General features: G+C 57.0%; 26 protein-coding genes across 54 annotated transcripts in view; 15 read left to right on the forward strand and 11 right to left on the reverse strand.

Annotated features, from left to right (window-relative positions):
- Positions 1-21,635, reverse strand: part of R3HDM2 (R3H domain containing 2) — a 29,279-nt gene extending 7,644 nt beyond the window's left edge. For 2 of the 5 annotated variants that reach the window (XM_090128280.1, XM_090128276.1), the window contains exons 1-12: positions 21,536-21,635; positions 8,714-8,912; positions 8,489-8,530; positions 7,782-7,868; positions 6,835-6,961; positions 5,916-5,994; positions 5,271-5,330; positions 4,924-5,064; positions 4,447-4,555; positions 3,816-3,911; positions 2,251-2,282; positions 86-318 (exon numbers count right to left, since the gene is read on the reverse strand). In XM_090128280.1, the coding sequence (XP_089984406.1) occupies positions 86-318; positions 2,251-2,282; positions 3,816-3,911; positions 4,447-4,555; positions 4,924-5,064; positions 5,271-5,330; positions 5,916-5,994; positions 6,835-6,961; positions 7,782-7,868; positions 8,489-8,530; positions 8,714-8,881 (1,174 nt within the window). In that variant the 5' untranslated portion in view covers positions 8,882-8,912; positions 21,536-21,635. Of the gene's footprint in view, positions 1-85; positions 319-2,250; positions 2,283-3,815; positions 3,912-4,446; positions 4,556-4,923; positions 5,065-5,270; positions 5,331-5,915; positions 5,995-6,834; positions 6,962-7,781; positions 7,869-8,488; positions 8,531-8,713; positions 8,913-13,251; positions 13,965-13,989; positions 14,046-14,150; positions 17,560-21,535 lie in introns of those variants that run through there. The other 3 variants (XM_090128277.1, XM_090128279.1, XM_090128278.1) reach the window with 3 other exon arrangements.
- A 2,789-nt stretch (positions 21,636-24,424) lies between these two features.
- Positions 24,425-26,567, forward strand: LOC116235259 (inhibin beta C chain). Its single transcript, XM_031603283.2, has 2 exons — positions 24,425-24,783; positions 25,663-26,567. Exons 1-2 carry the CDS (start codon positions 24,477-24,479, stop codon positions 26,394-26,396), a joined length of 1,041 nt encoding a protein of 346 aa, XP_031459143.2. The 5' UTR covers positions 24,425-24,476; the 3' UTR covers positions 26,397-26,567.
- Positions 26,568-32,227: 5,660 nt separating this feature from the next.
- On the forward strand, positions 32,228-35,017 carry LOC116235260 (inhibin beta E chain-like). Its single transcript, XM_031603284.2, has 2 exons — positions 32,228-32,594; positions 33,533-35,017. The coding sequence occupies exons 1-2, from the start codon at positions 32,306-32,308 to the stop codon at positions 34,291-34,293; spliced, it is 1,050 nt and encodes a 349-aa protein (XP_031459144.1). The 5' UTR covers positions 32,228-32,305; the 3' UTR covers positions 34,294-35,017.
- A 1,135-nt stretch (positions 35,018-36,152) lies between these two features.
- On the forward strand, positions 36,153-53,149 carry GLI1 (GLI family zinc finger 1). 2 transcript variants are annotated; one of them, XM_090128459.1, is made up of 14 exons: positions 36,153-36,535; positions 42,824-42,929; positions 43,167-43,255; positions 44,820-44,987; positions 45,107-45,202; positions 45,653-45,848; positions 46,076-46,238; positions 46,327-46,428; positions 46,553-46,693; positions 47,259-47,408; positions 47,721-47,885; positions 48,383-48,631; positions 48,737-49,016; positions 49,979-53,149. In XM_090128459.1, the coding sequence occupies exons 4-14, from the start codon at positions 44,891-44,893 to the stop codon at positions 52,192-52,194; spliced, it is 3,855 nt and encodes a 1,284-aa protein (XP_089984585.1). In that variant the 5' UTR covers positions 36,153-36,535; positions 42,824-42,929; positions 43,167-43,255; positions 44,820-44,890; the 3' UTR covers positions 52,195-53,149. The 2 variants fall into 2 exon arrangements, with proteins under 2 accessions (XP_089984585.1, XP_031459069.2); XM_031603209.2 differs by lacking the exon at positions 36,153-36,535 and adding an exon at positions 37,229-37,903.
- A 931-nt stretch (positions 53,150-54,080) lies between these two features.
- On the forward strand, positions 54,081-56,675 carry DNAJC14 (DnaJ heat shock protein family (Hsp40) member C14). 2 transcript variants are annotated; one of them, XM_090128474.1, is made up of 6 exons: positions 54,081-55,331; positions 55,400-55,506; positions 55,655-55,774; positions 55,864-56,024; positions 56,098-56,200; positions 56,317-56,675. In XM_090128474.1, exons 1-6 carry the CDS (start codon positions 54,351-54,353, stop codon positions 56,543-56,545), a joined length of 1,701 nt encoding a protein of 566 aa, XP_089984600.1. In that variant the 5' UTR covers positions 54,081-54,350; the 3' UTR covers positions 56,546-56,675. The 2 variants fall into 2 exon arrangements, with proteins under 2 accessions (XP_089984600.1, XP_031459070.2); XM_031603210.2 differs by having other exon boundaries at positions 54,082-55,331; positions 56,320-56,675.
- A 180-nt stretch (positions 56,676-56,855) lies between these two features.
- Positions 56,856-59,958, reverse strand: ORMDL2 (ORMDL sphingolipid biosynthesis regulator 2). 2 transcript variants are annotated; one of them, XM_031603213.2, is made up of 4 exons: positions 59,872-59,958; positions 58,609-58,783; positions 57,673-57,824; positions 56,856-57,443 (listed from the first exon to the last, which is right to left on the reverse strand). In XM_031603213.2, the coding sequence occupies exons 1-4, from the start codon at positions 59,925-59,927 to the stop codon at positions 57,308-57,310; spliced, it is 519 nt and encodes a 172-aa protein (XP_031459073.1). In that variant the 5' UTR covers positions 59,928-59,958; the 3' UTR covers positions 56,856-57,307. The 2 variants fall into 2 exon arrangements, with proteins under 2 accessions (XP_031459073.1, XP_031459074.1); XM_031603214.2 differs by having other exon boundaries at positions 56,858-57,443; positions 59,807-59,934.
- An 82-nt stretch (positions 59,959-60,040) lies between these two features.
- On the forward strand, positions 60,041-81,415 carry SARNP (SAP domain containing ribonucleoprotein). 2 transcript variants are annotated; one of them, XM_031603211.2, is made up of 11 exons: positions 60,041-60,192; positions 60,633-60,732; positions 60,958-61,004; positions 62,582-62,649; positions 63,986-64,037; positions 66,055-66,128; positions 66,420-66,448; positions 66,844-66,869; positions 67,579-67,647; positions 79,728-79,817; positions 81,180-81,415. In XM_031603211.2, exons 1-11 carry the CDS (start codon positions 60,157-60,159, stop codon positions 81,219-81,221), a joined length of 633 nt encoding a protein of 210 aa, XP_031459071.1. In that variant the 5' UTR covers positions 60,041-60,156; the 3' UTR covers positions 81,222-81,415. The 2 variants fall into 2 exon arrangements, with proteins under 2 accessions (XP_031459071.1, XP_031459072.1); XM_031603212.2 differs by lacking the exon at positions 67,579-67,647.
- Positions 81,416-90,590: 9,175 nt separating this feature from the next.
- On the reverse strand, positions 90,591-97,770 carry GDF11 (growth differentiation factor 11). Its single transcript, XM_090128477.1, has 3 exons — positions 97,313-97,770; positions 92,926-93,299; positions 90,591-91,026 (listed from the first exon to the last, which is right to left on the reverse strand). Exons 1-3 carry the CDS (start codon positions 97,662-97,664, stop codon positions 90,646-90,648), a joined length of 1,107 nt encoding a protein of 368 aa, XP_089984603.1. The 5' UTR covers positions 97,665-97,770; the 3' UTR covers positions 90,591-90,645.
- Positions 97,771-98,287: 517 nt separating this feature from the next.
- INPP1 (inositol polyphosphate-1-phosphatase) lies at positions 98,288-101,574 on the forward strand. 3 transcript variants are annotated; one of them, XM_031603219.2, is made up of 6 exons: positions 98,288-98,598; positions 100,012-100,217; positions 100,329-100,389; positions 100,477-100,677; positions 100,758-100,932; positions 101,056-101,574. In XM_031603219.2, the coding sequence occupies exons 2-6, from the start codon at positions 100,014-100,016 to the stop codon at positions 101,549-101,551; spliced, it is 1,137 nt and encodes a 378-aa protein (XP_031459079.2). In that variant the 5' UTR covers positions 98,288-98,598; positions 100,012-100,013; the 3' UTR covers positions 101,552-101,574. The 3 variants fall into 3 exon arrangements, with proteins under 3 accessions (XP_031459079.2, XP_031459081.2, XP_031459080.2); XM_031603221.2 differs by lacking the exon at positions 98,288-98,598 and adding an exon at positions 98,624-98,766; XM_031603220.2 differs by lacking the exon at positions 98,288-98,598 and adding an exon at positions 98,630-98,789.
- Positions 101,575-102,581: 1,007 nt separating this feature from the next.
- CD63 (CD63 molecule) lies at positions 102,582-105,747 on the forward strand. Its single transcript, XM_031603222.2, has 8 exons — positions 102,582-102,672; positions 102,960-103,033; positions 104,381-104,569; positions 104,675-104,749; positions 104,849-104,944; positions 105,036-105,179; positions 105,287-105,370; positions 105,467-105,747. Exons 2-8 carry the CDS (start codon positions 102,968-102,970, stop codon positions 105,530-105,532), a joined length of 720 nt encoding a protein of 239 aa, XP_031459082.2. The 5' UTR covers positions 102,582-102,672; positions 102,960-102,967; the 3' UTR covers positions 105,533-105,747.
- A 331-nt stretch (positions 105,748-106,078) lies between these two features.
- Positions 106,079-109,191, reverse strand: RDH5 (retinol dehydrogenase 5). 3 transcript variants are annotated; one of them, XM_031603216.2, is made up of 5 exons: positions 109,047-109,191; positions 107,970-108,291; positions 107,217-107,475; positions 106,982-107,145; positions 106,079-106,398 (listed from the first exon to the last, which is right to left on the reverse strand). In XM_031603216.2, the coding sequence occupies exons 2-5, from the start codon at positions 108,280-108,282 to the stop codon at positions 106,175-106,177; spliced, it is 960 nt and encodes a 319-aa protein (XP_031459076.1). In that variant the 5' UTR covers positions 108,283-108,291; positions 109,047-109,191; the 3' UTR covers positions 106,079-106,174. The 3 variants fall into 3 exon arrangements, with proteins under 3 accessions (XP_031459076.1, XP_031459075.2, XP_031459078.2); XM_031603215.2 differs by lacking the exon at positions 109,047-109,191 and having other exon boundaries at positions 107,970-109,034; XM_031603218.2 differs by lacking the exons at positions 106,079-106,398; positions 109,047-109,191 and having other exon boundaries at positions 106,982-107,117; positions 107,970-109,036.
- Positions 109,192-109,337: 146 nt separating this feature from the next.
- Positions 109,338-110,697, reverse strand: BLOC1S1 (biogenesis of lysosomal organelles complex 1 subunit 1). Its single transcript, XM_031603224.2, has 4 exons — positions 110,555-110,697; positions 110,276-110,348; positions 109,649-109,781; positions 109,338-109,532 (listed from the first exon to the last, which is right to left on the reverse strand). The coding sequence occupies exons 1-4, from the start codon at positions 110,613-110,615 to the stop codon at positions 109,422-109,424; spliced, it is 378 nt and encodes a 125-aa protein (XP_031459084.1). The 5' UTR covers positions 110,616-110,697; the 3' UTR covers positions 109,338-109,421.
- Positions 110,698-113,109: 2,412 nt separating this feature from the next.
- ITGA7 (integrin subunit alpha 7) lies at positions 113,110-126,525 on the forward strand. 6 transcript variants are annotated; one of them, XM_090128461.1, is made up of 27 exons: positions 113,110-113,478; positions 115,009-115,136; positions 115,263-115,342; positions 115,432-115,687; positions 116,474-116,605; positions 116,736-116,855; positions 117,950-118,157; positions 118,809-119,002; positions 119,090-119,178; positions 119,267-119,394; positions 119,717-119,812; positions 119,911-119,972; positions 120,046-120,215; positions 120,406-120,555; positions 120,628-120,740; positions 120,806-121,004; positions 121,976-122,059; positions 122,132-122,211; positions 122,290-122,367; positions 122,438-122,540; positions 122,641-122,817; positions 122,892-122,984; positions 123,477-123,590; positions 123,771-123,869; positions 123,944-124,069; positions 124,394-124,552; positions 125,434-125,570. In XM_090128461.1, the coding sequence occupies exons 1-26, from the start codon at positions 113,303-113,305 to the stop codon at positions 124,508-124,510; spliced, it is 3,372 nt and encodes a 1,123-aa protein (XP_089984587.1). In that variant the 5' UTR covers positions 113,110-113,302; the 3' UTR covers positions 124,511-124,552; positions 125,434-125,570. The 6 variants fall into 6 exon arrangements, with proteins under 6 accessions (XP_089984587.1, XP_089984586.1, XP_031459087.2 ...); XM_090128460.1 differs by having other exon boundaries at positions 113,113-113,478; positions 124,394-125,570; XM_031603227.2 differs by lacking the exon at positions 124,394-124,552 and having other exon boundaries at positions 113,121-113,478; positions 125,434-126,525.
- Positions 126,526-126,688: 163 nt separating this feature from the next.
- Positions 126,689-129,613, forward strand: MCRS1 (microspherule protein 1). Its single transcript, XM_090128476.1, has 13 exons — positions 126,689-127,016; positions 127,092-127,224; positions 127,508-127,666; positions 127,785-127,894; positions 127,965-128,073; positions 128,178-128,316; positions 128,405-128,480; positions 128,558-128,586; positions 128,676-128,768; positions 128,850-128,932; positions 129,017-129,104; positions 129,187-129,314; positions 129,398-129,613. The coding sequence occupies exons 1-13, from the start codon at positions 126,709-126,711 to the stop codon at positions 129,482-129,484; spliced, it is 1,542 nt and encodes a 513-aa protein (XP_089984602.1). The 5' UTR covers positions 126,689-126,708; the 3' UTR covers positions 129,485-129,613.
- Positions 129,614-129,960: 347 nt separating this feature from the next.
- SPATS2 (spermatogenesis associated serine rich 2) lies at positions 129,961-151,103 on the reverse strand. Of its 2 annotated transcripts, none has more exons than XM_031603230.2 (13): positions 150,948-151,103; positions 147,166-147,468; positions 143,100-143,179; positions 142,737-142,845; positions 141,779-141,828; positions 140,388-140,646; positions 139,928-140,125; positions 138,960-139,095; positions 133,770-133,828; positions 133,152-133,261; positions 132,221-132,323; positions 131,633-131,841; positions 129,961-130,902 (listed from the first exon to the last, which is right to left on the reverse strand). In XM_031603230.2, exons 2-13 carry the CDS (start codon positions 147,188-147,190, stop codon positions 130,630-130,632), a joined length of 1,611 nt encoding a protein of 536 aa, XP_031459090.1. In that variant the 5' UTR covers positions 147,191-147,468; positions 150,948-151,103; the 3' UTR covers positions 129,961-130,629. The 2 variants fall into 2 exon arrangements, with proteins under 2 accessions (XP_031459090.1, XP_089984601.1); XM_090128475.1 differs by having other exon boundaries at positions 150,909-151,009.
- Positions 151,104-151,805: 702 nt separating this feature from the next.
- DNAJC22 (DnaJ heat shock protein family (Hsp40) member C22) lies at positions 151,806-155,175 on the reverse strand. 2 transcript variants are annotated; one of them, XM_090128481.1, is made up of 3 exons: positions 155,155-155,175; positions 153,121-153,889; positions 151,806-152,053 (listed from the first exon to the last, which is right to left on the reverse strand). In XM_090128481.1, the coding sequence occupies exons 2-3, from the start codon at positions 153,838-153,840 to the stop codon at positions 151,868-151,870; spliced, it is 906 nt and encodes a 301-aa protein (XP_089984607.1). In that variant the 5' UTR covers positions 153,841-153,889; positions 155,155-155,175; the 3' UTR covers positions 151,806-151,867. The 2 variants fall into 2 exon arrangements, with proteins under 2 accessions (XP_089984607.1, XP_089984606.1); XM_090128480.1 differs by lacking the exon at positions 155,155-155,175 and adding an exon at positions 154,869-154,936.
- A 7,189-nt stretch (positions 155,176-162,364) lies between these two features.
- On the forward strand, positions 162,365-165,022 carry C1QL4 (complement C1q like 4). Its single transcript, XM_031603252.2, has 2 exons — positions 162,365-162,892; positions 164,424-165,022. The coding sequence occupies exons 1-2, from the start codon at positions 162,377-162,379 to the stop codon at positions 164,601-164,603; spliced, it is 696 nt and encodes a 231-aa protein (XP_031459112.1). The 5' UTR covers positions 162,365-162,376; the 3' UTR covers positions 164,604-165,022.
- A 345-nt stretch (positions 165,023-165,367) lies between these two features.
- On the reverse strand, positions 165,368-167,436 carry LOC116235233 (uncharacterized). Its single transcript, XM_031603250.2, has 7 exons — positions 167,147-167,436; positions 166,893-166,936; positions 166,581-166,799; positions 166,442-166,491; positions 166,105-166,350; positions 165,884-165,985; positions 165,368-165,766 (listed from the first exon to the last, which is right to left on the reverse strand). Exons 1-7 carry the CDS (start codon positions 167,311-167,313, stop codon positions 165,614-165,616), a joined length of 981 nt encoding a protein of 326 aa, XP_031459110.2. The 5' UTR covers positions 167,314-167,436; the 3' UTR covers positions 165,368-165,613.
- A 413-nt stretch (positions 167,437-167,849) lies between these two features.
- On the reverse strand, positions 167,850-171,532 carry PRPH (peripherin). Its single transcript, XM_090128479.1, has 7 exons — positions 171,152-171,532; positions 170,128-170,188; positions 169,866-169,961; positions 169,627-169,794; positions 169,352-169,477; positions 169,057-169,264; positions 167,850-168,001 (listed from the first exon to the last, which is right to left on the reverse strand). Exons 1-7 carry the CDS (start codon positions 171,487-171,489, stop codon positions 167,961-167,963), a joined length of 1,038 nt encoding a protein of 345 aa, XP_089984605.1. The 5' UTR covers positions 171,490-171,532; the 3' UTR covers positions 167,850-167,960.
- Positions 171,533-173,131: 1,599 nt separating this feature from the next.
- EIF4B (eukaryotic translation initiation factor 4B) lies at positions 173,132-184,913 on the reverse strand. Of its 4 annotated transcripts, none has more exons than XM_031603235.2 (15): positions 184,831-184,913; positions 182,332-182,469; positions 180,948-181,156; positions 179,826-179,942; positions 179,305-179,359; positions 178,375-178,518; positions 178,179-178,289; positions 176,512-176,691; positions 175,615-175,849; positions 175,402-175,520; positions 175,123-175,315; positions 174,462-174,526; positions 174,275-174,341; positions 174,123-174,195; positions 173,132-173,521 (listed from the first exon to the last, which is right to left on the reverse strand). In XM_031603235.2, the coding sequence occupies exons 1-15, from the start codon at positions 184,841-184,843 to the stop codon at positions 173,456-173,458; spliced, it is 1,785 nt and encodes a 594-aa protein (XP_031459095.2). In that variant the 5' UTR covers positions 184,844-184,913; the 3' UTR covers positions 173,132-173,455. The 4 variants fall into 4 exon arrangements, with proteins under 4 accessions (XP_031459095.2, XP_031459094.2, XP_031459096.1 ...); XM_031603234.2 differs by having other exon boundaries at positions 174,462-174,523; positions 182,326-182,469; XM_031603236.2 differs by having other exon boundaries at positions 182,326-182,469.
- Positions 184,914-187,871: 2,958 nt separating this feature from the next.
- Positions 187,872-196,288, reverse strand: KRT18 (keratin 18). The gene is made up of 7 exons (XM_031603248.2): positions 195,799-196,288; positions 194,240-194,322; positions 192,529-192,685; positions 191,392-191,556; positions 190,574-190,699; positions 189,505-189,728; positions 187,872-188,042 (listed from the first exon to the last, which is right to left on the reverse strand). Exons 1-7 carry the CDS (start codon positions 196,228-196,230, stop codon positions 187,928-187,930), a joined length of 1,302 nt encoding a protein of 433 aa, XP_031459108.2. The 5' UTR covers positions 196,231-196,288; the 3' UTR covers positions 187,872-187,927.
- Positions 196,289-200,281: 3,993 nt separating this feature from the next.
- KRT8 (keratin 8) lies at positions 200,282-209,910 on the forward strand. The gene is made up of 9 exons (XM_031603246.2): positions 200,282-201,243; positions 203,332-203,540; positions 204,370-204,430; positions 205,114-205,209; positions 205,302-205,466; positions 206,876-207,001; positions 208,180-208,400; positions 209,346-209,401; positions 209,491-209,910. Exons 1-9 carry the CDS (start codon positions 200,914-200,916, stop codon positions 209,655-209,657), a joined length of 1,431 nt encoding a protein of 476 aa, XP_031459106.2. The 5' UTR covers positions 200,282-200,913; the 3' UTR covers positions 209,658-209,910.
- Positions 209,911-219,255: 9,345 nt separating this feature from the next.
- On the forward strand, positions 219,256-224,132 carry LOC116235227 (keratin, type II cytoskeletal 4-like). Its single transcript, XM_031603242.2, has 9 exons — positions 219,256-219,789; positions 220,354-220,568; positions 221,678-221,738; positions 222,156-222,251; positions 222,332-222,496; positions 222,620-222,745; positions 222,910-223,130; positions 223,300-223,334; positions 223,414-224,132. Exons 1-9 carry the CDS (start codon positions 219,289-219,291, stop codon positions 223,641-223,643), a joined length of 1,650 nt encoding a protein of 549 aa, XP_031459102.2. The 5' UTR covers positions 219,256-219,288; the 3' UTR covers positions 223,644-224,132.
- Positions 224,133-228,994: 4,862 nt separating this feature from the next.
- On the forward strand, positions 228,995-233,345 carry LOC116235222 (keratin, type II cytoskeletal cochleal-like). Of its 3 annotated transcripts, none has more exons than XM_090128465.1 (11): positions 228,995-229,322; positions 229,437-229,606; positions 230,218-230,432; positions 230,667-230,727; positions 230,952-231,047; positions 231,204-231,368; positions 231,841-231,966; positions 232,171-232,391; positions 232,837-232,871; positions 232,978-233,040; positions 233,119-233,345. In XM_090128465.1, exons 1-11 carry the CDS (start codon positions 228,995-228,997, stop codon positions 233,343-233,345), a joined length of 1,707 nt encoding a protein of 568 aa, XP_089984591.1. The 3 variants fall into 3 exon arrangements, with proteins under 3 accessions (XP_089984591.1, XP_089984590.1, XP_031459097.1); XM_090128464.1 differs by having other exon boundaries at positions 228,995-229,283; positions 229,371-229,606; XM_031603237.2 differs by having other exon boundaries at positions 228,995-229,606; positions 232,978-233,345.
- A 4,519-nt stretch (positions 233,346-237,864) lies between these two features.
- On the forward strand, positions 237,865-241,835 carry LOC116235250 (keratin, type II cytoskeletal 4-like). 5 transcript variants are annotated; one of them, XM_090128472.1, is made up of 11 exons: positions 238,003-238,363; positions 238,442-238,608; positions 239,387-239,601; positions 239,782-239,842; positions 239,980-240,075; positions 240,231-240,395; positions 240,526-240,651; positions 240,862-241,082; positions 241,361-241,395; positions 241,483-241,569; positions 241,645-241,835. In XM_090128472.1, exons 1-11 carry the CDS (start codon positions 238,003-238,005, stop codon positions 241,833-241,835), a joined length of 1,725 nt encoding a protein of 574 aa, XP_089984598.1. The 5 variants fall into 5 exon arrangements, with proteins under 5 accessions (XP_089984599.1, XP_089984598.1, XP_089984597.1 ...); XM_090128471.1 differs by having other exon boundaries at positions 238,003-238,279; positions 238,373-238,608; positions 241,483-241,545; positions 241,597-241,835; XM_090128473.1 differs by having other exon boundaries at positions 237,865-238,363; positions 241,483-241,835.
- A 4,327-nt stretch (positions 241,836-246,162) lies between these two features.
- Positions 246,163-250,038, forward strand: LOC149913919 (keratin, type II cytoskeletal 6C-like). The gene is made up of 9 exons (XM_090128478.1): positions 246,163-246,825; positions 247,664-247,878; positions 248,059-248,119; positions 248,257-248,352; positions 248,517-248,681; positions 248,812-248,937; positions 249,140-249,360; positions 249,633-249,667; positions 249,770-250,038. Exons 1-9 carry the CDS (start codon positions 246,316-246,318, stop codon positions 250,036-250,038), a joined length of 1,698 nt encoding a protein of 565 aa, XP_089984604.1. The 5' UTR covers positions 246,163-246,315.
- Positions 250,039-259,345: the final 9,307 nt, after the last annotated feature.

Raw genomic sequence — 259,345 nt, forward strand, 5'->3', positions numbered from 1 at the left:
CTGAGCACAGCATCACAGCCAACCCCCAACTCAACAACCACACGCATAGCTGCTCCCTGGCTGGAGGAGGGAAACAACTCAGTACCTGCCCGGGATGCTCTGCTGGCAGTGCTGCCTTTGCTGCTCCCGATGCTGTCGCCCCGTGTCAGGATGGAGATGCCACTGAAGCTGCTGGCTTTGGTGACGGGCGGCCGCAGGCTGCGGATGGAGCCATCTGAGTCTGTGCTGCTCCACGGCCGAGGCTCCAGTGACTTTATCTCGCTCTCTGTGCTGCTCTGGCGGCTGCCTGAGGCTCGGTTCAAAGCGTCCCTGTTGCCCCTGTGCAAAGAGGGGTGAGTCAGACAGCACCTGAGCGGGAGCAGGACCTGCATGTGCTGCACCCAACTGTCACACTGGGGTGGTGATGCTGGCCAGCAGCTGGCTCTGTGGGGCAGCACTTTGGCACTGAGCACAGTAATCAGAGATGGTGAACAAACAGCCCGGGTCACTGCTTCCCTGGGAAGACCCACACACTGCCACCTCCGTGCTGGTTCCTGGCCCTTTTCTATGGCCTGGAAAAGATGCCAGCAGGCTCAGAGCACAATCCCTCGCTAAAGTCTTCCTTGTCCCACAGCACTGAGCTTCGCAGGGGCATCAAGGTGACCGAGATCTTGCAAGATCACTTTCTGCACAGCTGTGTGCCACGATATCACTGCGCTCCCAGTCATCGCCCTCCTTAATCTCCAGGATCCTCCTTAATCTCTTCCAGGCAGGTCTGCCTACAACAAGATTTTGGAGCACTGGCAAAGCAGCCCAAGCAGTAAACCTGGTTCACCAGCCCAGCTAAGGAATATAACTGGTTTATAATGGGTTCCTGGAGCCTCATTGAGGTCCTCCTCACTGAGGAGGAGCGGTGATGAAGGCAACAATGCAACAGATGCCATGCTGGAGGCTGAGCCTGGCTGCTGCTCCAAGTGGAGAGAAGACAGGCTGAGAAGGAACTTCCAAGCTGATGTCCAGGGCTGCTGGGAGCACATGAGAGCCAAAGAGAACAGCTCTCCTGGAAGAGCAACCAGTGCAACGGCTGCATCTCCTAGCAGGTGAAGGAACTGATTTAATTGCCTTGCAAATTACAGAGGGCGTAAGAAGCGTCGCTGCTGATCTCTTGGGCTCTCTGCAACCTAAACCAGAGAGGTGGGGGCACCGTTTGGGGCACGCTGTGTTTTCTGTCCAGCTCAGCTGCAAACTGCTTCCCTCAGAACTCAGAATCTCTCAACCTGATTGCTGCTCACCCAGTGGCATAACGGCTCTGCCCCCTCTCGTGCCCCTCTCTCCACGAACCTTAACAGCCTGCTTCCACAGATCTGCCAGCAGAGAGCTCTCTGCAATCAGACTGGTGCTCATAGAAGACTTTTAAGCCATGAAGAAGACAGCTGCGTTTGCTCTGAATGCTCTGAGAAGTGAACTCAGGAGTTCACCAAGACATCATCTCCAAGCACAACCACCCAAGGAGCCCCAGTCTTCTTCAGAGCTTGGACAGAAGGACAGCCTCGCTCTCCCCATGCTGGAAAGCACAGAGGAAGGAGGTTAAGAAGCTCTTCAGGGCACAACAGTCAGAAAAGCTCTCAGCACAGCCCTGGCTGCAGGTGCTGGGTGACTTTTTCTGTATCTCCACAGCAGAACTGAGAACTACATGAGCACCACGGGCACCAGAGGCATAACTGCACTGCAGCATCCCTGTATCTGTGCTGAGGACACCTGATTTTCCACTACAGCTTCGTTTCAAGTGCAGACAGAGCCACGGCTGAGAAGCAGAGCTGTTCCTCCACGTGCTTAAACCAGGGACAACTCCAGCCTGCCTGGATGCTCACCCTGCCACTGTAAGAGCAGGGCTTCTCCCACCCTTCTGGGACACAAAGAGCAGAATGGTTTGAAAACTGCCCAAATCCTCTGGCTTTCCCTCTCCTTGCTGCCATTCCTGCTGTCCATCGTCCCATTTTAATTGATGAACTGGCCAAAAAAAGGACTCAGAAAAATACAACCTCAATAACTTCACAAGGCAGCCATGCATGGGGCAAATTTACTCAGCAGGACAACGTGCAAAATAAATCACACTGAGATGCCTAAAAATCTGCCTCCACTTCTGAGAGCTAAAAGAAAAGCCTTCTTTGGAGATTCTGCCAGTTAACATCAGAGAAAAAGTATCATTACAGAGTCATGCAGTGCTCTGCAGAGAAAGCCAGAGGTACAGAAATGCTGAATGGTACTGACCTGCTGTCGGTGAGATATCCGTTCTGGCCAGTCTGGAAACATGGGAAAGACACGGAGACGGGAAGGAAAGAAAAGGGAGACTTAATAACTTTGAAAGCAACAAACCCCAGCTACTTCAAAGCAAAGAGGAGCAAAGCACTAACAGTATGGGATTCAGCTGGTGTTGTGCATGAGTTGTATGGTCACCCGGGAGCTCCTGCTGAGCCTCTTGTGCTCCTGTCCCACTTGGCTCTCCATCCAAACCCCTAGGAGCCTTTGCCAGCACCTGTGATGTTGAGATCTCCCCTGGGTTTTCAAATCTCAGTCCTAAGCTCTCTATCTCAATAGATGCCCTAAAGCAGCATCAAGGTTGCTTTGTTAGTGGAACAACCAAGACCAAACTCAGAAGGGTCCTCGCTTGGTAAATGCAGGCAGTCATCAGGGCCATCAGAAAAGGGAGGGGGCTCAAAATCAGCCCTGTCCCTCAGCGACAGCCAGCCCTGAAGGCCAGCAGCAGAGCACTGGCTTAGGCTATGAGCAGAGAGGAAGGGTGACACACGGCCACTCAGCACTGTGCTGGGATGGCACCTGCCCTCATCCAGGACCACAGGCAGAGCTGCTGCTGGCATGGCTGGGTGGCTCTGGGCCTGTGTGCAGCACAGCTCTGTGACTACCAACACCTCGAGAGCCATCTGAAGCCTGCTGCCCTGACAGCACTCAGTACAGTGCCTGCCTGAACGTACTGGGACTGAAGAAAGCATCGTCCCCCAGCTACTCAAAAGCAGCAGGCAAGGAGCTGGACTCTGAATCTGACCCGCAGCAGACTGAACTGTCCCCACATCCATCGTCTGCCTCTTGGCACAGCACAGAGAGCTGCCTCCAGCTGGCAGATAGCACTCAACACAGCAGAGCACAGCAGCCTCGCTGGGCCAGACGTGAGCATGGAGCATAGCTCTGGCTTAGAGGAGTTCCACACAGGGAGCAGAGATTTCAAGCAAACAACAACCAAGCTGGACGCTTTGTGAGAAAGAAAATCAACCCAGATCCAGCCCATAAAGGCGCAGAGCCCTGCCTGACACCCGAGGGATCCTGGGCAGCCTGATGTGGGGGCTGGCAACCCTGCCCATGGCAGGGGGCTTGGAACGAGGTGATCTTTAAGGTCCCCTCCAACCTAAGCCATTCTGTGACTGAGGGCTAGCACTGCTTGCTCAGGAGGCCAAAGCTGCAGAAATGGAGAGAAACTGGGAGAGAAGGGCACGGTTCCTGTCAGCTTCATTAATTAACTCATTCCAGACATGCCACTGCATAAGCTTATAGTATTGCTGGACAGCAAGGAGCAAACCTGCCTCCTCTGTCAGTCCCCACACTTCTACTGCCATGTGAATTTAAGGGAGTGAACGTGTGGCTCCTCTATCTCGATGTCACAGGCATCTTTGTTAGGAGCTGGAATTCACTGGTAGATACCAGGAACACTAGGAAATTTGTAGAAAAGGCAAGAGTGAGATCTGACCTTTTAGAATATTCAAGGACACCTTCTGCCCCAAAGTTCCAGGAAGACACCTGGCATGTCAGGGATCTAAGCTTACCTCTCGTGCAAATATCCGCTCCCTGGCCCGCTGGTATTCCTCCTCTCGCTCTTCTATAGATTTGCTCCTCCTCCCATCCTGCAAGGGGAGTCTGATCTGAAGGGACAAACACAGCTCAGCGGGTCAGTGGTTGCCAACGGGAGCAGAGGTGCAGTGAGCTGCTGATACGTCTGCACAGCAGTATGTGGACTGTGGAGCGTGTGCACCATGCACTAACACTGCCTTTACACTGAACTGCCGGGCACTTGTGCTCTAGGGATGTTCGAGGGAGATCTGCAAAACTGTTCTGCCTGATTCAGAGAGGACAGGTCAGGAACACCACCAAGTATTCTGAAAGACAATCTGTTCTCGGGGGGTCAAAAGCTAAAAGCCCCTCTCTGCAGACAGATGCCCGTGGCAAACTCCTCCTGCTCGGTCACACGCTGTGTGCCTCACCCTCTGAGCACCACCCTGGAGAAAACAGAACCTGATACTGATTGCAACGACCTCACCCTGACCACCTGAGTTCGGAAACATGAATCAGAGCAAGGGATAATGGCGTGGTGATGTTAAGATGGCTGCTACAAAAGCAAAGAGCGCGAGGTCCTGGGTGAGGAGGGGGATCCTGGCGCCCCGTTCTGCCATCCCTTACCTGATTATCGTCTCGGTCCATGCTGGTATCATCTCGTTTTAGGATAAACCGCTGGGGAAACTCTGCGTTCTTCTCATCTTTGATGTGCTCAGAGAACCTCTGCTCAGGACTGCAGGAGGAATCAGCTCTTGTTAGGGGGTAACAATGGGTGCAGAACCATAAAACCACCGTCTTGCAGGGAGCGGGGCACAAACGTTTGTTGTGTTAAATGTTCCCCTCCGACAGCAGCAAAAGAAGCCAACCCTCCTCTGAGAGCTAAGGACAGCTGGAAAGGGCTCACAGGTATATAAACGTGGGGCTGGAAGTGAAGGATTCCATCTGACCCTCCAAAGAGGGAACATGCCCTTCTTACAGAGGCATTCAATGTGGTGCAAAACCCATCCCATGAAATCCATCCCCCAGGGCTTGAGGTCTGGGAGGAAGGGAAGGGGAAAAGGAACAGGAAGGGGAAGCGTGCCCTCTGTCCATCCCCCTTACATTCGTGTGTTACTGGTCTTGTTGATAATGACTGCCTTCCCAGTTTGGTCAACATTATGGTCCATGCCAAAGTAGGCAGCCACCCGGTGCAGCAGCATCCTGTGGTATGAGGTCATCTGAGGGAACTTCTTAAACTGATTGCTGAAACCAAGGAAGGAAGGATCAGAGTTCAGGAGGCTTCGAAACAGATGATAACAGACACCAAAACAGAGAGGGAAAGGGAGAGGGCACAGACAGCTCGAGCAGATCAGAGCGTGCCAAGTGACAGCACTCAGTGCAACGGCCTCGAGTTGTGCCAGGGAACGTTTAGATTGGATATTAAGAGGAATTTCTTAATGACCACTTACTTGCTATCACTAATAAATTCCAGAATCTCCTGTTCTAACTTTAGCAGCATCATTCTATCCCTGCCAAAAAAAAAAAAAAAAGGGGGAAATCACCTTTAAAGAGAGCAAAGCACAGATCCCTCTGCTTGGTACCCACCTCCCTGCAGCAGCAAAACTCACAGGCAGCCCCACTAACAGAACTCCACACATCTTCTACAGCAATGAACTAAAAAACTCCACTTTTGTTTCCCAATTTAAAGTTGTTTTGCTAATAGTGCTTGGCTTTTGGTCGCACCAAATCTCAGCTCCACTGCAGTGACTCCAGCTCTGCTGCTCCTACGCCAGCACTCGGTTTGATTACGTTTATTACTGACCCAGCAGCAGCTCCTTTGGAGGTGAATATTTGATGGCCATTTACATAATGGCTTTTTAGGTGGTCAAGATTACCTCCTGCTTGCATTCAAACAAAGCACTCTTCCTCTCTCTGTCTCTCCACAGCACACAAAGCTACAGACATAGAGCTGTCACTTCCCCCTCCTCCCGAAATACATGGACACACACACGTGCAAACAAACACCGCAGGGTCAACCAAAGCAGCATCACTCACCAGCCGTTCCCTCCCTTCACTCCACCAGAAGGATTTCTTGTTACCAACCAGTGACCTACCTCGGGTTTTTTTTCAGTGTATTTACTAAAAACTCATGCAAATCTATCCCAGTGGAGTCTGTATATTCCTGGCTGGAATCTGAAACAACAACAGCAGTAGAACAAATGAACAAAAGGCTGCAGGTTGGAGGACGCATCTCCCAGCACTGACTCAGTGCATGAGAGCGATGCTCCCGCAGTGCTGCACGAGGCCCCGTGAGGAGGATGCCCAGGAGAGGGACCTGGAAGTCCAAGAAAGGAAACCTTGTCCCTAAAACCTGCTCAGAGCACGTTCAGGATAGCCTGTGCTGTTACAAAAGGCCCTGCAAGTGCAGCATGCCATACTTTGGTATAAACAACTGTTGCACCTTTCATCCTGCAGGCTATCTGAACAGAGAGCCCAACGGCTCTGTTCTTCCCCTTTTAATTTTAGGGGTAACTGCAGGAAAAAAGAAAAACCACAAAAAAAACAGCACTTGAAATCAAAGCTGCATCAGTGCAGCTGCTCTCTTTATGAGATTCTAAGGTGCAGTTTGCTCACCAGATTGAATGTGCATCTTTTAGCCATTCCTGTGCCCCAAAATCACAGAGGCAGAGTTATACAGCAGAAATTCAGCTCACCTCCTTGCAACCCTTTACTTTGGCACCTGTGGCAGGTGTTTTGAAAATCAAAACTGCACTGAAACCCAGAGTCTATACAGTGGGTCTTGGTTTTGCACCTGCCACTGGATCTCTCCAAACACACTGGGAGCCTGCAAGGCTGCAGGGGCACGTGGCAAACCCTCCCCCCTCCTCTGCTCCACAAAGGATGCTATAAATGTGATGCATTCCTGCAGAGTCATCAGCAGGGGTAACCCCTCTGCTCCCAGTGCTACCACTGCCCCCCAGAATCCTCAAACCAGGGAAGATAAGACCTGCTCTGTTCATAAGAGCACCTGACCTCGAGACAGCATCTTCCTTGGTGCCTTGTCTTTGTTCTTTTCTTTTTCTTCTTTTTCAGCCCCATCTTTCGTGGACTTTTCCTCTTCCTTGTCAGAGGGGCAGCTAACACGCAACTGAATGATGTCCTGGAACAAAACAAACCATGGTGCTCTGACTCACTCGGACTCAGTGCTGCTGTGGGTGGAGATGTTGGCACGGAATGGCATGGGGTTCAGGCTCTGCTCTCCTTCCAATGAGAAAATCTGATAGGATTCAACAGCATTCGCCACTGCTGGACACCTGCCTTGTCCAGGATCTAAGTTACATGCTTCCCTGTTGAAGGCTGATAAAATTCTATTACACTGTGGACTGAGGCGTGTGGAGGTGAAGGAGCTCTTGCACCACTACAGCAAGACTCTAATTGGAAAGAGAGAGGGCATGAGGGGTGCAAGAAGCCTGTGAGGTGTGCTGAGTGGCTTTGGTGCTGCACACAGCTTCCTGACGCTCCTGTCTGCTCCTCTCCTGAGCTGCAGCTGCCCAGCAAGGCCTGCAGGCTTACCCTGCTCCACAGGAAGAAACTAAAGACCAGAAGGCTTGTCAAAGCTGACATCGGATAACCTGCTGCTACAGTTCAAGTTAAAACCAACTGAAAAAGCACGAGCCTTTGTGCCAGCTGATCCTTCAGTTTCTTTCTGCCGTTACACAGGAGGTCCCTGACACAGCACCACGGCTTAAGCAGGTGCAGCTGCCCAGTGAGTTTACACAAACAATTCCTGGTGAGAGAAGGAATGGCTGTGACTGTGCACATACAAGCAGTGATACCAGGGATGAGCCCTTCCTTCAAAAGCAGCCTCATGTGGGAACTCTCTGGTTCTCGGAGGTACGAGCCCAGTGTAAGATAGCAACTCTAGAAAGAAGGGGTTTTCTGGGCTCCATACTGCACAACTCGTCTGGTTCTGGGCCTACCTGGGACTCCAGCAGCCCATCTACAAAGGGGCTGGACGATTCTTCACACACAGCCAAGCTCCTGACCAGCTTAAGCTTTGAATTAGACTGGAAAAGTAAAAGAAAGAGCACAGTTAAGACCCCTCAGCCAGAAAGCACGCACTCCAGTTCATGCTGTTGCACCACCGAGCCATTCATGCAATCAGCATTAATTGAATTGCTGAAAAGGAGGACTACCACACCAGCATCTCGCAACACACAGGGACGTGCACACATCTGGAGTCCTGGAGCAAAGCAGTTCCTTCCTGCAGCCCTCAGTTCAATTTGGAACCAACCAACATTTAAGTGAGGAAGCTCACTGCCTCAACTCTTTGGCCTCTTCAGCCCCAGCAACCCCAGGCCTCCCCTCCTCACCTAAGAATCAAAACTACTCCCAAAGGACACAGCGAACAAATGGTTTTATCTAAGATACGAGGTGAGAATCGTTACTGTTCTTAATTACCAGGCTGTCATCCAGCTTACACCTACCCCGCCTGACCCGGTGGCTTTGGTTATTTTGGGTAACGTAGTAGTGCTTAGTTTAAAATAAAATCTCTGCTTTCAGGACTGCTGGCAAGTTGACTCACTTGGGTGACAAATGGGAAATAGAAACCAGTCCCATGAGAACCCAGGCAGGATCAGCCATAGGAACAGCCTGAAGAAGAAAGGGATGCTGGAATATCTCATACCTTGGCTCTTTTTCTGGCATGTCCGTGGCCCGACGTCCGTCTCTGGAGAAAAAAAGGAAAGAGAAGGCAAAAAGCTCGATGTGAGGGTGTACAATATCAGTGCTATTTGGTGTTTGAGGCAGCACAGAGATTTGGAAGCAGATCTCAACCTGACAGTGTGTTTCTCAGGCAGAATGAGAGGAGCTCCGTGTGCCCCTTTGGGCTGCCCACCTGTTCCATGCTCACCTGAGCTTCCTGACGCACGCTGACCTCCTCCCCCCCATCCTTCTCAGCCTCCTCCTTGCTGGGTGACCTGGATACGTATTTGGTTTTGCTCACGGATTCCTCAACCACCTTTTTTTCTGACTCCTTCATTATTTCCAGGGACTCCTGCGCTGTGTTGCTGTTTGACATCTTCAGAGCCCTGCGACGCAGCGACGGGCACCTGCCAGAAGAAGGGACAGAGTGGGGCAGAAAGGTCAGGGAGGAGAGAGTTTCCAACTGGAGCACTGACTCTTGCACATAAAGGTTGTCATTTCTTCCACCTCCTTTTGTGCACAGCAACCCCAACCCCTGCACCCTGCACCCACCCATTCGTCCCCTTGGATGCAGCCCCAAGCTCTTGCAGGATTCTCACCAGGACCCTGAAGTCATGGGCTGAACAAAGTCACAGCTGAACAAAGGCCCAGAGGCACACAGAGATGCCCTGAAACTCCTCCGGGTGCAGGCACCCTGCCCTGTAACTCCTCTGATGCAAAGAAGAGGCTCAGGGCAGTGCTGAGGAACACACAGAGGAATTCAGGAGGTGAGATCAACCCAACGGCTGGACGAGGTGTGCTCTGTCATGCACAGATAACAACCAAAAACCTGCATTCTTTTCCCAAATCGCAGCCCTGCCCTTCTGGCAGGCACTCAGAGGGATCTTCAATGAGGACACAGCCTCGGACCCAGAGATTGCTCTGGTTTCTCCTGGGAAACAGAGTGACATCTTCCCTGTGGCTGCTTATGGCTCCATAGTACAGAAAAAACAGGAGCCGAGCCATTGCAGATGAAAACATAATGCTTCCTAATGAAGTTGTGTCTAATTGCATGCTTCTGATTAGCAAGCATACAGCCTGCCCAGGGCCCTGAAACGACCAGGCAGGGCAGGGTGCCTTGCTCTGCTCCCAGCACCAACAGGATGGGAGATATCCATTCATAAAACGGAGCCAGCTGCAAGCCTAGAACCAAAGGCAGCCCTCTGGGCTCAGCCAAAGCAGCTCTTCTGGAGCTCCAATGAGGGCAGACCAGCTTAGGAAGGACTGCAGAGGGAATTCTGGTCCTGAGAGCCACATTTGTGCAGCCACTGCTGGGGCACAGCCCAGTGACTCCAAAGGGAAAGGGGGAATCCCACATTTCAGAGGAGCTCCAACAGAAGATCTCAGTGTTAGAAGATACAGCTGACGTTCATCAACTTGTTCTATTAATTGCTTTGGCAGAACATGGCTGAAAGTGTCTGATCTCACCAAGATTTATTAACTCTTGGCAGCTCTGCACAGCTGCTCATCTTCATTAACTAATTCAACCTCACCCCCTTTTAATCTGTGGGGATGTCGGAGATAAAACGCGTTCTGCTCTTTCTGCAGCTCCTGGAGTGATTTCTGGCTGCAGTCACCCTGCAGGAGGCAAAGCAGTGAGGTTTCACCCCAGCTCCCCCCCCAGCTGCTGTAGCACCGTGCCCTGCTTGCAGCCCGGGGAGGAAGAACCTTCCTCATCACACTGCAACGCAACCTTAGCATCACGGGGGAAAACAGCACCGCTGTTGGGAGCTGATGGGAGCTCAGTGCCACTCAGCAGACATTTCTGCACTGCCCCTCCTGATGAACTTTCTGCCCCTGGCAGCAGCCCCTGGAACATTTCCTTGCATGCAAAGCTCCAGAGAGAGCTGCCGTGCACTGCCAGTGCTCCTTCACAGCCTGCAAAGAAGAGCTTTCCTTTCTGTATGAATGAATCAGCGCCGCTCCCTCAGGACAGGCGTAGGTCGCATGAGGGGGTGGCAGACATGAGCTGCAGCGACAGACAGCAGCTTGCAGAGAGGGGAAGTTCAGAGGACTCGGGGTGGGTGGCACTGAGCTGAGCTCTGCCAGGGAGGAGATGGGGAGATGACGTAGATGCAGCATCAGGGAAGCTACTGAATCTGGGTCAGAGCAGTCGCCCAGCAGAGCTGCTGGAGGTGGGAGAGCTGAGCCGAGCGATCTGGGGTCGGAGGTGGCAGTGAACACCGAGCGCTGCTTGAGGGTTGGGTGAAGGGTAACTCCATCCTCACCTTCCTCCAAAAAGGGAACAGACCAGCCCGCAGCCTCAGGAGTAAGCCTGCATGCTCAGACTTCACAATCTGCTTCAGAGACATCTCTTGACTCACATCCCCCTCAGCCTCTTCCCTAGGTTATTTTTTTTTTTCTGCTTTTGCTTCCTGAGACTCACTCCAGGAAGCAATCGATAGGGCAGAGCAGACTGACATGCCCGAGTCACAGCGCTGTGCTGTATTAATGGAACATCGAGTCCCACAGTGCAGAAGGCAGCAGCACCCCACTGACAAGGAGGAACCCAGCAAAGCCCCAGGAACAGCTCTTCCCATCCTCAGGTTGGTTCAAAAACACAAAGGAAGCGTGCTTAAAGCCAGATTCATTCACTCGCTAAACAAAGTTACAGTGCTTGGAAGACTCAGAAATAAACATCCCAAGGCGGTGAGTCACTCGTGGGCAGGACAGTCCCCACCACATCAGGTCGATGACGTGCAGCCAGAGCCAACTCTCAGCACCGGGAGCTGGGCGAGGAAAGCCGGCCCACCTGAGCGAGGTCTGCAGGTGCAAGAGGTGATGGGAGCCAACAACCCAGCCTGGAAGAGGGAAGTGGGAAAGCCACGGCCCTCTTCTAGAGCACAAACATTTTGCTTTGCCCCTCAGAGCACGGCCTTGCTGCCGGCAGCACTGAGCAGGAACGAGGAGTGCAGGAGGAGTGATGCTCTCCCAGCTGCGCGCTGATTGGCTCGCGGCTCAGCCAATCAGAGCCAGAGCTCCATGGCAACCGGCTCTGTCACCAGGAGCAACCGGGAGAGCCGGGTACCGGCAGCCGCCCTATGGAGGGACCGGGGGAGGTGAGATGCAGAGGGTGCCGAGGGTCCCAGCTCCAGAGCGGGGCTGCAGCATCCTCCTATCATCCCGAGGGGCTGCAGGGAACCCTCTGCTTTCCCCAGGGCACGGCCGCTGGTGCAATTTCGGGGTGCTGGAGTATGTTTCCCAAGTACTCTGCTAAAAGGAGGTTTGGCTGTAGGACTGACAACATGCAGCTCCTGAGATAACTTCTGAGATAGGTCTGAGATAGGTCCCTCACAGGCTCCACACGGCCCTCCCCATCTGTTCTGTGCAGCATAAAGCCCAACTAAGGGTCCCCAGCACCAATGCTGTTCCTGAGGCCTCAGCCTGGAGACGAGCACAGAGCCCTGCCAACACCTCCCCTGGTCTCTGGGTGGAGAAATCCACTCCCTGCCGTGAGCTGGAAGGAGCACGTGCTCTGTGCAAAGCCCCACAGTCTCTGTGAGGAACGCTCACACACTGCAGTGGCCACAGCCCATGCAGGAGCTGCTCCAGAAACATTCCCCTTTACTTTTTATCATCAGCTGAAAGATTCACTCCTGATGGTTCCTATAAAGCAAACAAAGCCAAAAGCATGGAGGCTATAGGTGCACTGGCCTGCACAAACCCAGCACTGAGTCACTGCTTTAAATCTTAATCCCCACTCCTACATTACATTGAAGAGGTGAAGAGATGATGCAAAATTTTGACTTTAGGTGGAAAGAGGGAATAAATAACCTTACGTGAACTGGGATACAGGGCACGCAGCAATGGACAGCCACAGGTGTGAGAAAGGAGACTCCAAGGCCCCCCTGCAGCTGTGAGATGCCCTCAGACCTCCCAAAATCCAGATGGAGAGGAGGATGGGAGAAAGGAACCGACTGCACCGACACCTCGATGGGGGGGTGGGGGTTGCAGAGAGGGAATTTTGGATCATGCTGAAGGAAGTGGGTTCAGGCACTGTGAAGTGCACAGCAGCAGCCACCTGCAGCCCTTCTGCTCTCACTTTATTTCGGGAGCTGCAGTGAAGCCACATAAGAACCTCTCAGCCCTCGGCTGTAAAATCCAGGGGAGACAAAACCAGGCAGCAGTTCAAGTGAGAGGAGCACAGAAGGCACTGATACGAACTTTTACAGTGCTGGATGGATTTTTTTTTTTTTTTTTTACAGTGCTGTAAACCCTCTGAGGTGAGAAAGAGAAATGTGGGACAGCCTGAGCTCCCCTCTCCTGTCACAGCTATTCCTGCACTCATCCAGGAGCAGGGAACTGCTCCCATGACGTCAAAGCAGTTTCCCAGCAACAGTGAAGGAGGGCTGTCCACCACGGGGGTTTCCTGAAAAGCTAGCATGGAATCATCCACCTCCTTTCTGCAGTGTCAGATGCGATAGGACAGCACGGCAATGGGACTTGTGTTAACTTCCCTCGTGCTGGCACGCTCCTCCAGTGCTCTCCCTGTGCCAAGAAGCAGCAGCAGCACTTAAAGTTGGCTGAGAGCACGGATTCCCCAGCCCAGCTCAGCATGAAGCCAGCTGCAAACACTGGGTGTCACAGCAAGGTGTCACAGCAAGGTGTCACAGCAAGGTGTCACAGCAAGGTGTCACAGCAAGGTGTCACAGCAAGGTGTCACAGCAAGGTAAGAGTGTGAAGAGCAGGTGAGGTGTTCCTGCCTACCTGCAGCATGAGGACCTCAAGGGCTGCTGCCTGCAGGTCCTGGAGCCACGGGTGATGGTTTCTGTTCTAAAAGAGCACTGTGAGGAGGTGAAGGGAAGGGCAGCAGGTCTGATGCACCAAAATAAAGATCCTGCGGTGCTGTAAGTGGCTGATACACCCAGCCCTAGGAGTAGCTCCTAGCACTGACAGTCGGATGGAGGGAATGTTCCTTCAGCACCGGTGTGAGAAGGAGGCAGAGGGAATCCAAACTCCCCGTTCTGCTGAAACCAAACCCAGTTTGCAGCAAGCTTTTAAACACAAGATGGGGTTAAAATAAATACACGGGTACAAATACAGCACAAGCAGCCCTACAGAACATCCAACTGAGCAAAGCAAACTCAATATTTCCCATGGCACGTGGCCAGCCAACAAGTAGCCACGTTCTTTGCCAAACTAGCCAGCTTCCAAGCAGCACAGCCCTGAAAGCACAGCCCAGCACAGCAGCACGGAGCACTCTGCCTTTGCGAAAGGGAAAGGAAGAGCCCAGAAGGAGCTGCACACAGCTCAGCTCAGCTGGGAGAGCCCACGAGGGGAACTCCTCGCTGACACAGCACAGCAGCAATCAGGGATTCCCCCGCTCCTGCAGGTGCACTCTCAGCACCACAAAAAGAAAGCTCAGTTCTGGCACTGCATCCCCAATGGGATCAGAGCTGTGGATCCATCACAGCGTTAAATGAAGCAGCAGGAATAGGCACTTACCGGAGGTGAGCGATGTCAGGTTCCCATCCCTGAACCGCCTGCCTGCTGCACCTACGCTGTGTTTTGCACAGGGGTGGTGAGAAGAGATGAAAAGAGAAGCCTCGGGTCACTGCTGCTCAAGCCCCAAATGTCAGGCGGCTCAGCTCTACAAAGGAACTCACCCCTGTGGCTCCGAGCTCCCCGCAGTCACCTGGCCCCTAATCCCCACGGACCCTCCATTGCCACAGCTGGCTCGGTAGGAACGCCGCCAGGATCATTTTGCTCTCTGGAAGCCCTTAACCTGCTTTCCCCCCCTCCCCAATGATCGCAGCGCTGTGCCGTGCAGCTCCGAGGCAGAGCAGAGCCCAACTGTGGGGAGGGATGGCACGGAGCTCTGCCAATGGCCACATGCACACCCCCTCCTGCTCTCATTCAAACACTTCAGTGGAACTGCCTCCGCAGAGCCCCGAGAAGGCTTTAAAGACACAGCATCTTCCTGAGCACTGAGAAGGCTTTAAAGACACAGCATCTTCCTGAGCATCAGGCAGGCGGGACGCAATGGCACGGAGGACCCCACGTGCACGGAGGTGGGTTTTGGGCTGCCTTCCTCACGGCTCATGCAGTGCCATCAACGCTCCCATGGGGTCACAGTCTTTAATGGTTTCTTTGCCATGCAATACAGGAAGGAAGCAAGAAATGCAAACGAGCCTGGAGAAGTTCTGAACCGTGTTGCAGCTTTCCCCCACCAAGCCTGCAGAGCTGATCTCCAGCAGAAAGACTCCAGGCAGAGGGGCTGAGCAGGACAGACCTCAGAGCACGGAGCCCTGCAAGCCCACACAGCACAGATGCACCTCCTGGGTTTCCTCCAACAGCCACAGAGCCACCTCACTGCCAGGCAGCAGCACTCTGTCTCCAGGAAACAAAGTGGGAGAAGATTTCCTCAGCTGCACCTTTACTTGGATGCAGCTTTCTCTTTACAGCAGACCCTGGCTGGGAGGAGGAGTGCATCAGCCCCACTGAAGCCCAAGTGGCTGCAAGCTGGCTGAGCCCCACAGATCACTGCCTTGCACACCTGGGAGTCCTCTGCTCAGGTAACGTGTGTGTTTGCACATTTATGCACTGAGACCACGCTCTGCTTCACCCTGATGGGTTTCTGTTGAAAGAAAACTGTGGATATGCTTCATCAGAAGGGAAAAGCCCTCAGCCTCGTGGCGCTGACCCGGCAGTGGCTGTAGTGCCAATGTGTGTCAGCCCAGGACAGGGATTCCCTGTGTGAGATGCACAGCAGGCAGCAGCAGTGTGCCCTGCGCACGTGAGAGCATCGTGGGCTCTGGCTACAGCACTCAGAAACTGCCCCTGCCCTTAAAAAAGGGAAGAGAAAAGTCACACAAAGCCTGGAACAGAGTCCTCATTGCACATCAGCTAACAGCACTCTTCTGCCACCTGCCACACTGCACAGGGATGAAGGAAAGCTGTGCACACCGCAGGAAAACAGCAAAACACCCAGGAGCAGAGCAGCAGGATCCGTGCAGCTGGGATGGACCACATGCTCTGGGCCTTCTAACAGGAGCTCATAGGAAAAGGAGATTCCTCAGCAGGGCTGGCAGTGACGCAGGAGTCCTGCAGCCAGCACAGCTCTGTGAGCAGGTCTGATAAGAGAGCAAGGGGTAGAGCAAAGGAGAGGAAAAGCGACTGTGAGTGGAGAGTCCACCATCAGAAGTCACCTCAGCCCCGAGCTGATGGGGATGGCAGCTCAGAGCAGGAATTCTGAACGGGCTCTGCTATCAGACAGAAATGATGAGCTTGATGCGCCCAGGAAATGGGATCTGAGATCCAGGAGTCGCTGCCCACAGGAAAAATAAAACAGAGCACCGTCAAATTTAATCGTAAGGGATTTTCCATTCGGATCTGGCTCAGCTGAGGATGCACACCCATGGCAACCGGCCCTTCCCTATCCCCCCCAGCACCCAACTCACAGATGTGTGCTGGCTGCAGCTGTGCCCCCGTGGCCCCTGCAAGTCTGACATGCACCAGATCTGTCAATGGCTCAGGACAGACACGTGGGCAGCGATGAGGAACGTAACGAGCTCCCATTCAGCTCCAAACACTGATAAATAATTCAGGAAGAGAAAAATGCCGCAATACAGAGCGCAGCACTGCTTAAAAATAGAATATGTGCTGCTGCTGCCAGAGGAACAGAGGGAAGAAAGCAGAGAGGTGGCACCAACGGAGCACGCGTTGGGTTGTTGGCCTTTCCAATTAGGAATCCCCCACTCTGGGTGTTACAGTGGCAGCAGCCAGGGCTGCCCCTGCTGGAGGAGAGCCCTGCAGCCATGCGTGCAAGAAAGGGAAAATCCTCCAGGCTGCACAGCCTGCAGCAAGAGCGGGGTGGGAGCACGGCCAGGGTGCTGGGTGGCATCCAGCTCTGCACAGCCACAGAGCTCAGCTTCACTCGCTCCGGTGTTTCCTGCAGGGCAGAGGTGAACAATGCTGTTCTCTCCCGAGTCGTGCTGCCTTCTGTGCAGAAACTTCCACCCTGATATCAGTGCCACCACCAGCTGTCCCGTGCTGATGAGGCTTCTGCAAAGAGCAACCTGCCACCACCAGGCCAAAAGCACAAAGCCCAAACCGCCTCCTCGTCCCCGGATCCCACCGCTCTGCGCTAACGAACGTGCACCGAAAACCTTCCTGCCAACCTAAAACATTCACCAGCCCCAGCGCGTCCGCTCGGCTTTGCGTGGTGAGAACGAAGAGACTGAGAATGATTGAGATTGAGGAACGTCACCAAGGTCACGATGGTGGTCAAGGTTTCCCCTTCCAGACCCCAGCACCGTTCCCCACCGGGTGCAAAGCGGTCCCTCACCGCATCGTGCAGCAGAACCCACTTGGACAGATGGCTGCTCCCCTCCTCACCGAGGAGCTTCAAAAAATAACAGCAAAATGACACCCATCCCTCCCTGCCTCCCTGTGATATCGGCTTCCCAAGCATTTCTAAAGCAGGAAGCTGCCAGCATAAGAAAACAGCAGGTTCTCCATAAGGAAAGGCAACGCGCTCTCATGTGCAGCTCATTCGGAACCTATTAAGTCTGGAGGCAGGAGCAGATTTCTGAAGTGTTTTGGTTCCGCCCTCCAAAATACCCCAAAATAAATTGAAAGCCAAGGGGAAAGAAAAGTGCAAAGGAAGACAATTGAAAGGCACTGAGGGGAAGGTCGTGTGTGAGCAAGGCCAAAATCCCAGCCCTGGTTTGAACCTGATGGGGAGGAGGAGGAGGGCAGACCCTCAGCTTCGGGGTGGGCGGAACTTCAGCAGTTCTGAGGTCTGAGCAAACGCCCCCTGCACCCTTCCCACCCTCATCCCTCCTTACCCTTGCTCTCCCCTTCCTCTTCTAATGAGAAACCATGACAGGAGGAGCAGCTCTGAAGCAGCTGCTCGTTTTGGTTTGGCCATGGGGGAACAGACAGGGCAGAATTCCATTTCCTAACCAGGAGCCAAAAGCTTCCCACAAAGAGGTCACCCAGATGCACCCCCACCAAGTGGCTCTTTGTCTAAACTCAGCTCCGAAGACATTTGGTTCTTAAAGAAAAGGATGTCAAAGCAATAAGAGAATTTTATAACTTCATTAAATATATATATATAAGAGCTGGCATAAGGAGTAGGCTGCATCTGCCCACACTCAATAATCATCACTGAAATTTACTGGGAGGCAGCCGTGACTCAGTCTGCAGTACACAAAGACAGCTTGTGCTCCCAATACATAATGAAAGTGGGCTCTATAGAAAGCCATAAATCCGTATGAGCCCCATTGACAACAGCATGCAAGGGAATCCCAGCGCTGACATCAGCTCAGCCCTTCCTCCTGCTGCTGCTCACACCCAGACTGGGCTCCCACGGGCGCTCCTCACCTCTGCACGTTGCTAAATCCCACCAAGAGGTCACGCCGCCTTCCAGCCGGGTTCAGCAGGACACAGAAATCAAGAGAAAGCACAAAAAAAGATGGAGGATGGAGAGCAACAGAGTCGCATTCCATTGCAAAGAGGAAGAAGCCATACAAGAGCTCTCAACTTCCCATGACAGTTAGGCTAAAAGCAACCGCTCCTTCCAGCCCAGAGCAGCAGCCAGCAGCGAGGTGCCCCGTAAGGAATCAAAGGGAAATGGTTTCTCTGATCCCCCTCTGCTGAGTGCAGTGCTCTGGTCCTCAGAGCTCAGGCACCTGCAGCTCTCAGCACTGCGTGACAACCATAACGAGCCTCTGGGTGGGGAGAGATCCTGGTACACCATAGGACACAGCTTCCCACTTTTGGCCTGAGAAGCTGAGAGCAAACGAGGCCATGAAGGCTCGCCAAAGAGGAAGATGGTGCTACAAACCACGGCGTGATATTGTTAAATCACTCTGGATTTTGGCTTGTGCTATGCAGGCAGCTCCAACTGAGCCTCAGGAACCAGCCTGATAACTGAGGGTCAATTGCTTCCATGTCCTATTCCTGTGGAAGGGAGAGAGGGACTGAGAAAAAAATAACTCTGCAAGCTACTGGATCCTGTCAGGAAAAGATATTAACTGCAGGTATCCTTGGCATGATTTGATGGAGAATTTCTAGCATGAACCCGAGGAGGACACAGAATTTACGCCAGTCAGCCTTAGGGAGCCACAGTGGTAAACAGCACAGAAATAAAGAAGAGTGAGTAAGGAATCAGAACTGCACGAAGCAGCTATGGGGAAGCTGGCCCCAGATCTGGGAGAGATGGAGAGCAGGGTGAGGCAGGAGGTAAGGTACGACTCCCAGCAATACCAGTGTAGAAACCAAACAGAGCAGCCGTGTTGTTTGGCTGCTTCCTAACAAGCAGGTGAGATCCTATGAACCCCCTGCTCTCCTCTACAGCACATTCTTCGTAAGAGCAGCCATTCCTCATAGAGTCACAGGATGGTTTGGTTGGAAGGGACCTCAAGGATCACGAAGCTCCAACCCCACAAAGCCACCAACCTCCACGTTTCACAGCAGCCCAGGCTGCCCAGGGCCCCATCCAACCTGGCCTCCAACACCTCAGGGATGGACGGGGCATCCACAGCCTCTCTGGGCAGCTGTTCCAGCACCTCACCGCTCTCACAGCAAACAACTTCCCCTGACATCCAGCTGAAATCCGCCCTCCCTCAACTCCAGCCATTTCCCCTCGTCCTGCACTTCTCTCCCCTTCCCAAGAGCTGACTCCCCTCCTGTCTGCAGGCTCCCTTGAGGTGCTGAAGGCTGCAATGATTCACCCCGCAGCTTCTTTTCTGCAGGCTGAACGAGCCCAGCTCCCTCAGCCTGTCCTCATAGGGAGGTGCTGCAGCCCTGCTCATCTTCGTGGCTCCTCTGGCCCCTCTCCAGCAGCTCCCTGTCCTTCTTGTCCTGGGGGCTCCAGCCCTGGGGCCTCACGAGAGCAGAGCAGAGGGGGACGATCACCTCCCTGCCCCTGCTGCCACCCCTCTGCTGATGGAGCCCAGGATCCCATTCGCTTCCCGAGCCGCAAGGGCACACTGCTGGCTCATGTTCAGCTTTTCACCCCCCAGGACCCCCAGGTCCTTTTCTGCAGGGCTGCTCTCAAGGCCTGCTGCTCCCAGTCCGTATGGATGCCTGCCATTCCTCCGGCCCCAGTGCCAAACCTTGCACTCGGCCGTGTTGAACCTCATCAGGTTCACCCAGGCCCACCTTTCCAGCCTCTCGAGGTCCCTCTGATGGCATCCCTTCCTTCCACCGTGTCGACCACACCGCTCAGCTGGGTGTTGTCAGCAGATTGCTGAGGGTGCACTCGATTCTACCATCGATGCCCCTGAGAAGGATGTTGAAAAGCACCAGTCCCAAGCACAGCTGGTAACCACGGAACAGCAGAGCTGCCCCTGGGTCTTCAAGCAGCAGTTAATGCTTTGCTAAAGGGCTTCCCCCCTTTTCCTACCATCAGGAGGACTCAATTCCTCAGCCTGTCTTTAATTGAGATGGGCAGACACCAAGCTTGGCAACACAGCTCCCCAAGCAGCTTAGCTCTCTTTACCAGCACCTTCCTTTCCCAATCCTTTGGGTTTCTTCCACTTTTTTGAACTCTGACTTTGCTCCAGACAGGCAGCAAACTGCACCCACTCAGCAACACGTGCGGGATTAACGCCAGCATTACATTTCCAGCTCACCACTGCATCTGAATCCTCTTCAGCTGTGGATCACTTTACACAGCTGTAAGAGCAGCAGAAGCTATAATAAACTCAGGGTTTCCTTCTACTCACCACTACAGTGAGCTCTAAGGAAAACAAAGCCTGACCTGGAAGCTGGAAGCCCTGCAGCTCAGCAGCTCCAGAAGCTTGTTCAATATTCGTGACAATGCAGCTCATTCTCTTGCCATCCCCACTACTAAACACACCTTGTTATCAGCATGAACGATTAGAAATGCATCTTGTTTTTCCAGATATCTTTTCCCAATGCTTGAAGCCCCCCAAAATACCAAGGAGTACTCAAAGAACAGGCAGGGCAGAAGCAGCTGAGCTCAGTTTCCAGTGCTCAGGAGAAAAACTGATGGGTTTGAGGGGGTCTGTGTTAAATCACCCACGAGCAACAGGTCACGCAGACCATACAGGTGCAACAAACTGGGTGCCTGGCTGCTGTATGTCAGCTTCCAGGACCAGGAATCATTTCACTGCCCCGAAATAAAATCCAACAGCTGGTTTGGGGCACAGTGATGCTGTGTGGAAGCGCAGCAGGCGGATCTCACACAGCGCAGGGCAGCCAGGCTCACCCACACACTGCAACACAGCCCGAGTGCTGGGACAGAACGAAGCAGGTGGATCTCACAGCAAACCCTGAGCAGGACTGATAAACTGGAGGCAGTCAAAAGGACACAGCAGGAATACAGACCTTAGGGAATGGAGGCAAAGAAAGGTTTTATCAAGGAGTTCTGTGGTCTAACTAAGAACATCTGCTTGCTCGGGGATCGAATGCTGGTAAACTGATCATAAAAGTAACAGCAAAACCCCCCCGTAAGGCAGACAGGGGCTGGATGGAGCTCTGCTGGGAGGCGCACAGCAGCTCCCGAGCCACATTACTGCAGCCCTATAAAACCACAGAGCAGCTCCAGAACAAAAAGCAAGAAAGAACAGGGACTGGAAAGCAGAAAAGGCTGCCGCCACCACGGAACGGAGCAACACCGATCTCATTGTCAAGGAAAGAAAGAAAACGCAAAACGGGAGAGGCACCATCCCACACACAGCGCGAAAGGCGACAAAACCAACACCACCCCCCCCCAGCACACAGCCCCCCCCCAGCGCTGCACCCCAAGGCAAAGCCCCGCCTGCACCGCCCCCACGGCGCCCTCAGGGCCTCCCCCCCCCCTCCTGTTGCTCCATAGAGCCCACGGCCTTGCGGTCGGGGTTGTTTTTTTTTTTTAGGGGGGGCTCACAGCGTTCACAACGCCCCCCCCGCTTTTTTACCCCGCCGCCCCCCGACCCCTCCGCAGCCGAGAGCCTCGAGGACAGCGCTGGGAGCGGAGGGTGAAGCCCCCCAACCCCCCCCCCGAGCCCCGACCCCCCCCCGGATCCCCCGCACTCACCGGGCCGGGCCCCACGCCGCTGGGCCGCGGCCACCGCCGCCACCACCACCTCTATGGGCCGGGCCTGGGCCAGCGCGGAAAGTAAACGGGGGGGGTGAGGGGGGGGGGGAAGGAAACGGAGCGTGGAGAAAAAGGGGAAAGGAACGGGAGGGGGAGGGAAAAAAAAAAAAAAAAAAAAAAGGGGGGGGAGGAAAAAAAAAAAAAAAGGAAAGAAGCGTGGGCCCCTCCCACGGCGGAGCTGCGCTGCGTCAGCGCTCTGCGTGTTACGTCATCACGGCGCGCCGCCGTGCGCCGTTGGCATGGCGACCGCGGGGAGGTGGGCGGTAGCGCCCCCCTGCGGGGTGGAGGACGCGAGAGGAGCCGGAACGCGCAGAGGGCGGAGCCAATCAGAGGGTCCGCCTTAAAGGGGAGGGGCGGGTGGCTCCGCCCCCACGCGCGGCCACGCCCAGAGGGGGCGGGGCTTCCGCTGCTAGGGGTCACGTGGTGTGAGGGGGAGCGTGTAGCGTGGGTACGTTGTGGGGACAGCATGGGGACAATGTGGGGACAACGTGGGGACAGCGTGGGGACATCATGGGGACAATGTGGGGACATAGTAGGGACACTATGGGGACAACATGGGGACAGCGTGGGGACATCATGGGGACAACGTGGGGACACTATGGGGACAGCATGGGGACATCATGGGGACAACGTGGGGACACTATGGGGACAGCATGGGGACAATGTGGGGACATTATGGGGACATCCTGGGAACATTATGGAGAGACCATGGGGACATCATGGAGACACTATGGGGACATCATGGGGACATTATGGGGACATCCTGGGAACGTTATGGAGAGACCATGGGGACATTATGGGGACATCATGGGGACACCATGGGGACAACACAGGGACATTGTGGGGACACTATAGGGGGGCCATGGGGACACAATGGAGACATCATAGGGACAACATGGGGAGGCAATGGGAACAACATAGGGTTGTCATGGGGACTCTATAGGGACATCGTGGGGACATCACAGAGACACCTTGGGGGACATCATAGGGACAATATGGGGACACTATGGGGACAACATGGGGATACTATGGGGACACTATGAGGAGATCATGGGGACACTGTGGGGACAACATGGGGACATCATGGGGATAACATGGAGACACTATGGGGACATCATGGGGACACTATGGGGGACATCATGGGGAGAACATGGGGATATCATGAGGACATTATGGAGACACCATGGGGACATTATGGGGACACTATAGGAGACGCCATGGGGACACAATGGAGACATCATGGGGACAACATGGGAGGCCGTGGGGACATCATGGGGACATTACGAGGAAACAGTGGAGACATTATGTTGACATATGGGAACACCATGGAGAGATCATGGGGACAACATGGGGACACTATAGGGGATGCCGTGGGGACACTATGGGGACAACATGGGGAGACCACGGGGACAGCATGGGGACACTATGGGGGACCTCATAGGGACATTGTAGGAGCACTGCGGGGACACTACAGGGACACCGTTTGGGACATCGTGGGGACACCATGGGGACATCATAAGGTTGTCGTGGGGACTCTAGGGACATCGTAGGGACACCGTGGGGACATTGTAGGAACATTGTGGGGACACTGTAGGGACACCGTGGAGACACCATTGGGGACATCATGGGGACACTGTGGAGACATCATGGGAACACCATGAAAACATCATGGGGACTCTATAGGGACATTGTGGGGACGTCACAGGGACACCATGGGGACATCATGGGGTCGTTATGGGGACGTCACTGGGACACCACAGGGATACCACAGAGGCACTGTGGGGACACTATGGGGGACATCGTGGGGACATCGTGGGGACACTATGGGGACATCGTAGGGGCATTGTAGGAACACTGTGGGGACACTGTGGAGACATGTTGACATCATGGGGACATTATGGGGACACTGTGGAGACATCATGGGGACACCATAAAAACATTATGGGGACTCTATAGGGACATCGTGGGGGCATCAAAGGGACACCATGGGGACATCATGGGTTCGTTATGGGGACCCTATAGGGACATCATAGGGACATGATGGTGGGGGACTATATGGGGACACCATGGGGAGACCATGAAGTCATCATAGGGACATTATGGGGGACCTCATAGGGACATTGTAGGAGCACTGCGGGGACACTACAGGGACACCGGGGACTCTATAGGGACATCATAGGGACACCACGAGGGACATGATGGTGGGGGACTTTGTGGGGACACCATGGGGAGGCCATGGGGTCATCATGGGGACACAATGGGGGACCTCATAGGGACATTGTAGGAGCACTGCGGGGACACTACAGGGACACCGTTTGGGACATCGTGGGGACACCATGGGGACATCATAAGGTTGTCGTGGGGACTCTAATAGGGACATCGTGGGGACATCACAGGAACACCATGAGGGACATTGTGGGAACACCATGGGGACACCATGGAGACACCATTGGGGACATCATGGGGACACTGTGGAGACATCGTGGGGACACCATGAAAACATCATGGGGACTCTATAGGGACATCATGGGGACACTATGGGGACATCGTAGGGGCACTGTAGGAACACTGTGGAGACACTGCGGGGACACCACTGGGGACACCATGGGGACCCCCCGGGGACATCGAGGGTCCCCATCTCCCCAGGTCCCACCCATGTTTCTCCTCCACAGCCCAGGATCCCCACCATGGCGTCCCCACGTCCCCCCCCCGCCGGCCCCACGGCTCCACCTTAACCCACAGCCCGGCCGTGCGGTGCCACCGCCGTTATCTGACCGGGATCAGCCAATATTTGTGGTCAGGACAGCTCTACCCCCCCACCCCCCTCCCTTCCCTCCCCCCCCCTCCTGCAGCCTCACTTCATCCAGCTCCCATAGCGGCGATGGCAGCGGTTTTGGCCTTCCTCCTCCTCCTCCTCTCACAGATGGCATCACCCCACGGAGCCCCACGGTGCCCCATGGCGCTGACCCCCCCGGCGCAGCGCAGGGCGCTCCTGGCCACGGCGCAGCACAGCATCCTGACCGGGCTGCATTTACCCGAGCGGCCCCGCGCCCCCCGCCCCCCACCCAGGGCAGCGCTGCTCAGCGCTTTGCGTCGGGTTCAACCGCAGCTCAACCGGGGCGTCGCCCCCCCGCGGCCCCCCAACACTGCGGGGCAGAACTACGAGGTGCTGAGCTTCGCTGAGGCAGGTGGGTGGCGGGGGGGGCGATGTATGCGGTGGGGGGTCCCTATGTGGGGGGATCCCCACGGTGGGGGGGGGCAGGAGGTCACTGTGGTTGCGGGGTGTGCGGTGGGTTTCGCATTGCGGGGGGCGCGTGGGGGGGGGTCCTTGCGGTGGAGGGATCCCTGTGGGAGGGGGGTTGGGTTGCATTGCGCGGACGTGTCCCACGCGTGGGACCCCTGCGCCCATTCTGGGGGGGGGTCGGTGGTGCTGTGAGGCTCCGGGCCCCTCACTGCCCCGCGGGGGGGGGGGTTGGCACAGTGCATCAGAGCCGTGCTCTGGTTCCTCCCCAAAGTGCCGCGTTTCCAGGAGCAGAGAAAACCCCGTGTGGTGTTCAGTGTCCTTACGGGCGTCCCCTGAGGTCCCCGCACCCCCCAGGGCCAATGCAGAGGGGCAGAAAACCACCCCCCCCCCCCCACAGTGCCCCCCACCTGCTGCCCTGCTGCTGGCCGAGCTGAGTGCTGCGCTCCCCCCCCAGCCCCGCGCACTTCGCGCGGCTCAGCGCATCCTCAAAGGCTCCTGGAAGCGGCGCATCTCCACGCACTGCACTCCTGGAGGTGGGGATGTGGGGGGGGGTTGATGGGGGGTGGGGGGGTGGGGGGGGGCACATCTGCTGGGAGCAGCGCTGCACGTGAGGGCCCGGAGGTGATTCACGACCTCCCCCAAACCCTCTGCAGCTCTGCAACAGGGGAACGTCGGGGCTTGGAGAGATCCAACGTCGATCCCCCACCACCCCCACGTGCCGCCCCACATCCCAGCAGTGCCGCACTGGGCTTCCTCCCCCCACCCCCACCCCCAAACCCCCCCGCACCCCCCACCCCCCAATATCCTGACGGTTCCTTTGCAGGTCCGTCCACGCCGCGCAGCTCCCGCCTGCTCTTCCGTTTCTCCCAGGAGCTCCGTGAGAACTCAGAGGTCCTGCAAGCGCAACTCCACGTTTTCTGGCCCCCCCCGGGTCCCGGCAGCTCGCAGCCCGTGGCCGTAAGGCTGCTGCACGGGGACGCGGCGCGCAACGGCACGGCGCTGAGCGAGGCGATGCTGGAGGTGCGCGGCGAGGGTTGGAACGCGCTGGACGTGAGCGACGCGCTGCGGAGCGTCCTGAGCCGCGGCACCGAGCGGCTGACGGTGGAGCTGAACGCTTCGCGACCCCCCCTGCCCACCTACGGCTGGGACGACCGTCGGCCTTTTGTGGCCGTCCGAGCCCGGATCGGGACCCCCCCCAGCCGCCGTCGCCGCGGCATTGATTGCAGCGGGAGCACGCGGACGTGTTGCCGCAAAGAATTCTTCGTGGACTTCAAGGAGATCGGCTGGGAGGATTGGATCATCCAGCCGGAGGGGTATCACATGAATTATTGCGCCGGGCTGTGCCCCCCCCACGTGGCCGCCGTCCCCGGGGTGGCCGCGTCTTTCCACACCGCCGTCCTCAATCTCATCAAAGCCAACAACGCCGACGCCGCCGCGGATTCTTGCTGCGTCCCGACGCAGCGCCGTCCGCTCTCGCTGCTCTACTACGATCGCGACAGCAATATCGTCAAAACTGACATCCCCGATATGATCGTGGATGCGTGTGGGTGCACTTAATGCGCTGCTGGGAGCCCCCCCCTGCAGAGCCCCGCAGGGTCTGCGTGTCTCGGGGGTGGATCCGGGCGTCTCAGCCGTGCGCCCAGTGCCCGCCGTGCCTGGATTCGTCGTGCTGGAGATCAGAAATCCATCCGTGCGCCTCTGCGGTTTGAACGGAGGGGAGTGAATGGAGGGGGGGCCTGAGCTGGGGGTTGGGTGGGGGGGAGCAGAGCCTTTGAGGGGGGTAGAAGGTGGAAATGGTGCTGGCGGCGGGGGGGGAAGCGGCAATAAAGTCATGACACGCAGAGCTGTGGGTGCATCTGTGGGTCGTGCAGCGCCGTTCGCACGGGGCGCACAAAACCCCTGCGTGGCACAGCGCTCCCCACCGCAGTGCCGGGGGGCGTGGGACCCCAACGTGCCCCAAACAGGCTGGGAAGACGGAGGGGGGGTGAGCGAGAGCATGGCGGTGCTGAGCTGGGGGATGTGGGACCCCGAGCGGACCGAGTGGAATTTGCAACATCCCATCTGCGTTTGGCCGTTACCGCCCCGGTTTAGTATAAACCGGCAGCTCTTTCACTGCCGGCTGTTGCTGCCCCACAGCCCCACACCGCCCCCATGTCGGTGCGTTCCCACCCCACATCGCATCGCGGCTGCTCTCCCCGTGCCAACCCAGCAGGGCACAGCGCAGCCGTGAGAGCGGGGAGCAAAGGGCAGCTCCGGCCTCGTGGCACCTCTGCTCCCACCGTCGGGTTGTTGCTCTGCTCTGCTGGGGAACCAGGGCTGCCCCACGGCTGTGGGGTTGGTGGGGAGGGGGCGGTGGGGCAGGGGGGTGGCATTGCCCCTTCCTGTAGGCATGGGCAGAGTCACGAGCAGCCCTGGAGCGGGGTGTGTGCTGCAGTGGTGGCACAGCCACGGGGCAGCTGTGGAGCAGCTATGGGGCACCTATGGGACAGCAGTGGGGCCTCTATGGGGCATCTGTGGGGCAGTTATGGGACAGCTATGGAGCAGTCCTGGAGAGGGGTGTGTGCTGCAGTGGTGGCACAGCCACGGGGCAGCTGTGGGGCAGCTATGGGGCAGCAGTGGGTGCAGCAGTGGGGCAACTGTGGGGCAGCTATGGGGCATCTATGGGACAGCAATGGGGCCTCTATGGGGCATCTGTGGGGCAGTTATGGGGCAGCTATGGAGCAGTCCTAGAGCAGGATGCATGCTGCACTGGTGGCACAGCCATGGGGCATCTATGGGACAGCAGTGGGGCAGCTATGAGGCATCTGTGGGGCAGCCGTGGGGCAGCTATGGAGCAGACCTGGAGTGGGGTGTGTGCTACAGTGGTGGCACAGCTGTGGGGCATCTGTGGGGCAGTTGTGGGGCAGCTATGGGGCATCTATGGGACAGCAGTGGGGCAGCCGTGGGACAGCTATGGAGCAGACCCGGAGCGGGCTGTGTGCTGCAGTGGTGGCACAGCCATGGGACATTTGTGGGGCAGCCGTGGGGCATCTGTGGGGCAGCTATGGGGCAGCCACGGGGCGGCACCCACCCGTGCCGCTCGCCGTGAGGCTCCCACGCATCTCCACGCCGCAGCCCTGCGGGTTTCCAGCAGACCAGCTGTGACGGGTGGGGTGGGAGCGCGGCCATCGATCCCGTCTGGCTCCCAAGGCCGATTTGCGCAAACCCAGGAAGGCATCGGGCTCTTTTTTTTTTTTTTTTTTTTTTTCCTGCTTTTTTTGTCTTCTTTCTTTCTTTTTTTTTTTTTTTTTTTCCCACTGCCCCCTTTCACCCTCTGTATTTATCCAGAGCCCCGCGTTGTCCTCACGTGGGGACCGCGGGGGGGTCCTGGAGGTGCCCATAGGGGTCCCTTCCATCCCCACCCGTTGTCCAGGAGGGGCTGCAGCCCAGAGGTTCGCCCTCGTTCCTCACTCCGGGGACGGGGGGGTCGGGATGCTCTGTGCTCCCCCCCCCCGCGTCCTTCTCGAAGGAAACTTTGCCAAAATCAACAGCGGCGGCGGCGCCCCTTGGCAGCTCCGGAGGGAGGGGTGGGAATTCCTGAAAGCCGCTTCGGAAAAGCGTCAACCTTTCATTGGCGGCCTCAACGAGCAGCGCCCGGTTCGGTGCGATGGGGGGCGTGGGGGGGGGATGTGGGGGGCACGAAGCTCTCCTGGACCCGCGGAGCTCCGCCCCGAGAGATCCACGTTCCGGGACCGCCTGGAGGCGCCCGAGGACTGCGGAGAGCGGCCGGGATCGGGCGGGGGGGTGAGGGGTGTTTCGGTCCCATCCCACCGCCCCACAGCGCATCGCAGCCCCCGCTGCGCCTTTGCGCTTTGCATCGATATTCACCGCAATCCCCAAACTGGGGCTGCAGGGAGACCCCTCCCCAACCCCCCTCCCCCCCAGCCCCCCCCACTACCCGAGCCGGGCTGCTCGGCTCTCCCTCGGCCGTGGGGTCGCTGGGGGGCAGAGCCGCGTTGAGGTGACCCTACAGCAAAGCCGCAGGTGCGCATCTCCGAGTCACGCTGTCAGGTGCCCCCCCTCCATCTCCCCCCCCCCCCCTCCAACTCCTCACAGCCACGAGGTCGGAGGTCCCGCAGCCATGTGTGCAGCGAGTGCCGGAGGGGGGGGGGGGGACAAAGGGAAGGGGGGTATTTTGGTCAGGTCGGACCCGGGCTTTGCTTTCTGGGAACCGTTTAATCAACAACGCCGTTACGCAACGGGTGCACGAAGCGCCCGCAGCGCCGCGCTGACCCCTGGCCCAGATCCGTGGGATGCGGTGCTGGGGGGGGTGGGGGGTAGATATATGGGGGGGGGGCAGGATGGATGGGACCTCGTGCCTCAGTTTCCCTTCCCCACACGCGTGCCGTGGTGACGCGGTGCCTTTCATCCCCACCTGCCCCCGTGTGAGGGGGGGAGGATTGGGACCCATCTGCCTCCGTGGGGGGGAGGGAACCCCCAAAACAGCCAGAAACTTTCCCACCCAACAGCCAGGAACAGCCCGCTGCCTTCAAGCGAGGGGAGAGAAGGCCGTGAGCCCGAGGTGCTGCCCCCAAACTGAGCACACGCGTGTAAAATGCTGGTGATGGCTGTGCGTGCAGCTGTGCAGCCGTGTGCCACAGAGCCGCGAATCGTGGGGCCGTTCCGACTGCAGCAGACCTCCGGAGCGCAGCCCCGCCGTGCCTCCAACCACATCCCCCACTGCCACAGCTGCGGGCACACGCGTGTGCACGCGTGTGTGTGTGCGTGGGCACCACTGACGGCACCGCAGCAGTGACAGCACCGCACTGCAGCACCGGGAGAGGTGGGAACTTTGCTCTGCGCTCACTACTTTCCCTATTGACACTCCGGGGCTATTCTGGGCTCTGCCAGCAGCCCGGGCGCTGCGGGACTTTGCCCCCTTACACCGCGGTTGCATCACCTGCGGTGGTGCTTTTTCCCAGACTCTGTTTACACGTCACCTCCACGCTTGGCTCCGCTGGGCGCTGCGGACCCGGGGTCAGAGCCGCACGGAACGGCGCTGCGGGACGCGGCCCAGGGCTGCGGGTTCCCACCGTGCTGCGTGGGTCCCCTGCTGTGGGACAACAGCGCTGCCCTCACTGCACCTCAGCTGCTCCACCTCACCCCCTTCCACCTCACCGCCTCCATCTCATCCCCTCCATCTCACCCCCTCCATCTTATCCCTCTCCATCTCCCTCCATTCCACCTCACCCCATTCCCTCTCACCCCCTCCATCTCACCCCCCTCCGCCTCATCCCTCTCCCTCACCCCACTCCATCTCTCAGCCCACTCCATCTCACCCCATTCCCTCTCACTCCACTCCACCTCACCCCCTTCCACCTCACCGCCTCCATCTCATCCCCCTCCATCTCACTCCACTCCACCTCACCCCCCTCCATCTCACCCCCTCATCTCATCCCACTCCATCTCACCCCCTTCTACCTCACCCCTTCCATCTCATCCCCCTCCATCTCACCCCATTCCACCTCATCCCTCTCCCTCTCACCCCCTCAATTTCACCCCCATCCATCTCACCCCATTCCTTCTCACTCCGCTCCATCTCACCCCCTCCATCTCACTCCCCTCCGCCTTATCCCTCTCACCCCTTCCATCTCACCCCCCTCCACCTCATCCCTCTCCCTCACCCCACTCCATCTCTCAGCCCACTCCATCTCACCCTGATCCGTCTCACCCCATTCCACCTCACCCCCTCCATCTCACCCCACTCCCTCTCACCCCACTCCGCTCCATCTCATCCCATTCCATCTCACCCCCCTCCATCTCTCAGCCCAATCCCTCTCACCCCACTGCATCCCAACCCACTCTGACTGACCCCCTCCATTCACCCCCCTCCACCTCATCCCCCTCCCTCTCACCCCCCTCCCTCTCACCCTCCACCATCTCACCCCACTCCATCTCTCATCCCACTCCACCCCATTCCACTCCCTCTCACTCCACTCCACCTCAACCCCTTCCATTTCACCCCCCTCCATCTCTCACCCCACTGCGTCCCACCCCCTCTGACCGACCCCCTCCATCTTCCCCCCTCCACCTCCCCCTTCCCTCCCACCCTCCTCCACCTCACCCACTCCAACTCACCCCACTCCTCACCATCTCACCCTGCTCAATCTCACCCCCTCCATCTCACCCCGCTCCCCCTTAACCCCTTCCATCTCCCTCCGCTCCACTCCATCTCCCCCCCCCCCCCCAGCCCATCTCACCGTCTCTGCCCCGCGCAGTGGACGGAGCTGTGCCCCACTCGGGGCCGTTCTCTCTCAGTCTGTGCTGTGCTGTGCTGTGCTGTGCTGTGAGTCCGGAGGAGCCCTCAGCCCCAGGGGGTGAAGCAGCACCGCCACCAACTTGGGGGAAGGGGAAAAATGTGGGGAGGGCACCTTTCCTGCATGCTGGGGTAGGGGTAGGGATTGGGATAGGGATAGGGATAGGGATAGGGATAGGGATAGGGATAGGGATAGGGGTAGGGATAGGGGTAGGGATAGGGGTAGGGGTAGGGATAGGGGTAGGGATAGGGGTAGGGATAGGGGTAGGGATAGGGGTAGGGATAGGGGTAGGGATAGGGGTAGGGATAGGGGTAGGGATAGGGATAGGGATAGGGATAGGGATAGGGATAGGGATAGGGGTAGGGATAGGGATAGGGGTAGGGGTAGGGGTAGGGGTAGGGGTAGGGGTAGGGGTAGGGATTGGGGTAGGGATTGGGGTAGGGATTGGGGTAGGGACAGGGATAGGGATAGGGATAGGGGTAGGGATAGGGGTAGGGATAGGGGTAGGGGTAGGGAGAGGGATAGTGGTAGGGGTAGGGGTATGGATAGGGACAGGGATAAGGACAGGGACAGGGGTAGGGATAGGGATAGGGGTAGGGGTGGGATAGGGGTAGGGGGGGCTGTGGGTGTCCTCCTGTGTACGACAGCCGTGTGGTGTGCATGGAGGCCATGCCTGGGCTGGGGTCATTCCCATAAGCTCTACAGTGCCCCACTGGGGGCTGCGTGGACCCCCCCCTTCCCCCCCCCATCTCCATCCCCAGGCAGATGCTGAGCTGGGAGCACACGGTGTGTGCGTGCGTGCAAACCCCACGTGCACAGACCTCCACGCACACCCCATGAGCGCACACACGTGTGCACCCCCGTGCACACCGTTGCCCCCCCTCGGCAGGAACACAGCAGAGGAACCCAGGAGGGGGGTGGGGGGGGGGGTTGGGGGCCGTGTGAAACCTCCCGGAGCCCCTTCCCCGGAGCCTCCCCCCCAACCTCACCGCGGGGGTGGGGGGGGGGGGGTTAATCCCGGTAATCCCCCGCCCCGGCCGTGCCCGACGGGACGGGCGGTGCTCCGTCCAATGGCGGGGGGGCTGCGGGTCCGCCCCCGTTCGCAGGTGCCCAAAGCGGGTGGCGGCGGCGCGGCAATTCCGTTCCGTTCCGGTCCGTCCCGTCGGTTCGATGGCGACGCGCTGCGCGCTCCCGTGGCTGCTCGCCGCTGCGGTGCTGTGCGGGGCGGCAGAACGGTGCCCGTCGTGCGGGGCCGAAACGGAACGGCGGCTGTTGGAAGAAGCGGCCAAACGGCAGCTGCTGGACGGGCTGAGGCTCCGCGAAAGGCCACGGATCGCCCACGCCGTGCCGCGCGTCGCCGTGGCTCGGGCGCTGCGGAGGCTGCAGGCGGACGGGCCCCGACGTGGTGACCCCCCCGAGGATGAGAGGAGCTTCGAGATCATCAGCTTCGCGGAGGAAGGTGGGTGCGGGACCCCAGTGTGGGTGCGGGACCCCATTGTAAATGTGGGACCCCAATGTGGGTGCGGAACCCCACTGTAAGTGCAGAACCCCACTGTGGGTGCGGGACCCCAATGTGGGTGCGGGACCCCATTGTAAATGCAGGACCCCACTGTGGATGCGGGACTGCCCGGGATGCGCAGCCCCGAGCACCGCAGCGCTGTTCTCCCTCCCCTCCCCTCCTCCCCCTCCCGGGTCCTCGCGGTGGGGTGGGGGTGTCCGGGAGGGCTCAGCCCGAACTGGAATGGAACCGTCGGTCCGTGACCCCCGGCACTGCTCGGAGGGGCTCAGATGACACAGACGGACCCCCTCTACCTCCCCTTCTCCCCCCACCCCGTGCTGCTCCCCTCGGGGATCCCTGTGGCACTGCGATGTCCGTGTGTCCCCCCACGCGATGGATGAGGACAGCGCGGCGGTAGGGAGGGGACTGAAGGGACGCTCTCGTGTGCACAGAATCCTCGGCTTGGATTTATGGTGGCCGGGGAGGGGAGGGGGGTTTGGGGGGGGGGTGAGGACAGAGATGGTGGAGGGCCAGAGGGATTGGAGCTGAAGGGGATGGGGGTTGTAAGGGGATGGGGGCTGTAAGGGGATGAAGGGCTGCAGGGACGGGAACGGTGCCCCGAAGCAGGGCTGCAGGGCCGGCCGGGGGAAGGGACAGCGTTAGGATCAGGGCAGGGCGTCCCCCGGTGTCCCCCTCTGTGCCCGTTCCATTGGGCAGAGTGGGACGGTTCCCTCATAAAGCAACACGTGGACAAACGCGCAAAGTGCAGCATCCTCGGGGAGGGGCGGGACGGACCGAAGGACGGAGGTGGGGAGGGGGGCGAGGCGGGGGGGGTGGGTTGCGGGTGGGATCTCAGCCCCGTGGGCGCACCGCTCACCCCCTGCCCTCTCTCCCCGCAGAGCCCACGTCCTCCCCGGGCACAGTGCTGCGCTTCCACCTCTCCCCCCCTCCGGATCAGGACGTGCGCGTTGTTCAGGTCCAGCTGTGGCTTTACGTCCGCGTTCCTCGCGGCGCGGTGACCAACGTCACCCTCAGCATCTCCCTGCTGGAGGGGCACGGTGACGTCGGGGGGGAACGGCGCGTGTTGCTGAGCGCACGGCGGCTGAGCGCTCGGGGCAGCGGCTGGAGGACCTTCTCCATCCTCCCCGCCTTGCGCGGCTCCTTCGGGGCGGAGCGCGGAACCGTCCGGCTGCACCTGCAGAGCTCCGGGGACGGCGGAGGTTTCGTCACCGCCTCCAACGCCACGCAGCCCCGTCAGCCCTTCTTGGTGGCCTCGGCGACGTTGCGGGACCCGGAGCATCGCGTGGTCAAACGCAGCCTGAGATGCAGCCGCGACTCCGCTCTGTGCTGCCGCCGGGATCACTACGTGGACTTCAGATCCATCGGTTGGAACGATTGGATCATCAGCCCCGAGGGTTATCAGCTCAATTACTGCGTGGGGCAGTGCCCGCTGCACGTCGCGGGCAGCCCCGGTATGGCTTCGTCCTTCCACAGCGCCGTGCTCAGCCTGGTGAAAGCCAACAACGTGCGCACGGCCGCCCATTCGTGCTGCGTCCCCACGCGTCGCCGCCCCCTCTCGCTCCTCTACTTCGATCGCAACAGCAACATCGTCAAAACCGACATCCCCGATATGATCGTGGATGCGTGCGGGTGCAGCTGATGGAGGCAGCCCTGGGATCCCCCCGCATCCAGGACTGCCACGGGGAGACCCCCAACCCCTTCCCCCCCACCCCCCGGACTGCGGTGCGATGGAGGGAGCGGGGAGGGAGCGGCTCCGTTCCCACCGGAGTGGGGCTGAAAGGCTTTTGTTGCTCCTCTGCCCCACTGCTGCAAATGTGGGCTGGCTTTGGGGTCAGGGAGCGATGCACTCACGGCCCTAAAAGCTGAGGGTGAGGGGGGTGATGCTGCCAAGAGCCCTAAAAGCACAGTGGTGAGATGCTGCCCTCAGCCCCAGGAGGATGCAGAGCTGTGTGTGGGGTTTCTCTCCCCTCCTAGCCCCATTCCCCACGTGTGCAAACCCCACGTGTGTGTGTGTGTGTGTGAACCCCCCACACACACTCAGCTCCCTCCCAGCCCAGTTTCTCCCACACGGAGCTCCTGGTCACACTTTGCCTTTGAGGCCGCACTAAAGATGGAGACACGAAGACACAAAGTTTTGCACCTCCGGTTTTGCAGCCATCACCACTTCCCCACAGAGGTTTCTGCAGCCGTAGGGACCCCCCCGGGGCTCTGCTCTCTCTCCTGCCCCCCCACATCTCCACCACAGAACCCACTCTGCCTTCGCTTTCTGGTGCTCATGTGTGCAGTGCATCCACGCGCTCCGTGCTTTTAATTTATTTTCCCACTTTGGTGCAGCTTTCCCCAATAAATGGGTGGAGATGCGATGCCCGGGCTCTGTCTGACTGCTTTCTCCTGACACCACCTGCACGAGGAGGGGAGGACGATCCCAAATCCATCCCCCAAACCTTGGGACTCCACCACAAATAGCAGAGCCCCCCTCCACATCACCCCTCATTGACCTCCCCGATCCCACAGCTCCCCACACATCACCCCACGACCCCTCTCCTCCCCACAGCATCCCACCACAGCCCAGTGATGCCCAGACAGGTGGGGAGCATCGCACGCAATGTGGGGTAGGGGAGATCCTGGGGCGGGAGGCGATGCCCTCCTCTCATTCCTCCACGATGCCACCGGGCCACCCTGGGTCCTCGTTGTGCAAGCGCCGCTCAAAGCTCACCGTGGGGCCGTTTTATCTGGGAACAAACCCACTTGGCCCCGCGCTGGGGCGGACAAAGGGCAGCTTTCATCAGCCACGCATTGCGGGCAGCCCCCCAAGGGCTGTGGGGCAGCACGGCCACGGCGCACGCTCCCCAAAATGACCCTATAATGGGCAGAGCTGACCCCCCTCCCTCCCTCTCCCCCTCCTTATCCGATGCTTCGGCCTTTGGGGCACACGTGCGCGCTGCTGATGAAGCAATGCCATGCAGGTGCTGAGATGCAGGTGTGGGGTCGGGGTGAGAACGTGGAGATTTGTGCTCTCCTTTCTCCCAGCCGCACTGCAGACTGGGGCAGCACCCCCTGCGGGTGCTGAGAGAGATGCAGATACGGGTTTTGGGGTGGGCACGCGTGGATCCGCGGTCTCCTCGCTCCCACCCTGCAGCATCCCAGCTCTGCTTTTCCTTTCCCTGCAGCGCGGATGCTGCACGGCCCGGTGCTGACTCACTGACACACTGACATGCTGACCCACAGTGAGTGCAGGGCTGGGGGTACCTCTCAGCCCTTAATCCACGTGGATCATCCCACCCCGCTCTGAGCCGCTTTGACTTTCCTAAATGGGAGGGCGAGATTATCTGGGGTGGGGGCGGGGAGGGGTCTGTGCCGTGCTTCCCTTTCTACGGGCTGCCCTGGGTCTGGTGGGTGAGCGTCACCCCACGGGAAGGGGCAGTGGGGGGGTTTGGGGTAGGGAGGGGGTGCGCAGCGCTGCCCCACACCGTGCACAGGGCTGGGGGGGTTTCCTGCTGGCTTCACCGGGGTCACTCAGCTCAGGAGCAAAGCTGCTCAGCCCCTGAAGCGCATTACGAAACGGCACGGGGGGGCCACTCTCACTGCACCCACCACCTTGGCACTGGATTGGGGCTGATCTGCGGGGAGCAATCGGCCCACAGGGACCCTCTGGCGGCCCTCCCTTTGTGCAGGACGGATCTCCACCCCCCGCACCCAGCGGGCACCGTCAGCGCGGTCGGGTGGGGGGCAGCAGGTGGGTGATGGGAGGGGAGTGGGAAACTGAGGCACGGAGCTGTGTTATGGCCGCTGTGTCCTGCAGGGGTGCCATACGGTGCGGGGAGCGCGGTGCGTGCTGACACACGGGGACGCGGGGAGGACAAGGATCCCTAATGCGGAGGGTAATCCCACTCGGAGGCCACGGGGTCAGCAGCAGCACGCAGCTCCGGCACCTTCGAGAGCGCAGTGGGGACGGGGAGTGATGGGGTGGGAGTGGGCATCGCCACGGTGCCGTGCTGGGTGCCACCTGGGGGGCTGTGAGTGTCTTTTAGGGTGCCGATCCCCCACAGAAGGGCACGTGGGGCTCAGGGTGGGCTCTGGGGAGGGGGAATAGGGGCTGGGGGCTGGGGGCTGGGGGAAGTCGTGCTGTCTGTCCCATCCCCCCCCCCCGCGTCGTGCCCTGCTGGCACTGCCACACGCTGTCACGTTCTGCCTGGGAGCGGGGGGCAAAGGGCACCTTCCCCGAAATAGCTGCGCATCGGGACGGCGTTGTGACACCGCCGTGGCAGCACATGGGGACCAACCTTCAGTGCAAACAAACAGCAAAGGGACGCGGCCCCGAAGGGAAAGTGCCCCCCCAGGCGGGGAAATCACCTCCCCAACCCGGCGACCCTCACCTCTGCTCCCCCCCCCCCCCGAGCCCCCATCGTTGCGGTGCCGCCGCTGCAGCCACCCCGTCCATCACGTGCACACGGGGGGGTGTGGGGCACACGGGGCCATCGCAGCCCCCACCGGGGGGGGCACGGGGCTGTGGGACCTCCGTGCTCGGTGTAGAGGGGGGGGGGGGGGCTGCAGGACTGGAGCCCCAACTGCAGCCTGACCGTGTGGGCAGAGCGGGGGGTGAGGGGGGGTCTCATCCCTTCCAGGGTTTGAGGTCAGGGCTGGCACCTGGCATGCTGTGCACGTGTGTGTGCGTGCGTGCGTGTGTGCAAAGCCACGTGTGTGCACGTGTGCGGGGGTCCCGTGCACGGGGTGCTTTGTGCGCACTGTGTGTGCACTGTGCGTGCACCGTTGCACAGATGTGATCGCTGTGAGCGTGCCAAGCGTGTGCCCGGATCCTTTTCACACCTGGGTCGGTGCACGGGTGCACGGACCCGTTGCACACGCACACACGCGCACACTCACACACGTGGGATGGCCCCGCGCGTGTGCAGGGCCGCGCGTGCCCGATCCACCCCGGGTTTTCGGAGTGACCGCGGCGCTCCCGGTTGGGGTCCCGAACGCTGCTCCGCTCCGCCGCCGCCGCCCGAAGTTGAATCCCGCAGCTCCGCCGCTTTTCTGCCCCGGGACGCGCCGCCCCCGCGGGGTCCCGCAGCGCTCGGTGTGGGCGGACCGCGATTCCGGGCCCGGTGGGGTTCGGGGGGAGAGGGGCCGTCCGTCCCGTCTAACCCTGAGCTCCGGGATCCGCCCCGCCGGGAACCGAACCGCACCGGGACCGAACCGAACCGCATAGCGACGCACCGGGACCGAACCGCCGCCGCCGGCCGGAGGTAGGGATGCGGGGCTGCGAGCGGGGCTCGGGCCGAACGGAGCTCCCACGCCCTCGCGGTTTCGGGGGGGTGGGCAGCGCCGTGCCCCCCCACGGGGCTGGGGCAGGGATGGGGCGGTCGGGGCGGTCCGGATCCCGGCTGTTTCGCATCCCCGGTACCGGAGAGGGGCAGGCGCTGCCTCGGCCCCCCCGGTGACGCAGCGCCCGCGGGACGGTCCCGGGGCTCCTCGAGCCGTACGCGGGGCTGCTGCAGGGTCCTGACCCCCCCCCCCTCCCCACCCTTGAGCCTTTTGGACTCCTTTGGGTCAGTTTGGGTCACTTTGGGTCACTTTGGGCCACTTCAGCCGCGCACGGTGCCGCCCCTCGAGCTCCACAGCCCCGAGCATCCCCCGGGCCGGGGGGTCGGTGATGGCACGGGGGGGTTCCCCGGGGGGCTGCGCTGCTCCCCCCTCCAATGCAGAACACAGCAGGGCCATAGAAACCTCTGTGCCCGGACCCCCACCCCCACCCCCCCTCCCCAGTCTGCGGGAGGGCAGAGCTGCTTCCCCACCCACATCGTGGAGCACTCAGCCTGGGGTCGACCCGCCCTTCTGGGGGTGCATTGAGTGGGGGTACCCCCGAGCCCCCCATCACTCCGAGCTGCCACTGGCAATGGCCCCGATGCCTGCTGTGCCCCCACTGCTGCCTCCCTTTTGCCCCCCCCAAGGAGGGCTGGGTTGGGAGTTGTAGCTCCCATCAGCCCCAATTTGGGGTCCGGGCTTAAGGATGCTGGTACCCCCTGCTTAGGGATGCTCAGGAAATGTTTTTCCATAGAATTGTGCCTCCTGTGCTGAAGCGCCCAACGTTGGGCCCTGCGCGCACTGTGGGGGGGGGGGGGGAGAGGGAGCAGGGGGTCCTGAGCTGGGATGTGGGGCTGAGAGATGTGGGGCAGCAGCAGACGTGGGGCAATGGCACATGTGGAGCAGGGAGAGGTGGAAGTGACCGCACTGTGGGTTTGGTGTGGGGCAGCAGGGGGAAGGGAGGAAGAAGTGGATGGATGGCGCTTCTCCTCCAGAAACTCAGAGCCAGGAGCAGCTCTGTGTGCAGTCTGTGGGGCAGGGGGTGGCAGAGCACTGCTGTGTGTCCCCCCACCCCCCCTGTGCTGCTGTGGGGCATTACGGGGTCTCTGCATCGCTCCAGCTGTGTTGCTCCATGCCCTTCCCTGGGAGCAGCGAGGGTCTGTGGGGCTCAGCCCAATCCTGACTGTCACCAAGGACGCTGGGGCTGCTTTTTGCCTTCCTCCATAAGCCCCCTTCCTGCCCTCCATCGGTGCTGATGTGGGTGCGTGGTGGTTGGTCTGAGCAGCAGCAATCTGCACCCAGAGCATCCCTGGGTGCATGTGTGAACCCAATGCGTGCACGCACACCTGTGGGCACGTGTGTGTGCACGCACCCGTGTGCACTGCACAGTTATCTACCCTTGCGTTCCTGGGTCCGCGTGCCTCAGTTTCCCCTGCTATCTCCTCCAGCTGTGCAGAGGTCCTGGGGATGTGACACATAGCAAAGGTTGGATGGGTTCTTAGTGAGCACCGTCAGTCCTCGTGGGGCACCACAGCCCTCCAAAAGCTGCAGAATAACAGCGGGAACAGCTGATAAAATAGCTGCCACGGAGTTGGGAACCAGCAGCAAAAACACCGCGTCGGGTTTCAGCTTCCGGGGCTGAGGATGGGGCAGGGCTGTGTGAGTGCCCCAGATGTGGGGTGCAGACCCTCACACCCCCCCTGCCCCCCAAAACCTCCACTCCTGGTGCAGGGGAGCACGGCTGTGGCTGATGGGGTGGATGGGAGGGCCGCTCTATGGGCTGGGGGGGCAACTCTATGCATTGCAGGGCAGCACCTTTAATGCTTTAACAACCCCCCTGAGCATCCTCACACCCCAACCCCAAGGAGTCCTTTAGGATGGAGCTGTGCAGTGGGGACGGCTCAGGGTGACCCGAGGACACACATCACCCACTGCCCCACCTCCTGCTCCGGGGGTGTCCCGCTGTGTAGTGCCAGGTGGGGGGCGATGCCGTGGGGAGGGGCTGCCCCATGACTCAGGGCTGGACGTTTATGGCTCCCACATGTTCCATTTCGCCGTTTCCCTCCAGCGCCACGAAGGGGGAAATATAAAAATTCCTCCAACGGCCGCTGCTGTGTCTGTGCTCTCCTCACCCCAAAACCTCCCCAACCCCCCCCCCCTTCCCCAACCCCTCCCATGGACCCCATCCCGGGGCAGGGATGTGGCTCTACGGAGCAGCGTGCAGGGGTGGGACGTGTGGGGCCAAAGCAAACAGGGACCACCTATTGAGCATCGCTGCTCGAGCCTGGGGGCTGCCCCATAGGGGGCACAGAGCTGTGAGCCCCCCCCCTGCAGCCCCCCTGCCCTCAGGTCACCTGGAGTGTGCACACACGTGTGTGAGCTCGTGTGAGCGTGTCAGTGCACGGTCCCCGGTGGGTGTGGATGCATGTGGGAGTGAGGGGCTGGGATGGGGTATGTGGGGACGTGGTGTATGGGTGGGGGGGGGCCGTGGGTTGCTCGGGGATGGGGGGGGGCCTCAGCCCCCTCATGGGATGGCGATGCGTGCGGCAGAGGAGGATTTTGGTGTGGGATCGATGTGCCAAAGGCTGGAGGAGGTGAAAGGAGTGGGGATGTGTGTCCTGGTGGGAAGCTCTGCCTCTGCCCCTGCAGCCGGCACAGCTCCAGCCTGGGGACCACCGTGGGATGAGCTCTGCATCGCACACCCACCCGCCCGGGATCGTGACCCCCCCACCGTCCCCTTTCAGAGCCCCTGAACCCGAAGCGATGCGCTTTGAGGGCGCAGCATTGGGGTCGGTGTGGGGCTGTGAGCGGTGCCTTTGCCGGGGATGGAGGAGGAATCGGTGCCGGGGTGGGCAGGAGGAGCTGCTTCCAGGGGGGATGGGAGGTGGGGAGGGGGGTGGGGGCTCCGCGGGGACTGGGACACAACCCCATGGGCTGGGATCTCACGGCACAGCGGCGTGTCGCTCCCCATCGCTGCCCCCCGGCCCCGCAGCTTTGCACGTGTGCGTCTGCAGAGCTGCTCTGTGCGTGGGGGGGCAGATCAATGCGTTCAGCCCCACAGGGTTAAACCAATCGGGCACGCAGCTGACCCCGGGGTCGCAGCACCGGGGCTGTGGGATCGGTGCTGTGCTGAGTGCAGGGCCTTGGGCAGGGGGGGGGGGTCCCAGCCCCTGCACCGGGGAGGGAGGGGGGATGACGACGTGCAGTGGGGGTCCTGGGTGCTCTGCCCGCTGCTCTGACCCCCGCCTTGTTCCTTCACCCCACGGCACTTTGGGGTGGTTGGGGTGGATGGTGCAGCATCACCCCTTCAGCGCACACACGTGGATGTGCACGAGCACTCGTGCAAACGCAGACACGTGTGGGTGCTTGCACACAACCCCCCCCCCCCAAACAACAACAAAAAAGAAAGTACCCCGGCGCACACACGTGCACACACACCACACACACACACGGCCAAGTGTGGGCTCACACACGCAGGCAGCAGCGCACGCAGGGTCCCTCCCCCGGACCCCCCACGCCGGGCGCTGTGATGGATTGTGCCACACACAGCTCCGCCGGGATGGGATGGCTGCGCTAATCCAGCCCTGACATCACATTCCTCCGCTGTGGGGCTCCGGGGTTGTTAACCCTGCCAGGGCTGCGCTGGGGCTGGGGGTGCTGGGGATGGTGCTGAGCCCCCCCACCCACTCTTCTCCACCCCCCAAATCGTCCTTCCTCCAGGTTCAGCTGCAGTGGGTGCAGCTCTGCCCTTCTCCTATGGGCGCCTGCTCCTCTGCGCCCGCTCCTCTGCCTCCCAGCCCTTTCCCATCCCTCCATCCCTCAGCGCCGTGGGCCGCGGTGCCCCTTTGCCCCCTTTTTCCCTTCCCCCCCCCTGCCCCGTTCCCCCTGTCCTCCGCAAACTGGAGCCAGATGACAGCGATCAGACGTGTTTGCAGGAAAAAAAAAAAGGGAAAAAGCAGAAGGGGGGGCTGGGGGGAGAACCGGTCCCAATCCCCTTCTGCGCGGCATTGCTGCGCCCGGAGCCAGCCCTGCTCCGGCTGCTGGCTGCGATCCGTGTTTTCTTGGCAGAGGAGAGCAGGAATGTGTTTCAGTTTGAGTTTCTTGGCAAGAGGCGGCCGGGGAAGATTCCCTCCATCCCGCCTGCGCCCTGCTCTCAGATTTATGCCCATGGGCTGCGACTTGGGTGGGCCGCGGCGGCGGCGGCGTTGGGGAGGGGAGAGTGATGATGGGGAGGGGGGAGAGGGGGGGATGACGGGATGGATCCCATTGGCTCCCTGTGTCCCCCCAGCCCCGCTCCGGATTCCCCAGTTTGGAGGCTGCTGGGGTGCGCGGTGTCCCCCCAGACCCCACGGGGAGCATCATACAGCTGGGGGCCCCCATCGCCCCCCCATTGCTTGGTACTCTGAAGCCCTCCCTGCTGCCCAGACTGGGGGTGTTCTGTGACCCCCCCCACAGGGTGGGGGGAGTAGTGGGGAGCTGCTCCCAGCCCTCCATGCAGGGCATGGCACACGACGCTGGCAGTTATGGGGCAGCAGGGATGTGATCTGCCGCGTGCCCGCGTGCCCCCCGTGTGCACTTGGCTCCGTGCTCGTGCAAACCCGTGCACACGTGTATGGATCCCGTGTGCGTGCTGTGCGCCGTTGCACATGTGCTCTGCATGTCAGGGGGTGCTGGGGGGCCGTGCCCGTGCTGCGTGTTGCACGTGATGTGACACGCACACACGTGGGCTTGGTGTGAACACCGCATCCCCCCGGTTCCCCTTGGGGGGGGGGGTGGTCTGGAGGAGTCTCATGAGCGCCCATGAGCTGCAGCAGGGGAAGCAAAGCATCCCGAGTGCCTCACCCTGTGTCCCCCCACCCCAGGTGCAGGAGCTGCAGAAGGGATCCAGCACTGCTGCACCCTGACGAGACCTGAGTGCTCTTCATGCAGACAGAAGCCCAGCAACCACGGTGACACACGTGTGTACATGTACGTATGTGTGCAAACATGTTTGCACTTGCGTGTGAGATCTGCGCACCCACGTGAGCACGCGGTTTGCATCTGCACACAGGTGTGTGCGTGCTCACGTGTGCAGGTGGCTGCACGTATGTGTATGTGCAAACGTGTTCATGCACCTGCACACGTCTGCACACACGTGTACTGCAGGAAGCTGTGCTTGCCTCCACGAAACATTTCTTTGAGGATCTCCCACCCTCTCTTTGCCAGATGCTGCACCTGGGGTAGGGGCAACATGAGGGGCGTCCCTTGGAGCTGCTCCCCCCATCCGTGCTGCACGGCGCGGGCGCAGCACACAGGTAAGAGCCCCCCGTCCTCCCCCCGTCTCCTCCATTTCCTCCTCCTGCTTTTCCCTTTGCTGCCCCCAGCCCCACCACCGTGCTGCCCTGCTGGCCCCCCCTCCATTCTTCCTGCCTGACACTCTCACAAAGCCCCTAGACAAGCTTTCAAAGGGGCAACTCATGCGGAAGAATCGCTGCCCCCCTCACCCCTGTGCTCCCAACGCAACCCAGCTCTTTCCCAGCAGGGTGAGGGGCTCCCGCTCCCCCAGCCCCCTTCTTTGGGGCAATTCCTCCGCGGGGGAGGTGGAGGGGGCCTTGTAAGCAGTGCCACCCACGTGCGCCTGTTCCCCCGCTCCTTGGTTGTTTCTCTCGCAAACCCATGGGGTCCTGGGGCAGGACGGAGGGGGCAGAGCTGTGGGCTGGGAGCTGGTGCTGAGGCCGTGGGTGGAAATGGGCTCCAGGCTGCAGGCAGGGCTGAGCCCCATGGGCTGTGTAGGTGGGACGGGGCAGGGTTTGGCCCGCAGGCAGGGCGGGGAGCCACGGGCAGGGCAGGGCTCCGAGTGATCTGCAGCCCTGATGCCAGCCTGGGTCCATCAGCCAAGAGCGGCTCCATCCATCCATGCCTTCGATTCTTGTTGCAGCTGTCTTGTTGCAATTTTGACAGGCTGGGAAACTGGATCGTTTTTAAGGCCCTTTTTCATCTAAATCTGTACCAGAAAGGGAGGGATGCGGGCTCTGCGTGCTGCCCTCCCCCGGCAGCAGCCCCTGCTCCCTTCCAGGTGCACACCGTGAGCCCCAGCTGTTGGTTACACCTGTGCACCGTGCGGGAAGCTGCCCTGGTCCTGGGGAGGAGGGGAGTCACAGAATCACAGAATGGCCAGGGTTGGAAGGGACCTCAAGGATCATGAAACTCCAACCCCCCTGCCACACGCAGGGCCACCAACCTCCCCATTTGATGCTAGACCAGGCTGCTCAGGGCCCCATCCAACCTGGCCTTGAACGCTTCCAGGGACAGGGCATCCGCTGCCTCTCTGGGCAGCTGTTCCACTGCCTCACCACTCTCTCTGTAAAGAATTTCCCCCTGACGTCCAACCTCAATCTCCCCTCCCTCAACTTAAAACCATTTCCAATTTAATACCAGCCCAGGCTGCCCATCCAACCTGCCCTTCAACACCTCAGGGATGGACGGGGCATCCACAGCCTCCCTGGGCAGCTGTTCCAGCACCTCACCGCTCTCATAGCACAGAACTGCTATCTGCTCCCAGCTGGGCAGCAGCAGGACGCCCTACGAGGGGCAGGCAGACAGGAGTCCCATGGCCGTTGGGTCCGTGGAGGTGTTCCATTGAGTTCTGTGCGCCAAACTGTGGGATGCAGGGCTGCTCCCCCAACCCCAGGGCTGCTCCCCCGAATCCTGGGCCTTTTGGCCGGGCACGCAGGGCTGTGTGTGGGCAGGGTGTGGAGGCCTCGGCCTGCGGGGCGCTGCGGCCTGCTCGGCCCCGAGGCCCGGGCGTTGCGTGCGCGGCGCTGCGGCGCCCCCTGCGGGCACCGCGCCTACGCAAGGCCGGGGCTTTGCTCTCCGCAGGCCTCGACCGGCGCCGGCCCCTCGGCGAGGAGCAGATGAGGCCCTGAAGGCTGGGCGGGCCCCGCTGTGCCATGTTCAACCCCGTTACGCCTCAGGGTCCCGGCTACGCCGAGCACTGCTGCCCGCGGCCATTGCACGGCCCCTCTGCGGGCACACCGGGGCTGCAAGGTCGGTCAGAGCTCCATTACACGGGCAGTGCCTGGGGTGGGCACCTGCCTTCAGTTGGAGGCTTGGTGGTCTCCCTCTCGCACCCTTCATCCTTTCTTTCCCTCCCTCCCCCCCCCCAGGACTCGATTTCTCAGTGTGCCATCAGCCCAACCTCGCCAGCAGTCACCATGGCTATGGGCTGGTGCCCGGCACTGAGCATCCGGGTGGTGCTGATGGTAAGTCCACGCTCCTGGGGGATGCGAGGCAGGTGAGGGGTTAATGAGGGCTTTGGGCATCTCCTAGGGGTGGTGCCAGCAGTGCTGAGAGCTGCTGGGGCTTCAGGGATCTCTCCTGCGATACAGTTGTTTCTATCAATAGGGAAATCTGTGTTGGCTCACGCAGGGGCTGGTGTTGGCCAAAAGGACTGGGCACTTACTTTGGGCCGGTATAGGTTGTAGAAAGGAGTTGGTGCGTGTCAAGGGCTTCAGATACCTCTTAGGGTTTGTGACAGGGAGGAGGGATGTTTCTGAGCTTTGCCACAGTCTGGAGCCAGCAGCCAGCAAGCTCCAGGTGCTCCTCCAGGCTCCAAAGCACCAGGCTTGTGTCCTTGGGGGTTACTTCAGTTGCTTCAGCCTTCCAGGACCCATTCTAAGAGGACTGCCCCCCACTCTCTGCCACCGTCCCAGGCTCGCGGTTCTCAACGCCCCGTGGTGCTGGCAAGCTGGGCAAGAAGCGGGCACTGTCCATCTCACCCCTGTCAGACTCCAGTGTCGACCTGCAGACGGTGATCCGCACCTCGCCCAACTCCCTCGTTGCCTTCATCAACTCCCGTTGCGCTTCCGCCAGTGGCTCCTATGGTCACCTCTCCATCAGCACCATCAGGTGGGCACCGGACTTCGACTCACTGGCGTGCAGACAGCCTCTGAGTGCAGCAACCTGAGTGCTGTTGCCCAGCTTGGGGAATGCCAGGGGCCAAATTGGGAGCAGTTATCCCAGAGTGGGAGGGCAATTAGGCTGGTGTGCTAGGCAGGAGTTCTGGGAGCTCAGATCCCTGCCTAAACTCCTGTCCTATGCTGGTGTCACCTGCATATCCCTTTTGCTCTTTGCAGTCCATCGTTGGGGTACCAGAACCCTCCGGGGCAGCAGAAGGGCCAAGGGCAACTGTTCAGCCACACTCCACCCCTGCCACCGTGTAGCTCCCACGAAACCCTGTCCTCCCGCCCAGGACTCCTACATCACACCCCGGCTCGTGGGACCCTCAAACACTGCCAGGTATGGGGCCGCAGGGATGCTGTGCGTCCCATATAATGGGTGGGCATCCTGCTGCTGACTGCTTTGCAATTTCCCCCTGCCACTGCAGCAGCTAAAGTTGGAGAGGAGCCTGAGTAGCCCTCTGACAGCCAAATATCCAGAGGAGAAATCTGAGGGTGACATCTCCAGTCCAGCCTCCACAGGCACACAGGTACTCCCCAGGCCTTTGGACCCTTCTGCTCCCAGCAGCTCCACGCTCTGCCCTGTGCCACTCCCAGGAGCAGGGAGGACACAGAATCATGCCTTGGAGTTCTCACCCGCTCACGATCCTCCAGGACCCCTTGCTGGGGATGCTGAGTGTTCGGGAAGACCTGGAAAAGGAGGATGGGAAACCTGAATTTGAGACCATCTATGAAACGAACTGCTACTGGGATGGCTGTGCCAAGGAGTTTGACACGCAGGAGCAGCTGGTGCATGTGAGTTAGGTCCTACCTGGGCGCCCTAGGTTCCTGAACCTGTGCTCGGGCCACTGGCTGACATGCCACTGTGTCAACCCATCGCTCCTGCTCAGACTGCCCTGTCTTGGGCTGAACCTCCAGCTCTCCCCACCACTTCTAGAACTCACCACACGGGTGAGCGGTGTTGGAAGGGAGGGAGATGCATCCTCCTCTTCACCTGGGCAAGTTCTTTGTGATCTTCCCATACTGTGTGCCAAGGGACACCACCCAGCCTGGCCTTCCTCACCCCTGAGCCAGCTCTCCCGAAGCTCTGGTGCATCCAAACTTCCTGCTTTCTTCTCTGTGTCTCCCTTCAGACACTCCATGACCCCTATATCTTCTCTTGGCCACCCCCCAGATAGCCCCCAGCCATTTCCAGTATCCCCCGCTTCCTCCACACACCATCTGACGTCTCTCTATTCCCCCAGCATCTCCCCCCCCCATCCCTCTCCCTCCATATCCACATTTTCCCACGTCTTCTCTTAATTTACCCCAATCCCCCTGACACTCAGTGCCCTCCCCCGTGATTCCCTCTTCTCCCCAGCACATCAACAACGAGCACATCCACGGGGAGAAGAAGGAATTTGTGTGCCACTGGGCAGCGTGCTCGCGGGAGCAGCGTCCCTTCAAGGCTCAGTACATGCTGGTGGTGCACATGAGGCGTCACACGGGCGAGAAGCCTCACAAGTGCACGGTGAGATGGAATGGTTTTGGTGGTTGTTTTTTTTTTTTTTTGCAGAGCTGAGGGTGGCGTATGGCACTGTGGGGGATTTGGAGGGTGGAAAATGAGGTGGGTTGGTGGGTAGCGTGGCAGCACGTGGTGCAATTTGGTCCAGGTGCCCAGAGCCCTGTGCTCAGTGGTGTGGCACAGCTGCACGTGGAGCCAGGGGGTGCAGGTGGGGTGCAGCGTGGCGTGGTACAGGTGAAGGGGCTGTGGGCGATGTGCTGTGGTCATGCAGGGTCTGTTTGGAGGTTGTGCCATGTTTTGCTCTGCTCTCCCATGCAGTTTGAGGGCTGTAACAAAGCGTACTCCCGTCTGGAGAACCTCAAGACACATCTGCGCTCCCACACGGGTGAGAAACCCTACGTGTGTGAACACGAGGGTTGTAACAAAGCCTTCTCCAACGCTTCCGACCGGGCCAAGCACCAAAACCGCACCCACTCCAATGAGGTACAACTGGAGCTCTGCCACCCTTTGGGTTCCCCTTAGGCTGCTCTGTTTCTCCCTGGGACTTTTTCTCATTAGATATGGAGGTTGGTGGCCCTGCATGTGGCAGGGGATAGGAGCTTAATGATCCTTGAGGTGTCTTCAAACCCAAGCCGTTCTATGATTCTTTGATTCCCTCCTCGCCCGATCTATTAGATCCCCAAGCTCCTTTCTTCTGAGGTTACCCACCAGGATCCCTTTATCCCTGTGCCATGCAGTGGAGCTCTGTCCTTATATTCTTCCTCTTTATGACCTCTAACACCCCACAAAGGGACTCAGTTTCTGGCCTTCCCACCCTCTGTTTCCTCAGCTCCCAGATGGAGAGGATGAGGAGGTGGTTCTGGTCTTTCGTTGGGAGGAATTTGGAATGGAATGAAATGCAATGGTTCCACTGGAAGGGACCTGCAAGGATCACGTCCAACCAATCCTAACCCCCTCCTTGCACCTTTTCTCCCCCACAGAAGCCATACATCTGTAAGATCCCGGGCTGCACCAAGCGCTACACGGATCCCAGCTCCCTGCGCAAGCACGTGAAGACGGTGCACGGCCCTGATGCCCACGTCACCAAGAAGCACCGGGGCAGTGTGGTGCCTGGCCATGCACTGCCTGCCTCCGGTGCACCCCAGGACATGAAGCAGGAGAAAAACACTAATGGCCCTGCAGAGATCCGGAAGGATGACAGCAAGCTGCTGGTGCCTGACTTGGCTTCGGTGAGGAGCCGGAGGTGGTGGTGGTGATGGTGCTGGAGTCAGTTTGCATCCCAGTTTGCATTAGTGGATATATGACCCTTTTTTTTCCTTTGGGTCCACCCCCAGAAGCCACAGCCCAGCCCTGGTGGGCAGTCATCGTGCAGCAGTGACCGCTCCCCCCTCGGCAGCACCACCAACAACGACAGCGGTGTGGAGATGACAGGCAACACGGGTGGCAGCTATGAGGATCTGTCCACGCTGGAGGATGTGGTGCCCGGGGAGCCCATGGGCACCTCGGGGCTGATGGCCCTCCAGAAGCTCGAGAACCTTCGCATTGACAAACTGAAGCAGATGAGGAAGCCATCGGCTACCAAGGGCCTGAATCTGCCAGCCATCCCCGGAGCTGGTGAGACCTCCTGGATGTGGGGCAGCCCATGTGGTGTGCAGCCAGGGAGGTGTTGGCACACACACTGGGAGCTGTGCCCCAGTTTTTACATGAGTCCTATAGAATCATTTCATATAATCATAGAATGGCCTGGGTTGAAAAGGACCAAGTTCCAACCCCCTGCTACATGCAGGGTCGCCAACCAGCAGCCCAGGCTGCCCAGAGCCACATCCAGCCTGGCCTTGAATGCCTGCAGGGTTGGAGCATCCACAGCCTCCTTGGGCAACCTGTTCCAGTGCCTCACCACCCTCTGGGGGAAAAACTTCCTCCTCATATCCAACCTAAACCTCCCCTGTCTCAGTTTAAAACCATTCCCCCTTGTCCTGTCACCATCCACCCTCACAAACAGCCATTCCCCCTCCTGTTTATGAGCTCCCTTCAAGTCCTGGAAGGCCACAATGAGGTCTCCCTGCAGCCTTCTCTTCTCCGAGCTGAACAAGCCCAGTTCCCTCAACCTTTCCTCATAGAACAGTTGCTCAGCCTTCTGATCATCTTAGTGGTCCTCCTCTGGACCCGCTCCAAGAGCTCCACGACCTTCCTATGCTTTTGGGCTCCAGGCCTGGACACAGCACTGCAGACGGTGCTTCACAAGAGCTGAGTAGAAGGGGACAATCACCTCCCTTTCCCTGCTGGCCACCCCTCTTTTAACACAGCCCAAAACACAACTGGCCTTCTGGGCTGCTCTCAAGGAGATCTTCCCCCAGTCTGTATCCATACCTGGGATCTCCCCGACCCAAATGCAGCACCCTGCACTTGGCCTTACTGAACCTCATTAGGTTTTCGTGGGCCCACTTCTCCAGCCTGTCCGTGTCCCTCTGGATGGCTTCCCTTCCTTCCAAAGCATCGACCGCGCCGCTCGGCTTGGTGTCATGCAGGCACTGGCCGTACGCTGGTTCTGGAGACATAACTCCTTTCTCTTCCAGGTCTGCCTGGAGATGTGCCCGGGGTCTGCGTGCCGCCGGCTGCGTCCCAGCGCCGCATCGCGGAGCTGTCAGCAGCAGAGCTGGCCGTTCCACCGAGCGAGCGCCGCAGCAGTGCCACCAGCACCATCAGCTCAGCCTACACCGTCAGCCGCCGCTCCTCCGCCGCATCCCCGTACCTGGTGGGGCCAAACCTGGCCGGCGAGGCGGGGACGATGCCGGGATGCTCGGATGGCTACGACTGCATCTCTCCGGATGAGCTGCGACGCTCCGGCAATGCCAATTGCAATGCCAATCCCTGCGGGGTGCTGCCGGGCGTGGGCAGCCTCACACCGGCTCAGTGCTACCGTCTCAAAGCCAAATATGCTGCGGCTACAGGTGGGCCACCCCCAACCCCACTGCCCAGCGTGGAGCCGCTGGGCATGGGCGGCCACGGCAGCTTGCCCGGGGACTGCCTCGAGCCGGCCGTGCCCTCCTTCTTTACAAACGGCTTGCTGCGAAGGCACAGCTCCAATGAGCACTACGTGAGCAGCCTTCACCCTCATCTCCTGCCTGGGAATGGTGTGAGGAGGGCCAGCGACCCGGCCCGGACTGCAGCCAACCCTCAGGCTGTGCCCAAAGTGCAGCGTTTTAAAAGCGTGGGGAACATGAATGCGCCGGGAGGGAGCAGAGCTGCCCTGCAGCCCCTGGGTGCTTCTGATGCCAACCTCCAGCACCGTGTCTTCTCCCCACGCCCACCCAGCATCAGTGAGAATGTTTACTTGGAGAGTGTGAACGCGGAGGGCCCCGCACCTGGCACGGAGTCTGGCTTGCTGGAAATGGACCCATTCTTGAACTACCCTGAGGAAAGCTTCCCGTGCCAGGGGGCCAACGTGCAGCTGCAGTGTGGGGGGCTGTATGGCGGCGCTCAGCGGACCCCGGGTGGGGGAATGCAGCTGAACCCAGGTGGGCACGGAGAGATGGAGGAGGGACTGCTGCAGCCTGAGTTCTCCCTCCCGCAGTGCCAGTTGAACCAGCACTTCCCCAGCCTGCGTGCTGGCAGCGGGACCGTGCTGCCTCAATGGGAGGAAGCCCCCCAAAGCAATCATCTGGAGCTGAGCTCCGGGCAGCCAGGTGTCAGTGCCATGGCTGAGACGCACTGCCACCGTCACACCGCTCTGTACCCGCCGCCCAGCCACTGCGTGCAGCACCCCAAACTGATGAGCACGTGCCAGGATGGTGGCTTTTCTGACGGGCACCGCTTGAACTGCCTGCAGATCAAATCTGAGCAGCGGTACTCAGCGCCTGCCCCGGCCCTCACTCTGTGCCAGAATGCCAAAGCCACGCAGCAGCCCGCGTTCAGCCAAGCCGTGAGCGGGTACCGGGCTGAGGAGCAGACACCCAGCAGCTACGTGGGCATGCTGAGCCCACGGGGAAGGAGAGCCCACACCCCCACTTTGCAGGCCAAAGAGGTGATGGTCCGCAGCTACGTGCAGGCACAGCAGGCTCTGATGTGGGGAGAGCCCCCCAAGGGTGGTGAGGCCGGCATGGGGCTGGGCACTGAGTCTGGGCAGTACCAGGGCGCGCACGCACCGCCCTACCTTGGCCCCAAATACTCTGGTTACCAGCCCAAAACGAATCACCTGCAGGGGCTGGTGGAGAACCCCCACCTCCTGAGCCCCCCATGCTTTAACCCTGAAATGGTGCCACATCCCCCCAGCGGTGCCAAGCCACCGGGCCACCAGAACAGCGTGGGCTATGGGGGCAACCTGGCAGAGCCCAACCCCTCCTATGAGGCAACGGGTGCCAACCCACAGCGCGGGCTGCGTCTGCCCCCAGTCCACCCTGCCCCCGAAGTGCCCAGTGACACATTGCTCTGCTACCCGGGCCAGGTGGGCAAAGGCAGCCACAAGCTTCAGGGTCCACCTGCTGCAAGCTGTGGGGGTCCTGGGCACTGCACTGGGAGCCTGGGGGGCAACAAAGGCAGCTCTTGCTTCTACCCAGACTCGGGGCAGCAGGCATTCAACAGCCTGGACTCGCTGGACCTGGAGAACACTCACCTGGACTTTGCTGCCATCGTGGAGGATGCAGAGAGCTCCACGCTCCTGCCCGGCCCCCCCAGCCCCACTGGGGGTCTCCTGCTGCCGGCACCCGGCGGTGCCAACATGGCTGTGGGTGACATGAGCTCCATGCTGAGCACTTTGGCTGGGGAGAGCCACTTCCTCAACTCCCTCTCCTGAGCTGGGGGGGGGTGGGAAAGAGGAGCACCTGGCCTGCAGGTGGGGTGTCTGCACAGGCCCAGATGTGGGGGCAAAGTGCCTTTGGGGAGAGGCATGGGGGTCCCCCACCTACCACAGGTGTGTGGTCTGGGGGGGGGGGGACACACCACACAGCCCTCCTTGGTCTGGGGGTGCCATGCTCCTCCGGGGGGGTTTTGCTGGGTGTGACACAGCAGACCTGTGCAGCCACAGTGTTGAAACCAAAGAGTTCCACCCCCCCCTCCCATCCCTGCAGGCAGCCCCCCCCTGCACCCCACGTTTTTGTTGTCCCCCTCAATGCCTTTGTTCTCACCCCCACCCTCCTTGCAGACACATCCCCACCTCCCATTGTTTCCAATGGATGGGAGAAGAGGAGGGATGGCAGGTGGGAGGGTTTCAGTGCCACCTGTGCCTCTGTATATAGTGTACATACATCTGTCTCCCTGTGCTCTATGGATCTTACCCTGAAGTCTTTTTTTCTGTTTGAAAAACAGTGCCCCCTGTCCTGCCTCCCACCCCACTCATTAAACCCTCTCAGGGGAACCGTGCTCCAGCAGCCCCACGTCCCTCCACCCCCCATCCCCACATCCCCACATCCCTCCATCCAGCCCTTCATCCAACCCTTCATCCCTCCATTCATCCCTCCATCTCTCCATCCCTCCATCCCCCCATCCCTCCATCTCTCCATCTCTCCATCCCTCAATTCTCCATCTCTCCATCCCTCCATTTCTCCATCTCTCTATCCCTCCATCCCTCCATTACTCCATCTCTCCATCTCCATCCCCCCATCCCTCTATCCCTCCATCCCTTCATTTCTCCATTCTTGCATCCCTTCATCCATCCCTTCATCCCTCCATGCATCCCTCCATCCCCGCACCCCGACACTCGGGTACTGACCTCGGGATGGGTCTCCTCTCCTCTCCTCTCCTCTCCTCTCCTCTCCTCTCCTCTCCTCTCCTCTCCTCTCCTCTCCTCTCCTCTCCTCTCCTCTCCTCTCCTCTCCTCTCCTCTCCTCTCCTCTCCTCTCCTCTCCTCTCCTCTCCCTTCCCCTCTCCCCTCCCCTCCTCTCCCCTGCTCTCCCCTCCCCTCTCCTCCCCTCCCCTCCCCTCTCCCCTCCTCTCCCCTTCTCTCCCTTCCCTCCTCTCTCCTCCTTTCCCCTCGTCTCCCCTCCGCTCCGCTCCGCTCGGCTCACAGCCGCCGCCCGGTGCCCGAATGCCGCATCGCAGCCGCATCGCAGCGGGGCGGCGGACCCCACCGGGGGGGGCTGTGCGGGGCCGTAGGGCGGAACTGGGAGCTTTGGGAGAGCCCTGCAGTGAATCGGGAGGGTGCTGGGAGTCGCACGGGGCGCAGTGCGGAGCCTTTAGGTGCCCCTTAGAGCACACCGAGGAGCTCTGGGGGTATTATGGGATGTCCTGGGGTGCGCGGGGGGATGCTTGGGGACCTCTAGGGTGTCCTACGGAGCACTGAGGAGCTTGGGGACTATTCTGGGATGCCCTAGGGTGCACGGGGGGTGTGCTTGGAGTCCTCTAGGGCACTTCGCAGAGCACTGAGGGGCTCGGGGAGTATTCTGGGATGCCTTAGGGTGCACGGGGGGGGGTGCATGGAGCCCTCTAGGGCACATCGCAGAGCACGCTGAGGAACTCGAGGAGCACCCCGAGGTGTTCCAGGGCTCGGCTTGGGGTCCGCGGAGCCCTCCGAGGCGCCGCACGGAGCGCTGCGGTCTCCCGGGGTGTCCTGAGATGCACCGGAGGCTCCGTGCCCGGCAACGAATGGGTTAAAGGGGCGTGGTCACGAGTGGGCGTGGCGAGGGAGGTGACGCACGCCGTCTGGCCACGCCCCCGGAAGTGAGCTCGGCGGCTGCGGCGGGCGGGCGGAAGGCGGAAGTGAGGAGCGTGAGGGACCCGGGGGGGGCGGGAGGCGGCGGCGGCGGACCCCCCCCGCGCCGGCACCGGTGAGCGGCGGCATCGCGGGGCCTCCGCTTCGTCCCCCGAGCGCCGTACGCAGCCGCCGTTCCGCTCCCCGGTGCCCGCGGGCCTCCGCGGCTCGGAGCCCAACCCTGGCGGCGGTCCCGCGGCGCTGAGCCCGCTCCCGGTTGAGGCACGGGACGATGGCGGTGACGTAGGGCCTGGGCCGCCGCCATGGCTCAGCCCCCACCGGAGGCCGCGGGGGGCGGCGGCGGCGGCAGCCGGGAGCGTTCGGCCCGGAGCCCCCCGCGCAGCGCCGCCTGGAACGGGGACTGCGGGCCGGAGCCGCCCGAAGACGACGGCAACGAGGAAGGAGACGGGGACGGCGCTTCGGCCCCCGACGGGCCCGGCCCGTGCGGCTGCCGGGAGGAGCGAGCGGCGCCCCGGGCCCCCCCGCCCCGGGACGGATCCTGCGCTCTGGGCTGCCGCCGGCGAGCCGAGCCCGGCCCCGAGGAGGGCGACGAGGACCCGGGGAAGGCGACCCGGAGGCTGCGGAGGAGACAGCGGCCGCGTTCCGCCCCGAAGGAGAAGGAGGAGAGCGGCCGGGGGCGGCGGGGCGGCGGGGCCCGGTTGAAGGCGCTGCTGGAAGCGGCGCTGAGCCCGCTGTGCTCCTGCCTGAGCGCCGGGATTGGAGGGACGGCGCCGGGCGGCGTGCGCGGATGGACGCGGCGCGTCGGCCTGAGGGCGGCCCGGGGGCTGCGGGCGGGCGGCGAGCTGGCGCTGCGGCTGCTGTGGATGCTGTGCGCGCTGCTGCTGCTGCTCCTCGTGCTGCTGCTGGGCGTGCTGCGGCTCTGCTGGCGTCTGGTGGCCGCCGGTGTGAGCGCGCTGGGCAGGACCCGGCTGGCGGAGCTGCTCGGTTCCGCCGTCCTCCGCCGGACGCGGGGGTTCCTCGGGGTGAATGGGACTTGGCGGCGCCTCTGGGCCCGGTGGCGGAGGCGAAGCGCAGCCGAGGAGCTGAGGACGGGCTGCGGGCTGGGGGATGCCGCGCCCGGCTGCGACGTGGGAGCTCCCGGCAGCTCCGCAGAGGAGGTGTCCCGGCTGCTGGCCATGGCCGAGGTGCCCGAGGAGGAGCTGAACCCCTTCCAGGCGCTGGGAGTGGAAATGACGGCGTCGGATGCGGAGCTGAGGAAGGCGTATCGCCGGCTGGCCGTGCTGGTGCGTGGGGGCTGCGCGTTGCTCACGGCCTCACCGGGATGCAGCGCTGAGTCCTCTGTGCTTTCCAGGTTCATCCGGATAAAAGTGAGCACCCGCGAGCTGAGGAGGCCTTCAAGGTGCTGCGAGCGGCGTGGGACATCGTCAGCAGCCCCGAGAAGAGGAAGGAGTACGAGATGTGAGTGGGCTGCTGTGGGGTGGGGGTTGCTGGGAGAAGGGTGGCTGCCAGCTCGAGTTCCTGCCCCAAAGCTCATGTCTTGGAGATGCTTTGGCTGCTGGCCCCACGCAGGGCTCTGACTGTGGCTCTCTCCCTGCGGTGGCCGCAGCAAGAGGATGGCAGAGAGCGAGCTGAGCAGGTCGGTGAGTGAGTTCCTGAGCCGGCTGCAGGATGACCTGAAGGAGGCCATGAACACCATGATGTGCAGCAAGTGCCAGGGCAAGCACAGGTAGGGCCCGAGGCTCCAGCTGTAGGCACAGCGCTCCAGACTGTCCCTGAAGAGCCACGCTGGGGGCTGAGATGGTGCTGCTGTTGCAGGAGGTTTGAGATGGACCGTGACCCACTCAGTGCCCGCTATTGTGCTGAGTGCAGCCAGCTGCACCCCGCCGAGGAGGGCGACCTGTGGGCTGAGTCCAGCCTGCTGGGGCTGAAGATCACCTACTTTGCCATGATGGATGGCAAGGTGTACGACATCACAGGTGGGTGCATCGCGTCCCCGAGCTTCAGCAGGGTGAGTGTGAGCCCCCCGTGATGCCACGTGTCTCCCCACAGAGTGGGCTGGCTGTCAGCGTGTGGGGATCTGCCCGGACACCCACCGTGTCCCCTACCACATCTCCTTCGGGGTGCGGAGTGCTGGCGCAGGCGGGCGGCAGAGGTCAGAGCTGGCAGCAGGATGGGGAACCCCAGGGGTTGGGGAAATGGGGGCTCTATATGTGGGCACTGGGGCTGTGTGGGACCCCCAGATTCCCACCCAGCACTGCTTGCCACCAGCAGGAGCAGCTCCAAGGGCAGCCCCACCTCTGCTGCCGACCTGCAGGATTTCTTCACCCGCATGTTCCAAGGGACCTCAGGACAGGTGCCTGGGGGGTTCCCACCTCCCCCTGCCCCCACAGCTCCCCAGGGGGCCACAGCTGGGACCACAAGGACCGAGGGGGCCGCCCCCAAGAGTGACACCAAGCACAAGAGGAGGAAGAAGGTGCGCCGGCCCTTCCAGCGCTGAGCGTGCTGTGCAGGGCTGCAACGTGGAGGCCCCAGCTCAGTGCTCATGGACTCTCCCTGGCCAGGGATGATGGTGCTCTGTTGGGCACTATAAGGGCTCTTCTTTCAAATAAAATCTATTTTTTGTTGTTTTTTTGGGTTTTTTGGTTTTTTTTTTTTGTTTTTTTAAATTGATGTATATATTTCAAAGTAATCTGGGAGTTTCTAAGCTGATGTGCCATAAGTGGTGGCACTGCTGGAACCAGCTGAACCAAAGGACCCCGGAATGGCACACACATGCAGGACGTGCTGTAAGCACTGGGCTGCTGCTTTCCCTTCACATGAGGACACTGCTGTGCTCTGTGAGTTCTTTATTACAGACATGTACAAAATGTGAAGACAAAGGAGGCATGGAGTGGTTACTCTTTCCACCAGTCAACAGTTCTCCCCTTCTAAGTGCTTTCCCGTTGCCACACAAGGGTTTAGCTTAAGGGAAACACGCATGCAACATGCCTCACTCGCTTCATACAACCCCACTGTACACCTCTTCACCAAAGCACCAAGAGATAAAGCCTCAGTGAGGCACTCCTAAGAGACGCAGGACCCTTACCAAAAAAAGCCCTTGCAAAAAGACCTGCATGCAACTGCACAGCAGCCCCACGGTCCCTGGCGTGCCCAGCCCTGCTCCTGCATCCTCCCCTCACCCCACAGTGCCAGCCCAGCCGCCCACCTCCAGCTCTGCCATCCTGTGGGAAGCTCTGTGTGGCACAGTGGGAGCGTGGGCTCAGTATTTGTTGATGCCAAAGACCCTCACGCCGTGGAACTGGGGCAGCTTGGGCAGGAGGACGCTGAGCAGGGAGGCGGTGTTGATCATGAAGTGCGCAGGGTCGTACTTGGTGTAGAAGCTGGTGAGGAGGTACCTGGGGAGGGAGTGAGATGCAGGTTAGTTCTGTACCACTCTACGCTTCTCCAAACCAGCTATTTTGGCTGGTTTCCTGTATAAAACCCAGCACCTCTCAGGTGGGAGAACTTTCCAAACTCCAGGACCTGTCTATGCCAAGGCTGAGTGCACTGAATGCACCAGCAGCAGCCCTCCTAGGCACACCACTTCACTCCCCTATGCCTTGTTCAGCGTGAAGCAGCACTCACAGCACTACGGGGGAGATGCTGAGGAACTTGCGTGAGGAGGTGCACTGCATCCCATAGTCAATCTGCTCCCAGTGTGTCAGCAGGCGATCCTTGCCTTGGTCCGGGGTTTCAAACGGCGTTCCCTTCACTGTGTGCAACAGCAAATACATGACCTGTGGGTTTCAAGTGAAAGGAGGCAGAAGGTGAGCGCAGGATGGGGACACAGGCAGTGGGAACGCTGGGATGGAGCCAAGGAGATGGAACTGGGCAGCTCCGGGATGCAGAGAGCTTCAGATGAGGCTCACACAAAGTTTTGCTCCAGGAGAGCAACACAGAGGCATAGCAGCCTGGCCTGTGCCTCAGCAGGATGTGAGAAGACAACAGTAGCATGTGTGGGACTGGAGGAAAGGCAGGGAGAGCTGAGAGCTCTGTGCAGAGCCATGCCACGGGACAGAAATGTGCTCTGTGTGCTCTCACAGCTGTTTCCCAGGCCAAGGAGCTTCTGTCAACAATGGTTCTCCACAGAACTGGGTCTGGAAGCATTCCTTGAGCCCCAGCACTTCCCATACCTGGGGACAAGGCGCAGTGCCCAGCACAGCAGGGCTGAAAGGGTAGATAACTGCAGGACAAGGGGAAATGATCTGAAGTTGAGGGAGGGCAGATTGAGGTTGGATGTCAGGGGGAAGTTCTTTGCTGTGAGAGCGGTGAGGTGCTGGAACAGCTGCCCAGAGAAGCTGTGGATGCCCCGTCCATCCCTGAGGTGTTGAAGGGCAGCTTGGATGGGCAGCCTGGTCTAGCGTTAAATGGGGAGGGTGGTAGCCCTGCATGTGGTGGGGGGCTGGAGATCTGTGATCCTTGAGGTCTCTTCCAACCCAACCATTCAGTGATTCTGTGACACGGCTGTCAAACATCAGCTGCACTGTGGCCCTGGGAGGGAGCAGCTGAGCTGTGACTCACCAGGTTGTGGATGACGTTGGTGAGTGTCCACACCACAGGGATGCTGAAGAAGGGGATGCTGAGGAGGATGATGTGAAGCACCGCCACTGAGATGACGTAGGCCAGCCAGATCCCACGGCTGCTCATCACCCGCGTGTTGGGGTTCACCTCGCTGTGCGCCACGCCGACGTTCATCCTACAAAGAACCAAAGGCTTCTGGGCCTCAGCGGTTCCCCCACACAGAATCATAGGGAATTCACAGAATCGCAAGGTTGGAAATGACCTACAGGATCATCCAGTTCAACCGTCCCCCATCACCATTGCTACCACAAGCACTAAACCAAATCTTGTAGCTCCTCATCCAGACGCCTCTTGAACACTGCCACAGATGGCGACTCCACCGCCTCCCTGGGCAGCCATTCCAGTGCCTGACCACTGAGAGAAAAGTTCTTCCTTATGTCCAACCTAAACCTCCTCTGACACAACTTGCAGCCATTTTCCCGGGTCCTGTTCGTTGCCTGGGAGAAGAGGCCAAACCCCTCCTCACCACAACCTCCCTTCAGGAAGCTGTAGAGCGCAATGAGGTCTCCCCTGAGCCTCCTCTTCTCCAGACTGAAGAACCCCAGCTCCCTCAGCCGCTCCTCATCAGGTTTGTGCTCCAGACCCCTCACCAGTTTCGTTGCCCTTCTCTGGACACGTTCCTCAATGTCTTCCTTGCAGCGAGGGGCCCAAAACTGAACACAGCACTCGAGGTGCGGCCTCACCAGGGGATGATCAGCTCCCTGCTCCTGCTGGCCGCACCGTTTCTAACTCAGCCCAGGATGCCTTGGCCCCCTGGTGACACTGCTGGCTCACGTTCAGCCCAGCACCAACCAACGCCCCCAGGTCCCTTTCCTCTTCACACTCATCCAGCCACTCAGCCCCGAGCCCGTAGCGCTGCATGGAATTCCGAATCGGGAAGGAGAGCCCCGCGGTTCTCAGCCCCGCGGTTCTCAGCCCCGCTCCACGGCGCCGATCGCGGCTCAGCCCGCGGAACGACGGAGCGGCAGCGCCAAACGCCGGGCCCGGCCTCCCGCTTCTCTCCGTCACGGAGGCCGTAGGGTCGGAAAGCAGCCCTGAATCCCGCCGGCTCTCGGCCTTGGCCGCGTCCCTCCGGTCCCCCGGTCCCGCTCCCTTCAATCCCGGTCCCCCGGTTCCGACCCGCTCCCGGCCCGTTTACCCTCCGGTTCCGCAGACACCGTTGCCAGGACCCTGCCCGCCCCAGGCCCGTCTCCAGGAAGTCACCTCACTCCCGACCCGTTGCCACCATTGGCTGCTCCGTGACTTTCCTCCTCTTCCATTGGTGGCTGTGCCTGTCCTTCAGTACGTCCCCGCCCCCCGCCCGCTGGCAGACCAATAGTAGAGCGAGGAGATAGACCAATAGAGCGCGAGGAGTCAGTGAGAACCGACCAATCGTAAGGAGCGATGTTGAACGGCGGTTTGAAATCACCCGTTCAGAAAGCGCAGCCGTGATTGGGCGGTGAGCTGCCGGCGGGGGCGGAGCCGGCAGCGGGCTGTGGGGGCGACAAGATGGCGGCGGAGACCGTGGAGCTCCACAAGTTGAAGGTAGCGGCGGCCGCTCCGCTCCTAACGGTGGTCCTGCGGCTCGGGCGTCGCTTCCCACACGCGGAGGGCTTTGCTCTATCTGGGCTTTGGCTCCCAACGCGCTCAGGTCCCGGGGCTGCCGCCGGTAACGGGGCTGTGGGGGAGGTCGGGCCTTGGAGGCGCTCCGGTTCCGCCCTCTGGCCGCGGGGCCGCGCTCTGCTCGGCCTCGGTTCGGCCCGGTGCCCTTTGCGAGGCTTCCGTCCCCGTCTGTGGGCGCCGGGGGGTGACCCTGGGCCTGGCCTCGTGAGTGGGGAAGGAGGAGGAAGGAGCCGGAAGAGTTCCTTAAAAAGGGAATTAAAAAACGGCGGCTTTGCGGTGTGTTATCGCATCTCGTGGTTCTCGGGGTTTTTATGCCTGTGAGCGAATCACGCGTCCTAACGGGCTGCTCTCCTTCCCCGCAGTTGGCCGAGCTGAAGCAGGAGTGCCTCGCCCGTGGGCTGGAGGCGAAGGGCAACAAGCAGGATCTGATCAACAGGCTGCAGGCCTACCTGGAGGAGCACGGTGGGTACCGGAGTGCTGGGATTCCCAACTCCCCCTCCCCCCCGTAGGCAGTTTCGGTGCTGAGAGAGCCCCAGGCTTCAGCTTTTGTGTGGGAGTGCTGATTGGAGTGCTTTGCTGCGATGTGGCTTCTCAGCTCCCCGTTTTATCAACTGGGCTTTATCTGAGAAGCCGAAGGTATCGCCGAGTAATTTGGGTCAGCGATTGATGTATTATTTTCTTCTTTAGCTGAAGAAGAAGCAAACGAAGAGGATGTTCTGGGAGAAGAAATAGAGGTAAAGCTGCGGGACGGGCTGTTGCGTTGGCGGCGTTTGGCCTCTGGGTGGCTGTGTTGGGCATTGCTGGAGAGAGCAGTGCACCGAGCAGCAGCAGTGCAGGAGCTCTGCTGTGTTTAAAGCACTGCTGAGCTTCGCTGTTGGATCTGAACCGGCCGGTTTTGGTGCTGGAGGGTCAGTGTTGCTGTGTTTGCATGGAGTGTGAGGTGGTGTGGGGGTTTCATAGAATCATCATAGAATCATAGAATGGCCTGGGTTGAAAAGGACCACAGTGATCATCTGGTTCCAACCCCCTGCTATGTGCAGGGTCACCAACCAGCAGACCAGGCTGCCCAGAGCCACATCCAGCCTGGCCTTGAATGCCTGCAGGGATGGGGCATCCACAGCCTCCTTGGGCAACCTGTTCCAGTGCCTCACTACCCTCTGTGTGAAAAACTTCCTCCTCATATCCAACCTAAACCTCCCCTGTCTCAGTTTAAAACCATCCCCCCTTGTCCTATCACCATCCACCCTCGTAAACAGCCGTTCCCCCTCCTGTTTATGAGCTCCCTTCAAGTCCTGGAAGGCCACAATGAGGTCTCCCTGGAGCCTCTTCTTTTCCAAGCTGAACAAGGCCAGTTCCCTGTTTCTTCATAGGAGAGGTGCTCCAAAGTTTCTGGAAGAGTTTGTGGTCGTGGAATGAGGCTGCTGTTTCAGAAGGGGGAATTCTGCCTCTTTTCAGGAGTCATGCTGTTGTTCTGTGTTTGTTGTTAACAGAAAATGTCTGCTGAGGTGTGTTAGGGCCTCCTTGCTAAGAGCACAACATCAAACTGGTGCCCTTTAAGTTGGCAGAGCTGGGCTGCAGGAGGGAGCGAGCCTCAAAACTGAAGCTTTATGTTCTGGGAAGCGCAGAGATCCTGGCTGGAAGAGTTTTCTGTGCTCAAAACACCAGCAGAAAGCAGCTCTGCTGCTCAGCACTGCAGGAATTTGTGCAGTGTATGGGAGCTTTCTCCTGTTGTCTCTGAAATTCTTGGTGGGAGAAGTGAAATGGGCCTTACCAGATGAGCGTCAGACACTGAGTGTCAGCACTGTGTGGTTCTGATGCTCTTTGCTGGTTCTGCTTGCTGGATTGAGAATGTCTCAGCTGGGACAACTTCCTAAGCCTGTCAATCCCAGGCTTTTTTGTAAGGCTTTGGGGGTTAAAAAGAAAAGGAAAAAAAAAAAAAGAGAACAATCAATTAATGTCCATAAGGTTACTCATATACTGGTAGATGAAGGCTGGGAGCACCAAAGGTTGCTTCCCACTGCACACTTTGCCTTATTGGGCAGAGTCAAACCCCACTGGGGAGGTGGAGAGGAGATTTCAAGCACACAAGTCCTTCAAGTGGGAGACAGCAGCAAGGGGTTCCTTGGTGATGTGTGGTCTTACCAGCTTCTCTAGCATGAAATTCAGAAACCTATGGATATGTTCAGGCTGAACTGCGGGCATATTGCCTCTGAGAACCCAGAAAACCTGGTGCTGCCCTTGCTGTGATGTTTTGCTCTTGCTGAGCTGACTGGGATGCACTCTGATCACCTCCCAACTCATTGCTTTGCAGGAAGAAGAGCAGAAACCAGCAGAGCCACCCACCAAAGTAGAAGAGCCTCCTGTAAAATCGCCTGATGTGTAACTATCCTTTCTGCTTAATCCAAAGCAAAACCTATGGGGAATGCTGTAACACGAGAGGTGCATGGTGGGGAGAGCTCTGCCTGCCCCAAATGCTTGCAGGCTCTTTTCAAGGCTCGGTGAGACCATCCTGTGGCTGGAGGGGCTGCAGCAAGGGGAGCTGGACTTCTGTGGCCTGATGGCTTTGCTGGGGGAGCTGTGTGGGAAGCCCTGAGCGCGGGGAGCGTGCCTGGCCCCAGCCAAATTGCTTCCTGTGAAAGTGTCATTAAACCATTACTACCTTTCAGGGCATAAAATGAGAAACCTGTCCAGGAATCTGGAACAAAAGCAGCGCGTTTTTCTAAATGGGAGACCTTAATGAGGCTGGCTGTGACCTACTGTTTTATGGGAGTTTTTTAGAGGAGGATGATGCTATTTCGTTTAGCCTGGGAACTTCCGAACTTTGTCTCTTCCTCCTTTGTTTTCCCCCCCTCGAGCCTGAGCTCTGTTTTCTGAGCATAAACTTTAGAGCACGCCCACTCCATTATATTTTTGTTCAGTCTTTTTACTGGTCCTGCTGTTGTCAGCTGCACATTGTTCAGGAAGTGTGTGTTTGAAATGGAGCCTGAGCCCGGGATGCTGGTGCTGACCTGGGGAGAGCTGCCTGGGGCTGTCCCATGAACTAGAACAGAATGATCCTTTGTATTTCAGGGCCATAAAGGAATAAAGCTTCTCAGGGCATGCAGTTGAGACTTTGGGCTTCTAACAGGAGCTGAATGTTGCCCCTAAGAGCTTTAAGATGTGCAAGAGATTGTTCCTGGGTATGCAGATCTACAGCCTCTTGCTGTAATACCCACCCCGTATGTTCCTGCAGCACCCCACTGAAATTGCAGGATGTTTCTCGTGCCTTAAACAGAGTTCATTTCTCTCTCCAAGCCTTTGTGGAGAATAGATGTGAGTGCTGAGGGTGGTTCTTGTGGTATGTGATCTTCTGGGGCTTCCAGCTTTCTCCCATCATTACTAAAGGAACTTGGGGGTGCTGAAGGCAGTTACTGAGCTAGGAGGAGAACTGGTGGCTGCATCTTCACCAGCTCCTTTGTTTCCCTGCACATCTCAGACTTTACTTGCAAGCTTCACAGACTTCAGACTCTAGCATCACTGTCAGGGCTCTCAGCCTGCTCGTTTAACAGGGATGCTGGCTTGGGGCTGCTTTCCTCTTGAGAGCAGAGCCTCACTTGAGGCTGGGGTTCCTCAGAGATGGGGATTAGGAAGAGAACCCTGATCTGTCTCCCACTCAGGTGTGCGTGTGAAGCTGTTGGGAATTCTGACTGATATTTCTCTTTCCCAACACCTGTAGGAGCACGGAAAAGAAAGTAGTGAAAATAACATCGGAGATCTCACAGATGGAGGTAAGGTTCCTTCTGCTACTTCACCCTCATCCCCGAGGTATCGCTTGGCTTGTTGCTTCATTCAGAATCTCTTTTGTACATTGCTGGGGCTGTGTTTCTGTTGCAAACCATTATTTTGGCTTGGTTAATTAATTGGTTATTAATGACCAGTCCGTGGCTGCGGGCTGATCTAGCAGCATGCTGACCCCACAGCACAGTCCATTTTGCTGTGATCTTACGGAATGCTTCTCTCAGCTGTCTGGAGGTGCATCCTTCCTTGCTGCCATTCCTGTTTGCCCTCAGCCAACTGACTCTATGTTGATATTTCCAACTTAGAGACGAGCTGAGCTGCTCCTGGTGCATCCTTCCATTGCAAGCATAACTTAGGGACTTCACTGTCTAAATTGTGCTTCCCTTCCTGCTGCTGGGAGCATGCAGCATTCGCTGCAGAGATCCCCATCTCTGTCCCTTGGGGATTGCTGCAAGCCTGCTTGCTTCAAACACAAAACTACAAAGCTTTGCTGAGGATATCCTTCGGGGAATAATCAATTTGGGAGACACTAACGGATCAGCTCATCTTTATCTTCTGTAGCTTTGCCACTTGTATTTGCTGGGCTTACTTAAAACAAACACTCTCAGAAGCCACTGATTCCTTTGGGAAAGCTTTGTGAAACTTGGAGTTTCAGGATTCTCACTCTGGTTCTCTAATCACACTCCCCCCCCATTTTAGTTTTCCACTCATGCTCTGTAAGAAAGCAGTCAGTATGAAAACATGATTCTTGTCTTCCTGCTGTTCACTGCTGCTTTAAAGCTCTAATCTCCTGTTTGGGACAGGATCATTTCCACAGCAACCAGGGGGATGTCGCAAGCAGAGGATTATGACCTCAGCTGAAGGAGTAATGAAGAGAAATGTGGTACCTGGTGGAGGATCGATGTCCCCCTGTGATTTGGGGCTGCCCTTGGCCATAGCTGCTTAAAGAGCTCATTAACAGATCTGCTGACGTTACACTCTTATCCTTTGGGGTTTTTTTTTCCCCTCAAATTCCATAGAGCCAATTCACAGGAAAACCACTTTTTTTTTTTTTTTTGTGAGGCTGTGTATGAATTGGATGGCTTCAGATCTTTTAGAAGAGGGCATAGAGTTATTTTTCCATACCGTGCATCATTGATTATCAGAGGTAGGCTGCTCCAGTTGTAGGAAGTATTGACCATTTCATAAAGCAGGGAGACACATCACTGGCAGGGAAGCCCAACCAATCTTTGCCAATTGCCAAGCCTACTCTTTTTGAGACTATTACTATAACATACACATTTAATACTTCTAAACATCAGAACCCATAGGGTTGAGAGGAGAAGGACTACATTTAGACATTGCACCTGGTTAGATAAATATTAACTGGGTCTGGTTTACTTGTTTTCAGCAATAGCAGAATATTGAAAGACTTCATTCACTGATGGAAGGTCAGAGGGTTATTTCTTTGTGGGATGACCTGAGCTGTGTTGCCACTGCCTTCTTTTGGGCTGTTGATCCAGCATGGCTTTTGTGTGGCCGCCCACTCTATTGCATATTTCTTTTGGATATCCATCAAAGAGTGAGGATAAGGAAGTGTGCTTTGACCTGTCTTTCAAGTGACTTCTCAGCTTCAGTGCTGACACCATTAGGAGTGGCATTCCTAATCCATCTTTTCCAAACATTTATGTTTTGATGCAGATGTTTATTGCGCTCCTCGCTGAGCTTTTGGCCAAAGGAAATGTTTCCCTGAAAATCCTATCTGTTTCTCTAACCTCTAAAACACCAAACGCATTTCTGGGCCCTTGTGTAATAATAAAATGTGAGATATTTCCTTTCAGCTTTTAAGGGGATTTGAATGTTTTTTTGGTGCGCTTCTGACATTCCCAAGCCTCTCTGTGTCTCGGGCACATGCACATGGAAGCGTTCACCCATCCTGTATTAAGTCTGTGTGCCTCTTTCCATTTCCTTTCTGTAGACTTCGAGTCCTCACTCTCCTTCTCTGGATTCTTTTTCTCCCACCTCCAGAGAATGCAGAAGAGGGCTGAGCGCTTCAACGTGCCCGTGAGCCTGGAGAGCAAGAAGGCAGCGCGTGCAGCTCGGTGAGTCCCCCATTCTCACCTGGCACAGACAGCAGCTGTGTTGTTGTGGTGTGGCTCTTTTCCCATTGAAATAAGTGAGGAATTGCTGTTGGCACACGTAGGAGTTTCTGTGGTAGTTCCATTAGCCAGTAATTCCCGGATCCCAGCTCCTCTCAACCAGTTTGACTGAGGTACACCTAAGAAAAGCATTTGAAGGAAGAATTCATGTTGTGCTTACTGAAGGCTTGATGTGTTAGATACCCACCTCATGTTTGCTTGGGTCTCTCACTGAGCTCTATTTACTTTCTGCAGGTTTGGTTTGGCCACAGTTTCGACAAAAGGTGAGAAGGTGAAGCAGAACCAATTCATGGAGTGACCTTACTGCAAATATTTATTTATTCCTGGGAAAGAAAAAGTTGCTGGTGAGGCTGTCTTTGTTTTACCATCTGTCCACGCCCAGGGTTGGTTTCTGAGCAGGATTTGTAGAGTTGGGATGAAAAGCATGTGTAAAGTCTTATGGGTGGGAAAAGCTGACTTGGGGATGAAATTTGGTGACTCATCCTTGAGTGAATGATATAGAAACTGGGAGAAATGGGACAGCAGTTCTTCACCAGTTGGTGGTCAGACTGGTGTGTGCTTCCAGCGGTGCTGTGACTTTACTGCTCCTCTTTTCAGATAAATTACTGCTCCAGATGTTTGTTCTCTAACTGAGTTTTCTGTTTTCTTCTCATCTCAGGCCTCTCTGCAGACAGCAAACCTACGGTAAGAGATGCTTCTTGTTCCTAAATTTCCTCTGCTCAGGTTCTTAATACAGCTTGTAATTTGTGCAAAGAAGCTCCTGCCTGTGGGAGTAAACTGAACCATCAAAATGGTCCAAGAACAACATCTGTAGAGTGGGAGCTAATGAAGTTGCCTACCTGGATGTTGTGCTTGCATCGACTTTATAGGTTCCCATCCCTCTACAGTGTTTGGCAGGAAAATCCCAGGCAGGCTGGGTGCTCTGCTTGGTCATGGCAGCTGATGTGATGTGTTTTGGAAGAGAGAGGGTGCGGCAACAGCTTCTTAAACTACAGCAGCCAGAGAGCAGTAACAAGTCTAGGAGCACTGGCAAGACTGCCTGAGGAGCTTTGTTTGCTGTTTGTGTTGGCCATGCTGCTTCAGGGCAGGTATCAGGTCCAGCAGGGCAGATATCAGGTCCAGCAGGCTCACAGGAGCAGTCTGAATCTGCTGGCCCTTCAGGAGCGGACCACCAGCCCGGTGTTTGTCCTTTGGTTGTTCTGAGCAGTCTGGGGCTGCTCCATCTGGGTTCTGCCTTCAGGCCCAGCTTCCCAACAGCACCAGCTGAGTTTTGGGGGAGCACAGCACTGGGGTTTTATTCTGGGGGCTGCAGCACACGGTTTCTTCTGGCAGAGCCTTCTCCCTGCAACGTGAGCGACGGTGATTTAAAAATCAGTTTCCTGTGTCTTTGTAGGTAAACATGGATAAATTAAAGGAAAGGGCTCAGAGGTTTGGTTTGAATGTCTCTTCGCTCTCCAAGAAGGTAAGGTGCATTGGCCTCCAGGACACACTTTGCACCTCCAGAGGAGCCCAGGGCTCATAGCACACAGTTCAAAGCCTCCTCACTGCTGGAGCTTTTACGTCGTGTTATTAATGCAGCAGTGTGGGCTCCGGGCCCCGGGAGACTCATGTCAACATCATTTCCTTCATCTTTCCCTCTGTTTGTTTTGTGTGAGTCTTAATACGGTTTGGAGAAAGTTGTGACGGGTGAATAGAGGTGTTGAATTTTAAGGTTATCAGTCTGGTTTGGACACGGGAAGGGAGGCTGTGTAGCAGGCTGTGTAATTTGGATTGTTTTCGGGTGTTTCTGTGTAAGTGCACATTTCTGATTGGGGGTAGAAGCCAGGTCTGTAAAGAGCAAGGTAATGAGCTCTCTGAAGAGCTCCCTGGTAACTCTTTGAAGTACAAATGAGGTGAATTTTGGAGGGGGATAAATTCAGTCTCGAAGCTTTGGAGAAATACTCCCAAGCTTCTGAGCATGGTCTCCCTCCAGTCCTTGTGTGTAGCAGCTGATTTCATTGATACCTTTGTGTGTTGGGCAGGGGATGGGACGGGGGGCTGTGGGGCAGGCAGCAGGGCATGCTGGGGACACACGTGGCTGTGATCATTCCCCGATGAGCCAGGAAAAGGTGGATGCAGCATGTTTGGGTAAAACAGGAGGAAGGATAAATATATACAGTGAGATGAGAATGGCATCCTGTGTGCTTCCTGAATGGAAACGGCCCCGTTCCTCTTCTGGCCTTTAACAACCCTCGTGCTGCAGCTCTGCTCAGAAATAGCGGGGAATGAAAAGAATTGTCCAGTGATAACAGCTGGGTGATGTTGGCATGGAGACTTCTCCTCTCAGCCTGGAAAGGGTAAGAGCTCGGGGAGGTTGATCTTCCTTCATCCCTGCGAAATGAGCCCCTCTCCTCCTCGGGGGGATGGATTTGACCTTTTTTGCTGCCTGTTTCTCTATGTATGAGCGTTCCGCTTTATTCCACCGGCCCTGGGAATTCACTGATGTAGAAAATATCTGGCATTGGAGGTCGCTGTTTCCCGGCACCCCCCAACCCACCCCCTCCCTCCTTCCCTCCCCTGTCCCTTTGGGGGTGGGGGAAGGAGGGCAGTGCATTAAAGCCGGGATACATGGAGCTCAGGGTGAGAGGCTGCTCAAACATCATTAACCCTGTCACCAGGAGCTCCCGTTTTTCAGGAGGAATATATGCCTTGTCAGTGTTTTACAGCCGTGGCCTTCTCTGGGCAGGACTGTGAGTCCACAACTCAACAACAGGGCAGCGGGGAGCAAAAACCTGGCACAAAGTGGGGGCTTCCTGAGCTCTCTGCGTGCTGCTGAGCTCCTCCTGCATAGATGGAGCCTCAGCAGCAGGGCAGAGCCATGCCCAGGGCCACGAGCCTGCTCACCAGCTCTCCCTGCAGCTTCCCCACTCGGCCTTTGTGCCCACCTCGCTGTACTGTGTCCTTTTATTCCTATTTTTTTTTGGGGGGGGGTTTTGCTCCACCAAAGGAAGTCGAGTTCATGGGCTTAGAAGTGGCTTCTCCCACTGAGCGGAACACACTCGCATTCCTGGGAGGAAGATTATTGGTTACTTTAATTAGCTGGTAGCATTGTGCTTCCCACCTGGGTGTTCTTTATAGCTTTTCATTACGGGGGAGCCTGGTGGTTGCGAATGTTTACATGTGTCTTGGCAGGTTTTTTATACCGTGCGTTGCAGGAAAAAAAAAAAAAACCCAAAAAAAACAGAAAAAAAAACAACTTTACAATAAACCATTGTCTCTGCAGAGCCACACTTCATTTCCCATTCAAATTGGTTTGGGGAGGGGTAGGGATGTGAGGGGGAGAATCGTAACTAAGGGGGGATTTCAGCCCCGCTGTGAGCAGGGAGCAAATGCAGAGCTGCGTTAGTGGCTGTGAACTCATCTGTAGCTTTGAACCCCCCCCTCTTCCCCCTCTGTTAGCCCTCTGGGGTAGAAATCTTTCAAGTTGAAAATCCTCTTCCTCTCTGCCCAAAGGGGGAAGCGAGACGCAGCGCTGGAGCAGGGCAGGGAGCTGGGCTGCATGGGAGCAAGAGGCAGGTGCTCATTTGTCTCAAGGCAGCACAGGGCCATCAAATTAATTTCTAAAATAAATCAAGCAAGCGTTTATCTCCCCGTAGCACTGACTCTCCCCTTCGAGGCCTCCTGTTAAAGCGCACGCTCTTCTGACCCACAGCTCCCATCCCTTGACTCCTGTTAGCTGTACTTAACCCCCCACACTTGTAAATGTTCCCTCTCTGCGGCAGCTGCTCCCTGTGCCGCTCCGGCTCCGCTCCCCAGGGGAGGATGTGGAGCTTCGTGTTTTATATGCAGGGTTGGATGCAGCAGAGGGGGTTGCCCACGCTGTGGCCGTGGTTCAGAAGCATCTCTCTGAGGGGATGCTTTGCTCTTTATGTATAAAATAGTCTCATAAGTCTCCCGCTGAGAAAGCGCTGGCACCAAATGGATAGCGAGAGCCCCTGGGAGAGCATAAAAGCTCTGTTTGCCACCTTTGTGTGACATTATCAAATACCTTCCTGGATCTGAACAGATGACCAAAATAATTGGCTTTTCTATCTCCTCCTTGACGCGGAGGTCTCAAACTGCCTCGCAAAGCAATTAGCTGATTAACCCTCCTCTGTTCGAGGCCGGGCACGGGGAGGTGAAGCTGGGGGGGTCATCGGGAGTCCGGAGTGCATCCCTGGGCTGCAGGGAACAAAGGATCCCGGGGGGGATGTACGCACCCAGCCCCATTCTCACCATCCCTGGGTGACTTTTTGGGTAGGATAGGGGGCTCTGTGCTGAGGGGTGGCCTCGGCAGCACCCTTATTGGCTACAGATCCCCTTGGGGAACTTCGCTTGTGTTCACAGAGCTGTCAGCCTTCCATTTTGCTGCTGGAGTGCAGCAACGCCGGGCTGCAAACAGCAGCAACAGCGTCGGGGCCGACGTGGCTGGGAAGAGTTAACGTTTTAATGCGTCCATCAGTCACGGCTGTAGGTTAACACTGCTTTAATTCTCGTTAATGAGAGCTTATTTCTCATGCGGCAGCTGAGAACTGCTGTGCGCACTGCCTGCTATTAGCCAAGGAGAGCTGGCCTGCTGCTGCCTGACGTCGGCGTGGGGATGGGGGAGAGCAGGGGGCAGGAGAGCAGGGAAAGTTGTGTGTATACAAAATACTGAAATGAGAGAGGGAGAGAAAACAGTTGGCTTAATTGTTTGGCTTCCAGCGAGCTTTGCAGTAACGTGCTGAGGAGAGGAATCCTTTTCCTGGAGAGTTTTTTCTGCCTGCCATCTTTCCAAACAACCCCTGCCAACCTCTGGAGGAGAAACAACCGCCAGGGAAGCAGGGAGGAGGTGGTGGGGAGAAGTGCTGATGTTGGCAAAGAGGAAGGGGATTGGTGGGAGAGGAGGATTGCTTCTGGTTGACACCGGGGACAGGGCAGAACGTGGTGACGTGCGCCGGCAGCTCTGCGCAGTGTGATTGATTCCTGTGGTCGGTTTGTCCTCAAGAAATGAGTCTTGCCGTCTCTCCTGCTCGGCCTGAGAGGGCACATCTGCCCCTCTGTAATTTCCTCTCCCCAAATTTCTCTATTTCTGGCTGTTGTGGGCTTCGTGTTGCTCTGCTCTGCATCTTCTGTGCTGGGACACAGCACAGAGATGAGCCTGCTTCTCTGCGTTGGAACCCAGGCACTTCTCTTCCACTTTTGAATGCATTTGGGGCATCTTAAGAGCTACTTTAGGTAATTTCCAGAGGGTTTTCTCTCTCCCTCTGAGCTGGACCAGTAGTAACCAAGGCAGCTGCATTTATTGGGGGGGGAAGGGTTGAAAATTGCCTTTGTTTTACTTTTTAAAGAAGAACTAAAACACGTTGCATGTATTTGCACGTTAGAAAAACTTTTCAGCAGGAAGCAGAAACTAGGTCAGAATAAAAGAATGCAGCCAGAATGTGTGCAAGCAAAGTCAGAACTGTCCCAGTGCAAAGCAATGGCCCTTGCGAGGAGCATGCTGCAGGCTGACAGCAGCCCCTGCAAACTGCAGGAATGCTTCTGGAGGAATGAGCAGATGGCTCAGAGGTGTTCAGTGCCTTTTGGCATCACTTGTGCTGAACAAGTGGCTGGGAAGGGTGTATATAGGAAGGGAAGCTTTGGTCTTCGTGGGATGGAGCAGCGTGGGGTCACCTCAGCTGCAGTGCTTCTGCAGGTAAACGCTGGCAACTTCCATGTAAGGATTTATGGGATCCCTTGGAAGGCTCCAAGGCTGCTGGGGGGCTTTGGCTGCGTGCAGCACCGTGTGCCCTCACCGTGCTGATCTCACTGCCTCTCCTTCCCCCCCCAGCCCTGCACGGCGATGTCACCCCGAGCAGAGCAGCTGAATGAGGCCTGCTGGGCTAAGATAATGGGAAGTGACAAGGTGAAGAATAGTGCTGGCAGCCGTGGGCGTTGTGGTGTGAGGGTGCTGCACGGCCCCTGCCCCCTCCTGGGTTGCCCTGAAGGGAGGTTCTGCATCGTGGCCTGGGCTGTGTGTGCACTCCTGGTGCTGTGGGTGGGTGTGCAGCCCTGTTCCTGCCTTGAAGTCCAGCAGCTGAGCCACGGTGAGGATGTGGCTGCGGGACAGAGGGCTCAGCAGAGCCTGAAATGGACCCAAAGGACATTCCCCTAGGCTGTAATCCGGTGGGAAGTAAGATCTGAGATCACGGGGCGAATGCAGAGATGGAGCAGACTTTATTTTTGATCCTTTTGTGGGTTTTTATTTTAAAGACAAAGCAACAGTTTCCCCTGGAGAGGCTGTGACATTCTCTGCTGGCACAGTGATCTCTGGCCAAGGCAGTGCAATAACCCCCCGCTCTGGGAGCAGGGATGCATTGTGGCTTCCAGCCTCTGGGCCCTGTGGTCCAGCCTGTGGCATTGTGCAAGAAAAGGAAGCTGTCTTCTTTCCTAGAAGGCATATTCCCCTGTGGATTTCCAATAACATCAAGCTGGTACGCAGGGGAGAAAATAACACAGTGGGTTTGTTGCTAGAAGGAAGAAGCACACTGCAGTCCTATTGAGCTAGAGGTCACAGAACCATGGGATGGTTTGGGAGGAACCTCTCAGACCACCTCATCATGCACTGCTCCTGTTTTGGTGAATGAGTCGGACTAATAGGAAGTGGTGAGATGAAGGTGTGACACTCAGGTGTGCTGTGGGAAGCTACCAGCAATGCTTTCCAGGTGGGAGAAATAATGGGGCAGTTCCATGTTGGCTGTGCCCGTGGGGCTGTGCTGAGCTGCCCTGTGCCTCCCCAGAGCTCTCAGTGTTCTGCTGCCTCCGTGCACTTTTCTGTTGCACTCTGTGTCCTGTTCTGCTTTTGGTTTTGTTCCTTATCTGCCAGACATCTGAATCCTGGAGCTCCTGGCTCTGCAGAGCAGTGTACTTGCTGGCTTCCCCATGCATCAGGCAGAGGTGGTGCTGCCCTTGTGTTGGTCAGTGCTCAATTCCTGGTGCTGTAGGAGCATGCATGGCCAAGTCATAGAATCATAGAATGGCCTGCGTTGAAAAGGACCTCAAAGATGATTGATTTCCAACCCCCTGCTATCTACAGGGTCAGCAACCATCAGGCTGCTCAGAGCCACATCCAGCCTGCCCTTTAATGCCTCCAGGGATGGGGCATCCACAGCCTCCTTGGGCAACCTGTTCCAATGCTTCACCATCTCTGAGCGAAGTCCTGAAGGCGCAGTGCTGTGGGAAGGGGCAGAGCTGGGTGCTGTGTGAAGCTGCTGTGGTTCCTCGGAGCCTTTGCAACTCAACATTTCCCCAGCCTGTTGCTGTCCTGTTGCCTTTTAGTGGAAATTTGGGTTGCTTGTGCCCGGAAGAACACCCCATGCCCTTACACAGCTGATAGCTCTGTGGTTTTTGTTATCTCCTCAGTGCTCACACAATACCACATGCTATTTTCTCTGTCCTTACCCCAAGCAGGATGAAAACTCAGCCCTCAAAGACGCCCTTTGCTTGACTCCCCATAGGAGCGTGGTTTTGGCACAAGTGCCCTCCCAGCTCCCCGTGGCACTGCAGGACCATTCCCCAACCCCTGCTCTGAGGGGAGAGCTGTTGTGAAAGCCCAAACCCACCAAGCATAGCACCCAGCTGCCCTCACCTCCGTCTTCTGCCGACTCTGCAGTAATTTGGTGTTTACAATTACCCCTTTCTCAGCTCCCCCCCCATCCCCAGCCCTTTGCTCACACTGACACACACCCACGATGTCATTTTTAAAAATAAATGACGAGAGAGCTGCGAGGGGTCAGCGGGACTCCTGATCCTGTATTTATCCCTGGTGCTGTCTGAAAAGGATTTGCGTCCCTAACAAACCTTTAGGGAGTGGCGAAGGGCTCGCTCCAAGGGAAGACAATGCTGGGGGGGACTCTCTGACCTCACTCTGTCCAGTCATCTGGTTCTTCATTGGTCCCTGCTGTGAAACAGAACTTAGCTTTTGTCTGTAACACAAATACATCTTTTCCCCACCCCCCCTTTCCCCTTCTATTATGGTTCAATCAATGATGTCATTATGTGTGCCATTCAGTGGCTCTTGAACCATTTGGCTGCAGGAATTTGGAGGAGCAGCCCAGGAAGAATGGCAGCACGGCTCTGCTCTCGGCCCTCCAAATCTGCTGGGACCTCAGCAAGAGGAGCAAAGTCACATTCCCCTTAACCCCTCTGGGCTGCAGAGGACAAAAGTAAAAGCAATCCCAAAGCCCCGTGGTGTGCACAGAGAGCGTGCGTGCAGAGGGGGAGAAAAAGGGCCCTGAGGAATGTTTGTGCTGAATTCAACTTGGGGAGGTTTTGCTGAGGATCCCCTCCTTAACATTTAATCCATTTAATTAGGATCACTTGGGCAGCTCCTTCTGCTGTTGGATGGTTAATGGAGCTGCAGCGCTGACCCTCGGCAGCTTTTGGTGGGGATGTGATGCTGACACTTGCAGGAGCAGCAGAGAAATGTGGGTGTATGCAAGCAGTCGTTGCACTAAAAAGCATCCCTGGTCTTACTAATTGAGCTGACTTGCTTGCAAACCCTCTGTGGTTGCAGCAGAGCTGATGGTTCCCTGCTTTGCAGCATGGAAATGCAGGCAGAGAGGGCTGGGTGCGCTCGGAGCTTCTGAGCAATGCTTGGAGCCAAGCTGCAGGTTGCTTAGGGGCTGGTGCACCTTGTCCTGTGCTCTGGCTGCTGTTGTTTCAGGCCATAGAAGTGTTGGGGTGGTTCTATGGAGTTGTGGTGGAGGTGTGAGTAGAGCCTCTGGGCTGCTGCTGCGTTTTGGGGCACAGATGGAGCGGATTTTGGGGATCGGCTGGAGCCAAATCTTTGCAGAGCAGCTGCTCTTTCTCCCAATTCCCCCTGGAGCTCTCTGAGCACCTCCAGCTTTTAGCAGCAGTGGAGAAACCAAATTAAGTGACCATAAAAGATCAAACATAAGGTACTTCTGGAGGGCCTTCAGCCTCTGCCTTTTATCTCTTCTGCTTGAAAGAGGTCCGAAGATTTGTAGCGTGTGGAGGTGCTGAACATCCTCGCAGGTTCCTCTGGTTGAAGGCTTTGTGTTCCCATTGCTCAGCTGTGCTCAAACCTCTGCAGTTTGTTTTCCTGGCACTTTGCAGTGGGAGATGACCCTGCTGTAGGCTCGGGGTGCTCTGGGTGCTTCCATTTGTGCAGTGCCATTCCTGTAGGGTGGGTGAGCGCCCCAAATCCAACCCTGGGACACTGAACGTCTCCGCAGTGCTTCATCCTCACCTCTCCATGCAGCACAGCTTCAGCTGTGTGCTCTGCTCCTGGGGCCAGCAGTGGGCTCAGGGCAAAGAGGGGTTCAGGGCAAATGGGGGCTCAGGGTAAAGTGGGGCTCAGGGCAAAGAGGGGCTCAGAGTCAAGTGGGGCTGCTCTGCATCCCTGCCACAATGCCCTTGGTCTCTCTCCAAACCCATATTTCACTTATTCCCATAGAACTTTTCACCCCTGGGGTTAGTGAGCGTGCACCTGGCTGCTCAGGCCCTGCAGTGTGTGCATGCAAAGCCTGCAAACTGACCCAGGATCAGCTTCCTAAGGGCCAGAAGTGCAGCTCTCTGCTTACCATCCTTCTGCCCACCCTTGGGCACACGTGTACCCAACTGTATACCCTTTCAATAGGAGCATTCCTTTCCTTTTGGAGAGGCTCCCTGCAACTGTAAGGCACTGACATGGCTCCAGGAGCATCCCCTGGGCTGGGGTTGTGGCTGTCAGCATCCTGCTGCCCCGTGGTGTGCAGGGAAGGGTTAACACAGCAGCGGTGCGTTGCCGTTTTTGTGCTTGTTGCCTTTGAATAGAAGAGATTTTCTTTTTCTTCTTCCTTTTTTTTTTTTTTTTTTTTTTTTTAATCTGGGGCTAATGTGCAATTCAAATGGTGCTCAGGCATCGCCCGATTGCTCCTTTTTAATAACAGCTGGACTCTTTGGGGGGGGGGAAACCTGCACGGTGCCAGGCGGTGTCAGCGCTGCCTCTGCTCCCACTATCAGCCCCGCACGTCCCAGTGTAAAAGCCTTCCTGCCCCAAGCCAGCCAGCTTCATAACGGGAGAGCATCTGCAAGCACCTGGAGATGCCGTTGAGTGAGAGCCAAGAGATGAAACACCCCTTCCAGGGCCTTTTGCCTCATGCTGCACCTGAACCGCTTCGCCTTCGCTCCGCCGTGTGGCATTCCTGACATGTCAGTCCCACCTCTGACGTCCAAGTGGAAGAATGCTTTTCAACTCAAAGCTGCAGGTGCTCTCTTAGCACTTGCCTGCAACTTTTCGGCCTTCCTCCCCCGCTGCTCCCGTTTGGGGCTGAGCATAAAGCTGTGGCTGTGAAACCGCGGCGTTCTGACGTGGGAGAATCTCTGTTCTGCCCTCCCCACCCGTGCTGGGGTCAGAGCACGGTGCTGCAGTTGCATCTTTCCCTGTGTAAAGCTGGAAGAGACGAAGGCATTGAGCGTTGGTCCGTCGGAACAGCAGGCTTTGATCCGTGCCACTCTCTTTCATTGATACATTGTGTGCTTCTCTGGTGGGGAAACACTTTGGGGCACAACGTCTTCAACAACTGAAGCTCTTTAATTCTTCCACCTCCTATTAACAGAGCTCTTTCAGCCCTAAATGTGTCCCGGGAAGCTACAGAAAGCTGTTTGCAGGTGGAGTAAGGCAGAGGGCAAAGCTTTCCCTCAACCTCAAGTGCCTCTGTGGATCAGTTCCTTACAGGGAGGGCAGCAGAGGGTGTGCAGAGCATCCCTGTGATCGGCCAGGTGTGTCTGTGGGATGCATGGAGGTGAGATGTAGAGGGGGGGGCCGCTTTGGAGCTGTGCTGGATCTGTTTTCCATGGGGCATAGCTGTGTTTAACACCGCTGATGTGCACTGGGGTGCTTCAGTCCGTGTAATTGGAGTGGCTGTGTCCGAGCTGTGCTTTTTAGGAGCCATCCCTGTGTACCAATGGCATCAGGGCTCCTCTTGTTTAGGTGTAAGGACATCGACAGGGGCTTTTGCTGTGTGTTCCTGATCCAAGTGGAGCTCTTTGGAGAGGAGAGGGCTCTGCCCAGCGAACTGAGCTGCAGGATGTGGAGCTGGAGGTGGATGCTGCACTGAGCCCGGATGGTGCTCAGGACCCCAGGTTGTCCTGTGGGCTGCAATGGGGATCCCACACCTTCCTGCCCCACGTGGCTCCTGCAGCATGGAGCCTGCACAGAGAAACAAGCAGGAGGAATACATACATAGAAACAAATCTCAAAAAGGTGCCGGGCGACAGCTGCACATCCCAGGGTTGGAGTGTTCCTGAGAATAAAACCATCGGTTGCTGTCATTCACCCTCTGGGTATGAAATTGGAAGCCCAGTTACCCTTGAGTGTTTCATAACCTTTACCTTTTGGAGGTCAAGGCCGTGTCATCATTAATCTACCGTCGCCTGAATGCCCTGGGGCTCTGCTTTTCATCCCCCCCATCCGTCATGCTGCTGTGGGATGCAGGAGGGTGAGCAGAAGGGCCCACACTGTCCTCTCTGCAAGGATGGGAGCGCCGAGGATGCCCTCATGGAGCCTCCCTATTTATGATGAGGATTCTCTGGGTTTCACCTGAAGATTCAGAACCCTTTCCTCCCTGGGATGCTTTAATCTTTTGAGAAGAGGTGCTGTGGCCTCGAGGAGTTTCCATGCGTGGAAGTTGGACACGTGGAGCACCTCCTTGTGTTGTTCCCTTCCCCAGAGCCAGGCTTCGTTTCTCCTCACCCACAACGAGCCTCATCTTGAAGCACACACGTGGAGCTGCTGCTGCTCATCCACGTGAGCCTGGATGCTGAGACGTGGCTGTGGGCAGTGGGGACCCACTGAGAGGGTTTCCCCTCTGCTGAAGTTTGGGTGTTGGAGAAGATTGGAGCTGAGCATCCCCACGAATCCCACTCCACCTCTGCCGGGATGCTGCTGGCAGCTCCAACTCCCATTGCAGGGATCCAGCTGTGCTCCCTGCCCGGTGATCTGCTCCATCCACAGGGCAGCAGTGAGTGCCAGAGCTGCTCCCTGTGCCATGGTAACCATTAATTAATGCCTTTTGGCTTTAAGTCTTCCAGCAGCAGGGGCTGTGATTCTCCCAGGAGAGAAGCGAGCCCATTTTCAAGCATTTCCTTCCAGCTTTTTGGGAACGAGGAGCGTAAGGACAACACTGACCCTGGGTTTAGCAGTGCTAAGGTCCATCCTGGAGCTCTGCAGCCCCTGCTGCCCTATCTCTGTGCTCACTGGTTCCAGCTTGGGGGTCTGCAGTGAAACCCAGGGCTCAGGATGGACACAGCATTGAGCACAGCACAAATATTTGGGTTCTCCCTTCCTTCCTCTTCACCAGGGCTCAGCAGAGCCGTTTGCTTTGTCCTTGGCTCAAGCTCTCCTCCTCTTCCTCCCCCTCCCCTCTCCCCCCACCCTCTTTTTTAAGACAAACTACAAAATAACTGAGTGCAAAGGGACCGAGCTGAGGAATAGAGAGGTTAGAAAATAAATCTGACACCCTGCCAGAAAGGTCAGCTTTCCCCACAGATGCTGGTGCACCCATTTGCACGCCGGAGCACGGCCTGGGGGCACTGCCAGGGGTTGATAGATACGGAGATAGCAGCGTTTTGATAGAGGTAATTTTCCTCGGCTGGGTTTCAGCACCCCATGAATCAAAACCTGTCAGCGAGAAGCCAGAGATGGAGTGAAGTTTATTGTACGTGTGTTTGCATCTGACACTGTTGTGCTATGGGGTCAAGTGAGCCAGATCATTAGGGCCGTGTTGATTTAGGACGATGGTTGCACACTGCTTTCCCTGCGGGGCAGTGCTGGAAGCAGGGCTGGGGGGGGGGATGTGGTGGGCTTCCCAAAAAAAAGAAAGAAACCCCACACTGTCCAGCAGCCCCGTTAAAGCTGCAGCCCTTGGGTTGCCCTCTGTCTGTGGTGGGAATGGCTTTTGGGAGCTGATTTCGGCCCCGTGTGGCGGTGGATGAGTGGGGGGGGGGTGCTGGGATTGGGAGCAGGCTCTTCTTTGTAAAGATTCTACTTAGAAATGGTGCCCTTGTGGGTTTCGTTCTGCCACAGCATCACCTGCAGCAGTGGGATGCAGCCGGGGGGGGCTGAGAGCTGCGAAGTGCCCTTAATGATAGGGGAAATTGTAGCAGTGCTGCAAAGCAATTAGGCAGCCTGGAGAAATGGGCTGAAAGAGGCACGAAAACAGCCGGAGCCAGGAATAAATCCACAGAAAATGGATGCTCTGAGGCTTTTACAGGCAATGATGGCTTTGGCTATTAGCTGTGATCAGGACATCAGCGTGGATGATGGCAGCAGAGGTAAAAAAAGCCTCCGGTTTTTGCTGGAGAATGCTGAGAAACGGAGAGCTGAGCGCTCTGGGAAATGTCTGCAGGGGTTTGCTGGAAATTCAGTGTGTCTTAGGGGGTGGCCTTGCCCTCTCCAGCTCCTGCTGATGGGTGAGGGGAGGGGGGATGTGGTTTGCCACCAAACGAACCCCCAGGGCTTTGTCCCCGGGATTAAATCTACTCCATTCTCTGTGCCAGAGTGAAGAAGATGAGAAACTGAAGAAGAGGAAGGAGCGGTTTGGCATCGTGACGAGTTCAGCCGGGGCTGGAGCCACAGAGGACACAGAGGTAAAGGCCCAAGAGGTGGACAGCAGCCGTGGGGACCCCTCTGCTGCCATTGGGCTCCCACTGAACTGCTGCCCTATCAGCCCCACGGCCATCAGCACTGGAGCCTCTCATTCTGTGCCTGCGTGGACCCAGTCTGTGCATTCCCCTTCCTCGTGCTCTGCAGTTCCTTGTCCTGGCTGCCCCTGAACCTTCTGCTTCCCTTTGGGTGCTGCGTTCCAGGCCTGGAGGAGCAAATCCCTGCAGACCCCATAACGTAATGAAGGTTGCAATGCTGACCCTATTTCCAGCTTTCCCCCCCTCTCCACCCCTCGATACTTCGGTCCTCTGTGTATCTGACCCATCTTTTAAATCCGTCACCTCCTCGGGGCACTCCTGTCCTTTTTCCTCTATTTTTGTGCCGTGGATTTGTCCCACTCTTCATGCACGTTACGCAGCTCCTCTCCTCAATATGGGGTCGGTGCAGCTGTGGGGCCCCAAACTGCATCCACAGCACCCACCTCCCACGGACAAAGGGACCCTTTGGGCTGGGCAGGACCGCTCGTTAACTAACGAGCAAAGCAGCACAGGGTGAGCTGCTGCAACCAGATGGCTCCTGGGTCCCCAAACAGGGACTGGAGCTCCCAGAAGAGGGACTGCAATGTTCAGGTGGAGCACAGGGAGGGGGGGGGATTTATTTGCAACCCCAAGCATGGGAGAGTGAGCCCCACACCGAGGGGCGAGGGAGTCCCTGCTTTTCCGTTAGGTCACTCTGAGATTGTGCCTGGAACAAAAAGGGCTTTTGAGTGGTATTGTGTGCACTCAAATGCACCTTTCCTCTGGAGATTCTTGATTAGGGCTTCTGTTGCCCCGGGGCTATTTATCCTGCTAAAAATTAAGATTTATACGCCTCTCGTGGAGCAGCTTAAAGGCATATCCGAGAGACGCAATAGTATATTTAATGCATTTTAGTGTGTCCCTCTCACCTTTTCCATGAATAGGAGAGTGTTAACCCTTTGCCCTTTTACATTTCCCACCTCCCCACTGCCTGGAAGGGTTTCGAGGCCTCTGAAGTACTCATTGTTCCCAGCTCAGCTCTTTTGTAGCGCGTTGCCAGCACAATGCAGTGACTCCAGCAGCACTGTATCTCAGGCACTGTATATTTCTGCTCCTGGATTTGGGGCTCTCTTTGTGCCAAGGGGGAGGGGGGGGGACAGAAGAAAACCTTCAGACCCCTTTCCTTCACCCTGGCTCTGCGTTGGTGCGCTCTGGAAGGAGCTGGAGCTGCCGTGCTTGAGGATTGATGCCAAACCCTCAGCAAATTCTGCATCAGAGGTTTGCTCCTCTCGGCCTTGAATTCTCTCACGTTTGCTTCATTTCTTGCAGGCAAAGAAGAGGAAAAGAGCAGAGCGCTTCGGGATCGTCTGATGCTGGCCCCTTCCAGCTGCACCCTTTGCAGTGTGCATCCTGAGTGCGTGAATCCTTCCCTCTCCCCCACTTCCTCTCTCCTCTGTTCCTCGGGTTTTAGCGTTGAGTAGATAGGGAACCCCCCATAGTTGTACGATTGTGTTACTTAACTCTTTCAATTTACTAAGTTTAAAAAAAAAAAAAAAGAAGAACAAGTAGGGCAAAAAGAAGGAACTGTTCTCACTGTATTTTGTCAGCCCGGTGCCCTCAGGTGGGAGCTGCTGCCCTCCCTGTGCACTGCAGGGCTCGTGGAGCCCTCACTGGTTGCTTTTCTGGAGTGGAAGTTCACGTTTGCTGCTCAGCAAGGAGCTGCTGCAGCCGTTGGTGCTGTCCCATCCGTGGGTCCTCTCTCCTCCTTGTTTTTAAGGATGGGAGAACGCAGCAGGCAGAGCAGCTCTCACTGCCTGCCTCAGCGGGGTGAAGCTAATGGGAACTGTCACAGCCAGAATTGCCAATTAACCTTAAATCAAGATCGGTGTCCTAAAACGAGGAGCAAAAAGTAGCCGTGTGTTTGCAAACAGAGCCCACTCCCATGGCTCCCTTCAGGTCCTCCACACACCTTCCTTTGGGTCAGCAGTGCATTTCTCTCCTAAAACACAACCGCTCCTCCCAGCCGTGTTGCTCTGGGCTTCACATCGCCCTCTCTGTGCTTCAGAACCGGCTGCTGCCCAGCTTAGCATTGCAGAGAGGCACCTCTGCTCCAAAGGGAGCCGGGCCAACCGTGAGCTCTGCCTGCCGCCCTCCTTCCCGCAGGAGGATCCGCTCCCATTGCACTCAGTGCAGCTCCGTCCCATGCCTGAAGTCCTTCTGCTGTCTGAAGACCCACTGAAGTTGTAGGATTTGTATTTCTTTCATCACAGAGCTGTTGACATCACCCTCGCTCGGTTCCTTCGGGTCCCGCGGATGCGCACACGTGGAGCTTTCCAGAGGCCGCGCTCGGTTCTCAATAAGCAATACGTGTCTATTTTTTAATATCAAACTCCTCAAACTGCTCCCATTCCACAACGTGTGCCTTCCGCAGCTCTGAGCAATACCTGTGACGTCCATCCCCACCCCACAGGGCGGCTGTGACCCACAGCTCCGGGCTCTGTGGGGTGAGTGATGTCCAAATGAACCGGAGCTCCCCCACGCTTTCCTGGTTTAATGTAATAACCGTACTCAGATTATTATTATTGTTATTATTAATTGTTGGTTTTTTTTGTATGTCAGATTTTGTAAGACGTATTTTCTATTGGCTTCGTGCTCCTTTTTGCTGGTTCTTCGCTTGGAACGTTTTGTAGTGCGCCAGGGCGAACGCTGCATTTCATTCTTGGTTTCATAATAAAAAGTGCTCCTCCAAGGCAAAAACCCAGGCTCTGTCACTTTGATGTATGGAGCAGCTCAGGGCCGGAGCCGCAGCAGATGGAGCCCTGGCACAGTGCAGGGCCGACGGCCTCGGGGACAACTGCACACTGCAGCTTTTGCCCCGCTGTCACCCGTCCCCTCTTGGCTCCGCAGCTCCGGGGCTGGGCGCACGCAGTGGGATGGGTGGTGCTTCCCTCACCCACTGCTCCTCGTTGGCCCCAGGGGAGCTGATGGGGAAGGACAGATCCTTTCGGTACTTGAAGCTTTGTAGCTGTTTTTGCTGCCTTTCAGCTGCTGGTGGGATGGGTTGGATGTCACAGTGCTGCTGCTGCTCCGGGAGCCGCAGGCTGGAGGTGGTCGGATCCTGAGCCCTCGGGATGGGGAGGGAGGTTGCGCTGCTCCGTGCTGCACATCTCCAGTAGCACTCGGGGAAAGCTGAGCCTCAGCACCTGCAGTCTCATCTTCTGTCCCTTCTCCAGCTGAGGACCGAGCCCAGGGCTCCTGGTGCCATCCCCTTCCAGAGGCAGAGTGGGATGTGGGGCAGCTCCCAGCCCTGCGCCCTGCTCCTTCCCACACCCTGCGGCTGCGTCCCCCTCCTCCCATCACCTCCTCCCCGTCGCCCCCTCCCCATCACCCCCTCCCCTTGGGGGCCGTGCTCCCCTCGTGGCCCCAGCCCACGTACCCACCCGCAGAGCGGCTCCTCATCCTCCACCCTGCGGCCTTCCCCTCCTGGGCGCAGGGGAGAACCGTTCCGATGGCTCTGCGTTTCAAACACCACCTAATTTATTTTTCCTCTCCGAGCCGGGGGCTGCTCGTGACTAATTTGGGTTGAATAGGAGAAGAAAAAAAGCAGCGGGAGCACAATGAGCGGGGGAAAGTGTGGGAAAGAGAGCGAAAGAAAAGGAGGGCCGGGGAGTGCGGCGTGAGAGCTGCTAACGCTGCGCAGCGCCCAAATTCAGCATGAAGGCACCTTTCACAGCCAACGCTTGGGCTGTAAATGTGAGCAGGGTGAGGTCAAGATGAGGGGGTGGGGAGGAGATGGGGGGTAAAGGGGGTGATGGGGGGCACAGCGGGTTTTGGGGTGAGCGGTGCCGGCCCCCCACGGTCGCCCCTGGGTGGGATGGGAAGGACATCGGGTTGGAGTGGGGGAAAGGAGACAGAAGAGCAGAGCTGGGGTGTGCATGAGGCTGAGCATTGGGACCATCCCCACCCATGGGTGCTGTTGGATGTGGCACCAGATGAAGGGAGATCCCGATCCCATCCCATGCAAAGCCCTCTCCAAACTCACCACGTTGACATTTCTCACCCCAAGGAACCCCAGCGCTGCCCTTCCCCGATGGCTCCTCCATCCCGTGGCCAGAAGTGGGCTGGCTGATGCCCTCGGGGTCCTCCTCCCTCCAGCCAAGCAGCTCCAGAGGTGCATCAACTCCCTGCACAACGCCGGCACATGGAGATGCTGCAGTCCCATCCCCAAACACCATAGGGCCGATGGCTCCGTGGCACCCAGGCAGCAACGGGACGCAGCGAGGCTGTGGATCCCAGCCAAGCTCCCGTTGGTGTTTAATTACAACTCGGGCACTCGTTAGGCAGCGGAGGGGAAGCATGGAGCCATATTATGTCATGGTGCAACCGTGGGTGGTCGATCCCTGTCCTAATTTGTCCCCCTCCCGCTCGTCCTGCCCTGGGTTTCAGAATTAGGTCAATGGGGGACTGGGACGTCGTGGGGTGCAGCTGGGAGATGTGAGCAGGACAATGTCTGCTCTCACTGAACTGATATCATCCCTGCAGTGAGCACGCAGAGGGGATGGAGCGTGCCGGGCCGTGCTGTGCCACGTCACACCATGCCATGCTGCACCATAGCACGTCCAGCAGTGCCGTGCCATGCTGTGCTGTGCCATCAGAATCTGTGCTGTGCCATTGAAATCTGTGCTGTGCCATCAGAATCTGTGCTGTGCCATGGAAATCTGTGCTGTGCCATGGAAATCTGTGCTGTGCCATCAGAATCTGTGCTGTGCCATGGAAATCTATGCTGTGCCATCAAAATCTGTGCTGTGCCATGGAAATCTGTGCTGTGCCATTGGAATCTGTGCTGTGCCATTGGAATCTGTGCTGTGCTGTATCAGACCATGCCATGTCACATCAGAATTTGCCTTGTCGTGCCATGCCACGCTGCGCTGTGCCTTTAAAATCTGTGCTGTGCCACATCAGGCCATGCCTGGTCATGTCAAAATGTGCCATGCTGTGCCGTGCCATCAAAATCTGTGCTGTGCCATATCAGACCATGCCATGTTATATCATGCTGTGCCATGCCATGCCATGCAGTGCCACTGAAATATGTGCTGTGCCACATCAGGCCATGCCATGTTATATCATGCTGTGCCGTGCCATGCTGTGCTGTGCCACTGTAATCTGTGCTGTGCCATATCAGACCATGCCATGTCATGTCAGGATATGCCATGCCATGCCATGCTGTGCTATGCCATCAAAATCTGTGCTGTGCCACATCAGACTGTGCCATGTCATGTCAGAATGTGCCGTGCTGTGCCTTGCCATGCTGTGCTGTGCCACTGAAATCTGCACTGTGCCTTTAAAATCTGCGCTGTGCCACATCAGACCGTGCCATGTTATATCATACTGTGCCATGCCATGCCATGCAGTGCCATTGAAATCTGTGCTGTGCCACATCAGGCCATGCCATGCCATGTTTGGCTGTGGCATGCTGCGTGATGCCATGCTGTGCTGTGCTGTGCCATGTTGTGCCATGCTGTGTGATGCCACACTGTGCCACGCTGTGTGATGCCATGCTTGCCACGCTGTGCCATGTTGTGCCATATTGTGCCATGTTGTGCCATGCTATGTGATGCCATGCTGTGCCATGCTGTGCCATGCTGTGCCTTGCTGTGCCATGTTGTGCCATGTTGTACCATGCTGTGTGATGCCATGCTGTGCCATGCTGTGCCATGCTATGCCATGTTGTGCCATGTTGTGCCATGTTGTGCCATGTTGTACCATGCTGTGTGATGCCATGCTGTGCCATGCTGTGTGATACCATGCTTGCCACGCTGTGCCATGCTGTGCCATGTTGTGCCATGCTGTGCCATGCTGTGTGATGCCATGCTGTGTGATGCCATGCTGTGCCATGCTGATCCATGTTGTGCCATGCTGTGCCATGTTGTGCCATGCTGTGCCATGTTGCGCCATGCTGCAGGTTCTGCTTTGGCACAGCTGCCATCATGCAGACACTGGAGCCCTATGGGGAGGGAAAGCCGCATGCAGAGCAGCCACAGCCTCAGAGCTGCTGCTCCAAAGCCGAGTTCAGGACTGGCTGAGCAGAGCCAAAACGGAGCAGCGTGGAGGTCGGGGTGCACGGTGAGGCCCTGGGGATGGGACCTCAGCTCCGGGACGCAGCACAGGAGGGCCGGGAACCATATGACCCCACTGCTGTGCTGGATCCGATCCCTCACGCCCGGCTCCGCTCGTGCCAAAAATCCCACAGCTCCAATCCGGCCCTGCGGGCAGCGACCCCTGAGCTCCCCGTCCGCGTGGCCCCGTCCCCTGAGCCCCACTGTAATTAGCTGCGGCATTCCCAGCATTCTGCAGCCCCTAATGAGGCTCCATAAAGGCTGCCCCGCTTGGCTCCTCCAGCCATGTGTAAATCCCAGTGTTACGGTGAGGGTTGGGGTCCTTCAACGTCCCCTCAGTTTTCCCCTCCATGGGGCAGAGCCACTGAGGGGCGGGGAGGCGATGGGGGTGGCCATGGGGTGATCCTGTTGCTTGCTGGGCATCTTTTCAGGTGGTTTTGCCCCATCGCTTTGGGTTTCCCATCCCTGTGCCCACGTGCTCTGCGTCCCCTTGGGGTCCCCTCCATGGGGTGAAGGCACTGAGGAGTGGGGATGGGGATGGTCATGGGGAGGTCACCTCCGGCAACATTTGGGGTGATGTTGCCTTGCTCTGTTTCTTGGCACATCTTTGGGTACCGGATCCTAAGATCCAAAGGAGAGATTTGGGGCGGCCCAAGGAGAGCAGTGCAGGCAGCGGGGAGGATTTGGTCCCCAGCAGAGGGAAGGGAGCGTGGGAAAAATGAGAGGATGAGAGGAAGTGTTTCCAAGAGCTGCAGCCCTTTGGGATGGCCTTGGGGCCGCGGTGACGCAGGGACACAGCATGGGAGCTGGCAGGATGGCAGCTCAAAGCAAAACGTCCATCGGTGGGTTTTTTTTTTCCCCCTTTTTTTCCTCCTTTCCCCCCCCTTTTTTTTCTTTCTTTGGCGATATAATTTGTTGTATCATACAAAAAGTGAAAAAAAAAAAAAAAAGAGGGAGAAAAGAAGGATGGAAGTGGAACAGAAGTGGTTGCAAAGGATACGGCATGGATACACACAGGGGATGGATGCGTTACGGAGCCAACGTGGTTTGTGCAGCACAGAACTGAGGCTGTCTCTCCTTTTGCCATCCCAAAGAGCTTCTGTGCTCTGTTCTGCTGTGCTTCTCCCAGAGCAGGGATGGAGCATCGCCTCATCAGAACCCCATGAATGAGGCTGTAGTAATGAGCCACACAGCAAATGGGTGCTGTGCCCCAAACCCCTGTGGTGCCACCCGGGGGGGGGTCCATGCTGTCCTCATTCCCGGACACTTGGTGACATGGGGACGCATAGGAGCACAGCCATGGGATGGTTCCCCATGGAGACCTGAGCTCTGTGGCACGGGGAGTCCTGCTCTGATATTTCTTCACCCTTCCATAGTGCGAATGGGGCTGTGGCTGTGGGGAGCCCATGGGTTGGGTTTTGGGGATGCAGGTGTTACCGCAGCAGTGACCCCCAAGTGTGGGATTGGGACCCTCAGTGCAGGATGGGATGGGATGGAGATGGGGTGGGGGTGGGGGTGGGGATGAGGATGGAGATGGAGATGGAGATGAGATGGAGATGGAGATGGAGATGGAGATGGAGATGGAGATGGAGATGGAGATGGAGATGGAGATGGAGATGGAGATGAGATGGAGATGGGATGGAGATGGGGTGGGTTGGGATGGGGTGGGGTAGAGTGGGGTGGGATGGGGATGGGATGGAAACAGGATGGAATGGGGTGGGATGGGGTTGGGTAGAGTGGGGTAGAGTGGGGTGGGGATGGGGTGGGATGGGAGCAGAAAGCACAGAACACTCGGATATCGCTTTCCTCTTTTAAATATTTTAAAATTTATTTTTAATTTATTTTTCTTTTTTTTTTCCTTTTTTTTTCCTTTTTTTTTTTTTTTTTTCCGATGTTCAAGTGCTGTGTTTGGTCCATTGGATTAAAAAAACAAACAAACAACAACAACAACAAAAAATAAACAAACACCACCCCCCAACCCCCTCATCCCAAAACCAACCACAAACCGATGGCCTTCGGGTCACGCAATGCTGACCCCCACCCCCCCACGTTCCCTCCCTCCACTCCCCCAATCCCTCCCCGTGGTCCTGAGCCACCGTCCCCCCGTCCCCAATTAAAAAACAGAATGAAAACGACGAACAAACAGACATAGCCTCGGACGGAACACGGGGACGTACACAGTGTCAGTCACAACTCTCCGCTCCCGGTGCCCAACGCTGTCCCCATCCCTTCTTCTCGGGATGGGGGTGGGTTTTGGGTCCTCGTCCCCACCCATGGCACAGGGTTTGGCCACCCCTCTGCGTCACCGCATCTCGTGGTGATGGGGCCATGTGGCCGTGCAGAGCCACGCGGAGCCCATCCCAATGCGCTCCCCCATTGGATTTGGGCTTTGTGTTTCTACTGGGTGCTGCTGTTCTCTGCCCCAACGCATCCCCGGATGGATGGGTGGGTGGAGGGATGGACAAAGGGATGGATGGGTGGGTGGATGGAGGGATGGATGGATCAATGGATGGATCAATGGAGGGATGGATGGATCAATGGATCAATGGAGGGATGGATGGATCAATGGATCAATGGAGGGATGGATGGATCAATGGATCAATGGAGGGATGGATGGATGGAGAGATGGAGGAAGGGATGGATGGGTGGATGGATGGATGGATGGATGGATGGATGGATGGGGGGATGGGGGGATGGATGGATGGGTGGATGGATGGGTGGATGCATGGGTGGATGAATAGAGAGATGGATGAATGGGTGAATGGATGGATGGAGGGATGGATGGAGGGATGGATGGAGGGATGGATGAATGGGTGGATGAATGGGTGGATGGATGGACAAGGGGATGGATGGATGGAGGGATGGATGGGTGGAGGGATGGATGGAGGGATGGAGGGATAGATGAATGGGTGGAGGGATGGGCAAAAGGATGGATGGAGGGATGGGTAAGAGGGATGAGTGGGTGGGTGGACAAAGGGATGGACGGATTGATGGATGGATGGATGGACAGATGGGTGGATGGATGGCAGCATCCAGAGGTGTTCTGGATGGATGGGGAGCAACACAATGGGTACCATCACAATGGGGATCACCGCAACGGGGACATCACAACACTCCTGAGAGTGGCACCTCTGGGATGAGCCCCACGCGGCCCCCCCCACACACACACACCAAGCAGGACACTGCCCTCCCCACCGGCTCAGAGGCGGCAGCAGCCCCCAAAAGGCACTGAAGAGCAGGAGAAGGGCTGCGAGGCCGCGTCCCCCCCTCGTGCTGCTGGGCCCTAAGTGCTGGGGGGGGGGAGGCTCTGGGGTTGGGAGGGATCTTGTCCTGGTGAGCGCTTGGGGAGGGGGGGAGAAGTGCTACATATCCCATGCATCCCCCCCCTCCGTCCTCGCTGTCCCTAAGTGCTGCGGATAAGTGCTAGGGACTGGGGACGGGGTCTTCTGTGTGCAACCCCCAAGTCTGGGGGACGTGGGGGTCCAGGGACATGGGGTTGTCCGGGGGGTTCTGAGGGTGCATTGGGCGCATTGGGGTTGGGGGGGTGGGGGTGGGGGGGGAGCTGTGTGGGGCCAGCGACCGCCTGGCGCCGGGGTTGGTTGCATCACGGCGGAGCAGATGAACTCTGGAGAATGCCGGATCCCGTTCTCATGCAAAAAAATAATCCAAACATTGGGATGGGGGGGGGGGAGGTGGGAAAGGGGGGGGGAGGGGGAGGCAGATGTGCCACATAAGCAGAATTTCTCCCCCGCCGGAGCCTCCGTCCGTCCCACTCTGACCACCACCGCCTCTGGATAACCCCACCTATAATAATCTGCTCTGGGGTGGGGGGGGGACACACACAGAGCCTTGGGGAGGGGGGGACACGCAGGCTGCGGGGAGGGGGCACGCGCCAGCCGAGAGGGTCCGTAATAAATAAATAAATTAAAAGAGGGAGCCGGGTTCCTCCAGGCCAGACCTGCCCCACCTGCGCCCATGGGGTCCCGGGGTGGGGGGAGGGAGGGGGGTGTTTGGGGGGGGGGGGGGGGGATCCAGGGTGGTCCCGGGGATGGGATCCTGCAGTCTTTGCTCCGGGATGGGCACTGTTGGCATTGAGCATCACCGTCCCAAACCACCACTGCCTTCCCCGTGGTTGGAGGGGGGTTCGGTGCAGGGGGGGCTGCATGGTGTTGGTTGGGTGTTGGTTCGGTGCCGGTTCGGTGCTGGTTTGGTGCCGATTCGGTGCCGGTTTGGTGCCGGTTTGGTGCCGGTTGGCCGCCGCTCCCTCCTCCGTCCGTCTGCTTATTGCACAATGCATGTCGAAGCGCGGGGTTTCGGTGCAGGGATTTTTTTTTTTTTTTTTTTTTGTGGGTTTTTGTGTGTGTGTGTGTTTGGTTGGTTGTTGTTTTCCTTTTTTTTGTCTTTGTGTGTGTGTGTGTGTCTGTGTGTGTGTGTCTGTCTGTGTGTGTGTGTGTGAGATTCTCGCGCTCTCCTTCCCCAACATTCATCGGAATTATTTCGACGCTCGTTCTTTGTAATCTTTTTTTTTTTTCTCTCTTTCCCCCCAAAAAAAAAAAAAAAAAAATCCGTTTAAAAAAAAAAAAAAAATCCAAAAAATAAGGAAAAAAAAAAAAAAGACCAAAAAAAGAAGAAAAAAAAAAAAGCAGAAGAGGAATCCGTCCTTCAGGCGGGGTGCAGCTCTACGAGCAGCCGCAGCGATCCACCACCATGCCCGGGATCTTGCCATAGATAATCTGCTGCTTATCATTGAAGTAGAGCATATTGATGGGGGACATCTTGGTGGGTGTGCAGCACGGCCCGGCCGAGCCGCGTGGGTTTGCTTGCTGCACCAAATGGGTGTGTGGGTATTTCTGCATGAACATATACTCGCACTGCCCCGAGCAGTAGTTGGCTTTGTACCTCTTGGGGGCGATGATCCAGTCCCATCCGAATGCCTCGAAGTCGACGGTCAGCGGGTAGCGGCAGCAGCGAGACTCGGTGGAATGCTCGTCGCAGTCCAAGCCCAGGTTCCTCCGCGAGCGTTTGTTGTTCTCCAGCACCCGCAGCTCCATGAAGGGGTGCTGGAAGGGGGGAGAGCAGCGTCAGCAATGTACCCGTGGACCCACGGCCCCCCATGGCCCCCCATGGCCCTCCATGACCTCCATGGTTCCCCATGGCTTCCAATGGCTTCCAATGGCCCCCCATGGCCCCCCATGGCACCCCACAGCCCCCCATGGACCTCCATGGCCCCCCATGGCTCTCCATGGACCTCCATGGCTCCCCATGGCTTCCAATGGCCCCCCATGGCCCCTCATGGCACCCCACAGTCCCCCATGGACCTCCATGGCCCCCCACGGCCCCCTATGGCTCTCCATGCATCTCCATGGCTCTCTATGGCTTCCAATGGCCCCCCATGGCCCCCCATGGCACCCCACAGCCCTCCATGGACCTCCATGGCCCCCTGTGGCTCTCCATGGACCTACATGGCTCCCTATGGCTTCCAATGGCCCCCCATGGTCCCTCATGGCACCCCACAGTCCCCCATGGACCTCCATGGCTCCCCACAGCCCCCTATGGCTCCCCATGGACCTCCAAGGCTCTCTATGGCTTCCAATGGCCTTCCATGGCCCCCCATGGCTCCTCATGGCCCACCACAGCCCCCCATGGCCCTCCATGGATATCCATGGCCCTCAATGGCCCCCCACGGCCCCCCATGGCTCTCCATGGACCTCCATGGCTCCCCATGGCTTCCAATGGCCCCCCATGGTCCCTCATGGCACCCCACAGCCCCCCATGGCCCTCAATTGACCCCCACAGCCCACTATGGCTCTCCATAGACCTCCATGGCTCCCTATGGTTTCCCATGGCCTTGCATGGCCTTGCATGGCCCCTCATGGCCCCTCATGGCCCTCCATAGCCCCCCACAGCCCCCTATGGCCTTCCATGGATCTCCATGGCTCCCCATGATCCTCCATGGCCTTCTATGGCCCCCCACAGCCCTCTATGATCCCGCATGGCCCCCCACAGCCCTTCATGGCCTCCCATAGCTCTCCATGGCTCTCCATGGCCCCTCAGGGCCCCCCACGGCCCTTTATGGACCTCTATGGCTCTCTATGGCTCCCCATGGCCTTCCATGGCCTCCCATAGCCCCGCATGGCCCCCCATGGATCTCCATGGCCCCCCATGGCTCCCGATGTCTTTCCATGGCCCCTCATGGCACTCCATGCCCCCCCATGGACTCTCATGGCCCTCCATGGCCTTCCAAGGCCCCGCATGGCCCTCTATAATCCTCCATGGCCCTCCATGGCCCCCCACAGCCCCCTGTGGCCCTCCATTGCCCTCCATGGCCCCCCATGGCCCCATGGCTCTGGACCCCACTGCTCCTGTTGCCTGGATCCCACTGAACCCCACGGTGCTGTACTTGTCCCTGTGCTACTGTCGCTGTCCCCATGTGCCAGGACCAACCCCGTGAGATCATCACCGGTCCCATAGAGACCCCTCACATGGCTGCAGTAATGGGCTAAGCTTTTCCAAGGAGCTGTCATCCATGGATTCAGAACCATCCCCATGGAGCCAGAACCATCTCTCTATGGATCCAGAACCATTCCCATGGAGCCAGGACCAATCTTATGGATCCAGAGCCATCCCCATGAAGCCAGAACCTTCTCTCCATGGATGCAGAACCATCCCCATGGAACCAGAACCATCCCCACGGATCCAGGACCTATCCTGTGGATCCAGAGCCATCCCCATGGAGCCAGAACCAACTCCTTGTGGATCCAGAGCTACCCCCACAGATCCAGAACCATCCCCATGGATCCAGGATCAATCATCTGGATTCAGAACCAGCCCTACGGAGCTCCCATCACCTCTGTCACTCTACCACCAGTCCCACAGTGCTATCCTCATCCCCATCTCCATCCCCATAGAGCTGCCCTTCCCACCTACACTCCCCTTCCCTACCCCCCCCAGGCACCCACCAGCCCTTCAGCTCCGGGTCCCAACGAAGTGACCGCCAGGTCGTTGCCATTTGGGTCGAAGGCGTTGATCTCGATGCCCCAATTGTTCTGAGGTTGCTTGAACCAGTTCTGCAACACGTGCTTGAAGTCGATGCTCTGCCAGTGCCCGATGCGGGAGTTGAGGTCGATTTTGAGCGAGCGGATGCGGATGTGACGGCTGCCTTCCTCCGTCACCGGCTTGAGGCGGAGGATTTGCAGGTAGACGGTGGAGGTGTGCTGCACCGGGCGCAGGTACACCCACAGCTGAGCCTTCACCACTTTGGTGAACATGATCTTGGGGCTGAAGTTGAAGAAGCAGCAGTGGGGGTTGCCCTCGATCTGCACCACGGGATCGGCTGCGGAAGGAAGGATGAGTTATAGGAGCTGCACCCCACCAGGAACACCCGTGCCCCCCATCTCTTGCACAACGCTCCTCCTCGATCGTTAGGAGGTGAAGGTCGGGGCAGAGGCCACCCCGGGGGTCATCGCCCCTCCGTCCACAATAAGGTCCGGGTGCTGCCCCCTGACCCCGTGTCACCGCGGATTCATGATCCCCTGCAGGGCTGCAGGGATGGGGGAGCGGGTCCAGAGCACCTGCAGAGCCCGTGGTTGGGATGGGGCAGCCCTCACCCTCCCACCGCCTGCAGCCGGGGACCCACAGCATCCCTTGGATGGGGACCCACAGCGTTCCCAACCAGAGGCATTTCCCAGACAGAGACCCACAGCATCCTCAACTGGAGACCCACAGCATCCCCTGCATGGAGACCTGCAGCATCTTCAACCAGAAACAGGGAGCAACCCCGGGGGTGGAGACCTGCATCATCCCTGGCCAAACGCATTCCCTGCATGGAGACCCTCAGCAGCCCCCTGCCCCACTGTGTGCCCCCTCCCACGGACAGCTCACAGCAGAACACCAGGAAGGGTGCACAGTGCTGAGCTCCCCCTGAATGCAGTGCTGACACCCTGGAGCTGTGGGTGAGGCCACTTCATCCTGGGGTGATGCAGTGGGGAGGCTGCCCTGGGGACCCCCACCCATGGGTACCCCCATCCAAGGGTACCCACCGATCCTCTACACCCCAAAGATGCACCCACCCTCCCCCAGCCCTACGGCAGCACCTGGTCCTGTGCAGCCCTCCCAGCTCTCACACACATCTGTGTCAAATTGAGCTGGGAATGTCCCCCCCCCCCCTCTATAACTCCCCCTCATCCCCGCGAGCCCCCCCTCCTCCTGCCACGCACCGGTCAGGTTTAATAGCACCCAGCTGCAGCACGGGGCCATTTGCTGCACACGGGGCCCTCCCCGAACACATCGGGGTCACGACACCGGCCGCAGCCCCGGGAATGCCATCCATCCATCCATCCATCCGTCCGTCCATCCATCCATCCATCCACCATGTGGCCTGTGTGCTCCCCCCCCCACACCCTCCGCCGAGCCACACATAAACCAAAGTGACAGCGGCTGGAGGGGGCTGCCCAGACCCCTCCCAGCAATTTGCTGTGCACAAGCCCCCTATTAAACCCACGCTCCGCTGGGACCGACCCCGAGCTCTTACCCTCCCCCCCCCCCAATCAACCCCTCGCCCTTCCTTTGCCACGCCGTCCCCACGCTGTGCCACGTTGTCCCCCCCCTCCCCAAAACGCACCGCCCCAACGGTGCTCAGCGTCCCCTCGCTGTTGCCCCGATGGATTTATGGGGTTGCCGCGGAGGATGGAGTTGTTTGTGTAGGGTTTCCAGGTGAGGGGCACCGCCGGAACCCACGGAGCCCGTATGGGGCGCGGTGCCGGCTCTGCCACGCGGCGCTGCTCCTGGCACGGGGCTCGGCGGTGCCAGGATGCTCGGCCCGTCGCTGTGGCAACGGGGGATAAAGGTTACCGGGACATCGGTCACAGCTGAGTATGTGCCAGGAGGGGGGCGGCTCCGAGCCCCCCCACCTCCATCCTCAACCCCCCCCAATCTCCGCTTTGTTCCCATAGTGGAGGAACCCGGTTGGATTCGGGGCTCCCCTGTTTGTCCCATTAACCCTTTGCCTGCTGCAGGGCACCCCGTGGCCTCCATGTCCCCATCCCACATCCCACGCTCCCCACTGACCTTGAGCGCAGCAGCGGTGCCACGGAACCCCCCCCCCCTCCATCCCCCACCACGTCCTCCACCGAGCCCCCCCTGTGCTCCCCCCTGCTCCCCCTCACCCCTCATTAAACCACCTCCACCCCAAAGGTCGCGGGGGTCAGGGGTAGCCCATAAATGGTTTTAGGACCCAATTAACCTTCCCGGGTTAAAAAAAAAAAAAAAAAATGGGGGGGGGGGGGTGAGGGGTGTGGAGGCTTTGGATTAAACACGGGGGGGGCAGTGAGGGGAACCCGAGAGCTTTATGGCTCTGCCGCCTATAAAGCCCTTTTCCCTCCTTCTGTTCAGGAACCATAAAAACCCACACAATTGCCATAGGGAGAGGAAAAAAAAAAAAAATCATAATAATAACAGAGCAGCACTGAAGGCCTGGGGGGGTGGGAATGGGGGGAGGGAGGGGGGGGCAGCAGGCAGAGCAGGGCAGCCCCTGCGGCGCATCCGGCTGTGGGATGGGACCCCTCTGCATGGCAGGACGAGGGGGGCTCAGGGCTCTAGCACTTATTTTGGGGGCCCCCGAGGTGGGAATGGGGAGGAAGGAGAGGGGGGGGCTGCTGGGGGGGGGGAAGCAATGAGCGTGAAGGCGGCGCAGGGAGGAAAACCTCAGCGTGTCGTCAATTTTATGGGTAATAAAATTTCAAAGCCGCCCGAAGTCTATTAATGCCCGGGAAGGAAATTCGTCAGGGAGGGGGAGGGAAGGAGGGGGAGCGCCTCACACTTCCAGCCCTTCCGCTCGGCCTTCACACCCCAACCCCGGGATGGGTGGGGGGGTGGGGGGTGGGGGGGTCTGGGGGTCCCAGGTGGTATCAGCAGGTGGAGAGGGGACGAGAGCCCCTCTCGATGCGTCCCATTCAACCTGCAGCCTCGTGGGTGGACACACGGACACGGGGACATACGGACGGATGGAGCAATGTCACGGAGAAGCAGAGCCCCCCCCTGCACCCCGTCCTGTCCCCAGGGCACTGTGGGGACCCCTCAGTGCCATCAGCACGCCCTGCTGTCACCCTGCTGTCACATATTGAGGCAAGAAGGATGCTGCTGGCACCCAGAGCCCTGCAGGACCTGCGGGCTGGGATGTCACCGTGTCACTGCTGGCAATGGGGACAGCGGGCACAGGGGGTGTCCCCAGGGAGGGACCACATCATCCTGTCCTCAATGCCCTGAGGACAGTCCCTGCACCAGCCCTGGTCTCAGTACAACGCACTGGTGCCCAGCGCCACGGCCCAGTGCCAAGTGTTGGGTCCCAGTGCCAAGTGTTGGGTCCCAGTGCCACATCCCATGTCCCATTACTGTCCCAGTACCCAGTGCTGATGCCACTGCTGGGTCCTAGGACGTGCTGCCAGCACTCAGTGCCCAGTCCCAGAACACAGCCAGGTCCCAGAACCCAGTGCCCGTTCCCAGAGCCCTGTGACAGCTCCCAGTAGCCACTGCTGGGTCCCAGTTCTGGTTCCCAGAACCAAGTGCTGGTCTCAGTGTTGGGTCCGGGGAGCTGCTGCCGGCACGCGGTGCCCAATCTCACGACACACTGGTGTCACTGTAGGGTCCCAGCACACAGTGCCTGCTCCCAGCGCCCTACAGCTGTTCCCAGTGCCCAGTCCAGAACCCAGCACCAGCTCATAGAATCCAGCGTCCATTCCCAGCACCCAGAACTCACTCTCAGCACCAGCGCTCAGTGCAGAGTCCCAGTGCCCTATGGCTGTTCCCAGCCCCTGATCCCGGTGCCCAGTGCTGGTGCCGTGAACCAGCTGCAGGCTGCACTGTCCCGTCCCCATATACCTGTATCCCCGTGTCCCCGGATCCCGATGCTTCCGGGTCCCCACGTCCCTATGATGTCTCCGAGTCCCCACATCCCCCGTCCCCAGATCTCCCCACGGTGCAGAGCACTGCGTCCCCTCCGGGCTTAGCGCAAAGCTGCCTGGTCCCAGTCCCAGTCCCAGTGCCGGTCCCGGTGGGCCGGGGGCTGTGGGTCGATACCCGAAGCTCCGTTTAGGGCTGCCCCGCGAGGCACCGTGCGCGACCGCGGGGGACCGGGAGTGCGGGAACCGAAGGGAAACAAGGAGGAACGGGAGGTCGAGGGGGATGGGGGAAAAAGGGGGGGAGCACCGGGAGGAACCGGGGGAGGGCGAGGGGGACCGGGGGAGCTCCGAGAAGGGAAAGTTGCGACCGCGGCCACCGGACCCGGGGACCGGGAAGGGCTCGGGGGAGGGAGAGGGCGAACTTTGCGTCCGGAACAAAGGCGGCACTGACTTTCCTGGGCCATGCTGATGACGGTCTCGGTGGTGGCGTGGTACTCGTCCTCCTCCAGGTACTCGTCGTGCTGCAGCGAGTCCCCCTGGAAGTCGTGCAGGTCGAGGATCTGCTGCAGCGGCGGCGCTTTGGGCAGCAGCTGCTTCACCACCTCGCGGGTGATGTTGGGCGCTTCCTTCAGCCGCAGCTTGCTGAGGATCTGCGACTTGATGCTCTCCAGCCGCAGCTCTTTGCTGTGCCTCCGCCACACGCACACGGGGCACGCGGGCTCCGAAGCGGCGGGGAGGGGGGGTTGAGCTCCCGCCGGGCCCCCCGCCACCAAAGCCAACAGCCACAGCAGCACCGGGGCCATCCCGGGGGCCTTCCCCCGCCGGCCCCCACCCCGGCGACGCGCGGGGAACGGAGCGGGGAGCGGCGGTGGAGGCTGCGGGGCGCGGAGCGGGGCGGGCGGAGAGGGGCCGGGGATGGGGGGGGGGGGGGAAAAAGCGTCGGCGGCGGCCCCGGGGTTTTATATCCCAAGTGAAGTGTGTCGTCAGCGGCCTTGATTGGCTGCGGGCGCACAAAAGAGGTTCTGGCAGGGGCTTGGCACCAGCGAGCCGCCGCCGCCGGCCCTCCGCGCACCGGGCACGGCCCCGCACACCGCCCGCACCGCTCACGGTGCCGCCCCGCCCGGCCCCGCCGTACCCACGTGCGGGAGTTGGAAGCACCCCCCCGGGGCAGCCCCGCCCGCTCTGTGTCCTCAGCCCCCCCCCCCCCCCCCGGGGTCCCACTCCCGGTGCCGCGTCCCACCTCGAGAGGACACCGACGGTGCGGGGCGGCCGTTCCCGGTCGGTTTCTCCCCACCCGGTGGCAGCGGGACCCCTCGGCTGGGGGGGGGAGTGGGGGGGGTCCGGTGCCGGTGCCGCCCCCATCAGAACCATGGAGAGGGAACGGGGTGGGAGATCCGTTCCCCCCCCCCCCGCGCTGCCCCCGCGCTGCACCGCACCGGGGTTCGGTCCCGGCCCCGGGAGAGGTCCCAGAACGGTGCGGGCGGACCCCAGCAGAGGGCGCGGCGGAGTCGCTCCGAAGCGATCGCGTTTACATCGGCGCCGGTAATACCGGAGCGATTCTCAGATCTGAGCGCAGAGTGCCACCGCGCGGCTCCGGGGGGAAACCGCGGCTTTCCGGGGGGCGTCCCGGGGAATTCCGTTATTACCGAACCGGGTAGACGAACCCGGGGTTTTCCCCGCGGTGGTGACGTCACGCGTGACGCCACCGTCCGGTAGGAGCGGAAGAGCAGCCGGGAGGTAAAGCACCGGGGGGGGGCGAGGAAGGAGGGAAGGGGGTGGGAGGCAGCGGACCCCTCCGGCTCCGGGAGCGGCGCGGGGAGGCGGGGGTTAAAGCTCCGCCGTGACGTATCCCGGTGGCTCCGCCCCGCCCCGCGGCGCCGCCGAGCGGAGCCCCCCCCCGAGAAGGTGTGAGCGGCCCCGGGCCCGGGGTAACGGCGGTGGGACGGCGCTCGTGGGGCCTGGAGGGGGGGAGGGTGGTGACCCCCACAGGGGAGGCTCCGGGGTTGGTGGGGGAGGGGGAGGTGGCTGAGGGGTCTGAGGGGGTCGGGGGGTGTCGTCCCCCCCCCCCAGCGGGGATCCTGGGGTTCGCTGTGCCGGATGAGGGGGGGCTGAGCTCAGCCCGCGGCCGTAGGGCAGCGTGGATGTGGTGGGAGGGGAAAAGCCCCCGGCCACCTCCCCAGCCACGTCCACGGCCACGTCCCCATTCCCGTCCCTGCTCGCGTTCCTGTCCACGTCCCCAGCACTGTCCTCGTCCATCACCGCGGCCCCACTTGTGTCCCCATCCCCAGCACTGTCCCCACGCGTGTCCTCATCCCTGTCCGTGGCCACGGCCTCATTCGCATCCTTGTCCACCTCCCTGTTATCTAAAGCTACACCCCCCCTCGTGTCCCTTCCCCCTATCCACATCCTGTCCCTACCTACATTCTTGTCCCTGTCCATGACCACGTCCCCATTCATGTCCCTTTCCTTGTCCCCAGCCCCATCCCTCTTCCCATTCATAGCCATATTCTCATTCACATCCCCATTTGCATCTCCAGCCCCATCCCTGACCCCATCTCTGTCCCCACATCTGGGCCATCCCTCTCCTCACATTTTGGCCATCCCTGTCCCCACATCTGAACAGACCCCATCCCCATACCTAGGCCATCCCTGTCCCAGTGTCTGTGCTGTCTCTGTTCCCACATCTGGACCATCCCAATCCCCACATCTGGGCCATTCCTATCCCCATACCTGTGCCATCCCAATCCCCACATCTGGGTAATCCCTGTCCCCAAATCTGTGCTGTCTCTGTACCCACACTAGACCATTTCTGTCCCCACATCTGGGCTGTTCCTTTCCCCACGCCTGGACCTTTCCTATCCCCATACCTGTGCCATCCCTGTCCCCACATCTGAACTGTCCCCATCCCCACACCTGGACCATTCCTATCCCCATACCTATGCCATCCCCATCCCCACATCTGGGCCATCTCTGTTCCCATATCTGGGCCATCTCCGTTCCCACATCTGGGCAATCTGTATCCCAACATCTGGGCCGTCCCTGCTGCTTGCCACCCTCCCCCCCCCCCCCCAGCCCAGGCAGCCCTCGCCCCCACACACCCTGCAATGAGGGGCCGGGGTCTCGTGGGGCGATACTGAGCAGTGTCTCCAGCCATGGCCGCGCTGCTGAAGGCCGTTCTGAGCGCCTCGGAGAAGGCAGCTGAGATCGCACGGCTGTGCCGGGATGCGGATCCGCTCTTCCGACTGCTGGTGGCCGAGAAAACCGGAGCGGATCGGAACCAGCGCTTCTCCCACGACTTCAAGACTCTGGCAGATGTCCTCATCCAGGAGGTCATCCGGCACGACCTGGGTGCCAAGGTGAGGGTTGGCTGGGAGGGAAGGGGGCCGAAATGTGGGGGTCTGCGCGCTAAGAGCTGTCCCCGAATTTGGGGACGTTTTCCCCGAATTTGAGTGCTGCCGTCCCTGCAGTTCCCTGAGCTGCGTGGCCACATCGGCGGCGAAGAGTCCAACGAGTTCACCAACGCCAACGGTGAGTGAGGCCGGGGGGGTGGGCACGGAGCTCAACCCCCCCCCCATCCAACCTCGGGGATGGCGGTGACAGCGCGGTGCCGTTCAGGGGACACGGTGGCGGTGCGGGTGTGCGGCACGGTGGGTGAAACGGCAGCGCTGCTGGGCTCCGTGCTGCACCCCGAACGGGAAGCGGCGGAGCTGCTGGCGGCCGCGGCACACCGGGAGGTGGCAGTCGGGGACGCGGCGCTGGATGGCATCACCGTCAGCATCGCCCCCGGGGATGTGGCCGTCTGGATCGATCCCATCGGTGAGGGGGCACCGAGTTGGGCTGGGATCCCCTCTGCACACCGCGGCTGTGCGGTGATGGTGACGGCGGTGTGTGTGCAGATTCCACCAATGAGTACATCGTGGGGCGTGAGGATGTTGTCCCCCAGGATGGCATCGCGCCGTCGGGGCTCTGCTCGGCGCTGGTGCTCATCGGTGCCTATGAACGCAGCAGTGGTCGCCCCGTGCTGGGTGTCATCAACGAGCCTTTCCACCGCCGCCACCCCCAGACACGTGGGTACGTGGGGGGGGGACTCTCAAACCTCGCCGTGGCCACGGTGGGGACATCGTGAGGGGTCCCCCCTCGGTGACCCCATCCTGGCAGAGCCGCAGTGGCCATCGGTGTATCCTCACCCCACAGGTGGCAGGGCCGCTACCATTGGGGTATCGCCTACCGGGGCACCCACCTCTCCTCTCTGAGCCCCCCACCACCACCACAACCCCCTCCTCGTGTGGTGCTGAGCCGGGCAGAGGCGCAGGGGGTGCGTGATGCTCTGGCCTCACTCAGTGGGGGTCACCTCCATTTCGCTGCCGGTGCCGGTTACAAGATGCTGTGTGTCATCCTGGGACATGCGGATGCCTACGTCCTCTCCGGGGGGAGCACCTTTGCATGGGATGCCTGTGCCCCCCACGCCATCCTGTGTGCTCTAGGGGGGGGTGTGGTGGCCCTGAGGGATGCCCTAAGGGCACAGAGGGAGGGGGACACGAGGACGCCCCCCCAGCTGACCTACAACCGCCCGGCTGAGGGGGCAGTGGGGGCTGAGCGTTGGGCCAACCTGGGGGGGCTGGTGGCCTATGTGCACCCCCAGCACTTGGAGGCGGTGCTGGAGGCGCTGGCAGCCGTGCCGGGGCTTTGAGTGGGGAGGGGTTGGGGTTGGGGGGCAGGGTGTGGGGCAGGGATGTGGGTGATGAGACAGTGGATGTGGGCTATTAGGAACAAAGGGGCACAGGGAGGTGACACCTGAATGGCAGGACCCCAGGGTGCGGGATGTGGGGTGGTGGGGCCCCTTAAAGTGGGGCAGGGGGGTGTGAGGCAGCTGGGACCGCATGGCAAGGGACCCAAGGGGCATGGGACAGTGACAGCTGGGTGGCAGGACACAAGGGTGTGGGATATGGGGTGTTTGGAGACCCTGGGGTACCCAGCATAGGATGGGGGGACACAAAGGTGTCACACGGGGTGCTGACACGTGGGTGGCAGGACCCCAGGGTGCGGGACATGGAGTGGTGGGAACCCTTAAAGTGAGACAGAGGGGTGTGGGGCAGCTGGGACCCCATGGCAAGGGACCCAAGGGGCATGGGACAGTGACAGCTGGTGCCCAGGATGCCAGGGTATGAGGCATGGGGTGTTTGGAAACACTGGGGTGCTCAGCATGGGACGGGGGGACACAAAGATGCCACATGGGGAGGTGATATGTGGGTGGCAGGATCCCAGGGTGCGGGATGTGGGGTGGTGGGGTCCCTTAAAGTGGGGCAGGGGGGTGTGGGTCAGCTGGGACCCCACGGCAAGGGACCCAAGGGGCATGGAACAGTGACAGCTGGTGCCCAGAGTGCCACTCAGGGGCATGGGGCGTTTGGGGACCCTGGGGTGCCCAGCATGGGATGGGGGGGACACAAAGGTGTCACATGGGGAGGTGACACGTCCCAGGGTGTGGGACATGGGGGGCGGGGACACTTAAAGTGGCACCCAGTGGGGGGACAGAGGGACACGGAGCGGTGCCACCGCGGTGCCGGTGGGGCAGAGGGGACATGGAGGCACCGGGGCTGCGTGCCGCTCCGCATCATTAAAGGCTCCGCGTCGCCCCCGTCTCTGTCCATCCCGCGGAGCGCCGATGGGGCGAAAGGGGGGAGGATGGGGGGGGTGGGCGGAACCGGGGCGGGGCGGGGCGGGGCGGGACCGGGCGGGACCGGGGTTTCCTGTTGACTGGCCGCCGGGCCTCCGTCACATGACCGGAGAGCACAAGGAGGAACGGCGGCGCCGGTGAGTGCCCGGGGCGGGGGAGCGGCACCGGGAGCGGGATCGGAACCGGAGTGCGGGGCTGCGGTACCGGGAGAGGTCCTGGGGGCGGGGGAGGGGGAAGCGGTACCGGTTCTGGTTCTGGTAGCGGAGCGGCGGGGGTGGGAGAACGGGAGCGGAGCGCGGTGGGTGTTGGGGGGGTTCCGTGGTGGGTGGGAGGGTGGGGGGGGGGGGTCGCGGTACCGGAGCTGCGGTCTGGACGGGACGGCGGTTCGGTTCGGTGCCGTAAAAGGGATCGGCGCTTCCCGCAGGATTCGCCATGGCGGTGGAGGGCGGAATGAAGTGCGTGAAGTTTTTGGTGTTCATCTTTAACTTTATCTTCTGGGTGAGTGCGGGGCCGGGGGCTGGGGGGGGCATTGCGCTTTTACCCGACGGGACCCCCCCCTCCCCTCCCCTCCTCACCTCAACTTTCCTTTTCTCGGGACCCCTCCCGTCCCTTAACGCCCCCGATGGAGATCCCGGGTTGGGGGGGGGGGGAAGGGCGGGGCCGTCCATCGGTTCTGGGGTTAATAGGGCCGAGTTTTGGGTTTGGGGCGGGGGGGGGTGGGGGGGAGACCACGCGTGGGGTTCGGGGGGGCAGAGCGCTGTTATAGGGAAGTCGGGGTGAGGAAAGAGGCAACGGCTGTGTGAGGGCGGGGGGGGGAGACACCTCGTTGTGTCGTCGTGTCCGTCAGTCTGTCCCCCGTCCCCCCCCCCTCAGTACGGGGGTGGATGGATGGGGGGGCGGCCGGGCTGAGCTGCCCTGTCCCGGTCCCACCCGAGCTGAGTCACTTTTGGGACGGGGGGGGGGGGGGGGCGGGAGGGGGGAGGAATGAGGGGAAGTTGTTGGATGAGTGAGGTGGTCCGGCACCATTTCCTTCCCACCCCCCCCCCCCCCCCAAAGCCACTCGTGCTGTTTGTGCAGCGGGCGCTGTGCCACGCTGTTTGCCCACACCCAGCGAGCAAACACAAAGGTGGGGGGGGCTCACCACCACCCCCCCTCCACATACACACACACACTAAGACCTCTGCTGTGCCTGGAAATGGGGATCCCGTGCCTCCAGACCCCCCCACCCCCCACCAGCGCCCTCAGGCCTTATGCCCCCCCAAATGCAGACACCCTCCCCCCCCCCCCTTTGGATGGGATCCTGCTTTGAGCTGGTTCCATCACCAGCAAAGTGATAACCCTTAGTGGCACTGGACCCCCATCAATGACTTGGGGTGGGAGGGGGGGGGGGTCCTGAGTTGTGAACTGAGATCTCCCACCACGGAGCCACCCCCCCCCCCCAGGATGGGAGTTTCACCCTGTGGCACCATCCTCTGCAAAAGGATGATCCTGTGTCCAATGTACCCCATCAATGGCTCTGGGGGAGTTATACCACCCCCCCCCCCCCCAAGATGTGAACCCCTCCCACCCCAACCACATAACCACCCCCATAGGATGGCAGACCCATCTTGGTGCACAGTTCACCCCAGAATGACCCTAGGTGATACCAAACCCTATCAGTGGCTCTGGGGGATCCCCGGGATGTGTGCCTGCTCTCCAGTGCTGGGAAATCCCCCCCCACCCCCTGCCATGGATCCGCCACTCCCAGTTTAGAGCTCCCAGCTTTGGGCTCACACAGTGGTGCTGGATCTCATCAGTGGCTCTGAGGGACCTGTGCCCCCCCCTCCAGCTGTGTTCTGTCCCCAGGTGTGCGGCGTGGCCCTGGTGGCCATTGGCATCTATGCTCACCTGGCCCTCAACCAGGCTCTGGTGGCAGGCAGCAACTCAGCAGCCAGCAGCCCCGTGGCCATCATGGTGGTGGGCATCATCATCTTCTTCGTTTCCTTCTTTGGCTGCTGCGGGGCCTGGAAGGAGAGCTACTGCATGGTCACCACGGTGAGTGTTGGGGGGGAGTTGGGGATGGGAGGGGTTTGGGGGTGCTGGGAGGTGGTTCTGACCCCCCCCCCTTCCACCCCCTTCACCATGCATTCATCTCTGCAGTTTGCTGTTCTGCTCAGCATCATCTTCCTGGTGGAGATCGCCGCTGCCATCGCTGGTTACGTCTTCAAGGATAAGGTGGGGAGGGAGCACGTGGTGTGTGGGTGCTGTGCCCTCTCCGTGGCTGCGTTCTGACCCCTCCCTTTGGTGTGTCTGACCCCCCACATCCCCCCCCAGGTCCGTTCAGTGCTGGAGGAGGGGCTGTGGGACACCATGCGCAAATACGGCGAGGATGTGCCACTGACAGAGGCAGTGGACAAACTGCAGGAGGATGTAAGCAGCACTGGGCTGAGGACTGAAGCTTTCTCCCCCCCCCCTCCTCTCTCCCCCTCCCCATGGCTTAATTGACACGTTCTCGTCGCAGTTCCACTGCTGTGGTTCCAACAACTACACGGACTGGGCCACCCTCGAGAGGTTCCGGGTTAATAACACTGTGCCACGCTCCTGCTGCCGTGTCAACACCACCAACTGCAATGTGAACCCCACCACCAGCACCATCTATGTAGAGGTGAGACCCCCAACCCCATTCTGAGGACCCCCATGCTCAGCCCCCAACGCTGCGTGGTGCTGAACACCACCCCCCCCCTTCCCTTTCTCCTTTTCCCCTCCATCCAGGGCTGCCAAAAGGGCATTGAAGCGTGGATGAAGAAGAACATCCTCATCGTGGCTGCTGTTGCATTGGGTATTGCCTTCTTTGAGGTATGGAGCAGAGCTGAACCCCTCCATCTGCATAAAGGGGGACTGGGGAGGGGGTTGGGGGGGGGGGTGTGATTCCCACACACTCTTCTTCTCCAGATCCTGGGCATCATCTTCACCTGCTGCCTGATGAAGGGCATCCGCAGTGGCTACGAGGTCATGTAGCCCCCTCCCCCGGGGGCACTGTGCCAAGCCCACCCCCACCCTGCCCTCGCTGCTCCCACCCAGGGGGGCTCCAGGTGGGAAGGGGAGGTGGGGGGGGGGGGCTGCTCATCCTGGAGCAAAACCCCCAGTGTGTCGATTGTCACTGCCGCTGGAGCCCCCCCTCTGCGTGCCAAAAGGGGCTGGGGAACTGGGAAATAAAAGAAAAAGCTTCCTTAGATCTGTGTGCAGTTGGAGGGGTGGGGGGATGCTGGGTGGGAGTTTGGGGAGGGTCCTGGGTGAGCCCTTGGGTGCTGCCCTCCTGCGGAACAGTGGCACTGGGAGCTCCCTGCTGCTGGGGGGGTACTGGTGCCACTGGGATGGATGGGAATGGGCTGCTTCATGGCTCACAGGAGAGCAGGGATGGTGACAATGGCCCCGTGGGTCTGGGAGAATCCCACAGTTCTAGGATTACTTCCTTCCCCCCCATCCCAGCACTGCTGATGTCTCATGTCCCATGGCCTGCACATCACAGCAATGCCACCAACTGTCCCCAAGCCACACATTCACTGATGGATATCCCAGCACGAGGATGAGTGCTTTATTTGCAGCACTGGGGGACCCCAAGCACACGCTGGGATTCTGACAGCTGCTTTAGGGGAGCAGCTAGCGAACGTGGTGGGCTGGCTTGGGCAGGATGGTGGCCAGCACGAAGTCAACGATGCAGGCGGGGAGGTAGGAGGCAGGCAGCCACAGCAGCTTGGCATCCCAGCCTGCACTGTAGCGGGTGCGGGGGTGGCAGGCGCCCAGGGCGTGCTCCATGCAGCGGGTCACCTTGCCCAGGTCAGCGTCACAGATGATGTTCATGATGAGCCGCTGTACCTTCAGGTCTGGTTGGGGTTGTGGGAGTCAGAGTTTGGAGGGGGGGCAAGAAGAAGAAGGGTGGCCAACCCAATGGGGTCCCAAGAAGAAGGAAGGGGGTGGGTGGCCAACCCAATGGGGGGGTCTCAAGAAGCAGGAGGTGGGTGGCCAACCCAACGGGGTCCCAAGAAGAAGGGGGTGGGTGGCCAACCCAACAGGCCCACAAAGAGGGTGTCCAACCCAACAGGGGCCCAGGAAGAAGGGGGTGGCCAACCCAACGGGGTCCCAAGAAGAAGGGGGTGGGTTGCCAACCTAATGAGGCCCCAGAAGAAGGGGGTGGGGGCTAACCCAATGGGGGTCTCAAGAAGAAGGGGGTGGGTGGCCAACCCAATGGGGGTCCTAAGAAGAAGGGGGTGGGTGACCAACCCAATGGGGGTCTCAAGAAGAAGGGGGTGGGTGGCCAACCCAAGGGGGTCCCAAGAAGAAGGGGGTGGGTGGCCAAACCAACAGGGGCCCAGGAAGAAGGGGGTGGTGAACCCAACGAGGCCCCAGAAGAAGGGGTGGCCAACCCAAGAAGAGGGGGTGGCCCCGCTGTCCCCTCCCACCACTCACACTTGTGGAAGAACTCCTCGCCGTAGCTGAGCCGTGTCTCGGGTGCCAGGCGCTCCCAGAGCTGCCGCAGTGACGCTTCGATGCTCTCCAGGTTGGTCACGGCTGTCTTGAAGAAGCCGGGCTCCACGATGCTCACCTTCACCCCGAAGTGGTACATGTCGCGCCTGCGGGCGTGCGGCCGTCGGGACGGGGCTGGGGGGATGCGGGGCTGGGGGTTGGGGACACTGGGACCCACCTGAGGCTGTCGGAGAACGCCTCGATGCAGTACTTGGAGACGCAGTATCCGCCACCGTTGGCTGAGAGGCGGCCGAGCACGCTGGAGGTGTTGACCACGCGGCCCCGTGCCCTCTTGAGGAGGGGCAGCAGCTGTAGGGTCACCTCGATGGCCCCGAAAGTGTTGACAGCCATCACCTGCTGGTAGTCCTCGATCCGCATCCACTCCGTGGGGCCGATGGGGTTGGCCACCCCTGCGTTGTTCACCAGCCCAAAGAGCCCTGGGATGGGAGACCCCTCTTAATTCCTGCCCCATAGAACACCCCAGTGGGACCCCCAGGCTTCGTCCTGCAACTTTGCAGGGCGCTCCTCCCCTCACCCTGCAGCAGCTCTCTGGGTACTCCCACCTTCTGCCGTACAGCAGTCTTGCAGGGGATCCCTCCTGCCTTGCCCTATGGCAGCCTGGCGGTGATCCTCCCACCCTACAGCACCTCTCCAGGGATCCCAAAGCGCTTCGCAGCATCCCCAGCCCCTCTCTGCTGACCCTTCATCTTCCTCCATTAGGATACCCTGGTGGGAGTTCTCTGATGACCCTGCCTCCATCTCACACCACAGATGGTGCAATCCCTTCCTGCCCCATACGAGCTCTCCAAAAACCCCCTTTAATGCCCCATACCCCATCACGGCGCATCTCCCCCCCTTACCCTCCAGCCCTTTCACCCTACAGTATTCCTCCCATGACCTTCACCCTCTCCCACCCCCACATCCCTCTCACCTTTCTCGCCCACCTCCTCCCGCACCCACTCCGCAGCACGCCGGATGCTATCAGATCGGGTCACATCCAGCAGCGTGGTTCGGAGGTGCCCAGCACATCCTCGCTGCAGCCCATCGGCCCCTTGTGGGGTCAGGCAAGCAGCCAGAACACGGAAGCCACGTTGGGCCAGCCGTCGTGCCAGCAGGTTGCCAAAGCCACTGTCACAGCCGGTGATGAAGACGTGTTTGTCTTTGACTGAGGGGAGGGTTCGGCGATCCCTTACCAGCCAGCCCAGGGCCCAGGCCAGCACCACCAGCAATAGATACAACCACATGGCAGGGGCCTGGAAGGGATGGTGTTGGTTTTTTTTTGGGAGGGGGGAACTGGGCTGTGCCACCCCCCTGCACGCATCAAGCCCTGTGTTTGGTCCCAGGCTCCTGGAGCACTGCTGTGCTGAGCACCCTGCCCCGTGCCATGGGGTCAGACCCCCACCATTATTTTTTTGTGGGGGGGAGGTGTGACCCTGTCCCACAACCCAGTGCTGTGGCTGCCCTGACGGAGTGGGGGAACACTCTGCTGCCCCCCGCCCCCACCCCCCAGGCTGTGATCTGTGTCCCCTCCTTCTCTCCCCCTCCCAGTGGGGAGTGGTGTGCAGGATTACCGGAGTGCAGGACCTCAGCATTCAGCTCTGTTGCTGCTGTGGGGGTCCCAGCTGCTGCCCCCCAGCTGCTCCCCCCCCCAGCTCAGCCCCATCCGGCAGCCAGGATGATCCCATGTGCCCCCTACTTCCCAACCTGCACAGGGTCACTGCCCTGTCCGTGTCCCCAGCTAACGTGTCCCCATGTTCCCCCCCCCATACAGAAGCCCTGTAGAATAATGCCCCCCTACCCTCTGCAGCCCCATAAGTGGGCTCTGAATACCTGCTAAACCCCCTGCACAAGGCTGGGGTGTTAGGTGCAGGTTGAGCAAGGGGCAGCAGCCCCTCCCAAGCCTCCCCAAGCCCCACGGGGTCACATAGTACCCATCTCAGAGCGGGGACACAGAGGCTGAGCTGCCCCATAGGTGTGGGGTGGGACTCCCCCTATGCCTCCCACCTACCTTCAGGGGCAGCGGGCTCCAGGCACAGCGTTAGCAGAAGCAGCAGAGTGGGTCTGAGCCCGGGGGGGGGGGGGCTACAGCTGCTCCTCCCTCTGTGCTTGGGGCCTATAGGCGGGAGATTTCTGGAGGGAGGGGGGCCAGGCACGAGGCCACCCCCTGTCCCTGGGGATTAGCACCGGCCCCGAAGGAGCCTTTGTCCAGAGAAAAAGGGGCCTCAGAGCTGGGTTTAGCGTTAAAGAGGATGAGGGGGCTTAGGGGGGGCAGCTGGGGCCACGCCACTCCTCACTGTGGTTTTATTCTGCTTGGGTGGGTCCCCATGCTCCACACTGGGGGGGTGGGGAGGGGAGGGGGGGTTCCGTGGTGTGTTGGGGGGGCTCAGGAGCAGGTAGGTTGCAGCTGCCCCTTGTAGATGTACTCCAGGGCTGTGGCAATGGTCCTCATGTCCAGCTCGATGCTGCGCGCCCAGTTCTCCACGTCGCCAATCTCCTGCAAGGGGGGTTGGGGGAGGGGGGAAGGCACGGGGGGGGGGTATCAGCGTGTTGCTGACACCCTGGGATTGAGGAGAGGGGGTTTCTGGGGGGGGGAGTGGTGGGGGTGCCCACCTTGAGGGCTTGGTTGAAGTTCTCCACCATGGTGATCCACTGCCCCGTCTGCTTGGCAAACTGCGCTGCCTGCGCCTGCAGCGTCTTCACCTCCTGGTCCAGCTTGCGTTGGTTGACGTAGGCCTGAGCCACACTGCGGGGGAGGGAGGGAGGGGGGGTCCCTAAGGAAGGACCCCCTGGGAGTGGAGAGAGTGGGGGGGGAAGGGGTGGGGAAGGGGGGCCCCTCCCAGGCTTGGTGATGTGGGAGGAGAAGGGGGGGAGTGGGGTCCCTAAGAAAAGGCCTCTGGGGTGGGGGGGCGTTGCCAGGTTTGGGTGGGGGGGGGTCATAAAATTGGGAGAGGTTGAGGGTGTGTGGGGAAGAGGGAAGGGGGGAGGAAGGGGTGTGTGTGGGGGGGGGGGCAACCAGGGGACTCAGGGAGGGGGTGGGTGTCCCCCAAAGGGTCTGAATGGAGGAGGGGCAAAGGGAGTGGGGGGGGGTCCTTATCAATGGGTTTGGGGAGGGGGCAAAAGGGGATGGAACCCCCCCAGCTCCCCCCACGACGGGGGTCCCACAGTGGTTTGGGGGAGGGGGCCCAACCAGGGGGTGAGGGGGGTTGGGGGGTCCCGTATGGGGCGGCCCCGCCTCACCCCACGTTCAGATGATCCACCAGCGCCTCTGTCAGCCGCGTGGCGGCGGCGATCGCTTCCCGACGGCGCCGCTCTGCGGAGCGTGACGTCAGCACGGCGTCATCGCGCCTCCCGTGACGTCACGCACAGCGCCCTTCCCCCCCCCACCACCACCCCCCCCTCCCACCTCGTCCCCTCCGATTGGCGGCCCCGCGGACCAATGAGGGAACGAGCCGCGGCGCCCCCCTCCCCACACTCAGCCAATGAGCCCGCGGGAAAGGCGGGGCGGGGCGGGCTCACCCTGCAGCTCGCGCCGCTCGCTCTGCCGGGCCTGGTGCTCCCGCAGCAGCCGGGACAGCATGGCGGCTCTCCCGCGTGACGTCACCGCTGCGTCACTGTGCGTCACCGCCCCCCCTCCCCCGCCCCGCCGCGGGGCATTGTGGGTGCGGGGAGGCGCCATAGGGCTGGCTGTAGGGCTTATAGGGTGGCTGTAGGGGGAGCTGTGGGAAGCTATGGAGGGGATTTAGGGTGGCTGTAGGGGGCTGGGGGGCTATAGGGACTATGGGATGGGTATGGGGGGCGTATAGGGAGAGATAGATGGGTTTGGGGGGGCCTATAGGGCTTAAGGGAGCCTATAGGGGAAGGTATAGGGGCTATAGGGGAGATATGGTGGTCTGAAGGAAGGCTATAGGGGTCTTGGGGGAGTTATGGAGATCCAGAGAGCCTATGTGGGAGCTACAGGGGTATGAGAAAACTATAGGGTCCATAGGATGGGTATGGGGTGGGCTATAGGGGGAGGTAGAGGGTTTCTGGGGACCTGTGGGTCTTCAGGGAGCCTATAGGGGAAGGTATAGGGGCTATAGGGGAGATGTAGTGGTCTGAGCTATAGGATGGCTATGGGGGTCTTGGGATAGTTATGGGGATCTAGGGAGCCTATATGGGAGCTATAGGGGTGCTGAGGGGAGCTATGGGGTCCATAGAATGGGTATGGGGGGGACTATAGGTAGAGGTAGAGGGTTTGGGGGGCCTATAGGGCTTCAGGGAGCCTATAAGGGAAGGTATAGGGGCTATAGGGGAGATATGGTGATCTGAAGGAAGGCTGTAGGGGTCTTGGGGGAGTTATGGAGATCCAGAGAGCCTATGTGGGAACTATAAGGGTACGAGAAAAAACTATGGGGTGCATAGGATGGGTGTGGGGTGGGCTGTAGGGGGAGATAGAGGGTTTCTGGGGGACTTGTGGGTCTTCAGGGAGCCTATAGGGAAGGTATAGGGGAAATAGGGGAGATGTAGTGGTCTGAGCGAAGCTATAGGATGGCTATGGGGGTCTTGGGATAGTTATGGGGATCTAGGGAGCCTATATGGGAGCTATAGGGGTGCTGAGGGGAGCTATGGGGTCCATAGAATGGGTATGGGGGGGCTATAGGTAGAGGTAGAGGGTTTGGGGGGCCTATAGGGGAAGGTATAGGGGCTATAAGGGAGATATGGTGGTCTGAGGGAAGCTGTAGGGGCTATAGGATGACTGTAGGGGTCTGAGAGCTCCGTGTGGACACAAGGAGCCTATAGGAGTCTGGGGAAGCAATAGGGATTTAATAGGGTGGCTGGGGGAGCTATGGGGGCCCAAAGAGCCTATAGGGGTCTGGGTTGGGGTATGAGAAGGGGTGAGGGGGATGCAGGAGCCATAGGGGCTTGTTGGGGAGGGGGTAGGTGCTTATAGGGATCCATTGATGCGTGGGTGGGACTCTAGGGAACCATTGGGGCTTTACTGGGGCCCGTTATGGGTTGGGCTTGGCTGTTGTGGGATAGGCTTGGCTATAATGGCATAAACTTGGCCATTAAGCACCAGGTTAACGAGGGCTCAACCCAGCCCTGCCCGTCCTTCCCCAGGAATGAGCCCAGGGGGTTGGGGGGGTGCAGCTGCTGCCCCACCCTGCCTCTGGATGTGGGCTGCATCTCAGCTCCGTCCTCACAGTGGAAATAAAATTGATAAAATCGATGCCAGGAGCTGAGCCCTTTCCCTTCCCATCCTTATTTCCATTCCCATTCCCATCTGTATTTGCATTTCCCTTCGTACTCTTGTTCCCATCCCCATTCTCCTTCCATTCCACATCTTTATCCCTGTTCCCCTTCCCATCCCCATTCCCTTTCCCATCCCTGTTCCCATTAGTGTCCCCATTTCCACTCCCCTCCCTTTTACTATTCATGTCCCCGTTCCCCCTTCCCATCCTTGTTCCCACAGATGTCCCCATTCTCCTCTCCTCCAGGACACCGTGGCTGTTTCCCACGGTGGCCATGCTGTCACAGTGGGATTTGGAGGGGCCAGGAAGTGGAGGCTGAGCTGGGGGCCTGGAGCCTGCTTCTCCCACCCTCCTCCCCAATGCTGTAGTGAGGAGGAGGAGGAGGTCAGGCACATTCACACGGCCAGAGCACCCTGCCAGCTCCCAAATAGCTCCACGGGCCTTTGGAGAGCAGTTAAAAATAGCAGAGAGCTGGAAAATATGAGTGTGTGTGTGTCCCACTCCCCCCCACTCTCTTTCTGATTGAGGTGGGGGGCTTCTCAGCCCTGGGACCCCAGAGTGGGTGGCATTCCTGCACCTCTCAGGGCGGGGTGGGGTGTGGGGGGGGTCCCAGGGTGTCACTGTGGTGTGGGGGTGACACTCTTGGGTGAGGTTGGAGAGTTGTTTTGGGGGTGCTGGGTGTCACCTCGTGGCTGTGGCCGTGCAGTAGGGCACAGGGGCGTGGGGGGGGGGGGGGGAGGGGGGAATGCAGTGCCATGTGGGATGCAATGCACAGCGCAGTGCCCTGGCACAGAGCGCAATCACTGCAGCGGCTGAGGAGCTCCGGGCGCGGTCAGAGCGCAGCGCGGTGTCCCCGTGCGGTGTCACAGCTCTGTGTCACCGTCACCGATGTGTGTTTCCTTCCACCCCCACCCCCCGTGCTGTGTCACCGCCCCGTGTCCCCAGCGGGGGGGGGGGGGGGCTGTGCTTAGCCGGGACCGCGAGGGCGGTGGGCGGACCGCAGCGGAGCGGTGCGGTGCGGTGCGGTGCGGGCATGGCGGGGCTGTCCCTCCCGGGGCTGTTCGTGCTGTTGCTCTGCCTGCAGCTGATGGGCACCGCAGCTTTCAACTTGGACGCTGCCAACACTCTGCTGAAGGACGGAACCCGGGGCAGCCTCTTCGGTTTCTCGGTGGCTTTACACCGGCAGCTCAGCCCCGAGCCGGCCAGCTGGTGAGCGGGACGCCCTTCCCCACCTCCCCGAGTTATTAACGGGGGAGCGCTGTGCGGAGATGGGGAGGAGGGGTGGGATTTGGGGCTTTGTGGGGAACCGAAGGTGATCTCAGCACTTTGCCTCCCCGCCCCATCGCCTGCGCGCAGTGCCCGGCGCGGAGATGCCCAACGCCCACCCGCGTGCCACGGGAGCCGCCGGCACCGGGGGTGGGATGGGGCGGGGGGGGGCACGGAGCTACAGCCGTGGGGTCCCACACCATGATGTCCCGCACCTCGGGGTCCCGCATGCTGCCCGAACCCAGAGCGCCCCGGCTGTGGCACCGGCGCGGTGTCACCGCCGCCCCAATCCGCCCGGCTCTGCTGCCGCCTCTCCGCATTCCTGGCGCCCGCCCCGGGGTTATTTTCGCTCCCGGTAGTGGAGTTCTTGGGCAGGTGCTTGGAGAGCTGCTGGCATCGGGTTGTATGCCGGGAACTGAGCACGGCACCGGGAACTGAGCACAGCACCGGCACCAGGAACCGGGCACTGAGCATGGCACAGGGCTCGGCACCAAACATGGCACCGTGTCCAGTATGGGCATGGCAGGAGCACCGGGCTCAGCACCAGCACCAAGAACTGGGCATGGCATCGACCACTGAGCCTGGCAATGGGATGGGAAGCAGGCATAGCACCAGGCATGGCACCAGCATCAGGAACAGCATCGGACACAGCACCAACAGCATGGCACTGAGCACTGGGCAAGGCACTGAGCACAGCATTGGGCATGGTGCCTGCACTGGGCATGGCACCAGGCATTGAGCATGGCACTGGGCTTGGTGCTGAGCACTGGATATGGCACCAGCACCAGGAATGGGGTCCAGTACCGGGCACGTGGCACCAGCACCCTCATCCACCCCCCTTGGGTCTGTGCTCAGCCTCCTTACTTGGTCCCTTGGCCTGGGCACCCTGGGCACTGCCCGGTGCCGGGGGCCGCTCCCATGTCTGTTTCTGCCTCCCTCCTTTTTTGGACATGTTGCTGCTGAGTTATTTTGAGTGAATTCCAGTTTATTTTTACCAGCTCAGCTCTCCTGGGGCTCCCTTGTGTCTCGAGGCCACCGGTCTCCAGGGAGAGGCATGGGGGTGCCTGGGTGCCCCGTGGCCACGGGGTTCTGCCACTGCTGTGCTCCTGTGGGTACACGTCCCAGCATTGTCCTCACAGGACCTGGGGGGCTGCAGGGGGGTCAGGTTGGGGGATGGGATGTGCTGAGATCTGGGTACTGCCATGCTGTGATCACAGCAGCTCTGCTGGGCTGGCACCAAGCTGGGCATGTATGCATGGTGCAGCCTGGCCAGCATGCCCCTCCCTCCACCTTTAGATCAGTGTGGGGGCCCATGGACAGCTGTGAGGGGGTGGCAGGTCAATGGGGAGGGTGCAAAGAGGAGGTCTGAGCGTGCAACGCTGGCAGCATGCGTGCAATTCACACACTTGCGCATAGCAGCGATCCTGGAGGGGGGGTTCCCTTGCCTTGATATGGGGTTTCCCATCCCTGCAGGCTGCTGGTGGGAGCCCCCCAGGCGCCGGCGCTGCCCAGCCAAGCGGCCAACAGGACGGGGGGGCTCTTTGCTTGCCCGCTGACCCCCGAGCCCTCCGACTGCTGGCGGGTGCCCATTGACGAGGGAGGTGAGGGGGATACACAAGTGGGGGCTCGTACCCCTATTGCGTGGGGCAGTGGGTCTAAAGAGGGAGTGATGGGGTGGGAGGGGGGGGGCACAGGAGTGATGCTGCCCCTGTGTCCCCTTCAAAAAGTGGATCTGCAAAGAGAGAGCAAAGAGAACCAGTGGCTGGGGGTGAGCGTGAAGAGCCAGGGCGCCGGTGGCAAGATCGTGGTGAGCACGAGGGGGAGCTCTGTGGGGAGAGAAGGGGAAAGGGGGGTCTTGGAGCTGCACGGTGCTGACCCCGCAGTGCTCAAACCCAGACCTGTGCCCATCGGTACGAAGCTCGGAACCGCGTGCAGCAGCCGCTGGAGACGCGGGATGTGATCGGGCGCTGCTTCGTGCTGAGCCAGGACCTCAGGGTGCACGATGAGCTGGATGGTGGAGAGTGGAAGTTCTGCGAGGGGAGGCCGCAGGGCCACGACCGCTTCGGGTTCTGCCAGCAGGGCTTGGCTGCAGCATTCAGCCCCGATCAGCACTACGTCCTCTTTGGGGCGCCTGGCACCTATAATTGGAAAGGTGAGTGTGGGTGGGTGTGGGGTGGATGGGTGTGCAAGAGGGTGGGTGTCCCAGCCTGGGTGGGTGTGTACTCGCATGGATAGTGGGTGTGAGCATGTGAGTGCGTGGAAGAGCCCTGTGTGCCCAAGTGCGCTCTGAGTGTGTGTGCTCTGAGTGTGTGCTCTGAGTGTGTCTGTGCACGTGGCTGCTTGGGTGTGTGCATGTGAAGATGCACACGCATTCATGCTGTGCATGTGAGCATGGAGGTACGGAGCTGTGTGCATGTGGGTGTGTGCATGCAGGCAAAGATGCGCACATCCATGCTGTGTGTGAGCACAGAGGTGTGTGCACGCTTCGTGAGCGTGAGTGTATGCATGTGGGTGTGTGCATGCATGCAAAATGCACACATCCATGCTGAGCATGCTATGTGTGAGCACAGAGATGTGTGCACGCTTTGTGAGCGTGGGTGTGTGCATGCACGCAAAGGTGCACGTGCATTCATACTGTGTGCGTGAGCAAAGCTGTGTGTGTGCTTTGTGAGCATGGGTGTGTGCACATGGGTAAGCGCACGCACACAGAGATGCACGCTCATGCTGTGTGTGAGCACAGAGGTGTGTGCATGCTGTGTGAGCACACAGGGCTGTGTCTGTGTGTCCGTGCACGGCTGTGTCCGTGTATCTGTGCATCGGGGTGCCCACGCAGGGGCATCTCCCACACCCCACATGCAGCTCTCCATGCACCCTTAGCCTGTGTGCGCTCCCCAGGTGGGTCCCCCTGTACCCCTCTGACCCCTGCTCGGCTCCGCAGGGAACATGCGTGTGGAGCTGCTAAACCAGAGCTCCCTCGATCTCCTGCGCTACGACGACGGCCCCTATGAAGCCGGGGGCGAGAAGGACCAGGACCCCTCGCTCATCCCCGTGCCCGCCAACAGCTACTTCGGTACGGGCATGGCGGAGCCCGGCGCGGTGTGGGGACCCCCACGTCCCCCCCCGCCCGACTCCAGCCTGCCCCGTCTCATGCCCCCACTGATGCCCTCTCTCTTTCTCTCTCGGCCCCGACGTGGGTGCAGGTTTGTTGTTTGTGACAAACATTGATAGCTCAGACCCCGACCAGCTGGTGTACAAAAGCCCAGACCCCAACGAGAAGGTGCCCGGCGCAGCGGGCGATGTGCCCCAGAATAGCTACCTGGGTTCGTACGCGTGGCAGTGCCAAGCACGCCGCGTCCCCGTGTGCCACCCCACAGCCCTGTGTGTGTGTTGTGTGTGTGTGTGTTGTGTGTGTGTCCCCTGTCTCCTCCCTCCCCGTGTCTTTGCGGAGCAGAGTGGAGCGGGGCCGCAGCCCCAAGTGTGCGTGCACGTTTGTGCACACTCGTGTACACACACACCTCTCTTTGCACGCTTCTTGCTCTGCACGCACCTCATGCACATGCATGCACAGAGCACATCTCATGCACACCCAGCCCCTTGCACGCCCCACCATGCACACGCATTGCTGTGTACCACCTCATGCCTCAATTCATGCTTGGAAACATTTGGGTCCATTTTGTGCCTGTGCCCCGTCCACAGTCCTCCCCCCCCTCCGAATTGGTTCTCCTTGTCCCCATCTCTGTCCCTGTGGCTGTTCATGACCCTTCATGTCTCACTGCTGTGCTGGGGGCACCGCCAGGCTTGGGGTTGAGGTTGCCCTAAGGAGGGGGGGAGTCCCTGGGGTCCCACCTGTGTACTAAGCCTGGCGTGCCCCCCCCCACAGCCCAGGTCTCTGTGCTTTCCCTTCCTGTGATGTTTCTGCATGTGGGATGCATCCTGCTGGGAGGCTTAGGGAGCTGGGGGGGGGCTGGGCATGGGCTGGGCTGTGCTGCTGGGGGGATCAGGCACTGCTGCTGCTGCTGGGGAATGCGGGGATTCTGCTGGGGGCTCTGCATCTGCAACTGGGGAGGGTGGAATGGACGCTCTGGGTCTAGCAGCTCTATCCCCAAAATCTTCCCTTCCAGCCATGTGGGGAGGGGGTTATTCCTCGCTCACCCCTGCTTTCCCCTAGACCAGAACTGGAGGTGAACCCCCTCACCCCCTAAAATGCAAGGAGCACAGAGCAGGGAAACTGGGGCACAAGCGAGGCCCCCATCCCCATTTTCACCCATCCAAACACCAGGGCAGACCTCACACCCAGCAGGCTGAGCAGAGAGAGAGAGACGGACAGATGGACAGATGGGGGGCACGGGGTGTGTGTGGGGGGCTATGGGGGTCGGGTGGGCACCAACCTCTTTCCCACCCCATTAACCCATAGGATTCTCAGTGGATTCGGGCGCGGGGCTGACACGGCGCCGGGAGCTGAGCTTTGTCAGTGGGGCACCACGTGCCAACCACACAGGTGCTGTGGTCATCCTGCGCCGTGACAGCGCACACCGCCTGGTGCCCGAGGCTGTGCTGCCTGGAGAGCAGCTCACATCTGCCTTTGGCTACGCACTGGCAGTGCTGGACCTCAATAGTGATGGGTGAGTGCAGTGCTGTGGTGCCGTGGTGCCGTGGGGTCTTGATGCCACAGTGCTTTGGTACCATGGTGCTTTGGTGCCATATTGTCTTGGTGCCATAGCACTGTGGTGCCACGTTGCTTTGGTAGCAGGGTACCTCGATGCCAAAGTGTGTTGGTTCCATGGTGTCATGGTGCCTTGATGCCCTGGTGTAATGCTGCCATGGTGTGTCAGTGCCGTGGTGCCATGGTGTGTTGGTGCCATGGGTGTGTCAGTGCTGTGGTGTCATGGTATGTTAGTGCCATGGTATGTCAGTGTGTGGTGCCATGGCGTGTTGGTGCCATGATGCCATGGTGTGTCAGTGCTGTGGTGCCATGGTGTGTTGGTGCTATGGTGTGTCAGTGCCATGGCGTCATGGTGTGTTGGTGCCCTGGTGCCATGGTGTGTCAGTGCTGTGGTGCCATGGTGTGTTGGTGCCATGATATGTCAGTGCTGTGGTGTCTTGGTAACACGGTGCCTTGCTGCCTTGATGCCGTGGTGATTCGGTGCTGCTGTGCCATGCTGCTTTGATGCCATGGTGCAGTGGTGCCACAGTGCTTTGGTGCCGCAGTGCCACGGTACACCGGTGCCACCCAAGGGTGGTCCCAGAGGGTGATGCACCCACCGTGCCCGCAGCTGGATGGACTTGGTGGTGGGGGCCCCCCACTTCTTCGAGCGCAAGGCTGAGATCGGGGGGGCTGCCTATGTCTACATCAACCCTGCGGGGCACTGGGATGCTGCCACCCCCCTGCGCCTCACCGGCACCCATGGCTCCATGTTTGGCATCGCTCTGGGCTCTGCTGGCGACCTCAACCTGGATGGCTTTGAGGGTGAGAGGCTGGGGGGGGGGGAAGGGAGGGCTCTGGTGTCCCACTTTGTGCTGCTGTGCCCTCCATTCACTGCTCCTGCCCTCCCAGACCTGGCTGTGGGAGCCCCGTTTGATGGTGCTGGCAAGGTGTACATCTACCACGGCAGCAAGTTGGGCATTGTGGTGAAACCGGCTCAGGTGAGTGGTATGAAGTGGGAGGGAGGGAGGTTGGGGTGTCACCCATTGCCCCCCACTGTTCCCAGTGTCACGGCTGTCTCATCCCCAGGTGCTGGATGGGGAAGGCGTGGGGGTGACAACTTTTGGGTACGCGCTCTCTGGGGGAGTTGATGTGGATGGGAACCTCTACCCCGATCTGCTTGTTGGCTCCCTGTCTGACTCTGTGGTGCTGTACAGGTGAGTGCCCACTGTGGGCACCTGGCCCCAAACAGGGCACCTCCATCCCTGAGCATCCCCTCACTGCAACCCTGAGCATCCCCCATTCCTGAGCATCCCCTAACTCTGAGCAACTCCCATCCCTGAGCATCCCCTCACTCTAACCCTAACCCGACTCCCGTCCCCAAGCATCCCCCACCCCAAGGTCCATCATCACCCCTCCCCTGGTGCACTCCCTGACCCAGAGGTCCCCAGTTGCACCCAGGGCAACTTGCAGGGCGCAGGTGCTGAGGCTATGACAGGGGTCTGCCTCCCACCCAGCACCCCTGTGCTCCCCCCACAGAGCCCGTCCAGTGGTCTACATCTCCCGGAATGTCTCCCTGCTCCCTGCCAACATTGACCTGGAGCAGAGCAACTGCAAGCACCAGGAGGGCATCTGGTGGGTGCCACCCATCCCTCAGCCCCACACTGCAGCTGGATGGGTCAGTGCTGCCTCATCTCACCCCCCCACCTTTCCCCTGTCCCACATCACTACAGCGTGGATGTCCAAGCATGCTTCAGCTACACGGCCACCCCTGCCAGCTACAGCCCCCCCCTGGGTGAGCACACATAGGGCAGGGGTCCCTGGGTTGGGGGGGTGAATCCCAGATGACCTCGTCCCTCTCCCACCAGTGCTGGAATATGTGTTTGATGCTGACACGGAGCGCAGACGGCTGGGTCACCCCCCCCGTGTCACCTTCCTGGGCCGTCAGCCCTCGGATCCTGAGCACCAGTTCTCCCACACCGTGGAGCTGCCCCGGCAGCACGCACGCACCTGCACCACTGCCACCTTCCAGCTCCAGGTGAGTGCCTCTTATCCCCATTCCCACTTTGTCCCACTCTTATCCTTGCCCTTATCCCCACCCTATCCACATCCCCATTGTCCCATCCCTATCCCTGTTCCTATTCCTATCCCATTCCCATCCTGTCTCCATCTCCATACTCGCCCCCATCCCCATCCTGCATCCCTCCTCACTTTTGCTTGCTCTGCAGGACAGCATCCGTGACAAACTGCGCCCCATCGCCGTCACCCTTGCCTATGGCATCCAGGGGGCTGGGACACCACGGCGCAGCCGGAGTGCCACCCTGCCCCCCCTGCCCCCTGTGCTCAGCCCACAGCAACCCAGCAGCCACCGCACCGAGGTGAGGGGCCGGCTATAGGGCCGGCTATGGGGCCAGCCCCAGGTGTTCCATCCTACGCTTTTCCCTTTGCAGGTGCACTTTCTGAAGCAGGGCTGCGGGGATGACAAGATCTGCCAGAGCAACCTGCAGCTGCGCTTCCAGTTCTGCACCCGCCTGGGAGATGCTGATTTCCTGCCCCTACCCAAGTGAGCGTTGTCCCCACACTGTCCCCATCCCACACAGCACGGGGAGCTCACAGGGGCTGTCACAGGGGTGCGGATGGCACCGCTATCTTCGCCATGAGCGACCAGAAGGACGTGGCCCTGGAGATCCATGTCACCAACGTGCCCTCGGACCCCACGGAGCCGCAGCGGGATGGGGATGATGCCCACGAGGCTGTGCTCACTGCCCGCTTCCCCCAGGAGCTGCCCTACTCCGCCGTGCGACCCTATGATGGCCGCACAGCACCGGTGTGGGATGGGGAGAGGAGTGGGGTCTGGGGGGGGGAGGGGTGGGGGTGATCCTGGGGTGTGAGGGGTTGGGATGGATGCAGGGCTATGGATGGGTGGGAGGGTGGGGGGGGGTACAGGGATGGGGCTGGTTCTGGGGGTGCTGGGTTTGGGGATGGGGCAATGAGGCTGGGTCTGGGGGTACTGGGTTTTGGGATGGGGCTGGTTCTGGAGGTGCTGGGTTTGGGATGATGCTGTTTCTGGGAGTGCTGTATTTGGGGATGGGGCTGGTTCTGGGGGTGCTGTGTTTTGAGATAGGGCTGGTTCTGGAGGTCTGGGTTTTGAGATAGGGCTGGTTCTGGGAGTGCTGCTTTTTAGGATGGGGCTGGTTCTGGGGGTACTGGTTTGGGAATGGGCTGGTTTCAGGGGTCTCAGGGATGCTGGGATTTGGGACAGAGCTAATTCTGGGGTGCAGGGATTTGAGATAGGGCTGGTTCTGGGGGTCCCAGAGATGGTGGGGTTTGGACAGAGCTGGTTGCAGGAATTCTGGGAGATCTGCTAGGATTTGGGATGGGGTTGGTTCTGGAGGGCTGGTGTTTGGGGGGGTGGGTTTTGGGGTTCTTGGGCTTCTGGGGGTTCTGGGGTTGCTGAGTTTGGTATGAGGTTGGTACTGTAGGTCTTGGAGTTGCTGGGATTTGGGACAGGGCTGGTCTCTGTGGTTCTGGTTTTGGGATAGGGTTGGTCCTGGGATCTCAGGGATGCTGGATTTTGGGACAGGGCTGGTTCTGGGGTGCAGAAGTTTGGGGTGGGGATGGGGCTGGTTCTGAGTATCCCAGGGATGCTGGGGTTTGGAATGAGCTTGGTCCTTAAGGGCTCAGAGTTTGCTGGGGACAGGGCTGGTTTCAGGGATTCGGGGCCACTTAGGCTCTGGAATGGGGCTGGCTCCAGGGGTCTCTGGGGTACTGGAGTTTGAGATGGCTTTCTGCCTCCAGGACAAGCCAGTGGTGTGCCTTGCCAACCAGAACGGCTCACAGGTGGAGTGTGAGCTGGGGAACCCCATGAAACGTGGAGCCCAGGTGAATGCACCCCCCAAAACCTCCTTCCAACCCCCCCAGCTTCAACCCCAACCTTCACCCTGCGTCCTCCAGGTGCGCTTCTACCTGATCCTCAGCACTCTGGGCATCACCCTGCAGACCACCGACCTGGCAGTGGAGCTGGCCCTGTCCACGTGAGCTGCACTGGGGGGGCGGGGAGGGGTTGAAAGGCCCTGCGATGCCCCCCACCCCAACTCCTTTGTTGTCCCCAGGATCAGCGAGCAGCCAACCCTGGAGCCAGTGGTGGCCCGGGCGCGTGTGGTCATCGAGCTGCCCCTCTCAGTGACGGGGTGAGTGGAAATGGGGTGGGGGCTGCAATCCCCCCCTCCCAGGGCTGCATTGACCCTGCTGTCCCCGCAGCGTGGCGGTGCCTCCCCGGCTCTTTTTTGGGGGGACAGTGCGGGGTGAGAGCGCGGTGCGGCGCGAGAGCCAGGTGGGCAGCGCTGTGCTCTTCGAGGTGACGGTGAGTAGGGCGTGCTGGTGGGGCTCAGCCCCATACGAGCATCCTGTGGGGTTGGGGGATCGCAGCCCCGTTGATCCCCTGGTAATGCATCACCCTACAGGTGTCCAACCGGGGCCCGTCACTGAAGACGTTAGGCTCAGCCTTCCTCAACTTGCTGTGGCCACATGAGCTCAGCAATGGGAAGTGGCTGCTTTACCCGCTGCAGCTGGAGCTGCTGGCTGCACCGGGACTGCGGACAGTGTGCAGCCCTGCTGCCAATCCCCTGCGCCTGGCGTTGGTATATGGAGGAGCTGAGGGTGGTGGGGATGGGGGTGGGAGGCAGCCCAACCCGTGCGTGTCTTTATCATCCAGGAGCCACCGGGAGAAGCTGAGGTCACCGAGGAGCCTGCTGTGGAGTCCTGGTGGGTGCCAGCACCCGCTGAAAGGAGGAGGAACGTCACGTTGGTGAGTGGGACTGAGGTGCTGCCATCTCCAGGGTGCTCCCTTCCTAAGGTGCTCCCATTTCTGGGAGCACTGCTGGGATTCTCCCATTCTTGGGGTGTTCCCATCCCTGAAGTTTTCCCATTCCTGGGGTGCTCCTCTCACTGGGGTGCTCCTAGTGCTGTGGGATCTCCATTCCTAGGATTGGGTTCCCAGGATTTTCCCACTTTTGGGATATTTCTATCCCTGGTACACTCTCACTGTTGGACTTTTTCCATCCCTGGGGTGTTGCCATTCCTAGGCTGCTCCCATTGCTGGGATTCTCCCAATCTTGGGTATTTCCATCCTTGGCATGCTCTCACTTTTGGGATTTTCTCATTCCTGGGATGTTTGCTTTCTCGGGCTGCTCCCATTGTTGGGATTCGCCCATCTCTGGGTTTTATTCCATCCCTGGGGTGCTCCAACTCCTGCGGTGTGCAGCCATGCCGTGACATCCCCCCCCCCTCCATCCCACAGGACTGTGCCCAGGGCACTGCACGCTGCATGGCATTTCGCTGCCCACTCTACAGCTTCGAGCGCTCTGCTGTGCTGACTGCACGCGGGCGGCTCTGGAACAGCACCTTCCTGGAGGTAGGACAGAGACAGGGATGAATCTCTGAGACCATGCAGGGGTTCACCCCATCCCATACCCCATCCCATGCCCCATCCCATGCCCCATCCCATGCCCCATCCCATACCCCATCCCATGCCCCATCCCATGCCCCATCCCATGCCCCATCCCATGCCCCATCCCATGCCCCATTGCTGCAGGAGTACCTGGCTGTCACTTCGGTGGAGCTGATAGTGCGTGCCAGCATCTCGGTGACCTCTTCCATCAAGAACCTGGTGCTGAAGGATGCTTCCATGCAGGTCTGGCCCTGTGCCCCCCATTCCTCTCCCCTACCCCCTCCCTGCAGCCCTCTGACCGGTGCTGCCATCACCAGATCCCTGTCACCATCTACCTGGACCCTGGCGTGGCTGTGGCTGGTGGTGTGCCCTGGTGGGTCATCCTGCTGGCTGTGCTGGCTGGCATCCTGGTCCTGGCACTGCTGATCTTCATTCTCTGGAAGGTGAGCAATGGGGTGAAGTCAGGATATGTCCCCTCCCTGGCTGTCCTGTGCCGTGCTGTGCCACCTGACCTGAGCTATGCTCTGCTATTTTGGCCACGCTGTGCCATGCAGTGTCTGGCTGTGCCATGCTGTGCCGTCCCCATTTTGCCATGCCATGTCATGCCACACTTTTGGCCCACTACAGTGCCATGCCGTGCCACGTTGTGCCACACAGTGCTGTGCCACGCTGTAGGATCACTGTGGTGCCAAGCCATGTGGTGCCATGCCGTGCTGTTCCCCCCCAGCTGGCCGTGCCCTTCCTCACCTTCTCACTTCCCTCCCCAGTGCGGCTTCTTCAAGCGGAGCAGCCCAACCTCCCGCTACACTGCTAATTATTACCGGGCACGTCGGGGGCTGCAGCCCTCAGAGGTGGACAAACAGGCGCTGCAGGGCCAGCGGTAACACGGGGCTGCTCCCACCCCGGGCTGCCAGCAACCAGCACGGGTGTGCACGGGTGTGCTGCCTCCTGCACGCGTGTGTGAGGGCATGCAGTGTGCCCAGGCGGAGCAACAAGGGCTTGCAGGCTCTGCTTGCAGTTGTGCAAGGGCTTGCAGCAGTTAGGGTGGGAAGAGGAGGGGTTTCAGCGTTGGGGTAGCAAGTTTGTGTTGCTGCTGTGTTGTTGTGCAAGGGTTTGCTGTGTGGTTGTGCAGGGTTTTGCAGTGCTGGTGCAAGGGTGGGTGAGGGTTTGCAGTGCCAGTGTGTGGTTGTGCCAGGGTTTGCAGCATCAGGGTGGACAGAGGAGGGTCTGCAGTCTCAAGGCAGCAGGACGTGTGAAGGTTTGCAGTGCTGGTGCATGGCTGTGCCAAAGTTTGCAGCCTCGGGGTGGATGGAAGAGGATCTGCAGTCTCAGGGCAGCAGGATGTGTGAGGGTTTGCAGTGCTGGTGCATGGCTGTGCCAAAGTTTGCAGCCTCGGGGTGGATGGAAGAGGATCTGCAGTCTCAGGGCAGCAGGATGTGTGAGGGTTTGCAGTGCTGGTGCATGGCTGTGCCAAAGTTTGTTTGCAGCCTCAGGATGGATGGAAGAGGGTCTGCAGTCTCAGGGCAGCAGGATGTGTGAGGGTTTGCAGTGTGTGGTGCTCGGTTGCACCAGGGTTTGCAATGCCAATCCAGGATGTGCAAGGATTTGCAGCACCAGCACTTGGATGTGCAAGGCCTGGTGCAGCACTAGTGGAAAGCGCCTGCCCTGTGCCACAGAGGGACTGGTGGGCACAGAGCTGTGGGCAGATGGAGCCCATACCCAAACCCAGCTGGCCGTGTGCTGCCTGATAAGGCCGAGCCGTGGCCCCGATGCCATCCCCATGGTGCTGACCCGCTGCTCCCCGCAGTTGGGCTTCTTCCGCCGGGCACGCTACGTGCCGCCGGCCGTGCCACAGTACCATGCTGTGAAGATCCCACGGGAGGAGAGGCAGCAGTTCCGCGAGGAGAAGATGGGCACCATCCAGAGGAAGGAGTGGGCTGTGAACTTGAGCGAGCCCAGCGATGGGCACGTCACCCCCAGCTCAGCATAACCCCAGGGACACCTATCATGCTGCTGGACCGCAGGGGGCTGCTGCATGCGGGACCCCCCCCCTCTGCTGCTGGCCATGCCATGAGGAAGGACTCTCATTGGTGACATTTGGGGATGCACACATATGTGTTGCTGTGCACGCCCGCCCTGGATGGGCACACTCAGAATTGCTTGCAGTGGGACAGGGCCACAGGGACAGCTCAGCCCCAGGGCATGGCTCGTCCCCAAAGGGATGGCACAGCCCCACAGCCCAGCCCTCCAGACTTGACCCCATTGCATGGGGATGGCTCTGCCCCAAAGGGCTGGCTTGTCTCCAGAGAGCACAAGGACAACTCAGCCCTAAGGGATGACCCTATAAGTATGGCTCTGCACCAAAGTGGTAACTTGTCCCAGAAGGTCAGCTCAGCTCCATTGAACAGGGCATGTCCCCAGGGGGATGGCATTTCTCCAAAGTGATGGCTTTTCCTCAAAGGGTACAGAGACAGCTCAGCCCTATAGGTATGGCCCCATCCTACAAACATGGCTTTAACCCAAAGTGATGGCTCCTAAAGGGTCAGCTCAGCTCCACCGTACAGGGCTTGTCTCCAAGGTGCTGGCATGGCCACACAGGGCTGGCTTGTCCCTAAAGGGACAGATTGTCCCCCAAAGGACAGCTGCGCCCTACAGGGACAGCTCAACCCCCCAGGACCCTGTGGGCATGGCTCTGCCCTATTGGGCTGGCACATTCCTCCGGTGCTGCCATATCCCCCAGGGGCTCCTCAGCCCTCAACTGCTGCCTGTGCCCCCCTAGGGACAGCCCAGCCCCACGGCAGTGGCTCAGCCCCGCAGGGACACCTCACCCCCCACGCAAGTGCCGCTCTTCCCAATAAAAGGAGAAGCCCCCACGGTGCCAGCCTCGTTTCTTGCAGCTCGGACATGACGGGCGCGGCCCTGCGGCCATTTCCGTGCGCGGGCGGGATCGTGGGTGCGGGGTCAACGGTGGCAGTCCCTGCCCTGCCCCCTTCCTTGTCCCCATCCCCATCTCCGCCCTCCGGTGGGCTCCGGCCGCCCCCGAGCCCGCAATGAATGGCGCACACCTCTGCCCTCAACCAAGATGGCGCCGCGCGCACGAGATGTCGCAGACTCAGTGACGTCAGAGGCGCTTCCGGTGGCGCCCGGAAGTAGCTGTCCATGGCGGCTTCCCGGCGGACGCCGTCGAGGGGATGGTGAGGCCGCGGCGGGGCCCGGGGAAGCTGCGGTCCCCAACGGGGGCCCCGTAACGGGCGCGGGACCCCTCCGGAGCGCTCCTCTGATGGCGTCGGGCGCGGCGAGTCGCTCCGAGGACGAGGAGCCGCTGGCGGGGCCGAAACGGGGCTCGGCCCAGGCTTCTGGAGCCGTCCCGAAGCGCCGCAGCTCTTCACGGTACGGGAGGTGGGGGCTGGTGGGGGGGAGGGGGATTTGGGGGCACGGGGCCCATCGCTGCTTCCTTCGGCCCAGGTTCATCAAGCGGAAGAAGTTCGATGATGAGTTGGTAGAGAGCAGCTTGGCCAAGTCCTCCAGCCGGGCAAAGGGGGGCGTGGAGCCGGGGCGCTGCTCGGGCAGTGAGCCGTCCTCCAGCGAGAAGAAGAAGGTGAGGGGTGTGAAGGCTGTGGGGGCGGGGGGGGGGGCAGGGGGCTCTGAGGGACCCCACTGTCCCTTTGGGGAGACCCCCAGTGCTCCCCAGGGAGACCTCCCTACTGTCCCTTGAGGAGGAGATGCTGTCAGGGGGACTCCACAGTTCCTCAGGGAGGGGACCCCCTCTGTTCCTCAGGAGGACCCCCACTGCCCTCAGGGAGACTCCTCCCCACCCACCCCCGTTGGTGTTACTCCACTTCCCCTTGGGGTGACCCTACTACCCCTCACTGTCTCCCCAGGTCTCAAAGTCTGTGTCCACTCCTGTGGCGCCCAGCCCCGTTCCGGCCCCCAGCCTTGCCAAGCGGATGAAGAAGAGCAAACAGCCCCTGCAGGTGACCAAGGACCTGGGCCGCTGGAAGCCTGCTGATGACCTCCTGCTCATCAATGCTGTGCTGCAGGTCAGACCCCCCCCCACAGCCCCAGATCTGACCACCATGGCCCCAGGGCTCACTGTGCTCTGGGGGTTTCTGCTGTGATGGTATTTGCAGCTTTTCTTTCATCTGAGGGCTTTTCCAGACCAATGACCTCACGTCTGTGCACCTGGGTGTGAAGTTCAGCTGCCGTTTCAACCTGCGGGAGATCCAGGAGCGCTGGTACGCGCTGCTCTATGACCCCATCATCTCCAAGTGAGTGTGGTAGTGGTGCTGGAGGGCAGAGCTGCCCTCAGAGGGGGTTCTCATGCCACATTCCCCTCAGGTTGGCCTGCCAGGCCATGCGCCAGCTGCACCCCGAGGCCATCGCTGCCATCCAGAGCAAGGTGCTGTTCAGCAAAGCTGAGGAGCAGCTGCTGAACAAAGTGGGATCGGTAAGAGCCTGTGGGGCCAGGGCTTGTTGTAGGTAGGGCTTCATGCTGGCATCTGCTTTTCCGTGGGCATCCTCTGTGCCACGTGTCCTTTGTCCCCTCTGCAGATGAGCCAGCCCACACTCGACACCTTCCAGGAGCTCCTCCACAAGCACCCCGATGTCTTCTACCCCTCCAGGACAGCCAAGGCCCTGCAGCTGCACTGGCAGCTCATGAAGCAATACTACCTTCTGGATGACCAAACTGGTGAGCCCAGCTCCCCTCCCCATGCCTCCTGTGTCCCCCTTTCTGTGTGTCCCCACCTGTGCACTCCCTTCCCTCCTGCTCCTTCCAGTGCAGCCGCTCCCCAAGGGGGACCAGGTGCTCAATTTCTCGGATGCTGAGGACATGCTGGATGACAGCAAGCTAAAGTGAGGTTTGGGAGAGCCCTAAGGGAACACAGGGGGTGCTCCAGATGGTATTCTCTGATCCTCCTTCTTCTCTGCAGGGATGTACGGGATGATGTGCTGGAGCATGGTGAGTTCAGACTGCATCTGAGCAGTCTGAATTGGCGGGGGGGGGGAGGGGGCGTTCCCCTCTCACTCTTTTCTTTCCCCTTTTTCTAGAGCTGACTGTGGCCGACCGCCGCCAGAAACGGGAGATTCGGCAGCTGGAGCAGGAGCTGCACAAGTGGCAGGTGTTAGTTGACAGCATCACAGGTAAGAGTTGAGTGGGGGAGGCTGTCTGACTGTCCATCTATCCTTCCTTCCATCTGCCCTCCTCTCTGCTTCTCCCCTCAGGCATGAACTCTCCAGACTTTGACAGCCAGACACTGGCTGTGCTGCGGGGTCGCATGGTGCGGTATCTCATGCGCTCTCGAGAGGTGAGGGTGGGGCTGAGGCCCCCCAGCAGAGCTCTTCTCATCCCAGTGAGTTCCCCCAGCCTTCTTATGCTCCCCTTTTTTCAGATCACACTGGGCAGAGCCACAAAGGACAACCAGATTGATGTGGACCTGGCGCTGGAGGGACCAGCCTGGAAGATCTCTCGCAAGCAGGGTAGGGAGCAGGGCTGGGCTGTTTTGGGGGGCTCAAGGGCACAGCAGCTGTGCTCCCCTCCCCCATTTATTGCCCCCCTAAGGTGTCATCAAGCTGAAGAATAATGGGGACTTCTTCATCGCTAATGAGGGCCGGCGCCCCATCTACATTGATGGCCGTCCTGTGCTCGGTGGCAACAAGTGGAAGCTCAACAACAATTCTGTGGTGGAGGTGAGCGTGGGTGGGGTGGGTGAGGGGGTCTCAGGGCAATAGAGGGGGGTCCAGTCCTGCTCACCTCCCCCCTTTACCTGCAGATCGCCAGCCTCCGCTTCGTCTTCCTCATCAACCAGGACCTGATCACACTCATCAAGACGGAGGCAGCCAAGATGGCCCAGCAGTGAGGAGGTCCCAGCCTTACAGGGAGAGATGGGGGGAGGTCCTCCTGGCTCCCCTCAGCCGGAGGGGGATGGGCCTCACCCTCCCCTGGCTCTAAGCTTGTGGGCCTGCAAATAAAGTGTTTTACCCTCACAGCTGTGGCTCACATGAAGGTGGGGAGGGGGTGGGGAGGTAAATGGACACACAAGACCCCGAGCTGTGGGGGCAATATTTTGAAAGTCCTTTATTGATAAAGGCAGAGTTGCTGTACTCACATGTCCCATTGAAGCAGCAGCTGATGGTATCCAGGAATGTATTTTGCAGAGCCAAAAGAACCTCATTTGCTGCATCTCTCCCAACCCTCCTCCTGCCAGCCCCAAGGAGTCACCCCCTGCCCTCCTACCACCTCCCTTGGAGGGGCTGATCCCTTCCTCCACTGCACCCTAAAATGCTGGCTGGTGGAGGCAGTAAGGAACAGAGAGCATTAATTAATGGACAGTACTAACGAACACGAACATCGCCTTTTATTTGGACAATGCTAAGTAACGGCCATTGCCGCTTGGTAGCAGCTAGGATTAGCTCTGCTAATTGATATTGCTCTTTAATTTAGAGTGGGTCTGGACAAGAGAGGGAGGTGAATTAAACAAAGAGTTTTCCCCTCAACATAAACCAGAGTAGAGCACGCTGTGCAGGGTGCACAGGGCCCCGCTGGCACAACGCTGGGGGTTTAGCCCTCACAAACCCCTCCTGGCTCCTTCAAACTGCCCCCTACTCCCATTTTGCAGCACTTGTCCTCGTTGCCAGCACGAGGGCTGGGCTGTCCTGGGGTTGCTCCTTCAATGTGAGACCCCAGGGTCAGGGCAGAGTGGGGACAAAGAGGCTGGGGGCTGCGTCCGGGCCCCCTCTGCCTACAGTGACATCAGAGCCATGGAAATTTTCTAGAGGGGAAAGAAAAAGGCAACAGTGACAGCAGCAAAGGGGCCCTGAGCCCGGGTGGAGGTGCAGTAGATGTGAGAGAAGAACACAAAGCAGACATCAGAGAAAGAGAAGGAAAGAAAAAAAAAATAATAATAATGGCACAAGAACTGAGAAGTGTAAACTTTCCTTTGTTAATATCTCTAGCTAGGAGCTTCCTACAGTCTCGTCCCCTTAGGGTAGAAGTGGGGAAACCTCAGGAGCTGGCTCCCTCCTGGCGGCTGGCGCGGGGCTTGCGCTGCGGGAGCCCTTTGCTGTGCGTGGCAGCAGCTCCGGCCGCAGCTCCGGGCTCCGGGGGTTGCATCTGGTGGGGGCTGCCCGGGCTGCTCTGGTGCCGGCCAAGTGCCGGACCTGCTCCGCTGCGGTGCCGGGGGCCGCCGGACCGCCTGGCTGGGGGAGGAGCGGTGTGGGGTTGGGGGCGGGAGGCCGGTGGTCCCTGTGGTCCTGATCGCCTGTTCCCTGGGGCAGCCTGCAAGAGAAAGAGAGAGGAGAGGGACAGATCCCACGCTGAGGGCTGCAGCCGTCCATCGACACAGCACTGAGCTGATGCGTTTTGTGCAACGTGCTCCCCTGAGCTGGGGAAGTGAAAAAGCCTAAATGTGGTGTGAATCCAGAGGCTGTGCATCCTCAGACCTCTTCTGCTCCTCAGAGAACTTGGAAACCCAAAAGCTCACGTGAAACAGATGGCAGAGGCTGTGCACCTCACTGCTCCCCAGAGAGGTGGGAAAACAAAACCACCAAAACCTGATGTGAAGTGGAACTTGGGAAGGTGTGCCCTTGTACCACTCCCAAAGAATTTGGAAATCACAAATGCCAATATCTGATGTGAAGTAGAAGCTACAGACTATGTACCCAGTGCCTCTCACTACCCAGAGAGTTTGGAATACAGAAACCCCAACAGAAAAGTGAGGCAGAGCCTGGAGACAGAGCGCTCTCACGCTCACCCCACTCCTCAGAGAAACCAGAAAGCAAAAACTCTGAAGTCTCACATGATACAGAGCTCAGAAACTACACCAGACCCTGTGTCCCTTCTGCTTGTCAGAGAGCTGGGAAAACAAAACCCCACGGTGCCCTGTGATACAGAGCCTACAGCCCATGGTCATCACACCTCCCTGAAAGGTGGGAAAACAAACCCCCCAAAATCACCCAAGAAGCAAAGCAGGGCTGTGCCAGCCCTCCCAGCCCCAGGGCACACGTACCTCTCGGTGGGGTTGGGGGGGATGGCTGCCTGCACCCTCCCCGGCCGCCTCCACGGAGGATGGGGGCTTCTTGCTCGCTGTAGTAAGGCTGATGGCAGAGGCACAGGCAGGGCTGGAGGGAGCAGAGATGTTGCTGGGACTGCTTGGGGACACGGCTGTGACGGAGCTGCAGCGGGAGCGAGTGGAGTAGCTGTTCTTTGGGTGGGAAACTGGAAAAAGAAGATCCCAAAATGTGCATTGTGTGTGTGGGGGGGTCCTGACTGCTCACCCTTTAACCTCTGTTGGGATCCTGGGGCAGAACTGCTGGAGCAGCTCACGGCTGGAGCTGAAGGCATGAAGGGATAGCAGAGCTTTTCCTGGTGAGATTTTTGCTTTGGTTTTGTGCAAAAGCTTGGGACCAGAGAAGGAAGGAGAACAGCCCCCATTGCCAAAGAACGGGTATCCCAAAGACCAATCCTCCCCACACTGCTCAGGAGAAACAAAGCACCCAGCACAGCCCCTTCCCAGCCTGCTGCTCTCCCATCTGGGGGGCAACACAGGGAGTTTTGGTGATGGCAAGGCCTCGGCTGCCTGACCCTCCCTGCTCACCTTGCCCAAAGGCAGCAATGCTCTTCTTCAATGCATCGATGTCACACGTAAACCGTGCCACTCTGCCCAGCTCCTCATCGTACTTGCGCTCGCTTACAAAGTGCTGTGTGGAAAAGAGAACACATGCATGTTAATTCCAATCCCTGCACCCAATCAGAGCACAGGAATGGAGACAGAAGTCTCCAGTTTGAGGCTAATAACAGAGTTAGGTGGTGCTGGAAAAAAAGCCTTGGCTGAGAAGGCAGATGGCTGCAAGGACTTGAGGAATTAGGAAAAGGTTTCTGCATGACTTCCACCAGCTTCACTCGGATTGTTTCAGTCCCACGGTGGCTCCAGCACTGCTCAGGATGTGGACAGAAGCAGAATTCCTCAGCAGCACCAATCCTGCTCAGGGCTGGGAACTGCCCTGAACTGCAGCACCAGCAGCTGGATTCTCAAGCTGGAGCTTAATTGATCCTTTGCACAACTTTGTGCTGACCTCTTGCAGCAGGAGCCGGCGTGCCAGAGAGCAGAGGTGGTTTCTGGCATATAAAAGTGTTTCATGGAATATAAAAGCAGCTTCTGTGCAGCGGGATGGCTCTGTGAGCTGGGTGGAAAGGCAGAGGTCAGCCTGCACCATGGGAGGCTCTCAGCACTGTGCTGATGACAAAGCTGTGGCGTTGCCACATTCCCAGCTCAGTACCAACACAGAGTGGTCAAAGGTTGAAGTGCAGGCACCAAGGGGTTAATGTTTGGATGATCATCTGTTGGTATTTTGCAAACCAAGTATTCAAAGATTCAGGACGAATTCGTGCCCTTCTGCCCAGCTGCAGAGAGTAGCAGCGGTGAATTTGGAAAAGGCACCACACCAAAGCATGTTCTTCTGAAACCTGGATGGTTACAAAAACATGCAGAGTGTTTGGGTGAGATGAAACAGGAGTGAAAAGCTCACCTTTATGTCAGCTCGGAGCTCGACCAGTTGCTCCTCTGACATCCGCACAGCCACGTCAGTCATCTTCTTCAGGGCCTCTGCCTTCTTCTGCCGGCTCATCAGGATCTCCACTGTGAAACAGAGCACAGCTCTGAGGCTGGAGCAGCCCCAGCCTGGCCCCTCATTGGTAAGCAGCAGGTTCCCCATGTCACTACTGTGCCAGCTGCACAGCAGCCCCAGCGTCACCCTCCTGCAGCTGTGTATGTTTCCAGACTGAACCTGAGCTTGAAGGAGGCACGACATGCTGTTTTAGCTGCTGAGGTCCTCCCTGTGTCCCCTGAGCTGCAGGGTGGAGTGCTGCTGGTGCTGTGAGCACCCCTTCCACCTCCCCAGGGATGCCAAAATGTTCAGCAGTGCCTTCAGGAGAGCACAGCTCACGCAGGCACAGAACAAAGGCCTCAAACTGCAAAATCCAGTCACAGTATGCATAGTATACTGTTTTGTCTGTTCCCAAATACACAGTGCTCTACACAGAGTGAAAAGGAAATAAGGGAGAAAAATCTGCTTCCAATGGGGCTGTCTCTAGAGCACAGCACCATCTGCAGATCTACAGGCTGGGTGCTCAGGAGGGAGCCTTACTTGCTTCTGCCTTCACTTTGTCCATCTCAGCCAGCAACGCCACCTCGCGATCCATGAGGCTGGGGAAGAACACAGAGAAAGGATTTAACACCAGAGGGGACCACGGAATCCCACAGGAGAAGCACGGTGGGTTTCTTGGTACGCCAGCCATGAGCAGGGACCAACAGAGGGCAGCAGGAGCCTTGGTTCTGAGCTCTGCTGGCACCACAGCTTCAGTCAGCACCCTACTGCATTTCTAAAAACCTGCTGGGTGTGTGGTCACCGTGCTCTGATAAAGTCAGAGCTGCTTGGTGAGGGGAGAGGAGCAGCAGCTGCACTGCTCTGGGCTTTATCGCAGAGGAAAGCCATGGTGCAATGCAGTGTTGCTCAGAATGCTCAAGCCACAGGCAGGACCTGCAGCACTGGAGCAGGGTGTGGGCAGTGGGCAACAGTCTCTCAGGAGCGACATGGTGAAGGCATCTGATTGCAATGCTTCGCTCTCAGCTTATTCCAATGTACCAAACTGTCCTGCCAGTCCAGAAATCCAAATCCTAGTGTTCTGCAGCACTTCAGGGCAGGGCACATCCCAAAGGGCTGAGGGAGCATGCAGCGTTCCAGTGGGCACAGCCCCCACCACGCACCCATCTCTTAAAGCCTGAGGATTTTTCAGCCACCTGAGAGCACCCAAGGTGCATCACAGGAGACTCAGCAGGCTCTGAGCGTGGCTGTTGCCATGAGACCACAATTCCCCCAGGCATTGTGGCTGCAGCCTCTGTGCAAGCAGAGTTGTACCACTACCAACTAAGACTCAGGTTGCAATGGCAGGAGAGAAAACACAGCATAGAGGCAGGCACTGGCTTCAGCTTTGTTCCTTGCAGAAACAAACCCAGACCCTCACATTCACCCTTCCTGCAGATGCTTTTGTGCCTCCACACTGCTCCTGCAGTCTAGCCCTCAGCCTGTGCTTCCCCCAGCAGCTTGAGTGCATTCAGCATCCTCCCTATCAACAAGCTTCATTTCTGTTTTCCTAATACGAAAGCCCAGTCTTCCTTTTGCCCGTTAGCTTTACAACACTTTCCATGCAGACACAGTATAACACCAGCCCTCCAACTCAGGCCACAGGCTTTTCAGTGAGAACAATCTGCTTGAAAGCATGGAGGAATATTTCTTCTCACAAACCACAGGGCATCTGAAAGGCAAACTCCAACCACCGCTCCCACTCCTCTGTGTGTCAGAGAGGACTGAGGCAGGATCAATTTGAACAACTCCCTCTGAACAGCAGCTTTGACATTTGGCACTTTCTGTTGATTTATCGCTCTCTGTCCATCTGCCTTTTCAGGGCAGAGATTGTTTCTGCTCGTAGCACAGCAGGGGCCTGAGCCAGGTCAGGCAGTCGCAGCCCAACTGCACAAATACAACGACGTGTGTCAGAAACGACACTAATAGGGCTTCACCTTCCTTCCAGCTGTCTCCCGTGTGGCTCAGCAGTGTGGAGCAAGGGGCAGGGTGTGGGGAGATGCCCATCCCACAGAGAGATGCCCATACATTCTGTAAGGAGCTAACCAGGCAGGATCCCAATGCGGATACAGCACTGCCTTGATGAACTTGAGCCCAGCTGTGCTGCACCTATCCCCTATCGCCTCCTCCCTGAACACACATGCACACACACCCCTGGCTCTGACAGGAGCAACGCCTGCTTTATATGAGTTTTATATAGGCTGTTTGGGGCTTTCTCCTGCAAGCAAACCCGTAGGAACCTTGACAAAAGATTACAGCCTGCGTCCCTTTGTCATTTAATTTACTCAGCGGAGCTCAGCTGGAGTCCTTTACCCAATTTTACAGTTGGGCTGGCTGAGGAACATAGGTCATGTTGCTGTGCCTGATGTTGGCGTGAGGAGCAGCTCGATCAGACCCCAGCAGTCTCCCATGCTAGGGAATAGCTGAGCAGACTGCCCTCCAGCTGCCAGATCCGCTCAGGAATGTGCTCAGTCCTGGGCTGCTGTGTGCTGGGACAAGACCACATAAATCCAAGAGACTGAGCTTGGAGAAAGCACGCTCTGGGAGGAAGAAAAAGGGGAAGGAGGTGAACTGAGACCTGCTGAGGATTGAAGCAGCACTGAGCACTTGGTCGTGAGCTGCTGTCAGGAGAGACACATGCAGCCCAGTGGCCCCTGCAAGATGCTGTATGCATGAGCACGATCCCAGCTTTGAGGTCAAGCTCTGCACAGCAGTCCCGAGAGCTGCCTGCAGGGCAGCTGCCACCTTTAAGCCCCACAGTGCAGCAGTGACAAACCTCAATACAGCCCCATGCCCAAAGAAGTACTGAAGCTGAACTTCCCCTCTGCACCCACAAAGGCTCAGGGTGCTTTCTGCAGCGCAGATAGAAAAACATGCTGGGAATTCAGGGCTGTTGGGACTCCCTCGTTCAGGTTACCCGACCACCTCCAAATCCTACAGAGCAGAAATCTGACACCCGAAGATCAAGGTGCAGCATTAGAGCCCCCTCACCCTCACCTCTGTGCCTGCACCAGCACGCTGCCAAGAGAGAGAAGATAAAGGTCCAAACCTGCGGAAGCCTTGCTGGTTCAAAGGACACCTGAAGCACATTTGTGACACACAAGCGAAAACAGTCTGCACTTTGCTACTAATGCCCTGTTTCAGATGAACAAACCTGCCTTTAAATCAGGTTTTCCTTTGGTAGAAAGCCAGTTGGAGCTATGATTCAGCAAGAGGATTTAGCTATTGGGTCCTGACTTGTGTCATAGGCTTTAAAAATACACTAATTATTCTCTGGGTCGCAAAGGGAGCTGGGGGAAGAAAAGAAAATGTGACTGTACAATTTCTGTTTCAGCTCAACTGCGTCATTTTTGGGATAAGGAAATCAGGCTGCACTCTGCAGAGCCGTGGCCAACAGAGCTTGGCATTTGCCAAGGGAGGCTCCAGTGGCCCCACGCCAGGCGGATCCACACATCCTCCTGTGCCCAGGGCTACATGTGGCTCTTTCACCTTTGGGAACGTGACGTGAGCAGTGCAGAGCTGATAACACCGAAGCAAAGGGCAAAGCAGTGCTCACACAGACCCAAAGCAGTGACATTTTCCATCCCAAGGACGGGATTTTACAGATGCTGTAAATGCACTGAGAGGTTGACAGAAAACAATCAGCCCTACTGTGTATGGAGATGATACTGAAGCAGCATCAGTTGCCATTCAGTAGACAAAACCACTAACAAAGTATGGTGTAATACACAAACTAATTAAGTTAGGACTATAAATGTCTCAGCTATTGAGGGGTAAATCCCCTCCAGAACCCTCAGCTATTGGTGGGGTAAATCTCCACCGCTGCAACAACATAAGAGAGGAAAGCTGGGAGCTCTGTGCCATGGAGGTCACGAGCATAAAAAAGAATAAGAATGCAGCTGAGGGCAAACAGACACCCCCAACCATGAGGGTCTGGTCTCCACTAAGGTCAAAAGTCAGCCAGAAACACCTCCTGTCACTACTTTCAGCACGCTGAACTTAAATGCAGGGCAGCATTCCACTTCAGGAGAGCACTTCCTGGTGGCAAAGTTCAACCCAAGCAGGCACACAAAGAGAAAGCGTCACATGGATCAAGAAGATTTGCTAAAAGGCTTCGGAGCACAGCCAACTCCATATCACTGCCACTATGCACTCCTGCCTTGGAGGCCATGCAGTTTGCAGATGCAGATCACTTCTGACACGGATCTGCAAGTCTGCCAAATATCTGCTTTAATCCTTCGGTGTGATATCAGCGTTTTAGTTACCTGTCAAATATTACTCACTTCTGGCAAAAGGAACTGAGGGAGTAGGCTGACGCAGTCACCAAGCCACCCTTGGTAAGGTGAAGTTCCTGGTGACTGAAAGAAAAGCAACGTCACACCCGTTTTTAGGAAGGGTGGAAAGGATGAGGCAGGGAACTACTGAATTGTCAGCCTCACCTCTGAATTGGGGGAGATCATGGGGCAGATGCTCCTGGAAGCAATGCTAAGGCACATGGAAGAGAGGGAGGAGATATGGAATGAGCAACATAGCTTCACCAAGGGCAGGTCCTGCCTGATTGTAAAAATGACAATGTAACTGAGTCAGCAGACAAGGGAAGAGCCACTGATGTCATCTATCTGGACTCTGCCACAGTCCCCCATAAAATCCTTCTCTCCAACCTGGAAAGATATGGATTTGATGGGAGGACTGTTCAGCTGTACCCAGAGAGTGGTGGCCAATGGCTCAGTGTCCAGATGGAGACCAGTGATGTGTGGTGCCCCTTGGGGGTCAGAGCTGGGATCAGAGCTCCTTAACATCATCAGAGAGCTGGGCAGTGGGAGTGAGTGCACCCTTAGCAAGTTCAGAGATGATGAGATCAGCAGGGAACTCTCTGTGCAGTTTCTTATACTTCTTTATCAAATCCACTCATGTTTGTATAACCAAGAAGAACAATTTCTCACTAACAGATCCAATCAGCCAAGGCATCAAGTGCATCTGGTGCTAGGACTTTGGGAATGTCACTGTAAAATGCTTACCCAAAGCAATGAAAATGGTAATTAAAAAGACCTGAGTGCACCTGGAGGGAACACTGTGCACTGTATTCAAAGCGTGGTTTAAAAATGGAGAAGCAATGCTCTGCAGTGTAATCTGTACTTTGTGTGTGTGTACTTTCAGAAGGAGCCTGCTCTTCCATGCTGTATGCAACCCGAATTCACAGATTTCAAATACAAATGTTTGTTTTGAAGAGACACAGACTGCTGCACTCTCTGCTCCCAGCACAGCCAACGCCAGCACCCACCCAGCTAGCAGCACGTTACCCAGCGAGTTCCTCCCACCCTCTGTGCTTAACAGGACTTAAGAAAGGCCATGTTAACTGCCTCATGCAGACACAGAATCAAAGTTTGCCGAAGAGTTGGACAACAAAGCCCTGAGTGGGGCACGGAGCTCCTGCTGCATGCATGGGCAGTAAGCTCCAACGCAGGCTTTGCACAGCTGCCTGCAAAAAGCCTTCTACAAATTGCAGAGCACAGGCCTTCAGACATGGGCTTAATTCTTGACGACACGCTGAGCTCTCAAGCGCTGACAAACGGTGCTTGGCCAGCGGGGCAAACACAAGCTTGTCATTAGCCTGACTGGAGAGCTGAAGTTTTGTTCTGAATTCATTGATCTTAATCCTCAACACATCTGGATCCATTCCTACATTTCACTTACCTACTCTGCAGCTCAGCAAATACCTGCTTCATCTTCTTAATGGAAGCATCCATTTCCTCTTTCACCACGACCCGGTACCGAGCCAGTGAGACGGTGCAGCGCTGGAGATCCTTCACTGATTTTTCAATATTAGAACCTACCAAGAGACAGAGAGAACTTAAACAGCCATGTCAATCACACTGCTAAATCCTCCCAGCAGGGGAAATCAGAAGAACGCTTTCCCTCTTACTTTTAAACTATGTCCTGCTTGGTTTTAATACCTCCTTTCCCTCCCCCATTACAGAGACTCTTGGTTCAGCAGAAGTTCTGCAGGTTTTCCACTGAGGAAAGCTTTCCCAGAGCTTGAAGGATTTCATTCTGTGGGCAGGGACACCCCCTCTACAGTTTCAAATTCACAACAGTAACCAAATGCATCTGAGTTGCTTTGGGTTAGGGGCACAGCCACCGCCTCACCTCACTGAGCTAAGCATGATAACCACATTCACCACCGCTGTCTCAGGTCCTCCTGTCCCCTCTTGTTATTGTAAGAGAAGGCACACGAAAGAGAAAAAAACCACGGGTAACAGGAGGCTGTCACTTCTTGTAACAGGGCTGGTCCCAACTACTGTCCTCTTGACACATTCTCACAACAGATGAGAAAGAACCCAAAGGCTCTGCGAGGAAGCAGAGAAGAATGGGCTAAGCGTATGCAGCGAGGCTGCCTCCCGCCCTGCCTTCTCACACATACGGGTTTGCTGCTCCAGGCACTACATCTAAACTGCTGTCAAGATTCCTGCTGTGCACGGGGAAGAGGAGGAGCAGAGTGCAAGTTAGAGGCCAGATAATAAGAAGTGTGTTAGCTTGTATTAAAATCAACGTCCAGCCTGCCTCAGCGCTGTCCGTCAGCAATGCAGCGGATTAGGCGGTGAGAATTTGGCTGCTGGCAACCTGCTGTGACACCAGGGAGGGTGCAGACCCGGGGGCCTTACCCAGCTTCTTGTTTGCAGGTGAGAAGGGGACGTTGTCCAGGCGCACAGCAGGCGGGGAGGTGGGGGCTGTGGGTCTGGAGCCGGACCTGCTCGCGCTGTGCTGATCAGGACGCTGTCTGAGAGACGAAGGGCTCTGGGCAGGGTGCACGGTGAGAGATTTGGTGTCGAGGTCTGCTATTCCATTCTCTAGTTGAGGCACTGCCGGAGCAAAGCACAATTTGGTGTGAAGGGGAGGGGGGGAAACGACACACACAGAGGACGGCAGAATGCTCACCAGCCCTTTAGGACCACAAGCAGAAATCAAAGCTCGGGGTGAGCTGCCCTTTCCTGGAGGACCGTACAAACAAATCAGCTCTCAAAGCTGACCCCAGTCAAAGGAGGGAGACAAAAGGCAAGAGGCAGCTCCTCTGCTTTTTAAACACCCAGCGGGTGCCTCCTGCCGCTTCTTCTGGGGACTAACCTGTTCTCTCAGGCATGTCTGGCACCGAGGCCTCGCAATCCTCCAGCTCTCTGGCATCAATTGAAAGCGCATCCAGCCCTTCGCTGAGCGAGTCCACCGACTCTGTGTCATGGGCACAGCCGTTGACATGGAAACCGTTAATTCCCCCCTTCTCTGAGTTTGCTGACTGCTCCTCTTCAGTGGACACCAATTTCCTGGGGTCTGTGGGGCCAGGGTTCGCCTCGGCTTGCGGTTTCGGTTTGGTTTTCTTCTTCTTGTTCTGAGGATTAGGCATCCGAACCACAGAGAGAGAGAGAGAGAAAGAAATAAAAATAAAAACGTTAAGCTTTAATTCCTGAAGGGAAAATTAAGCTTGTGCTTACCACCTGAAAGTAGCTGAATTAAATGCCTTTTCAGCCAGCCCTGTTGTTGATCCTGTTAACAGCAGGAGGGATTCGTTCAACAATGAGGACAGATATAGAGGCATTAACGACGTGCAAACTCATTATCCCCTCCAACGGTGTGCCAGCGAGCCCAGGGCATGGGATGAGGGCTGTTGGAAGCAGTGGGGCTGTGGGGGGCTGCCCCACTCCCCTCGGGATGCTGCCCTAGACCTTGCTCTGACAGCAATTCCCTCGATTCCCAGCACACGGCTCTTCGGTCACATTTCTCTCCTCTCTATTTTATCCTGGTGCTTTTTAAGTATTCAAAGGAGTCCTTCTGAATAATTATGATTTTCTTCCTGTCCTGGTGGATTTGGACATTATAATATCAAGTTCTGAAACTTTGCAAATCTTCCTTTAACCGTTTCGCAGAGGTCTGAGCACAGAGCTGGGCAGGGAAGCCTACATGACACAGAAATATTTCCACAGAGCTCAGCATTAAATGCAACTGTTCAGCTCCAAAGGTTACCGATGAAAAATGGAACGGCACAACCATCTGAGCAGTGAATTACGGAGCTCTGCTGCAGCAAACGGACCTGAGAAAGATTTACTTCAGCGTGGGGCTGGGTGTGTGGATTAGGGGTCCTGCAGAGGGTCAGCAAAACAAAAGCTATTGCAAGGGCTGTAAGTCTAGAAGCTTTTTTCAGCCCAACACGATGTGTTTGACAATGAAACCGAGTGCAGATGTGATGTCTTCTGTTTGCAACAAAGGCCCCATGCAAATCCCTGCTCTTAGCAGCGAGGCACCTGAGAACACGGCAATCATCTCTGGCAGTCTGCTCTGCTGCCAGCAGTGTGCATGCACAGAATGGTGCAGAACATGTTTGCTCTTTGGCTTCTCATCTCATCAAAATTACCAGGAATGCAGAGAATGGCAGGCAGTCTCGATTTATGCTCTTCCTCATCCTCAAAGAAATAATAATAATAAAAAAGACAACTGCATTTGCGAGGTGTATTTAGAAGCATTACCTTTTTTTTGCCTGTGACAGTCCATTCCTTCAATACTTCACTGGCATTACCTGAAACAAAAAGCAGTGATGATCGGTGAGGGTGGCACACATGCAGTGCCAACAGCAAGAACCACCTTCTCTGAGGTCACAAAATCCATTCAGCACTTCAAAGTATTTCAAAACCCATCTGGGTTTCAAAGTACAAACAGCAGAAAAAATGAAGCTGAAGACATTCCCTGCTTTTGTACACGAGTGAGAGTTTCTGTAATTGAGTATCTAAACCCCATTACCTAAAGAGTTATCAAGTCCTTATCTCTGCCTTAACCTCTATTTGGACAAACATCAACAAAGAGGTGGAAGAGAACAGTCTATGAGTTGTGGAGGGTATGTGTGGATGAGCTGAAAAGCTCCATAAGCTCCTTGCTACATGGGGTGTGTGCTGAACTCTGACCCTTTTGCAGGAGCTCCTGAAGGCCCACAAACACAGCAGGTACGAGTGACTAGAGGAGGGCCATTAAGATGATCAGAGGGCTGAGCACCTCTCCTATGAAGAATGGTTGAGGGAACGGGGTTTGTTTAGCTTGGAGAAGAGAAGGCTCCAGGGAGACCTCATTGTGGCCTTCCAGTACTTGAAGGGAGCTTATATATATAAACAGGAGGGGGAATGGCTGTTTACATGGGTGGATAGTGATAGGACAAGAAGGAATAGTTTTAAACTGAGATAGGGGTTAGATATTAGGAGAACGCTTTTTACTCAGAGGGTGGTGATGCACTGGAACAGGTTGCCCATGTGGATGCCCCATCCCTGGAGGCATTCAAGGCCAGGCTGGATGTGGCTCTGGGCAGCCTGGTCTGGTGGTTGAACCCTGCGCATGGCAGGCAGGTTGAAACTACATGATCATTGTGGTCCTTTGCAACCCAGGCTGTTCTATGATTCTATGACCCTATGACAAAGCCCAGAAGCCCACTGCAGTTACCTTCCATAAATGCTTGCACTGTTTTGTCCACGCAGTTGTCAAAATGCTGGAGCACGAGGACAATCTCATTGTTGCTCCTGTTTGGGACTATGGCACGCACTGCATTGATCTGGAGGGAAGAAAAGAGGCCAACAGGTGATGCATTTGCTCTACCTCACATCGCAGCCCTGTGCAAGCAGTCCGAACACCTTAACCAATGCCTTCCTTATCAAACTTTCATATGCCAGGATGATTTAGCCTGAATAAAATTCTGCTTTTGAAAGAAGCGCAGTTAGCTCTCAGACAGAAGCATATTTAACCTCTGACAGCAGATAAAGATGCAGTATTAAAATGGCAAGCTGAAGTCCCACGAGATGCACTTACCTTCTCCTTCATGTTTTCAAAGGTTCCTCCTTGGGCCATCACAGTGTTGGACTGAACATCAAAAATGAACCCGGATGGATCTGTGAAGACAAAGAAGATGGGAAACTCACTTTGGAACGTTCAGGTGCTGGGAGACATCTGGAGAGCATGGTCAACTCCAGTGGTCACAGTGCTTGCTGGGTAATTCTACCAAACAGAGGGCAATTAGCTGCTGAGAGCAAAGCACACAGTGCCCCAACCTTAATTAAAGGACAGGTTCTGTTCCTCCCGCCATGTTACAGGGAGCCAATGAAACTGCTTCAGCCACAGCTCTGCTTCTAGCCAATTGCAGACCAAACCACAAAGAAGCAAACTCAGCCCTAGCAGGGCTGATGTGACATAAACCATTACCAAAACAGGCCGGTTGCACCCTCACATTTCTGCATCAATTGCTCTGTGAGCCCAGCAACAAAGAGCAAACGATCTCCTCAGCACTGGAGCCTCTGAGCAGCACATTACCAACCTCCCCCGCCTGGAGATACAAGAAGGCAACCAGACTGATGAATGGCTTTGGAGACTGAGCAGCTCATGCTCCCCACCAGCTCCCAACTCCAGGGCAATGCTAATCTTCCAGATAGACTCAGAGCCAAGCCAGCCTCCAGCAACAGATTCACTCCCTGCCATCCCTGCCCTGGGATCACCTCACGTGCCAAAGGACCAAGCATCTAAATTTGGGGTTTTGGGGAAGGAAATGCATCCAGCAGCCTGCTCTGGTGGGCCAACACCCCGAGCTGCTGATTCACGTCCCTTCCCTCACCTCCTCCAAATTACTCACACGCAGTTTTGAGACACACCATTGACTTCCGCGGTTCCCAGACATTGATGTAGCATTTAAACCGAGATGCCTCCAAACGCAGTGACAGAATTGTGAACATGATGGAAAGGTCAGGCTCTTATTTAGGCTACAGATGAACGCTTAAATTCTTCCCTCGCTCTGTCCTTCCCCATTTCAGCCCCATGAGCAAGATTGTCTCCTGTTTTTGAAGCTCACGCAAGTTTGAGCTCCCAACTTTCCGGCCCTTCATCTTGTAAATGGCTCTCAGATTCCCATCACCGAGTGAGAATCAGAGATCTTTTCTCAAAACCCTCACTGCAGAACAGCCACCGAGGACCCAGGTGCCAAGGAAGATGAAGCTCAGCTCCCCGCTGCAGCGCTCAATCTTACCCCTTCCTACAGCTGTGTCTGTGCTGGAGCTCACGCAGATGGAGCTGCCAGCACCTCACTCCCACCACAGCTCCAGCTTCCAGCAGCTAAAACGTTGATCATGCAAAAATTATGCAATGGAGACTTCACTGTATTCATGTGATATTGCCCAGGAGTGCTCCCGAGCATCATTAGAAGGGCTGCTGGCACTCAGGTCTCTGGTGGTGGCGGGGATCTGCAGGAATGGATGGAATTCAAAATGCTCCATTCTCTTGGGCAGACGTCTGGCTGCTGCCACTGCCTTCAGGATTTGGGGAACGAACACCTTCGTGGGGCTGTGGCTGTGCATGGCAGAATGGAACGCTGTGTAATTTGGATGCTGTTGCATGAAAACACACAGCGCTGCCCTGCGGATGCGATGCATTAACTCCAGAACCATGGTCTTAATTGCTTCTGTGCTCATAACTGCAGCTCCCAGAAAAAGGAGGGGGCAAGGAATCGCTCATCCCAGATCATTTACTTCTGTGCTTTAGCACTGTTTAATAAATTGGTTCTCTTCAACAGAAGCACCAAAGCTGCCAGGAAGAATCTGCCCTGCCCAGCACCACACTGCCTGCTCACTTCAGTTTCCTTCTCCTGTAACTCCACTAATCAGACACTCCTACATGAAAGACATGCAAAAACAGTCCAAGAAATATCCATTCTGCTTCCTGAGACATGAGAAACCCAGCAGCCTAGGACAGCCCTGCCCAATTTGGGAAGTCCTGACTCCTGTTTGCCACTGCAGGACTGAACACAGAAACAAATCATTTAGCTTACAAAACTAGGAGTGTATCGGTACCCACTGAGCAGAAATTAACACTGAGATACTAACCAGCACAGATCAAGGTCCCTGCAGGACTTTCCAGCATCCTCCCACTTTCCCTATGATCCATGAGCAGACACCACTACCACACATGCCTCCAAGCCCCTCTTTTCCCACAGAGCACATTAAGATGCATGAGGGGGTCCATCTGGCTCACAAACTGCACTCACTCCATCACCGCCTCCAATTCAGAGCTGGGGCTCAGTGCCTCCATCAGCTGCTGCAGAAACTATTTTAACACCCTGTGGTGTGGTCACTGTGCTGCAGAGTGAGCCCAAAGAGGTGGCAGCTGCACCTTGGGGTTTTGTCTAGACAAGAAATGCCAGGTTACTGCTGTTGTTGCAAATAGATACGAATGGCCCAAGCATTCATTACAGCCCTAAGTCCAAACCTGACCCCCAGAGAGGAGGGGGTCTCCTTCCCCGAGAGATCCAAGCCCCTCCTGGTGCTTTCTTATGCACCCTGCTTTAGCACAGGGTTGGACTGAGGGTCTGCACATGTCCTTTCCAACACTGACAGTCCTGGGATTCTCTCTCCCAGCCAAAGGCTGAGGAAGCAGCACTTACACAGAGCTGGGATTCTGCAGAGCTTCCACTTGAGTGGCACTGTTAAATGAAGGATAAGATTAAAACAGAACTTCCCCCACACTACGCCTGTGCAGGCTCCCTGTGATATTTCCCCTTCCCCAAGTACACACAGGGCAATTTTTCACCAATAACAATGCCTCCTTGATGTATACAGATAAGGAAGAGCCCAAGGGCTGCGCTGCATCCATGCCCAAATTGCATACCCACTTCCCAAATCTCACCAACATCCTCCTGAGCAGTTCAGATGCTCGCCTTGTTCCACAGCACTCCCATGCAACAGCAGCAGGTGGGCTCCTGATTTGCTTTCAGAACTGCTGCATTATTGAAAGCAGCTCTCTCACCTCTCAGCACTCCTCACCGCTCCTTTGTTACACAGCAAAGCGGTTTTGTTTGGCTTCCAGAGAAATTGAGAAGACACTCCTTACCTGCGCAGGGCCTGCATGACATCTGCTGAGCACACCAGGGCTGCAGCCTGCAGCATCAAATGCTGACAGCCCTGGTGCCCTCTTGGCCTGAGAAACCCAGCAGTGCCAGCCCTGTAGGGTTCCCTGCTACCTGCTGCAGACCTCCCTCCATTCCCCACCATCCTGTTGCTTTTCTCCCCACGTATTCACTGACAACAATTGCTGGGCTCTATTTCTAGCAGCAGAAAGAAGACCATTTCCTAATGGCTTGTGTTGAGGCTTCCAAAAGCATGGATGCAGCATTTTAAAAATAATTCCAAAATTATCCTATACAGTAATTTCCATAAGTGCTGCTAATTGCTTCGAACCATGCATGGATCTGGATGTCAAAGGACAGCAGTGCTGCTCAGGTAGGCACCATTTCTGTGCCAGAGCTGTGAGAAGCAAAAATCTACCGAGAACAAAAGCACTTCTCTTGAGGCAGAGGACACGGATTGTCAAAGCATTCGCCTTAAATTATTAATTACTAGTCAGTGCAAATAAAAAGACAACCATAACCTTCATAACCCCTAACTGTCTCCCCTCCCCACACTTTCGAATTAATGTCTCACGTGAAGCAAACAAGGGCTCTTGCTGCACTAAGCTGCTTGCTGCAAGAACAGCTTTGTCTTTAACGTGAAACAGCAGAAAAGGGAGAACCTGCATGGGTGCTGCAGGGGTGTTGTGAACTACTAAAAATATTTCTTTTCTGCTGCTTTCTGACAGTGAAAATGGGGGCAGTATTAATATATGCAGCAAGTCAAGAATCAGACCTGTCCAGCTGGACAACTGAAATGCTGCTACAAATGTCACAAAACCCAACAGGTTATACAATGTCACCAAGATGGTGACAAGAAGCTGTCAAGCGTCACCAGCAGCCTGGAGAGGAGTACAGCAGAAGCAATTAACCCCTCTCCTAATTGATAACTTTGGAATCAATTGTGCTGTTTATTGACATTTGATTATAGCATATCCACATGCATCTTACCTTTTGGGTTTTGCTTTTTAGACATCTTGGTGCGTTTGCTCTGATGTGCAGCTATACAAGAAGGAGGGGGGGGGAGAAAAATAAGTCGTAGCCCTTGAGCAGTGCAGCTGTGATTCACACACGGCCTCCAATCGAGGAGGGGAGTGGATGGTGTTTGGTCTGGGATGGCAAAATCACAGCAGAGAGGGCAAGCAGGGTCTGGAGCTGTCAGAATTCAGCTGACAGCCCCACAGAGCAGCACGGTTTCTTCCTGGGGAAAGCTGCTCCTTGTCACGCGGCTGCCGGTGTCAGTTGTCTCAGGTTCTAAATAACAATGGGGAAAAAGAAAGAAAGGAAGTCAGAAATTGCTGCCCAGCAAGCCCAAGGGGTACCCCACATCCCTCAGCTTGTCAGCGCATCTTACTGCTGTTTTTACAGAGTGAAATCTGTATTTTGCTAAAGGTGCTTTGGAATGGCTAGCAGAAAGCAAGGTAAAACATAAGGCAACGAGAGCCCCACGGCCTCACTGTGGATCCAAAAGGCTCAAGGCATTCTGTGATTTAAGCCCCACAACCAGGTGGGTTTACAGCCACCATAAAATTTTTGCTAATGAACGACGTGGATGGGGAGCAACAAGGATCCATGGTGTATCAGCAGCCAGCATCCCAGCAGCACACAGCAGGGACACTCGGTTCCTGTGCATGGATTTTCCTTACGCTTCTGGCTCCCCGGTGCAGGAGAGGGACAGTGCCAGGTTAAACAAAGAGCAACTGGACACGGCATGCAGAACAATGGGGATCCGGCCCGAGCAGCCAGGAGGAAAACGCACGACCTGCCAATGCCATCTATCAAATGCAGGCTGAAGGCAAAGCATTACGGAACCAGGAGGCTCAGTGCGTTCCTAGTGAAACCCACAGGCTTGAAAATGCACTGAGGAACACACAGTTCGTTTGCTCGAGGAATAATCAGCTCAGCTCCCACCCATCCCAACAAGGATTATCTGTAGGGGCATTCCCAGGACATGGTTTAGAAGCCCAAAGAATGCAGCAGCACTGCTGCAGTACGAGGAGCTGAAATCCCAAAAAGAGAGCAGGGAAGGATGGGGATAATTATTTGAAATGCATCCCAGGCTCCATTTCCAAGTGGATGGGGACCTGGGCACCTTAAGGTCTGCACCCAAACCTTCTTGATAATTCCACGCCTTTAAATAAATGAACTTTTGGACAAGAAGGGAGCACAGGAAGGCACCAAACCTGGAGCAGCATGCAGAGCAGAAAGGCACCAAATAGAGCAAAAAGGCACCAAACCTGGAGCACCACACAGAGCACTTCAGGTGAACTCCCTCCAGCTGTCTCCAACTCAGCTCAGTAAAAGAATGGATATTTACATACAAAGAGTGACTGCTTACAAACAAATTCAGCAAGGAACATTTATAAGCTGTCTCTGCAGCCTCAAAAGCAAGCACCTGAGGGGACACCACTGTAAAAAAAAAAACTGCCTGAAAAGTTATTGGGAGATCTCCAAATATCTGAAGCAAGTGCATGTTATCACCCAGAAAATAGCTTCTCCCCACTTCAGAGGTAGAAAAAGAGCAGTAATTAAAACACGTGAAGAGGAACAAGCAGAGCACCACAGCTTCCCAGCCACCCTTTGCCAAGCCTAGCTCTAAGCTGCCTGTGCACAAAGTGAAAAAGCAACAGAGTGGGGAATAAAATAACCACTGATGAGCATCTAATGGCAAACATTCCTCCAAAATCAGTACCAGCAACCCCTGGGGTGGGATCAAGCAGCTCAAATCCACATATCTACAGAAACAGCAAAGAGTCAACACAAAACAAGCAAGAAGGCAATCTGCAGCATTAAAATAAAATACTGAATGGGATGGAGGGGACACAAAATAACCTGCAGAACCTCAGTGCTGCAGACAGGGTGATGGAACCTTCCCTGATCTCAGCTTTCCCAAGCCACAATGGGAATGCACATTTTTGCTAAGCACAAACCGGCTCACTTTCAAATAAGGAAAAGTCATTCGCAGCTTTACAGACAGCACAGCAAGAAAGAAATGACTTCAGATCACCCCGCCCGTGGTGTTCTCTTTCCAGGCCATTCCTGCCCTGTCTAGACAGAGCATTTCAGTGAACTTTCCAAACTTGAGAGCTCCCTGTTTAAAGGGAAAGATGAACGGAGAGAAAAGCGCCCTGGGGATTTTTATTATTCTACCAAAGTTGCTTTTGCTAAGAAATGGGGAGTTCTGAGGGTGAAACCAGCCAATGCCCACTACGTTACAGCAGCCCAAGTCAAGCTCAGAGGTCTCAGCCCCCCCTCAGCCTTTCACTTTTCTGCCCCCACTCAGTGTGAGCTTTTCCTCAAACGTGGACCTTTCCCAGGCTCACTGGGTCCCCTTATCAGTGTGAGGAAGTAAAGCTCTGTCCTCCAGCTGACGAAACACTCCTGCAGCCACCCCCTGAGCCCACAGAACTCCCCACAGGAGTTCTCCTGCACTCAGTGAAGCCCCCATTGGTGGCTGCTGCAGAAAAGAAGGTCGGTTTTCTCCCCTCCCAGAGCATTTTCCACATTCAGTCTCCAAACACAGTGGTGGATTCCTGATGCTTCACACAGTGACACAACCTATGCCTCAAGGTGGGAACCCCCCTTCTGCTTCTCTCACAGCAGGACCCCTTGGCTTGAAGTGCTCCAAAAAACTCAGCAGGATGCAGGGGGACCAGAAAAAGCATTTGTCCCAGCAATAGTGTGCACCACTGCTGCTTTCGGGCTTCATTTGCTACCTTTCTGAGCAGAAGGGTCTCAGGGACTCGCCAAGAATTATGGCATAGATAAGAGTACAACCGTCCTTTAGATTGGGGTTGAGCTCTTAACCAAAGAATCTACAAAAACAAAACAAAAATACCCAACTTTTTGAGAAGAAGAAAAGAGAAAGGTGATGGGAAATAGAAAATGACACCTTCCCCTGCCCCACTGCTGTGTGGTGAGGACTTCCTGCACCTCCCCAAGCTCCATACAGGGGAAGGCTGTTCTTGCCATCCCCTCTCAGCTCTCCCTTTGACCTCAGCCACAGCCCGAGGCAGCCATTAAAAAGAAGCTCTACATTTTAATTGCCGGAATAACGCAGCACCAACAAATCCTCCTGCAGTCACCTCGGAGCTCCTTCATCCGGGATCCAACCAGAACCATAAAACACTTAAATGCTCCTTTAAAGGAACGCTACCGGGAACTGCTGCTCCTGGGACGGCTCTTAGGAGCACACTGGGGCTAGAAAGCCCAAAAGGACAGAACTTCATGTGGTACCACAACAACCGAACGCTTCGGACAGCTAGAGCTGAGCACAACTCGCCTGCTGGCGGAGTTACAACCCCCCCTCCCCCCCCCACCACACACAAATCATTAACTGCTATCAGCCCTCATTAACGAGGTACAACAACGAAAGAGACAAACGCCAAAGCCCCAAACCCGGTTTGATGGGGAGAAGCACTGACTCAGCCGTACCCGCAGCCTGGGCTCAGTTCTGCGGGCCCTTCGTGCTCGATGGAGCCTTCAGCCGCCCCCCCCCAGACCCCAAAGCCCCGGTGGGCCCATAACGCCCAGCCCCCCCCCGAGGCCTCACAGAACGGTTTCTCACAGCCCCCCCCTGCGCCGCGGCCTACGGGGGTCTCTCCTCTCCCCGTACTCCCTTCCAAATCAGCCCCCGGCGTCCCCCTCCCCACCACCGCATCCTTCAGGCCCTGCTACCTCCGGACCCCCCTCACCTCCAGGCCGCCGCCGCCTCCCCCCGCCCCTCAGCTCACCTCAGGCCGCCGCGGATGCAGCGGAGAGGAGGCGGGGGCCGCGGCCCGGCCGGAGCCCTCAGCCTTCCGCTAGCCAATCGGTTCCGCGGACGCCGCGAGAAAACCAATAGCGTCGCGTTGTTCCCGGAGATCGCAGCCAATGAGAGAGAGGAGGAGGAGGAGGCGAGGCCCGCCTCCTTGCGTTTTTAGCCAGTCTGGAGCGAGGTGGGGGGCGGGGTGAGGGGTTCTGGCCAATGAGAGGGCAGAGCTGTGTTCTGTAACGTGCGCAGGCGCAGCTCGGAGAGGGGCGGGGTTAATCTCTGCCGAGGACCAATCGGGTGCGATACTGGAGAGGCCACGCCTCACCGCCCCCTAAGGGGCGGAGCAAGGCGGGGCAGCGGGGGCCGAACGTGGACGGAAACTGCCGAGAGCCACCGCCCTGTGACGGAAACACCCGAATCCTTTCCGGAAAGAGTCGAACGTGGGAAAGGCGGCGACTGAGCGCGGATGTAGGCGGGTTCGAGGCGCGGTTCCACCTGAACGATCGCGCTCGGACCGGGCTGGGTTGCTGGAAGCCTGGAGGCTCGGAGATGGATGGGAGGTCCTCAGGTGATGCTGCCCTCGGATCCGCGTGCATTGGTTTGCATGGTGCCCAACGCAGCGGTTTGCACGAGCCCCAGCGCAGCCAATTGCACAGATCCTCGTGCAACAACATGCATGGATCCCCGTGCAACGATTTGCACGAGCCCCCATCCGTTGGTCGCAACCATCCCCGTGCAACAGCTTACACGACACCTCGTGCATTGCTTTGCACGGGGCACATCCCCGGCCCCAGCACCGCATGGCGCTGAGCAAAGAAACAAAGAAAGCAAAGCAACCTCGTGTTACAAAGCCCAGGTTACAACCCCCCCATCAGTGCTTCTGCGCCCTGCATGCCGGGCTCAGCCTCCTCCTGCTGCTGCCCTGCGGGGCCCCCCCAGCGCCTCGTAGGCTTCCTGCAGTTCAATGAAGCGTTGCTCGGCCTCTTCAACCCGCTGCCTGTTGTGGTCTGGATGCCAAACCTTCACCAGCTCCCGGTAGCTCCTCTGCACCTCCTCAATGCCAGAGCCAGGCGGGATGCCGAGAACCTGGAAGAGGCAAAAAAGGGATTCGATGGGATGAGGTAGCAGCATCCCCCTACACCTCAAAACACTCCAAAATCAGCCATGTGCACCCCGTGCTACTCTCCTATAGGCTAAGGGCAAACAAACCCCATTCCTCCCAGTGTTTGCCTCCCAAACACCCCAAAATCAGCCACATGCAACCTATATATATGTATGCCCTCAACAGGCTAGGGGCAGCCAAACCCCATTGCCCCCAGCTTTTGCTCCTGTGAGAATGGAATGTTATTCCTGCATTAGATATTAAAAAGGGGGAATTGATCTGAAGAAGTAGAGCACAGTGTAGTTGTATTTTGTAACTTGTCCTTAGAAATAGCTGATGTGAAAAAGTAGAAATACCATCTATGTTAGTAACATACTTTAGAAATATAGTTGCTGAACTGCGTGATTAATTCTTGCTTGCAAAACTGCAATAGTTTTTAAATGTTCCAAATAGTATAGGTATAGTATTATGGACTAGAAAGCACATTGTAGGGCTATTCTGTTTGGATAAGAGACCCTGGGCAAATGAAAAACAGACTTAACAAACGTCAAAGAAGCCAGGGCCTCTACGCAAGGCTGGATTGCCTTGGATAGGCAACCTTGGTAGGTTGAGATACAACAGGCAGGCATCAAGATACTTCCCCCTATCCTCCTTCCAAGCTTATCTCTGTGCAAGGACGAGCGGATGTGCAGAAACAATGACCAAGGGTTGAATGAGCAAGTGAGAACTTAACTAATTAGCGATGTGCTTAACGAGCAAAAATTGATGTTTATCCAGTATCTACGTTTAGTTGAGCGTCGGGAAGATTGTGATCCTAAAGTACTCAGCCAATGAGGAACCAGGGGAGAAAGAGATAAGCATCGAGTAATGGGGTATAAAAGATGCAGCGCTGTTTTCTGCGTGCTCTCCTCCTTGCAGGAGGCCCAACATTGCAATTGTGAATAAAACCTGCTTTATCAGAGATACCGTCCTGATCAATTATCAGGATATTTCCAACACCCCATCCAACCCCTCTACCCCATTCCTCCCCACGTCTCAATGCACCTCATACCTGATAAGCCCACAGCTGCCGCTCGGTGCATCCTCCAGGCCCAGCTTTGAGCCCCAGCATCCAAGCCAGGCTTTGGAGGGACCGCATGGGGACGGTCCCCACCCACCCCAAAGCCCCGGCGGTGCTGTGCAGCAGTCTGTACCCCACCGGGACGGCGAAGGCCATGTAGGCCATGCCCAGACGGAAGAGTCGGGCGCGGAGCCGCAACGGAGGCCCGACGGGATGCTGATAGCAACGGTGCCGCTGTGCCGCCATGCCTGCAGCCACGCTGGAGGGCAGCACGGCCAGCAGCTGGGCTTGGAAGAGGAGGGAGGTGAGGAAGGCTGCTGTAAGGATGCGGTGTGCTTTGGTGCTCTGCTCGCCCACGGAGGCTGTCAGGAGCACGCCCAGCCCCACGGCCAGCGGCTGGGCCAGCAGTTGGGGCACCCAGGGCAGTGCCAACGCGGCCACCAGTCCAAAATATGTCCCCACGACCACCTGCCCCACCAGGAGTATGGGGCTCAGCGCTGGCACAGCCCTCCTGTGCTGCCTTCTAGTGCTGTTGGCCGTGGCCACCCAATGGTGGAGGTGCCAGAGGTCGCTGAGCCAGCCGGCACCGAAGCCTCCCAGTGTCAGCATCCAGAGCAGAGCGTGGCTATCCCGGCCCAGGTAGAGGTGGTGCAGCCCCAGTGGTCCCCCCAGAGCCCACAGCCCGTAGGCCACCAGTAGCCGCTTGGCCATGCTGGTTGGCTCACGGCTGAGCTGTGGCACTGGTGTGGCATCTGGCGTCCTGTGGGAGGGAAGGCATGGCTGGGGGCAGTGGGGCACAGCTGTGCCTCCTGTGACAGACCCCTCTGTGTCCCATGTGCTAACCCGGGACTGCATGCACCAGCCCACCTAGAGTTGCTCCATGCCCAACCCTTGAACCCCCGTGTCCATATGGATCCCACCACTCAGAGTCGTGTCTGCCCACCCAGGGCTTGGCCATCCCTATCCAGGTCCCATATCCCCCACCCAGGACCCCCCATGCCCATCTGGAGGAACCACAAGACAACACAGAGCTATCTGGTGCCCACCCTGTGCAGTTTCAACGCTTGGCCATCCCTACCCAGGTCCAATATCCCCCCACCCAGGACCTCCTGTGCCCATCTGGAGGCACCACAAGACAACACAGAGCTATCTGATGCCCACCCTGTGCTGTTTCATGCCCACCCCAGAACCCCTGTGCCCATATGGATCCCACCACTCAGAGTCCTGTATGCCCACCCAGGGCTTGGCCATCCCTAACCAGGTCCCATACCCCCCACCCAGGACCCCCCATGCCCATTTGGAGGAACCACGAGCCTACTCAGAGCTATTTTGTGCCTCCCAGGGCTGTTTCATGCTCTCCCAGGACCTTCAGTGCTCATTCAGACCTGCTTCACACCTGCTCAGAACCCTGCATGCCCATCCAGGGCCCCCTGTGTCCGTATGAGATCCCACAAGCCCATCCAGAGCCATTTGGTTCCCACCCCGATCTGCCACCCAGGTCCCATAGCCCCAGTCAGGACCCCTCTATACCCATCTTGGCATCCCATTACCCCACCCAGAACCATTTTGCACCCACTCAGTACTCATCCACCCCCACCCATGTCCCATATCCCTATCCAGGATCCTCTCAGCCCACCCAAGACCACCCACATCTGTGCACCCATGGCCCCCCCAAGCCTCCCAGCACCACGTGTACCCACCCACGGCTCTGTGGACCCCCCCCAGCACCCCCAACCCACCTCTGCACAGAGTCCCACAGAGCTCACAGGCAGCTCTTCTCCTCCCCCCCCTCCCGACACGGACTTTGCCTCTGTGACAGCACCAGGCAAAGGGCAGGGCACTGAAAGCTGCTGTGGGGTGGGATCACAAAGCCCTAATATGGGAAGATCCCCCCCCCAAAAAAAAAACTGTGAGTGAAAGCCCCCAGACCCATGACAACCTCCCACCTCAGCCCCATGGCAACCCCTCCAGCCATCTGCCCCCCAAATGCAGCCATGCAGGCAATGCTGGAGCTGTGCCCCTTACCGGTGCTGTGCCCTCCCAGCAGCTTCCACCCCCCGCCCGCTCCCCCCCCGCAGCCCCCACCTTCACCACCGCTGCTGTGTTTGCTCGGCTTAGCCGCTGCCGGCCTCCAATTTGGTCTCATTCATTATTAACGGCCCTGGCCGGCTGTGCTGTTGACACAGCCACTCCAGAAGTGGGGACTAGAAGGGATGGGGGGGGCGGGGGGCAGTGATCCCCTCCTTGTGACCCCCTCCTCAGCTCAGCCCCCCATAGGCAACTCCCCCCCCCCCCCCCCCCCGCTGCAGCTCAGCAGGATGCAGGGATGCTGGGAGCCTGGATCCTATGGGATCCCACTAATATGGGGCAGGGGGAGATGCTGCAGCCCCCCTCTGCCCAGCTGCCCATCAGGGCTGACAGCGGCCCCCCCGCACTGCCCACCCCGCCTGGCTGCCTCCCTGACAGCGGCTCCCAGAAGGGCCACGCTTGGCTGAGCTGCGCCCTGGGGGGGGCTGGGGGGGAGGGGGGGTCTGCATTAGGATAAGGATGCATGGAGGGGGGCGAGGGGGGAGCTGCACCTGGAGGGTTGAATTGTGTTGGGATGGGGAGGTGTGGGGGGCTGCACCTGGGGGTGGGGGAACGGTGCCTTTTTTTTGGGGGGTTGCACCTTTTGGGGAGGGGGATGATCCCTTTCCTGGCTGCCCATAGCTGCTGTGCCCCCCCCTTCCCCCCCCATGCTGCAGTATGGGATCGATGCTGGTGGGTGGGGGGGGAAGGGGGGGGGGGCAGGTGTTGCTCCGCTGCTGGATCGATTTCTTAAAGTATCTGGATTTAAAAATGTCAAATCTGGCTCTCGAGCTCCAGGCTGGGAGGCAAGCAGGGGCCTCAGCCCCACTATGGTGGGCAGCACCCCCACCTCCACCTCCAGGCCTTGGTGTCCCCATGTCCCCAAAGCACAGGACCCCCCCCCATGGGTCTGTGGGGTCCCGGGGAGAGGGGGGTTGCTGTATATCCCCTTGTTGGGTGTAATAGAGACATTGATCAGCTCCGGGCGGCAGCGTTTAAGGCATCGATTGGCGGAGCCTTCCCGCTAATTGAAGCATTTGTCATCGCCTCGTTTGGGGGTGTCCAGCTGGGGGCTGCCCCGCGTGGGACAGCTGCTATGCACACCCCCAAGACACGCGTGTCCCCGTGCACACACATGTATTCACATGTCTGTATGATGCACACACATCCCTGTGCACATGCATTCCGTCTTCATGCACACATATCCCCATGGTGCACACAACCTCACGCACACGTGTGTCCCCATGCTGCACACACATCCATGTGCATGAATGTGTCCCCACGGTGCTCACACGTCCCTGCATACACACGTCCCCACGATGCACACACTTCTGTGCACACCTGTCCCTATGGAGCACACACATCCCTGTGCACATACATCCGCGCACACATGTCCCTATGATGCACACAACCTCATGCACACGCATGTGCCGATGGTGCACACACACACCCCTGAGCACACACCTCGTATCCTGGTGCACGCATATTCCCATGATGCACACAACCTCATGCACACTCGTCCCCATGATGCACGCACACCCCTGTGCACAAACATGCCCCCATCCTGCACAGCACCCCTCCGTACACACGTGCACTTCCGTGCAAACCTGCCCTTATGATTCACACACATCCCTGTGCACATACATCCCATCCTGATCCACACACATCCCTGTAACACACACAACCTCACGCACACGTGTGTCCCCATGCTGCGCACACATCCCTGCATACACACCTGTCCCTATGGTGCACACACACCCCATGCACACGCATCCTACCCTCACACCCATATTACCCCTGCATTACACACACACATCCTCATACAGATCCCCCCACCCCCAGCCCCCCCGTCCACCCATCCACACACGTGTGTGCACACACCACCGGCGCACACCCAAAGGGTCGGTTGAAGGCATCCGGCGCCGCTCCCGAATGTCACGTTGCCTTGTCAGTTTGCTGGTAATTAATGCAAACTCCGGGGCCGGAGTCCCTCTGGACTCGTACATCACTGCCAGCGCCGGGCTGCAGAGCAGCCCCTTTACCCAAGTGCTGTTATTAGGGGAATTTTATATGTATTAGCTGTTGATGCACATTAATACATTAAAAATGTCAGCGGTGGAGGCCAGCTAATTGTCTGATTTAAATGTCTATTTGTCAGCGGGTGCCTCAGGTAGGCATGAGGTGAATGTGCAATGAGCCCCCCGACCCTGTGGGGTGGGGGTGAGCCCTGGGGGGGCACCGGGATGGTGGCACGGGGGGACAATGGGGCGCGGGGTGGGGGGCTGCGGGTTCTGCTGTACAACAGGGGGTAGTGGGACCCTGCGCCCCCGCCACCCCCCTTGATCACTGCCTGGCTGGGATGGATTTCTCCACCCGACATCCTCTGAATCCTTAATAAATGCTGCTTGTCCAGAGAATTAATCCGGGGCAGCCCACAGCCATCCATCTCGTCACGCGTTGGCATGTGGTGACGGACGGCCCCGCTGCCGCCCCAGCAGTGACTCAGCCAGGGGGGCCATGAATCCCCCCCCCAACCTCTCATGGGGATATCCCCAAATCTCAGTGTTTTCACCCCCCACTGACACCCTGCTGCTCCATGGCTGCAGTGCCATGGAGACACCCCCAAGAAAACAGGGTGCAGGTGAACTTGGGGGTCCCCAAAGTCCTCCCCGGTGTCATCTGCTCCCCAACTCACCTCATCCTGAGCCCAACACAGCCACAACATGTGGGGCCATGCCCTGTTAATAGCCCCCAGCTGCTTCATCAGCAATTAGCAGCAGACGTTAACGAACCTGGGTGGGCAGCAGAGGGAGATGTGCCAGTGCCCAGGAGGTGCTGGGGCACAAAGAGTGCGCACTGGGGAGGCACAAATTAGGGGTGGGTGCACAATGGGTACAGGGCTTACACTGAGTACAGGGCTCAAAATGGAGACAGGATATGCACTGGAAACAAGGCACAGGGGCTCCCTCATCCTGGGGGAGGTGACAAGGTGCCAGGCCCCCCTGCAGGCAGCAGGTGACACTTTCCACCTGTCACCATGCACGCAGGCAGCATCGCCTTCCTGCCATCCTTGGGACCTGTTGAGCCGCCCGCAGCCCCCCCAGGCCATGTGTCCTCCCTCCTCCTCGCTGCTGTTGGTTTATTTGTCTCCATTCAAGGACAATTTTCATCCAATTTGGGCCCGGCACACGGCCTGGCTTTATTGCAAACACGCCCTGGATGGAGCGCGGCGCCCGGGTGCCTCCGGCCAATCTATATTCATTTGCACAAGGCTCCCCCGTGACCACGTGCCGGGCGCAGACACACCAATCTGTCTGCTGGTCCCAGTGCAGTGCAGCAACTGGGAGGGAAGTGACACGGTGATGGCATGGGGAGAGGGACAGGGACACCCACTGTGTGCTGGGATGGGTCACCGAGCGCTGGGGCCTGTGATCCATCCACTGTGGATCATAAGCTGTGCACTGGGGACCGTGCACAATGAGTGTGCACCATGTGCCATGCACTGTGTGCCGTGCACTGAGAACCATGCACAGTGCACTGTGCACCACGGACTGCACCAGGGCTGTGCACTGTGCACTGGAGACTCTGCACAGTGCATGGGCACCGTGTGCCGTGCACCAGGGGCACTGAGGGCGGTGCACAGTGCATCACAGACCAGGCACTGGGCATGAGGCGCTGGGCACGCTGGGCTTTTGGAGACCAGGATGTGACCCTGCCTGCAGAGGCAGATGGTGACTGTGCTTTGGTGCCCGCCAGACAGCCCCCCCTCCCCGTGCCGGCCCCGCTCGCGGCCCTGGGGCTGCAGATCATGCATTTATTCATGCTCTGCTCCCCAGCTCCACTGCCAGCCCTGAGCTTGTGGCGGGGCTCGGCGCCCCGCAGCATCCCCTTAGCTGCTGCAGGACACGTCCATCACCGCCGGCCCCACGTAGCCCCGAGGAGTGTCATCCCCACTTCTCCTCATGGCATGGGGACCCACGGCCACTAAATCCCCATCCACTGTGACAAAGTGGGGCACCTCCACCACCGGTGCCACTGTGTGCTGCTGAGCTGCCCCTATAGCCATGAGCGGGATTTATCTCCGAGCCTCCATCCCCCCCATCTTCCCACCACCACTGCTGCTCTCTCCAGGGTTGACCTTTCCCTCCTGCTATTTTTACTGGCAGTGTTTGCACTGCACTACCTCTCCTCACAGTCTGTGCTGGGGCTGCAGCTGCCCCTGGGTGCAGCACCACCAATGGGACCCCAATGGGACTGGGAAGGCTGGGAGCAGCCGGGACCCCTCGTGTTCCCATGAATGGCACCTTTCCGCTGAGCTCCCTTTCCCCGTATGCCCCCAGCTCTTGCTAATTAGCGTTCAGGCTTCCCCTCGCGGCCTCCCTAATTAATTCGCTGTTGCTGCTCATTAAGATCAGCCAACAGAAGGGCGGTGATGGTGGTGGGACTCCGATGTCCCCATCCCCAGGGGACAGCTTGGGCAGCATTGATCGCTCCCGGACCCCATCCCCTCTGCGGGAACTGCTCCCACTGCTGTAATTTGTTGCACAAACAGCGCCGGGCGGTTCAGGATTGCATTGATCCTCCAGCATAAAGGGCCCATAAATCCGTCGTGGAGCCCGGCTGATGGATCGGCGCCCTTTGGAGGGAGCTGGCCCAGCCTGCAAATTTAAAAACTATCTGGATAAATTACACAGAAAGGAGCATCTCCCACCACCCGTGTGCCAGCGTGTATCTGCACACGTGCATACACACACACACACACACACACACACACACCAGGCATGCACAGATGCAAATGCACACAAGCACAGGTGCATGCGGGGCGTGCACTCACATGCACATGCATAGTGCATGCACTCACATGCGTGCATGCACACCTGCAGCCCCCCAGCTTGCATCCCTGCATGCACACATGGGTGCAGAGGGACGGCTGCAAGGACATGCATGGGCCCTGCAGGTCCCAGAGCGCTTCCATTTTGGGCTGTGTCCTCCCCCACTTGCAGCAGTGAGGCCATGGGGGGCAGCCCTGCACCCTGAGGGTGGAGGGTGAGATTTGGCTGTGCACAAAGCAGTGGAGCCTGTCAGGGTTTGAAAAGAGCAGCCATAAATCTGCTCCCCCTGGGGTTGTGGGCTGTATCTCCCCACCAATATTGCATCCGTGGAGGGAACTCCAGCCCTCGGGTGCTGCTGTTCTGCTGGGTTCAATGTGGGTGAGCCCCCCCAAAATGAGTGGCCCCCAGAAATGGGCTAGTGGCCGCAGGCATGCAGGGACCCCAAGTGGGGCTGAAGATGGAAAGCTGTGGGGGGTCCCGCATGCATGCACACAGCTTGCCCCCAAACGCACTGCACCCATTTCATGCACACAGAAATGCACGCTCACAGCACAACCCTGGCAAACTCACACCCACGTCTTGCACATCTCTGTGCACGCGTGGATGCAGACATAGGTCTGTGCACAAACAGAACCCTGTGGGCACATGCATCCCGTGCACTCACCAATGCAGATGCAGCCCTGTGCACACACACACACTGAGCCCTTTACACACATGCACACACCCGTGCAAACACACATCCCTGCACCAGCATCCCCCTGAGCACACAACCCCATGCATCATCCATGCATCGCGCACAACCTTGCACACACACAGCTCTGCACACACACATGCATGCACGGACCCAAGTGCACTCTGTGTGCATGCACACAGAGCTCTGCACACCCATTCTCATGCACTAACACGAGTCCACACACCCATGCACACCCCACAAACAACCACAGAGCTCTGCAAGCCCGTGCACCCCCCCACACACCAGCACCTCCTTGCACACGCACTCACCCCCCTCCTTGCACCCCCTCTTTCCCACTCTCTCCTTCGCTCCCCCCCCGCAGCCCCGCGCCCCCCCCCCCCTCCCGCCCCCGCCCCTGCCGTGCCCGGTGCCGTCGGGCGGAGCGGAGCTGCGGGCGCGGTGCGGTGCGGTGCGGGCGGCGGACTCGGCACGTGGCTCCCGCAGCCGCGGGCGGCAGGTGGGCACCGGCGGGCACCGAGGGGTTCCGGGGGGGGTCGAGGGGGGAGCACGAGGCCCGGTGGGACGGCCCCGACAGCGTCGCGCAGCCGCCCCAGTAGCCGCCGCCGGTGCGCACCGGGAGAGCGGGGACGCCCCCGGGGGCCGCTGCCGGTACGGGGGTGCCGCTCTCGGGGAACTTGGCGAGAAGTTCCGTCCCGGCTCCATCCCGGCTCCGGTTACATCACCAGCTCCAGCACCGTCTCCGGTCCTGCCTGCTCCATTGGCTCCGCCAACGGCTCCGGTCCTGGTTGCAGCGGGAGCTCCAGCCCCGACTCCGCTCCCGGCTCGGGTCCCGGCTCCGCTCCCGGCTCCGCCAACGGCTCTGCGCTCTTCCCCTCTGCCAGCTCCAGTCCCGGCTCCGCCTGCAGCTCCGCTCCCGGCTCCGGTCCCAGCAACAATTCCAGCCCCATTGCTCCGTGCCCGGCCCCGCGCCCGGCCCCATCGCTCCCAGCCCCGGTGCTGTCCCCATCCGTTTATCCCTATTCCTTCTCTCATCCCTGTCCCATTCCCCTCCCTATCCTCAACCCCTGCTCCCGGTCCCATCGATCCCAGCCCTGTTCCTGTCCCCATCCTCGTCCTTGCTGCTAGCTCCAGTGCCAATCCTGTTCCCGTCCCCATCCCTATTCCCGTCTCCATTCCTACCCCTGCTGCTGTCCCCAGCCCCAACCCCGTCCTCATCTCTGCTGCCATCTCCAGCCCCACTGCTCTCCCCATCCCCGTCCCCACCACCACCTCCATCCCTATTCCTGTCCCTATCCCTTCTGCTGTCACCATCCCCACCACTATTTCCAACCCCATCCTCACCTCCCTCACCATCCCCATCCCTGCTGCTCTCCCCATCCCCATCCCCGACCTCATCCCCACTTCCGTCCCCATCCTCGTCCCCATTCCAACCTCCCTCCCCGCCACCAGCTCCATCCCCACCGCTGTCCTCATCCCGCCCCATCCTCGCTCCCAGCCCGCTCCCTGCCGCGCCGTGAGGCTCAGCGGGCGGCCCCCCGCCGTCCACCCCCCCGGCTCCACCATCGCTCCCAAGGGTGACGAGGACCTTCTGGCACTGGCTGCCTCTCGGCTGAGCCGCAGGAAACGCGTGGCCGGGGCGGCCGTCGGCGTGGCCATGGTGCTGGTGCTGCTGGTGGCCATCCCGCTGCTGGTGCACAGCTCCAAGGCGGCCGCCCACTACGAGATGCTGGGCAGCTGCCGCATGGTTTGCGACCCCTACCCCGAGCTGCCTCCCGCCTCCCCCCCTCCCTTCCTACCGGGGGCAAAGGGAGAACCGGGGCGCAAAGGGCGTGCCGGCGTTCGGGGCCCCCCCGGACCACCGGGACCGCGGGGACCGCCGGGTGAACCGGGTCGACCGGGACCACCGGGACCTCCAGGGCCGGGTCCTGGGGGGTACATCCCCTCCTTCTACAGCCCCAAGATTGCGTTCTATGCGGGCCTGCGGAAGCCCCACGAGGGCTACGAGGTGCTGCGCTTCGACGACGTGGTGACCAACGTGGGCAACTACTACGAACCATCGAGTGGCAAATTCACCTGCCCGCTCCCCGGCATCTACTTCTTCACCTACCACGTCCTCATGCGCGGCGGCGATGGCACCAGCATGTGGGCTGACCTCATGAAGAACGGGCAGGTATGGCACGGGACCCCCAGCAGCTCCCACCAGGCCCCCGTTTTCCTCTTCACCCCCTTTGCCCTTAGAACCCCCAGCCCCATCTCTCTGTGTCTCCACCCGGCTCCTCCAGCCTTCTTCCCGCTGCCTGCTGTCCCTATCCCTGCTCTCCCGTTCCAGTTCCCCCAATTTGGTTTTCCCAATTTGTTTCCTCCCATCTTGCTTCTCCAATTCTGCTTTTCCCTCATCCTGGCTCCCCCCAGCTTTCTGTCCCAAATTCCTGCCATTCCAGTTCATATAATTTTTCCACCATCCGAGTCCTCTATCCTGATTCCCAAACCCATTCTCTCTTCCCCATCGCCCTGCACTCATCCCCACTCATCCCATTTCCCCAATCCCCATTCCCTCATCCCCTTTCCCAAACCCATCTTCATCCTATTTCCCTAATCCCATTCCTTCCATTCCCATTCCCTCCATTCCTATTCTTCTGTCCCCATTCCCCTACACCCATCTCCATCTCCATTTCCCTAATCCCCACTCCCTCCATCCCCATTTCCATCCCCATTCCCCTACACCCATCTCCATCCCATTTCCCCAATCCCCACTCCTTCCATCCCCATTCCTCTGTCCCCATTCCTCTACACCCATCTCCATCCCCAATCCCATCCCCTCCACCCCCATTCCCCCGATCCCACATCTTCCATCACTGCTCCCCTCAGATCCTATTCCCTTCATCCCCACATACCCCTTATCCTTTTTTTCCTATCTCTTCTCTTCTCCCCTTCGCAGAGGTGTGGGGGGTGGACCAGCAGAGCCCCACAGCCCCAGACCCATCCCCACCACCCACATCTGGGGCATCAATCCCCCCTTTATGCCCAGAACTCCCACTGGAGGACCAGGGGAACACACTGCCCCGCATAGAACAGGGTCTGCCTACTGCGGGGGTCCATCTGTGCCCCCCGATAGCCACCAGGCCACCACCAGGAGGGTCTGCCTGCGCCCTCACCCGCTCCCTTTGTTCACAGAGATGCAGCTCAGCCCTTTCCCACCTCACCCCAGACATTTTCTATTTGTTATGGGATAAAAGAGCATTGATCTGCTGTGGTGGATGCCAGCTCTGCCACCCCAATGGGAGCTGCTTGTTCCCCCCAAGGAACCCAAAGGGGTGTGGGGATGCCGAGGGTGGCCGTGGGCTCCAACACTGGGGCTCTGCAGTCCTCTTTGCTCCTGGGACAGGGGAGGATGTGGGATTCAGGGACACAGTGCAAGGCCACCAAACTGGAGGGACATTGTTGTGGGGAGGATGGCGGGAGGGGGGGGGGGGGACTGGCACTGCCACCTCCTGGCACCACAGCACTGCCGCAGGTGGGCGGCACGACCTTGAGCAGCCACGGATGGCAGACTGAGGGGATCTGGGGGGGATGGGGAGGGGACGACAGAGCAGCTCAGCACCCCACCCCCAAACCACCCCTGGGGAGCACATATCGGGGCGGTGGTGGTGGTTGTGTGTGGAGGGGTGGTCCTTGATGGCTGTGCCCCCCCTCTCCCCAAGGTTCGGGCCAGCGCCATCGCTCAGGATGCGGATCAGAACTACGACTACGCCAGCAACAGCGTCATCCTGCACCTGGACGTGGGTGATGAGGTGTGTGTCAAGCTGGATGGTGGCAAAGTGCACGGCGGTAACACCAACAAGTACAGCACCTTCTCAGGCTTCATCATCTACCCTGACTGAGCACTGGGGCGGGAGGGGGGCACCTCCAAGGCACCACCGTCGTCCCCTCTGCCTCCCTTCCCTAAGGTGATGATGCCCATAGGGAAAACCATTCTGCACCTCTGCCCTGCAGGCACTGATACCTCGCAGCTCCTTTGCACACGCACAGCAGCCTCCCCGTGCACCCCCTCCCCATCACACACACGTGTGTGCATGCTCACCGCCGTCCCCATGCGCCTCCTCCACGTTACACACGCGTGTGCGCTCACCACACCTCCCCCATATACCCACTCACAAGTGTAAATGCTCCCTGCCCACCCCTGCATGTCAACACCCCATGGGCATTGGGGTCTCCCATTGCTGTGCTGTCCCCCTGGAGCCCCCCCCATCCCTGAACCCCGCAGTTTGTTGCACTCTGTGTTCACCCCAAATAAAATATAGTGGGTTTGGAGGTGCAGCTGCTGCCTCAGCCTCATCATGGGGATGGTGTGGGGAGGGACAGAGCTGAGCCCATGTCTCGTGTCACTGCAGCAGTAACAAATGGGGCACTGACACTGCCACCAGGGATGGGGACGGTCACCCTCCCCCCACACCCACGGGGACACAGCAGCAGGATGCAGCCCCACCACCTCTCCTATGGGCTTCGTGGGGGCTCTGAATGAATGTGAGCATTCCCACCTTGTGGGCACTGCTGTCACCGCGTGGCCAACGTGTGGCACTGCCACCAAACCCAGGGGACACGTCGGGGTTGGGGGCTGCCCCAGGGACACCAAGGAGACCCCATACAGCAAAACAAAGCAGACAATATTTTATTCACACTTTTCTTCAGCGATCTCCCTCTCCCCCCCAGCTCTCACACTCCTTGTGCCCAGAACACCCATACTGCCCTGCATTGGAGGGGGGTCTGCCTGCTGCAGGGGGCCGTCTGTACCCCCCAGCAGCCACTTGGCCACCACCAGGAGGGTCTGTCTGTGCCCTCACCCACTCCCTTTGTTCACAGAGATGCAGCTCAACCCCCATGTAGGTCACAGTTAGGAGGAGAGGCTGTGGGTATCCAGGGGGTCCTGGGGCATGGGGTCCACCCCCAACTCGGTCATGAGCCCCCACAGCTCCTTCAGCACCGCTACAGCATCCGGTCGGTCCTGCACCATCTGCAGCAGCTGCTGCAGGAGCAGGGCTGCACGCTGTGGGACACAGATTGAGTGTGGGGCTTGGAGTGAGACCCCCCTCCTCACCTCCAGGGTTCCCCCTCAACCTGAGGATCCAGCCTTGAGCCCAGGGACCCTCGCAGCCCCCCCTACCTGTGCCTTGCTGGGGCCTGGGGTGCTGCTGGGATGTGTCATCGTCACCTTAGCATCCTGCTGGCCTTCGTTCCCCTTGAAGAGCTGCACCACCACCTTGTCCTGGGGGGAGAGTTCCCACAGTCAGACCACACCTAGCACTCCAAGCCTCCACCCCTAGCTGAAGGGAGGGAGGAATGGGTGTGACATGGGGACCAAAGTGCCCCAGAGCACACACTCACCCAGGATGGGGACAGATTGTTGTTGCTGACAGCAGCGTATGCACGGGGGTCAGACTGGGGAGTCACAGCCGGTCGCCAGCGCAGGGGGGTCTCCGAGGGGACAACGCCATCAGCAGGGGCTGGAGGGGCAGGTTGGGAGCCCTTCCCAGTGCTCAAGCTGCCCCCCACCTGCAGGGCACGTGGCTGGGAGATGCAAGGGGTGAGGCACGGCGTGCGGAGCGAGCTCTGAGTGCGGGGGGCAGAACGCTGCGGAGTGAAAGGGGAGAGCAGAGCAGGATGAGGGTGTGAGGGAGAGGAGTTGGAGCTGGCATTCCCCCCCTGCCCCTCACATACACACCATGTTCTTGGTGACAGAGACGCAGAGAGTCAAGCCAGCACTGGAGGAGCCTGCAGGGGGTGGGGAAGGGGGCTCAGCACCAACAAACCCCCACCCCCAGAGTGCAGAGTGGGGCAGGTTGGGGGGGGATAGGATGTACCTGGGGTGCCGTTCTTCTTCTTCTTGGGGACCCTCAGCCCCATGGATGCACCCTCCTGGAGGGGACCAAGCAGTGCTGTTTGGGTCCCTGCTGTACTCAGAGGGGAGGGTCCTTTGGCAGAGGGGGGGGCACGGGCGGGCACCCTGCGGGCCAAGCAGGGCCTGCGCCCCGCAGCCCCCAGCACAGGGGTGGCAACGGGTGAGGGGGTGACGGTGGTCTCTGTGGGGAGAAAGATCATGGGGGGGGGGGGGAGGGGGCACCCAACCACGAGGTGCCAAAGCGGGGCGGGGGGGGGGAGGGGAGGGAACTCACCTACATCCAGCGCTGGGGGAGGGGGCTGCTCCACCTCTGCGTCACTGCGGGGAGCAGAGCAGCACAGTGAGGACCCCCGCCCCAAAAACTGAGGGCCCCTTTCCGTGGGGGGGAGGAAGAAGCGGAGGGGGAGGGAGGCGGCGGGGGGGGGGGGGGGGGTAGGAACCCCGTGCCCACTTCCGCGCTCTGTCGGCAGCCCCCCCAGCAAAACTCAAGGCGCTCCTTCACGGATTCGTGTCTCCCCCCCCCCTTACCGGGGCTGCCCACAGGACGGAGCGGTGCAGGCAGCGTTCGGTCGTTCTCCATGTTCCGCGCAACGGGAGCGGGTCCGCACCGGGACTCGGCCGTAAGGAAAGCGTTTCACGGTGTCGTTCGGCCCCGGAGTGCGGTTCTCCTTCTGGGAAGAGCCGCCCACCACCATCGCGCTCCGCAACCGCGTCCCGCACCGCCGCCGCTTTAAGTCCTCCTTAAGGCTCCTCCCGCCGCCCGTTACCGAACTCAACGCGGCCGCTTATTGGTCCCCGCGCGGCCAATGGGAAGCGCGCGGAGTGCGGATTGGTCCGCGCTGAGCGAATGGGGCGCACGCGGGGTTAGGGGGCGGAGACAGGGAGGGGAACCATAGAGAGGAGGGAGGGAGGGGAACCATAGAGAGGAGGGAGGGAGGGGAACCATAGAGAGGAGGGGAGGGGGAGGAACCATAGGGGGGGGGGGGGGGGGAACCATAGAGAGGGGGGGGGGGGGGGGGGGAACCATAGAGAGGGATTGTTGGGGAAACCATAGAGTGGAAGAAGATGGATGAGAACCATAGGAAGGACAGAGGACCACGGGGAGGAGGGTTTGGGCAGAGTGACTGTGTGCAGACTGGGGGAAAGCGGGGGACCCGCCCCCCGAAGGCCCCGCCCCCTGCAGTGACTCCGCCTCCTCCAAGCTCCATTCTTTATTTGCGGCTGAGGAGGTGGGGGGGCAGCAGCGGGACCCCCCCCTCCGCTCTGCTACAACATTGAGCACGGCAGCAAATAGCAATAAATAAAGGCACAGGCATGGGGGGCGGCCACGGAGGCCTCTTCATCACTTGGGCTCCACTCCTTGCATGACTCCATCACCACCTGCTGCGGGGGGAGAAAGGACATCAGATCCATTGGGGGTGGGCAGACCCCATCTGGGAAGGGCCAGTTCCATGGGGAGGGGGTCAGAACCTATTTGAGGGTGGAGCAACCCCCCGGGGAGGGGTCGTACCCAATCATTCTGGAGGTGGGGGGTTGGGAGGAGGTCAGTCCCTCCTCCTAGAGGACCTTTAAGCTGTTCCCCCTCCCCCCCATCCCCCCAGTTTGGCAAGTTTCTATTGCTTGTTATGCCATAACACCATAACTTCCTACCTCAGTGCATTATAACCCAAAACAATACATGTGAAATCCAAGCAAAAAAAGTCCTTGCACCTGGTGGATGCAAAGATAAAAGCAGTCTGTTGTGACTCCAGTGGGATTGGTCAGGAAAACAAGGCTGTGCACACACCAAGCAAAGCCAATCTGGAAAGTTGTAGAACAAGCACTCATAGATTCCTTTTGCTAAACTAATGTATTCATCCTTGAAGGGATAGACTGATGTCTATTGCTAAACCAGTCTATGGGGGGGAGCAGCTTCATTAGTCGGGTCTAACTCATTAGAAAAAGGGGATGGCCTCCATTGGGGAGGGGTCAGACCCTTTGGGGAGGGCAGGGCGCTCACCTTCCCATCCCACAGCACAGTGGTTTTGATGAGCACCATCCTCCACACAGGGCTCAGTGGTGGATCAAGCACTGGGGGAGGGAGAAGCCACCAAAACCCTTCTCCCACCCCTCCAGACAAAGCTTTGGGATGGGGGCACGAGGACACAGCTGCAGCCCTTGGGGGTCCTGGCCACCCCTCACTGCAGTTCTAGTGGGGATGGAGACAGCGGGGTGCAGGGGGAGGTGACCCTGATTTTGCACTTCAATCCAATAAGAAGGGAATGGGAAGGGGATCCTCTCCAATGGCTGAGGTCTGCACAGCTGCTGTGCACAGCCCGATGCTGCACCCCACGGTCTCCCAGCACACAAAGGGATGCATCCACTGCCCCGTGCTCAGGGTCACATCTCAGTGCTGCCCTCCCCATAGGACATCCCCCTGCCTCACCAGCCCTCCTCACTGTTCAGCAGCTTGCGGTACGTGGCGATCTCCACGTCCAGGGCCATCTTGACACGGAGCAGATCCTGATACTCGTGCAGCTGCCGTGCCATCTCCTTCTTCATGCTCTGGATCTCCTGCTCCAGCCTCCCCATTGCCTCCTGGTAGCTCCTGATCTCCGTGCCAAACTCATCCTCCATCTCCTGCATCTGTCTCTGCAGTGCTTCATTCTGCAGGATGGAGGGGGGACACAAAGAGATGGAATGGTGATGGGGGACTCCTTGTTCCCCTCTACCCCCCAACCCGCCAGTGCTCACCATGCCCTTCAGCCCATCCACTTCGGAGGTGAGGCTCTGGATCTGCCTCTGGGATTCGTTCATCTCCTGCTTGGCCACCCGCAGCGCCTCGCAGTTACGGTTGGCAGCATCCAACAGATCAGCAAACTGCAGGCACCGTGGGGGACGGGGGGAAGAAAGAGGGTCAGCATCGTGGAGGTGCCCCCATCATCCCCACATCAGCAAACTGCAAGTGCTGATGTGGAGAGGTCAGCCCTGTGGGGGTGTTCCCATCCCATGCATGCCCCCACGGGTACCTTGGCTTTGTACCACTCCTCGGCTTCCTGCAGGTTTGTGACAGTGATGCTCTCATACTGCGTGCGGATGTCGCGCAGTGCAGCTGTCAGATCCGGCTGCTGCAGCTCCATTCGTGCCCCTGCCTGTGCCTGTGGGCTCTGTGCATTCACCTCCAGCTCCCACAGCTCCTACGTGCCCACATTACACCATCACACCACAGCCCCCACATGGGACCCCCACCCCCCCATCCCCCCACAACCTCCTCGTGTAGCTTCTTCAAGAAGCCAATCTCATCCATCAGCAGCTCAATCCTGTGCTCCAGCTCCAGGCGGGACAGCGTAGCATCGTCCATGTCCTGCAATGGCTAAAGCTGCAGGGACTGCAAAGAGGATGGGACCCCCTCCCCCCCCAACACACTTCAGGCCACCCCCTGGGCATAGTGCATGGGGCATCCCCGAGCTCTTTGCCTATTGGTGTGGGAAGTACACGGGGTGCACTGGACCCCCCCCTCCCCATCTCACCTTGCGGAACAGCACCAGGCTCTGCTCTGCATCTTCACGCTTCTGCATCTCATCCTCCAGCCTGAGGTGCAACGGGAGGGAGGTCAAAGTGTGTGTGTGTGGGGAGGGGACAGAACCCCATTTTAGGGATATATAAGGGGGAATTTCTTTGTTTCTGGCACAGGCTGCCCAGAGAAGCTGTGGGTTCCCCACCCTGGAGGTGCCCAAGGCCAGGCTGCATGGGACCCTGGGCAGTTTGATGAGGTGGGGGGCAACCAACACATGGCAGTGGTTGGGTTGGAAGGGCTTTGAAATGCATCCCCTGCATCCCCTGGTCGTTTGCAACACATCTCAGTCCTCACCCAACATCCCTGTCCCATTCCCTTGTCATTGTCTCCCCCCCTCTGCGGACCATACCGGGTCCCCTCCCTGGTGTGTCCTGGTTCATTCTGGAATCCCCGTCCCCAAGCCCTATCCCTTTGCAACACACCCCATTTCATTCCTCACTGCCCATCCCTATGGCCCCAGTATATTTCCTGCTTCCCATCCCAGTGCATCTCAATCTCCATCTCTGTGACCCCCACTGCATTTCCTATTCCCCACCCCCAGTACATCCCAATGCATCCTAGATCCGTCCCCAGCATCCCCTGCTGCCCATCCCTATTATGACCTCCGCTGCACTTCCTAGACCCTATCCCATTCATCTCCAGTTCCTACCCCCAGACCACACCCAGTCCCTCCTCAGCACATCCCCGTTCATCCCACAGTCTCCATTCCAGATCCTCCTCAACCCCAACGGCTCCCGGTCCCCACCGCCGTACATTCCGGTTCACCCCACGGTCCCCAATCCTGGATCACTCCCAGCCCCTCCCCAGCACATCCCGGTTAACTCACTCTCGCTCTCCCCACTACACATTTCAGTGCGCCCACCCCTCCTTCCCCATCGCATCCCGGTCCTCACATCACATCACTCCCGCTCCCTCCCCTATACATTTCGGTCTACCCCTCCCATCACACCCCCTCCGTTTCTCCTCCCGCCGCGCACCGCCGCCGCAGCCCCTGCAGCTCCGCCGCGAGCCCATCGCGCTCTCCCTGCAGCCGTTCCCTCTCCCGGCCGAGGCGCTGCAGCCGCTCCCGCAGCCCCCGCAGCTCTCCCCGCACCAACCCCGCAGCGCGGGGAGCGGCGGCGGCGCGACCGATGGCTGTGCGAAGGGCTCCGTTCTGCCGCTCCAACGCCCGCACCCTCTCCAGAAAAGCGGCGAAACGATCGTTCAGAGCCGCCAACTCCGTCCGCTCCGCGCTGCGCTCCGCCGAACGCCCGTCAGCGGGAACCGGCGGAGAATCGAGGGTGCGGTCCCGGGGTGGGGAGAAATCGCGATTCATCGCGGCTGCGGGAAGAGGCGGCCGCCGGGGATTGCGGATTGACAGCGAGCGGCGGCTCCGCCCCGGCCGGGGGATGCGGGAGTGAGGAGCAACGGGAGGGAAATGAGGGGAGGGGATTTGGGGTGGGGGCGGGGCTCCCCCAGGTGCCCCCGGTCGCTCCCTGGGCTCAGGTGAGAGCTGCTGGGTGCTAAAAGCAGCGGGGTTTGAGCATCGCTTGCGCTCCCCATCCCTCCACCACTGTCACTGAATTCCCCTAGTAATTAGATTTCGGTAAGGAAGCATTTAAGAAAAACGTAATTTTTCTTAACGTAACATGGATTTCCTGGCTTTGGAGAATTAATTTAATTTAATTTAATTTAATTTAATTTATTTCCCTATTTTCTTTTTTTCCAGCTTTGCGCTCTTCAAAATCAAATGGAAAAACCCCACGCCGCGCTCGGAGCCGCGCGGCTCTTTTCTCGGTCTCTGCTGCCGCCGTGTGGCCAAAATGCGGAACTGCAGGAGTGGCGTTCGGGGGGCGGTTGAGCTCCGGGTGACGGCGGTGGCGGTTTTAGGGCCGAGGGAACTTTTAGAGGCGGTGCTGCTGGTGGTTTTATAGGACGGAGGGGATCAGGGTTGCTGAGGGCGGTTCGGACCTCCCCGGCGCCAGCACTGCCCTGCAGAACGCTCCTGGAGCTGCTCAGCGCGTCGCTCTGCTCCCCCGCTACGAGTCTCTATGGTAATCGGTCATCCAGTCACTAACATGCAAGCGTCGCGACACACAGAAGTCGCGACTCTCCGCTCTGACAGCTCTCCGTCGTCAATTCGCCAATATCTATGGTAATAGGGCTCGCGATTGTACTGCGCATGCGCAGGGAAATGCGGAAATGGAGTCCGTTTGCTTTAACCGCTCTGCGCTCCCAGTCCTCCAATCTCTATGCTTATTTGGTCCTCCAGGCTGTAGCACACATGCGCAAACAGCTCTAACCGCTCTGCACCACAGTTCCGCCAACCTCTATGGTCTTTGGTCCGCCAGGCGGTATTACGCATGCGCACAGGCTCAAGCAAGCACATTGGGAAGCCTATGGGGTAAACGGGGGGCGGGGGGGCGGCGCAGACATACTTTGGGGGTCCGAGCATAAGTGATACAGGGACCTCTGGGGCCCAGAAATCATCTGCCCCACAAGGAGGAGTCCCCGCTTTTGGGGTGTCCCCAGTTAGGAAGTGCCTCACTTTGTAGAATCTCCCTATTTCTGGGGTTTCCCCATTTCCAGGTGTCCCCATGTGCTTCCACTAAGGGAAGCTGTGTTTGGGATGTGCAACTGGAATAGGGATGGGATTGGGGTCGGATAGGATGAGGGTGGGGATTGGAATGGGAACAGGAATGTGACAGGGATGGGATGCGACTGGGATTGAGATGGTGATGAGGACAGGGATGATAGGGAAGGGGGGATGGATAGGGATGGGGATGGGATTAGGGTGGGGGTGGGATTTGGGATTGGAATGGGGTAGGGAATGGGAATGTGACAGGGATGGGATGGGACTGGGACAGATGAGAACTGGGATGAGGATGGCATGGTTTTGGGGTATGGATGAGAACAGGATGGGATGGGGTGAGGATGTGAAGACCCCCGGGTGCCCCCCACCACGCAGTGCTGGTGCGGCCGTTCCGATCACCTTTATTGGAGGAAATCAACAGAAAACCCAACGGCGCCCAGTGCCGCACAGCCCCACACCCCACAGCACTCCCACCCCAACAGCAACAGGGCAGGGAGGGAGATGGGGAGCAGATTTGAGGCCAGACCCCCCCAAAGACCCCCAACCCCCCCCCAAAAAAAAACCCAAACGAAGCAGGGCGGAGCGGCAGGGCCTGGCAATATTGGTTTTCCTCCTTTTTTTCCTTTCCTTATGCTGATTCTTGGCTTGATTTCGGCAGGGCGGCGCTGGGTTTTCTGTTCCATTTCGGTGTTGGGGTTGGGGACGGCCTTCACTCGCCGCACTCCTCCTCCTCGCCATCCACTGACAGCGCTGCATACTTGCTGGCGTGGCTGAACTATGGGGTGGAATGCCAGCGCTGTGGGGCTGGGCCCTGCCCCACAACCAGGCAAACCCACCCCCAATAGCCCCCAACCTGCAAAAAGCCCCAAAGCCCTACAGGTCTCCAAAGCCCCAAGTCCATAGAAAACCCCATACAGCCCCCAGACTCCAAAGTCTAGGGCTGTGCCCCACTGCTCAGCCGGAGTGTGGCACTGCCCCCAGTCCCATCCAATCCCACTGGGTCACATCCAGGTCCCATCAGGTCCTACTGAGGTCACACCCAGGTCCCACCCAATCCCACTGGGGTCACACCCAGGTCCCGTCAGGTCCCACTGGGGTCACTCCCTTAATGGGACATGATGCTAATGCATCAGACCCATGTCTCACCCAATCCCACTGGGGTCACACCCAGGTCCTGTCCGGTCCCACTGGGGGTCACACCTACGTCCTGTCAGGTCCTACTGGGGTCACACCCAGGTCCCGTCAGGTTGCTAATGAGACCTGATGCTAATGCATCAGACCCAGGTCCCATTCAATCCCTCTGGGGTCACACCCAAGTCCAGTCAGGACCCACTGGCGTCACCCCCAGGTGGGTCAGGTTCACCCATGCCACTCACGGGGGCTGGGCTGTCCTCCAGTCTCTTTGGCTCAGGCGCAGCTCTTGCCTCATGCTCCTTGCGGCCGTCTTTCCTGGGGAGGAATGGAGAGGACACTGAGTGGGGTGAGGCAGGGCAGCATCCCCCCGTTAACCCTAACGAGCGGCACTCACCTCTCGGCCGAGCTCCCACTGCGTGCCTTCGGGCCATCCCGGCCCCCATCTGGCTTGTTCTCATCCCCTGGGGAGGGGACACAATCATGTGCTGAGGACACTGTGCCCACCCAACCTAAAGCCACCATGCCCCCAGTGCCACCAAGAGGACAGTTCTGCCCCCCACCCCACCGCCTGCCCCCCTCACCTCTCCGGTGGGTGCTCCTTGGGGTGGCCCCATTCTCTGCAGGCGGGCGGGAAGCCATCTGGCTGCTGGGAGGACAAAGGGTCACAGCGGGGTCAGAATGGGGTCAGATGGAGGTCAGAGAGGGGGACAGGTGTGGGGTCAGGCATTGGGTTGGCCACTGGGGTCAGATATAGGGCTTAATCACTGGGGTTGGCTATTGGGGTCAGATATGGGGGTCCACCATTGGGTTGGCTATTGGGGTGTTGGTCACTGGGGTGAGCCATTGAGGTTGGCCATTGGGATAAGATAATGGATTTCAGATATGGGGGTCAACCATGGATCAGAATGTGGGGGGTGATCAGTCTCTGCATCAGCCATATAGGGGAATGGTTTTGGGATTTCAGTCCCACAACAATCTCACAGGGGATTAATTTTGGGGGTTCTGTCCTAGCAACAACCTGAGGGGGAACAATTTGGGATTCAGCCCCACACCAACCTCACTGAAGAACCATTTGAGGATACTGACCTCAGACAAATGTTACAGGGAACTGATTTGGGAAGATCGAGCCCCACGCCAACTTTGCAGGGGAAGATTTGGGTTTCTGCCCCCCCAGTCTCTGCAAGGGGAAGACCCAGGGCTCCCAGCCCCATGCCAAGCCCCGCATCATCCATCACCCCTCACCTGCTGGGTGAGTGCTGCTCAGAGTCAGAGCCTGGGGAGCGCCCGGCGGTGCTGCTGCTGCGCTTGGCCCACGCGTTCTCCTTGGGGGGCGGCGCGGGCATCACCTTCAGTGGCTGCTTCTCCTCACGGCCCTCCTCCTCGCGGCCGCACGCATCGCCCTCCACTGACTTCTCACTCTCCCTCCTCCTTGTGGCTGCAGGGGGGCACATAACGGTGGGCAGGGCTGGGGATGAGCCCTACCTGCACCCCCCCATCCCCAGACCCCCACCCGACACCTACTCCTGCCGGTGGGACCGGTGCCGGCGGTGGTGCCAGGGGGTCCTGCAGCTCCGCTCTGTGAGGACTCGCTGCCTGTTCGTGACCGCTCGGGGTTGTCCTCACTGCGGCTGCTGGGGTACCTGGAGGTGGGGGGTGAACAGGGGGACGGGGCTCAGCGTGGCACCCTGCAGAGCTGTACCCCCGCCCCACGTCCCCAATGCTGCGTCTCCCCACCGCTCCCTGGGCCGCCGCTCCAGCCTCTTGTCGTCCTCTAGCTGCCGCTGCAGCTTCTCCTGTTCCTTCTGCAGCCTCTCCTCCACCTCACGCTCGCGGGCGGCCGTGTCCACGGGTTTGGCCCCCCCAAAGATGGAGGCGGCGCGGCTGGACTGCGGTGCAGGGGCCGCTGTGCTCTCCTCCTCCTTCGGAGCGCTGCGCGGCTTCAGGTTCAGCTTTGGGCGCTGCGTGGGGCCTGGGGGGATGGCACGTGGGGCTGGGGGGTGTCCTGCATCCCCACATCCCGTACACAACGCATCCCACAGCTCTCCACCCATGTGCTCCATCCTGCATCGGCCATCTGCTTCTTGCACCCCACATATCCTGAATCCCACATCCTGCATTCCCCTACACCTCCCCATCCAACAGCCCATACCCCAAATCACACCATCTGAAATACCCCAACGCCCCCCATTCCATACCCCACACCCCACCCCATACCCATCATCCTGCAAGCCCCTACAGCCCCCAACCCATACCCCATACCCCACATTCTGCATCCCCTTACACTCCCCATCCCACACCCCATCCCATACCCCACATCCTAAATCCTTCTACACCCCCATCCCATACCCTACATCCCACCCCATACCCCACATTCTGCATCCCTCTACACCCCCCATCCCAACCCCATCCCCTATATCCCCCTCACCCCCATCCCATACCCCCCATCCCGCATCCCCTCCACCCCCCATCCCATCCCAACCTGAACCCCAACCCCATCCCCTAAATCCCCCAATACCCCTATCCCACACCCCACATCCCACCCCACACCCCCAACCCTGCACCCCCGTCCAACCCCCCACCCCAAATCCCACCCCTCCACCCCTCACCCTCCAATTCCCCCCTTCCCATTACCCCTCTCTTCACGCCGGAACTCATCCCTCCCGTATTCCTCTCTCCCTCCCCAACGCTCCATGCGGTCGTCGCGCCGTTCGTAGCGCTCCTCGTAGCGGTCGCTGCCGCCCCGGAAATCGTCGTCGCGACGGTAGCCACTGCCGAAGGCCCTCCGGCCGCTGCCGATGCGCGAGTTGTAGCCTGGGGGGTGCAGAGCTCAGCCCCCCTGCGCCCGCAGTGCGGGGACTTCACCCACAGCTGCTGGGAGTCACCCTCAGCTATTGGGATTTACCCGCAGGGAATGGGATTCAGCCTCAGCTTATTGGGATTTAGCCTCAGCTATTGGGATTAAGCCTCAGGTGTTGGGATTCACCCTCAGATATTGGGATTCAGCCTCAGATACAAGGACTCATTCTCAGATATTAGGATTCACTCTCAGCTATTGGGATTTACCCGCAGGTAATGGGATTCAGCCTCAGCTTATTGGGATTTGGCCTCAGCTATTGGGATTCGGCCTCAGCTATTGGGATTCATCCTCAGGTATTAGGATTCACCCTCAGATATTGGGATTCAGCCTCAGATACGAGGACTCATTCTCAGATATTAGGATTCACTCTCAGCTATTGGGATTTACTCACAGGTAATGGGATTCAGCCTCAGGTGTTGGGATTCACCCTCAGATATTAGGATTCATGCTCAGCTACTGGGATTTACTCACAGGTAATGGGATTCAGCCTCAGCTATTGGGAAGCCTCAGCTTTTGGGATTAACTCTTAGCTATTGGGATTCAGCCTCAGCTTTTGGGATTCAATCTCAGATACAAGGACTCAGTCTCAGATATTAGGATTCACCCTCAGCTATTGGGATTCACCCGAAGGTAATGGGAATCAACCTCAGATACAAGGACTCATCCTCAGATGTTGGGATTAACTCTCAGATACTGGGATTCACCCTCAAACATAGGGTTCACCCTCAGCTGTTGGGAATCACTCTCAGATGTTGGGATTAACTCTCACATATAAGGACTCACCCTCAGTTATTTGGATTCATTCTCAGGTATTTGGATTCACCCTCAAACACAGGATTCAGCCTCAGCTGCTGGGATTAACTCTCAGATACAAGGATTCACCCTCAGATGTTAGGACTCAGCCTCAAATACTGGGAATCAATCTCAGATACTGGGATTCACCCTTAGGTGTTGGGATTAATTCCCAGGTATTTGGATTCACTCTCAAATATTGGGATTAACTCTAATGTGTTGAGATTCACCCTCAGCTATTGGGATTCACCTTCAGCTCTTGGGACTCACTCTCAGATGGTGGGATTAACTCTCAGGTGTTGGCATTCATCCTCAGCTATCGGGATTCAGCCTCAAATATTATCATTAACTCTCAGATACTGTGATTCACTCTTGGGAATTTGGATTCATTCTCAGATGTTGGGATTCACCCTCAAACACTGGGATTAACATCAGGTATTTTGATGCACTCTCAAATATTGGGATTAACTCTCAGGTGTTGAGATTCACCCTCAGCTATTGGGATTCACCCTCAGATATCAGGATTTGTCCTCAGCTATTGGGATTCACTCTGCAATACTGGGATTAGCTCTCAGACACTGGGTTTTTCCCTGCTGTTGGGATTCCCCCATACTCCTACTCCCATCCCCACGTGGCAGCACTGCCTCACCCCGGTCGTAGTCTCTGCTGCGGTCATCGTAGCGATCTCTGCCGCCGAAGCCGCGGTCCATGTCGCGCCGCGGGCCATCGCGATACCGATCGTCGTAGCGATCCCGATACCCTGCAGGATGGGGCCGACAGGTGGGGTCAGGGCTCACACTACCCCATGTCCACAGGTCTTTGTACCCGTGTCGACCCTGACTCACTGTCCCCGAAGGCGTCGTCCCCGCGGCGTGGTGGGAAATCATCGAAGCTGTCGGAGGCGGCGGGACGGGCGCGCCAGTCGCTCTCAAACCTCTCTGAGTCCCGGAAACGGTCACGGTCCCGTCCAAAGCAGCGATCGTCCCGGTCTGAGGGATGGAATGGGGAAGGGGAAAAGAAAGGGAAAAGGGAAAGGGGATGAGAAAAGGGAAGGGGGAAAAGGAAAGAAAGAGAAAAGAAGAGTAAAGGAGGGGGGGATGGGAAAGGTGGAAGGGAAATGGGGAAGAGAACAGGGAAGTGGGAAAGGGGAAGGAGAGGGAAAAGAGGAAAAGAAAAGGAAAGAGGGAAAGGGGAAGAGAAAAGGGAAGGGGGAAAAGGAGAGAAAGAAAAGAGAAGGGAAGGGAAGGGGGAATGGGGAAAGAGGAAAGGAAAGGGGAAAGAGAACAGGGAAAGGGAAAGGAGAAGGAGGGGGAAAAGAGGAAAAAGAAAGGGGGAAAGGAAAAGAGGAAAAAGAGGAAGGGAAAAGGGAAAGGGGAAGAGAATAGGGAATGGGGAAGTTCGAAGGGGATGGGGAACAGGAAAGGGAAAGGAAAGGGGAAAGGTAAAAGGGAAACAGGAAAGGGAAGGGGAGGGGAAGTGGGAGAGCATGAGATTGGGACTGGGGACAGAGCGCAGTGTAGTGACCTGCATGTGGCAGGGAGCACTGACGCTCTGGAACCACACAGTGCTGTGCCACTGTGTGACAGGGACATTGATGTGGGGACAGTTTGGTAGGTTCCCCACTGCTGAGCCCCTGCTGTTCCCTAAACCAGCCTCCACTCCAGCCTTCATCCCAAAAGACTCCAAATTCGGAGTTTCTGACCCAAACAGGCAGTGGATGTTCAGTGGAGCACAGCCGGGCTGCATGCAAACCTGGCTGAGCCCTAGGAACTCACCTTTATCCTGAGCTTGGTCAGCAACATCCACTCGTATCCTTCTGTTTCCTAGAGACTAGAGAGAAAAAAAAAAGAAAAAAAGCGAGGAATCAGTCCCCAGGAATCAACCCCAAACTCTAAATATTAGCCCCAACCCCAAGATATCGGTGAGAGCGAATGTTGGGGTGATGCTTGAGCACAGAGCAGGCAGCTTGTGCACCTGGAGGCTCTCCTGGAGAACGAAAAAGCCAAAGGTCTGCTCTTCTAGGGATTCTAAAGGCAAAGTTCTGCTCTCCTGGAAACCCTAAAGGCAAAGTTCTGCTCTCCTGGTGGCCCTAAAGGCAATGTGCTGTTCTTCTGGGCACACCGAAGGCAACGTTCTGCTCTCCTGGGGGCCCTAAAGGCAATGTTCTGCCCCATTTCATCCCTCCCCCCACAGTTCCGCTGGCCCCAGAGAGGTCCACACTTGGTGGTGCCACTTTGATGCCTCTTAGGGTATGCAGAGCCCACCCTGCTGCTGATGTTTGGGGTCCTGTGCTCACCTCCTCATTGAGGCTCAGTGCCTGAAACAAGGAGTCGATGTCTTCAAACTCAGCATAGCCAAAACCTTTCAACCTCTCGGGGTTGGTGGGCTCCCGCGGCAAGCGCACAGCACTGATCTGTGGGGAAGAAGGAGGAGGAGGAGGAAAGAACGCGTTAGGGCCACTGTCCTGTGGTCAGAAGCAAAATCATGGGGTTGTCTGTGAGCACGTGGCTCACTGCTATCCCTGGGGGTCGCCATTTTATCCATTTTATCTACCATTTTATCCGTTCAGTAGAACCCAAAGCCATCAGATGGTCTGTAAGGACCCTTCCAACTCAACCATCCTATGGTTTGACAATCTTTCAGGATGCTTCCATCCCAGCCATTCTTTGATTCTATAATATTGAAGGACCCTTCCAACCCTTTAAGGACCTTTAAGGACTCTTTCCACTCAATCCATTCTATGGTTCTGTGGTTTTGTGATCTTCAAGGACCCTCCCAACCCAAGCAGGTTCAATGGCTCTACGATCTTGAAGGTCCCTTCCAACCCAACCATCCTATGGTTCCATGATCTTCAAAGACCCTTCCAACTCAACACATCCCATGGTTCTGTGATCTTCCAGGACCCTTCCAATCCAACCATTCCATGGTTTTATGATCTTCAAGGACGCTTCTAACCCTACCATCCCATGGTTTTATCATCTTGAAAGACCCTTCCAACCCAATCGTCTCACAGTTCTATGACCTCGAAGGACCCTTGCAGCCCAACTATCCCATGGTTCTATGATCTTCAAGAACTTCTCCAGCCCAATCAGTCCCGTGCTTTTATGATCTTGAAGGACCTTTTTATCATTCTAGGATCTTGAAGGATCCTTCCAACTCAACCATCCCATTGTTTCACGATTTTAAAGGACCATTCTATCATTCTAGCATCTTCAAAGACTCTTCCAACCCAATCACCCCATGACTCTATGATCTTCAAGGACCCTCACCCCATTTTGGCACCGTGAACACTTACAAGCACCGTAACACACCTTTCCATGGCACGCAACACGATCACTCCCACTCCCAAAATACCACAGAATCCCACCAAACCCACGCCGAGATCACCGCACCATCCCGTGCCCCCTGTGTGACTCACATTGAGGCCCCTGAAGAAGTCCTTGATGGAGTCCTCGGTGACGTCGTAGGGCAGGTTGCCCAGGAAGGCCGTGTAGGGCGGGCACTTGGGCAGGCGGCTGCGGTCGATGTTGGGCTCACGTGCGGCGCGGGGGGCGGTGGGCAGCAGCGAGCGGTCGATCAGCGGTGCCCGGTACACATCATCATCGTTGCTGTGCCAAGCGGTGGAGACTGTGGGAGAGAATGGGTGGGCTGCAGGAGGTGGCCACGGCGTGGAGGTGGTGGCCATGGGCTAAAGGAGGTGGCCACCATGTGGAGGTGGTGGTCGTGTGCTGCACGGGGTGGCCACTGTGTGGAGGTGGTGGCCACATCATGTAGGTGATGGTCACGTTGTGTAGATGGTGCCAAGAGCAGCAGGGAATGGCCACGGTTTGGAAGCGGTGGCTAAGAGCAGCAGGGGTTGGCCACAGCATGGAGGTGGTGGCCATGGGCTGCAGGGCATGCTGACACCATGGGGGTTGTGGCCATGAGCTAAAGGGGGTGGCCACCACGTGGATGTGGTGGTCATGTGCTGCAGGAGGTGGCCACGGGCTGCAGGGGGTGGCTACAGTGTGGAGGTGGTGGCCATAGGCTGCAGGGTGTGGCCACTGTATGGAGGTAGTGGCCACATCATGTAGGTGATGGTCACATCATGTAGGTGGTGGCCAAGAGCAGCAGGGAGTGGTCACAGCATGGAGGTGGTGGCCATAGGCTGCAGGGTGTGGCCACTGTATGGAGGTAGTGGCCACATCATGTAGGTGATGGTCACATCATGTAGGTGGTGGCCAAGAGCAGCAGGGAGTGGCCACAGCATGGGGGTGGTGCCATGGGCTAAAGGGGGATGGCCACCATGTGGAGGTGGTGGTCGTGTGCTGCAGGAGGTGGCCATGGGCTGCAGGGGGTGGCCACTTTGTGGAGGTGGTGGCACATCATGTAAGGATGGTCACGTTGTGTAGGTGATGGTCACATTGTGTAGGTGGTGGCCAAAAGCAGAAGGGAGTGGCCACGGCGTGGAGGTGGTGGCCATGGGCTAAAGGGGGTGGCCACCACGTGGAGGTGGTGGTCATGAACTGTAGGGGGGGGGCACAGTGTGAAGGTGGTGGCTATGGGCTGCACAGTTGGCCAGAGCAGGGAGGTGGTGGCCATGGACTAGAGGTGGTGGCCACATCATCTAGATGGTGGCCATGTGCTGCAGGTGGTAGACACATCGTGCAGATCGTGGCCACTTTATACACAGTGCCCGCCCCACGCCAACAGTGACCACCCCACAGAGAGGGTGGTCACCCCACACAGACTGTGGCCCCTCAACATGGACAGTAGCCCCCCAAAACAGACATTAGCTGCCCTAGGCTCGCTCTCACCCCTACCGTCGCCGTCCAGGTCATCGGTCTCATCGGCCCAGCTGACTGGCTTGGGGATGTAGGTGGGCGCACCGCTGCCGCCATCCTCCGCCAGGAAGTCAGTCAGGGTCAGGGTCTTCCCCTTCTTGTTCTTCTTCTTGGCTGCTGCGGGGTGGGGGGGGTGGCCAGATTGGCACCAGGGCTCTGTCTGTACCCCACAACCCCCCTCCCACTGGCAGTGGGATGTGGGGAGGGGGGGTAGGGGTCAAGAGAAGCATGCGGAGTTCTCTGCATTCACACACAGCTGCCCCAAGTCAGTGAGGAGCTCTGCCAAAATGGCATGGGTGTCACCAAATCAGGTGTAGAGCTCATCGGAATAGGCACGGAGGTCACCAAAACTAACATAGGGGTCACCAAAATGGGCACGGGATCATCAAAACTGGCACGGTTCCAAACTTGGCAGAGCTTCTCAAGATCAGCATAGAGGTTGCCAAAATCGCACACAGTTCCCCAAAATCAGCTCGGGGTCACCAAAACTGGCACAGGAGTCATCAAACCTGGCACAAGGATCCCCAAAATTGGCACAGGGGTTGCCAAAACTGGCACAGAGGGTCACCAAAAGCACATAAAGATGCCTAAAAACATGTTGAGAACGCCAAAATCTCACAGAGCTCCCCAGAAACATGAAGAGGTCTCTAACACCAGCACAGAGATCACCAAAACTGACACAGAGCTCCCCAAAACCAACATGGGGGACCAGCAAAAGCACATGGAGACATCCAAAAACATGCAGAGCTCCCCAAAATCACACAGAGCTCCCCAGAACCAGCATGGGAGTCAACAAAACCAGCATGCTGACTGCACACTGCACAGGGCCAGCACCACAGCACTGCCATCAAGAACAGAGCCCAGCAGCACACAAACATGATGATGGTGCACTGCACGAGTCCCAGCAGTGCATGGGGTGGTGTTGATGCACTGCATCGTGCCTACAGTGCCCAAATGTCACTGTGCATTATGTAAGGCAAGCACCACTGTGCTACACCACACACTGCACAGAGCCCAGCAGTGTACAGATGTGATGAAGGTGCACTGCATTATGCCAGGCATGTCCAGATGTCACTGCACAGTGCATAAAGCCAGCACCACAGCACTGCCACCACACAGTGCACATGTCCCAGCAATGCACAGAGAAGCAATGGTGGTGCACTGCACGAGTCCCAGCAGTGCACGCTGGTGTTGGTGCACTGCATGATGCCAGCAGTGCCCAGATGTCACTGCACACTGTAGAAGGCCAGCACCAGTACTGCCATCAGCACTGCACACAGCATAGCAGTGCACAGGGTGGTGTTGGTGCACTGTGTGGGGCCAGCAGGGCCCAGATGGCACTGTGCATTGTACGTGGACAGCACCACAGCACTGCCACCATGCACTGCACAGAACCCAGCCCTGCACAAATGTGATGATGGTGCACTCCACGATGCCAGGAGTGCCCAGATGCCACTACACATTGCATAAGACCAGCACCACAGCACTGTACCACACACTGCACAGGGCCCAGCACTGTACAAATTCTGATGATGGTGCATTGTACAGTTTGTAGCAGTGCATGGGGTGGTGCTGGAGCACTGCATGGGGCCAGCATTGCACAGATGTCACTGTGTATTGCACACAGCCAGCACCACAGCACTGCACCACGTACTGCACAGGGCCCAGCAGTGTCCAGATGTGATGAAGGTGCACTGAATGACCCCCAGCAGTGCACAAACATGATGATGGTGCACTGCACGATACCAGCAGTGCCCAGATGTCACTGCATATTACACATGGCCAGCACCACAGCACTGCACCACGCACTGCACAGGGCCCAGCACTGCACAAACACGATGATGGTGCACTGCACGGGTCCCAACACTGCACCGGGTGGTGCTGATGCACTGCACGGGCTCAGCAGGCCCCAGATGTCACTGCGCATTGCACACGGCCAGCACCGCAGCGCTGCCACCACGCATTGCACAGAGCCCAGCAACGCATAGAGAAGCGATGATGGTGCACTGCACGATCCGCAGCCGTGCACGGACGCTGGTCAGGCTGGGAGAACCGCCCGGACGCTGTCGCCGCACGGCACACACGTCACCCCGGGTTGCGCAGCGCCCGGAAGCGCTTCGGCTGTCCCCGATCCCCGCACCCAGCCCCGCACCGCCGCTCCCGGCCCCGCACCGCGCCCCACGTGGACCCCCCCCGGCTCGGCGCCTGCGCAGTTCCGCGCCCGTCCCCTTCCCCCCCCCCAATGGGCGCTGTGTGTATGTGTGTGGGGTGGGGGGGGGGTGGGGGCAAGGCCCGAAGGCCGCTCCCGGCCCTGAAGGCCCCGCAGAGCCGCGGTGCCGCCCCCGCAACGCCGCCAACCCCTGACCCGATCCCGTCTCCAAGCAGCGGTGGGGCAGCGGAGTGGGGAAGGGCCGCTCGGGGGTGGCTTTGGGGCGACCGCGGGGCGGTGTGGGGTCGGAGCCGCCGCGCGGCGCTCACCTGAGGCCGCCATCTTGGCAAGAGGCAGAGAGAGGGCGAAAGGCCCGGATGGAGCCGTCACGTGATCGCCGGAGCCACGCCCACTTCCGGCGGGGCGGGGCGCGGGAAACCCGGGGTCGGGGGGGAGGGGGGCGGAGTGTGCAGTGCCGCGTGTGCGACGGGCACGTGGGCGGTGCGCCGCAGGATCACAGAGTGGTTGGGTTGGAAGGGACCTCAAGGATCACGAATCTCCAACCCCCTGCCACACGCAGGGCCACCAACCTCCACATTTCCGCTCTGGTGAGGCCGCACCTTGAGTACTGTGTCCAGTTCTGGGCCCCTCACTGCAAGAAAGACATTGAGGCCCTGGAACGTGTTCAGAGGAGGGCAACAAAGCTGGTGAGGGGTCTGGAGCACAAATCTTATGAAGAGCAGCTGAGGGAGCTGGGATTGTTCAGTCTGGAGAAGAGGAGGCTCAGGGGAGACCTTATTGCTCTCTATAACTACCTGAAGGGAGGTTGTAGTGAGCTGGGGGTCGGCCTCTTCTCTCGTGTAACTGGTGATAGGACTACAGGGAATGGCTTCAAGCTGCGCCAGGGGAGATTCTCTCTGAAAGGGTGGTCAGGCACTGGAATGGGCTGCCCAGGGAGGTGGTGGAGTCCCCTTCCCTGGAGGTGTTCAAGGAACGTTTGGATGTTGTGTTGAGGGATATGGTTTAGCGAGAACCATTGGTGATAGGTGGATGGTTGGACTGGATGATCTTATAGGTCTTTTCCAACCTTAGTGATTCTGTGATTCTGTGATTTCACAGCAGCCCAGGCTGCCCAGGGCCCCATCCAACCTGCCCTTCAACACCTCAGGGATGGACGGGGCATCCACAGCCTCTCTGGGCAGCTGTTCCAGCATCTCACCGCTCTCACAGCAAACAACTTCCCCCTGACATCCAACCTCAGTCTGCCCTCCCTCAACTCCAAACCATTTCCCCTCGTTCTGCAGTTATCAACCCTTCCCAAGAGCTGACTCCCCTCCTGTCTGCAGGCTCCCTTGAGGTGCTGAAGGCTGCAATGATTCACCCCGCAGCTTCTTTTCTGCAGGCTGAACAAGCCCAGCTCCCTCAGCCTGTCCTCATAGGGAGGTGCTGCAGCCCTGCTCATCTTCGTGGCTCCTCTGGCCCCTCTCCAGCAGCTCCCCGTCCTTCTTGTCCTGGGGGCTCTGCAGTGCTGCAGACGGGGCCTCACGAGAGCAGAGCAGAGGGGGACAATCACCTCCCTGTCCCTGCTGGCCACCCCTCTGCTGATGGAGCCCAGGATCCCATTCGCTTCCCGAGCCGCAAGGACACCCTGCTGGCTCGTGTTCAGCTTTTCACCCCCCAGGACCCCCAGGTCCTTTTCTGCAGGGCTGCTCTCAAGGACCACTCCTTCCAGTCTGTATGGATGCCTGGGATTCCTCTGGCCCAAGTGCCAAACCAAATGCACCGATATGTGTGTGTGTGTCCATCTGTCTGTCCATCCCAGTCCCTATGCAACGCAGCCCTTTGTGCAACGCACCTCCACACCCTCCTGCACCGCTGGCCTTGTGCAACGACTGCTCACGTCTCCTCCCCCCACCCCCCATGCATTGCTGGCCCTTCTGCGTTTGCACGGTGATGAACCCATGTGCAGCTGGCTCTTGGAAAGTGTGATGGAATGTGTGTCCTCCTCCACCCCGCGTGCCAACAGTCCGTGTGCAATGTGTGGTCACTCGTCCCTGTGCAATGCAGGTCTTTGTGCAACGCACCATCACAACCCGCCACACACCACCAATCCACGTGCAATGCACAGTCATTCTCCTGTGCAATGCAGGTCCTTGTGCAATGCACCATTACCCCCCTGTGCTCCACCAGTCCATGTGCAAGGCATAGCTACTCCCCCGTGCAATGCACATCCTCGTGCAATGCATCATGACTCCCCCCTGTGCACCACCAGACCATGTACAACACACAGCCACTCCCTTGTGCAACGTGGCCCCTTGTGCAACGTATGGTGCACTACTGCTTCTCGTGTGTTGCACCAGCATTGCCGGTGTTCAATGGATCATATAATTTGTTCAATGCATCATCATGCTCCTCCTTGCACCAGCAGTCATTGTGCAGGGCACAGTGATGTGCACCTCTGTGCACTTCCACTTCTTGTGCAATATGTGGTCAATCCTTCCCATGCACTTTTGGCACTTGTACAATGCACAACCACTCCTCCCCTTGTGCAATATGCAATCACTCCCCTATGCATTGCTGGGGCTGTGCAATGAATGGTCATGCCCATTCCTCCCTCTCTCATTCTCTCTCCTTTCCTCCTCCCTCCCTCCCTCCATCCACCCATCCATCCCTCCTTCTCTCCTTCCCTCTTTCCCTCTCTCCTTCCATCTCTCCCTCCATCTATCTGCCCATCTATCCCTCCCTATCTCCTTCCTTCTATCCCTCTCTCCTTCCCCCTCCCTCTCTTCCCCTCTTCTTTCTCCTTTCCTCCTTCTCTCCATCCATCCCTCCTTCTCTCCCTCTATTCCTTCTTCCCTCCATTCTCCCACCCCTTCCTCTCTTCCTTCCTTCCTTTCTTTCCTTCCCTTTCTCCCTCCCTCCTACCCTCTCACCCTCCCTCCATACCTTCCTCCTTCCTTCCATCTCTCTATCCCTCCCACCTCTCTCCCTCCCTCCATCTCTTCCCTCCATCTCTTCCCTCCATCCTTCTCCCTCCCTCCCTTCTTCCCTCCCCCTGCCTCTCTCCCCACCTCTCCCTCCCTCCATTTCCATCCATCCATCCATCCATCCATCCATCCATCCATCCATCCATCCATCCATCCATCATCCCTCCTTCCCTCCCTTCTTCCCTCCCTCCCTCCCTCCCTCCATTCTTTCTTCTCTATCTCCCTCTCTCTCTCTCCATCCCTCCCTCCATTCATCCCCACTTCTCTGTACCTCCATCCTTCTCTTCTTCCTTCCCTCCCCTCCCCCATATCTCCACCCCTCCTTCCCTTCCCCAAACGCATGCCTCAGTTTCCCCACCGCACACACTACGCTGAGCCCCATCTTTGTCACTTTGCTCCTTTATTTGTGGGGCAGGGGGTGGCACCTCGCCATCCCCCCTCAGAAGCTGCGCACTTTGACCTCTTTGCTCTCAGACACCACTTTGCCATCCACCGTCCTCTGGGTGCTGCGCTGCGTAGTGACCGTCCCCTCTGACCCCAGAGCATCCTGCAGGCTGTGGGGCAGCAGTGTCCTTGTGTTACCCACCCCTATGTCACCCACCCCTGTGTCACCCACCCTTATGTGACCCACCCCTGTTACCCACTCCTGTCACCCACCCCTGTGTCACCCACCCCTATGTCACCCACCTGTGTCACCCACCCCCATATCACCCACCCCCATGTCACTCAGCCCCATGCCACCCTTCCCCATTGTTACCCCAAGGAACTTGGAGGGGACATCGGGGCTGGGGGGGGGGGGGGGGGGGGCTGGGGTGCCTGGCCACTGGGTGCCACCACTGTCCCTATGCTGTCCCCAAATGTCCCAGCAGATAGGACACAGACGTGTATGTACCCACAGCTCATCTCTGGTGGATGTCACCACTGTCCCTTTGCTGTCCCTACAGAATCCCCACTGGGTGTCACCGCTGTCCCTTTGCTATTCCTATAGGATCCCTAAGGGGTGCCACTGCTGTCCCCTTTTCGTCCCTATAAGGCCACGGAGGTCAGGACCTGCACATCCCAGAACTGGGGCTTGCCACCGCTGTCCCCTTGCTGCCCCCAAACATCCCAGAGGATGGGACATGGACATTCCAACACCAGGGCTCACCCCACTGACTGCCACCACTGTCCCCTCTCTGTCCTTATAACCCATGGAGTTCAGGTCCTGCATATCCCAGCACTGCCCCTTTGCTGTCCCCAAACATCCCAGAGGATAGGACGTGGACATCCCAACACTTGGTCTCACCCCACTGAATGTCACCACAGTCCCCTCTCTGTCCCTAAAGGAGTACACAGGGGCTCACCCCACTGTGTGCCATCACTGTCTCCTGTCTGTTCCTATAGGGTCATGGAGGTCAGAATGTGGACTTCCCAGCACTGGGGCTCAACACTGATGGATGCCATCATTGTCCCTTCGCTGTCCCCTCTCTATTCCCATAGGGCCACAGAGATCAGGACCTGCACATCCCAACACTTGGTCTCACCCCTGAATGCCACCTCTCTCCCCTCTATCTGTCCTATAGGGTCACGGAGGTCAGAACTTGGACTTCCCAGCACTGGGACTCAACAGTGATGGATGTCATCGTTGTCCCCTCACTGTCCCCTCTCTGTCCCTTTAGGGCCACAGAGGTCAGGACCTACACAACCGAGTGCTGGGTCTCTCCCCACTGAATGTCACCACTGTCCCCTTGCTGTCCCCAAACATTCCAGGGGATGGGACATGGACATCCCAACACCAGGGCTCACCCCACTGTGTGCCATCACTGTCCCCTATCTGTCCTTATAGGGTCATGGAGGTCAGAACATGAACTGCTCAGCACTGGGGCTCAACACTGATGGATGACATTGTTGTCCATTCACTGTCCCTTCACTACCCCTAGAGGACCACAGAGGCCAGGACCTACACATCCCAACACTGGCTCTCACCCCACCCAGATGCCCCACAGTCCCACAGTGATGCCACCCCCAATGTCCCACCTGAACCCCTCTCCTCCCTCGAGCAGCGCACGGTACGTGGCAATCTCAGCCTCCAGCTTGCTCTTGGCATCCTGCAGTGCGCAGTGCTCCCGGTTTTGACGCTGCAGTTCTGCCCGTGCCTGCGCCAGCTCCTCCTCCCCGCGCAGGATCAGGCCTTGCAGCTGCTCCAGCTGCGCCCCGTATCGTGCTTCCGTCTCTGCCAGGCTGCCCTCCAGCCCCGCGTTCTGCAGTGTGACCCCAAGAGCTCAGTGGGGGTAGGGGGCCCAACACCCCCCCGCCCCCAGTTCCCTCACTCATTGGGGTCATTCTCTATGAGGCTGGGGGCTCTTGGGATCAGGGACATCCATGTAGTCACTCCTTATGGGACTGAGTGGTTTGAGGGACTACCATAGGATCATGCACTATGGTGTTGGGGACTCCTGGGGTCAGGAAGCCCTATGGAGTCACTCTTTATGGGGCTGAATGCCTCACAGAACCTCCATGAGGACACCCCCTACAGGTTTGGGGGCTCATGAGGACAGAGACCCCCATGGAACCACACTTTATGGGGCCAGGTGGCTCACAGGACCCCCATGCTGTTCCACTCTATGGATCAGGAGGATGGTGGGAACCCTATGGAGTTGTACTCTATGGGGTTGGGGGGGCTGGTCGGATCCCCATGGAGTAATGCACTATGGGACTGGGGGCTTTTGGGACCGCTATGGAGCTGTACTTTTTGGGGTCAGGGGGCTGGTGGGACCCCCATGGAGCAGCACTCTATGGGATTGGTGGCTCATGGAGGCAGGGACTCCCATGGAGACACATTTTAAGGGGCTGGGTGTCTCACAAGACACTTCTATGGGACAGGGGGGGCTGTTGAGATCCCAATGGGGTCACACACTATGGGGTTGGGGGCTGTGGAGTCACTCTATGGAATCAAGATGCTGTGCAGTCACTCTCTATGGGGTCAGAGGACTGTAGGTTCACTCTACAGTGCCAAGATGCAGTAGGGGTCATTCTCTTTAGGATGAGAGGGGTGTGGGGTTACTCTATGGGACCGGGGGGCTGTGGGGTCACGCTTTGGGGTCACCTGGCTGTGCAGGGCATCCAGGTCGATTTCCAGACTCTGCACCGAGCGGCGCAGCTCCAGCAATCGGCTCCGTGCTGTGTCCACCTCCTTTGTGCTCTGTGTCACTTCCAGCGTAGTCTCTGTGATCTGGGGGGGAGGAGTGGGGGGCACAAATAGGTCCAGGGGAGTCAGCAAAATTGAGCCCATAAGGAGGGTTGTCAGTGTTGGGTGAAGATTGCATTGGAAGATGCTCCCACTGTGGGGTCCCCATTGTTTGGGGGATGTCCCTAACGTTGGGTAAGGACAGCACTGGGGAATGTCCCTACTATGGGCCTGGTGCTCCCTGTGAATGGGGTGTCCCCCAAGGGACGTGCCCTGTGTGCAACTGACACACTCAGAGGGCCACCGGGACACCCTACAGACCACCCCAAGGATTGTAGGAACAGCCCAAAGACCCCTTAAAACACCCCAAAGACCAGTGGAAAACCCCAAGAACTATAGGAACACCCCAAAGACCACCAGAACACCCCAAGGGCCACTGGAACATCCCAAGGACTATAGGAACATTCCAACAACTATAGGAACACCCCAAAGACCACCTTGAAAGATCCCAAAGGCCCTTGGAACACCACAAGGACTATAGGAATGCCCCAGTGACTGTAAGAACAGCCAAAGACCACCAGAACATCTGAAGAACTATAGGAACACCCTAAGGACTGTAGGAACACCCCAAAGACCACCAGAACACCCGAAGAACTATAGGAACACCCTGAGAACTATAGGAACACCCCAAAGACCCCTTGAAAGACTCCAAAGACCCCCTAGGACTGTAGGACCACCTGCTGCCCCCACTGCTTCTCCAGCTCCTCCAGGTTCTTCTTGGCCAACACGTCGTATTGAGCCCGCAGCTCTGCCAGTGCCTGGCCCAGGTCCTGTGCCTGCGGTGCGTCCACCTCCACCGTCAGCCCCGCGGAGGCTGCCTGGCCCTGCAGTGCGTTCACCTCCTGCCAAGGGACAGCAGGTCCTCGTTTGTCCCCACGTGTCCATGATGTGTCCCTAACAATTCCGTGATGTGTTCCAGGCATGTCCCCAGAGTGTCCCTGATGTGTCCCCAGTGTGTCTGTAATGTGTCCCTGGTGTGTTCTCGGTGTGTCCCCACTGTGCCCCTAATGTATCCCTAACATGTCTTCAGTGTGCCCCACTGTGTCCCTAAGGTGTCTCCAATGTGTCCTCAATGTGTGCCTAATACATTCCCAACATGTCCCCAGTGTGTCCCTAATATGTTCCCATGGTGTCCCCAGTGTGCCCCCAATGTGTTCCCAACATGTCCCCAGTAGGTCCCCAATGCATGTGTCCCCATTGTGTCCCTGATACATCCCCAGCATGTTTTCAATGTGTACCCAGTGCATTCTCAACATATCCCCAGTGTGTCCCTATGTATCCTTATTATGTCCTCAATGTATACACAATGTGTTCTCAACACTTTCCGGATGTGTACTCAATGTGTTCCTGATGTGTCCCCAAAATGTCCCCAGTATGTTCCCAGTGTGTCTCAAATATGTCCCTAATATGTCCCCAATGTGTACCCAGTGTGTCCCTAACGTATCCCCAACATGTTCCCAGTGTACCCAATCCATTCTCAGTGTGTTCCCACAGTGTCCCCAGTGTGTCCCTAACGTGTCCCTAACATGTTCCCAATGTGCACCTGACATGTTCTCAATGTGTTCCCAATGTGTCCCCAACGTGTCCTCAATGTGTACCGTGTGTCACCAATGTGTCCCCAATGTGTAACTGACGTGTCCCCAGTGTGTCACCAGTGTGTCCCCAATGTGTTTATGATGTGTCCCCAACATGTCCTTAATGTGCCCCCAACATGTTCTCAACGTGTCCCCAATGTGTCCCTGATGTGTACACAATGTGTCTCCAATGTGTCCTCTATGTGTCCTTGATGTGTCCCTGATGCCGCCCCACCCCACCTCCTCGTGGTTCTTCTTCATGAAGATGAGCTCCTCACGCAGTGCCTCGATCTCCCCCTCCAGCTGCAGCCGTGCCATGTTGGTGTCATCCAGCACCTTGCGCAGCCCCGCAATGTCGCTCTCCACGGATGTGCGGATGGCCAGCTCTGCCTCGTACCTGCATGGCACCGGCTCTGGTCTGTTATCCCACCCCATCCCTATCCCCACCCCCATCCCCATCCCCATCCCCATCCCCATCCCCATCCCCATCCCATCCCATCCCATCCCATCCCATCCCATCCCTGTTCCGTGAATCACACCCCATCCCCATCCCCATCCCCATCCCCATCCCCATCCCCATCCCCATCCCCATCCCCATCCCCATCCCCATCCCCATCCCCATCCCCATCCCCATCCCATCCCATCCCCATCCCCGTTCCGTGAATCACACTCCATCCCCATCCCCATTCCATCCCCATTCCCATTCCCATTCCCATCCCCACCCCATCCCTATCCTCATCCCACCCCATTCCCAACGCTATTCCCATCTATGTCCCTGTCCATTTTCCCATTCCTGTCTCTGTACTTCTCACTGTCCCATCCCTGTCCCCATCACTATCCTCATCTCTGGCTTCATATCCCACTCATGTTCTCATCTGTTTCTCTCCTGTCCCCTTCCCTACCACATTCCCATCCTCATTCTCATGCCTGTCCCCATTCCCATCCCTGTTTCTGCCCCCATCCCGTCCCCATTTCCAAACTCACTCCCATCCTTAACCTTGTCCCCAGTACCATTCCTATCCCCGTCTCATCACTTTCCCCACCCGTCCCATCTCTGTCTTCTCCCATCCCTGTCTGTGTACCCATCCCTATTCCAATCCATGTCCTCATCTCTGTTTTTGTTATTGTTACCATCCACGTCCTATCTCAATTCCCAGCCCTATTCCCATCCCCATTCCCATCCCCATTCCCATTCCTCTCTCTGCTCTCATCTCATTCATTCCCATCCCATCCCCATTCCATGAATCACACCCCATCCCCATCCAACCCCATCCCATCCCATCCCATCCCATCCCATCCCATCCCATCCCATCCCATCCCATCCCATCCCATCCCATCCATTTCACTTCTTCATCCCATCCCCATTCCACAAATTGCACCCCATCCCTATCCCTATCCCTATCCCTATCCCTATCCCTATCCCTATCCCTATCCCTATCCCTATCCCTATCCCTATCCCTATCCCATTCCCATCCCATCGCATCCCTATTTCATGAATCATACCCCAACCCCATCCCATCCCCTCCTATCCCATCCCTTTCCCTTCTCCATCATATCCCATCCCATCCACATTCCACAAATCACACCCTATCCCTTTTCTTTTCCATTCCATCCCCATCTCCATCCCATCCCCTTCCTTTCCCATTCCCATCCTATTCCACCCATATCCTATCCCATCACATTCCATTCCATCTCATCTCATCTCCATCCCATCACCATCCCATTTTCATCTCAATCTCAACATCAATCCCATCCCATTCCATCTCATCCCATCCTATCATTCCCAACCATATTCCCACCCACGTCTTTCTCCACATTCCCATCCCATCTCAATTCCCATATATGTCCTCATCCCATCCTAGCCCTATCCCCATCCTAGTCCCATCCCAGCCCTATCCCCATCCATGCCCCCACCCCAGCCTCCCACCCCTGCTGTCCCTGTGTCACTCACTTCACCCTGAAGTCGTCGGCTGCCAGCCGTGCGTTGTCGATCTGCAGCACGGTGCGGGCATTCTCCACCGCGCAGTCGTAGATCTGTGGGGCAGGTTTGGGGTCACAGAGTGTGAGGACCCCCCAGTGGATTCCCCTCCATCTCCCCAGTGTGCCCCGGAGAGGGGGGGGGCTGGCAGTGAACTCTCATCCATGTCCTTGTCCCCATTTCTTTCCCCTGTGACTTCAGGAAGGGGTGACCCCACTGTTCTATAGGGCAGCACTGGCTGTGGGGCTCGTCTGCTTAACAAAGGAGCATTAATTAACCCCCCTCCCTCATCCCCCATGGGCTTGGTCACAGCCCCACGTGGTGTTCCCACTGGGTGCCCCACACCGTCCCCACCCCGCAGGACTGTTTCTCCCTGGCTCAGCTCCGGGTGCGAAGTCCACCCGTTCCCAACACCATGCAGGTTAATGCTTAACCCTGGGACAACCGCTGGCAGAGCCCTGGGGATGTGATGCCAAGAACTGGGGACACACTGATGGGGCCCAGGGGATGTGGTGCCAGTGCCCCAACCTTCCCACCCCCACCCCCACCAAACTCAACCCAAAACCATCTCCATCCCCAACCCCGTTGCATCCTAACCCCACCCCATTCTCATTCCCATTCCCATCCCCATCCCAACTGCAATCCAACACCAACCCCACCCCATCCCAACACCAACCCCATCTTCATCCCACCCTCATCCCCATCCTAATCCCAACTCCACTGCCATCCCAGTCTCTCTCCCATCCCATCCCCAACCCAACTTCAACCCATTCCCAGCTCTACCCCAATCCATCCCCACCCGAACCCCATCTCCTTCCCATCCCCATCCCAATTCACCCCATTTCCATCCTAACCCAATCCCATTTCCATTCCCATAATAACCCCCTCCTAACCCAACCCCATTTCCATTCCCATCCCATTCTCATCCCATCTCCATCTCCATCCTAACCCAACCCCATTCCCATTCCCCTTCCCATTCCCTTCCCCATTCCTACCCGAACCCCACCCCATCCTAACACAACCTCAATCCCATTCCTATTCCCATTCCCATACCACTCAATCCCTTTTCCAACCCCGACCCCATTCCCATTCCTATCCCACCACATCCCCAACCTAACACAACCCCAGCCCCATTCCTATTCCCATTCCCACCCTGTCCCACCCCATCCCCATCCCAACTCCAACCCAAACTCTATTCCCATTTCTACCCCAACCCCTCCCCATCCTAATCCAAGCCCATTCCCATTCCTATCCCCACCCTAATCCAAGCCCATTCCCATTCCTATCCTCATCCTAATCCAGCCCCATTCTCATTCCCATCCCAACCCCAACCCCATTCCCATTCCTATCCCACCCCATCCCAACCCCAACCCCAACCCCAACCCCAAACCCAACTCCATTCCCATTCCTATTCCCATTTCTACCCCAACCCCTCCCCATCTTAATCCAAGCCCATTCCCATTTCTATTCCCATCTTAATCCAACCCCATTCCCATTCCTACCCCAACCCCATCCCCTGTCACACCCCTCACCTTATCACGCAGCTGCTGGATGGTGTCCCAGTAGTTCCCCCAGTCACGAGTGCTGGGTCCCCTCTTGGCCAGGCTCTCCCGGATCTGTACCTCCAGACGCCGGTTGTTGTTCTCCAAGCTACGCACCTTCTCCAGATACGTGGCCAAGCGCTCGTTCAGATCCTGCATCGTCTCCTTCTCGTTCTGCACCACCCCAGACCCAGACAGCAGCAAACCACCCCCATAACCTGCCCCATAGCCAGCCCCATAGCTTGCCCCATAGCCGCCCCCATAGCCACCCCCATAGGTGCTGGCAGTGCGGGTGATGGAGATGCGGGACCCTGACCCCCCGGCCCCGGCGTAGACGCTGGCAGCGCTGCTATGGGGCACGAGGCGACGGATGCTCCCGGTGCGGGACGAGGTGGAGAAAGTGGTGCTGCGGGACAAGCTCATGGTGACGGATGAACGGACGGATGGACGGACGAACAGATGAGTGGACGGTTGGATGGATGGTGGCGGGGATTTATAGGGAGTGCCAAGCAGGGGGCGGCCCCAAAGAACCGTTTGCCCTACGCCGATCCCCGGAAGGTGCGGCCGGATCCCGTGCCTTTGGGAATGGCAACGGGAGGGGGGAACGTGGGGGGGGGGGGGGAGGGGCAGGGAGAGCTCAGCCCCACAGCCCCACTGCCCCACAGGGACGCAGCCCCACAGGGACATGGCTCAGCAAACTGCGCTGTGGGGCACCAGGACTCAGCTCCACATATTTAGGGGGACCCAAGGGGTCTCCTTGGGGACACTTTGGGGGCACTTTGGGGTCTCTTTGGGGATACTTTCGGGACACCGAGGTCTCCATGTGGACACTTTGGGGATACTTTGGGAACACCTTAGGGACACTCCAAGAAAACCCTAGGCACACCTTGGGGGCACCTTGGGGTCTCCTTGGGGACACTTTGGAGGCACTTTGTGGACACTCCAAGGAACACCTTCGGGACACTCTGGGGACACTTTGGGGGGCACTTTGGGGGGCACTCTGGGGTTTCCTTGGGATCCCACCCTCTACCCCCATTATCCCGCTGGACCCCTTCCCCCCTCTCCCCTCCCCTCCCTTATCTCCCGGCTCAGAGATGCATCAGCACCACATTCCGCCCTTATCGTCCCATCGCTGAGCACACAAGGATGTGGGGGGGAGGGGGGAGGGAACTGTGCACTTTTGCACGACTGCATGCCTTTGCACAAGCGTTCACTTCTGCATGTGTGCAGCACACACGTCCACCTCCATGTAAGATTGCGGTGTTCACAAGCTTCTCCCTGCTGCAAAAATGGGCATTTCAGCACCAGAATGTGTTTTCATCCTTGCACGAGGGCATGCTTTGCACAAGCACACACTTCTCCATGAGCACACGCTGCTTCAAAAGCACTCCCTGCTATAAAAATGGCTGTGTGCACTTTTTGCACGAGTGCACACTTTGCACGAGCGTGCAACTTTGCAAAAACACTTTCCCTTACACAAACCGGACCTCTGCGTGTGAACTGCTGTGTTGCACGAGCATGCACCTTTGCACAAGCATGTCTTATGAGCACTGTCTTTTGCACAAGCACAGGCCTTTGCATGAGCACTAAACTGCGCAAGCACATGACTTTGCAGGAGTGCACTCCCTTGCACAAACAGAGATCTTTGCACATGCACACACAGCTTTGCACAAGCATGAACCTTTGCATGAGCTGAAGCCCCCAAAGTGTCACCTCATAACCTCATAGTGCCACATCAAGACCCATAGTGTCACCCTGAGCTCCCAGAGTGTCATCTTGCGACCCCATAGTGCCACATCATGACCCCATGGCGTCACTTTGAGCCCATGGTGTCACCTGAAGACCCCGTGGTGTCAACTTGAGCCCCCAAAGTGACACCTGATGATCCCATGATGCCACCTGAAGACCCCAAGGTGGTGTCACCCTGACCCAAAGAGCCACCTGAAAGCCCCCAGGATGTCACCTCATGACCCCATAGTGCCACCTCAAGTCCCCATGGTGTCACCCTGAGCCCCCAGAGTGCCACCTGAAGCCCCCAAGTTCTCACCTTGAGCCCCCAAAAGCCACCTGAATCCCCTAGGGTGTCACCTCATGACCCCAAAGTGCCACCTGATGCCCCCATAGTGTCACCTGAAGCTCCACAGTGTCATCTTTAGCCTCCAAAGTGCCACCTCACAACTCCGTAGTGCCACCTCAAGTCCCCATGGTGTCACCCTGAGCCCCCTAAGTGACACCTGAAGCCCCCGAGGTGCCACCTTGAGCCCTCAAAGTGCCACCTAGAGCCCCCAAACTGCCACCTGGAGACCCCAAAGTGCCACCTGAAGATGTCATAGTGTCACCCTGAGCCCCCAGAGTGCCACCTGAAGACCCCAAGGTGCCACCTTGAGCCCCCAAAGTGCCACCTGAAGCCCCGATGGACCCACCCCGGGCACACCTCAACCTCCATCTGTGTTTGGATGCTGCAGCACCCATGGGTGTTTCGGTGAAGGGGGGGTGGCAGGTGATGGTGACGGTGACGGTGACGTGGTGACGTGGGGGCCACCAGCCCATCAGCGCTGTCCCCGTCACCAAAGCCCAGCCCAGCCCAGCGCAAACAAAGGCAGGCGCAGAGCTTTGGCCCCCACCCAAAATTCCACCCCAACCCCCACCCTGGGAGGACAACAAAGGGTCACCAAGCTCGGCGGAGGGGGGGTGGGGTGGGTTGTGGGAATATTGAGGTGGGGACCTCAGGGTGACACACGGGGGAGGGGGGAAGGAAGCTGGGGAGCTGGTTGTTGTCACTTTCGGTGTTGTGGGGGGGGGGGGAATTTATGGGCGCTGGCGTGGGGAACCTCCCCCGTGCTATAGGGCTGGGGCTGCCCTATGGGGGACGTGCCCATCTCCCCGTGTTTCAGTTTCCCAATTGTAAGAGGGGCTCATAGGGTTGCACCCTCCCATCCCTCGTGCCTCAGTTTCCCCATTTGAAAGTGGGGGGGGGGTCATAGGGTTTCCCCCTTCCCCTTGTGCCTTAGTTACCCCACTTGTAGGGGGGCTCTATGGGAAATCCCCACCCCCTCCTGGGATTGCAGGGATCGGAGGGAGGTCTCACACAGCCCACAGACCCCTGCCCCCATCCACCCCCTTCCCCCTCAAGCTCCCCCCCTCTCGTCCCGCCGGCGCTGAGCACTGGGAATTCCTTTGAGATAAGGGTGGCTCTGGGAGGGGCTGTGTGGGGTGGGGGAGGACATTCCATAGGGCCGGGGGGGGGGGGGAGTGGGGGAGGGGGGCATCTCCTGGGGGTTGGGATGTGGGGATACTTCTCCTGGCCAGGCCAGTGGGGGCTGGGACAGGGATGGATTGGTGGCCAGGTGGGACAGCGGTTGGTGGCCACAGTGGGACAAGGACAAGTTGTTGGCCATAGCGGGACATGGACAGGAGGCCACAGTGGGACTGGAACAGGTTAGTGGCCATGGTGAGACAAGGACAGGTGGCCACTGTGGGACATGGAAAGGAGGCCACGATGTGACAGGGACAGGTCGGTGACCATGGTGGGACAGGGAGAAATGGTCATGATGGGATAGGGATGGATTGGTGGCCACAGGGGGACAAGAATGGGTGGCCATCATGGTACAGGAACAAGGGGCTGTAGTAGGACAGGGAGAGTTGGTGGCCGTAGAGGGACAATGGTTAGTAGCCATAGTGGGATAGACAGGTTGGTGGAGGCGGGACAGGGATGGGTTGGTGGCCATGGTGAGATAGTGGTTGGATGCCATCGTGGGACAGGGACAGATGGCCATCATGGGATGGGGTTGAACTGTTGGCCATGGTAAGACATGGATAGGAAGGTGGGACCAACACTGCTCCCCATAGTGTGAGCTCCCTGGGGCTTCTCCATGTGGATGAAGGGATGTGCTGGGGACACAGCAGTGCAGACATGGGCTGAGGACACGAGGTGGGTCCGGGATTTGGGGACATGCTTCAGGGACTCTTTGGGAATGGGATGTGGGGACAGACTTTAGGAACTCCTATAGGGGCTGGGATTTGGGGACACTCCTGCAGGTGGATGTCATGGTGGGTGGCAGTGCAGGGGGACACAGGGGCTGCATTTGTGGCTGAGCGCTGAATTCACATCAAGTGAACACGATGTAGACCCAATGTGCCACAGCAACCCCAATGGATCCCAGCAGATCCCAGTAGCTCCCAGTAAGCCACAGCGGATTGTGGCCGTTCTGAAGGGGTTAACGGAGCAGCACAGCGCTCCTCCCCTGGGCGGCAGGATGCAGCCCCACTCACCCGCCCCACAGCCGGCCCGTCCTGTCCTACAACCCCTACCACAATCCTACAACCCGTCCTGCAACCCATACCGCAATCCTGCAACCTGTCCTGCAACCCACCCCACAGCCGTCCTCCTGCCCGCCCCACAACCCGTCCTGCGGCCCTTCCTGCAGCCCCACGGCGCAGCCCGCCCCATAACCCGCCCCATAGCCCGGCCCACCTCCCGCCCCACAGCTCCCTCCCTCCTGCGCAGCACGGCGCTCCGACACTATTCCCAAAACTCTCCTGTAACCTTTCCCAAAACCCTTCTCCAAATTGTCTTCCAGCCTTCCCAAAACTTTCTCCCAACCTTCCCCCAATCCTATAATCTTCTTCCAACGCTACAACCACCTCCCAACCTTCCCCCAATCCTATAATCTTCTTCCAACGCTACAACCGCCTCCCAGCCTTCTTCCAGTCCTATAAATCTTCCAACCTTCTACAAACCCTACAACCTTCTTCCGAACTTCTTCCAACCCTACAACCATTTTCCATCCTTCCTCCAACCCTACAACCTTCTTCCAGTCCTACAAACTTCTCCCAACCCTACAACCTCCTTCCAACCTTCTACCAACCATCTTCCCACCCTACAACAACCTTCCAACCTTCCTCCAATCCTACAACCTTCCTCCAACCCTATAACTTTCTTCCAACCGTCTTCTAAATTTCCTCCAACCCTACAACCATCTTCTAACCTTCCTCCAACCCTACAACCATCTTCTAACCTTCTCCAACCCTACAACCACCTTCCAACCCTACGACCTTCCTCCAGCCTTCCTCCAACCCTACAACTTCAGCCCCCCTGACCCCACCATGTCCGTCACCATCACCAGGAAATCTGTGCGGAGCAGCTCGGCCGTCCCGGTCCGATCCTTCAGCTCCCGCTCCTTCACCGCCAGCCCCGCAGTGAGGATGAGCGCGGCCTCAGCCTTCGGCACCCTCAGTGGGAGCCGTTTTGGGGTCGGGGGGATGCAGCGGGGTCCTGTGACCGTGTCTGGGGGTGGCATCGCAGCCGTCACCATCAATCAGAGCCTCCTGACCCCTCTTAACCTGGACATCGACCCCGACATCCAGCAGGTGCGCAAGGAGGAGAAGGAGCAGATCAAGACCCTCAACAACCGCTTTGCCTCCTTCATCGACAAGGTGAGGCCACCCCATAGCTGCCCCCATTGTGTCGGGGTGGCATCCGGAGTGGGGAGAGGGAGGGAGGGGGTCACAGCTGTTTCCTGAGCTCGAGTAACCCTAAAGTCCCCTGGGGGTGAGGTGGGAGATGGCTGCGAGGCTGCGGGGGCACTCTGAGCCTGCAGGGATACTGAGAGACCCCCCCAGGGACATCCTGAGCCCCCTTAGGGACACTGAGAAACTTCTGGGGACACTGAGACTCCCTTAGGGACCTCCTGAGCCCCCCCTTAGGGACATTGAAACCCCCCTAGGGGACACTGAGACATTTTCAGGGATCTTGAGATCCCCTTAAGGACATTGAGAACCCCTTTGGGACACTGAGTCCCCCTTAAGGACATTGAGACTCTTTTGGAAGACACTGAGACCCCCTTAGGGACCTCCTGAGACCCTTGGGACACTGAGACACTTTTGGAAATATTGAGACCCCCTCGGAGACACTGAGACACATTTGGAGACATCCTGAGCCCCCTTAGGAGCGTGGAAAGCCCCTTGGGACATTGCGACGCCCTTAGGGAACACCAGAGCCCCTTAGGGACATCCCAATCCTCCTTAGGGATATTGAGACATCTGGGGATATTAAGATCCCCTTAACGACCTTCAGAACCCCTTAGGGATCTCCTGAACCCCTTGGGGATGTTGAGACACTTTTGTGAACATCCCAAGTCCCCTTAGGGCTATTGAGGGAACATTAAGACCCCCCTTAGGGACATCCTTGGCCCCTTTAGGACATTGAAACCTCCTTGGGGACACTGTGACCCCCATGGTGACTTCTGAGCCCCCTGGGAACTTGCTGAGTCCTCTGGGGGGCATTGAAAGCCCTTTGGGGGCATTGAAGCCCTTTGGGGACATACTGAGCCCCTTGGGGACATTGAGACCCCCTTAGGGACTTACTGACCCCCTTTTGATCCTCTGGGATTCCCTGAGCCCTTGGGGACCTCCAAGCTCCTTCAGATGCATACTGAAGCCCTTGGGGACATTGAGACCCCCCCCCAGGGACCCCTTTGTCCCCTTTGGGACCTTCTAAACCCCTTGGGAACATCCTGGAGACGTTTGGAAATCTTTGGGGATACTGAGATCCCCTTGGGGACATCATGTTCCCCTCTGGAACCTGCCAACCCCTTTGCACACATTTTAGACCCATTTTGGACCTCCCTGGGGACACTGTGACCCCCTAAAGGACCTGCTGTCCCCCTTGGGGACACTCTGGGGGTACATCTATGTTCTATCTCAGTACCAGACATGGTGACAAAGCCGAGGGGTGGGGAGTGGTGGGGGGTGTGACCTGGGGGGTGGTGGCATTCTCCCTCTGTCCCATTGTCCCCTTTTTGCCCCCCTCTGCTGCAATCAGTCCCCCACCAGCATCACATCACTGTGTCCCCATAATCCCACCCCCATGTCCCATATCTCATATCCCAATGCCATCAACTCCATATCCCCACTCACCCACTTGCCCACCTCCAACATCTCCATGTGTCCCCATATCCAGCATCCCCATATCCCCGTGTCCGCATGTCCCCACATCCTCATATCCAACATTTCTACAACCCCATGTCCCTATATATTCACAGCCCCATGTCTCAATGCCCCCATGTCCCCAGATACCCACATCCCCCTTTCCCCATATGCTCACCTCTCCATGTCCCCATGTCCCCATATAACCACAACCCCACATCCCTGTATCCCACTTCCCCATGTCCCCATTTCCAATGCCTCCATGACCCCACATTCCACACCCTCCTATCCCCATATACCTACAACCCCATGTCCCCATATCCCAGTGTTCCCACATCCGCACATCCCCGTGTCCCATATCCAACACCTATGACCCCACATCCGCACATCCCCATATCCCATGTCCCCATGTCCCCATATACTCACATCCCCATGTCCTCACATCCCTGAATACCCACATCCCCACATCCCTGTGTCCCTACATCCCCCCATCCCCCTACCCAGTGCCTCTGTGACCCCACACCCAACATCTCCCCATCCCCATCCTCGTACCCCACACAGCACCGTGACCCCCCCTGTATCCTTCCTCTCCCCAAGGTCCGGTTCCTGGAGCAGCAGAACAAGATGTTGGAGACCAAATGGAGTCTCCTGCAGTCTCAGCAGCCACAGCGCAGTGACCTGCGGGGGCTCTTCGAGGGCTACGTGGGATCCCTGAGGAGGGAGCTGGAGGTGCTGAGTCAGGAGCGGCTGCGGCTGGAGGCTGAGCTGGGCAGCATGCAAGGACTGGTGGAGGACTTCAAGAACAAGTGAGGAGGGGGGACCTCAGGTGGCCCTCAGGTGGTGGGATGGGATGGGGTTGTCCCCTCCGAGCAGCACTGTGGTGGCTTTGGCTTATGGGGTGATTGACCCAATGCTCTGGGAAGGGGCTCCCCATGTCCCCTTGTCCCTTTGTCCCCATGTTCCCCTGTTTCCACATTCCCTTGTCCCCATGTCCCCATATCCCTATATCCCCATGTCCCCATGTCCCTATGTCCCATTGTCCCCCTATCCCTTTGTGCCTGTGTTCCCTTGTCCCCATATCCCCATGTTCCTATGTCTTATTGTCCCCACGTCCCATTGTCCCCCTATCCCTTTGTGCCTGTGTTCCCTTGTCCCCATATCCCCATGTTCCTATGTCTTATTGTCCCCACGTCCCATTGTCCCCCCATCCCCATGTCCCCACATCCCCCTATCCTCCTGTCACCTGTCCCCACATCTCCCCTTTTCCCTCATCTCTGTGTATCCCCAGGTCCCCTTGTCCCCATTCCTTCCATACCCCATATCCCTACATCCAAGTTCCTATTTCCCCATGCCCCACATCCCCATGTCCTTGTACCCCTGGGTCCCAGTGTCCCCACACCCCGTGTGTCCCTGTGTCCTTGCATCTTTGGATCCCCATGGCCCCCGTGTCCCTGTGTCTCCTGTCCTTATACTCCCCATAGCCCCCTTGTCCCTCATCCCCATGTCCCTGTACCTCTGGGTCTCCACATCCCAAATCCCCATTTCTCCATGTCCTCCATTCCTTCCACATCCCATGTCCCCATGTCCTTGCCCCTCTGTGTCCCATGTCCCCACACCAAGCCCTTTACCCTGCAGGTACGAGGAGGAGATCAACCACCGCACTGAGAAGGAAAATGAGTTTGTGCTGCTGAAAAAGGTGTGTGGGCTCCGGGTAATGGGGCTGGGGGGCAATGAAACTGGGAGTGATGGGGCTGAGGGTGATGGGACTAGGAATAATGGGGCTGGGGGTAGTGAGGCTGGGCGTAATGGTGATGGGTGGCAGTGGGGCTGGAGGTCTTGGAGATAGGAGCAATGGGGCTGGAGGGCAATGGGGCCAGGGGCAATAGGGCTGGGGGCAGTGTGTTTGGGGTCTGATGGGATTGGGGGCAGTGGGGCTGGGGGGCAGTGGGGCTGGAGGTCTTGGGGACAGGGGCAGTGGGGCTGGAGGACAATGGGGACAGAGGCAATAGAGCTGAGGGGAGTAGGATTGGGGACTGATGGGATTTAGGGCAATGGGGCTGAGGGACAATGGGTTTGGGGGTAATGGGGCTGGGATGCAGTGGAGCTGGGGGCAGTGGGGCTGGAGGCTGATGGAACTGGGGGAAGTGGGGCTTGGGGGGCAATGGGGCTGAGGGACAGTGGGGCTGGAGGTGTTGAGGCCGGGGGTAATGGGGTTGGAGGGCAATGGAGCTGGGGGTAATGAGATTGGGGACTGATGGGACTGGGGTTAATGGGACTAGGGAGCAATAGGGCTGGGAGGCAGTGGGTCTGGGGACAATAGGTCTGGGGATAATGGGGCTGGGAGGCAGTGGGAGCTGACCCTCTGCTACCGCACCCCAGGATGTGGACGAAGCATACATGAGCAAAGTGGAGCTGGAGTCACGGCTGGAGAGTCTGACGGATGAGATCAACTTCCTGCGGCAGCTCTATGATGAGGTGGGGGCTTCACAGCAGCCCCCCCGTGGGACCACCGCATCAGGGAGGGGGCGGTACCCCCAGCTCAGCCCCATCTCCTTCCCCATTTGCAGGAGCTGCGGGAGATGCAGTCTCAGATCTCCGACACCTCTGTGGTGCTGTCCATGGACAACAGCCGCAGCCTGGACCTGGACAGCATCATTGCAGAGGTGAAGGCACAGTATGAGGACATCGCCAACCGCAGCCGGCTGGAGGCTGAGACCTGGTACCAGAGCAAGGTGAGGGGTGGGGAGTGAGGGTCAGGGATGGGGGGATGCTCCGGGCTCACCCCAGCTCTGTTCCTTGGGATTCTCCATCTGCTGGGATTCTGTGCTCTGTCTCTTGAGATGTTCCATGTCCCAAGATGTTCTCTTCCCGAGAAGATGTTCTGTCCTTTTGGGTTCCTCTGTGCCCGAGGAGGAGCTGTCCCTCAGAATGCTCCCTCCACCACTTTGGGAAACTTCATCCCTTTGGGGTCCTCTATCCCTTGGGGGTCTCCATCCCTTGGGATCCTTCACCCCTTTGGGGTTCTCCATCCCTTGGAGTTTTCCACCCCTTGGGAATCTCCACTCCTTGGGAATTCCATCTCTTTGGGAATCTCCATCCCTTTGGGATTCTCAATCTCTCGGGATCCTCCATCCCTTGGGATCCTCCATCCCTTGGGGGTCTTCCATCCCTTGGGGGTCTCCATCCTTTGGGATCCTCCATGACTTGGAATACTCTGTCCCCAAGGATCTTCCATCCCTTGGAAGGATCCATGACCTTGAATGTTGCATCCCCTGGGTCTCTCCATCCCCTGGGACATTCCATCCCCTGGGTCACACCATCCATGCCCCCAGCTGTTCCATCCCTTGTTCCCCCTGGGATCCTTCATCTCTTGGGATGCTCCATGACTTAGAATGCTCCCCCCTCCCCAGGACCCTCACCCGTCCCATAACACTCTCCACCCCCCAGGACCCACCCTGCCCTGGGGATGTCCCATGCCCCAGACTCCCCGTCCCGCTCCCCATCCCGCTCCCCACCGCCGTCTCGCCAGCCCCACGCTCCCGCCCTTGCCCCACATCCCAGCCCCAGGGCCAGGCGCTGTTCGTGGTGTCTGCGGCGTGGGCGAGTCGCAGCCCGGCCCGGTGTGACGCAGCCCTGGCCCCAAGCACTCCTCTGGGCACGGGCTCGCCTCGGCTGTTTTGCCCCAGATTTTGGGAGGAAGAAGAGCTCATGGGGCTGTCCCCATCCCCACTGCACTGTAGCTTTATGAGGTCAAGATTTTGGGATTCTGTCATGTCGGGATTCTGTGATTTTGGGATTCTGCAATTTCAGGACTCTGTGATTCCAGCATTCCATGATTTTGTTTCTCAGCCATTTCCACCATTCCATGGATTCATGATTTTGAGAGTCCATGATTTCATGAGGTTGTGATTCCACGATTCCATGATTCTCTGATTCCACAGTTTCACGATTCTATGATTTCACAGTGATGCAATATCTGGATCCCGGTATCTCGTGGTCCCACAACTCAGTGGATTCATTACTTTGGGATCCCATGACCACTTGATTTTGGCATCCTGAGATTTCATAGTCCCACTGTGAGTTTGTGATTTTGTTATTCCCCTGATCCCTGATTTCCTGACCCCGCTCTGTGCTCCTGCAGTATGAGGAGCTGAAGACAACGGCTGGCAAACACGGCGACGACCTGCGCAGCACCCGCAGCGAGATCGGCGAGCTCAACCGGATGATCCAGAGGATCCAGGCTGAGATCGAGGTGCTCAAGAACCAGGTCTGGATCCTGCCTGGCTATGCCTGACCTTCTTCCTCCTCCTCTTCCTTCTCCCCCTCCTCCACTTCTTCCTTCTCCTTTCTTTCCTCCTCCTTTTCTTTCTCCTCTTCCTCCTCCTCCTCTTCTTCCTTCCTCTTCTTTCTCCTCTTCCTCCTCCTCTTCTTCATCCTCCTCTCGCTCCTCCTGCACTTCTTTGTCCTCCTCTTCCTCCTTTTCTTCTCCTCCTCTCTCTTCTCTCTCCTTTTCCTCCTCCTCTTCCTCTTCTTTTCCTCTTTCTGATCTTCTTTCTCCTCCTCTTCTTCCTCCTTCTCCTCTTCCTCCTCCTCTTCTTCCATCTATTGTTCCTCTTCCTCTTCTCCCTCACCACTCCATGCCTTCAGCACCCCAACCTCCCACAGCCCCTTTGCACTCTGCAAAGATGATTCTGGTGTGCAATGGGGAGAAGCTGGGGTGCAAGTTGGGGGAGGGGGAAGAAATAGGGGGATGAAAAGAGAGAGGAATTCTGGAGTGCAATTTGGAGAAGTTGGGGTGCAGAGGTGAATGTTGGAATGCAAGGGGGGAAGCTGCAATGCAATGGGCTGAACTGGGGTGCAACCAGAGGGATGTTGGGATGCACTGGAGAAATGTTTGTGTGCAATTTGGAGAAGCTGGGGGTACCAGGTTGGGATTCTGATGTCCAAAGGGGAAGCTGGAGTGCAGTGGTGGAAGATGAGATGCAATGGGTGGGATGCTGGGGTGCACTGGAGGGAAGTTGCAATGCAATAGGGTGAACTGGGGTGATATGGGAGGAATGTTGGAGTACATTGGGGGAGTGCTGGGATGCAATTTGCAGAAGTTGGGGTGCAAAGGAGGGATGGTGAGGTGCATTGAGGGGAAGCTGAGGTGCAACGAGGGGATGCTGGGATCCAAAGAAGAAGCTGGGATGCAATGATAGAAGCTGGGGTACAAATGGGCAGATGTTGGGGTGCAAATTGGAGAAGCTGGGATGCAAGAGGGGGGATGCTGGGATGCATTGGGGGGGAGCTGGAGTGTAAAGGGGGCCTGCTGGGATACAATAGAGAGATACTAATGTGCAAGGGGAGGATGATGTGGTGCAGCAAGGAGGATGCTGGGGTCCAGGGACTACCCAAACCCTCATGCAATGTAACCCCCTCCTGCCCCAATGTCCTGCCCTGCAGCGAGCCACCCTGGAGACGGCCATCACAGAGGCAGAGGAGCGCGGGGAGATGGCCCTGAAGGATGCCAGAGCCAAACTGTCAGAACTGGAGGCGGCTCTGCAGAAGGCAAAGCAGGATCTGGCCCGGCAGCTGCGCGAATACCAGGAGCTGATGAATGTTAAGCTGGCACTGGACATTGAGATTGCGACCTACAGGAAGCTGCTGGAGGGCGAAGAGAGCAGGTGGGATGCTGCACCAGGGGGTGAATCCATGGGGTGTGCAGTGTGCTGTGTCCTATGGGATGCTGTGGGGATGGTGGTGTTCCTGTGCCATGGAGGCCACACCACATCCCTGCTCCCTGGGCAGCTCTCGGCTGTTGAACCCAAATTCAGCTCCCGTGTCCCTCCATGCTGCACTGAGCCCTGGACCCAAACTGAGCCCCCAGAGTGTGTCCCCAGATCCTGGGCCCATCTCACATTCTCAGCCCATGTCCAAACCACTGTGCCCCCAATGCTTTCATTCACCCGTCATCCATCCAACCCATCCCTCCCTCCCTCCCTCTCTCCATTCCTCACTTCCTCATTCCCTCTCTCCATTCTCTCTCAATTCTTTCATCCTTCCTTCCCTCCTCCCCTCCTTCCCTTTCTTCCCTTTCTCTATCCTTCTGCCCCTCCTTCTTTCCCTCCCTCCCTTCATCCATCCTTCTATTCCTTCCTTCCCTTCCACCCTCCCTCCACCCCTCCATTCCTCACTCCCTCATTCCCACTCTCCACCCCTCCCTCCATTCTTCCCTTCTTCTCTTTCTCCCTCCTTCCATCCCTCCCTCCCCCATCACCCTCCCTTTCACCGTCCCTCCATCCTTTCTTCCCCTCTCCCTCCCTCTCTCCATCCCTCCCTCCATTCCTTCCTCCCTCTCTTTCCCCCTTCTTCACTCCTTCCATTTATCCCTCTATTCTTCCCTCCCTCCCCCCTCTCCATTCTTTCTTCCCTCTCTCTATCCCCCATCCTTCCCTCCCTCCTTGTGTTCTTTTCTCCCTCTCCCTTCCTCCCTCCCTCCCCTTCTCCCTCCATCCTTCCAATCTTCTCTCCCCTCCATCTATCCATTCCCACTTCCCTCCCTCCGGCTTTCCTGCCATCCTTCCATCTCTCCCCCACCTCCCTAAATCCCACCCCCTTCTCTCCCCCAGGTTGGAGTCAGGAATGCAGAACCTCAGCATCCACACCCGGACCATGGGGTACTCAGGTAAGAGGGGGGGACACAGGGGTTGGACTCACCACCCCCAACACTCACCAAGTGCTCAGCATCACCCACTGCACCCCCTCTCCATGCAGGAGGATTTGGGGGGGGCTTTGGGAGCTCCTTCTCCTCAGGTTACACTGTGACTCCCCCGGCACTGGAGAGTGCAGCTGTCCCCAAATCCCGTGCCATCGTCATCAAGAAGATCGAGACCCGTGACGGCAAGCTGGTGTCTGAGTGTGCTGATGTCCTCACCAACTGAGCCCCCCCTACACTCCCCCGGAGACCCCAAAAGGAATGCAACTCCCTGGGACCCTCCCATTGTTCTGCCCTGGCACCCTGAGCCAGCACCCCGCTATCCGTCCATCTGTCCCCTGTCTCTCTGTGTCTATCCAAGCTACAGGATGGGGTGGGGGCTATTGGGGTGCCCCCCACCCCGTGAGATCCCCCTCACACCTCCGGTGCATGGATGGGGGGTGTTGAGGTCCTGCAATAAACCCAATAAACCCAATGAAGCCCCCAACCGTGACTGCCCACCTGGGGATGGGAGGGGGTTGGGGGGAAAATAGGGGCAGCAATGGGGGTCTGGAGGGGGGAGGCATCCCCCAGGATGAGGCTGGTGGTGTCCATGAGGGGGACAGGGGATGTTTTGGGGTGTCGGGACCCACCCTGAGGTGCCAGGATCTGTTTTAGGCTACCAGGACCTGCCTGGGGCACCAGGGTTCTCAGAGTGCTATTGTCCACTCTGGGACATCAGGACCCATTTTGGGCTGCCAGGACCCACTGGGGGGAGGGAGGAGGGAGGAGGGGGGGAGGCGTTCAGGGGAGCCATTGTCCATCTGGGGGTACCAGGACCCATTTTGGGTTGCCAGAACCAACTTTTGGGGTGCCATTGTCCATGCTGGGGCATCAGAATCTGTTTTGGGGCACCAGAACCCATTTTGGAGTGTCATTGCCCATCCTGGGGTGCCGAGATCCATTTTGAGATTTCAGGACCCATTTTGGGTTGCCAGAACCAACTTTAGATGTGCCATTGCCCCTACTGGTATGTGAGGACCCATTCTGGGGTGCTGTTACCCACCCTGGTCATCAGGCTCAGTTTTGAGGGACTAGGATCCATTCTGGGGTACCATTGTCCATCCTGGAGTGCCAGAACCCATCTTAGGGTTCCATTGTCTGTTCTGGGGTATCAGGACACATTCTGGCATGCTGTTGTCCATTCTGAGGCATCAGGATCTGTTCTGGGGGTAGCAGGACCCATTTTGGGTTGCCATTGGCTGTCCTGAGGTGCCAGGACCCATTTTGGGGTGCCATCTTCCATCCTGGGTCATTAGGCTCAGTTTTGAGGGACCAGGACCCATTCTGGGATGCTGCTGTTCATCCTGGGATATCAGGATCTGTACTGGGTCACCAGTACCCATTTTGGAGTGCTGTTCCCAATCCCAGGGTGCTGAGACCCATTTTGGGGTGTCAGGACTCATTTTGGGCTGCCAAAAACAACTTCCGGGGTGCCATTGTCCATCCTGGGATACCGGGACTCATTTTGGGATGCCATTTCCCACCCTGGTGCATAAGGCTCTGTTTTCAGCTACCAGGACCCATTTTAGTACCATTGTTCATCCTGGGGCATCAGGATCTCTTTTAGGGTACCAGGACCCATTTTGGGGTTCTGTTGTCCATCTTTGGGCATCAGGATCATTTCTGGGGTGCCAGGTCTCATTTTGGGGTGCCATTATCCATCTGGGGGTATCAGGACCCATTTTGGAGTACCATTGCCCACCCAGGTGCATCAGGCTGTGTTTTGGGATTCCAGACCCATTTTGTGGTACTGGGGGTTCCAAATTCCATCTCAGAATGTCAGGTTTTGGGGTACCAGGATCCATACAGGGGGGGCGGGGGGGCAACATCCAGAATTTGCAGACTTTGGGGGAAGAATAGAATTTTTGGGGCAGGAGTGGATTTCGGGCTGGGTGGAGTTAAGAATTTTGGACTCTCTGCTGTCTCGTATGGGGCTGTGCTGGAGATCGTGCCAACTCCCCTCCCTCCCTGGGCTTATTTCTGGGAGAGGTGCGGGAGATTTGGGGTGCCCTACCATTGCGTTGAGGTACGACTCCATTCCCAGTCCGCCGGTGACACCTGCTGTCCGCACCGCACACCTCACCCCAATTACCGCTGCCAATTAGTGCTAATTAACATCCCCCCCCCGCTCGTGCCCCCCAGGCACGATCCCTCCGTCCCTCCAGCCCAACTCCCATTAATTTGGAGGCGCGGGAGCTGCACGGGGGGGTGCAGGGCCGGGGGATGGGGGGTTCGGAGCCTCAGTGACCACCAAGGGACCCCCCAGAGCCACGCCAACACCCCATAGCTCCGGGGGGGCCCTTCGGATTCCTGGGGGGGGGGCGTGACTTTACGAGTGACCCTGACCCCATGGGAAGGGGCTCAGTTTTTTTTTGGGGGGGGGGTGGGGCGATGCTTGGGATCCCCCCGGGATGCAGCGGGACAGTGGGTTTGGCTGAGCGCACTGGGAGTCCTTGGGAAGCCCCCCTCCTCCCCATGACTCCCCCATCCATAACTCCTCCCTTTCTCCCCCCCCCGCAGCAAACCTCAGTCCCGCCCCGAATTTGGTGTGAATTTTGGGGCTGCAGACGCTGGGGGGCGGCAGAGGAGCGCGGTCCCATCGTGAGGTGGAGCTGCGGACCCCCCCACAGCAGCTCCTGTGCCCCCCTTTTTCCCCAGCACCCCAAAGACCCCCGCCTTTAGGTCTGACTCTTTCGGGGTTTTCACCCACGAAAGCAAATGGGGTCGGGGGTGCTGAGTCCCTAGGGGAATCTGGGGACATGGGGGGAGGGATTGGAAGGGGGGGGACAGAGGTCACTGCTGAATGCCACCGACCCAGGGCTGGGGGAACGTTGGGAAAGGACTCATGGGGAAACTGAGGTTTTTCTGGGGGGGGGGGGGGGGAGTGCGGGGGAGAAGCAGTTTCGAATGAGAGAGAATTTGGGGTTTGGGAATGGGGGGGGTGAGGGGGGTCAGGGCGCAATTTTTGAGGCTGGATGGAATTTTAAGGTGAAGGTGGAATTTGGGGGGAAGGAAAGATCTGGGGGCTGGGAAGGACTTGGGATTTTTTGGTGGGGCAGAGTCAGGTTTGGAGTTTGGGATTTGGAGTTTTGGATTTGGGGTTTGGGATTTGGGGTTTGGGGTTTGGGATTTGGGGTTTCAGATTAGGGATTTAGAGGATAGGATTTGGGGTTCAGAGTATGGGGTTTTGGATCTGGATTATGTGGTTTGGAGTTTGGGTTTTAGGATTTGGGATTAGGGATTTGAGGTTTGGGATTTGGGATTCAGGAACTGGGGCAATGCACAGTACCATCCAGGGTGCCCCACAGATGAGGTTTCGTTGTCACCTGACCCTGGGACACTGAGGGACAGTGGTCATGACTTCCCACCCAGACTCCCCCACCCCACCTCGTGTTCCCCACCCCATTGCCAACCCAACTCACCATTCTGTGGGGGATGAGCACCCAGGTTTTGGGGGGATCAAACCCACTCCACAGCTCCCCAAAAGCCACAGGCCCCAAAAGTGAGCCCATTGGGTGGAGGCATTGTCACCATGCCAAACTGGAGATGCTGAAGTTTGGGGACACCAGGGGTTGGGGGACATCAAAGTTTGGGAACACTGAGATTTGGGGACACCAAGGATAAGGGAAAATGAGGTTTGGGGGCATTAAGGTTTGTGTACACAAAGTCTTGGGGACATTGAGGTTTAGGGACAGCAATACTTGGAGACACTGAGGTTTGGGGAGACCAAGAGTTGGGGACACCAAAGCTTGGGGACACTGAAATTTGGGGACATTAAGGGTTGGGTACATCAATGATTGGGTACCCCAAAGCTTGGGGATACTGAGGTATGGGGACACCAGTGGTTGGGGGCACCAAAGCTTGGGGACACAAAGGTTTGGGGAAATGGAAGTTTAGGACATCAGGGCTTGGGGACACCAAAACCTGGGGACACTGATGCTTGGGAGCACCAAAGTTTGGGAACAAAGTCTGAGTACACTGAGGTTTAGGGACATGGAGATTTGGGACATCGTGCCTGGGGACAGCAAGGTCTGGGGACAGCAAGGTTTGGGGACAGCAAGGTTTGGGATCATCAAGATTTGAGGACAATATAGCCTGGGGACATGGTCTGACCCTGCGTGTGGGCTGTGACCCCATGTGTCCCCCCCCTCCCCCCCCCCAATGTCTATGTCCCAGGGCTGGTGTGGTGCCAGAGCATCACACCACAGGAGGTGCTGCTGACTCATGGGCAGATGTGCCCAGCCCCGTGAGCACCCATGGGCATATGGATCCCGAAGGGGGCAGAGCCTTTTGGGTTGTGCCAGCACTGGCACATGGAGTTTCCAGCCTTGAACCCAAATTTTTGCCTGAATGGGTTCTTTCATCCCAAAATTGTGTCCCCTTGGGGTCCCCTTGGGGTCCCACTGCTGGAAGCCCCAGGATAGCATTTTGGGGACCTCTTCTGCAACACTGCAACCTAATTGGATGGGGGAATCCCAAAGCTGCCCCCTCCTCCTCCTCCTCTGACCCAGTTTTACCCCAGTGGGAAAAATAAGGGCACTACTGGGAAGTTAGGGGCAATATTGAGGAATTAAGGGCAATATTGGGGGAATAAAGACAGTATGGGGGAAGTGGGGATGATATTGGGGGAAATAAAGGCAGTGTTGGGGAATTACAGACAAGATTGGGGAAATAGGGGTAGTACTGGGGATTTAGGGGGATTACTGGGGAAATAGGGACAAGACTGGGGAAATAAGGGCAGTACTGGGGAAAAATAGGGCAAGATTGGGGAATGAGGGATAGCACTGGGGAAATAAGGGCAACATTGGGGTATTTGAGTCAGTACTGGGGATACAGGGGCAGTACTGGGGAAACAGGGACAATATTGAGGAAATGGACACTATTGGAGAAATGGGGACAAGAATGGGGAAATAAGAGCAGTATTAGAGAATTAGGGGCAGTATTGGGTAAATAAGGGCAATATTGAGAAAATAAGGGCACTATTGAGGTATTAAAGGCAGTATTGGGGAAATAAGGGCACTATTGGGGATTTAGGGCACTATTGGGGTATTAAAGGCAGTATTGGGGAAATGAGGGCACTATTAGGAATTAGGGGCACTATTGGGGAATAAAGGCATGATTGGGGAAAAAGGAACAGGATTGGGGAAAAAGGAACAGGATTGGGGAAATAAGGGCTACATAGGGGTATTAAAGGCAATATTGGGGAAATACAGGCAAGACTGGGGAATTAAGGGCATTATTGGAGAATTAAGGGTGCTGCCGGTGGCGGGGGGCTCGGCTGGGGCGCGCCAGGGGGCACGGGGCCAGCAGCAAGCTGGGGCCTGCTGACGAGGTTTTGCCTGTAATTAGTGGTGGGGCAGGAGCCGCCCAAAGCTCACTCTCTGCATTTTCACACGCACACCCCTTGCGCCCTTCCCGGCCCTGGAGGGAGATTTCCCGGGGGGATTTGGTTCCTTTTGGAGTTTCCCCATCCCAATATGTTTCCCCCCTGGTCCCACAGTGTCCCCACAATTTCAGTTGCCCCCTCCCTATTTCTGGTCAAAGCTCCAACATAGCACATTCTGGGGAGGGCATCACTTTACTTTTTTTTTAAGGGGGAGACGTTTTCCCAGAGTGTGGGATGAGGTGACGGAGAGGGACAGATACATCTTCCCCCTCTCCTCCAGCTCTTCCCCATCCATTTATGCAGATTTCTCCCCAAAATGTGACCTTACCTCTGATTACTTCATCCAAAAACCCAATTCTCCCCATTGTGCAGCGCAGTGGGACAAAGACCCCTACTCCCTTTGCAGCCCCCACTGGAACTGCACTGCATTTCTGCAAAGCTTGAGGGCTTCACGCTTGTTTTCCTTTGTTCCTTTTTTGCATCCTGACCCCAGGGAGATGCTCTGCACCCCAAATCCTGGAGGCAAAGCCAGGCAGCGGTGCAGCCCCATATCCTCCCATTGCCCATTGGTGCAGCCCCTCTCTGCTCCTCATTGGCCCCACTTTGGGGACTCTGTTCACAGAACTGCAGGTCCTGAGTGGGGAGCTCTGCCTCCTATTTTTTGGGGTGCTCAGAGAGGGAGTGCAGGGCTCTCCCTATGGGGCAGTGGCTGGGCTCTGAGCTTTGGAAGTTGCCCACCATTCTCCCTGTGTGGCACACAGGGCTCATTCTGCACTGCAGCTGGAGCCGCTTTCCGATGGCCACAAGGCACTCCACGCCATCACCAAAAGAAAACAGTTGCCCTGATGGATGCCACCGACGGAGGGCTACGGTTCCCAGAAGAAGGTGTTGCCTGTGAGCAAGGTTAGCAGCCGGGTATTGCAGGCAGAGCCTGGGGCTCCGCCGTGTGCAACGCAGTGGGGACGGCCCAAGGAGTGCCGCCGTCTTCTGCAATAGGTGCCTTTGATCTCGCTCGGGATCCACCTTGTTATTTCTGCTCGATGATTCCCAGCTCGGGCCCCAGCCCTGCAATTTGCCCGCTTACTAATTGTGAGTCCGTGCTGCTCAACGAAGCGGTGCTTGCTCTTCCAAATGCATCTTTGGGGTGAAACCGGGCGGATTTGGGCTTGTGGCTCTTGCTTTCCACTGTGGGGTGAGGGGTGCTGTGGTATGAGGTTCCATACATGGGGCAGAGGGACACGGACCTCCTCCCTGCCCTTATCCCACCACCCACACCAGGCATCAAAGCACGGAGCAGCCCCAGGCACTTTCCTGCCCACTCCGGCTCCTTCCTCCCTTTATTCCCTCTGTTTTGCATCCCAGACCCGGCTCACCCTGGGGGAATTCGGGGACAGCAAGCAGACAAACTGGAGAGCTCAGTGCTGCTCCATCCCCTCCCTGCCAGTAGCTTTTTTAGGGCTGTGGGGAGCATCCGTGGATCTGAAGCACTCCATGTCCCAGCTGCAGCTGGGGGGCTTCCATCACTGCGGTCCCTATGGGAACTGTGAGATGCTGAACCCTGCCAGCTCCTGTTGGAATCAGTCACAGAAAGTTGGGAAAGAGCATCCAGATCCTTGAGACCAGCCATGAAGCCAGGTCCCTAAATGCTGGTATTCCTGCCTGGGAATGGAGCATCCCATCGTGGTCACCTCCTGCTTCTCCACACAGCCCCAGAGATGTATCATCTCTGAAGAGCTGCAGTGGCACACTGAGTCCGTGGGTCCCAGCCCCATGGTGTCACCCCAGGGTGCTAGGCATGGCCTCTACTGGTGACAGAGCTTGATGGGAATGAAGAGCTCATTAAAACGGGCTGGCTGCATGCTAATTGGAGCAGCTCTGGGCATTGCTGGGGTGGTGGAACCTCCGGCTCAGGATTTCCACCTCTGGGCTCCGGAAGGTCCAGAAAGCAGTTGGCTATTTGTATCTTCCCATGGGAAGAGCTTCCTGGCCCAATTCTGGCTCTTTTCTCATCTGGGCTGAGCAAAACTTTCATGCATGTGCAGAACCTGGGAGTTGTCCCCTGTCCTGGGGTGGAGGAGAAGTCCCTCTGGGTGTGGTTGTGTGAGGACATGGTGTTGTGTGGTGGGATGGCATCTGCTGTTGGGAACCCCCAGGCTTGTGATGGGAACACATGGCTCTGAACCTGGTGGTGACTTGATTTAGCCTGGTTTTGGGTATAGGAAAGGAGCCTGGGGTGCTGTTCTGAAGGAGGATCCATGTCTGCAGGCTGTGGAAAGGTCTTGGCTCCATTGTGTGCTTTGTTACATTCATGGCACTGCTCATCCCCTCATGGTCCCACAGTCAATCATGACCCCGCAGCCCCTCATGGCCCTATAGTCCTCCCCAAGCCCACAGTGAATAAAACAGAAGGGAGCACAGCAAGGCCACCTCCAGGGCAACCCAAAACCCCTCTCAGCGTCACAGTTTGCAGCCCCAGCCCTTCAGCTGGCATCTCCCACCCCAAAAGAGGGCTGGGACCTCATGGGTGTAGCAGTGCACCCGCTGAGCCCTGTGCTTCTTGGGCAAGCGTCCGGATGGGCGCAGAGCCAGCGCCGCATGCCAGGGACCGCTGGCAGAGCCACCCTGGGAGCTGCGCCGGGCTCCAACAGGTTCACTCAGTTTCTCCGTCGTTGCATAAAGGTGGAGGAGATGCAGCTGCCACCGCCTTTGGCAAAGAAACCTCAGGGTGTCCCCGTGGAATCGGGGAGCCCAAAGCTCTGCAAAGGGTGGTGGCTGTGGGGTGCAGAGCTCAGCAGCTTCTCCACATGGTGCAGATCCCCTTTGGGCTGGAAATGGAGAGGGCTGGTGAGGTTCAGAAGGAGAAGTGCTCCTTCCATTCCAATTCCTCCATAGAGATGGTTCAGTTCTGCTTCTGGACCCAGATTTGCATGTTTGCAGGGGAAAAGCTGAGAGGGAACAGGCACTGGGCTGGAACTGGTTCCCCAAACCTCTCCCATGAGTGTCTCCAACAAAAGATAATTACAGAGTGCGTGGTGTGAGGCTGGCTTTTGTCGTCACGGCTGCAGCTGCACCTTGTGGTTTGGGGGAAGTCTTATTTTTTTCCTTTTAATGGCAGGATAAGCGGGGATCCTCGGTTTGATGGCACCTTCAGACACCTCTGCCAATTAAAATATAAATTAAAAGTGGTTAAGCAATTAAGCTGGATGTGTTAGAACAATGAGAGCGTGCTGACAGGTGGTGGCAGCTGGCGGGTGGTGGCAGCATGGACAGAATGGGGCTGATGACAGACCCACAGGGAACGATCCCAGCAGCCTTTCTACAATGCTCCTGCTGGAAACACGGCTCCAGCCTTGACTCCCTTCCACCAGGAAAGGTGGAAGTAGGGTCAAAGTTCCCATGCTCATTTTCTGCCCCTTTTATCCCGTAACTGTGGAATAGTGTGTGTTGGGCACGCTTTCAGGAGATTGGAGGAGACCTTTGAAGGTCATCTGTGAAGTTGATGGCTGCTGGATTCTTTCCTGCTCATCTCCAAAGGGCTGTTTGCTTTGCGGGGAACTCAGAGACACCTCAAAACACCTCTGGTCTTGGCACGATCCCCACTGGGGAATTGGAAACCCTTGACATGGACATAGCTCGTTAGCTGGTAACTGCACCTCGACCCTAATGAAGAAAGGTGAAGATGTAGGGTGAGGGTTACATGGAAACACCAAGATGTTTTGGGCTCTGCAACCCCCATGTGTCCCTCTGGGCTCAATAAGCCACAGTCAGAGCGGACCAACCTTCTAGAAATCCTTCAAAACCTTCTAGAAACTCCCTTATTGACAGAAAGCTGATGATAACCCTAAGACTAAATCTTGCTGGGCTCCCTCCCTCGGTTGTGAAACAGCTTTGGCCAAACCGAGTTGAACCGGAGCGGAAAGTTGAACGGGAGTGCATCTGGGGCTGTGATTGGGAAACCAGGTTTTTGTCAGAATTCAGCGAACCAAGCACCTGCCATATGGCTCCCAATGAGTAATGGAGACAAGACAGGGGTCTCCCTGGAGGGTGTAACACATCAAGCAGCTTGTAGTGCTTTGTCACTGCCAGAAGAACTATAGAAGGGCCCGTGATGGGTTGACAGCACCAGCTCAGGAAATCTGATTTGACGATGTGCTTCCAACACCAACAATAGATTTGTTTTACTTTCTGAGCTATCTAGGGAGTGTTTTGAGGCAGGTCACAGGGAAGGCAGAGAGGAGGGGGGGAGGGCATGGTTCCAAGCACACCTAAAACCACTCATAGAATAAAAAATCACATCTCCACTCCCCTGACAACTGGCCAACTCCCTCTGAGCATAAAAAGGGGCGTTCAGGCACTGTGCTCACAGGACAGAGCTTCTTTCGCCTCTGGACACCACTCAGCTCTCCTCTCCTACCACAAACCTATCGCCATGTCTCGTCAATCTGCTTTCAAGAAGGGATTCAGCTCCAACTCTGCTTGCTTAGGAGGGAAGAACAAGGTCACCTTCAGCACGGTGGCCCGAGGATGCCGGGGTCCTGCTGGCAACGCCGGGGGCTTCAGCAGCCGCAGCCTCTATAGCCTGGGAGGGAGCAAGAGCACCGCTCTGGGAGGATTTGGAGCTGGAGGCATCTGCAGAGGGTTTGGGGCTGGCGGCCAAGGCTTTGGCTATGGTGTTGGCAATGGGATAGGGTTTGGCAGTGGGGCCGGATGTGGCTTCGGTGGTGGCTTTGGTGGCTTCGGTGGAGGGTTTGATGGTGGGGTTGGGGGCTTCGCCCAGTGCCCACCGGGCGGCATCAGGGAGGTGACCATCAACCAGAGCCTGCTGACTCCACTCCACCTGGAGATCGACCCTGAGATCCAGAAGGTGCGGACACAGGAGAGGGAGGAGCTGAAGACCCTCAACAACAGATTCGCCTCCTTCATCGACAAGGTAAGAGCTGGGTCTGGGGGGAGGCTGAAGCTTGCTGGCTTGTGAGATGGGCATAGAGGGAACAGTGAGCCCAGAGCTGCCCCAGTGAACCAAGTGCAGGCAGAAAGGAGGCTGCAGTGTCAGAAGAAGTAATGATCCCAACGTGTTGGAGAACAGCAGGAATGGGATCCTTGATTTGGAGGCCACGACTTTGCTAACCCAGGGGGCCATGCAGCAGCACACAGAACATCCTCAGAGAAGGCTGCTCCCCTCCACCTGTGGGCCATTGGGTGTTTTTGTAGCCCAAACTCATCATGAAGGAGAAAGCACTGAAGTGACAGAGCTCAGCACGTTTCTTCTCTTTAGACCCTGTGGGATGGGAGAGGGAAGGTCAGCCATCGCCGTGAGAATGGGTTTACCATCTCATCAGTGGGACTCTGGGGGAGGATGGGGAGTTTTGGAGAGGAGCGAGAACAGACAGAAGGGCTGAACTGATTAGATGTAGGCAATGCAGGAAAACAAACAACAGAGAGATGCTTTGAGGAACAGTCTGACCTTTCTCTGTCTACCCCCGTCATTACTCAGGTGCGATTCCTAGAACAGCAGAACAAAGTCCTGGAGACCAAATGGAAGCTCCTGCAGGAGCAAAGCCCCACCACAAGCACCAGGAGCCTGGACCCATATTTCGAAGCCTACATCAGCGGGCTGAGGAAGCAGCTGGACGGCCTTTCCAGTGAGAAGATCCAGCTGGAGTCAGAGCTGAAGAGCTTCCAGGACATGGTGGAGGACTTCAAGACCAAGTGCGTGGCTCACGGTGCCAGCGCGGGGCTTGGCAGTGCTGGGCAGCTCTAGGGATGTCCCCAAATCTAGGACCAAATGGATTTATTCTGGATTCACTCCTAGCGATGTCTGAGCTCTGGCTGATTTCACCAGCTGTGCAAAGCAGATTGTTTGGAGACTTTTTTGCCACTTCTATTTTAAGTTTTTTGGGGGTAGCAAGTGGCGAAAAAAAATAGGAGTAAAGACATAATTTGAGCGGTCAGAAAGTTCAAAGAATGATGGGAATTGGCAGCGTTTCACTTGTTGCAGCCATCTGTGCTATGAGGAAGTTGCAGTAGCTGTGAGCTCTGACAGCAGGCGATCGTTTTTCGAGGTGTGCCCCAGCACTCATTGTTGTGTGAACTGCGGTTGTCACCAGCGCAGGATCTTCTGCTGTTTGCCTTTCCCCACTCGAAAATCCGTGACATTATGATTTAATGAAGCAATTAGGGCAGTTGCTAAATCCCACTATAATTTCCTCATGGGTTTCCTCATGGATTCCTTACAATAATTTTCTTCATAGTTTGAAGCTTACTTAGATGGTGCTTTGGAACGCTGATGGGAGGGGGATTAATTATTATCCTGGTGTGATGAGGTTAATTTGCTTCATCAGAAGAGCAAAGATGGAGAAATATCTCAGCTGATAAGCTGCAGATAACCAGAATTTGGGAACAATTTGATCCCTCACCTTGCTCGATTTTTGCTGAGGCTGCAGGATGAGAAGTGATGTGGAGGTGACCTCCATTGCTCTGTGCTCTGCAATGTGCAGCTGCCACGGACATTCCCTCTTCGTTGCAGGGGGTTAGATGGGATGACCATTAAAAAAAAAACAAACTCCAGCAGTTCCATGACTGTAAGGTTCTGTGCCTGGCCACGATGGCCAACTGGAGACCAGGAGGTCTCCTCGTGGAAGCAGCAGGATGGAGATGTTTGTAATGGGAGGTTGCAGGGCTCGTGCAGCCCCACTTCTGTTTGCTCACAGCACCTCTGTTTTTTGCTGCATCCATTGCTCCAAGGCCAGCAGCCACCAGCAGTGGAGCAGGAGCCAAAATAAGCAGAGAGATTGAATCTCCCTCGTTATCCCCAACAGGTATGAAGAGGAAATCAACAAAAGGACAGCTGCAGAGAATGACTTTGTGCTCCTAAAGAAGGTAAAGCTCTGGGCAGCCCAAGTGTGTGTGAGGAGGACCAAGCACTTGCAGGCACAAGGGGAGGCTTTAATTAAGCTTGAGCCCTTGTTACAATAAGGAGAGCTGAAGGCAGGAGAACCTCCCAGGGCAGAGGGGGAGACTGATGGGAGTTGGTGCTCCTCCTCCCTGGAGCAAAACATCCAGATATCTGAATTGCCACCTTTATCTGTGTTTTCTAAGCACATTGTCATTTTTAATTATTTTATACAAATTTCCATCTGGTTCTCAGCAGAGCTTTGCATTGGTGAGGCTCAGATGTAACCCAGGGCCCCCAGAGCTGTGTGCTGCGGAGATGGAGCAGCACACTGACTTATGGGCTCGACTTAGACCCAACTGTGTGCATCAGGGGAAGGCTTTCAGCCCTAATTTCTGCTGCAGGATGTGGATGGCGTCTACATGAACAAAGTGGAGCTTCAGGCCAAGTTGGACTCTCTTGCTGATGAGCTGAACTTCCTGAGGAACCTCTACGAAGCGGTGAGTGTGCAGCAGAGTGGGATGGAACCATGGGGAAGGTGTCCTAGCAGGGCTCAAGACAATGCTGGTGTGAATTGCAGGAGCTGTGCCAGATGCAGAAGACTGTTTCCGACACCTCCGTGGTGCTGTCCATGGACAACAACCGCAGCCTGGACTTGGACAGCATCATTGCAGAGGTGAAGGCGCAGTACGAGGAGATCGCCAACCGCAGCCGGCTGGAGGCTGAGACCTGGTACCAGAGCAAGGTGAGGGCTATCTGCATGGTGGTGGTAGGGCTGAGGGGCCTGTGTGCTCCCCTTCCTGGTCTGGAGAAATCCAGGGAGACCTCATGCTGCCCCTGATGATCTCCTCTGTCCCCTGCCCATCAGTATGAGGAGCTGCAGGCCACTGCAGGAAAGCACGGAGACAGTCTGAGGGACACCAAGGCTGAGATCTCCGAGCTCAACCGTGTGATCCAGAGGCTACGGGCTGAGATTGAGAACGTGAAGAAGCAGGTATGGGTGTCATGTTCTGGGGAATGGGTGTGAGATCCTCGTAATTCCTCTGGGAGCTGTGCCCTGGTCAGAGCTGTTTGGGATCAGCTGAGCCAGGTGATGCAGGCACGGAGCACTGCAGTGGCCACTGCTCAATGCGCTGCATCCCTGTCTTTGTCCTACAGTGTGAGGCCATTCAGAGCTCCATTGCTGATGCTGAGCAGCGTGGGGAACTGGCCCTGAAGGATGCCAGGGACAAGCTGACTGAGCTGGAGACAGCCCTGAAGAAAGCCAAGGCAGACCTGGCCCAGCAGCTGCGTGAGTACCAGGAGCTGATGAACGTCAAGCTGGCACTGGACATTGAGATTGCAACCTACAGGAAGCTGCTGGAGGGCGAGGAGTGCAGGTGGGTGGGGATATGGCTGGATCACATCCTGCTAAGTCAACGGGAAGGATGCAGAGCAGCGCATCTTCTGTTAAGATATCAACAGCACTGCCCTTCACCGTGGTCCTACGGAGTGTGATGGACCCAAGCTTGTGGGGCGGTGCTGACTCTCCACCTCTTTTCCTTGCAGGATGTCTGGGGAGTGCCAGAGCAACGTGAGCATCTGTAAGTACCAGCCTGCCCCTGGTCCCTGTGCTCCCTGGCTCTGCCGGTGGTAACCTCACACCTTCCCTTGTCCCCGCAGCTGTGGTGGGCGGCAGCAGCTCCATAGGAGGTGGATACGGCGGTGGTCTCTGCCTTGGAGGAGGATTGGGATTCGGCGCTGGGAGCGGGAGGGGCAGCTGCAGCACGGGGGGTGCTGGCTTCTGCTACAGCCTGGGAGGGGGAGGATTCGGCTCCGGAGCGGGCAGCTCTGTTGTGGTGGGCTCCGGAGGCATCCTGAAGAACAGCTCTGTGTCTGCCCGGAGGCAGTAGGATAGAGAGCTGTCCCCGTCCCCGGCACCCAAAGGAGAAAGGAAGCAAACATCACCAGGACCACCACTCTGCTGCCCAGCTGAGGGCCACCCATCTGTCAGGCCAGTCACTGCCCTCTTTTGGACATCGCATGGGAAAAGAACAGCAGGCTTCATCCACCACAGTGACTGAAATGCTCTGCTGAGGGCTTGGGAACCTCTTGCTTCACCAAACTCTTCCTTGAGGCACCTTAAAGCTGTTGCACAGAGCTGAGAGCTGGCGTTGGAAGGACCCACCACCCCAAAGCCCCCAGCCACAAAGAACCCCACACAACGCACAGCTTGTGGGGTCTGGGCATCCCTCAAGGTCTCCCATGGGACCCTGACATGCTGCAGTGGCCCCAGTACTGCTCACCTCTGTTTGGGCTTTGCCTTTTTGTTGCGATCGTGAGAGCACTCGTGCTTGTTTGCTTAAGCTTTTCTCCTTTGGCATGTGCCATACCCCAATAAACACTAGAGGCAGTACACTGGTGTGGTTTTCTTTCTGAGCAGGCATTTTCATGTTGCAACAAGACTGCTCTTCTGCTGAGGCCAGAAAGCTGTCCTGACTTTCTCCTGCCCTTTCAGGTACACAAAGGGAACACTGGGACATGTATGCAAGTGGATGGGCAGGAGATGACAAAACGGTGGCCACAGGGAGCCCACTGACATCTAGGGGGATCATCATGTCCCTGGTAGCATGTGGCACAAGAAAGACATAAAATTATTTTAGGGAGGAAGTTGGACTGGAGCTGGCTGTGGTCTCTACTGCCGTCCTCTCTTTGTGGCATGGAGGAAGCTCTCAGCCCTTTGAGAGTAGAGCTGATGTTTGGGATCACAGTTGGAGATGTCAGCAGATGCTGCACACCTGTTGGGTCCCTGTGATGGTGTCCATCTGTAGAGTCATAGGATGTCTCCAGTTGAGAGAAAGGCTGTCCCCCTCTGCTCTGTGCTGAGGGGAGGCCTCATGGTGATCCTATAGCTCTTCATGACCTACAGCCCATTATGGCCTACAGATCCTCATGGCCCTACAGTTCCTCAGAGGGAGCAGAGGGGCAGCACTGAGCTCTGCTCTCTGATAACAGCAACAGGACCCAAGGAAATTGCATGGAGCTTCGTCTTTGGAGGGTCAGGTGGGGGTGAGGGAAGGGCTTTGCCCCAGAGAGCGGTGGGCATGGCACAGCTCCCCAAGGCAGTGGGCATGGCCCCAATCTGCCAGAGCTCAGGAAGCATTGGGATACCACTCCCAGACATCGAGTTTGGGTTTGTGTGGTGTGTTGTGGAGCCAGGATTTGGACTCTGATCCCTGTGGGTCCCTTCCTACTTGGGACATTGTGTGATTCTGCGATTCTATAATCCCAAATTGGAACGAATCCCCAAAGATCAGAGTCCAACACCAAGTCCACCTCTGCCTGACCACTGGGGGCAATGTGCGGCCTCCATCTCTGCCTCGCCACCTCCTGAGGTCCTCATGAGGGTGGAGGTGGGCACCTTCCTCTGTTGTGCCAGCTGAGCGCTGTTGGAGCATCCTGCAGGGAATGGGGGAAGGGTGGCTGTCCTCTATCTGGATTATTGATGTGATTGCTATTGTTCTGTGTCAGATGGGGCCAGGCTTGGGCATGAAGTTCCAGCCTCTGAGGACAGGGAGATCACACACTGCTGCAGCCCACCCCTCTCCCAGCAGTGAAATATTGCTTACGATTGCTGCCAATGTAGAGCCAAAATTGCTCGGTGTGGTTTCACCTCTTGCTCAGGAGACCTTGAGTCACATCCCTGGTCAACCACAGCTGATGAGTCACCGTGCTCCGCTCCCTGCTCCTACAGCTGGAGACACTGCAAGCAGCCAAGGCGTGTAGCTGCTTGGATGGGGACGTTGCCTGGGCAATGGTGAATGCTCCGGGAGATTGCAAAGGGACTTGGGAAGGTGTTGAATGAAAAGACATCGCTGCCCTCTGTGTAAGCTTGCCTCCATGATTGACTCTTGACAGGGCTTCGGGATGTGTACAGAGGCTTAAAACAAATAGACACCAGAAAGCATTTTTCTTTTGTTCCTTTGATTGCAGCAGCAATTAGGGGAGAATTCTCCTGGGTTGGACTGAGTCATGACAGTTTCTGCCTTTTGTTGGAACAGCAAGAACTTTGCTTGACCTGAAAGAAGCCTTGTCTAATTTCATTGTGCTTGCCCTCCATGTTAATAATCTCTTTCAGAGCATGCTTGCACGAAGGGAATGCTGAGATGTCAGTGTTTTACTGAGCATGTGGGGTTTTAGTGCTCATCTCCGCTTGTCCTCCTGCTCTCCCCAGTTCCGTGCAGCTCCTGTCCAAGCACACAAACACCGAGCATCTTCTCCTCCACCACTTCATGCTGTCCTTCGTGTGGGCACAGCGATGTTACTGGAGATCATTGGATCCTGAGCCACATATTGCGTTTGAGCTCATGACGGTGTCGATACCCAAATCCCTGCCTGATTTCCCAAACTTGGCCGGAGACGAGGCGGTGACTCAATGAGAACGTTATCTAACCATGTGCTTGGGCCGGGAGCATTGTGCTGACTTAACAAATCTCCTGCTGAGAGCTGCTGGGAAACTGAAACCTCCCAATCACGTCGTCCTGCCTGCAGGAGGAGAAAGGAACCACGCAACTGTGTGTTTGGCAATCCGGAGGGAGGAGAGGGAATAGATCAACCTGATGCTAAATGTAGGTGCATGCGCATGGAGGTGATTGCACAGCAACAGCCTTGTGTTCTCAGCACCCTTCAGAACCCTGCTGAGTTTGACTAATATATCATAGAATCATAGAGTCAAGATTGGATAAGACCTCTAAGGTCATCCAGTCTAACCATCAACCCATCCCCACCATGCCCACTCGTAGAATCATGAAAGTTGGACAAGACCTCTAAGGTCATAGAATCATAGAATCACCAAGGCTGGAAAAGACCTCCAAGATCATCCAGTCCAACCATCCATCTATCACCAATGGTTTGTCAGTAGGTCATCCAGACCAACTCCAGCCCATCCCACCATGCCCACTCGTAGAATCATTAAGGTTAGACAAGACCTCTAAGATCATAGAATCATAGAATCACCAAGGCTGGAAAAGACCGATAGGATCATCCAATCCAATCGCCCATCAATCACCAGTAATTCTCACTGGGTCATCCAGTCCCATCCCACCACGCCCACTAACATGTCCCTCAGTGCCACATCTCCACAATTCTTAAACACCTCTTTTGATGGTGTCCCCACCATTCCTCTGGGCAGTGGCCTGACCACAACTCCCTTCTCCGCTGCAGAACACATTGGGCTCCCAGCAACATCCAATCCTTGAGATGAAGGTGCTGCTTTGAACCCTCAAAACTCAGAGACAAAGCCCAAGCAGCCAACTGTCTGTGGTGTCTCCATGCCACGTGGCTCTGACCCACGCACACCGCTGGGAACAAGCACCGAGCCCCATCCTCCCCGCCCTATGGTGGAGCTGGGAGCTGGATGCCCTCCCCGTGCTGTGCCGCGTGCGCCGGGGTGGGATGAGCACACCCATAGGGTCAGTCAGGGTTTGGTGGCAGTGCCGGTCTAACCGCACATCGAGCACAGCCCGGGTGCCCCAGGTGCTTTTGGAAATAGGTGTCTGGGTGATATTTCTGGAGCTATTCAAACAACTGGAGATATCAGGAGTTGCTGGTGTGGATTTTCAAGAAGTGCTTAATTGCCTGTGTCGCATGGGAACTTCGGAGAGTCTCCTTAGACAGCACAGTTAGATGCCCAAATAAGCACAATGACTCTGGGGCTTCAAAATGGACTCAGTGACTTTGAAATCGCCACTCTGATTCCTCTGCTGCTGGGGACTGTGGAAAACGAAGGGGGAAAATGAACTTCTTGGTAAAAATTTTAAAAAAGAGAAAAGAAGTGTTTGGTAACCAGGTTTCCACAAGGAAATGATGTAGAATCATAGAATCACAGAATTGTTTGAGTTGGAAGGGACCCTTAAAGGTCATCTGGTCCAACTCCCCAATGCAGGATGCTTGCACACTTGTATTTCTGCAGGTGTGTCTTGTAAACGAATTCCTTCTCAATAACAACATCAACAATGGAGCGTTTTGATAAACTTCCACCTTTCTAAAATTCTGCTGTAAATAAGCTAAAAAAAGACACCTACCCGTGTTCATAACAGAGGGCTCAACACAGCTCACGACTCTACCTGTCTGCCAAAAATATATTTGCATATAAATGCCAAAGTAAGCCAGGTAGTTGAAAAGCGTGCATTTCCTCCAGTGAAAGTTATTGTGCGCTCTTTTCTCTCCATTTTATGTCTCTACAAACAAGGTGAGCTGTTTAGCATCCTCTGCCTCACTAATTGCATGTAAGCAGTTGCAGCACGCATTATGTGGGCAGCTCGTTTTGCATGCCTCCTTCTCTCCGCCTGTTCTCAGGGCCGTCTGCCTGTCTGTCCGCACTTCCCGTGGTAGCAGCTGACTTGCTGAGGTTTTCCTTGGCTCTTTTCATGGTCACTCACTTCCTGAAGCCTTTAGAGAGCCCTCAGGGGATTTCCCATTGGCGTTTCTCCACGGATGCAGAGGCTGTCTTGGCATGAAGACTGCAGCACTCGTGTTTAGTGAGAGCTTGGCCCAACAGTAGGCAAATTTCCAGCTCCAGCCATTGCCATGGCATCTCCTCTCCAGTAGGGTTTTATTTATCGAAAAGATGCAAAGCCTCATCAAAATGCAATTTGCTGAGCCCTGGCTCTGGATTGAGAAATTACTTCTCGAAGCCAAAGGCAATTTTCCACGTAAAAAGAAGGCTAAGGGTGTAACATAGGTGTGTTTTGGGAATTGTGTAAGCTGTGCTACAATTTGGCATGAGCCGCAGCGCTTGCCTGCCATAGGGCTTTGGAGTGAAAGATGAAAATAAAGATAAACGTAAGCAGGGAAACAACCACAATGGATGAAAGGTGAAAAAAAGCCACGTCTGTCACAGCAGGACTGTTACTGTGCCGCAGAACTGCATGGCTTCTTAGTCAGAGCGCTGCCCTTTGGTAGACATGGTTGTATCTTTTTTAATTTTCTTCTGCATTATAGGGTGTGTTTCTGGGTAGGGTCAATGTTTGGCAAAGTGAAGATGAAAATCTGTAAACCACGCCAAGCTGATGAAGACAGCAACTGTCTCCTCCTTCACGCCCATGCAAACCCAGCCCACCTCCAGAAACAGATAAAAGAGTGCATCAACTGCCCTCGAGTCAGAGGGACTTCCTTCCCTTCTCCTTGCACGCGTCTTCTCGCCACCCAGCTCCATTCATCCTCCTCCTCCTCTTGATCTTGACTCCACTTGGAAGAAGCAGCCATGTCCCGGCAGTCTGTCTGCAGAAGCTTTGGGGGAGGGAGCAGAAGGGGCTACAGCTCTTGCTCTGCCATCGGCGGTGGCTTTGGAGGAGGTGGTGGCAGAAGCAGGAGCAGCTACAGCTCGTTCTCTATGTCCAGGGGATATGGAGGTGGTGGACGTTGTGGAGGCTTTGGCAGCAGGAGCCTCCATAACATGGGGAGCAGCGGAAGGATTGCCATAGGTGGATGCTACAGCGGTGGAGGTTATGGAGGCAGAATGGGTGGCTTTGGTGGAGGCTACGGAGGACTAGGCAGCTACGGAGGAGGAATGGGAGGAGGAGGAATGGGCTTTGGTGGAGGAATGGGTGGTGGTGGCGGAATGGGTGGCTTCGGTGGAGGGATGGGTGGCTATGGTGGAGGAATGGGAGGTGGAGGAATGGGTGGCTATGGTGGCCCAAGCTTTGGCTTTGGTGGCCCTGGTAGAGGTGGCCCTGGCATTCAGCCCGTGCAGGTCGACACAACCCTGCTACAGCCAGTCCATGTTGAGATCGACCCCCAAATCCAGCAAGTGAAAAACCAGGAGAAGGAGCAGATCAAGACTCTTAACAATCAGTTTGCCTCCTTCATTGACAAGGTGAGGGAGTGGGACTGGGGTTAATTAAGGGCAAAAATTAGGAGGAGCTGCCAAGCTCTGCAGAAACTTCCTTTTTGAGCTAAATATGGGCAGGCTAAGGAGCTGGAGAAGATCCTTTTCTCAAGTACTGCTATGGAAAAGATGAGAATCTCCCTTCCAGATGAGATCAAAGCTGTATCTTCAGGGCTTTAATCTAGCCTGTTGCACCAGGTTCACCTAATAGGTTATTCCTGCAAGGCTAAACGCCTCCAAACTTCTTCAGGTTTCACTTCTGCACTCTTCCCTTTCCAAACGCCCTCCTATTTAACTATTCACAAATGTAGGGTTGCTTTTCTTATTTTTCCCCCTCTTTGTTTTCAAATATCCAATCTTTTTTATTTCGGACTAGAAATCTAATGTTTCTAAACTACCAGCTATGGGAATGTGTTGGAGTTGGTGCTGCACTCTTGACTTGGAAATTCCCTCCTTTCCCTCGTCCTGCAATTGACTCAACAGCAGCCTTTTTTTTTTTTTTTAACCTAACAAACTCACATAATGACACAAAGAGCGGACCACTCTTTGTACACGGTGGAAGGAGTGCCTTCATGCATCCTCCACGTGTTGGCTTTCAGGTGCGCTTCCTGGAGCAGCAAAACAAGGTTCTCTCCACCAAATGGGAGCTCCTGCAGCAGCAAGGGCCCTCGGGACCCAGGAAGAACCTGGATGTCATCTTTGAAAACTACATCCAGAACCTGAGGCGGCAGCTGGACTCTATTCTGGCACAGAGGGGACAGCTGGAATCTGAGCTGCAGAACATGCAGCAATACGTTGAGGATTACAAAAACAAGTAAGTGCAGAGATGATAACACTGAGAGCAATGCAATGCAAGCAGCTGGCAGCAATGGTAGTCTGTACCTCGCTGGTTATTTTGCTTCACATTTGTTTGTTTTATGGTAATTATGGATGGTAGATTTGTCAGTTTAAATATTATATTCATTCTAATTATGCATTTCTTTTTGTTTTTGTGTGGCCTTGGGCAAGAAAATTCAGGAAACTCAGCTTGTATTTTAACTTTTCATAGGTATGAGGAAGAGATCAACAGGCGCACAACAGCTGAGAACGAGTTTGTGGTGCTCAAGAAGGTGAGTCAGGGGCACAGTGAAGTGACTGTTTGAATGCTAAGCTTTGCCTGGGCTTTGACGGGATTTCTTCTTGGGTGGGAAATCCAATGGAGATTGTAAGGTCTGTAGGCAGCTCTTGGAAGTTTCTCATCCTTTCTTGTACGGCTGAGTAATGCTATCAGAGCTGTTATGCTTAGCACTGAGCAGTTGCTGTGGTCCTGAAGGAAGTGTGATCTTTCCTGTAGGATGTGGACACTGCCTACATGGCCAAGGTGGAGTTGGAAGCCAAGGTGGGAGCTCTGACTGATGAGATCAACTTCTTGAGGGCCATCTATGAGGAGGTAGGAGCCTTTCCTGGGCTGGGCAGGATCAAGGGTGAGGAGGGGAGATGTGGCTCAGGACCCTGCAGGTGGATGGGTGCCCATGGGGGATGTGTGTGGAGCATCCCTAGGGCTCCTCTGCTCCCATGCTCAGGTTTGTTCCCGTGTTGGTTGCAGGAACTGTCTCAGATGCAGACAATCAGCCGGGACTTGTCTGTGGTGGTGTCGATGGACAACAACCGGCACCTGGACATGGACAGCATCATCGAGGAGGTCAGACGCCAGTATGAGCAGATTGCCCAGAGCAGCAGAGCTGAAGCTGAGGCTTGGTACCAGAGCCAGGTGAGCTGGGAAGCCCTTGAGGATGCCTGCAAGGTGGCTGGAGATTACAGATAAATTACGTGAGGTCTGTAAGCCAACGGTACTGGAGCCTGTACAAGGAAGTCTCAGAGAAAGTGTGTTGATCTGACTCACTGTTTATAACAAGTCCAGAGTCTTACTCTCGTGAACCATGCAAGCCTTTCAATAAATATGACCATCAGCATAAGCTAGCTAGGAAATGCCAGGACAAAGTAGCTTTCTAGAATACAAAGAATGCTTGTTAGTGTAACTAAAATCTATCTCAGAGTTGGGAAATGAGGGAAACAATAGTAATTGAGTCTCAGATACATCTTTTGCATTGAGATGGGCATCAAAGTTGTACTGACCACCAAGATGGGTTCTTTTAGCAGAACATGAACCAGAAAAGCAGCCAGGTCTTGGCAAGGCATCAGGAGTGTTTCACTGAAGGTTTGCTTTGTGTCTGTGCCATCAGTATGAACAACTGCAGAGCACAGCTGGGATGCACGGGGACAGCCTGCGCAACACCAAGATCGAGATCCAGGAGCTGACCAGGAACGTCCAGCGGCTGCGGGCTGAGATTGAGAACGTGAAGAAGCAGGTAGGGATGTGTGATATCTCACTGGATGCCTGCATCAGGCTGAAATGTTGACTTTAGGTTCTGGGGCAAAATTGTGTTCTTCAACTCTACCACTATTGACTCTGCAGAGTGTTGTCTTTTATCCTTGATCCTTCCAGTTTGGGTTTGAGGGCTTTTGTTAGAGAATAAAATGTGATCTGAGGGAGTGTCCTTCTCCTTCCTCAGAACCAGCAGCTGCAGGCAGCTATTGCTGAGGCTGAGGAGAGGGGTGAGATGGCTCTGAAGGATGCCAGGGTGAAATTGGAAGAGCTGGAAACTGCTCTGAGCAAGGACAAGGAGGAGCTGGCTCGCCTGCTGAAGGAATACCAGGAGCTGCTGAACATCAAGATTGCCCTGGATGTGGAGATTGCCATGTACAGGAAGCTGCTGGAGGGAGAAGAGAACAGGTAGAGCATTTCACCTTTGACTGAAGGGGGTCTTGCTGTCTTGTAGGTATCCCTTGAATTTTGGGGTCATAGTGCAATTTCACAGTGTGTTTCCCAGTAAAAAAGGGTTGATATGCCATTTGTACTCTGGATTATGTTTGAGGTTATCAGGATGGGCAACTGGCAACCAGTTCATTTCAGCTTATCCATATATCAATTCGATTCTGACATGTGCAAGTATCATAAAGAACTTGAGGTTTGGAAAAACATTGCTGTGAACAGGGATTATCACTGCTACCCTCCTTAAATACTCTACTGATACCAGCATGCCAGAAACGGGAATAAATAGGCAAAAAAAAGAAAAGAAAATCCCTTAAGGGTGTGATGGTTTAATAAAAATAACGTTCTAAGGTTTTAAGATGTCTCTTTCATTGGGTAACAAAAATGTACTCATTTTCCTTTGCAGGCTGTGCAATGATGGAATGTCCAACGTCAATGTCTGTAAGTATGGTGGGCTGAGAAGTCTGGTGGGCCGTTGACTTGTGGGATGTGTCTCAACTGAGAAAACCTTCTGTTGTCCCATGTGTAACCTGTGTGTCTCTTCCAGCTGTGATAGGCAGGACCACCATCTCTGGAGGAAGAGGAGGAATGGGAGGAGGATTTGGAGGCAGTGGAATGGGAGGAGGATTTGGAGGCAGCGGAATAGGAGGAGGATTTGGAGGCAGTGGAATGGGAGGAGGATTCGGAGGCAGCGGAATGGGAGGAGGAATGGGATCTGGAGGTGGATTTGGAGGTGGAAGCTCTGGCGGCAGCTGTGGAATGGGAGGAGGAATGTACAGCGGAGGCTTCTCCTCTGGAAGCGGAAGGATTTGCGGCTCTGGGGGTGGCAACTTCAGCTCCAGTGGTGGGGGATCCTCCTCCATACGGAGATGCGTCACAACCACCTCCGTCAAGTCTTCAGGAGTGAGGTTCTGAGCCCTGAAGGCCGACTGAGAAAGAAACCAAGCATCTCCTCCCTTCCCCCGGCAGCAGCCCAGCCTCCTTAAATCCATCTCCGGTACCCCACCATGCAACAAACTGTGTCCCTCATGGCCAGCATGAGCCAGCTGGTCTACCTGGCTCGTCCCCAGCATGGGAGCCTGGGGGCCATGACACACTGCTCACCAGCCTCCTACTCAGTGAAGAAATAACAGTCTGAGCAAAGTCTCACACGTGGATACCCCGTACGGAGAGCTGATTTCAAGGAGGAACCGCTCTGCCTTCCTTGCTGCATTGTACATTTCTGGCTGCCCCTGTGGCAAACGTGTATAAAACCACTCTTTCTTCCTCTGTCCTGATGGCCGTAGCCCTGGGGTGCTTCTGCATGCAGTACATCCTGTTGCTTCCATTCACTTGTGTCATGGGTTGTGGTACCCGAGGGGCAAACGAGACTCCTTCTGTGGCTGCAGGTGCCCAGAGGACTTTTTCTAAAGAGACCGAGCTTGCTTTTCTGTGCCAGGCCCCTGGTGACATGGAGCAAGATGTATTGTCCTCACCTCCCTCCCTCTTCTGTTCATTGTATGTCCTTGGGATGTTGCCATTCTCAATAAATTGCAGAGAACATTTGTGATGTTTTCTTGTCGTTGTTTTAGAGGTTACTTCTCAGCAGAATGAGTATTGCCATGGGAGATGTGAGTTGGTGGGATCTTTGGTTGTTCTTCTGCTCAGTGTGGAAAGGCTCTGCCTGGTTCAGTATCACCTGGAGCACTGCGTGAGAGTTTGGGCACCATAATGTCAGAAGGACATAAAACTATCACAGTGCACCCCAAGGAGGCTCCTTGGGATGTCTGAGAAGTTGACCCAGTCAGAGTAAAGAGATGGGGAAGGGCCTGGTGAGCAAAGGATACAAGGAATGGCTGAGGTCCCTTGGTCAGCCTCTCCCATGAAGGGACCTCATGTCCTACAGCCCCTCAAGACCTACAGCCCCTCATAGCCCCACAGCCCCACACAGGGAGTGAGGGGGTAGTGCTGAGCTCTGCTCTGTGGGGACAGTGACAGAACCCAAGGGAACAACATGGAACTGTGTTGTGCGTGGTCAGGTGGGGGTTAAGGAAAGATTCTGTCCCAGAGGGCAGTGGGCATGGCACAGCTCCCCAGGGCAGTGGGCACAGTCCTGAGTTGTGTTTGGACAATGCTACCAGACACAGGTTTTAGATTTTAAGTGGTGCTGTTTGGGGCCAGGAGTCAGACTTGGTGATGAGATATTTTGTCTCTATGATTCGATTCTTCTTGACTTTTATCAGTGACAGCATTCCCTCACAGCGTGATCCTGAAGGTGGCAGGGGCTGAGGGAGCTCTGGTCTGATGATGAGCAGCCAGTAGGCTCAGACACTATCTTAACCTTCATGGCACAGTCATTGATGCAGCCAAGGTATCTGAATAACCTGCAGACCACATCCCCATCAGGTCTACCCATGGATGGGACAGGTGTGCCACATCAGGTGGGGAAAATGGCAGTGGCCCTGTGTGCAGTAGTGAGAGGGCAGCTTGGAAGATGTCTGTCAGAGTGGAAGTGGACATTGACCATGAAGCGAGCCCCAGGCACTTGACGTTGTGGTCAAGAGCACTAGCAGTGTTTGAGACCAGCAGCTCCTCCTGCTCTCCACTTACCAGCAGTGGGAAGATGAGGGATTGGAGAGGGATGTTCTGTCCTGACCCATGGGCATCTCATAACAATGGGATGTCTGAGAAGTTGGCCCAGTCTCTCGGTGTGTTTGTGTTATTGTGAGAGTGAGTGGGAGAGCTTGGGTCTAGCTGGAGGGGATGGGGAGCAAGGTGGGCAGAATGCTGATGTGTTTGATCTGAGCTGAGCTTCAGCTCCTGCATCGCAAGCAGACATCAAAGAGACAGAAACCGCTCTCAGTAGCGGTGTGGGAGTCCCAAAGCAACTTGCTGGCAGCTGCTGTGTCCCCGTGGTGGGTCAGGAGGTGCAGCCCTCTGAAAAGACCAACTCCAGGCCATGGGGAAGGGCTGTGGGGTCTTTGGAGAGGCTTCCTCATCCCTTGGAGCAGTAGGGGAGTTGGGGGACACTGCTCTGTTTGTCCCCAGAATAAGAGGATGGGAAAGCAATGCCTCAGAGCAGCTGGGCCTTTGCCAAGAGTGCTTTGGGTTTGGCTTGGTGAAGAGTCAGTGGCTTTGGTGCCTAATTTTAGCTCTGATTCTTTTCAGTCTCACCATCTGAGCGTGGAATCCTGGTGGCTTCTCTGCCCGTGCTGCCTCCAGTGCTTTGTGCCAGGACCTGCTGGCTGTGCAGGACCCAAAGCTGCCTCTTGGTGAGGTCTGCAGCTGGGCTCAGCATCAGCTTCTCAGCCAAGTCTGGGCTTTGCACTTCGTGTGGACAATTGTGCCGTGCACAGTTCCTTGTGTAAGAGATCTGAAGGGATTGCTGGAGCCCAGGCTGCCTATCGAGTTTCACCTGGAGGAGGCTGATGCGACTCCAGCTCTGCTCTAATCTTCCCATCTTGTCTGGAGACGTCAGAGTGACTCAATCTGGGCGTCTTATCTGGATGAGCTGAGCGTGGTCAGCACCCAGGCATTTGGCTGAGTGAGCACATTTCCCCCAGTTGTGGAGCTGCCATGTGGGATGTTACAAGCAGCTCGTGCTGCCTCCCGAGAAAAGCATCTCTTGGTGGCAGGTGGCAGCGTGGAGGGAGGCCGTGAGCAGATACAACCTGCCTTTTTCCAACAAAATTCTGAGCTCCCCTTCATTTCTCTGGGATTGTCCTTATCTTTCCTGGGGACACCAGCCAAGGAAGAAGACCATTCTCTTGGAAGGCAAAGTGTCCCTGTCCCAGTGTTGGCATGGTGCTTATTCTCCAGCTGCAGCCTGTGGCCTTGGGCGGGCTGCAGAGACAGCTGGAGAACCCTTGGCCAACATTGCTCGAGTCCCTTGGGTGTGACATTCCTGACTCTCCCGTGTCCCGTTGCATGAAGAGTTTGGTGCCCAGCATCCTCCCTCCCAGTGACATCCAGAATCATTTATGTTATTCTGTGGGCTGATTTTCCCAAGTCTTTGAAGGCTGAAGGCTGATACCTGTGATATTTTCAAACAGCACTTTGTTGCCCAAGTCTTAATGGAGATTCCGAGTGTAAAAGTTCATGCTCGGATCATTTGAACTGCCTATGTTCATGCTTATTGTTGTTTTAAATATTTTGAAGGTTTTCAATGTATATTTTCTTTGTCATTTCTTGATTACTTGCTCTGGCTGTATATCAGAGGCAATGTAAATGTTAGTACCTAGTTCATACATTAACTGAAATAGTTATTTACCTTCCAATATCCAGGCAGACAATGCACACAGAAGATGTTTCAAATGATATTTACAGATCTCTGCCTCCTTTTATCCACTGCCTGTATTCTAGGTTCTTCGAAATACTTGTACATTAGTTTTATTTTATATTTTCTATCCTTCATTTGGAACTTTATGAATAATTGTTGTAAATTTCATTCACATGCAAAAAATCAGCTTCTTTATTTCAAAGATGTCCTATAGAGTACACATCTTACCTTACCCCAAGAAAAACTTGAAAATAAGAGTATACACTATTCCTTAGGAGTTGAAATACTTCCATTCCTTAACATTTTTCCTCATTAGTTGTCTCATCTTTGGAAAAAAAACGAGTAAAGAAGAGATCAGCATCATTCCCCAAAGCAGGAGGAAGCCCTCACCATCTTGAATTATCAATCTGCTTTTCCACTTTTGTAGTGCTTGTCTCTCTGCCCTTGGTCACAATCAGCTCCGTGAAGTGTCCCATCCTTCTCCCAGGGTTGTCCTTCTCCATCACTGCCAGATGAGCACAGGAAAGGAGCAGGACAAGGCATGGTGTGCCTCCACTCTGATCCATCCTTGTCTAAGCTCCCGGCTCGTGTTCTCAGATTTGAGGAGACTCAATTGGAGGGCATTTAACCTGCAGAGTGAAGACACTCCCATCCAAAGTGCCAGCACTCACGCCCCAAGATGCCATACCTTCCTAGCGGGAGAATAATATGCTGAGTCTCTTCAAACTTTGGTGTCACAAATTCCCATTGAGGATTGGGAAACTTCTAATATGCCGAAGGCAATTTAACCTATAAAAAGGGGATTTAGGGTGTGTGTGTCGATTGTGAAAGCAATATTATAGCTGTTATTTCATCAAAACTTCTCCTTTCCATGAAGGTTTGATTGGGAAGATCTATATCTGCAATTATTTGGAGCTATTAAAGAAGGTTGGGAGTCCAATGAGGGGCTGAAGAAAAGTGCGTTACCGTGCAAGATGGTTTCCAGCAGGTCATAAACCTATGAGAGTCCACTTAGTCACTGAGACCTATTTCAGTGTTCTTTTATTCACTTCTATATTGCAAGGGTGTGTTTCTAGGCAGGCCCAAATAAGGCAAAGCTGCACTGGGAATCTGTCAACAGCACCATGCTGATGAAAATAATAAACGGGTTTCCACCTTCACGCCCAAGAGCTTCAGGAGCGGATAAAAGGGAATGCCCGAAGCCGTGGAGACAGAGAAGGCTGTGCACACTTCTCTCCACATCTGTCCTCAGCAGCACAGCTCCGTTGGTCTTCCTACTCTTCCTGACTTTGACTCTGCTCGGAAGAAGCAGCCATGTCTCGGCAGTCTGCCTGTAAAAGCTTTGGAGGAGGGAGTAGAAGGGGCTACAGCTCTTGCTCTGCCATTGGTGGTGGCTTTGGAGGAGGTGGCGGCAGCAGAAGCAGGATCAGCTACAGCTCGTATTCCTCATCCAGAGGAGGAGGAGGTGGTGGACAGTGTGGAGGCTTCAGCAGCAGGAGCCTCCATAACATGGGTGGCAGCAGAGGGTTTGCTGCAGGCGGGTGTTACGGCAGTGCAGGCAGAATGGGTGGCTATGGTGGAGGAATAGGTGGCAGAGGAATGGGTGGAGGAGGAATCGGTGGCTATGGTGGAGGAATAGGAGGAGGAGGAATGGGTGGCTTTGGTGGAGGAATGGGTGGTGGAGGAATGGGTGGTGGAGGAATGGGTGGCTTTGGTGGAGCAATGGGTGGAGGAATAGGAGGAGGAATGGGAGGCTTCGGTGGTCCTGGCTTCCCTGGAGGCATCCAACCAGTGCATGTTGACTCGAGCCTCCTGAGGCCGGTCCACGTTGAGATCGATCCTCAGATCCAGCAAGTGAAAAATCAGGAGAAGGAGCAGATCAAGACTCTTAACAACCAGTTTGCCTCCTTCATTGACAAGGTGAGAATTTAGGACCACTCTTATGTGGAGATGAGTGTATTGAACAAATTCCTGTAGCGTGCACAGGGATTACATTCCCTATAGTCAAGTTTAATGTTACTTGACAAAGTCTGCAAGACTGATGGCTTTGTAAGAAGTTGCCATTCAAGTCTTATTAAGTAATACTGAACAATGAAATGGGTTTTCATGCTAATGGAGGATTAAAGACAGCATCATCAGGACATGCTGAAGATTCTCTTGCCCAGTAATTTCTTCAGTTTAATTTGTAGTGATTCAGGGTAAAGTCATCATATTGTATTTAAATGTCCTAAGGAGATCTCATTATTGTAGTTCTATTTGATGTCACTTTCTTTTCAATGAACTGATCCTATACATGTAATAGTGTTAAATTCATTTCCAGTGATCTTGGATAAATTTAATTCCAAAAGAAACTAAAGAAAGACAGAATCTTTGGAGAAGAATAGATGAACAGTAAATGAGACAGTGATTGCTTTCTTGACTTAACTTCACCTGAGATGAAAGTAATGTCCAAACATGACATGGAGAGAATGGAAGTTACTATTTCAATTGGCAAGGAGTTTGTCCATAACTGAAAATTTCAGAATGGCCTCAAAAACAGTAATGCTGTGCATCATCGTGCACTTTAGAAGCTTGAAAGTTTGAGTCAGCCCGAGTGGGTAATTCTCATGACTTCCAGAAGAAGCAGGATATCTGAGGAGTCTGATGCCTCACAGGATCCCGAGGTGAAGGTCTCACACAACCCTCTGTGGGCTTTCAGGTGCGCTTCCTGGAGCAGCAGAACAAAGTTCTCTCCACCAAATGGGAGCTCCTGCAGCAGCAAGGGCCCTCGGGACCCAGGAAGAACCTGGATGTCATCTTTGAGAACTACATCCAGGGCCTAAGGAGGAGGTTGGAGTCTCTGCTGGGACAGAGGGGAGAGCTGGAATCTGAGCTGCAGAACATGCGCCAATACGTGGAGGAGTACAAAACCAAGTAAGTGTGGAGATGGAGTGAGCAGCAAGGCAGGAGAGCTGGGGCTGCACGCAGGTCTCTATTGTCTGCCCTTGGGAGCTCCCCAGGAGTGTGAGAGGGGTTCTGTGGAGGGAAGAGGAGGTGCCACCACTACTTTGATGAGCTGTGCAGGAGACTTATCTGGCTTGTCCTCTTCCACAGGTACGAAGAAGAGATCAACAGGCGCACTGCTGCTGAGAATGAGTTTGTGGTGCTGAAGAAGGTGAGTACAGGGGAGCGGATGGCAGGAGGCTGGGAGGAGGCAGATGTGGGACAGAAAGCTTCTGGTTGGAGAAAGTGCTTGTTGGCTGCTCATAGGGTGGGAAGAAGCCACAGTCTAGAGTGTGATCTTTCCCGTAGGATGTGGACACTGCCTACATGGCCAAGGTGGAGTTGGAAGCCAAGGTGGGAGCTCTGACTGATGAGATCACCTTCTTGAGGGCCATCTATGAGGAGGTAGGAGCCTTTCCTGGGCTGGGCAGGATCAAGGGTGAGGAGGGGAGATGTGGCTCAGGACCCTGCAGATGGATGGGTGCCCATGGGGATGTGTGTGGAGCATCGCTAGGGCTCCTCTGCTCCCATGCTCAGGTTTGTTCCTGTGTTGGTTGCAGGAACTGTCTCAGATGCAGACGATCAGCCGGGACTTGTCTGTGGTGGTGTCGATGGACAACAACCGGCACCTGGACATGGACAGCATCATCGAGGAGGTCAGACGCCAATATGAGCAGATTGCCCAGAACAGCCGGGCTGAAGCTGAGGCTTGGTACCAGAGCCGGGTGAGCTGGGGAGAGCCATGGCAGCTGGGATGGCCCCTTGCTGCTGGATGTCTCCGTGCCATGGAGCAAGGGGACATTTGGGTTCTGGGTAGGCTGTCTCATGGATGGTTTTCTATGCCTATGCCATCAGTATGAGGAGCTGCAGACCACTGCTGGAAGGCACGGGGACAGCCTGCGCAACACCAAGATCGAGATCCAGGAGCTGACCAGGAACGTCCAGCGGCTGCGGACTGAAATCGAGAATGTGAAGAAGCAGGTAGGGATGTGTGGTGTCTCTCTAGATATCAGCATAAGAATGTGTCAAATATAATGTCTATGGATTATAGGGCAAAAATGTGTTCTTCAACTCTACCACTATTGACTCTGCAGAGTGCTGTCTTTTATCCTTGATCCTTCCAGTTTGGGTTTGAGGGCTTTTGTTAGGGAATAAAATGTGATCTGAAGGAGTGTCCTTCTCCTTCCTCAGAACCAGCAGCTGCAGGCAGCTATTGCTGAGGCTGAGGAGAGGGGTGAGATGGCTCTGAAGGATGCCAGGGTGAAATTGGAAGAGCTGGAAACTGCTCTGAGCAAGGACAAGGAGGAGCTGGCTCGCCTGCTGAAGGAATACCAGGAGCTGCTGAACGTCAAGATTGCCCTGGATGTGGAGATTGCCATGTACAGGAAGCTGCTGGAGGGAGAGGAGAACAGGTACTTTCCTTTATTTGTGTCTTCTTAACCTTTCTTGACAGACCATGTGCAGGTGCGGTCTTTACATATCCCTCTGGAGATAAACCTGATATATTACATTTGATGTAATTCTTAGTCAGAAACACAGAAGTTTTTGACTTTTCTTGCAGTGACTCAAGAACAGTTGTGAAACTCAAAAAGAATAGGGTACATATAGCTAGAGAATATAGCTAGGAGTATTCTCAGCCAAAGAAGCTATCTTGTCCCCTAGGATTAACCCTTTCTGTTTCCTCACACAGGCTGTGCAATGATGGGATGTCCAACGTCAATGTCTGTAAGTGTCTGCAAAGACGTGGTAGGTTGCATCTTAACTGAGAAAACCTGCCCACTGGCCCATGTATAACCTCTATGTCTCTTCCAGCTGTGGTAGGCAGGACCACCATCTCTGGAGGAAGAGGAGGAATGGGAGGAGGATTTGGAGGCAGCGGAATGGGAGGAGGATTTGGAGGCAGCGGCATGGGAGGAGGATTCGGAGGCAGCAGCATGGGAGGAGGATTCGGAGGTGTATGTGGCTCAGGAGGAGGCTTTGGAGGTGGAAGCTCTGGCGGCAGCTGTGGAATGGGAGGAGGAATGTACAGCGGAGGCTTCTCCTCTGGAAGCGGAAGGATTTGCGGCTCTGGGGGTGGCAACTTCAGCTCCGGTGGTGGGGGATCCTCCTCCATACGGAGATGCGTCACAACCACCTCCGTCAAGTCTTCAGGAGTGAGGTTCTGAGCCCTGAAGGCCGACTGAGAAAGAAACCAAGCATCTCCTCCCTTCCCCCGGCAGCAGCCCAGCCTCCTTAAATCCATCTCCGGTACCCCACCATGCAACAAACTGTGTCCCTCATGGCCAGCATGAGCCAGCTGGTCTACCTGGCTCGTCCCCAGCATGGGAGCCTGGGGGCCATGACACACTGCTCACCAGCCTCCTACTCAGTGAAGAAATAACAGTCTGAGCAAAGTCTCACACGTGGATACCCCGTACGGAGAGCTGATTTCAAGGAGGAACCGCTCTGCCTTCCTTGCTGCATTGTACATTTCTGGCTGCCCCTGTGGCAAACGTGTATAAAACCACTCTTTCTTCCTCTGTCCTGATGGCCGTAGCCCTGGGGTGCTTCTGCATGCAGTACATCCTGTTGCTTCCATTCACTTGTGTCATGGGTTGTGGTACCCGAGGGGCAAACAAGACTCCTTCTGTGGCTGCAGGTGCCCAGAGGACTTTTTCTAAAGAGACCGAGCTTGCTTTTCTGTGCCAGGCCCCTGGTGACATGGAGCAAGATGTATTGTCCCCACCTCCCTTCTTCTTCTGTTTGTGGTATGTCCTTGGGATGTTGCCATTCTCAATAAATTGCAGAGAACATTCACTATGTCTTGTTGTCACTGCTTTGGAAGTCACTTCCCAGCAGAGTGACTATTGCTCTGGGGAAGCAACTTGGTTGCCCTGAGCTGCTGGAGCTCTCAGACTTTGGGTTTGGGTTTGTGTGGTGGCAGGGGTTTGGGTTCCTTCTAGATCAAGGTATTCTATGATTCAGTGATTCAGCTCCCTTTGACTTCTATGTGTCATAGCACTGCCTGAAATTGCAAGGCCACATAGGAGGGACTCTGGACTCTCAGTCCTCGAATGACCAGTAGATGGGTGCAGGCAGGGAGCCCAGAATGGAGGAGTGCTGGTGTCTGGGGAAATGTGGGTAGATCCTCATATAATCCTACCCTTGGAATCACAATTTCCAGAGCAGGTGTCATCACTTATTGTGTCTTTAGACTACTCAGAGACAATGGATTTACCCATGCCATAATCTAGGGCTCAGTCTTTATGCAGAGTAACGCACTCATTATGGTTCTACTCATGTCACAGCTCACCACAGCGTTCTGGTGATGCAGAAACTAAAGCAGACCTAACAAAGGAGTTTATTTGCCTCTTTGCCTTCATAATCATCAGGAAGAAGACATGTAATGGTATGCAGAAATCAGAAACAGAAAACTATGCTCCTGGTGCACAAATGCTGGCATAGAGGAGTGGCTAAACCAGCAGAGACCAAACACAGTGATTGTGATGGAAAAGACAGTGGTGGGGAGGGAGCAGACATCAGATCACCCTGCTGTTGTGGCTGCATCTGCAGGCGCTGCCCTGGAGTGGACTCTGCTCTGTGGTAGGGAAAGATGGGAACAGAAAGAGTCCTGTAAGCAGCAGCTGCCGGAGAGCATGGATGTGAATGCTGACTTACAGCAATCCGCAGAGCAAGGTCAGCAGCCATGAGCATCAGTAGTGACTAGCAGCTCCTCCTGCTCTCCACTTACCAGCAGTGGGAAGATGAGAGGCCGAGGAGGGATGTTCTGTCCTGACCCATGGGCATCTCATAACAATGGGATGTCTGAGAAGTTGGCCCAGTCTCTCGGTGTGTTTGTGTTATTGTGAGAGTGAGTGGGAGAGCTTGGGTCTAGCTGGAGGGGATGGGGAGCAAGGTGGGCAGAATGCTGATGTGTTTGATCTGAGCTGAGCTTCAGCTCCTGCATCGCAAGCAGACATCAAAGAGACAGAAACCGCTCTCAGTAGTGGTGTGGGAGTCCCAAAGCAACTTGCTGGCAGCTGCTGTGTCCCCGTGGTGGGTCAGGAGGTGCAGCCTTCTGAAAAGACCAACTCCAGGCCATGGGGAAGGGCTGTGGGGCCTTTGGAGAGGCTTCCTCGTCCCTTGGAGCAGTAGGGGAGTTGGGGGACACAGCTCTGTTTGTCCCCAGAATAAGAGGATGGGAAAGCAATGCCTCAGAGCAGCTGGGCCTTTGCCAAGAGTGCTTTGGGTTTGGCTTGGTGAAGAGTCAGCGGCTTTGGTGCCTAATTTTAGCTCTGTTTCTTTTCAGTCTCACCATCTGAGCAAGGAATCCTGGTGGCTTCTCTGCCCGTGCTGCCTCCAGCGCTTTGTGCCAGGACCTGCTGGCTGCGCAGGACCCAAAGCTGCCTCTTGGTGAGGTCTGCAGCTGGGCTCAGCATCAGCTTCTCAGCCAAGTCTGGGCTTTGCTTCGTGTGGACAATTGTGCCGTGCACGGTTCCTTGTGTAAGAGATCTGAAGGGATTGCTGGAGCCCAGGCTGCCTATCGAGTTTCACCTGGAGGAGGCTGATGCGACTCCAGCTCTGCTCTAATCTTCCCATCTTGTCTGGAGACGTCAGAGTGACTCAATCTGGGCGTCTTATCTGGATGAGCTGAGCGTGGTCAGCACCCAGGCATTTGGCTGAGTGAGCACATTTCCCCCAGTTGTGGAGCTGCCATGTGGGATGTTACAAGCAGCTCGTGCTGCCTCCCGAGAAAAGCATCTCTTGGTGGCAGGTGGCAGCGTGGAGGAGGCCGTGAGCAGATACAACCTGCCTTTTTCCAACAAAATTCTGAGCTCCCCTTCATTTCTCTGGGATTGTCCTTATCTTTCCTGGGGACACCAGCCAAGGAAGAAGACCATTCTCTTGGAGGCAAAGTGTCCCTGTCCCAGTGTTGGCATGGTGCTTATTCTCCAGCTGCAGCCTGTGGCCTTGGGCGGGCTGCAGACAGCTGGAGAACCCTTGGCCAACATTGCTCGAGTCCCTTGGGTGTGACATTCCTGACTCTCCCATGTCCCGTTGCATGAAGAGATTGATGCCCAGCATCCTCCCTCCCAGTGACGTTCAAAAGCATTTACATCACTGATTCCTGTAGCTGCTCTGTGGGCTGATTTTCCCAGTGCCTGTGGCTGAAGGCTGATACCTGTGATATTTTCAAACAGCACTTTGTTGCCCAAGTCTTATGAGAGATCCTTTAAGTTCAAACATAAGATGTTTAGTCCACATTGGAAGCTCATATATATACTGTATTCTTGGATGACTGAAATGCTCAAAGTGCTGCATAATGTATTTCCTTTGACACCTATTGATTTTTTTTGGAGTTAAGCATTAGGAATTTTGTTTTTCTTAAAGATTATAGTCATGACTAAAATGATACCCTGAAGGCATCTGCATGATATCTAATAGACGAATTTTCTATTTCAGAGCCAGATACTTTGAAGTAGCTGCTTGTGACTGAAAAATACATTTCTCTAAAGTAAATTCAGTCTTCCTACAAAGATTCACGTGTTCTTACATGTCTTTGCTGTAGCTCTTAAAACATGCATCATATACACCGCGATATCGTAACTCTTAACTACTTCTGAAGGCATACGAGCTTCTTCAAACTTCTTGTTGCTCCTTGTTTAGGAATGATCAGATATGACAATCTCATCCTGATCCTTTGTCTGCCAATTTAAATCAAAAATACTACTTTCTCAAGTCGTGGTTTTCCCTGCCTCTATTTTTCTGCTGTATTTCTTCCTTCGGTCATCATTACCACTTACAGCGTTGGAAGGGTCCTTCCATTTCTCTCCGGGTTCAGCAGTCCTTGTGTCCATCAGAAAAGCAAACTGGAGGAGCTTGGTCATCCCCATTCTCTTCTTTCTTCTGCTCAGGTTCTTGGTGTCTTGGTACTCAGCTACCTCAGGTGCTGGAAGAAATGTTCTCTGGGAGTTTTCCCCCGGAGAAGGCACTCCCATCCCCAGCGATGGGGATAAGCCTGCTAAGCACCTCCTTTCTGGATAATAAAGAAATGCTGACCGTTGTCAAATGTTAATGTGTGGTATTCTTGCTTTACACCACGAAACTGCTTCTTGAAAATCCATCAGCAGTTTTCCACATAAGTAGGAGATTCGGGGTGTGCTTGGGGGAATTGTGAAAGCCTCACTCTTGCTGATTTCCACCAAAATGCTTGCCTGACACTGAACCTCAATGCAAAAGATCCGAATCAAGATAAACCGCGAAATTGTTAAGAACGGATAGAAAGGTGGGAGGAGGGAAGAACATGACTACATCGCTGTAAAACATATTTTTCCAGATGACACAAAGATATGAGAGTCCACTTACTCACTAAGTCCTATTCCAATGCTCTTGCTCTTTTATTCTCTTCTGCATCGCAAAGCGTATTTCTGGGTGGAGTCAACAATTTGGCAAAAATCTGTTAACCGCACCAAGCTGATGAAGACAGTAAATTTGTTTCCTCTTCACACCCATGTAGACCCAGCCCACCTCTAGAAACAGATAAAAGGGAATGCCTGGAGCCGTGGAGCCAGAGAAGACTGTGCACACTTCTCTCCGCATCCATCCCCAGCAGCACAGCTCCGTTGGTCTTCCTACTCTGCTCAACTCCTCCTGGAAGAAGCAGCCATGTCCCGGCAGTCTGTCTGCAGAAGCTTTGGAGGTGGCAGCAGAAGGGGCTACAGCTCTTGCTCTGCCGTTGGCGGTGGCTTTGGAGGAAGTGGGGGCAGAAGCAGGATCAGCTACAGCTCCTTCTCCACATCCCGGGGAACTGGAGGCGGCGGACGCTGTGGAGGTTTCAGCAGCAGGAGCCTCCATAACATGGGTGGCAACGGAAGGATTTCTATGGGTGGCTCCTATGGCGGAGGATACGGATGTAGAATTGTTGGCCTTGGTGGAGGCTACGGAGGAGGATTTGGCAGCATTGGAGGAGGTGTAATTGGTGGAGGAGTAGGCAGCTTTGGTGGCCCTGTGAGAGGTGGTCCTGGGTTCCCTGGAGGCATCCAACCGGTGCAGGTTGACCCAACCCTCCTGCGGCCAGTCCATGTTGACATTGACCCTCAGATCCAACAAGTGAAGTGCCAAGAGAAGGAGCAGATCAAGACCCTTAACAACCAGTTTGCCTCCTTCATTGACAAGGTGAGAGGATGAAACTACATCTCTCTGGGAATGGGGATTCTGGGGAACTCTTCTGGGCTGGGAAGAGGGAAGTATGCATCTCAGCTCCAGGTTGGAAGGTCTGGAAAGCAAGCATTGTTCCTCTCATTGAGTCCTCCTAGAGAAATGTGAACATTTTGCATCTGCAGGGAGTTCAGGGGTCTTTCTCTAGTTCTGTTTGATCCAAATCCTTTCTCACTTTCCATCTTTATCTTTCTCTGAAGAGACAGGCCAAAGTGATCACAGGGTACTCAGTTATCCTGAGCAGTTCTTCAAGTCAGTCCTCTTTCTTCTCAATGAACAAGAAGTGTAGGAATGAAATTTCAATTAATAATTGGCAGTTCATTAATTTGCTTCACATACAGATCAATGTTCTTTGAGTTCACTGCAATGTGAGAATATGAACTGGAAATTCCTCATATATTTTCTAAGATAAATATTCTCCCAGTTAGAGAACACGAGAGTTCATTCACTAGAATGCAAAAGATTAAAGATCCAACACTTCAGCAAATTAATACTTGACAAAACTTGCTGTTGGAAATAGGAGTAGTCTGTTAACCTGGAATCTACATATTCTTATAGGTATTCAACAAAAGAGAAAAAATGCAGTAGAAAAGAAGTCAAATTAATGTATAACTGAAGGAAAAGAGAAAGAAGGGAGGAAATATTTTCTTAGAAAAGAGGCTTTAAAAGTCATTTTTCTGTTGGTCATTTGAGAAATGATTCCCTTGGCCTCCAAAAGAAGTAGGAGATTTGAGGACAGTGATGCTTTGTGAGATCCCGAGGTGAAGGTCTCACACAACCCTCTGTGGGCTTTCAGGTGCGCTTCCTGGAGCAGCAGAACAAAGTTCTCTCCACCAAATGGGAGCTCCTGCAGCAGCAAGGGCCCTCGGGACCCAGGAAGAACCTGGATGTCATCTTTGAGAACTACATCCAGGGCCTAAGGAGGAGGTTGGAGTCTCTGCTGGGACAGAGGGGAGAGCTGGAATCCGAGCTGCAGAACATGCGCCAATACGTGGAGGAGTACAAAACCAAGTAAGTGTGGAGATGGAGTGAGCAGCAAGGCAGGAGAGCTGGGGCTGCACGCAGGTCTCTATTGTCTGCCCCTGGGAGCTCCCCAGGAGTGTGAGAGGGGTTCTGTGGAGGGAAGAGGAGGTGCCACCACTACTTTGATGAGCTGTGCAGGAGACTCATCTGGCTTGTCCTATTCCACAGGTACGAAGAAGAGATCAACAGGCGCACTGCTGCTGAGAATGAGTTTGTGGTGCTGAAGAAGGTGAGTACAGGGGAGCGGATGGTAGGAGGCTGGGAGGAGGCAGATGTGGGACAGAAAGCTTCTGGTTGGAGAAAGTGCTTGTTGGCTGCTCACAGGACGGGAAGAAGCCACAGTCTAGAGTGTGATCTTTCTTGCAGGATGTGGACTGCGCCTACATGACCAAGGTGGAGTTGGAAGCCAAGGTGGGAGCTCTGACTGATGAGATCAGCTTCCTGAGGTGCATCTATGAGGAGGTAGGAGCCTTTCCTGGGCTGGGCAGGATCAAGGGTGAGGAGGGGAGATGTGGCTCAGGACCCTGCAGGTGGATGGGTGCCCATGGGGATGTGTGTGGAGCATCCCCATCTATAGGAGGGCTCCTCTGCTCCCATGCTCAGATTTACTCCTGTGTTGGTTGCAGGAACTAGCTCAGATGCAGACGATCAGCCGGGACTTGTCTGTGGTGGTGTCGATGGACAACAACCGGCACCTGGATCTGGACAGCATCATCGAGGAGGTCAGACGCCAATATGAGCAGATTGCCCAGAACAGCCGGGCTGAAGCTGAGGCTTGGTACCAGAGCCGGGTGAGCTGGGGAGAGGCATGGCAGCTGGGATGGCCCCTTGCTGCCGGATGTCTCCGTGCCATGGAGCAAGGGGACATTTGGGTTCTGGGTAGGCTGTCTCATGGATGGTTTTCTATGCCTATGCCATCAGTATGAGGAGCTGCAGACCACTGCTGGAAGGCACGGGGACAGCCTGCGCAACACCAAGATTGAGATCCAGGAGCTGACCAGGAACGTCCAGCGGCTGCGGGCTGAGATTGAGAACGTGAAGAAGCAGGTAGGGATGTGTGACATCTCGTTGGATGCCTGCATCATGCTGAAATGTTGACTGTAGACCGTGGGACAAAACTGTATTCTTCAGCTACCAATACTGACTTTGTAGAGCATTTCCTTTCATCCTTGAACCCTCAAGTCTGGGTTTGCGGACTGGTGGTAGGGGACAAAATGTGATCTGAGGGCGTGTCCTTCTCCTTCCTCAGAACCAGCAGCTGCAGGCAGCTATTGCTGAGGCTGAGGAGAGGGGTGAGATGGCTCTGAAGGATGCTAGGAGGAAATTGGAGGAGCTGGAATGTGCCCTGAGCAAGGACAAGGAGGAGCTGGCTCGCCTGCTGAAGGAATACCAGGAGCTGCTGAACATCAAGATTGCCCTGGATGTGGAGATTGCCATGTACAGGAAGCTGCTGGAGGGAGAGGAAAACAGGTGAGTCTTGACACTGTCCTCCCTTGGCCCAGGTTGTGTGTCTCCTTGGGATGGGCTCAGTGTTCATCATCTCCCTGTCCATAGTACTGGGGTCATATTTACTTTAATTTTTCCCCAAGTGTTTATGTTTATAAGTGAGACATTCACAGGGACTGTGTTACTGATGGACATTAAAAGAAACAGGAACTCAGTGAAGCACCTTGGCAACTGCACTGACCTGAAGAGCTCTGTCTTGTATTGCATTGACATCTTGTGTTCCTCTCCCTGCACAGGCTCTGCGGAGACAACCCGTCCAACGTCAATGTGTGTAAGTAGCCATGCATCCTCCTTGCACAATGATTTCTCCCATGTTTTGCTGGAATTCCCAGGCTGCCCCTTGGCACACAGTGATCCTTGCCTTCTCTTGCAGCTGTGGTCGGCAGAACCACCATTGCTGGAGGCAGAGCTGGAGGCTTTGGTGCCGGCAGTGGCATGGGAGGAGGAGTATGCACAGTCGGAGGAGGAAGCATCATCGGGGGCAGCTGTGGGGTGGGAGGAGGAGTGTATAATGGGGGCTTCTCCTCCGGGAGTGGGAGAATGTGTGTCTCTGGAGGTGGCACCTTCATTCCCGCGGGAGCATCCTCGGTCCGGAGATGTGTCACCACCACAACGGTGAAATCTTCGGGCTTGAAGTACTGAGCCCCAACCTCAGTACCGCCAAGGAAAGAAGCATCACCCGCCTCCAGCCTGCGGCACATCCCGAGAATCCTGCAAAGAAACGAAGCATCCCGCCTCCTCCCCGGAGGCAAACAGCAGCAGAACACCACCCTCTTGGCACCGCTGCTGCTTTCCCTGTTCCACCAGTCTCCAGGGATGAAACATTTATGGCCCCACTAGGAAATATCTCCCTTGGGGGTTACCCATCACCAGAGAGTTCATCCAAGAGCCCTCCTTCCCTCGTGCCAGGCTGGCTGAGCAGAAGCGTGAGCGGATCTGCTCTTTCCTTTCCCTTCTGAGGTCTCTTTTTCAATGGCCATGTTCTCCTTTGCGCTTCCTGCGCATCCTGCATGTTGCCTACATGCTTGTTTCAGCTGTATTCATGGAAGCAGAAGAAATGTGGCAATGCCCTATAGTCAGGCTTAGGAGTGAGAAGCAGCTCTCCAGAGGATTTGGCAGCTTTCATATTTTATAGATTTCTTTGCTCTTCTCCTTCACAACTGACATGTGCATGGCCCTATTGCAATCCTTCTGCTACCGGAATTTTACTGCCTTGCTGCTTTCTACCAACATCCCTTTCCCCGAATTCTTTCATTATCAATAAACTGCAGACAGGTGAAAAGATTTCTCTGTGTTGTGTCATTAAAAGTTCCCTGGGGGAGGGTCCCGAGAGGACACGGATGTTGTTCCTTGCTGTAGCAATGGCAACACAGTGGTACAGAGCGGTGTCCATTCTGCTGTACAAATTGCATCAAACGGGGACATGGTGGGGACGTGCAGCAGGTGGCCTGTCCCCACGAGCATCCAGTGCTCCCCAGGCTAAGAGCTGCCCAGATGAGGGAATGAGGAGATGGAGGATGGGCCCTCATCTTCCTTACAGAGCCACGTGGCACCACCCTCCTCCTCCCCAGCAGGATCCCTGTGTCTACAGGAAAGAAGAGCCAGGAACATGGCATGGGACAGGGTTTTAACATGTCTATGGAATGTGATGGCCTGATTATGATAGTTGGGATGTGGCAGTTGGATTGGGGTGAGGTGAACGTGACCATTGGGATGAGGTAGTTGGGATGTGGTAGTTCAAATGCAGAAGCTGTGATGTGGTGGTTGGGTTGGGGTCATTTGAATGTGGCCTTTGGGATATGGGAGTTGGATTGGGATGTTTTGAACATGGCCTTTGGGATATGGGAGTTGGATTGGGATGTTTTGAATGAGACCCTTGGGATATGGTAGCTGGGAAGTGGCAGCCTGAATGCAGCCATTGGGTTGTGGCAGTTAGCCAGTGGTGGTTTGAAGATGGCCATTGGGATGTGGCCATTGGGACGAGCTCAGGGCACACACAGCCACCCCACTTCCACCACACTGCATCCCTGCTGTGGTGGCTACTGGAATTCCAACAAGATGTGCTGGAGACATCAGTAGGGGATGTATTCCATATCTGGTTGTCCTCCATTTCCACAGCTGGTAGTCCTCCACTTCCAAGGCTAGTTGTCCTCCACTTCAACAGTTGGTTGTTCTCCACTTCCATGATTGGTTGTCCTCCACTTCCAAGGCTGTTTGTCCTTAACTTCCACAGCTGTTTTTCCTTCAATTCCATAGCTGTTCATCCTCTACTTCCACAGCTGGTTGTCCTCCACTTGAATGGCTGGGTGTTCTCCACTTTCATTGCTTGTTGTCCTCCACTTTTGTAGCTGGTTGTCCTCTACTTCCACAGCTTGTTGTCCTTCACTTCCATGCCTGGCTGTTCTCCACATCCACAACTGTTTGTCCCCCATTTCCACAGCTGTTTGTCCTCCATTTCCAAGGCTGGATGTCCTGCACTTCCACAACTGGATGTCCTTCATGTTCATGGGAAGATCCTTGGGACAGATGTGGTGTGAGGGTGAGCAGCACCATCTATCTGACATGCAGGGCTTTTACACAGAGACCGGCACCTCCTGTGTGAGTGATAGCAATGCCCAAGATGCTGTGTGGACACAAATTGCTCACAAAGAAAAGCAGCATGAAAGGATGAGATGTGGCCTTGAACCTGCTATTATAACTCCAGATCATCCAGCTAGGTTAGTTATTTGCCCTCCATAAATTGCATCCATCGCATCCCAATTAATTTGATTAATGCTTGGGAGGAGCAAGAGCTGGATGAGTGAATCAACATTGGCTGCACTGGTGAATGTGCACGATCCTGTTGCAGGCACAGTGTCTGGCAGATAAAAGCATGGAAACAAAGTTGGTTTTTGCTCCAGAGTCCTTGCCATCCAACTCACAGAATCACAGTATCACATAATACCCTGAGATGGAAGGCACCCACACAGCACCACACAAAATCAAACTCAGTGTCCTAGAGTGGTATCCCAGTGCTCCCTGAGGCAATTCTCTGGGAAGCTGTGCCATGCCCAGTACCCTATGGGGCAGAGCCTTTCCCTCACCCACCTACCCTCCCCTAACACAGCTCTGTGTGCTGTTCTCTGAAGTCAAACAAATGAGGAAGAAGTAATAGTTCTAATTTGAAGCCGTTTTACTATCATTTTTTTCTCCACAATATTCTTTCTGTTGATACACCTGACTGAATTATGCCAGGCCATAATACACCTTATCCTCCTGTTTGCAGAATCAGTGACATTTTTGATTCCAAAATTTGCAGCTTGGGATGGGAGAGCTGAAGCAGTTATCTCCTATTTCCCCATCCCAAAGAAAATTCCAATAATAGGTACAAACCTAGACAGTCCAAAGCCCTGGCACATTCTTGGGGACTTCTTTAAAACAAAGTGAAGTTTTTTGGTGTGTTGAAAGCAGGAAGCCAAAAGTTCTGCAGTGCCTCATGCACAGCACCCATTCCCAGCGCCATCTGACAACACCCAAGCCAACAGCTCTGTGCTGCAGGCAGCAGCTGCTGGCACCTCTGGGTTCCCTGAGTTCCTCTGGAGTGTGGCCAGGCTGTCACACAGAACCAATGGAGTTTACCTTTCCTGTCTACTGGGGCTGTGTAAAAGGGAGCTGAGCTCATTGCTCAAGTCCTTACGTGGGAGATGGGGCAGCCTGGTGGCTGGGCTCTATGGGGCACGCTGAGAGCTGCGAGCTTCATTTTAAGCACAGATCCCTACTTGCAGTAAAGGGAGTGGTTTTGTTTTAAAATCGGTGAACTCATCTGTGAAACTGCCTTGGTCTCACCAAGCAATGATTATGCTTTAATTGCTAACAGTTTCAGTAGGGGAAAATTGTTGCCATTTAAAACATAGAAGATAAAAAAAAAATATTAGGGTTTTTTGTTGTTGTTGTTTGTTTTGTTTTGTTTATTTTCATTGTTTGCAAGACCACTGGTGGTCAAATATCTGGTGGTTCTAGGTCAGACATGAGCTGGTGGGACCCAGAGCCATTTTCCTTCTGTACTGTGTGCTCAGCTCCAGGTGAGCACTGCTGAGGTGGAGCAGAATGGAGACCTCACCCTCCACAACGCCAAAAGCAAAGTGAAGGAATTCTGCAGAGGCCCCAGAGAGGAGCTGGGCCATGTGCTGGAGTGCCAGGACTTTTGGGTGGGATGTAGAGATGGCTGTGTGCAGGACATTGCCAGAAGCAGAGTGAGCAAGTGGGTGTCCAACATATGACCCAGATCCGGGTGCGAGTAGTGCAGTGTTCTTTACACTGGAACACAGAAAGAAATATGACAATTGCCATATCTTTATAAGCTACTGGTGAATGAATCCAGATGACACTATATTGGCTGTAATTAAAGCTGTAATGAATTTTTAATTGTTACTAATCAAATTTATTATGGGAGGGCCTCCGGAGACACCAAGATTGCTTCCCTTGAGTTGGTCACTGAGCAAATATGGAGAGGACTCACCCTCTTTGCAGCCGTACTGGATAGGGCAGCAAACAGCTGGCGTGCAGGAAACATTTGTTTTTATGAGGAACGCTGCTTTGTGGGAAGGATGGGAAGATCATTTCCCGGGAGGTGATCCGTGGTGCTGTGTTTACATGGCACATCTCCCGAGCAGCAAGGTCCTCTTAATGGGTGAGACATACAGGGCAATGGAACCGAAGTGCTGGGAGGTGATGTGAGGCTGAAAGCAGAAATCAGCTTCCCTTGGTCCCTCATGTCCTCTTCAAACAGCAGTGGCACCCCTTGCCTTCAGGTTTACTTATCCAAGTTCAAAAACAGATCAAATGCTCAATTAAACACTGACCTCTGCAAGTTCCTAAGCAACCATCAGATATCACAGAAACACAGAATCATAGAACTATAAAACATGGTTGGGTTTGAAGGACCCTTAAAGATCATAGAACCATTGAATGGTTGGGTTGGAAGGGTCCTTAAAGATCATAGTCATAGGATGATTGGGCTAAAAGGGACCCCAGAACCTCCCCAGCCCCACCCCCTGTCCTGGGCTGGTCCCATCAGCTTCCCAGGGCTCCATCCATGGCCCTGAGCACCTCCAAGGATGAGACACCCACACTTCTCCAGGCAGCATGCCAGGGCCTCAGGGCCATCTGAGCAAAAAATTTCCTCCTAACATTTCACCCAAATCTCTCCCTTTTTTATCTTAAAGCCATTCCCCCTTCTCCAGACTGGCCTCAGAAAAAGGCAGGAGGGAATTCTGCTGTCTGCCATGATGAGTCCCAAACTCTCCATGTCATGGAGCATCTTGAAGGGGCTGACAGGAGTCTCTGTGCTCTTATTTCGGTTCTTATTCACCTCAAATCCATTGTGAAGATTGTGCCACCAGTCAGGCATCTTCCACCCTGGCCTTTTCCCTTTTCTTTTTGATGTCAGCCCTATTCCAATTTGCCTCTCCCATCCAGCCCAACCCGTGGACATGCTGTGCTTCCTGCTCTTTCTTGGCCCCATTTCATCCCCTCTCAGCTAAAGCTGGGACGGGTAGAGCAGGATTTGCTGAATTCTGTCAACCACATCACCTGTGCGTAGTGCTGACAGCAACACTTCCAACTCCTCTTCCTCACACCCACTCTGCCTTGGAATCTGATGCTTCTCCGCCCTCCATCCTGCTCCCACGCTCACCTGCTCTGACCCAAGAGCTGGGTTATGTACCCTTACATTCACTCCTGACCCCACAGTCCACATTTTCTGACCTGCTCTACTGCTACTTGAAAATCCTGGTATGGCACTGCATGATGACCCACTCTGAGCTACAAACATAAATGGAAACCTCTGCATCTCCCATGGCCTCGGGACCTAATGCCAAATTTGCAAACCTGGTCATCAAATGCCACTAGAGGGCTTGTGCAAGGGACACTACCCTGCTGTCACACACTTGCTCGTGTCCTCCAGGTTGATGACAAATTGACTTTCCCCTAAATTATGGGATGTGGACTTTGGGTTGTCAAGAAAAACGCTACCTAAAGAGAAGTCTTGCTTCAAGCTTGTGGCTGACAGACTGATGAAATATGAAAGGACAAATGATGGATCGCATCTGCCTATAGCCCTGCTTGCAACAACTCTGTCTGAGCTGCAGGTCCTCTGCTTTAAGGAGTTAATATTGGACCAGAACATCAACTGGAACAGGAACGAGTGCTCTTTCAGACACTTTGCACTGATCTTGCAGGTCTTTGGAGCAGCATTCCATCCTCCTTCCCAAGATCACTCTCTGCAGACCCCAGAATAAATGACTTAGGTCATCTGTGTCTCCACAGGATTTGGAATCTGCTGGAGCAAAGGCTGGGCCAGCAGACAAAGGATGCTTTCTGCACTTGGCTTGGCTTGCCTTCTCATCTCTCCCATCACAGAATCACAAAATCATTCAGGTTGGAAAGGACCTCTAAGATCCCTAAGTCCAATCTCAACTCATCCCACCATCCACTGACCATATCCTCAAGTGCCACATTTCCACTGGTCCTGAACATCTCTGTGGTGACCTCCCCAAACCCCCTAGGCAGCCTGTGCCAACACATCACTGCTCTTCCAGAGGTGAAATTTCTCCTAATATCCAACCTGACCCTCACCTGGCACAACTTGAGACCATGACCTCTCGTCCTATTACTGTTACCTGGAGTAGAGGCCAACCTCCTCCTTGACCCAGCCTCATTTCAGGGCACTGTAGGGAGCCATAAGATCTCCCCTGAGTTTTGCTCCAGACTGATCCAACCCTCTTCCCTTGACCACTCTCTGTAAGCCCCTGTACTTCGCAGCTTTGTTGCCCTTCTCTGAACATGCTCCAGTGCCTTGATGCCTTTCTATAGCAAAGGACACCAAGCCATGCAGACACGTGGGAGGGAATGTAGAGATCCTTTGCAGCAGGAGTTTTTCCAGTATTGGAAGGATGGAAACATTACAGTCTGGCAGCTCACAGTTGGGAGGATGCGTTGGTGCTGAGTGCTGCTCAGGTTGCATGGCAAATCCCTTTGGTGAGCACTGGTTGTTTGATGAAAAGAGAGTCGCCGCTCCTCTACATCACATCACTGCCCTGCAAGAAGTCTGGTTCCAGACCTCCCAGCACCCCAAGGTCGTTGACTCCAAGGTTCAAAATGTGCATACTCTGGAGAAAGAGCAAACCAAGACCTTCAGCAAAAGCACTGCCCGCTTCATTGACAAAGCAGGAGTTGTGGCAGAGGTGTAATTTTTTCCCCCCACTGCATTTGTAAAGACTCATAGCACCCAGGGTTGGTAGGTCAGCACAGGGGGAGTTTGTTTGGGGGCTGGATCTGAGGGTTGGGGACACAGCAGTGTGCCAGGACATCGGTACTGAATGCAGTAGGATAACTTGGGCTCTGGAGCCCCTTTGTCCACATCGAGGACTCAATAGTTTGCATTAAGCTGCACTGCTCTTGGTGGACTTTAAAGCTCTGCACCACTAGAGGGCTCAGAGAAGACTCTGTATGCATTTGAAACGTACGTAGATACACACCCACATCTCAGTGACTCCTTATTGCACCACACCGCCTGTCCATAGAACCATAGGTCACTAATAATGGAAAAGACCTCTAAGATCACCCTAACCCTAACCCAAACCCTAACCCTAACCCTAATTCACCAACCTGTCACCACCATACCACTAAATCATGCCCCTCAGTGCAACATCTACATGTTTCCTGAACACCTCCATCTCCCTGCAAGGTGGAGCAAGAGGGAATTTATTGATGATAATTCTGGCATGGGAAAAGTAGTGTGGTGTGGGGGAAATCGTGCCCTGTGTGCCAGGGGTGCTTCAGAGCCTTCTGTTTTTTCAGATCTGTGCGAATAAATGACTGTGTTGAGCAGTAGCTCCATGTGATTTCCTCTCAAGTTGGTTTCCTCTTGTGGTTTCCACAACCATGGGCTGAAACATCCTATCCCTCTTCCACAGCATCACCTGCAGGACCTGGAAAATGTGTGCAACCAAGCTGGCCAGCATGGCCTTATGGCACTGTGACCCACCTAAAGCAAACCACAGCAAGTGTTGCCCCACGTCCCACAGCTCAAGAAAGAGCAACCTCCATGCCATTCACTGGTGTGACATGCACTGCTGCCGTGCAGCCTGGCCTCTGGATATGATGGGATGGATCTCACAGGCACAGCACCACTTTTAATTCCGGAAGCAGAGGTTGTCTTGAAACCAGAGGTCTCTGTGGAGAGGATGAATGCACAGAGATGCTGTGAAAAGCTCTGGGCTGGTTGTTGCTACAGCTGTCGCCACTTGGACAATTGCAGCCCCAGTGGAGATTGGCAGAGAACTCCCCAAATTCCACTGCTTTTTGTGCTGCTTTACCTCTTCTCCACATGTTTTGTTGTCCTGTCGATGCTGTTATTGCTCTGGTGGAGCTAATGACAGCAATTGAGCTTCCAATAACTCAAAAGAGTGATTTACTCAATTGATCAAGTGCTGACCTTGATTGGACTAATTATCAGCTCTATGCCAATTGGAAGGCCAACCCAGGCGATACGTAGGCATGATTGCGAGGGCGCGGCGATCTTCCCAGCTGTGACGACACTCAGCTCGATGGAGGCAGCACTGGGACCCACTTCTTTCATAGGCTGCTAATCACGTTGTTTACCGGATTCTGAATATCTGCCAGAATTATCCCCAGCTGCTTCAGCTTCCTATTGGGGTGGGAAGGATGTTATTAGCATTGTTCTCTGTCATGAACAGAGCCTGTGGGTGCTGCCTTAGCCCTCTTCACACATCTTCATCCTCATCCAGTGAGGAAGGGCAGATGCACTGCACATGAAAGGCATTTCTTGGGTTTTCTTGCTTTTTATAGAGGTGGCAAGAACTACAGGGATGTTTAATGACTTTGCCTTCTATAAAAGAGACCTCATGAATGGGGCCATGGCTCAGCTGGATGGATTGAGTCCCCCTCAGGGGATGTCACCCCCTTCCTCCTCTCCACCACCACCCCAACCTTTCCCCTCTCTTTGTACTGCAGATGCCTTTAGCATCACCTGTTTTTGCTCTGGGAGAGCAGCTGTGCATAGGTAGAAGTCATGATTTCTTGTGACATGTGATGCATTTCAGCTGGAGTTCAGCCCAGTTTCCTCCCAGTGCTCATTTTTCTTCTTCTTCTTCTTCTTCTTCTTCTTCTTCTTTTTTTTCTGTGTTGGATCTCTGCTTCTCCTGAAACCCTTTGGAGATTCCATCTCCTCATTGCTCCAGCACTGCACGCCCCAGCTCCAGGGCATCAGCCGTCCTCATAAAGCAGCTGCGTAAAGTAAAGCTAAAGAACGCAACTAAGCTCTGCTTCAGCCACTGGCAGCTGTGATTAATAACAGCGATAGAAGAATTACTTCACCATTTTCACACATTATTTTGAATTGGTACTTTCACATTCTTGTAGGGGAAATAAGGGATTAACAGATATTGTAATCATGATTAGTATTTTCTGAGCAGATCACTTAATTAATATTATATAGGTGGTTAAAAGTAAGCTATAGACTTGTTTACCTTCCTGCTAACCTAGAATAATTAGCCATTAGTCATTTGTTAACGGGATTGCAAGGCAAAGCAATACTGTATTTTCTATCAGAAGAATCCCTGCTGGTTGGGACCTGAGGCTAAAATTGAGCCCTACCCCCCACCCAAAGCATCTCAAATGGGTGAGAAAGGATGGGGATGGACCTGCCCTAAGCCACACCAGGGAGAACTCATCCTGCAAAGCTTTGGCATTCTCAGAGGTGAATACTCAACCCAAGGCTGGCCAAGGGGAGTTGGTCACTCCCTACCAGCTGTCCTGGTTGGATATTTGGAGAAATTTCACCTCTGAAAGAGTGGTAATGCATTGGTACTGACTGTCTGGGGAAGTGAGGGAGTCACTGTCCCTGGAGTGCTCAGAACTGTGGAGATGTGGCACTCTGGGACATGGT

This window comes from Phasianus colchicus, chromosome 33 (genome assembly GCF_987193195.1).
Source record: "Phasianus colchicus chromosome 33, bPhaCol1.hap1.1, whole genome shotgun sequence".
In the NCBI taxonomy this organism is placed as follows: domain Eukaryota; kingdom Metazoa; phylum Chordata; class Aves; order Galliformes; family Phasianidae; genus Phasianus; species Phasianus colchicus.

Coding starts and splice junctions, on each gene's coding strand:
- LOC116235259 (XM_031603283.2), top strand. CDS start 24,477: ATGGCAGCGGTTTTGGCCTTCCTCCTCCTCCTCCTCTCACAGATGGCA. Junction 24,784..25,662: donor GCTGAGCTTCGCTGAGGCAG/GTGGGTGGCGGG, acceptor GTTCCTTTGCAG/GTCCGTCCACGCCGCGCAGC.
- LOC116235260 (XM_031603284.2), top strand. CDS start 32,306: ATGGCGACGCGCTGCGCGCTCCCGTGGCTGCTCGCCGCTGCGGTGCTG. Junction 32,595..33,532: donor CATCAGCTTCGCGGAGGAAG/GTGGGTGCGGGA, acceptor CTCTCCCCGCAG/AGCCCACGTCCTCCCCGGGC.
- GLI1 (XM_090128459.1), top strand. CDS start 44,891: ATGTTCAACCCCGTTACGCCTCAGGGTCCCGGCTACGCCGAGCACTGC. Junction 46,239..46,326: donor GGACCCTCAAACACTGCCAG/GTATGGGGCCGC, acceptor CTGCCACTGCAG/CAGCTAAAGTTGGAGAGGAG. Junction 49,017..49,978: donor GCCAGCCATCCCCGGAGCTG/GTGAGACCTCCT, acceptor TTTCTCTTCCAG/GTCTGCCTGGAGATGTGCCC.
- DNAJC14 (XM_090128474.1), top strand. CDS start 54,351: ATGGCTCAGCCCCCACCGGAGGCCGCGGGGGGCGGCGGCGGCGGCAGC. Junction 55,507..55,654: donor AAGAGGAAGGAGTACGAGAT/GTGAGTGGGCTG, acceptor CGGTGGCCGCAG/CAAGAGGATGGCAGAGAGCG. Junction 56,025..56,097: donor CAAGGTGTACGACATCACAG/GTGGGTGCATCG, acceptor GTCTCCCCACAG/AGTGGGCTGGCTGTCAGCGT.
- ORMDL2 (XM_031603213.2), bottom strand. CDS start 59,927: ATGGAAGAGGAGGAAAGTCACGGAGCAGCCAATGGTGGCAACGGGTCG. Junction 57,825..58,608: donor CCAACGTCATCCACAACCTG/GTGAGTCACAGC, acceptor TGAAACCCACAG/GTCATGTATTTGCTGTTGCA. Junction 57,444..57,672: donor AGCATCTCCCCCGTAGTGCT/GTGAGTGCTGCT, acceptor CTCCCTCCCCAG/GTACCTCCTCACCAGCTTCT.
- SARNP (XM_031603211.2), top strand. CDS start 60,157: ATGGCGGCGGAGACCGTGGAGCTCCACAAGTTGAAG. Junction 61,005..62,581: donor TTCTGGGAGAAGAAATAGAG/GTAAAGCTGCGG, acceptor ATTGCTTTGCAG/GAAGAAGAGCAGAAACCAGC. Junction 66,449..66,843: donor GGCCACAGTTTCGACAAAAG/GTGAGAAGGTGA, acceptor TTCTCATCTCAG/GCCTCTCTGCAGACAGCAAA.
- GDF11 (XM_090128477.1), bottom strand. CDS start 97,664: ATGGCCCCGGTGCTGCTGTGGCTGTTGGCTTTGGTGGCGGGGGGCCCG. Junction 93,300..97,312: donor CATCAGCATGGCCCAGGAAA/GTCAGTGCCGCC, acceptor TTCCTTCCGCAG/CCGATCCCGTGGTGCAGATC. Junction 91,027..92,925: donor GACCCGGAGCTGAAGGGCTG/GTGGGTGCCTGG, acceptor CCCCCCTTCCAG/CACCCCTTCATGGAGCTGCG.
- INPP1 (XM_031603219.2), top strand. CDS start 100,014: ATGGCCGCGCTGCTGAAGGCCGTTCTGAGCGCCTCGGAGAAGGCAGCT. Junction 100,218..100,328: donor GGCACGACCTGGGTGCCAAG/GTGAGGGTTGGC, acceptor CCGTCCCTGCAG/TTCCCTGAGCTGCGTGGCCA. Junction 100,933..101,055: donor CGCCACCCCCAGACACGTGG/GTACGTGGGGGG, acceptor CTCACCCCACAG/GTGGCAGGGCCGCTACCATT.
- CD63 (XM_031603222.2), top strand. CDS start 102,968: ATGGCGGTGGAGGGCGGAATGAAGTGCGTGAAGTTTTTGGTGTTCATC. Junction 104,945..105,035: donor TGGACAAACTGCAGGAGGAT/GTAAGCAGCACT, acceptor TTCTCGTCGCAG/TTCCACTGCTGTGGTTCCAA. Junction 105,180..105,286: donor CCAGCACCATCTATGTAGAG/GTGAGACCCCCA, acceptor CCCTCCATCCAG/GGCTGCCAAAAGGGCATTGA.
- RDH5 (XM_031603215.2), bottom strand. CDS start 108,630: ATGCTGAGGTCCTGCACTCCGGTAATCCTGCACACCACTCCCCACTGG. Junction 107,476..107,969: donor GGAGGAGGTGGGCGAGAAAG/GTGAGAGGGATG, acceptor CTCCCATCCCAG/GGCTCTTTGGGCTGGTGAAC. Junction 107,146..107,216: donor GCGTTCTCCGACAGCCTCAG/GTGGGTCCCAGT, acceptor GCACGCCCGCAG/GCGCGACATGTACCACTTCG.
- BLOC1S1 (XM_031603224.2), bottom strand. CDS start 110,615: ATGCTGTCCCGGCTGCTGCGGGAGCACCAGGCCCGGCAGAGCGAGCGG. Junction 110,349..110,554: donor CGAGCGGCGCGAGCTGCAGG/GTGAGCCCGCCC, acceptor CACGCTCCGCAG/AGCGGCGCCGTCGGGAAGCG. Junction 109,782..110,275: donor GTGGATCATCTGAACGTGGG/GTGAGGCGGGGC, acceptor CCTCCCCCGCAG/TGTGGCTCAGGCCTACGTCA.
- ITGA7 (XM_031603227.2), top strand. CDS start 113,303: ATGGCGGGGCTGTCCCTCCCGGGGCTGTTCGTGCTGTTGCTCTGCCTG. Junction 115,137..115,262: donor GGTGCCCATTGACGAGGGAG/GTGAGGGGGATA, acceptor CCCTTCAAAAAG/TGGATCTGCAAAGAGAGAGC. Junction 122,985..123,476: donor GGAGGAGGAACGTCACGTTG/GTGAGTGGGACT, acceptor TCCATCCCACAG/GACTGTGCCCAGGGCACTGC.
- MCRS1 (XM_090128476.1), top strand. CDS start 126,709: ATGGCGCCGCGCGCACGAGATGTCGCAGACTCAGTGACGTCAGAGGCG. Junction 127,895..127,964: donor TATGACCCCATCATCTCCAA/GTGAGTGTGGTA, acceptor CATTCCCCTCAG/GTTGGCCTGCCAGGCCATGC. Junction 128,769..128,849: donor GTTAGTTGACAGCATCACAG/GTAAGAGTTGAG, acceptor TTCTCCCCTCAG/GCATGAACTCTCCAGACTTT.
- SPATS2 (XM_031603230.2), bottom strand. CDS start 147,190: ATGTCTAAAAAGCAAAACCCAAAAG. Junction 143,180..147,165: donor TAAAAAGCAAAACCCAAAAG/GTAAGATGCATG, acceptor TTGTCTTCACAG/ATCCATCCGGGTTCATTTTT. Junction 131,842..132,220: donor CATTGCTGCCTTTGGGCAAG/GTGAGCAGGGAG, acceptor TTCTTTTTCCAG/TTTCCCACCCAAAGAACAGC.
- DNAJC22 (XM_090128481.1), bottom strand. CDS start 153,840: ATGGCCAAGCGGCTACTGGTGGCCTACGGGCTGTGGGCTCTGGGGGGA. Junction 152,054..153,120: donor GGCAGCTGTGGGCTTATCAG/GTATGAGGTGCA, acceptor TGCCTCTTCCAG/GTTCTCGGCATCCCGCCTGG.
- C1QL4 (XM_031603252.2), top strand. CDS start 162,377: ATGGTGCTGGTGCTGCTGGTGGCCATCCCGCTGCTGGTGCACAGCTCC. Junction 162,893..164,423: donor ACCTCATGAAGAACGGGCAG/GTATGGCACGGG, acceptor CCTCTCCCCAAG/GTTCGGGCCAGCGCCATCGC.
- LOC116235233 (XM_031603250.2), bottom strand. CDS start 167,313: ATGGTGGTGGGCGGCTCTTCCCAGAAGGAGAACCGCACTCCGGGGCCG. Junction 166,800..166,892: donor TCCCCCAGCGCTGGATGTAG/GTGAGTTCCCTC, acceptor TTCTCCCCACAG/AGACCACCGTCACCCCCTCA. Junction 166,492..166,580: donor GAAGAAGAACGGCACCCCAG/GTACATCCTATC, acceptor CACCCCCTGCAG/GCTCCTCCAGTGCTGGCTTG.
- PRPH (XM_090128479.1), bottom strand. CDS start 171,489: ATGAATCGCGATTTCTCCCCACCCCGGGACCGCACCCTCGATTCTCCG. Junction 170,189..171,151: donor CTGCAGGGGCTGCGGCGGCG/GTGCGCGGCGGG, acceptor GTTGCACCTCAG/GCTGGAGGATGAGATGCAGA. Junction 169,478..169,626: donor AGGAGTGGTACAAAGCCAAG/GTACCCGTGGGG, acceptor CGGTGCCTGCAG/TTTGCTGATCTGTTGGATGC.
- EIF4B (XM_031603236.2), bottom strand. Junction 175,521..175,614: donor GAGCGGCGGCCCAGGGAGCG/GTGGGGAGACGC, acceptor CCCCACCTCCAG/GTACCCCAGCAGCCGCAGTG. Junction 174,527..175,122: donor GAGCAGCACTCACCCAGCAG/GTGAGGGGTGAT, acceptor TTGTCCTCCCAG/CAGCCAGATGGCTTCCCGCC.
- KRT18 (XM_031603248.2), bottom strand. CDS start 196,230: ATGAGCTTGTCCCGCAGCACCACTTTCTCCACCTCGTCCCGCACCGGG. Junction 191,557..192,528: donor TGAAGAAGAACCACGAGGAG/GTGGGGTGGGGC, acceptor GTCCCTTGGCAG/GAGGTGAACGCACTGCAGGG. Junction 188,043..189,504: donor GAGGGAGGAGAGGGGTTCAG/GTGGGACATTGG, acceptor GCTGCCCCACAG/CCTGCAGGATGCTCTGGGGT.
- KRT8 (XM_031603246.2), top strand. CDS start 200,914: ATGTCCGTCACCATCACCAGGAAATCTGTGCGGAGCAGCTCGGCCGTC. Junction 201,244..203,331: donor TTGCCTCCTTCATCGACAAG/GTGAGGCCACCC, acceptor CCTCTCCCCAAG/GTCCGGTTCCTGGAGCAGCA. Junction 208,401..209,345: donor CTGGAGGGCGAAGAGAGCAG/GTGGGATGCTGC, acceptor TCTCTCCCCCAG/GTTGGAGTCAGGAATGCAGA.
- LOC116235227 (XM_031603242.2), top strand. CDS start 219,289: ATGTCTCGTCAATCTGCTTTCAAGAAGGGATTCAGCTCCAACTCTGCT. Junction 219,790..220,353: donor TCGCCTCCTTCATCGACAAG/GTAAGAGCTGGG, acceptor GTCATTACTCAG/GTGCGATTCCTAGAACAGCA. Junction 222,746..222,909: donor TTGAGAACGTGAAGAAGCAG/GTATGGGTGTCA, acceptor TTTGTCCTACAG/TGTGAGGCCATTCAGAGCTC.
- LOC116235222 (XM_031603237.2), top strand. CDS start 228,995: ATGTCCCGGCAGTCTGTCTGCAGAAGCTTTGGGGGAGGGAGCAGAAGG. Junction 230,728..230,951: donor AGTTTGTGGTGCTCAAGAAG/GTGAGTCAGGGG, acceptor TCTTTCCTGTAG/GATGTGGACACTGCCTACAT. Junction 231,048..231,203: donor TGAGGGCCATCTATGAGGAG/GTAGGAGCCTTT, acceptor TGTTGGTTGCAG/GAACTGTCTCAGATGCAGAC.
- LOC116235250 (XM_090128468.1), top strand. CDS start 238,003: ATGTCTCGGCAGTCTGCCTGTAAAAGCTTTGGAGGAGGGAGTAGAAGG. Junction 238,609..239,386: donor TTGCCTCCTTCATTGACAAG/GTGAGAATTTAG, acceptor GTGGGCTTTCAG/GTGCGCTTCCTGGAGCAGCA. Junction 239,602..239,781: donor GTGGAGGAGTACAAAACCAA/GTAAGTGTGGAG, acceptor CCTCTTCCACAG/GTACGAAGAAGAGATCAACA.
- LOC149913919 (XM_090128478.1), top strand. CDS start 246,316: ATGTCCCGGCAGTCTGTCTGCAGAAGCTTTGGAGGTGGCAGCAGAAGG. Junction 248,938..249,139: donor TTGAGAACGTGAAGAAGCAG/GTAGGGATGTGT, acceptor CTCCTTCCTCAG/AACCAGCAGCTGCAGGCAGC. Junction 249,668..249,769: donor CCCGTCCAACGTCAATGTGT/GTAAGTAGCCAT, acceptor CTTCTCTTGCAG/CTGTGGTCGGCAGAACCACC.